This window comes from Schistocerca nitens, chromosome 2 (assembly GCF_023898315.1).
Source record: "Schistocerca nitens isolate TAMUIC-IGC-003100 chromosome 2, iqSchNite1.1, whole genome shotgun sequence".
NCBI lineage: Eukaryota > Metazoa > Arthropoda > Insecta > Orthoptera > Acrididae > Schistocerca > Schistocerca nitens.
Window position 1 is genome coordinate 324,997,622 of NC_064615.1, and position 288,358 is coordinate 325,285,979.

The following is a 288,358-nucleotide window of genomic DNA, read 5'->3' on the forward strand; positions in this document are numbered from 1 at the left end:
TGGCAGGTGTGGCAGTACTTAGATAAGCACTCAACATCAATAACTTTTCCATTCTCCAGAGAAGTGGTACTTACAACATCATTCAAGGAACGATGTCATCAACATTGTCATGTCCCATCAAGTGCAACAGCAATGTCCCTGGTTCCACTAATATTTACAGTTTCTTCTACTGCACGTTCCATAGATGCTTTAGACACAACCGTCAAGGCACCTAAAAGTATTTTTATGTACTTGTTGAACCTACTGGGGGAGGGACCATCAAACCACAAAACGTTTGAGCAGCCTTTTTCCTTTTCCTATTGCACACATTGCATACACTAACTACAAATTCACATCATGTGAGTTATGCACAATTTTTGAAGTAATTTTCGAGGTAGATTTATTGCAGGATCTACACAGAACAACTAATTTTGACGCTAAACTCTTGCTGTTACTTTGTCCTTCAGTTATTTCCAGATAGCCACTGTTTTCATTTCGCCACTTCCTTTACCAAAGAAGATAAAATGCCCACATCAACAACAACAATTCCACTACAAACAGTGTCATTGTTAACACAAAAATTTGAATCACGTGCCATGTGGAAGTTTCTTTCCTGAAGAACTGATACACAGGTTACTTTCAACAGTGTGATTTGCTTTGTTTGTGACAGGTTACCACGGAATTTCCTTTTATTGAATTTCTTGATGCATTGCATAGTTCGTATTTATTGCACACTAAAGGATATGTACTTCCACAAATATTTGTAGCATTTGGGCAACAAACATTCAGTAACACGTGAATAAAGTACTTCAACGAAACAAAGGTAAATACTAGCAATGATAATCGTTTACAGACACTAGAAGACTGCACTGTTACCAACATATACAATGTATCATACGTATAATCGCTGGAAACAGAAATAATGGCTGCGTGGAGGCATACACGACTGTAACTTTAAAATTTGGTATATATAGGTCATTTTTCATTTGAAACACCATAATGTATATATCAATGTAATCAGGAAAGACTATGGAATTTAATGAAGTCATACAAAATTTCAATTTTTCCACCATTTATAAGTACCCTGTATCCCTAAGGCTCTACTGGTGAATGCGACTATATGAGTTTCATTTCTACCATTGACCTTGTAAACTTGAAACAGATGGCCTCTGACGCTGTGTTCACTACTATCTGAGCCTAAGTAAAATGGTTGTGACAGATCCAGTTGGCGCAAAATAGGTGCAGATAACAAGTCTGAAGAAGTATATTCAAAAGCCTTCTGCTGCTCCTCTCCTTATGTCTGGACTGTATCTTTCTTTATTAGTTTCAATAGAGGAGGTGACGAAAGGTTGTGTCCAGTGAAAAAGCGACGCTGTAAAGCGGCCTCTCCTAAATACATCTTCAATTGTTTTTTACACGTTGGTACAGGGAAGTTCTAACATGCCTCCATATTCTGTTGGGTGGGATCAATCCTGTCTTGTGTGATGATATCCGAGAAAGCTTACCTGTTTCCTCCAAACTCCGACTTCACCAAGTTTATAGTAACTCCATTTCTCTTAAGTATAGAAAGTTCTTCCCACGATGGTGAACTGAGTATAATATCATCCACATATACGATAATAGACATAAGTAGCTCTGGTCCTAATACTTGACCCACTGACCTCATAAAGGTGGCAGAAGATACGTTAAATCAAAAGGGGTCCCCTACAGTTGATAGATCCTCCCATTTTGTGAAACCGCATTTTCGGCTTTCTGCGTGCAGTAAAAGTTGCCAATGACACTGGTGGAGTCTAAACTGTTCAGGTGCTTAGCGCCATTAAATAGCTATAGCACTTCTTCTTAATTTTGGGATTGATCTCTTTGCAGAAACACTTAGTTGATTGCTCTGGCATCCAATTCAATACTGGCCGTACCATCTTGCTTTGTTACTGGACATATTGGACTACAGTACTCACTATCTGATTGCTGGATGATTCTCATATCTAGCACTCTTTGAATTTATTTGTCAACTGCAGGTTTCTTTTTTGATGCACCAGAGTAATACTTCACATGAAATGGCTCATGAGAATGTACTTTTAATTTACAAACACATCCTCTCATTATCCCATTTGAGACAAAAATACACCTTAGTGTAACCAGAATATTTCTCTCAATTATTCACTTTGACGTTCGGTCACTTCTGTTAATTTATTAATTTTGTTTGAATATTTGGTGCATCATCATTAACGTCATACAGCGATTTCATGTCGTTATCTACACTTGGAATTCATGGAGTCGCAAGTGCCACTTCTTCTTTCATGCTAACATAACGAAAGTTTGCGCCCACAGTGCACTCAGAATCCTCATCTACAATGCCTTTGAAGCAAATCTTCATCTCTTCTTCCTAATTCTTTATGTAAGCCCATCCTTCTACAAAATCTAATTGGCAACATCTTTATATCGTCCACTCGGTATCGAATATGATTCCAACGTTTAAAAATGGAACAACAAAAATTGGCCGCTCTAAATCTACTCTCCCAGTTCCGTACTTCAACAGAACTTGATCTCAGATTGGCTTGCTTTGATTCCCAACCACGGTTACAATTCTGCGTCTATCCACCGGAAAAATTGGCATAGTCGCACTATCACCGAGTTCATGCAGTAACTTCTCTGCAGTTGCAAGCCAGGATCCAATAAGATATCAACATCAACCCCGCATACATCGACTGTAACAATCGGTCTGACGGCGTTCATCTTTCATAACGTCGCCTCCGTTGTATGTCTTTTTTTCCAGTGAAACCCAATGTGGAACTGCGTTGTGGTATATCCCCTGTTTTGGGGATCGATCACAAGTCTCAATGTTGTCGCTCCTTCGAACTTCACGATATCCTTGCTGTCTGTCAAATGGTCGTCTACGGTCATCGTACATCCGTGATCCGTTACGATCATTCCACAGATTCGGTGCCCCGAAATTACGTCCACTACGGTACCCATTTCGCCATGTCTCATCATTGTCTTGGTTTCTAACGTCAGAATGATTACTCTCACGCCGTCGTTTCTTGGTGCCAAGAGCTTCAATTCGGTCTGCCACCAAATATATATCGTCGATGGCTTTGTATCTTGTGAGAGCTAATTTCTCACAGACATCCAGTGGTAATTTGCTAAATAAGAATTTCTATGAGTTCTGTGTCTTTCACGGGTTCATCCCAATACTCCTGCAAGAAGTCACGAATGGCACCGTCACTGCACCCATAAGGTGGCGGTGTCAATAATTTTGACTGTTGTTCGACAGACCAAAATTTATTCAAGAACGCCGTCTGAAATTCACTGAAACGACTGTAATTACCAGTGACTCTCGTGTGCAACGCTTGTGCACTGTCTTTAAGGTTACTCACATAAATATCTATTTTTTATTTCTCGGGACTCAGTGTTTAGAAAGCATGCTTAAACTGATGTACGAACGCAATGGGGTGCAATGCTTGACTCGGCTTGAATTCGTGAAATTTGCCTGTGACAGTACTGGTATCAACAATCATGCTTGGTGCTGCATGCAACATGTTGTTGTTGTGGTCTTCAGTCCTGAGACTGGTTTGATGCAGCTCTCCATGCTACTCTATCCTGTGCAAGTTTCTTCATCAAATGGTTCAAATGGCTCTGAGCACTATGGGACTCAACTGCTGAGGTCATAAGTCCCCTAGAACTTAGAACTACTTAAACCTAACTAACCTTAGGACAACACACACATCCATGCCCGAGGCAGGATTCGAACCTGCGACCGTAGCGGTCGCGCGGTTCCAGACTGTAGCGCCAGAACCGCTCGGCCGCCAGCGGCCGGCTTTCTTCATCTCCCAGTACCTACTGCAACCTACATCCTTCTGAATCTGCTTAGTGTATTCATCTCTTGGTCTCCCCCTACGATTTTTACCCTCCACGCTGCCCTCCAATACTAAATTGGTGATCCCTTGATGCCTCAGAACATGTCCTACCAACCGATCCCTTCTTCTGGTCAAGTTGTGCCACAAACTCCTATTCTCCCCAATCCTATTCAGTACCTCCTCATTAGTTATGTGATCTACCCATCTAATCTTCAGCATCCTTCTGTAGCACCACATTTCGAAAGCTTCTATTCTCTTCTTGTCCAAACTATTTACCGTCCATGTTTCAATTCCATACATGGCTACACTCCATACAAATACTTTCAGAAATGACTTCCTGACACTTAAATCTATACTCGATGTTAACAAATTTCTCTTCTTCAGAAACGCTTTCCTTGCCATTGCCAGTCTACATTTTATATCCTCTCTACTTCGACCATCATCAGTTATTTTGCTCCCCAAATTGCAAAACTCCTTTACTACTTTAAGTGTCTCATTTCCTACTCTAATACCCTCAACATCACCCGACTTAATTCGACTACATTCCATTATCCTCGTTTTGCTTTTGTTGATGTTCATCTTATATCCTCCCTTCAAGACACCATCCATTCCGTTCAACTGCTCTTCCAAGTCCTTTGCTGTCTCTGACAGAATTACAATGTCATCGGCAAACCTCAAAGTTTTTATTTCTTCTCCATGGATTTTAATACCTACTCCGAATTTTTCTTTTGTTTCCTTTACTGCTTGCTCAATATACAGATTGAATAACATCGGGGAGAGGCTACAACCCTGTCTTACTCCCTTTCCAACCACTGCTTCCCTTTCATGTCCCTCGACTCTTATAACTGCCATCTGGTTTCTGTACAAATTGTAAATAGCCTTTCGCTCCCTGCATTTTACCCCTGCCACCTTTAGAATTTAAAAGAGAGTATTCCAGTCAACATTGTCAAAAGCTTTCTCTAAGTCTACAAATGCTAGAAACGTAGGTTTTTGCATGCAACATAATGCGACATTTCTCTTGCACCGTATCATTGATTTTTTCCTCTAGCACTATTCATCTGAAGTGGGTTTCTGCATGTTTTATACTTGATTGGCCAGGTTCATCCATTGTTCCTGTACCAATTACCATTTTAAAGTGTGTCTCCTTGTGCTGTGAACAGTCCTCCTTTACTCTCGTTATTCATCTTTAATTTTATTTTCAACCAGACCGAATGCGACTTTATTAGACTTCGTTATGGAACTCGTTGTGATTTCCTGTTAACTGTGAACATATTGACGAGTTCCTTTTGCGCCTTTTTTAATGCTTCTCGAAGTTCGTGTGCACTCTTTTTTACCTGATCCTCCATGTGATAGATAATTTCAACAGTTTGTTGCTTAAGAACATCGGCAGTCTGCTGTTTAAGATCATAATTTTGTTGCATAACATCATTGCTCACCCTTAATGTGTGCGAACAACTGATTTAGTCCCACTGTTACTGGTCGATGGCTAATTGTTGGTGTGGCAACCTCCATTGTTAAGCCAGTTAGCAGACGGCAATGTTCATTATTCTCACGATTTATGTTGCTGTTACTTAACAAAATTCCCAGTTTATTCTCAGTATGAACATTTTCAGCTGGATGTTCCTGCATATTGATATCTCCTACACTCCTGACTGTATCGTCACGATTAACATTAGCATTCATTGTCAATTACAGCACGTGGCCTCTTACTTCTAAAAGTCACAGCTATACTGAGTTTACTGTTCATAAATCATCATTCCTTTCCAACATAGGTTTTAACTAAACGAAGCGCTGCTGTCTGGAATGCTGTGCACTCACCATTTGCTACATTTTTGCTGCGTCGGCTGTCTGAATATTGTGGTGAAATCATTGTTCAACAAACGGGTCGCCGATTGTGAGACCCTCCCCTTCTTTGTCTCACTTGATAATAACACCTGTTCTTTCTAAGGATGACTTGTTGACTAATTAATAACATTCTATTACCGGTGGATGAAGTTCAGAAGATACAACAGATTTACGTGCAACTATTGATTCATTAACGCCTTTGTAGACATCAGGTATGAAATAAGAATAATGATATCATACCACAAGATTCTAATAAAGCCTTGCGTTCTGAAATGAGTCCTTCAGGTACGACATTCTCTACACTTGCGCTAAAGTTAAACGTTATTCGCGCACACGGCCGAGCAGATATTACACTCCTTTAACTTAATGAGTCTGGCCAATTCTGAAAGACAACTAGGACTGGCGCGCTGTGCGGCCAAAACGAGTAACATACTATCTGACTATTGTAACAAGAGAGGTTTAGCTACATGATGTCGCAGCTAACGGAGGCTACAGTTCTTCTCTTAACGAAAGGGGCACTGCAATGGTAACCAGGTGGCAGTGCTGGCAAGCTGTGTAGGTTTGGTTCATAGTTTGCGGTCTTGCTTGACATCTGGCCAGGAAGGCCTCCTGTAACAAGTTTATTAATGGGGTATACTCCCAGGTCTGACAGCCCATGCAAGCTATCGAAAATAAGCTTCCTCCTAGTGAGTGGGACTAGTGGACAGGTGCAGTTTTGAGATACGTCATAACAGACTTCTGTGGGTAGTGTGCTGCACAAGCTTCAAATCAGTCTTAGTGTCTTGTAGGTGGTTGTAGATTTGCATATCCTATTGTTGGGCCTGGTCGAGTTTGTCGTAATTGACAACTGATCGTGTATTTACTCGAGATAGGAAATCATATACAACATTCTCCGCACCTTTGAGATGCTGAACGACAGTAGTAAACTGTACAGCATAATTGAGGTGGCAGAAATGGCATTGAGAACAATCTTTTGCAGGATTACATATGGAATCTGTCAGTGGCAAGTATTGAATGATCTGTCTTTGATGTCATCTTTGAATTGCCACGCTGTCTTGTATGCAATGAACACTTTTCTATCATAAGCTGACCACTCAAACTGAGACTCAGTTAGCTTCTATGGGAAGAAGCATAACAGTTGTTACCCACCTGCGACTATCTGTTGAAGAACAGCTCTGTTTGCAATATCGCTTGCATTAAGTTGTCATGATTGGATGTGCTAACGTTTTAACATGTAACAAGCTGAGCTTAATCTAGTGAAATGCTTGTTGCATTTGAGAGGCACAAGTCGTAATCTGCATCCCACATGTGTTTTTGCCAGCCAAAGTGTTTGCCAATGGTACCTGTCTGACTGGCGTTTGGGACAAGTGGCTTCTGTAGAAATTAATTATGCAGAGAAACTGCCATAACTCAAGATAATTTCTGAGCCATAGAAACTGACAGATAAGTTTCATGAATTTGGTTATGTATTGAACCCTATTTCGACTAACAGAATGTCCCATAAATATTACTTCAGATTGTTGAAGTTAGCACTTGTTGTTTATCACTACATTGAAATGATCGAGGGTCTTGAAAATGAGTGTTAGATGTTCTCATGTTCTTCCAGAGATGCAAAAACCAACTAGAACATCATACAGGCATCCATAACATAAGGGAAATTTGAAGAGAATGTTATCAATGAAGCATTACCATATTTTGAATGCATCTGTTCACTGTTATAAATGCTGTTTTGGATATACCTCAGTAGTCATGGGAACTTGATGGTAAGCTTATTTACAGTCCAGAACACTAAACATGGAAGCACCTGCTAAGGTGTTAGTAAAATCTTGGATGTTGAGTAATATATAACTGCTGGGTACTGTGTGAGTGTTGAAGGCCCAATAATCGCCGATTTACTGTATGTTCTATCTTTCTTGGGGGCTATCTGACTACCTGGCTACGTCAGCTGCAGTAATTCACCAGTAGCAGTTTTAGCTGCTCATTGCCTGGTGCCAGTCTGCAATCCTTGTGGCAGTTTGGCGAACCTGGTGTAGTATTAACTTTGTGCACAGTGTCTTTCTTATATTTCCCTGTTGCAATGTCACATTCGTTGTCAGGGGAACAGGGGAACACATCTGGAAGACGCATACAAACTGTTACAGATGTTCACCCTACTGATCTGTATTTGTGATGAGTTGTGCAATGCGGTACATCCTGACTGTATATGTGTGTTACTGACATGATAAGTTGCTTCTTTATTGACACTGGGTATTTCCTGCTTTAAGTGCCATGGGTAATAATGTGTGGCATCCAGTCACTTCCTAACCAAAGCAGTTTTGTGTGCAATTCGAGATTCTCTTTGTATAGCCTGAGCTTCTCCTTTTTCACTTCTTCATAACTCGCCAACATCTTTTGTATTTCTGATTCTAAAACCTGATGCTCATCAAGCAGCTGCAGATGAGTGTCAAGCGTAAAGATTGATAGAGGTGTTTTTGGAAGAGCCTCCTTCAAAACTGCCTGTGGATGTTGTGGCAGACTGTCAATGAATCCGGCCAACAACCCTCTACTGCTGGTTTGCCTGAGGATACCTCACGTTATGTTTGGGGAGAAATCAACAGAAAAAATCCGTGCCCAAGATTGGTTCTCCATCTGTGACTAGAAACTGCCATATCAATTTCTCACGTAAACCGAGCTCATTGGTATGTATGACAGTTCCAAAATACACAACATGTAGTTGGATCACAGACATTGTAAGCTCTGTTGGTGGTTTCTCTCTTGAAATGTGTTCACTTTCAAGCTGGTGTCATTGAGAAGGTATAGACTTTTTGTTGAGTTGTTTAAAATGTACAGTCTTCTACTCACACTCAAAAATGGGGAAAACTAGCTTGGCGAACTTGTTATGGTAGTAGGCAGTTTAAGCAAATGCATCAGTCCGGAACCTGTCTTGAGTTTGGGTGGTTACATGGCATGGAACAGTTATGTGCTGCGCTGCCAAAGTGCGAAATCAACGCAGTTGCGTTCAGAGCGGCCTGGCAATGTGAGGAACGTTGTTGTTAGCCATGGGAATGGCAGTTGTGGCTGGCCAAAGATCATAGCCCTCATGGTGGATGCTAGTGACATCATTCTCACAAGTGTGTCTAATTGCTCGGGTTGCATCAGCTGCTTGCAGCTGCAGGTAGCAGGAATGTACTGACAATGTCACTGTTGTTTGTCACATTGTTATGGAACTGATCAGTGCATCATTCTTTCATCATGTACTGAAAATCTTATACATATTAGTTTACAATATGGTAACATTATTAAAATGGTCTTTTTTGTGAACAGAAATAAAACATGAATTAAGAATAAGTCTCATTATCTCTGAAAAGTAATTGCAACATAAATCATATCATTTATAAATTTCTGTGAATGTAAACAATCGATATTTGAACATCAATGTTTTTTTGTATATCAAGAGGTACATCTTTGGTTACTTTTTAGGGTTCTGTACCTCAGTCAGTGAAAAAGGAACCCTTATATGATCACTTTGTTGTCTGTCTGTCTGTCTGTTTGTTGAAAACCCTTTTTCTCAGGAACATGTAGACATATCAAGCTGAAATTTATGCCACATATTAAGGCCTATGGTTCCTTGACGATGTAAGAAAGTAAAACTTCTAAGTCAATGAAATAAAAAGATTTGACCATTTATATCAATATTTTGATACCTGCAAGCTCAGTCATCCAAATCTGTAGGGTACTTCCTGTTGGTGTAGAATAATGAAATTTGGCAACAAGCCAGGTTTCACTGTACAAATAAAGTAAAAAATCCGAAAATTGAGAATTTATAATTATATCATACAAAGAAAATTTTTTTGTCATTTGTTATCAGTCCATCTGTCTGTCCCTCTATCTGCTAAGCCCCCTTTTTCTCAGGAACAGTAGACATATGGAGTTAAAATTTATGTCACATAGTGAGATCTGTAGACCATTGATAGTGTACAAATGTTAAGCTTCTATGTCAATGCAATCAAAAGATACACCATTTACATCAAATGTTTTGACACCCACAAATTCATTCATTAAATTTAAAAATGGATTACAAACAGTCTCAACTGCAAAACATTCACTTCGAAGGTAACTGGGTTTGGTTTAACACACAATGGATTTAGAGGAATATAGTCATCTGTGGGGATTTATTGCTAACTCATAGATTGTATGCTAGCAGAGATAGTGGTTAAGGAATGCCAATGATTCCCATACATTGTCATATCGATATGCAGCACCCAGCTGAAGACATTTTCAAAGCTGCAACAGTGACTACATGGTAAATACGTACTGGGATGCAAACCAACATGTAGAATTGCTCCAAGCCATGCCATTCAAAATGCTGCTTGAGTGATGCCGTTATTTGCCATGGAAGCAGCGTGTAGGTTTCAATGTGTATGTTTCAACAGAAAACGAATCTGAAGTTGTGACAGCGACTACTGTTACTAAATACTGGTATGCAAGTACTGTTATAATATGTTCTATATGTGTTAGATCCCCCAGATGACATGGACCAAGTAACCAACAAAGTAACAAGTAAAATAGGGTGCATAATAGCTAAAGAATGGAAAAATGAGTTACATCAAAAGAACTGCAACATAAGATTTCATTGAGCCATTGAGGTAGTCAGAAACATGCAACAACTAGCATGTTTAGGACTAGCTCTCGACGGGAAACTAACATGGAATCATTTAAAATAAAGCCAGAAACCGACTAAAACTACTAACAGGTCGCACCTGTGGTCTATTTCGTTCTACCATTATCCTCACCTGTAAATACCTCATCTGTCCCATCCTAAACCACACCAACAGTGCCTGGATTTCTGCCTCACCTATCTTCTGTAAGTCTTTTAAAATCCCAGAAAGACATGCACTCTGCCTTGCCTTCCACACCTACTTACCTTCCTCAACTAGCATCCTTTACCAACTCATCCACTTTTCACACTTTCTTCTATTCGTAGAGCACTTTTGGATCAAACTCATTAATCGCAAAACCCAGTTCCAACATCCAGTCGCCCACCCACTAACAATCAATCCAGGTACCCTCCTGCGCCACTAAATCCATATTCCATTTTTCATGCCCATCCATCCCTTATCCACCCTCTCCCACCAGAATTTTAACCAGTTCCCACGCCACAATGATAAAATTAGTCCTGAGATATACCCCTCTTTCCATCGCGTCTACCTAGCTAGTAAACAATACGAAATGTGTTAGTTAAATACTATTTAGAAACGTTTGATTACACTTATATTGCGACAACACACACTAATGAAACTAGTAGCTGTCGTTTTTAAACGAATTTTGCACTATCAAGAAAACTTGAATAGAATTTATAGTGTTTATGTCACGCAAAATTTCAGGTTATGTCGCGATTATCGGGACTTCAGCCAAAGAACAAGTTTTTTCAAGAAAAAGCTCTGCTGGGACGCTAATATTCAGTTATGTGACAAGAACAGACACTACAGGAAGTATACAAAACAAAGAAAATTTAAATTTGACACTATTTCCTCTTAAATAAGTTCTTTTAGCGTACGAAGAAAATACATGTGATCTCACCCGGCGGCCATCTAGAGCAAACTTTAAGCAGGTTGTAAATCGTGGTCTGGAGATTTTATGTATGTAATAACTGGATAAAGGATGGAAAAGACCCACCATTGTTTAGTAACGAAATTCGGAAGATTCTGAAGAAGCAGAGCCTGCCGCTTCTCATTTCAAAGGAGATCGCACGAACATGTGCGAAAGATCCAACACTTACCACCGTCACATCTTAGCAAAAGATCTGAAAGAGAACCTGAGAAAATTCTGCTCTTATGTAAAATCGCTAAGTGGGTCAAAGGCGTCCATTCAGTACCTTGTTGACCATGTGGGGTGGCAGCTGAAGATAGCAAACCGAAAGCAAAACTTTTGAAGTGCTGAAATCATTCACACAGGAGAATCGTACAAACATGCCGTCATGACAGACTCCCGTATGGACGACACAGTAATAAGCATCCTCGGCATAGAGAAACAACTGAAAGATTTGAAAACAAATAAATCACTAGGTCTGGATGGAATCCCTATTAGATTTTGTACTCTACTGCATCAGCCCCTTACTTAGCCTGCATTTATCGGGCATCTCTCGCCCAGCACATAGTCCCAAGCGACAGGAAAAAAGCACAGGTGACTCCAGTATATAAGAAGGGTAAAAGATAGGCCCCACAAAATTACAGACCAATATCCTTGCATTCTGTTTGCTGCAGAAACCTTGACCATATTGTCAGATCGAATGTAATAAATTTCCTTGAGACTGAGAAGCTTATGTCCATAAATCAGCAAGCTGTTGGAAAGCATCGCTCATGCGTCCACGTTCTTAGATACCCGAAAGCAATTGACATGGTGCAAACTGTTACTGAAGGTATGGCAATCTGGGGTTAGTTGCTTGTGATGATGTGGTGTATGGTAAGCTGAGTGACTGTAGGAAGATAGAAGACGACTTAAATAAAATTTATAGTTGGTGTGATGAATGGCAGCTATCTTTAAATGTAGCAAAATGTAAGTTAATGCGGATGAGTCAGAAGAACAGACCTTTAATGTTTGGATACAGTAGTACTAGTGTCCTGCATGACACTGTCAAGTCGTTTAAATATCTGGGCGTAACTTGACAAAGTAATGTGAAATAGAATGAGCATCTGAGAACTGACATGAGGAAGTCGAATGGTCTATTTCTGTTTATTGGGACACTTTTAGGAAAGATTGGTACATCTGTAACGACAGCCACATATAGGATGCTTGTATAATCTGTTCTAGAGTACTGCTCAAGTATTTGTATTCCGTACTAAGGTTGGACCGAAGGAAGACATTGAAGCAATTCAGAGGTGGGCTGCGAGATTTGTTACTAGTAGGTTCGAACAACATGTAATTGTTACAGAGAAGCTTCAGGAAGTCAATCCCTGGAGGGAAGGCAATGTTCTTTTCAGGAAACACTACTGCGAAAATTTAGAGAACCGGCATTTTAAGCTGACCACTGAACAGTTCTGCTGTGCTAACATACACTGTGCATAAGTACCATGAAAATAAGATACTAGAAATTAGGATATACATATATATATATATATATATATATATATATATATATATATATATATATATATATATATATATATATATAGTGGCCTTTCCTTCACTCTATTTGCGAGTGGAACAGGGTGGGAAATGACTATTAGTGGTATGGGGTACCCTCCACTACACACCATGTGTTGGCTTACGAAGTAACTTTGTAGAAGTAGATGAGATACAGATGTTTTTAGTTAAGAAACTTATTAATCCTTCTGTATCTTCATTTTCTCTTTTCAAAATAAATTTATCACCATCAAATTTTACTCATAACTTACTAATATATTAAACATACCAGTGGCTCTTAATCTTAAAACTTTATTCTATCTACATCTACATCCATATTCCGCAAGTTATCTGACGGTGTGAGGCGGAGGGTAGTTTGAGTACCTCAGACGGTTCTCCCTTCTATTCCAGTCTCGTATTGTTCGTGGAAAGAAAGATTGTCGGTATGCCTCTGTGTGGGTTCCAATCTCTCTTATTTTATCCTCATGGTCTCTCCGCGAGATATACGTAGGAGGAAGCAATACACTGTTTGACTCCTTGGTAAAGGTATGTTCTCAAAACTTCAACAAAAGCCTGTACAGAGTTACTGAGCGTCTCTCTTGCAGAGTCTTCCACTGGAGTTTATCTATCATCTCAGTAACGCTTTCGCGATTACTAAATGATCCTGTAACGAAACGCGCTGCTCTCCATTGGATCTTCTCTATCTCTTCTATCAACCATATCTGGTACGGATCCCACACCGGTGAGCAATAGGCAAGCAGTGGGCGAACAAGTGTACTGTAACCTACTTCCTTTGTTTTCGGACTGCATTTCCTTCGGATTCTTCCAATGAATCTCAGTCTGGCATCTGCTTTACCGACGATTAATTTTATATGATCATTCCATTTTAAATCACTCCTAATGCTTACTACCAGATAATTTATGGAATTAACTGCTTCAAGTTGCTGACCTGCTATTTTGTAGCTAAATGATAAAGGATCTTTCTTTCTATGTATTCGCAGCACATTACACTTGTCTACATTTAGATTCAGTTGCCATTCCCTGCACCATGCGTCAATTCGTTGTAGATTCTCCTGCATTCCAGTACAATTTTGCATCGTTACAACCTCTCGACATATTACAGCATCATCTGCAAAAAGCCTCAGTGAACTTCCGATGTTATCCACAAGGTCATTTATGTATATCGTGAATAGCAACGGTCCTACGACATTCCCCTGCGCCACACCTGAAATCACTCTTACTTCGGAAGACTTCTCTCCATTGAGAATGACATGCTGCATTCTGTTATCTAGGAACTCTTCAATCCAATCACACAATTGGTCTGATAATTCATATGCTCTTACCTTATTCATTAAACGACTGTGGGGAACTGTGTCGAACGCCTTGCGGAAGTCAGGTAACATGGCATCTACCTGGGAACCCATGCCTATGGCCTTCTGTGTCTTGTGGACGAATAGCGCGAGCTGGGTTTCACACGATCGTTTTTTTTCGAAACCCATGCTGATTACTACAGAGTAGTTTTCTAGTCTCCAGAAAAGTCATTACACTCGAACATAATACGTGTTCCAAAATTCTACAACTGATTGACGTAGAGATATAGGTCTATAGTTCTGCACGTCTGTTTGACGTCACTTCTTGAAAACGGTGATGACCTGTGCCCTTTTCCAATCCTTTGGAACGCTACGCTCTTCTAGAGACCTACGGTAGACCGCTGCAAGAAGGGGGGGTAAGTTCCTTCGCGTACTTTGTGTAAAATCGAACTGGTAGCCCATCAGGTTCTAATGGTTTCTGATTACTACTTTGTTTTGTGGTTTTGTTTCTGATGAAAGTCTTTGTGTGTGAATGCAGCTTGCCGCTACCTTGGTGTAATGTTTGTCTGTACAGAAGTGTATCTGTCGTCTTTATCATTCCTTCACTCTCACACCTGAATCAGTACAGTAAAGTCAGGGCTTCGTGTATTATGATTGGCTGATCCGTAAAAGGACAGACACACAATTATACTACTGGAGGATTCTAAGTAATTTCTAGAATTACATTCACTCTCTCTCTCTCTCTCTCTAATTTATATGTGTACAATGCCAATATAAATTACTTGAGATCAGCCTGGTCGAATCTCTGGTAGAGCCCTTCGTCTTAATACTCAGCGGCGGTCTTGCTAGAAAAAATCTTTACATTTGTTATTATTATTAAGCGCTGCATTCAGTTGGGAAAATCGATCGCTTGAACAATTCGTTCAGTTTACGACAGATCTAATATTTCAGATGTGGACGAAGCCTTTTTGGACGATTTATAAAACTCATAGATTGCAGGTTCTCTTCGTCACAGCTGAAACTTCCCAATTAATTACAGGCCTAGACAATCATCAATGATTCATACAGAGAACTCATTCTTCATTCACTCTGTAATAAAATGGTCACAAACCTTATTTCTGATGAAAGATGTATATTGAATCCTTGTTAATTACAGGTTCCGTTTCCGTGTATTTTAAGTCTCAGGAAATTTACTTTTTTACAGGTTTATCATTTCTTTATCTATCCCGCTATCGGCACAAATTTCCCTTGTTCGCTTTAGTGCGAAGAAGAGTACCTAAACTTCTTTAGGAATCCAAAAATCCTCCCACCGATATTTCCGAAACTGTTCCCTTCTCTCTCTTTCTCTATACTATATTAACCATGGAGCATGCATATCTGTACCTCTGTTGTTCCAGAGAATAAACGTACTAGAAAAATACCTTGGCGTCGACGAGCTGTCGGCGCATATCTTACTAGAAAATCTGATCAGATACTTTTCAAACGTAAATAAATGTGGATGATTTGATTGATCACTATTAATTAGTGCGTGGTAGAGGGTAATTTTCCGTGGGGATATTACAAGGTCCAGCGGCCTTTCCTCTTTTGAGCGATTTTAATTGTTTCTCTATCCGTATGTCGTCTATTTCGATATCTACCATTATGTCATCTGTGCAACAATCTAGAGAAGGAATTACAATGCAGTCTTCCTCTGTGAAACAGCTTTGGAAAAAGACATTTAGTATTTCGGCCTTTAGTCTGTCATCCTCTGTTTCAGTACCATTTTGGTCACAGAGTGTGATATTGTTAATATATTTCAACTTTCTTTCAGTTATATTTATTTTTTAACGTTTGATGTAGGGAAGAGTGTTGTAGCAGTTGCTATTTCTTTTCCATTTTTGTTCATGTTAATTTAATGCATCTATTATTTCTGGGAGTCTTAATGTATAATCAATCGGTGGTATATCTTCAAATTTTTCTAAATGTTGATGATGATAAGAAACAATTTGTTTTCCAACTCCTTTTTCTCTTCACTAGCTTTTAATACATTATTCCCTAAGCACTTGATTTATTCATTAACTTTTTCCCTTGTGTCAATAGCAGGTAGATCTTTTTTTAAATCTCATGTTCTATTCTCGATTGTTTCTTCCATTTTTTAAAATTCTTCTTTTAATTCTTCATCTTCTATTTCACGTAGCTTGTTTAAAAACTTCTGAATCGAGTGAAGTAAACTTCAGATGATATTTTACTAGCATTTCATTGAGTTAAACACATTAATAATTATTATATTTCATCTTTATTTTCTCGCTAATTTTTAAGATATATTTGTTTTGTATTCATGTTATGTTTTTGTTTAAAGACAAAATAATTTATAACAAGCACAAGCTTCACAATGATTGATTTATATTACATTTATAATTTTACAAAAATTAATAAGATGAAGTATTTTAGATTTACATTTATCCAAAAAATAACAAACACATCTGTCTGCCAACATTTAGCTTCATTATTAGACCATAGACAAACTGTATAATATTTGTTAATTTTTAAGGTATTTTTTTAAATAATCAATGTTTGGGTATAATTCATTCAGCATGTTTTATTAATGGATTTTTAATAAAATTTGAAGTCCATCTAATTAGGGTAAAAACATATATACTTATTTCGATACTTTTCATCATTAATTTTTCTTGTAATATCCATTGTAAAAAATGCAGAATGATCCTGATTCCATCATTTACTACATATTTCCTTAATATCATCAAATTTTAAATATCCTCCTACAAACTCAGAATAAATATTACTTAAATTTGCGTCATCTTGTCATAATACATTTAAATAATTTAGATTATCTATGGCTAATTACTTATGTTTTTTTTGTATGTCTGAGCTAAATAAAACCATGAATTCCTCTGTGTCTATAACTATTAAAGCACTCTCTAACAACACTCTGATTTTCGGAGAATATTCATTGAATACTATTAGAGAATAATCTTGACGTTTATCTGGTGGTATAATTTTTTTGTTATTTTCAGTAAAAGTAGTAATCTTCTAATTATTTGTTCTTCAGCGTGTTTACAGGTTTTCATAAATTCTTTGTTTTTTTGTTGATCTAATCTTTTAGAATAAATTCATAAATGATTGATTTTATCCTGATTTAGCCATCCTTGTGATAAAATATGAATAATCGATGACTAATATTGTTTTTGCACATCCACTTGGTCCAATTATTGTGCATTGAATTGAGTTAGATGAAAGTTTACCATGTTTATTTTATATTTTTTCTCTCAAATTCTTAGCTTATGATCTCAATCTGTTCTCATTGAATTAGTAACAATCTATCATCAATAAATGAATCGATTATTTCAATTAAGTGTAATTCATCAGTTCGCAAGAAAAAATAATGAGAAGATTACTACTTTTACTGAAAATAACAACAAAATTATATCACCAGATGAATGTCAAGATTATTCACTAATAGTATTCGATGATTAATTCATATGATAGTTATAAAATAGGTCACTAGTTGGTTTTTATATAACATTTTTAACTCCAAATGTTACATAAAAAATAATAAGCTATATCGTGAATGATGAACAAAAGAAATTACTGTTGTCAATAAAGTTTAATAAGTCTACAAAAATTTATTCATATAAAAAAGCTTATGTATAAATTAAAGCAGATGAAAATTTAAATTTTGTTAATATTGAGAGAAATAGTCAATTATTATGGACATAAAACACAGTGTTAGAAGTGTGTTTGGATTTAATAATCAAATTCTTCCCACTAATGAAAAAATATTGCAAATAATATTTTGAAAATAATACAATTTGAAGTAATTAATGTTAATTCTAATTTAACTGATGAAATTTTTGTAAAAAATGATGATTATTTTCATTGTGGAACTAATATTATTCCTTCATTTAAACCTAATGTTGAATTTGGTGTACCTATAATTCATGAAATTATAGTTTATCCTTTATTTTTTCCTGTTCACGATAAAATTCAAGATTTAGATATAAACATTGCTGATGAAAATGATAGTTTGATTGATTTCAAAGGTGCTACTGTAACAGTTATTTTAGATATGAATTAAAAAATTTAGAACTTATAAACAAACAAGACTAAGAGGTATTAGTTTTATTCTTTACCTGTGAATGGGAAAAATAATAATAATCTAAATATTCCTAGTAGAGATGCAGAAATTAATTTAAAGGTAAATTGGCAATAGCTGGCAAATATTGGCAATAGCTGGCTGCATTCAAATCATGCTCAGTTGTATATGAATTTCAGAGCTGATGGAACACATTATCCAAATGTGATAAAAATATAATAAATCTAAATTAATAACTGTGTAACAAAGACCCGAATGTCTCAATGAAAATTTAATTATATCAGATTGTGAATTTGTTCTCCAAAGATCTGATGCCAATTTTGGCACTATTTCAAGTCTACAAAGATTATACTCACTTACCAGGAATGCAGGGTAACATTATTTTTATGACGTTACTCTACATGTACATACTTGATGGCCTTGTGACATATTCGATCAACCTTCTAGTTAACGAGCATTCCACAGCTGGTGCAGCTTGCATAAAAAAATGGCTCTGAGCACTATGGGACTCAACATCTGTGGTCATCAGTCCCCTAGAACTTAGAACTACTTAAACCTAACTAACCTAAGGACATCACACACATCCATGCCTGAGGCAGGATTCGAACCTGCGACCGTAGCAGTTGCGCGGTTCCAGACTGAGCGCCTAGAACCGCGAGACCACCGCGGCCGGCGCAGCTTGCTTAGTTGACAGATTTACTGTCTCCTATGGTGTAACAGTGAGTGTAGGTTATGTATGTTAAGATTAGAATCCAAGATGACCACTGGGACTAAATATAAAATTAAAGATGCTCGCTCATCCTACTAGGATTTCTACCCCTATATGACTCTATTTGTTACAATTTTTTGCTGTAACAAATGACATATTGTTACAATTTTGCTGTAAAAGGGGAATTTTGTTACAGTTTCAGTGTGATGTAGGGCAATTTGTTACTTTTTTGCCCCAACATGGGTTAGTTAGTTGCAATTCTTCTGTAACATAGGGTGTTTTGTTACACTTTTGCAGTAACATGGGGCACGTTTTTCACAGTAAGAAGGTATTATTATTTACAATTTCACTGTAAAAGGGTCATGTTGTTACAATTTTGTTATGTCAGTGTAGAGGAAGACGAAGCTAAGTGTCATGTAGTCACCAGTGTGCATTTGAGTAATTTAGCATTATTTGCAGAAGATGACAAATGTTTTGTATTGGTAGATAAAGTTAAAATACCCTAGCATTGATACGTTACAATATTTGGAAGATTTTGAAAATAGTCGAAAGTGAATAACTGAAAGTATGGCAACCCTCATTTTCTTCGTATATAGGTGTGCATTAGTGGCGTGTAGCATGCTATTTCATCGAAGTGCTATGTAGTTTTCACTATGTGACAGCATAATACAGTCATTGACAAGTGCTCTATAACTTGTAAGTTAGAACAGTAGCAGTCCCATGTGTGCTCTGGAATGTTGTTGAACAAATCTTTATGTGTGATTCTTCAGTTTCTCCCGACGTATTTCTTGCTTGAACAGTCCACAGGTGTACTGCCGGTCCATAGTGTCCAACGGGCACAATATTTCGGCAATCAGACATGTCGCCATCGCCAAGTTCGCTGACGAACTGAGCTCATGAGGGTGGGCGACAGTTTTAAATCCCCTTCCCCTGCGAGGCGTTCTCTCCACGGTCGGCGCCCGCGGCCGCAGGTCGGCGGTCGCTGAGACACTGGCGTCGGCGTCTGTGGTGGCGTCGGTGTAACTGCCTCGTCCGCCTTGGTCGCCCGTTCCTTTTCTTTGCTGAGCGTCTTGTTAATTAGACTCAATGCGTGTTCCCATGCCTTGCTGAGGTTATAGCCACAATCGGTTGATGAGTCTGTCCCTGGTACGAATTTCGATAGTCTAAATAACGGCACTGTCCCAGTATTTAGATGTCTGTGCCAAGACCCTGGAATGTTGGTAGTCAATTTCGTGATTTCCGGCGACCGCCGACTTGTTGGGGTACCTAAGTCGAGTGTGCCTCTGATGTTCTCGGCAACCATCTTCGATGGTACGCGCTGTCTGTCCAATATAAGTCTTCCCACACTGACCAGAATCTGGTATATGTCGGCCTTCCGCAAACCGTCTTTGACACTTCCCAATAATGCCTGTGTTTTATTGGGTGGGCAAAAGACAGTTCCTAATCGGTGTTTCCTAAATATTCGTCCTATTTTCCCAAATAGTGCAGCAGTATTTGGTATATAGGCAGTGGCTATCTCTTACTCTGTGACTTCTTCCGCATCCACATGCTGTACTGTAGAGGCGGGGCGGAGAGCGCATCTGATCTGCCATTCCGAGTACCCGTTTTTCCAGAATACAGTTTTGAGGTGTTCCAGCTCATGGGGCAGACTCTGCATCAGAGACGGTGTGCGCCCTGTGCACCAGTGTTTTCAGCACCCAATTCCTCTGTGAAGGGTTTTGGCAGCTATCCACAAGCCAACACAGGTTGGTGTGCGTTTTCTTCCTGTTGTAGAGGACAAGGGGTTATTTTTAGGAAATATGGTGCGAAATTGTGATTTATGGTGCTTCAGTGCGCGATGCGCCAGCCTCACGGCAGACGGCGGACGAAGGCTGGCCGGCGCATTATGCAGGTGACACAGTTTTGCAACGAGCGTCGGTATGTGCGTACGTGCGCGGCAGCCATCAACAGCCAGAACGCAGCATTAGCAGAATTACGCAGGCGCGGGCCGCGAGTGGCGCGGTTGCGTTAGCCAACTCATTGAGAACATTCTTCTAAACACGGCGTTGCGTAACTGGCGGATTCAGCAGCCGTCTGCACTATTTAAGGGCATCAGAGGTGGGCGTCGGCATGGGTTCAACCGACTGGTCACTGTTACGTCGGCGTCATCAGTGACGCTGACCCCGAGAACCGGCCGGCAGAGGGCGTTGCCCGCTGCTGCACCGGTGACTCCCAGCGTCGTCACGAGCCGCCACGTCTGCAGCAGGTGCGCTAGGCTGTGCCTCGTGGTGCTAACCTCCTATCGCCTGCGCAGCCGCTGACCGAGCGTGGCGTCGCGTTCCCCGGGCTGCGTGCATCAGCACATCTCCACCATGACACAAGTGGGGGCTGAGCTACCGGAAAATGTATTGGAAAAACTAACAATAAAGAGGAAGATTGCTAAAAGAAAGCCACCTTCTTCTACTCAGCCACGCCCTACAACCCTGACCACATCACCCGCTCTGGTCATCATATTACACTGTATACCCTGTGGCCCAGGGTGCCATCCGCTCTTCTTTTGACCATGGCATCCAGGAATGGTAATCTTCCTTCTTCTTCGGTCTCCATAGTGAATTTGATGTTCGGATGTATGGAGCTCGGGTGTGTAAGGAAGTGTAGGAGCTTGTCCCTTCCATGGGGCCAGATCACGATGTGTCATCCAGATAACAGAGAAAAGAAGTAGGTGTCCATTTGGATGACGCCGAAGCTTCCTCCTCGAAGAACTCCATATAAAAATTCTCGACCACAGGCGAGAGTGGGCTCCCTGTTGCGACTCCTCCTGTTTGTTTGTAGTATTCTCCATTAAAGAAAATGGCTCTGAGCACTATGGGACTTAAAATCTTTGGTCATCCGTCCCCTAGAACTTAGAACTACTTAAACCTAACTAACCTAAGGACATCACACACATCCATGCCCGGGGCAGGATTCGAACCTGCGATCGTAGCGGTCGCGCGGCTCCGGACTGAGCGCCTAGAACCGCGAGACTACTGCGGCCGGCTCTCCATTAAAGAGAAAGTACGTGGAAGTCAGAATATGCCTGTAAAGTTCGGTCGTCTTCTCGTCAAATTTCTGTGCAATAAGCTTGACTGACTCTCGAAGAGGTACCCTGACGAATAATGACACAAAGTCAAAACTCACGAGGATATCTGAGTCTTTCAGCTTCAAGTTGTCGAAACGTTTTACGAAATCCACAGAATTATGAACGTGATGAGGGCATTTACCAACGTAAGGGCTTAGTAATTCTGCCAAGTATTTGGCCAGCAAATATGTAGGATCTCTAATGTTGCTGACAATTGGGCATAACGGGATACCTTCTTTGTGGACTTCTGGGAGTCCATGAAGTCTTGGCGGTACAGGTCCTTGAGGTGTCCTCAAGCCAGGCGCGGACTGCGGAGACAATGCCTCGCAGGGGGAGTGGATTTAAGACAGCCGCCCACCATCAAGAGCTCAGTTTGTCAGCGCACCTGACGATGGCGACGTGTCTGATCACCGAGATATTGTGCCCGTTGGACACTATGGACCGGCAGTACACCCGTGGACTGTTCGAGCAAATCTTTAAGTATTTTGGTAAATAATACCCAAAACTGTTATGGTGTATTTACGGTCATGAAATGAAAGATCCAAGAGATATATTTTTTGGCATAGCTGCACACAGTTTCTTCCAACATATGGCCATTATCAGGCATCTTCTTAACACATTCTTGCAGTAGTGGAAGAGTCCATAACACATTTGACTGACGAAAGTGAAGTACATGGTGAAGTACAGAAGAGGTGGTGTTACGGTATGGGTGTGTCTTTCATGATTAGGGTGTGATCCGCTTATTGCTCTCAAGAGAACGCTTAATGGGGTAGGATATAATCACATTTTACAGCGTTGTGTACTCTGTAATGTAGAGTAACAGTTCAGATATGGTGATTGTATCAGCATTACAGTGCACCTGCCGTGAAGTAGCATACATGAAGCAATGGTTTGTGGACAATAACGAAGGAGAAAAGAGACCCACTTGCAATGTCGGGAATATACCGTATACCTTGCACATGCGGAAAAGTTTATGTCGGAATGACTGGACGATCCATTAACACCAGGATCAAAGAGCACAAGCGACATTGCAGGTTGGGGCAGGTGGAGAAATCGGCCGTGGCAGAACACGCACTGAATGAGACCGACCACGTAATAAAATTCGCCGACACGGAAGTTCTGGCTGTAGAGAAGCACTATCACACGCGCTTGTTCAGAGAAGCTGTAGAAATCCAAAAACACGCGAACAGTTTCAACAAGAAAGAGGAAAGCCTTAAGGTAAACGGATCCTGGCTTCCTGTACTGCAGCGAACGACCGTCGCAGGTAGCAAGAGGAGAACCGCACCGGAAATGACCGCGGGGAAGCCCTCGGACGTTGGCGCGCCAGGTACATATAGTTTGCGGCCGCGAGCTCGCCTCCAGTTCACCACCGACAATGGAGGGTGAAGCTTTGACAATGCCAGCCACTCGTGCTGGCGAAACGTCAGAAAAATCATTAGATGAGCGTCGGCCGAAGAACCCGAGACAGAAGCCAATAGGCAGTTTGTCAACAAGTGGCCACGAAAGCCTTAACAATTTTGTATTACGCCTCTACGGGGAGGAGATTTGCAGATTGTACCGACGCCTTGACCAACGACGGAAGAAGAAAGCGCGACTGATGTCCTCTCTCGCCTTTCTGTCACGGTGCCGAGATGAATGTGCTACACCGAAGTTCTTGAGATGCAAGCGCCTATTCACCACCGCCCAAGCACATCGTATCTACGACAGAATGGAACGAGCTTTTCTTCCTGAGCGAATATATACAACACGGAGAGACTTGGCAAGAACGGATCAGAAACTTCTGGACATTTTCTATCAACTAAGTAGCAGAATGCATCGAGACGACTGGGACAAGATCGACAGCATCACTCACAGGAGCATGCAGAACGAACTCGAACGCTGCACCGAGCGGCAAAAGAAAAAGTTTGAAAGATGCCGGAAGCAGACCGACAAGGCGATTCCCGACATGTCACACACAGTGGTCAACCTCAGTGAACGACAATTGACCGAAGAGGAAGTGTCAGTCCTTCAAAAAGGAGGGAATTTCGCTATCATCCCGAGAACTATACCTATGGAGGACATCATTGCCAACACCGAAGCAGCCATTCGGACCCTTCCTTGTGAAAGGGCAGAGGAAATACGCACTGAAACAGCCAGGATACTGCGCCGAGCAAAACCACCAGCTTGCAACCTGAAGAAAGAAGAGGAACAAGCCATTAAGAATCTCAACGCCGACAAGAGTATATTGGTACTGCCTGCCGATAAGGGGAATGCGACCGTCGTAATGAAGACCGAAGATTATGAGCAAAAGCCGGCCGCGGTGGCCGTGCGGTTCTGGCGCTGCAGTCCGGAACCGCGGGACTGCTACGGTCGCAGGTTCGAATCCTGCCTCGGGCATGGGTGTGTGTGATGTCCTTAGGTTGGTTAGGTTTAAGTAGTTCTAAGTTCTAGCGGACTTATGACCTAAGATGTTGAGTCCCATAGTGCTCAGAGCCATTTGAACCATTATGAGCAAAATATCCGAGACCTATTAGATCCGACGACGTACCGAAAACTAAGCGCAGATCCGACGCAGCGTATCACTCGGAATACGAATCGATTAATCAAGGCGTCTTCTCTGCCGGCGGACACCCGGAGAAACCTGCGCAACACAGAAGCCCTACCACCTCGGCTGTATGGATTACCCAAGATCCATAAGAACAACGTTCCACTGAGACCGATCGTTAGCGCTCCTGGCTCACCAACGTATAAACTGGCGAAACACTTGGCCTCTCTGCTACAGCCACACGTGGGAAAGACCGACACATACATTAAGGACTCAGGACATTTCATTGAGAAGCTGAAGAAACTGAAACTTGCGCCAAACGACATCCTGGTCAGTTTTGATGTTGTTTCGTTATTTACGAAAGTGCCACTCAGCGACGCTCTGGAGCACATCGGTTCCATGTTCCCATAAGACATCAAAAAGCTCTTCCATGCATGTCTCACCACGAGCTATTTCACGTGGAATGGCGATTTCTACGAACAGCTGGAAGGCGTCGCCATGGGTAGTCCTCTCAGTCCAGTGGTGGCCAACTTCTTCATGGAACAATTCGAAGCACAGGCACTGGACTCGGCGACTTGCAAACCTAAGGTGTGGTACAGGTACGTCGATGATACTTTCGTGGTGTGGAGCCATGGTGAAGAACAGCTCGGTGAATTCCTGAGACACTTGAACAGCCTCCATGCCAACATAACATTTACCATGGAGGTAGAAAAGGACAGGAAACTGCCATTTCTAGATGTGCTGGTCACAAGGGACGGCGAAAACCTGGGACACAGCGTGTATCGAAAACCGACACACACGGACCGATACCTCCACAAACTGTCAAACCACCACCCGAGCCAGAAAAGAGGCATGATTAGTACGCTCGTAACGAGAGCAGGACGAATATGTGAGCCTCAACACCTCAAATGAGAAATGCAACACCTGGAAACTGTTCTGAGGAGCAATGGGTACTCCACAAATTACATTAGAAGTGTAACAGAGCCAAACACTCGGCGAAGTAAGGAACCAGAAAAAGAAATGTCGGGTACGGCCTTTCTGCCATACATTCCCAGAGTGACGGACAGAATCGGCCGTATATTGCGCAAACACGGCGTAAAGACGATTTCAAACCGACAAGGAAGATCAAAGAGTGTCTTAGATCGGCGAAGGAGGAAAGAGACCCACTTGCAATGTCGGGAATATACCGTATACCTTGCACATGCGGAAAAGTTTATGTCGGAATGACTGGACGATCCATTAACACCAGGATCAAAGAGCACAAGCGACATTGCAGGTTGGGGCAGGTGGAGAAATCGGCCGTGGCAGAACACGCACTGAATGAGACCGACCACGTAATAAAATTCGCCGACACGGAAGTTCTGGCTGTAGAGAAGCACTATCACACGCGCTTGTTCAGAGAAGCTGTAGAAATCCAAAAACACGCGAACAGTTTCAACAAGAAAGAAGAAAGCCTTAAGGTAAACGGATCCTGGCTTCCCGTACTGCAGCGAACGACCGTCGCAGGTAGCAAGAGGAGAACCGCACCGGAAATGACCGCGGAGAAGCCCTCGGACGTTGGCGCGCCAGGTACATATAGTCTGCGGCCGCGAGCTCGCCTCCAGTTCACCACCGACAATGGAGGGTGAAGCTTTGACAATGCCAGCCACTCGTGCTGGCGAAACGTCATAAAAATCATTAGATGAACGTCGGCCGAAGAACCCGAGACAGAAGCCAATAGGCAGTTTGTCAACAAGTGGCCACGAAAGCCTTAACAATTTTGTATTCCTGAAGTAGATTGGCCTGTACAAAATCCTGACCTGAACCCAATGAAACACATTTGGCATGACTCAGAACACTGGCTTCGCTCAAGACCCCGGTTTCCCACATCACACTTTTCTTGCTGCACCTCTTAAGGGGATACGGAATCGGATTTTGGGTTAAAAAATCGAATTTTTTTTTATTGGCGTATTATATTCTGCCATGTTTCCTCTTTAAAATGACGTATCATACATAGCTCTACTACAATTATAACTATTTTATTTTTATATATTTGTGAGATCGGGTATTGCGCTCTTCACAGTGGTATAATGTTCGCTATGTCAAATATCTGGGAGATGGTGACTCTAAAGCATTCAAAGAAGTTTTGGAAAGCAAACCATATGGGAACAGTGTAAATATAAGCAAACTTGAATGTATAGGACATGTGCAGAAGAGAATGGGTGCCAGGCTGAGAAGGTTAAAATCAGTTATGAAAGGGAAAAAACTAGATGATGGGAAAACCTTGGATGGCAGAGGAAGATTGACTGATTCCATAATAGACCACATTCAGAACTGCTATGGCCTTGCAATCAGGCAAAATACAGGCAATCTTGAAGAAATGAGGAGAGCTATATGGGCTTTATATTTCCACACCGCATCCACGGATGAGCATCCACAACATGGTTTGTGCCCCAAAGGTGAAAACAGCTGGTGTAAATACAATAGGGGACTAACAACAGGAGAGAAATACATTCACCACCACAGTCTACCATCAGCCATCATGGCAGAAATAAAGCCCATTTTCAGAGATCTGGCTGACAGAAGTCTTCTGATGAAATGTCTTCACGGAAAAACGCAGAACCCCAACGAGTGCTTGAATAGTGTGATATGGCATCGTCTCCCAAAAACAGTGTTTGTCGGAATTAATACACTACATTTTGGTGTGTATGATGCTGTGGCAACCTTCAATCTTGGAAATATAACTAAATGCCAGGTCCTTCAAAAGTTGGGTATGTGTGTTGGTTCCCGTACGGTACGTGCTATGTTCTTTTTAGATCAGCACAGACTAAGGCATGCTGATAATATAATCAAGACATTAGTGAAAAAAGCAAGACAGGTGCAGAGGGGTGCCAAAAGAAGACTTGAAGATGATTATGAAGACTGTGAAGGGGGTATTAGCTACGGATCAGGAATGTTTTAATCTTCTTTCTCCGTTTCCCGTAAGTTTACTTTTTACTTCATCTAGGAACATTATCTCAGGTACTGGTCAACCTAGAAGTCTGAAATTTTTATGACGTAGTGACATAGGTCCCTATTACATACTGAAACAACGATTTTTTAATTACTTGATTTACAAAAGACTTAGGGGTGATAGTCTAGTAGAAAGCGATGGAAAAAATTTACTTAAAAATAAATGTACAATATCTCTGTAAGAAAATACTTTGACAATAAACTGTTGTTTCAGTATTGTTGTAACATATGAATGCACATACAGTAAAATTTTTACCTCTCTGTCTCCAGTAGTTTGTGAGAAAATGTTCCCTATAGTAGGCATATATTAACATTGCGGGGATAGGTGATTCCGTATCCCCTTAAGGACGGGTGGGCTGCCATTCCTCTGTAGACTTTTAGATAACTCATTAAAAGTGCCCCCAGCAGCTACTAGACAAACAGACAGAGGTAATAAATCTTTCTTACGGACTGATCCTGAGGAATCATCCTGAAACTAATCTATCTTTTTCACTTGATTGTATTGAAAAACTGCAAGTTTAATGCACAGAATTCGACAGAAGCTATATAAATTACCTGTTTCACGTCGGGTGATACAGAATATGCATAGATCTGATAAAAGCTCATTAGTGTACAAATAGCAGGGTTTTTACCTTAGAGACAGAACATAATTTGAAGTCTTTATGCTGTTACTGTTGGTAGTGTTTCTGCTCAGACTTCCATGCCAGTGACCTACCATATCTTTTATACCATATGATGCACTGAAGGAATGTAGTTGCAAACATTTGAAAGACTTAACTAACCTGGCATGTACAGCACCTTTTTTCTTTTTTTGGTATGGGTGATTCCTTCGACTGTATTTGAAGGTCGTGTATTATTTACTGTTGATATCGGTGCTGTTATGCATCTTTATCAGACTCCTCTATGATAAACTGGATATTTACATAGTTAATCAGGTTCCTGTCATAATACACCTCAATAGAGGCCTAAAGATGGTCCTTCGCAGAGCCTAAATCGATAGCAAATAAAGCAAGGCATTTAAATGGATTTGAAGGATTCGCTCATACTAACAAAAAGGTAATAGCTTGTGTGTACCTGAAGACGGATATAGCAAGACATACAGCAGTGTCTTTATCATAAACAAGGTCTATAAATCGAGCAACCCTCACTTAGCTGTATTTTTTGCCAGTACGGAAGCATCAGTTGCCTATTTTTCCACAATGTAATTTCTACTTTTTTAACTGCTTCTATAACCTCACCGCCATATTTGTGAGTGCAGAATCGCGATCAATGCCACCAGGAACATAGATGTACCGCTTACAATTACAAACAGAAACTCAGATAATAATGGCGGAAATCGATGAAGGCAACCAGATATTTGCAGGAGGGTCTAATTTTTTTCTGTGTTCGTGCACATTCTATTTGCAAATGTGGAGCAATGTGATAGTTCAGGAACATACATCTTGAACAGTGCAAGGCGACTCCCACACCTCTGGCACCAGCCAGATCAGCACTGCAGGAAATGTGATGGGTGCCATTAAAAAATAAAACCAATTCTAAAATTCTAGATCAAATATTTTTTATTATAACTTAATCAAATGGAGAGAGACGGCAATACGGTTTTACGCAAATAAAGTTAGGGCATGGGGGCCAAAAGCAGAGGTTCTTAAGTTGTTGGTGGTCTCCAGCAAACAGACCCTTGCCTCGATACACTTGGACGATAACCAGTAATCCAGTCCGCAGTTTCCAGTGAGTTCACCAGCTACCTTGATAATGACATCCTTTGTCAGCCTGAAACACGAAACAATGAATGTAAGAAGTATGTTACACAGATTAGACGTACGTTTTGTTCCATACATTTATAGTGAGGAGATATGCAATAATGTAGCACATGTGTAGAATATGTCATAAAACAAGAATACATAATATATAATTTAAAAAAAAAGGAAGTACGCGAATGTTCCTTCAACATATCCTAAATGAAATGTTGCTCATACTTCTTGAATAAGTAAAAAAATGAATTATGTTTTCTTTTTAAGAATCAGTAACAAACTGGCCACAAAAATATAAATGTATAATATACTGAGACGCATATGATAATTCTTAGCGTACTTTAGCCATGCACAGTCTAACAGAAAACAGTTTGCAAAACTTACCTACATTGGTCGCATTACTGCACTCAATTTGTGCAGAAGACATTTTACGTAACTGTCAGTTATTTGATTTTATTTATAATATTTACATCAGTTGCTTATACTAAGAAATTAGATAGTGGAGTAAATCCCTTAGCTTCATCCTACAATTATTTAAACTTTTTATGTCTGCTGGCAAGTTACTGAAAATTCGTGTTCCTGAATAATGGATAGCTTGCTGGACAAATGTAAGTGATTCTGAGTCGTTATGTAGATTATTCGTATCATTGATTCCATGAACTGAGTTATTCGACTGAACAAGACAAATTTCGTTAAGGGGTAAATACTCCTTCAGTGAGAAAAGTGACGCACCACGAATCCCACCGCTGCCCAGGACGTCTCCAGATATGTCTTTCCCGGTCACTGGGGCTCAGCTAGAAGCGGGACTTGTCACTGAAGACAATTCTACTCCAGTCAGTGAGACTCCAGGCTCTGATGACCAATGAAGGCGTGTCTGGAGACGCCTTGAAGAGCAGCGGGATACCAACCTGGTTGTCACCCATCGCACAGCCCGCCAATGAGGAGTGATGCTCTGGGGCGTCATTTCATTTCGTAGCTGAAACACTTATCTGCAGCACCCTTATAGCACAGTGGTACGTCGATGGTATTCTACGCCCCGTTCTGTTGCCTTTCATGGTTAGCCATCCTAGGCTTACATTTCACCGAGATAACGCCCGCCCACAAACGGCGAGGGCTTGTACTGCTTGTCTCGTGCTTGCCAAACCCTACATTGGCCAGCAATGTCGCCGGATCTCTCTGCTATTTAGAACATGTGGAGCATTATGGGCCGGGCCTTCCAATCAGCTCGCAATCTGGGCGATCTAACGCGCCAATTGGATAGAATTTGGCACGATAACCCCCAGGAGAAAATTCCATAACTCTGCCAATCATTGCAAAGCTGAATAACTGCTTACATAAGGCCTACAGTTGGAACGGCATGTTACTGACTTGCTCAATTTGTAAAGTTCTTTCCCTTGAATAAATCATCCAATTTTTCTGACATTGTAATCATTTGTTTGTCTGTGAGTGTACTTCACATCTACGCATTTCCATCGCATTCGGATAGTTCCTTTGTAGTGCGTCGTCTTTTGGGTTCAGAGTACATTTGGGGAAGCGGTACATAGTATATTATCCCATGAAAAGGCGTCTGCATGAGGTTCTTGAGTTCACACCCCAAATAATTCGTAATGCATGTTTTTAGATACGGGAAACAAAATAAGTAGATTACATTCCACGGATATGACACAGATTTTGGCTCTGTTACACCTCCCCTTTCTCTTATGTTTGGTAACATTTGCAGATGCATTTTGAGAAGAGAGTGGCACATGGATGTGTTGTTATGAGATTGGGTACCGTCTGTTTTTGCAAAACACATATTCTTCTAACGTTAGTGTTATGCCCCTAACAGTTAGTAGCCCAAAGTTCCTTGAAGCGTTTCATAGTTTCCATCCGGTCCACAACAACAAGAGTGTTGTAAGAATTTTGCCTCAGGTAGAAAACCACAAACAACCAATTTCTTCTCCGCGATTACCAGAGCTATGCCGGAACAAACCCACCAACATAAATCCGATAGTAAATATACAGGTTATTATATGTGAAATCGTCATAAGCCGATTCGTTGAAGACGTAAATAGGGAAACATCCGCAGCAGAGAGTGTAAAATGATTTTCGAGGAAGCTAGTCAGCCCGAAATGTGATAACTTGCAGTGTTTTACTCAAGGATAAATTCGAAACAACCAGCTATAGAACAACGGGAATCCGCGCGCAAGAAAAACAACAAACACAAACTACGTTACAACACAAAACAGTGTTACGGTGACTGCAGTCCATGTATTAAACAAGGGTTTTTAGACTAAAATTGCTTAGAACTTTGTGACGCTGGACCTGAATAAAGTTTGCATGATATGTTAGGAAGTAGTATGCAAGAAGCAATAAAACAGTTCGGTCGTCTTCGTTGTAAGCATTAATTCTAACCATTAACACAGAAATCGCATTTTTGGGTGGAAAGTGAGTAGGTATTAGTTAGGAAGTTAGGCATCCCTCATTAGTCTAGTGCATTTCGTGTGAACTGGTATTCTAGAAGTCAGTGACACTCACAAGGGATGCATCCACCCAACGAGTCAAAGATTTCTCTCATCTTTCGCACGGTTTTGACATATACTTATCTGCAACAAATACTACACTAGTACCATGTGTTTCTCAAGCCTTTTTGGGAAATCTGGGTTGAACGTTTTACGAGCCTGTTGAAGCCCGTAAGAGATCGCAAGCGTACTGCATTTGAATTTCGTCATTCTCTCTTATCTATCTTGCACCTATCACTTGTATCGTTGTAATGAATAATAATAATAACCATAATCATAATCATTGTTAATATTTTCTTCTTACTTGCGTCCACAGTCCTGCAATATTTTAAAAAATGATAATGTTTTTAACCTGGAATTTTATTAAATGTGTAAGGGGTGATCAAAAAGTTTCCGTCTGAGGGTGCCGCTGCAGCGCATATGCAACGAAGCGCGACCCCGGTGCGGGTATATAAGCACTGACATATAGGCAAGGGATTAGTGTGGCATTCTTGTCTTTCCACCGTGCATGTCATGAATGAGGAGACGTAAACTATGACGGCGTTATTACCAAATAGGTCCAAACAGAAGCAACGTGCTGTTGTTCTTTTCTTTGCAGCCGAAGAAACAACACCAGTAGATATCTATCGGGGAATGAAGAATGTGTATGGAGTAGCATGTCTGTCGAAAACTACCATTGTGAAATGGTGCTCCAAGTTCATGCTGGGTGCTGCTGCTTCATGATAGCGGACGTGTCGCAAGTGTCGTGACGCAGAAGTTACACCAACGCAAGTAGAAGACACACGGGCGTCCGCCCTATAGACTGATCTCTCCCATACACTATTATCACGACGTCGGTCCCTTAAAATGGGCCTTGAAGGGTCGACGATTCCTGTCGGACGAGGATGTCCAGCAGGCAGTTACGAACTTCTTCACGCGGCAGAACACGATGTTATACCAAAAGGGTTTCTTCAACCCAGTGCGTCGGTGGGATGATTGCCTCAATGCTCACGGAGATTTTGCCTGATTCGCGTACCGATTCTGGACTGTACGGTCTTCAAACGGAAACTTTTTGATCGCCCCTTGCATTTATTCACAATCGCGATTTCGACCTATTACACTGTGCAACAACGAAAATGTAAATCGAATGAAAATAGCCAATTCCTATCAGTTCTAATGTGTTGATCGCGAGTATCACAAAGAGAATTCAAAATTAGTTATAGTTTTCATTTCACACTGTTTTATTATGGTGAGATAATTATATACGGATTTTTATGTTCAGTTTAAAATCAAATATTATAATGGTCTGTAAAAGTCATAATAACTAGTAACAATGGATTATATTATTGTACCTGGTCTTACTTGTGTGCAATATTTTGGATATAAACATTTTGAAACCAATTTTAGTGGTCTTTTTGTCCCCCTCTTCTTCAACTTCAGTGACTTTATTAATGCATGTAATAATTTTTGCACATTTGTTTCCAGATTAACTACCAGTTGTTCAAGTCGACTGTTATTGAAGTAAACAAAAATGCCACGAGTTTGTGTTTACCGTGCTGACAAATTTTGCTATGTATGTGGAGAAGAGACATTTGCTTCACAAAAACAGCAAATAACTCCATTGATTAAAAAAGCTTACAGTTGTTACGCTGGGTGCGAAATAGGTAATCAGGATAAACCTGGACTCCACATGTGATCTGCAACATTTGTGCCAGCTACCTCAGGAATTGGATGCATGGGAAAGGACGTTCAATCCCCTTTGCAGTGCCCATGATCTGGCGTGAGCTAACTAACCATAACAGTGACTGCTACTTTTGTATGGTTCCTCCTATCAAGAAGGGAATATCTAAGAAGAAGAAGCGGACAGTGATCTATCTATCTGCCATACGTCCCGTTCTACATCGGGAAGGATTGCCAATACCTGAACCACTGACAGAGTATGAGATTACTTCTGACAGGGATTCTGAATGTCCTGAACCATGTACATCACAAGATCCAGAGTTCCTTCCAAATATATCATCAACTAATGATCCACAAAAATTGTATCAAAATGAGTTAAGTGATCTCATTAGAGATTTTGAGCTCTCTAAAGCTAAGGCTGAGATTTTAGCATCAAGCTGCAGCAGTGCAATATTCTGGAAAGCAATGTAAATGTTTCATTCTACCACAGAACAGAGGAACAATCCACTCCTTTTTTTAACACGCAAGATAGTCTTGTGGCATGTGTAGACATAAATGGTCTAATGAAGGCTCTAAGAATTAATAACAACCCTGATGAGTGGAGACTCTTTATTGATTCGTCAAAGATGAGCTTAAAAGCAGTGCTTTTACATCTTGGTAATGAGCTTCCTTCTATTCCAGTTGGGCGTAGTGTACATATGGAAAAGTCATACCAAAATTGAAAATTTTACTACAAGCTATCAAGTATAATGACTCTCAATGGCAGATCTGTGGTGACTTGAAAGTGGTTGCACTGCTATTAGGTATGCAGTTACGGTACCGTATATTAAATATTGCTGCTTTCTCCGTTAATAGTATAGTCGAGCTCGTGCATCTCATTACAGTAAACATGAATGGCCACCAGAAAATCTCTCCAATCAGGTATAAAAAACATTAAGAGTGAACCTCTAGTACACCCTAAAAAAATTCTGCTCCCTCCCTTGGCCATCAAGTTGTGTCTAATGAAAAACTTCGTTGAGGGAATGAAAAAAGAAGGTGACACATTTAAGCACTTAAGGCAAGAATTCCCTTACTTAAGTGATGCCGAAGTAAAGGAGGGCATCTTTGTAGGCCCAGAGATTCGAGAGCTTTTTGGAGACCATGCTTTTGATGGAATCATACAAGGTGATGAGAAGCATGCATGGCAATGTTTTAAGCAGTCTCTTTATAGTTCTTAGGGAACAAAGGAGCAATAAATAACAAGGAGATTGTAGATAACACGTTGTCATGTTATGAAAAACTTGCTTGCAACATGTCATTGAAAATGCATTTCTTACATAGTCATCTTGACTTCTTCCCCAAAGATTGTGGTGGAGTAAGTGATGAACATGGGGAGCGATTTCGTCAAGATATTGCCAGATTTGAGAAGAGGCATGCCGGGAAGCAGAGCCCCACTATTTTAGCAGATTACTGCTGGACTGTCATGAGGGATGTTTCCGAGTATGTGTATAAACGTCAAGCCAAGCGAAAACGGTCATCTTCTGAAATTATCTCTGAACAAAATATGTAACTGTATATACTGTACATATGAACATTTATCATTTTTAATCCTTTATATACATTTGTGACCAGTTAATTTATATATTTTCTTTTGTGTTTTACATAGTTCGGTACAAAGTACACTTACAAAATATTTTCATTCATGTTATATTATCTTCATTTTTTCTAAATATTTTACTTTTATACTTCCAGAATGACACTGAAATTTATCAATGCATAACACATAACATAATTCAAATAATTATTCACTTAAAATTTGTTATGCTGAATCTTGGAACATGAATGCGTATTTAGTTAATGAGTTTTTTATACAAAAATGTAGATTACTTCTTTAAAAAAAAACTAGAGCTACATATTTATGAAGATGATGATTTTGTATCATTTTATACTGAAATAAACATAACTAACTCAGAACCATGCAATTTATACACTTTCGCTTCAAATTTGTTGTTCAGTGCTATGCCATTCTCAAGTGAAAGATGTAATATTCGTCATTTACATAAACAGCAGTAACCTGACCCCCTCTTTTCCCCCACCCCCCTCCGCGCCACCAATTCTTTAAAGAATCGAAGTCCCACATATAAAACAGTTTCAAATGTTTGGTTACTTTACAAATGACTTAATGTGTTAAATATTAGACGTTAAGCATCCAAGTGAAAAAAAATATAGAATGAATTTTGAAATTACACAGATCAAAAAAAGTTTTGCATCACCCCAGTTCCCAGAACTCGTGAAGATAGACGTTGACTGTGGACATTGTATCACAGACACAGTCCCTTTGACTGTTCAGAGATGTCACTAAACCCACGCAAAGATGTGTCTGCATATCAGCAGAGGACGGATGAAGCTGGTGGAGGTTCTGTAATGGTCTGGGGAGTGTGCAGTTGGAGTGATAAGGGACCCTGATAAGTCTAGATACGGCTCTGGCAGGTGACACGTACGTAAGCATCCATTCATGTCCATTGTGCGTGCTGTAGGACTTGGGCAATTCCAACGGGACAATGCGACACCCCACACGTCCACAATTGTTACAGAGTAGCTCCGGGAACACTCACTCTTCTGAGTTTAAACACTTCCGCTGGCCACCAAACTCCCCAGACATGACCATTATCGAGCATATCTGGGATGGCTAGCAACTTGCTGTTCGGAAGAGATATCCACCCCTCCGTACTCTTACGGATTTAGGGACAGCCCTACAGGATTCATGGTGACAGTTCCTTCCATCACTACTTCAGACATTAGTCGAGTCCACGCCACATCGTGTTGCTGCAATTCTGAGTACTCGTAGGGGCCCTACACAATATTAGACAGGTGTACCAATTTCTTTAGCTTTTCAGTGTATCTCTAACTGCACAAACATAACTTCTTGCGCCGTAACACGGGGCCCTCGAGATGAACGGTCCGCTCAACGAACTTGTAATGTCACACTAGTCGCCTTGCCCGGCAGCACAGCGGACGTTCGGACCACGTGAAAGCAATATGTCTACGAAAAGGTATCCGCTGCGGGTATTAACTTTGTCATGTGCTATGGTGAGTTTACATGCCTTTAAACGCGCAGTTAAGAATTGTTAAACTCGTCTGAATTAGTAACTCGCTACCTGCTGGTGTCGGCCGCTGGTTCTCGTAAGAGAGGGAGGGCCATAGACACGGGTTCCCAGGTGGATGTCGTGTTTCTTTACTTCCGCAAGGCGTTTGATACAGTTCCCCACAGTCGTTTAATGAACAAAGTAAGAGCATATGGACTATCAGACCAATTACCTGATTGGATTGAAGAGTTCCTAGATAACAGAACGCAGCATGTCATTCTCAATGGAGAGAAGTCTTCCGAAGTAAGAGTGATTTCAGGTGTGCCGCAGGGGACTGTCGTAGGACCGTTGCTATTCACAATATATATAAATGACCTTGTGGATAACATCGGAAATTCACTGAGACTTTTTGCGGATGATGCTGTAGTACATCGAGAGGTTGTAACAATGGAAAATTGTACCTAAATGCAGGAGGATTTGCAACGAATTGACGCATGGTGCAGGGAATGGCAATTGAATCTAAATGTATACAAGTGTAATGTGCTGCGAATACATAGAAAGAAAGATCCTTTATCATTTAGCTTCATACAGCAGGTCAGCAACTGGAAGCAGTTAATTCCATACATTATCTCGGAGTAGGCATTAGGAGTGATTTAAAATGGAATGATCACATAAAATTAATCGTCGGCAAAGCAGATGCCAGACTGAGATTCATTGGAAGAATCCGAAGGAAATGCAGTCCGAAAACAAAGGAAGTAGGTTACAGTACACTTGTTCGCCCACTGCTTGACTATTGCTCAGCAGTGTGGGATCCATACCAGATATGGTTGATAGAAGAGATAGAGAAGATCCAACGGAGAGCAGCGCGTTTCGTTACAGGATCATTTAGTAATCGCGAAAGCGTTACTGAGATGATAGATGAATTCCAGTGGAAGACTCTGCAAGAGAGACGCTCTGTAGCTCGGTACGAGCTTTTGTTGAGGTTTCGAGAACGTACCTTCACCGAGGAGTCAAGCAGTATATTGCTCCCATCTACGTATATCTCGCGAAGAGACCACGAGGATAGAATCAGGGAGATTGGAGCCCACACAGAGGCATACCGACAATCTTTCTTTCCACGAACAGTACGAGACTGGAATAGAAGGGAGAACCGATAGAGCTGCTCAAAGTACCCTCTGCCACACACCGTTAGGTGGCTTGCGGAGTATGGATGTAGATGTAGATGTAGACCTGTAGTGTCGCGTGCTGCAACGCATGCGCCGCGGCCAGTCGTCCTCGCAGACCTCGCCACAGCGTCGTTAAGTGACGAGCGACAGGCGACGTGCGTTTGGAACCCACCTGGACAGTGTTGAGGCGGGCCGCCCTACTGCAGGAAGAGCGACTGCTTGGCGACGCGGCGGCCCTCCTCCTCGAGCGCGGAGACGACGTCGTCGGAGGCGGCGAGCGCGCGGCGCACGGCGTCGCCGCCCACGGTGCGCAGCCCCCACGCCCAGCCCAGCGCCGCCCACACGCGGATCGCCGTCGTCACGCAGTCGTCGTCGTACGAGCCGAACTCGCCCGTGCGGTAGTCCCACGGCAGCAGGTAGTGGTACTGCGGCCAGTGCGTCCGGTTCAGGAAGAACACCAGGTTAGAGTCCACCGAGTACCTGTCGGCAGACCACACACGTTCGTGTTGTAAGTAGGCTGTTTACGTTTTTATGTTGGCAACGCCACGTAGCGCTCTGCATGAAAATCGCTGGCTGTGCTGTGTGCAGTCTGTGGCTGGTTGGCATTGTTGTAATATTCGCTATTGTAGTGTTGGGCAGTTGAATGTGAACAGCGCGTAGTGTTGCGCAGTTGGAGGTGAGTCGCCAGCAGTGGTGGGGAGAGAGATGGTGGAGTTTTGAGAGCGGATGATCTGGACGTGTGTCCATCAGAGAGAGAGTAAATTTGTAAGACTGGATGTCATGACCTGATATATATATTATGACTTTTGAACACTATTAAGGTAACTACATTGCTTATTCTCTATCAAAATCTTTCATTTGCTAACTATGCCTATTAGTAGTTAGTGCCTTCAGTAGTTAGAATCTTTTATTTAGCTGGCAGTATTGGCGCTCACTGTATTGCAGTAGTTCGAGTAACGAAGATTTTTGTGAGGTAAGTGATTCGTGAAAGGTATAGGTTATTGTTAGTCAGGGCCATTCTTTTGTAGGGATTATTGAAAGTCAGACTGCGTTGCGCTAAAAATATTGTGTGTCAGTTTAGTGATGAACAGAATAAGTAAAGAAAGAAATGTCTGAGTATGTTCAGTTTTGCTCAGCTGTTTGAAAATCAAATAACGTAAGGGGTTTATCAGCACAATCATTCATAAATTTTTCCAAGGGGAGGTTGTACGAGGTTCACTCCAAAAGAAATGCACACTATTTTTTTAATCCATCTTTTATTCTACATGTTTGAAAGTTTTACAGTGTGTAGATACATCCTTTAGGAACAATATTTTCATTTCTCCACATAATTACCATCCCTCTCAACTGCCTTACGCCATCTTGGAACCAGCGCCACTATAACCGCAAGATAAAATTCTGGACCAACCTGTTGGAGCCACTGTTTGGCAGCGTGCACAATGGAGTCATCATCTTCAAACCTTGTTGCACGAAGAGAGTCTTTCAGTTTCCCAAAGAGATGATAGTCACATGGAGCCAGGTCAGGAATGCAAGGCAGGTGTTTCAGTGTTGTCCATCCGAGTTTTGTGATCGCTTCCATCGTTTTTTTTGACTGACATGTCCCGTGCATTGTCGTGCAACAGCAAAACATCCTGCTTTTGCCGATGTGGTCGAACACGACTCTGTCGAGCTTGAAGTTTCTTCAGTGTCGTCACATATGCATCAGAATTTATGGTGGTTCCACTTGCCATGATGTCCACAAGCGAGAGTCCTTCGGAATCGAAAAACACCGTGGCCAAAACTTTTCCAGCAGAAGGTGTGGTTTTGTATTTTTTTTCTTGGGTGAATTTGCATGATGCCACTCCACTGCTTTCCTCTTCGTCTCTAGTGAAAAACGATGGCGCCATGTTTCATCACCTGTCACAATTCTTCCAAGAAATTCATCTCCACCATTCTCGTACTGTTCCAAAAGTTCGCTGCATACCGGTTTTCTTGTTTCTTTGTGAGCCACTGTCAACATCCTGGGAACCCACCTGGCATAAACCTTTTTTAACGCCAACACTTTCAGTATTCTGCAAACACTTCCTTACCCTATCACAACATAGTGTGACAATTCGTTCACTGTGATGCGTCTGTCAGCTGTCACCAATTCATTAACTCTCTGCACATTGTCTGGAGTGTGTGCAGTACGAGGCCTGCCGCTGCGAGGACAATCCTCAATATTGCCGTGCTCGCTTTCATCATGTAACCTGCTTCCCCACTGACTAACTGTACTGCGATCGACAGCAGCATCTCCATACACCTTTTTCAACCTCTTGCGGAAGTTTCCCACTGTCTCGTTTTCACAGCACAGGAATTCTATGATAGCACTTTGCTTCTGACGAACGCCAAGTGTAGCAGCCATCTTGAAGACATGCTGTGACGGCGCCACTGACGGGAACAGGGTGAACTAAGTTTGAAAACAAGCGGGAAGGATGTATCTACACACTGCAAAACTTTCACACATGCAGAATGAAAACAGTATTTTTACAAAAATAGTGTGCATTTCTTTAGCAGTGACCCTTGTAACTCAATCACACCCTCTAGTCCATCGCTGTAAGTCGCTCATACACATCCACTCCCACTCGCCCATTCTCACTCACTCATTCAGGCTAAATCATTATCATTATCTTTCTGTCACTGACTCCTGTCTCACAGTCACACCCTCCTCCATTCTGTCCTGCTCCTACTGCCCCCTCTCACTGTCACTGTCTCCGTCTCGCTCTCTCTTACTGCTGATATCTCAGTCGTTCTTATCCACTGCTTCTGTGTCTTCTCACTAGCATCATCTCTCTCTTCCTTGTTGTCATAGACTCTGTCTCTCATAAGCACTGGCTCTTTCCACGTCCACTCTCTCCTTCTCTTTATTCCTCTTCCGTTGGCACTGTCTCCGTCACTCTCTTCCTAGCACTGTTCTGTCACTGGCAACTACATTTCAATGCCACTGTGTCCCTCTCTTTCTCTAACACTATCACTGTCCCCTACACTCTTTCTATAACGCAACCACTGTCTACTATCTCCTAGTATTTATTACTTTTCTGCCTCTTTCCTGCTCCTACTTTCTCCTTTCGTCTCGGCGTAAGAAAGCGAGAATACATTATTCACATGCCAAAATTTTTGGGCAAATTCATACAAGTGCTGAGGAAGATAGAATGAGGTAGCCGGTACCCCGCCGTTCAGTTAGAGTCTTTCAAACAGGAGCATATTCGCCTTTTTTGTGCTCCGATAGGAGCATCTTTCCGCTGGTTCCCTTCTTTGACCCTCTTTCAGCAGGTCAAGTCACTCGTATGTAAAGAACGTAAGGATTAGTAAAATTTTGATATTCTACTCATATGTAAATGAAATAACGCGAACCTATTTTTACAACTCGGAGAGGATTTTACGAGCCAAAAAAATTCCACATGTCCTTCAGTACTACAACATGAGTTTCCCAGAACCCTCCTGTTGATAATGGAGACACTTCGCAACATATTTCTCCGTGCCAAGTCAATTTATAAACTACGCTTTCGCCTCACTGGATTTTGGGTGTGTTTTTTACGTATACAATTAGGGTAATTTTGAACCTTTGTATCGAGAAAATATTCAAGGTTGTTCGAGATCGTGATCTTAGAAATATATCGTAAACATTTCAGCCATTTGCTGTTCATAGTGGTCTTGGCATCCGTGGCTCGGATTGGTACCCAAAAACCATGCTTTTCGGGATTTCTCAGGAGCCGCCCATGAACTAAATGGTGTCCCCATAAACCCCTTAAGACGCACCACAGACCACACATGATGCAAAAAGAACCAGCTGATTTGCTTCATTTCCCTAAGCTGGAGGAAGTGTGTAATATTTATAGTTTGATCGCGTATTGCAAGATTGTTACAGCAAAACGATCCTTCTGTTGGGTATAAAAATGGTCCCTAGCACAAGGGCTATACGATACACTTGACTCTCCCTGCCTTTGTATCACCAATAGAACTCAAGGTACGAATCCCAGAAAAATCACGTTTCTATGCGCGGCGTTTTGGAATGTATTAGGCAGCACATTCTATCGCGTGCGTACCGATTGAGTCCCATTATCAAGGAACGAGTTACAGGGGAGCAGATGCAGGAATCCTGCATCGTCGTCTACAGTGCCGCTTGCCGCGACCACTGTAATTTACTTTGGCGTAAACTACTTTCAGTTCTACATCAAGAATGTTTCTAACTAAGCTTCAGTCAAACCACTACAGCGTACCTCGTAGCTTCAAATGAAGAAGTCACCCAGGCCCAAACGACTAATCACTTCCCGCGGAATTCAAAACCGACGTCTCTATATATTCTGCTAACGAATACATCAGTGCGTCACTGCCGGCCGCTGTGTACGAGCGGTTCTAGGCGCTTCAGTCCGGAACCGCGCTGCTGCTACTGTCGCAGGTTCGAATCCTGCCTCGGGCATGGATGTGTGTGATGTCCTTAGGCTAGTTAGGTTTAAGTAATTCTAAGTCTAGGGGACTGATGACCTCAGATGTTGAGTCCCATAGTGCTCAGAGCCATTTGAACCATTTTTGAATGCGTCACTTAAAATCCTAAGTATATTTCAGTTCAGTACAACGTTCAAGAATTCTAGATTGGCCATGTATAGATGTAGCCGACCTAATGCAACTAGCACTGTTTTATCTTTTTCATGTGACAATCACAATCACTATGTTTACATGTGGCTCCCAAAAGGGGATTTCGTAAATCGGTTTCCCAATGCCGCTTCTGGTCGGTCGTGTAAACACTCCAATATCAATTCTGTGAATGCGGTTCTAGTTGCTTGATTTCCACGTTTTTTATGTATTTTATTTAAAACAAAAATTCCTTGTTTCATGTTATACAGTCATCACGTACCATTTCTGAGATGAATGACGGTATTCAGACGTAAAAAGTTTGAGTCACGAATCACATCCTAGAATCTGCCTGTTGTCTGTCGTCTTCCATACTGTAAGCACGCCATTTTATTTTCTCCTTGTAAATCATGAGTACTAACAGTTGTCTTTAACTTCATAAATGTTTTTATTCATTTGAAATGTTGCCACTATCCTTTACTAATGATATGTATAGTTTCTTTTAAATGTTTCAGCTCTAATTACGTTGGAAGTGACTGGTTTTGTGACGTGTCGATTAGCGCGCCTTAATGTGCTGGGTGCACGTGACAAAAGTCGAACCACGCAGTCTAAATTTTCTTTCAGGAAGTCTGATTAATGTTTTTATAATTTAATGCAAAATATTTTATCGCATTATACTTTACTTATCACACTCCTGCGTCAGCAAATATACCTGCTAATCAACAAAGACTCTGAACCTGATGACTACGCAAGCAGGTAAAAAAATAAGTCTTACTTAGCCATGAACTGGATATGATATTTAGAGTAGATTTTATATTATGATATCTTTCCTTGTTCTACTCGAACTGTGGTCACAGTAATGTGTTTCGACTTCGAAAAAATAGTTTTCGGAAGAATGCAACACTAGCGTTTCAATTCAAAATCCAGTTCCTCTTATATTTTTTTGAGATAACATTACAACTTCGATAATCGAATTTCGCTGCCATATAAATACACAACTGTTTTTGAAACGTGCTTGTGTTGTTAGGTTACATCTTGTTTTTAAATTTTTTTGGCTAATCTGGAACCGGCCGCGGGGGCCGAGCGGTTCTAAGCGCTTCAGTCCGGAACTGCGCGACTGCTACGGTGGCAGGTTCGAATCCTGCCTCGGGCATGGATGTGTGTGATGTCCTTAGGTTAGTTAGGTTTAAGTAGTTCTAAGTTCTAGGGGACTGATGACCTCAGATGTTAAGTCCCATAGTGCTCAGAGCCATTTGAGCTAATCTGGAAGGAGTGACATTTTGTGCAGTTAAAGGCAAATAAAAATATTAAACCGAGCATGAAATTGCCTACCTCTGATACGTTTGATTGAAAAGAGACAGTCGTTGTGCTGACTAAATCAGAAGCTGGAACAGCTGATTACCAGATGCCATTTTTTTAAAACAACTGACGCTCGAAAAACTAATCTTTGACCGGTCTAGAAAAACAGCTTCAGCCTTTAACATGTAAACACAACAGAAAATGGTTTTAGAATTTCGGTTTTAGTCTTCTGAAGTTGTGTCGCTTGTAAACGTAGTGATTGCGGAGACGCTGGTGCAAAGACTAGTGACAGGAATTTTACCTCACCGCCTCTCTTCCCCTTGCCGGCCAAATACTGGTAGTGAAAATTTTCTACCGGCTTATCTCTGAGACGAGAGCCAGCGCACAAGCGGAGTTGGGTGGTACTTTTATACGCCGCGGAAAACAACGGCGCCTGCGCCAAAAATCATCGTGCTGCCACCTAATGCAAAGTGAAAGCACAGCACGTCTGTGGTAAAGGCGCAAAAACGATAATTCGCTACCGAATATGTGTGTCACAACATCCCGATCCTGCCAGTCGAGTCAAAGACCGTCGTTTCCTAATATCAGATAAAACGAGATTCCACATTTTACTTGAAGAGTAGCACTTGTCTCCATTTACAAAAATATCTGTCATTCTAATATCAGTTGATTCACTTTGTACAGAGACTCAACAGTGAGACACAGGAGCAGCTACCAGTTTCTCGTTATATATCACTCTGTGTCTCTCGGCGATAGAGTGCTCCACTACCGCAGTTTTATTGGGTTATAGAAATCGTGTGTGGTGACAATGTTCAACAAATCTGTTATGAACGGTGTGAACTGTCTGGTCAATATACGTTTTCCCACAATGGAAACGGATTTTGTAAATACCAAGCTAAAGCAAGCTCTAATCCTGGTTGGCGGACAAAACACACTTCTAGTACTGTATCTTCTTCATGTCCGTCCTATCTTTGTAGATACGCTCCCAGTATATGGTAGGAAAATTGCCGATGTTCTCTCACAGTAGGAATACGTTCTGGCGAGATTTAGCACCTCACTTGAAGATGATACTATGACCCGGCCGCAGAGCCGTTAAGAATATTATAAGGCTGCATTCTTAACATCAGCCTATATTATTTGTCACAACAGTTGTATGTCATTTTATGAAAGATATAAGTTTCGGCCAAGCAACAGACCATCATCGGCTATAAAAGATACAACATGAGAAGACATCGTTATTTGCGATATATATATATATATATATATATATATATATATATATATATATATATCTTGTTTTTTTTTCCCTTTTTTTGCGTCTTTTCATATATCTTTGATGTTGTAGCGCATTTTTCGTTTGTCCTGTAATATAGAGACAAAAATTGTTTTCTAGATATAATATGTAACTGGAAATTATTTCTTTTTTGTAAGTAGATAAATATGTTTAGAGTTTATTGATTGTGGAAAGCTTTAATTTTTTTTGTTTATCGTTTACTGTAATACATTTGTTAGAAAATAGTTGTGTAAAGATATATGTAATTTACTTTGATGTGGTATAAACTGTGGGCGAGAGTATTGAGAGAGAGCAGTATCGATAGTCTATCCAACAAAGCGGGGGTGTGTTGTTGGGTAGCTAGAGAGGCGGACACATGTTTTACTGTGGGAGTCGTGACTTTTACGAGCTGGTGAAGATTGAGTTTAGTGGCAAACGATGTCCGTTTTTAATTACTGTTGTAAGTAGGCTGTTTATGTTTTCTTATTGGCAACGTTACGTAGCGCTCTGTATGAAAATCACTGGCTGTGCTGTGTGCAGTCTGTGGCTGGTTGGCATTGTTGTAATACTCGCCATTGTAGTGTTGGGCAGCTGGATGTTAACAGCGCGTAGCGTTGCGCAGTTGGAGGTGAGCCGCCAGCAGTGGTGGATGTGGGGAGAGAAATGGCGGAGTTTTGATATTTGTAAGAATGGATGTTATGAACTCCTATATATATTATGACTTTTGATGACTATTAAGGTAAATACATTGTTTGTTCTCTATCAAAATCTTTCATTTGCTAACTATGCCTATCAGTAGTTAGTGCCTTCCATAGTTTGGATCTTTTATTTAGCTGGCAGTAGTGGCGCTCGCTGTATTGCCGTAGTTCGAGTAACGAAGATTTTGTGAGGTAAGTGATTTGTGAAAGGTATAGGTTAATGTTATAGTCAGGGCCATTCTTTTGTAGGGATTTTTGAAAGTCATATTGCGTTGCGCTAAAAATATTGTGTGTCAGGTTAAGCACAGTCTTATGTATAATTGTACAAAGGGGACGTTTCATATGTCGACCCTTAGCCGAGGATACCTCACTGGAATCTTCCGATTTTTTCTTGTAGTTTGTGTAATTAGTGTAGCTTTTGTTTATTGCTAGCGCGTAATTGTAGAGAGAATCTCCTTTGTAGTTGCAGTCTTTCATTGTTGTACAGTAAAGCAGTTGTGGCATGCATGTAGATTTGCACCAAGTATTTCGCAGCTGCAATTAACTAGATATTATTTTCAGTGCTATGTTAACGTGTTTTCTTACTTTTACTCTTCAAATTGTGCTTTTCTGTGTTATCGTGTGAAATATTGTGACAATAATGGCGTGTGAAAAACGTAACACTAGGCTCCAAAGTAAACTGAGAAATAATAGTGACGACGAGCGTAGCTTACCACCACCACTGTGTAATGAATTAGCAGACATTCAAAGTAGTAATTTGGTAATTGTGCATAGGGAAATGGAGCAGGCGGCAAATAATGGCCTAGACAGTGAAACAATTAGTGAACAGGGAAGCATTATCGATCGATCGGTCGGCAACAGCTCGCCTCAGGAATCCGAAATGACAGGACACAGTCTTGCAGATACTGTAGATTCAGGTTTTGGGGCCTCACCGTTTTCTCAAATAAGTCAAAACACATTTTCTGCTTGTCAAAATGTGAATGCTGCCGGTGCAAATGCACTGCCGAAATGCATAGAGGAACAGATTCCAGACCCTAATACATTATTACTGCAATTAATGCAGCAAATGAAACAAAATCAGAGACAAACACAGCAACAGTTAGACACAATGGAACAAAATCTTCAAAAGTTAGACACGATGGAACAAAATCTTCAAAAGTTAGACACAATGGAAGAAAATCTTCAAAAGTTAGACACAATGGAAAAACACCAGAGGCAAACACAGCAACAGTTAGACGCAATGGAACAAAAGCTTCAAAAGTTAGACTCAGTGGAACATAAGCTTGAACAAACACATGAAGATTTAACTACTGAGTTACATAACATTGAATCGAAATGTCAAAAAGTCTGTAATGACGTAAAAACAAATTTGTGAGCATTTTCAACCTATTTTTTCGCGGCATGAAAATGCATTACAGAATCACGAAGCAGCCATAAAAGAACTGCACACTATTGTTCATGAAAATCATGAGACCTTGCAAGCTAAAATTGACTCAGTAGCATCTACCGATTCGGTTACGCAACTTGCAAAAACTCAGGAAAACAAAGAACACAGTAGATACTCTGAAAATTGGTTCAGAAAGACACATGGAGGAAATTAGTTCATTATCAGAGAAAGTAGTTGAACTTTCGGATCAGCTAAATAATTTATCTACGAAGGTAGATGATAATCTGAATGACACAAAACCGGTAGTCTTTAATGACACAGAAGAGTGCGAACAAATTAGGAAATTCAAACAAAATCAGAATCAAATTAATACGCAACACCAAAGAGAAATCCGGGAAGTACAAGATCAGCTGACACAGGTAATACAAAAATTACGTATTTCAGAGGACACTCATGCCCCAATACGGGAAGAGGGACATAGAAACACGGAACAGCCACAAAATAATAACACAGCGCATTTCGGAAATTATGAAAGAAATTGGCAAGGTGCACCGAATTTTGAAATGGAACCGCCGAAACGACGTAACAATGACCGATATGCGACTCACCGACATCATGATTTTGACTATAAGCTGTTCATTACTGCACGTAAATTCAAAACATTTAAGAATTCCGGCAACGACATTCATCCACAAGCGTGGCTCCATCAATTCTCTCATTGTTTTCCTCCCAACTGGTCATTAGAGCACAGATTAGAATTTATGTGTGGCTATTTAGAGAATGAACCAGCTGTAAGAATGCAATCGGTCATTCACGATTGTCACACTGAAGGAGAATTTTACCATGCCTTCCTCTCAGCATATTGGTCTCAAACTACACAAGACCGAGTAAAACATAGCATCATAATGATGAAACAGTTCGAACAATCTGAATTTTCCAGTCTTGTGAAATATTTTGAAGACATGTTGCACAAGAATCAGTACCTGTCAAACCCATACAGCCCCTCAGAACTCATCCGCATTTGCTTAATGAAATTGCCTGAACATTTAAGAAATATTATTTTGGCAGGACGTTGCAAAGACGACATTGAAGCTTTTCAGGGACTGTTACAAGAACTGGAAATTGACACTGACAATCGGGGAACGCGAAAACAGGAGCACAACAATTACAGGTCACATCCGTCGCAATTCCGCGATGAAAGAAATAATAACTGGACACGACAAGGCTATTCTTTCAACGTAAGTCGTGACCGAAACAAACACCACCCGTATGACAACCGTTGGCAGAGTAGTAATAATTACAGGGAAAGATCACCTCTTCGCGGTAATGACTATCACAGAGACAATCAGAGAAACAGGCAATATGGGAACCAAAATAATTATTATCAAGGGAGACAGAATAACTTCAGATGCAACGGTCCAGCGCGCAGTTACGATTCAGGGAGAAATTCTCCACCACGTGACCGACGAGAAAGAAACTATGGAATCTACCGACATGACGACAGACGATATGATCGTAACGACAGACCTGAATTGCATCAGAACTGGCGGGATTCAAACAGAGCAGAGCCCTCTCGACAAGGTGAATTTGTAGAAGTTAGGTCTCCAAATCCCAATAACGACGCGCGCCAACAAAGACACAATAGGCAATGACTCATACCGCTGGCAGCCACAAAACGTACTCATGAAACTGACGACGCAGCTGCCGTAGCTAGTAATTACGTAAAAATGGAAGACGTTAGGGACATCTTACTCCAGGAACACGACGTAAAAAATAACAACATTGCATATCCTGTGATTCACATTACTGTAAATGACGTAAAATTTACGGCAGTACTTGACTCTGGCAGTCCCATTTCAGTAATTAGTGAAACAGCTTTTAGAAAATGCAACATATCGAACGATTGCCCCACACTTCCGTTACGTAAGTTTAAATTACAAGGTGCAATCTTTGGAAAAAGTGTAGATGTACGCCAACAAACCAATTTAGAATTCTTTTGTCAAAGCCACAGCTTCTCTATGAACTTTCTTATTGTTCCATTATTGTCGACGGAAATTATACTGGGAGTAGACTTTTTGAATGAATACAAAGAAATCTTAAGCTTTCACGATGCTGAAATAAGTTTAGAAAAAGAAGGTAAGTCAGTAGCTTTGAAATTTGAAGATTGGCTCTCAAACCATGACGAAGAAATTAATCGGCTTTACCTCCTGTTAGACAACAGTTCGGAATTTTCGACGGAACTTGACACTAACAATCACTCTGCAAGTACTGACAGGGATGATATCGACGGCGCATTTGATACTAATGAGTTAATTCAGAATAAAATTCAAACAATTGAGAATTGTAATGACAGTGATAGGCAAGACCTTTTTGAGATTTTACAAGCACATTCCACAGTTTTTACTCACAAAACAGGAACAATCAAGGGATTTCAATACCAATTTCGTGTTCGTGAGCATACTAAATTTTGTGTTAGACCATATGTAATTCCAGCACATTATAGGGACCGTGTTAGAACAGAAATACAATCTATGCTTGACGAGGGCATTATTGAGCCTGCAGTAAGCTCACACAACAATCCATTACATGTTCTTGAGAAGAAAAATGGATCGATCAGGCTTGTCTTAGATTCGAGACAAATCAATACTATCATCATTCCTGAAAGAGACAGGCCGCAAACGTTAGAAGAACTTCTTCAAAATTTTAATGGTGTAAAAGTGTTTGTTGTCTTCTACTGATCTCAGATCCAGCTTTTATCAGATCGAACTTCATCCAGAATGTAGAAAATACACAGATTTCCTTTGTTTCGGCGTTTGTTATCAGTTTCGGAAACTTCCTTTTGGTTTGAACATTTTTTCGGCAGCATTCATTCGCGGGCTAAATTCCATATTACCTGAGTTCTTAAAACGTCACATCACTTTATATGTGGACGATATTCTGATAGCAGAAGCCTCATGGGAACAACACAATCGCATCCTCAACAGTTTGTTACGTATTTTTGCAGAATGTGGAATTACAGTTAACTTGGAAAAGTCTGAATTCGGTAGGTCAAAGGTGAGGTTTTTGGGACATATTATTTCTTCTGAAGGCATTCAGCCGGATCCTGAAAAGTTAGAAGCAATCAGAGCCATTCCAGTTCCATCCACAAAAAGACAAGTCCGCAGTTTTCTAGGTCTCGTAAATTTTTACCGTCGTTTTCTGAATATGCAAATTCTAGTTACACCAAAACTTTGTTCTCTCACTGGAAAAAATACTATTTGGAACTGGGACGAACAAGCACAGTTGGAATTCAATTCTTTGAAAGAATCGCTACTTAACGCGCCAATACTAGCTCATCCAGATCTGTCACAAGATTTCTGCTTTAGCACGGATTCTTCTAAAGTCGGTCTTGGTGCCCATTTATTTCAAGAAGCCATAGAAAATGACACTACCATTCAGAAAACCATTGCTTTTGCTAGCCGAGTGCTAACAAAATCTGAAAAAAATTATTCCGTTACTGAATTAGAAGCTTTAGCTATCGTTTGGGCATTTAACAAATTCCGTTTCTTTCTTTCTGATAAGCACGTAAAAGTATACAGTGATCATCGTGCATTACAATTTCTTATGTCTTCAAAATTAAATCATGACAGATTAAAACGTTGGGCATTGTTTCTGCAAGAATTCCACTTCACAATAGTCTACATTCCCGGCAAGGAGAATATTGTTGCGGACGCACTGTCACGCGCACCGGCTGGGCTTGAGAAAAGTAACACAGAAGGTAACCTCGAGAAAAATTTCAGTATTCTTTACATTCAGAAAGTCGCCTTTGAAAACTTCATCACTACATCTTTAAAGGACATTGCTCATGAACAAGATAAAGATCCGATTTGGAAAGACATCAAGAGCAAATGGCATGAAAAGACACACACACAGATTCGGCATTATTATCTGGTTAGAAACAACATACTGTTCAAACGCTGCACTGTTGATGACAAGCTATGGGTACTTTGCATTCCTGACGATTTTGTTAATAAGCTCATTTGGTACATTCATTTCAGCTATGCACATTTTGGCCCACGAAAATGTTATCATATTCTTCGAACGACTTGTTATTTTAACAATATGGAAAAGAGAATTCGAAGAGTCTTGTCTATTTGTAAACTTTGTCAAAAGGCGAAACCATCTACTATCTCCCATCGTGCTCCGCTGTTTCCTATCATTCCTTCTAAATTAAAAGAATTTGCTGTTGTTGATCTCTTGGGACCGCTTGTCAGAACATCTAATGGATTTTCGTACGTTCTAGTCGCTGTTGAACTTACTTCAAAATTTGTTTCTTTCACACCGTTACGTAAAGCCACTGGACGGTCTGTATCCAACGCCTTTGTTAAAAATTTCTTACGTGAAGTTGGACACGTTAGTAAAGTCATTTCAGATAACGGACCGCAATTCAGATGTGCTGTTTGGTCACGCATGCTTCGGAATCATAAAATCAAACCTGTTTTTATTTCATTGTACTCACCACATTGTAACCCCTCCGAACGGATTATGAAAGAAATCAATAAGCTTTGCAGACTTTATTGTCACAGAAAGCATCAGCATTGGGACAGATACGAGGTGTGGCTAGAAAAAAAACCGGACTAGTACTGGTGAAACAATAAAACGAATGCAATAAGGCTGAAAGTCGCGTGGGCTGTCACGTGACTCTCGCTCCGCCTACTGCTCGAGTTTGATCTGCCTCCTGCACTCAGTCTGCCCATGGCGTCTGTTTTAAGTAGTTGACGTTTTGTCTGTGTGCCGGAAAATGTTGAGTGTACAGAAAGAACAGCGTGTTAACATCAAATTTTGTTTCAAACTAGGAAAATCTGCAAGTGAAACGTTTGTAATGTTACAAGTGTACGGCGATGATTGTTTATCGCGAACACAAGTGTTTGAGTGGTTTAAACGATTTAAAGATGGCCGCGAAGACACCAGTGATGACACTCGCACTGGCAGACCATTGTCAGCAAAAACTGATGCAAACATTGAAAAAATCGGTAAACTTGTTCGACACTTTCCTTGTCAACTCCTGTTAACTCAGACACTGCTCTGATTGTTAAACGGCGATCTTGTCGAACAAGTTTACCGATTTTTTCAATGTTTGCATCAGTTTTTGCTGACAATGGTCTGCCAGTGCGAGTGTCATCACTGGTGTCTTCGCGGCCATCTTTAAATCGTTTAAACCACTCAAACACTTGTGTTCGCGATAAACAATCATCGCCGTACACTTGTAACATTACAAACGTTTCACTTGCAGATTTTCCTAGTTTGAAACAAAATTTGATGTTAACACGCTGTTCTTTCTGTACACTCAACGTTTTCCGACGCACAGACAAAACGTCAACTACTTAAAACAGACGCCACGGGCAAACTGAGTGCAGGAGGCAGATGAAACTCGAGCAGTAGGCGGAGCGAGAGTCACGTGTCAGGCCACGCGACTTTCAGCCTTATTGCATTTGTTTTATTGTTTCACCAGTACTAGTCCGGTTTTTTTCTAGCCACACTTCGTATTTACACTTATTTCAAAACGTGCTGAATGAAATGCCTCATGACTCCACTGCTTTACCACCTACTCTTGTACTGAAGAATGAAGAACCACCGAACAGAATCAGAGAGCTTGTACCTTTCCCGAATACACGTAAACTTCGACACAAAGACATAATTGATTTGGCTATTAAAAATATAAAATCTGCAGCAGACAAAAGGAGAAAACTACACGGTAAAGCAAATGCAAAGAAATTATATATTGGTCACATAAGAAGAAACACTTGAGTCACAAATTCTTTCTAGTTTACAATGGACCTTACAGAATCCGACGTATACCACATGATAATTGCGTTGAAGTTGAAACGCTGCGTACTAGGAAGAGTAAAGGTTTAGACCACATTTCACATGTAAAACCGTTTATTGAAAGATAACCTGCTTTTTAACTTTGTCTTTGCCACATAATTTTTCACTTTACATTGCTAGTAGGCTTTGTCAGACTTAGAAACTGTTAACATGCAACAGTGTTTGAAGTTAACTATCCAATCTAGAACCTAGGATACATATATAGACAGTAGTTACGAGTGCATTGTTATAGTGAACAGACGACACAGTGTTATTGTGTGTGTACATTCTTGCTTGTTAGTTGCACGATTACGTAACGACTATAAGGCTTACATACCTAGAACATTTACCAGTACTGCTAATGAGATTTTAATGCAACATTTTGGTTTACTTGAAAATACATTCTGGATTTAAAGTACTTTCTGTGAGATACCAGATAACACAGTGGTTAGTTTATGTGACAGCTACACGATTATATCACGACGCTACTAATGAGTGACAATTTACAATGTTGCTTTTGCAGTGTTTCTGTTTTATTTCTGCACAGTTTTTCTATATTATTCTGGAAAGTAAAACATATTTTAGTAGTAACTTTTGTGGTATAGCTACAATGAGACAACCTTTTTCGTAGCACAACAATACGTTACATTATAGTACTTTCTTCATCACGGCAATAAGCATAATAACTACGATATCTATACGCAAAGCATCTCACTTTTGTTTATCATGAGGTAAGTACATTGACTTCTGCAGAACTTAGCTTTCGGAGGACGATAACTACGACAATTCCACAGAGATTATCTTACAGCAAGACGCACATTTAGCGCTACAGGACACGCATTTGAGAGATTAATTTTGTACTTAAGCCATTTATTTTTCAAGATTTTTGAATTACAAAGAGTTTTCCATGATGCATTTCATTCCATTGCTGTAATCTGTAACACCTGAGGATATAATTACATTAATCCTCAGGGGGGTACACACTTACTTTGTGCACCATGTGTGTGGCAAGCACAAGGAGCCCTAGCTAATATGGTATTTGCTTATACAACTTTACACATCGGTACCATATTTCTCTAACACACAAATTACACAGCTATCTGATCATTTAACTGAGAGATAAACTTTTTTTACTACATCAGTGACACATGTTTACGCAATTACACAGCTGGGTAACTTCACACTTACGAAATTGTATTTTGTCTGTACCTTGTGAACTGTTCATATTTTTTCGGACCCATTGTGATATTATGAGAGCTTTGAATGATATATTTGGTATGGGATCACGATTTTTAAAGTACGTTTGAGGTAGATGACACTTTTGACATGAGCAGAGAATTTTTTTTAGGTTATGAAATTATTGGAGGAAGCTACGACGATTTTGAGAGTTGACTGAGGTGATATGATGTTATTATTACGATGACTATGTGTATTATGCTGTTGCGGTATGTTTATGATCAATAAGCTGATGCTATATGAATTATTTGAGTATGCTACGTATCTGTTATGATGAAATATTGAAGAAGTGTCGACGAATAAGGTAAGGAATAATGAGTAGTGGTTAGGGACTCTGGTTTGTGAAACAGGTTGTTGGAAACCAAGAATCGTACTTTAAGAGTTATGAAATGTATGTAAATGCTTGAATGTATTACAATGCCGACGAAAATTTTTTGGACTCTGTTATATCAATAGGATTTTGTTTCTACACATTTGTAACGCAAATTCTTGACCTGGGAAATATTTTTATATGAGACTGTCACTGTAGCGGAAACTGCTGTCGTAAATATTTCCATAAGAAAGTTAAGTGACCACCTGCACGTAATGCGTCGAGGGCACCCAGATGGGCGACAGTCGCCTGGAAAGAAGTCATTAGTGAGTGCCTTTCAGAGGCACAGATGAAAAAAAAGGAGGCCATTATCCTCGCTATTGACATTCCTTTGTAGAAAGCATCGCAAAAAACGACATGGTCGAACTTGAAAACATATGATTATACTGTGGAGCTCTTAATTTATGATATTTACTAAAATGCCTAATGAAACGATGAGAAACATTTCCCGGCTATTGTCTTGCTAATTGAGAGAAATGCCATATGGCTTGCTTTATGTATTTATTTACTCATTTTGTTTAATATCTAGTTTCTAGCTGCACTGCAGCATTGGTTAAAATAAAATTTTATGGATGTACTAATATAAATATTTTCTGTCTACAGATCGAGTAAACAATAATTTCTTCAAAAAAATGAGGGAGCACAAAAAGACATTTACCTTCACAGGAAGTGCATTCATAATTTTCTTTTCAAGTACTTGGTAATTTATTTTGTAGAATAAGTTGTGGTGCACCACTTTAATGACATAGATATTAAGATGTGAATAGACATTTCCCTTATCTGCATTGTTGTCTTTACTGTAATATTTTTCTGCTTGAGCTTTGTCATGTTTAGATATAATTTATTGCTTTTGCTTCTGCTGTTTGCCAGGCATAGTGCTACTAAATTTCACTTTACATTACTCTGTTAAGACAGTTTTACTACTGATTTATTTGTCTTGTTTGCTGCTCATTGCGTTATATTAGTTGTAATATTGCAATTGCTTTGCCAATTTGAATTTTTTGTCATTGATGTTTGTGTTAATTGTTTTGTGCTGCTGCATTGCCTCGTCCCTTAGTATATATATCTGAGCTCAGTAGATTTAAGTTAGCGTAAAATGGGGTAGGCTATATAAGAGTGTCAGTTAGACCGTCAGCGAGAGCGCATCGCTAGCTCCTGCTACTACTAAGGCGAGTACACCGTTTGCTTCTTACATATTTTACAAACAGCAGCGACTTATTTTCAGTTATCTGTGTAATTACTAGTTTATTTTTGTAATTTCTTGCGTGTTCGAGTGCTTACTAGGTAGAACCTTTTATTTCAATAACAGTGTTTTTGTACTTATTTGCTGCGCTTAGCTTTTAAATAGTTTTTCTGGGAAAACCTAGCGTAGTTTTCGCGTCTCGTATTTCAGTGAGTGTTTCTTGATTATTAGAGTAGCTCATCAGAAGATTATCTTGGGAATTTGTCACCGTATAGAGTAGGGTAAACATAGTCATGTGTAGGGACTGTGGTTGTTGTGAGCGGACGCAAGGAGAATTGGCCACTCTTCGGGGACAGGTGGAGGCTTTGTCTGTTAGGCTCATCGAGCTCGAGGCGCAGGCGTCGGCTCGTAGTGGCGTTGGGGCAACTGTGGTGAGACCTATGCCTACTTCGGTGGCCTTGGAATCACATGGAACCCCTGATGTCGCTGCGTCTTCCGGCAGTGAGCATCTTACCGGTCAGCCATCACTCCAGGGTGAATGGCGGACAGTGGTGGGCTCGCGCGTGCCTGGCCGAAAGGCGAAGGTGGGATCTGGCCGCGTGGCGGCTGCCTTACCCCTTTCCAACAGGTACGGGGTGCTTCCTAGTGGTGATGACATCGTTTCCGAGCCACCACAGGATGCCTCGCCTGTTGGGCCAGTGGCCGATTCTCCGGCAAGGTCCCGACAGTCACAGAGGGCGGGCCTATTAGTTATAGGGAGCTCCAACGTTAGGCGGGTTATGGAGCCCCTCAGGAAAATAGCGGGTAGGTCGGGGAAGAATGCCAGTGTGCACTCGGTGTGCTTGCCGGGGGGTCTCGTCCGTAATGTGGAGGAGGCCCTTCCGGCAGCTATTGAACGCACTGGGTGTGACCGGCTGCAGATAGTAGCACATGTCGGAACGAATGACGCCTGCCGCTTGGGTTCTGAGGCCATCCTTGGTTCCTTCCGGCGGCTGGCTGATTTGGTGAAGACAACCAGCATCGCACGCGGAGTGCAAGCTGAGCTTAATATCTGCAGCATAGTGCCCAGAGTCGATCGCGGTCCTCTGGTTTGGAGCCGTGTGGAGGGTCTAAACCAGAGGCTCAGACGACTCTGCGACTATAATGGTTGCAAATTCATCGACCTCCGTTATTGGGTGGAGAACTGTAGGGCCCCCCTAGACAGGTCAGGCGTGCACTACACACCGGAAGCAGCTACTAGGGTAGCAGAGTACGTGTGGCGTGCACACGGGGGTTTTTTAGGTTAGAGGGACCCCCCCTTGGGCGAAACGATAAAATACCTGACGGCTTACCAGAGAGAACATTATCATCGTTGATAAAGAACGTCCGTCCTCAGAGACCAAAAACAGGAAAAGTTAACGTAATATTGGTAAACTGCAGGAGTATCCAGGGCAAGGTTCCTGAATTAGTATCTCTTATTGAAGGAAATAGTGCGCATATAGTATTAGGAACGGAAAGTTGGTTAAAACCGGAAGTGAACAGTAACGAAATCCTAGACACAGAATGGAATATATACCGCAAGGATAGGATAAACGCCAATGGTGGAGGAGTATTTATAGCAGTAAAGAATTCAATAATATCCAGTGAAGTTATTAGCGAATGCGAATGTGAAATAATCTGGGTTAAGTTAAGTATCAAAGGTGGGTCAGATATGATAGTCGGATGCTTCTATAGGCCACCTGCATCAGCAACCGTAGTAGTTGAGCGCCTCAGAGAGAACCTGCAGAACGTCGTGAAGAAGTTTCGTGATCACACTATTGTAATAGGGGGAGACTTCAATCTACCAGGTATAGAATGGGATAGTCACACAATCAGAACTGGAGCCAGGGACAGAGACTCTTGTGACATTATCCTGACTGCCTTGTCCGAGAATTACTTCGAGCAGATAGTTAGAGAACCAACTCGTGAAGCTAACGTTTTAGACCTCATAGCAACAAATAGACCGGAACTTTTCGACTCCGTGAATGTAGAAGAGGGTATCAGTGATCATAAGTCAGTGGTTGCATCAATGACTACAAGTGTAATAAGAAATGCCAAGAAAGGAAGGAAAATCTATTTGCTTAACAAGAGTGATAGGGCACAAATCGCAGAATATCTGAGTGACCACCATCAAACGTTCATTTCTGAGGAAGAGGATGTGGAACAAAAATGGAAAAAATTCAGAAACATCGTCCAGTACGCCTTAGATAAGTTCGTACCGACTAAGGTCCAAAGCGAGGGGAAAGATCCACCGTGGTATAACAATCATGTACGAAAGGTACTACGGAAACAAAGAAAGCTTCACCATAGGTTTAAGAGTAGTCGAATCATAGCTGATAAGGAAAAGCTGAACGAAGCGAAAAAGAGCGTAAAGAGAGCAATGAGAGAAGCATTCAACGAATTCGAACATAAAACATTGGCAAACAATCTAAACAAGAACCCTAAAAAGTTTTGGTCATATGTAAAATCGGTAAGCGGATCTAAATCCCCTATTCAGTCACTCGTTGACCACGATGGCACCGAAACAAAGGACGACCGAAGAAAGGCAGAAATACTGAATTCAGTGTTCCGAAACTGTTTCACTGCGGAAAATCGTAACACGGTCCCTGACTTCAGCCGTCGCACGGACGCCAAAATGAAAAATATTGAAATAAACGATATCGGAATTGAAAAACAACTGCTATCACTTAGTAGCGGAAAAGCATCCGGACCAGACGAGATACCCTTAAGATTCTACAGTGATTATGCTAAAGAACTTGCCCCCTTTCTATCAGCAATTTATCGTAGATCTCTGGAAGAACGTAAAGTACCTAGCGACTGGAAGAAAGCACAGGTCGTTCCCATTTTCAAGAAGGGTCATAAATCAGATGCGAATAATTATAGGCCTATTTCACTTACGTCAATCTGTTGTAGAATAATGGAACATGTTTTGTGTTCTCGTATTATGACGTTCTTAGATAATACAAATCTCCTTCATCATAACCAACATGGATTCCGCAAACAGAGATCATGTGAAACCCAGCTCGCCCTATTTGCCCAAGAAATTCACAGTGCCGTAGACACTGGCGAGCAGATTGATGCCGTATTCCTGGACTTCAGGAAGGCATTTGATACGGTTCCGCACTTACGTTTAGTGAAAAAAATACGTGCTTACGGAATATCGGACCAGGTTTGTGATTGGATTCAGGATTTCCTAGAAGAAAGAACACAACATGTCATTCTTAACGGTTCAAAATCTGCAGATGTAGAGGTAATTTCGGGAGTACCGCAAGGAAGCGTGATAGGACCTTTATTGTTTACAATATACATAAATGACTTAGTTGACAACATCGGTAGCTCCGTGAGGCTATTTGCAGATGACACGGTTGTCTACAAGAAAGTAGCAACATCAGAAGACTCGTACGTACTCCAGGAAGACCTGCAGAGGATTAATGAATGGTGCGACAGCTGGCAGCTTTCCCTAAATGTAGATAAATGTAATATAATGCGCATACATAGGGGCAGAAATCCATTCCAGTACGATTATGCCATAGGTGGTAAATCATTGGAAGCGGTAACGACCGTAAAATACTTAGGAGTTACTATCCGGAGCGATCTGAAGTGGAATGATCACATAAAACAAATAGTGGGAAAAGCAGGCGCCAGGTTGAGATTCATAGGAAGAATTCTAAGAAAATGTGACTCATCGACGAAAGAAGTAGCTTACAAAACGCTTGTTCGTCCGATTCTTGAGTATTGCTCATCAGTATGGGACCCTTACCAGGTTGGATTAATAGAAGAGATAGACATGATCCAGCGAAAAGCAGCGCGATTTGTCATGGGGACATTTAGTCAGCGCGAGAGCGTTACGGAGATGCTGAACAAGCTCCAGTGGCAGACACTTCAAGAAAGGCGTTACGCAATACGGAGAGGTTTATTATCGAAATTACGAGAGAGCACATTCCGGGAAGAGATGGGCAACATATTACTACCGCCCACATATATCTCGCGTAATGATCACAACGAAAAGATCCGAGAAATTAGAGCAAATACGGAGACTTACAAGCAGTCGTTCTTCCCACGCACAATTCGTGAATGGAACAGGGAAGGGGGGATCAGATAGTGGTACAATAAGTACCCTCCGCCACACACCGTAAGGTGGCTCGCGGAGTATAGATGTAGATGTAAGAGAACGAGTTGTGATGAATTGGAAGAAATGCATTGAGAAGCTATAAGAATATGGTTTGGCAAAAAAAAAATATTTTGAAAGAGGATATGAACAAAAAATGTAGGGTTTAGAGACAACAAGTTTAGGTAGGATTTTCTTGGAAATAAATGATGAAGTAAGATAATGGAAAATAAATAATGAGGTAAGAAATATGTGAACATATAAATACAGAAAGCATGCTTGAATAGGATTTTTTTGGTGGAAACAAATGGTGAAATGAGACGAAGGATCTATGGAATGAAGTTTTGGGTTGGACTGCAGTACCAAATGTTACACTGAAAACAAACCCTGTCCTTTCCTTTTGTGTTATCCCACTATGTGTTTGTGTACCCTTGTGTATTTGTTTTCTTCCTGTCTCTGTGTAGTTTCATAGAATTTTTTCTTCTTCTAATACTAAGCTACATTCACTATGATGAGGAATACTGTTATCCTCAAATATAATTGGCGTTAATAATATGTTATTTACCTTGTAAATATGCTTAGACATTATTTATTCTGTTCTGTTTTAATGCACATGTGTGAAGTTGATGTTTCGAAAGTTATTCTGATCTTTTATGTATGAACTTATGTCATAATTTCTGTAACACTGATGTATATGTTATTTCGATTCTTTTGTAAAGCCTGTACTACAAATGTTATCTGTACTATTATGTTCTTTAATGATGTATTTTGTACCTTTGTTATTGTATTCTCATGTTATAAAATTGTAATTGACACCAGTTCATCATATTATTAACTTGTAAGTTACATTTCACTGCACACATTTCTGTTGGTCATAGTATATGGACAATATGTGAGAAGTAGGGACTGTTAGTGTTTGCACGTGTGTTAATAATTCAGCAAGGGACTGGATAACAGTATTGCTGGTTCTAAGGACAATTTCAAAAACTTTGTGAGTGCACATGTGGTGGTTATGGACTTGCTATATTCTCTGCAAGACTCTTCGATGGTGATTGTGCACCTGCACAGTCGCAACAGATGGTTGCTGGCCGTCTCCACAAGGACTACAGTGGGTCTGAATCTCTGGTGGCCCACCAATACCATTATTTCTACCAGGACTGCAGTGGGTCTGCACCTCTGGTGGCCCACCAATACCATAATCTCTACTAGGACTACAGTGGGTCTGCTCTGTGGTGACCTACCTACCAATATTCTTCCAAACTTCGACTGACTCTGCTGTGGGCTTGCTCTGTTGTGGCCCATTACCTGTCTGCATGTCAAGAGTCAGCACTGTCTTTCCGTTGGAAGGACAACACTACTTCTACAAGACTGCATGGAAATCCTCTACTTCTGTGTGCAATTTCTTTTACTAATGAGACTTTGTGAAAAAAAACTGTAATTACTATTATGATGAATGATCAGGACTGTCTTTATGGACTGTGAGAAAATTTTAGCTTTTGACCAACATTGTATCAATAAGTGTGTGCCTTTGATTTCTTTGTTATTGTAATTATGAAAAACTTTATCAAATCATTATTGGCCACTGCCCAAAACAATTTGTAAAATTTTTTTGTGGGGAGCATAGGGGCTATGTAAGTAGGCTGTTTATGTTTTCTTATTGGCAACATTACGTAGCGCTCTGTATGAAAATCACTGGCTGTGCTGTGTGCAGTCTGTGGCTGGTTGGCATTGTTGTAATACTCGCCATTGTAGTGTTGGGCAGCTGGATGTTAACAGCGCGTAGCGTTGCGCAGTTGGAGGTGAGCCGCCAGCAGTGGTGGATGTGGGGAGAGAAATGGCGGAGTTTTGATATTTGTAAGAATGGATGTTATGAACTCCTATATATATTATGACTTTTGATGACTATTAAGGTAAATACATTGTTTGTTCTCTATCAAAATCTTTCATTTGCTAACTATGCCTATCAGTAGTTAGTGCCTTCCGTAGTTTGAATCTTTTATTTAGCTGGCAGTAGTGGCGCTCGCTGTATTGCAGTAGTTCGAGTAACGAAGATTTTTGTGAGGTAAGTGATTTGTGAAAGGTATAGGTTAATGTTATAGTCAGGGCCATTCTTTTGTAGGGATTTTTGAAAGTCATATTGCGTTGCGCTAAAAATATTGTGTGTCAGGTTAAGCACAGTCTTATGTATAATTGTTCCAAAGGGGACGTTTCACTGTTTTATACCAGGAAGTGATATGATAATAGTGAGTGTAGAAATTGGGCGAAGTAAATACTGAGACTGTGCCATGAGACGAAGTAACTATGACAATGCCACCGAGAATGGACGGTGTTGTAGCTCTGTGTCTGTGAATTGAACTGCACTTGTATTTTGACAAAGTTTTCGTACACTCAAGTACTGTGAATTTACGTATTTATTCGCGTTTCGGTGAACTACCGGACGCCTATAATCAGTAACAGTCGTTCTGAATTTATGCGAACTGTCTATTGTGTGTGAGTACATTCCCGCCCAGGACGGTTTTTCGCGATCGCGGCACTCATTATGACTTTCTACAGAATTCGCGGTGGCAAGTTTTATAAACTGTGTGTGGCATAAGTAAACTTAAATTGTGTGCTCCAGAAACATTAAAACTGTGCACATACGGACATCTGTAACAACAGATTTTTTATAACTTTTGGAGGGTATGCGTCTAAACCCGTGTGCTGTAACATTTACCAGAAGTATTGTAATGGTTTGCTACTTGGACAAGGGCGCCCGCCATTAATTTCTTAAACGTCGACCAATGACAGTGAAGCTCGCTTGCTATTGGTGCTAACATTCTATAGTGGGTAATTCAAAGGTGGATAACTGTCAAACCACACAGGTTGTGATTACTTTGAATGAGTCGTGGTAAAATTGTGGGTTCTTCACTCAACTTTGGTATTCTTTTGTTTATTGATGTTAGAAGCAAATTGTTTTTCCTTCTTTTTTTGTCAATGTCATTAAATCTCATATAATATGGTTATTCTATGCTAAATTGGGATAAATGCACGGTCAGAAATTGTGTTGGGAAGTAAAATTTGGAGAAACGTCTGCTTAGATACGACTTGATTTTGACTGCATTAGTTAACACGGTACTTTTCGGGTAATTTGGCGATACTTAGTGACAGGGTAGAATCGCAGTCGTCACAAACATTAATTACAAGGCATGTGGGGGTGTATGGTTGAAGAGGCGAGCTACGGCACATAAAATTTTAGAAATTAAGCACTGACTGCAAATAACAGTGGGAAAAACGCTAGAAGCTTTGTATACAAGCGCGAGGGGCTACTTTAGAGATGATGGTGGAAATTAAGATGTACGGTGAGTTTTATAATTTTTGAGGGGATATTCTCAGAAATGTTGGGTAGCTTCTCGTAGCGCGGGGTGGGGGGGGGGGAGGAGGAGGAGTGCTATAATGGGGAAGAGGTGAATCACTGCTATAAAGACATAAATGTTGAGGTGCGATAGGTCACACACGAAACGCAATTTTTTGCTTAGCCCATATTGTCTTTAAGAACCTGTCTCTTTGACTCGTATCCAAAAGACTTGTTTGATGTCTGTAGGATGATTAACATTTTGTAGACCAACCCGAGTGTAGTTTGGGCCACAATTTTTTGCCAAAAAGTCGCGCCCGAGTATAGGTGGGGCCGCGATTTCTTCGATGCGCGAGCCATCTGTCGCTCGAAAACTGAACTCACTGAGCATGAGAACACTGTACGGGCGTCTCGCTATGACTGGTGCTGCTTCTGTCGACAGAGTCTAGAATTATTTTTAAAGAAAAGTTAGCGAACCTAACAGCTGCTGTCGCGAGTGGCTGAACCAATACATCGTATTAATATGACGTCGTGCGTGTACTCATTAGGTTTCGCAGTTTGCCGTGACTGCCACAACCACATCATGTTTTTTGAGCCAGCAAGAAATTTTGGAAGGTCAAACGGAAGAAATTTCTCGATAACTCACCTCGCACTTTTTTTTTAACGCATCAAACCAGTCAGAAGACTAAAAAAAAAATTATTCTTCCTGGCACAATTATCTTAGAATTTGTGTTCTATCAAAGACCTAAAGTAGCTGTGACAAACAAATCTTGAAGTTGGGTATTTTTTTCAGTACTGGTATGTATTACTCTTTAGGATTCATCAGTTACATATGTGCCAGTAACGCTTAAAATAATGGCATAAATGGCCGGTTCCCTAGGCCCGATATTCATCTAAGCTGCCGGTCTCCAAAGTGTTAACAACATTTCAAGAGCGTGTGGTAAGAGATAGTCAGGACTCACTTATTCTTGACGGAGAGTGACCAGATCTGCTCGCCGCTGTTGATGAGGCCGGCGACGTTCCAGAGGATGGCGAGCCGTAGCATCACCGTGATGACAGCGGCGGGCAGCGGCACGTGCCCCCACACCAGCAGCGGCAGCCACAACGGAAGCGCCACCCCCAGCAACAGCGTCAGCGGCGCCCAGTACCTGCGCCATCCCGTCCACAAACAACAGTTCTCCTCTCACAGCCGCTATTCATACAGTGAGCTGTCTTCGCCTTTCAAGGCGTTTCATTGTGTAGATAAAGTACTCTCATAGAAAAACTCAAGTTTTATGGAGCTAATGGTTTATGGAACAGCTGGTTTGAATAATCCTTTACAAACAGAATGCAAAATGTTATGCTGACTAATTAAGACAATATCGGAAAGGTAGATAATTTTAGTGACTAGGGGCGGGAGAAAAAAAGTCACAAAGGGAATCCCACAGGGCTCAATTTTTTGCCCACTCCTATTCCCTACACATGGTGACCATTAGTAAAACCATCAAACTGCAGAGACGAATTCATTGCTGGAAATGGAGGAAAATAGGTCTTATGAACATGTGTCTGGAAACGGACGGTGTATGTGTGAGAACAACAAATTGTCCCAGAGCACAGTGCAGACTTGCATAGCATCCACATTACAACGGATGTTCAAAGTGACCTCCTTGAGATGCAATACACGCGTTCGCAACATGGATTGCCACGCTCTTTCGAATGTATGCAAGATCCATCACAATTTCAGAAGATGTCCATACCTACAACGTTAGAGGGAAAAATGACATTTACTATCTTTTGTTGAAGCTGTCAGTGGTTCAGAAAGGAGTGTGATATGCAGAAACAAATATTTTTGATCATTTGCCCAATAACATAAAAATCTGACAGCTATTGAAACAATTTTTAAAACTAATTTAAAATGATTTTTCCTGGACAACTCCTCCTATTTCACTGACAAAGTTCCACATAAAAACTGGTAGCCAGAAAAAAGGATAGTTACATGAGTAGGACTAAAAATAGTAATGTGTTCATAAATGATAAAAGTATCCTGTAAACTGACTAGTTCCACATCCTTTCGACAAAAGTATCATTCAAATGATCTATAGAACATAACTAACTACAACTAATGTCGCGTATGACAAAAAGAATGCAGAACGTTCCGCTACATAATTATAAAAATGTAGACAGGGCAGATATATCTCTATTTGGAGAAATTAAAAGAATTCCACGAGGTTCAATTCGTGCTCCACTACTGTTTCAACTATACGAAAATGACCTTCCAGCAGATGCACAGCAAGCCGAATTAGTTTGTGCATTACTAAAGATTTATTATAGATTTCAATAGACATCCGGCAGTAAATCACATTGTAAATAAGAGCTTGAAGAAATTCACCAATACCACCATCTTCATCATCAGCATCACTGTAATTATCGTAATCATGAATGGCTGCCAGAAAGAAAGAAACCTCGTCTAAGTATGAATATCAGCTGTAAGCCTTGTAACTTAGGTGGAGATGTACAGTGCAAGTCGCTAAGTCCATTAAAAGGTCACACGCGTTGGGAAATTACTGATTTCACGCTCACTGATTACAAATTGGAGGTAAAAAGCAATGCACTCATGAACCGTTATTAAGCAAACACCTCCGAATGTCGGATATAGAGGTCCTCATACATCAAGCAAGGTAGAGTTCCAGACAGAGAACAGTTCAAGACGCATTCGAGTTCCAGACAGCCTCGGATAAATAGGCCATACCCTAGGTACGGCCGCAACGAAGTCTTACCAGTGGAGAGGCCAGACTAACATGTAGTTACTGAGGAGGAGCAGCAGCGTTCCAAGTAGTTGCAGAGGCAACAGTCTGGATGATTAATCTCATATCACATTGCAACATTATCCAACATGTTCTTTCTTGCTAATACGCATGGCTGAAAGCAAGGGGAAACTACCAGCTTTATATATGAAATATGGGTAAAATATTACGAGATTAAAATAACCTCTCGTTCACATCCTTGACGAGAGAGTAACCAAAATAATGTTATCAGGAAAAGCAAAACTGGGGTTCTGCGTGTCGGAGCATGGAATGTTAAATCTCTTATTCGTGGAGATCATTCAGAAAATATGAAAAGCAAAATCGGTAGGCTCAAGTTAGACATAGTGGGAGTTAATGAAGTATGGTGGTAGGAGAAACAGAACTTCTGGTCATGTGAGTACTGGTTGATCAACATAAAATGAAACAGGGGAAATGTAGGAGAAAGTCTAGTAATGGATACGAATATAGGAATTCAGATGAGTTAATATGAATAGCATAGTAAACGCATTAACGTAGGAAAAGCAGACACAAAGTTAAACCTACTAAAATAATAGAAGCTTATGTGTTTACTAACTTAGTAGATCACGAAGAGATTGAAAGAATGTATTATGAGATAAAACATATTATTCAGAAAGTTAAGGGAAGCAATACTTTAATTGTAATAGCGGACTTAATTCGACAATAGGCAAAGGAAGAGAAAAAAATAATAGATAAACATGGACTGGGGGAAAAGAATGAAAGAGGACATCGCCTGGTACAAATAATTTTGCACTGAGTACAATCTAATCACTTTAAATAGCTGATTTAAGAATCATGAAAGTAGGCTCTAAGTGGAAGAGACCTGGAGACACAGAAGGTTTCGAATAGATTGTATAATGATCAAACAGAGTTTTCGAAACAAAATTTTAAATTGAAAAAACATTTCTAGTGGCAGATGGTGATAATTTATTGTTTATGAGCTTCAGATTAAACCGTAGAGCCGGCTGGTGTGGCCGTGCGGTTCTAAGCGCTTCAGTTTGGAACCGCGTGACCGCTACGGTCGCAGGTTCGAATCCTGCCTCGGGCATGGATGTGTGTGATGTCCTTAAGTTAGTTAGGTTTAAGTAGTTCTAAGTTCTAGGGGACTGATGACCTCAGTAGTTAAGTCCCATAGTGCTGAGAGCCATTAAAACGTAGTAAATTCCAGAAATGTAGGAAAATAATTAGATGGAACCCGGATAAATTAATGGAACAAGAGATTGCCGACATTTTAAAAGGGAGTATTAGGTAACGATTGATTGAAACAGGGGAAAGATATACATTAGAAGATAAATTGCCTACTTTGAGGGGTGATATAGTTAAGGCAGCAGAGGATCAAATAGGTAAATAGACAAAGCCCAGTAGAAATTCTTGGATGACGCAAGAAGTACTGAATGTAATTAATGAAAGGAGAGAACGGAAAAGGACAGCAAATGATGCCAGCAAAAGAGAATACAGACATCACAAAACTGAGATTGACAGAAAGGGCACAACAGCAAATCAAGAATGGCTATAGGAAAAATGCAAAGCTATAGAAGCTTACATGACTAGGAGCAACATAGATGCCACCAACTGGAAAAATAAACAGACCTTTAGAGAAAAGAGAAGCAGGTTCATCAATATCAAGATCTCAGATGGCAAGCCAGTACTATACAAAGAAGGGAAGGCTCGAAGGTGGAAGGAATACATCTATAACAACTGTTCACAGGAAACAAACTTGAAGATCATATTATTGAGAGAGAAGAGGAAATACATGAAAATGAAACAGGAGATATGATACCTGACAGAACAATACAAGATTAAAATCGAAATAAGCCCCCTGAAATTCCGTCAGAATTATTGAGGTTCATGGGAGAACATACCATAACAAAACAATTTCCTGGGTTATGCAGTATATTCCAAATTGCAAAGAAGGCAGGCGCCGACAGGTACGAATATTACGAACCATCAATTTAATAACTAAAACTTACAAATGATTTGAAGATCAGCAGTTGTATGAAATATTATTCCAAATTATTCGCTGGGATGCGAATTCCATGACATCAGATACAATGGGTATAGATGTATTACCCAATTGTGACATACGAGAACTTGTACCAAATTGGGACTATTGGCTAGATTTCCAACTTACGAGAAGTGGTCGCCTTAACCATTTCGGCTGGCCTTGCACGCTTCCCAGCCCAATCCTAACCTCCATACGTCACTGTGAACTTCCTTATATCGTAGTCTAATGTACGTCTCTCTTTAAGCTCGTGCCGACCGGAGTGACCATGCGGTTCTAGGCGCTTCAGTCTGGAACCGAGCGACCACTACGGTCGCAGGTTCGAATCCTGCCTCGGGCATGGATGTGTGTCATGTCCTTAGGTTAGTTAGGCTTAATTAGTTCTGAGTTCTAGGCGACTGATGACCTCAGAGGTTAAGTCGCATAGTTCTCAGAGCCATTTGAACCATTTTTAAGCTCGCAACATTACTTGACTCCCGCTCAGGGAGAACGACACCACCGCAAGTATGCCCCGACTCGGCTTACGATACATATTTTTGACAGTCAGCCATGACATACGCATTCAGCGAATAATTTGGTATAACACTGGGTTGAAACTTCCTGGCAGATTAAAACTGTGTGCCGGACCGAGACTCGAAATCAGGACCTTTGCCTTTCGCTGGCGGTAGAGCACTTGCCCGCGAAAGGCAAAGGTCCTGAGTAAGAGTCTTGGTTCGGCACACAATTTTAATCCGCCAGGAAGTTTCATATCAGCGCACACTCCGCTGCAGAGTGAACATTTCATCCTGATAATACAGGACTAATCAAAAATATGTTGACACTGAAATGGACATAACACATAGAGAGCAGAAATAATTTATTGAAATATATTGTACCATGTATTATATCGTTTTTTTTAGCTGTCGCACAACTGATCGTTGTAACGTCTTCAATCTCTTCTGTTTTTAGTTGCACAGTAGCTGAACGAATTACACTGGAGAAAAGAAGATTTGCAGCAAGATTGGTGGAAGTGTATCGCATCTACAAGAAGTTTGTGGATGCTGAATCCGTAGCTAATGACTACCGAGGCAATGCAGGACGGCTAAGAACAGGAAGATGTGAGCAAAACATCGCTGTCGCACAAGAAGCAGTGCTGCAGAGTCTTTCGCTGCATTTTGGAAACAGGAATTCCTCAATAAACACTGTGGAGTATCTTGGAACACGACATTGGGATGAGACCATGCCACATCCAAGTCGCCCAGCTTTAACAATGGCGCAGAAACGTAAGCGAGTGGAATGCTTTCCGATTTTAGCTGAAATTACGAATATCCAGGAAGATATTCTGAATGTAATGGCATTCAGCGATGAAGCTACTTTTCACACAAGTGGATTTGTGAACCGACATAACACGATTTTCTGGACCACCGAAAACCCACGAGTCATCCGGTAGTATGAACGTGACTCCCCCAAAGTGAATTTTTGATGCGCTGTGACCGCCGCTGGAGTAATTGGACCCTACTTTTTTTGATACACCAACAGTAACTTCTGACGCCTACTTTCAGATGTTGCAGCAGTACATCATTGATGAGCTAGCTCTAGAAATTTCCAACAAGATGGCGCTCCACCACAATGGGCCCCGTACTATTAGAGACTATCTCGATGCGACGTTTCTTGGACGATGGACTGTGTTGGCCTCCACAATCTTCTTAAAGCCATGTGATTTCTGGTTATGGGGCTTGGTTAAGGAGCGCTTTTACTGCAGGAAAGTTCGCGACATCAGTGACCTAAAGAACCGTATATTGGGTATGATATCATCAGTTCCCAGTGAAATGTGTGTACGGGCTTTAAATGCTGCTGTTAATCGTTGGTTTTTACGTGCTGAACGCGATGGCGAACAGGTTGAGTTCGCAAGTACGAGTATTTAACACTTGCAGCGTATCATTTAACACATTCGATGTGTTTCGTTTATACATGTATATAAAGTTAACAAATTGTTTCTGGCATATGTGAATTAACATAATTTTGACTAACCCTGTATTTCATATAGCTGTTGATCATCAAATCACATGCAAGTATCGTAAGACGAGACGGTGTGCACAAGATAAACGTGGTCTCGATTCCTTGTGGTGGTGTCATTCTCCCTAAGCGGAAATCAAGTAATGTTGCGAACTTAAAGGGAGGCGTAGATAAGACTACGATATAAGGAAGTGAAGAGTGAGATACGGAGGTTTGCACCAGGCTGGAAAGGCAACCATTTGCGATAAGTGGTAAATTTGGGCTTGAGTCCCGCTCCGGCACAAATTCTCGTATGTAACAGTTGGGTAATACGTCGATACCCATTGCAGCTGACGTTATGAAATTCGTATTGAGCAAATAATTTGGAATAATTAGTAGTAGTTGTAAAATACAGACACGAATTATTTACAGATGAATGGAAAGAATGATACGATAAGACCTCACGGAAAATTGATTTGGGTTTCAGGGAAGTTTTGGAACACACGAGGCAATACCGAATCTAAGTTTGTAGCATTTGTAGATTTAGGATAAGCTTTCTACAATGTTTACTCGAATACACTCTTCCAAATTCGGAAGGTAGCAGGGAAGAAACGCTGAGAGCTAATGGTTGTCTACTACCTGTACAGAAAGCATGCTACCGTTAGTATAAGAGTCTAAGGACATTAAAGAGAAGCAATAGCTGATATGGGATTGAGGCATTGTTGTCTATCCCCGATATTATTCAATTTGTGAATTGAGCAAGCAGTAAGGAAACAAAGGAGAAATTTGGAAAGCCAATTAAAGTTCAGGGGGGAAGAAATAAAAAACTTTGAGGCTTTCTGATGACATTATAATTGTTTCACAGTTTGCAAAGGGCTTGGCAGTGAATTTAAACGGAACAGAAGGCATTTTGCAAATGATCAAGACGTACATCGACAGAAGTACAACAAAGGTAATGGAATATAGTCGAGTTAAATCAGCCGATGCTGAGGGTATTGGTGTAGGAAGTGAGATACTAAAAGTAATAGTGCAGTTTGGTATTTGGGTAGTAAAGTAGTAGATCAGTTTGGTATTTGGGTAGTACAATAAACGATGGCTGAAAAAAGAGGCTATAAAATACAGATTGGCAACAGCAAGGACAGCAATTTTGAGGAAGAGTAATGTATTAACGTCGAATGTAAATTTAAATGGTAGAAAGTAATTTGTGGAGGTATTTCTCTGGAGTGTAGCCTCATACGGAAGTAATATGTAGATAGTTAACAGTTAAGACAAGAAGATAATGTGCTGTTACAGAAGAATGCTGAAGATTAGATGGATATAATGAATAAATGAGGAGGAGGTACTGAACAGAATTGGGGAGCAAGGAGACTTATGGCACAGCTTTGCAAAATGAAGGGATCAGTTGATATAGACACATTCCGAGGCTTCAAGGAGTCATCAGTTAATAATGGAAGGAATTTGGGGGCGAGTGTGGCGTAAAACTTGTAGAGGGAGACCAAGGCCTGACTACGGTAAGAAAGTGTCAATAAGTGTAGGTTGTAGTAGTTATGCAGAGATGAAAAGGCCTGCACCGGACAGAATGGCGTGGAGAGCCGCATCAAAACAGTTTTTGCACTGAATACATAACAACATGTTCTACGATCTTGAAAATGTCAAATGGATAAATGGAACGAAAACATATATCTCTAATCTGAACAGCCGCAATCGGCGGAAGGATAACAGCACTGCGGCGAACGGCCAGCGCGCGCACCTGTGCTGGAACATGACGATGGAGTCGGCCTCGATGTCACTCATGTCGATGGTGGCGGCGACCTCCTGAAAGCGTGGGTGTGGCTTGAGCAGGCGGCTGGTCACGTGCGAGAACATGAAGCCGCGCCGGTAGTTGAACGGGTCGTCGTCAGTGCCGTGGTACTTGTGGTGCATGCGGTGCTCCAGCACCCACGTGTAGATGCTGCCCTGCAACAGGTGGAGGCCCACAACGTCACTCCCCTGGAGAGCTACTTACGCCCCCAGGAGGGAGGTCTTTTCCATTTCATAATAGAGGCCAGTTTTCTAAGCAATCCGCGCTGTGAATCCAAAGGGAGAGAGCCCAGCGAATGCACTGTAACTGGCGTCAGCCAGAGCCAATATGCAACAACTAACGGTGGGCTTCCGAGTGTTCTGCCGAGTTGTCGTTTCCACTTTATGGACAATATTTCGATGACTGATCCAGTACTCTTCTTCAGGTGCTTCGAGTTGTGCTGTTATGTGTACTAGACTCGAACCAGATTGTGAACTATTGTCGACCTCACGCCGCTATTTCAAGAATGCCGTCAGGAGTGCCCCACGGAAGTGTTATAGAACCGTTATTAAATGATCTGATGGACAGGGTGAGTGGCAATCTGCGGCTGTTTGCTGATGATGCAGTAGTGTACGGGAAGGATCGTCGTTGAGTGACTTTAGGAGGATACAAGATGACCTAGACAAAATTTTTAGTTGTTATGATAAGTGTCAGCTTGTCCTAAATGTATAAAAAATGTAAGTTAACGCAGATGAGTAAGAAAAACAATCCCGTGATGTTCAAATAAAGCGTTAGGAGTGTGTTGCTTGATACATTCGCGTCGATTACACATACGGGCATAACGTTGCGCAACCATATGAAGTGCAACGGCCACGCAACGGCGGTACCGTAGCAGGGAAGGCGGATGGTCGACTTCGGTTTATTGGGAGAATTTTTAGGAAAGTGTAGATCATCTATAAAGAAGACCACGTACAGAACACTAGTGCTACTCATTCTGGAATACTGGTCGAGTATGTGGGATCCACACCAGGTCGGATTAAATGAAGATATCGAAACAGTTCAGAGGCAAGCTGCTAGAGCCGTCACCGGTAGGTTCGATCACCGCCAAAGAATTACGGAGATGCTTCGGGAACTCGAATGGGAATCCGTGGAGATAAGACGATATTCTTACCGCGAGGTACTTACGAGAAAATTTACAGAATCGGCATTTGAGTCTGATTGCTGAATGATTTTACTGTCGCCAATGCACATTTCGCGCAAGGACCACGAAGATAAGATGACAGAAATTAGGGATCGCACGGAGGCATATAGACGGTCGTTTTTCCCTTGTTCCTTTTGCGAGTGGAACAGGAAAGAAAATGTCAGGAAAGAAAATGTCTAGTAGTAGAACAAGGTACCCTCCACCATGCTCCGTACGGTGGCTTGCGTAGTAGTAGGTACTAGGTAGATGTAGATATTTATAAATGTAAGTTCGACTCCTGACGCCCACTACGCAATTTGATAATAGTCTGTTGTTTTTCAATGCGCCCACTGACATTCTGTGAAACGCATATTCTCTCAGCATTTCCCTGTTGTGGTGCATCTGACGGCCGCCGAAATTTTAATGAACTGAGTGCTGGACCCGGAACCCTTGATGAAATTCAAACCTCAAGCCTTGTTTATTAGATTTTCTGACATTTTATTTCGGTAAACTCCTTAATTAAGGCGTCCCAGAAACTTGACGTTTTCAACGTAGTTCTTGTCTCATCGTATTTCATAGTTTTACTAGAGACAGTTCCCGGTGACAACTGGTTGTTCATTTGTTTTAGTCGTGTGTGTCGCTGATGTTCCTTGCATCTCTTAGTGACTGTTCTATTATTCTCCCCTACCCAAGACATGCCACATGCGCATCCAATACGGTACACGCCCGGCTTTCAGAGACCTAGATCGTCTTTAGCATTATCTTTACTGACGGAAATGAAATACGCTAGAAACCATGCTTCCACAAGTATAGTAACAAAATTAAATACAATGGATCAGTATCATGCAACCAAGACCAAATTTTTGGGAGGGCTTAATTAACGAGTGCATCGAAATTAGGAAGCGGGAAGGGACGGATGTTTCAATTTAAACAAGGCTTGGGGTCTGGCAATCAATTTATCAAGATTTTTTCCGGCCATCACCTCCATCAGAAATTGGAAACGCCGAGAGGATGTGTTCTTCACGAAATATCAGTCGGGCTGTGAAACAAAAGAATATGCAAGGGCGTAGCGGGCATTGGGAGTCGAACTCGGCTCTAAACTGCGACGCGAGACCAATATAAGTTCAGAGTCTTGTTGGAGTCCAGACAGTGAGTACACAAAACAGTAGAACTTGAGGCACCTGAAGAAGGCGACGGGTTGGTCGTCGAAATATTGAATAAAATGGAAACAACAATTTGACTGAAGATCCGGACGTTCACTATTAATCAATTATGCAGAGAAAACCTGAGAGGCTGCTAAGCAACAATCTCGAACACGTGTCTTCTATCACAGTGAGTCGACGAAATGGTTTGAGTTTCTCCAAACAGGGAGTCAATGCAGGCGTCATCAGATCAAGGCATAATTGATAGGAATTACGTTTTCGTAATTAGGACATGTCCCCAGTAGCCAATAACCATTTTTCTTTTACTAGGCATCGTCCGATTGCCATTGTCTTCCTCCGGCCTAACCAGTTACACACTGATTAACCAGACCATCATGACCACCTACCTAATAGCCACCTCTGGCTCGGATAACAAGGGCGACGCGTCGTGGCATGGAAGCAATGAGGATTCGGTAGGTCGCTGGAGGAAGTTGGCACCACACCTGCACACACAAGTCACCTAATTCCCGTAAGTTCTGCGGAGGGTGGCGATGAGCTGTGATGTCATGTTCAGTCACATCCCAGATTTGTTCGATTGGGTTCAGATCTGGTGGGTTGGGGGGCTAGCACATCAATTGGAACTCGCCACTGTCTTCCTCGAACCACTCCATAACGCTCCTGACCTTGTGACATGACGCATTATCTTGATGAAAATTGCCACTGCCGTCGGGAAACATGATCGTCATGAAGGGATATACGTGGTCTGCCACCAGTGTACGATACTCCTTGGTCGTCATGATGCCTCACATGACCTCCACTCGGCCCATGGATGCCCACATGAATGTTCCCCAGAGCATAATGGAACCACCGCCAGATTGTCTCCGTTCCGCAGTACAGATGTCAAGGAACTCTTCTTCTGGAAGACGACGAATTCGCGCTCTCCCATCGGCATGACAAGAATGTATCGCGAATCATCAGACCAAGCAAGGCTCTGCCTCTGCGCCAACGTCCAGTGCCCGTGGTCATTTGCTCGTTTCAACCGTAGTTACAGATGTCGTGGTATTAACAATAGTATAATACACGCGTGGGTCGTCCGCTGCGGAGGCCCATCGTTAGAAGTGTTCGATGCACTGCCGTTTAACAATCAGAGCAGTGTCTGAGTTAACAGGAGTTGACAAGGAAAGTGTCGAACAAGTTTACCGATTTTTTCAATGTTTGCATCAGTTTTTGCTGACAATGGTCTGCCAGTGCGAGTGTTATCACTGGTGTCTTCGCGGCCATCTTTAAATCGTTTAAACCACTCAAACACTTGTGTTCGCGATAAACAATCATCGCCGTACACTTGTAACATTACAAACGTTTCACTTGCAGATTTTCCTAGTTTGAAACAAAATTTGATGTTAACACGCTGTTCTTTCTGTACACTCAACATTTTCCGACGCACAGACAAAACGTCAACTACTTAAAACAGACGCCACGGGCAGACTGAGTGCAGGAGGCAGATGAAACTCGAGCAGTAGGCGGAGCGAGAGTCACGTGACAGGCCACGCGACTTTCAGCCTTATTGCATTCGTTTTATTGTTTCACCAGTACTAGTCCGGTTTTTTTCTAGCCACACCTCGTATGATCTACTGTCAACGTTCCGAGCGCATACGTTCCTGGAGGAGACAATATATTGCTTCCTCCTACATGTATCTCGAGAAAAGACTATGAAGATAAAATTAGAAAACTTCGAGCCCACGCGGGGGGGCTTATCAGTAATCGCTCCTCCCGCGAATCATTCGCAACTGAAACAGGAAAAAAAGAGGGAAGTGAGAGTTGTACACAAATTATTACTCTCTGCCCCACGCCATGAGATAGCTTGCGTCATGAAGATGTAGAAACAGATGTTAGAGGACTGTTTTACGTATCGTCTCTCATTTAGATACAGCACTGCACCCGTCCCTGCAGTGAATTACGAATTTCTTTCAAACGAGCAAGGTACATCACGTAAAATCTGTACAGTTTGCTGCTCAAGTTCTTCAAACGTATGAATGATGGTGTTGCACTCTTCCCTTCTATGATGACCCTAGAAAGGAAAATGCAGGGTAATGAGGACAAGTAGCCTTAGGGGGGGGGGGGGGAGGGGCAAGGTACAGACCTGCTGACCTACCTATCGTGGACCGTAATGGCGCATCAGATGTCTCTGCCAAAATGCCGCTATGCATCTACTATATCCCTCAACTACCTACATTGGGTAATAAACGAATCTGTGTTGCACAAGTAAAACACTGTAAAGTTGGTTTTATTTTTATATATTTTCCTATTTCTAAGGCTGAGGGACAACCGTTCCCCTAATCCTACTGAGCCAACATTTCACACAGCTCATTTTTACATGGAATGGAACTAGCCCAAGAAAAATTATAAACATATTTAAAAGTCACAAACAAGACAGTTCCTGATGCCATGGGTGAAATTTGAGCCCAATTAGATGAGGAGTTAATCTGAGAGCTTAGATTTGAGAGATATCGATACTGAAAGCCAGTAGCAGTTCGTAACTACACATTCACAATTATATCATAAAGGGGCGGTCCGGGATGGGTAGTAACAGGGAAAGGGCTCGACTCGCCCTGCCCTCTCTCTAAGCCACCATGACACCCACCCACTGTGATCTGTGACGTGAAGATACATTCAGTTAAGGAGTCTCAAGTAAATAAACTACCTACATCGGGTAATAAACGAATCTGTGTTGCACAAGTAAAACACTGTAAAGTTGGTTTTATTTTTATAGATTTTCCTGTTTCTAAGGCTGAGGGACAACCGTTCCCCTAATCCTACTGAGCCAAAATTTCACACAGCTCATTTTTACATGGAATGGAACTAGCCCAAGAAAAATTATAAACATATTTAAAAGTCACAAACAAGACAGTTCCTGACGTACAGCTAAGTTCTACAGGGTGTCCAGGTTAAATAAATAATAATGTAAAATGTAATAACTTGAGACGTAACTGAGATATTTATTGGTGGTTTGCTTCTACAAGTGGTGGTGGTTGTTGGGATGTTTAAGGGGGACTAAACAGCTAAGGTCATCAGTCCCCCTCTTCTACAAGTATTGCATCTCAAAATGTTTTCTGTGTTCGCTTGGGCAGTTGGTAAATCATGGGCACGCGCAACTGCTTTGTTCGTGTAAATGCGCGGCAGTAGCCACTAGGACTCGACAGCAAAAGGTGTTCCGTGTGCTTTCTCTTGCGGAGCTAACGTCTGTTACACTGACATCGTTTCCGGTGTGCGTATGGACTGCGGCCAGCTGACGATGTTCCCACTTACGTAACAATCAACAAATGGGACAAGCGGTTTCGTTCCCCTGGATGCCAAGACATTACAGCACGTGATTTTTTTTCTGTCGGGTTTATCAAGAATCAAATGTACCAGACACTAGTTCGTAATCTACTCATACCAGATCTGCGCCATCGCTTTCGAGCAGCTATCGCAAATGTTAACGCCTGCAATGCTGCAAAATACTTGTAGAGAAGTGGAATACAGAATAGATGTCTGTCGCACCACTAACGGTGGCAGCTTGTGTTTTACTATATTTGTAGAAATGTTTCGTCAATAAATAATAAATATCTCAGTTACTTATCAAGTTACTATATTTTATATTGTTGTATGTTTAACCTAGAAACCCTGTGGTAAACTCACTTATGGCAAATTACATTTTACTTCAGAGTATGTGTCCGATTGCAGTCTCTGTAGTTAAAGATACCAATTACATCACGCGAGTATGTCTCGCTACCGATGAAAACCTCGAATGTGCCGTTGTCTCACCAAAGAACAAATGCTTTCCCTCATACACAATGGAAATGAGCGTTTGGCGTCATTGGCCGGGAGGCCCTTTGCGGGGCAGGTCCGGCCGCCTTGGTGCAGGTCTTATTACATTCGTCGCCACATAGGGCGACCTGTGCGCCGGGCGGAGATGAAATGATGACGAAGACAGCACAACACCCAGTCCCTGGGCGGAGAAAATCCCCGACCCAGCCGGGAATCGAACCAGGGCCCGTAGGATGGCAATCCGTGACGCTGACCACTCAGCTATCTGGGCGGACCCTCATACACATACTGAACGACTTCAGCAGGTTTGTAATTTTGACTAAAACTGAACATCGTCTCACATCTATAACAAAGATGGGAAGCTGAAATTTTTACTGACATTCGATAGAATTTTCCATCTAGCGACAAATGCCTACGTTGTTGAAGAAAACGGTAGTGTTGCCAAGCGATTGTACGCTGATATTTTTGTACCTCGCCAATTAACAATGTCGGGATGGGTCTGTCAGAGACTCCTATAGAGTTTAAATATCTGCCGAGTGATCCTTCGGGTGTGTGGAATAGGCCCGCAGCACACATTGCCGTCCTTGTCGCCTTCGGGACGGAATAGGTTTTTCTGTTGGCGCTCTGCAGTTTGTGAACGTCGTTACATCGGAAGTACAGACATAGCCTGTTGATAGGTGTTGAGAATTTGGTTTATCCGTTTTATATCCATCTTACCAATCTTTATTTGATATTGGGAATAAAGTTGGCTTAACGGTTTGGAGAGCAAAACACAAGAGCATATCAAACTTTCTGGCAGATTAAAACTGTGTGCCGGACCGAGACTAGAACTCGGAGCTGTGAGGACGGGGCGTGGGTCGTGCTTGGGTAGCCCAGGTGGTAGAACACTTGTCCGCGAAAGGCAAAGGTCCCGAGTTCGAGTCTCGGTCCGGCACACAGTTTTAATCTGCCAGGAAGTTTCGTATCAGCACACACGCTGCTGCAGAGTGAAAATCTCAGTCTGCAGACAAGAGCATATGGTTTGTTCGAAACACAATACCGTGTACAATTTGAATACAGAAAAATATTTTCAAGGAGGACATAAATATGTTAAGAAACTCATAAACATCCAGTAAGGGATATACAGGGCGAATCGCCTAACACTTCCACCGCAAATATTTCAGACATGGAAGACACTATCGATACGCTGTTTCCATAGAACTTACTTGTAGGCAAGGGCGCTTATTTTCAGCTGATACATAGGTTTTGAAACTCTGATGAAAGTGTAGTTTTTTACAACAATAACAATTTTTTAAATGAGACAGTGCTTATTGACAGTAAAATCTTAACAGTAGCGTAAATGAGAATGCCAATGGTACTTGTTGCAGGAACCTCATGGAAGTAGTTTACGAGAGATCGTATTGTGAACTTTTTAAACACCAACAATTGTTTGCTCCATCCAATTGCTAATGCTGAGGGAGTTAAATTAGGAAATGAGACACTTAAAGTAGTAGATGAGTTTTGATGTTTGGGGAGCAAAATAACTGATGATGGTTGAAGCAGAGAGGATATAAAATGTAGACTGACAATGGCTAGGAAAGCGTTTCTGAAGAAGTAAATTTGTTAACATCGAGCATACAGTTTAGTGTCGGGAATTTTTTTCTGAAAGCGTTTGTGTGGAGTGTAGACACATATGGAAGCGAAACATGGACGATAAGAGAATAGAAGCCTTCGAAATGTGGTGCTACAGAAGAAGGCTGAAGACTAGATGGATAGATCACGTAACTAATGGGGGGGGGGGGGGGGGTACTGAATAGAACTGTGGCACAATTTGACTAGAAGAAGGGATCGGCTGGTAGGACACGTTCTGAGACATCAAGGGATCACCAGTTTAGTATTGAGGGAAGCGTGGAGACTAAAAATCATAGAGGGAGACCAAGAGATGAATATACGAGGGTAATCCCAAAAGTAAGGTATCCCATTTTTTTATAAGTACATAGACCTGTTTATTTCTACAATGGTTTACATCAGTTTACAGCTTGAACATTTAGCTATTTTTCGACATAATCACCATTTCTGTCGATGAACTTTTTCTGCGACAGCGTCTACAAAAATGCATCGACAGAAATGGTGATTATGTCGAAAAATAGCTAAATGTTCAAGCTGTAAACTGATGTAAACCATTGTAGAAATAAACAGGTCTATGTACTTATAAAAAAATAGGAGACCTTACTTTTGGGATTACCCTCGTACAAAGCAGATTCAGAAGGAAGTAGACTGCAGTAGTTACTCGGAAACGAAAAAGCTTGCACAGGATAGAGTAGCATGGAGAGCTGCATCAAACCAGTCTCTGGACTGAAGACCACAACTATAACATTGCTAAATGAGAGGCGATGATGTTTTGTTCGCCTACATTGTGTTGTGTGTTACACTGCGATTTCATTGCGTCGGTCGTGTCACTTATTGTGTGAGTGGACGTAGTAAGATGTGCTTGGAATATGGTATTTTCCAAAGCGAGAAAAGCGGACATGCTCGTAGCTTACAGTCAACGTAGGAACTAGAACGTATGCAGCAATCGTTGGATGGCAGACTCCAAGTTTGTATTGACGCTGCTGGTGGTCATTTTGACCACAGGCGTAGAGGGCGTCCTTGTTCTTTACGTGTGCTCCCCTCCCCCCCACCCTGCCCCCCCTTCCCCCCCTGCCCCTCCCCCTCCCCAGAGGTATTCCATTAACTTTTGTTTGTCTTTCAAACCTAGGAAGTGTCTCATTTAACAACACTAACCCTCCGGCGACTTATCAACATCTGTGTAGGACTACACATAATGCACCCAACTGAAATTCACACTCGTTTATTCTACAGCATGGGACAAAGATCTGTCGTGTTTACAATGTTCGTACTACGATATCTCATAAACTACTTGCACTAGATTCCTGCAACAAACACTAATTTAGTCTACTTTGATTGTAATAGTGTCAACAGGCACTGTTCCATTGAAATATTCGTATCTTTATTTTAATAAATACACATCCGAAACTCGTAACACTCTCTGTATCGGTTGCGTAGGCGGGCCCCTGCCTACCATTCCAATCGATGAAACCTGCAAATCAATGGCGCCTTTCATTATCAAAATATTTGCGGTGAAAGTTTTAGGTGATTCACCCTTTATACCGGTAACCATTAAAACTGCAACATCAGGAAGGACAGCAAATAACGAAATCTTACTTGTTTTGCACGTGCAGTATAGCAGCAAGAATACGAGTTGCCACATGTGGCAGCAACCCCGACTCTGACCTGGCGTGACACAGAGTTCAGCTGAGCCTAGGCGACAGATAAAGTTACGACATTCCATGGTGCTTTAACTCTGTGCCAGAGTTCATCAGTCGCAGTTGCTGGAGAGTAGTGGTGTTCCAGTCTTTCGGCCAGACGTCTCTCGACCAGATGTCTTCAATGGGTGACAGATCGGAGAACGTGCTGTCCAGGGCAGCCTTTTGTAGGCCAGGACAGCACAGGAGACATATGGTCTTCCATTCTTTAGTTGAAAGATAACACTACAACAGCCCACACCATCAAACTGGGTGCTGGGTCCCTTATGACGATGACGAATATAATCTTGCAACGTTTGTTTGCCTCGAAGTGCATGGAACTAACTTACAAGTAGCTCTTCTTTTCTTTAAGCCTATAACCACGCCTTTCGTTTTCTCTTTATTTATTTTCATACTGTCTGCTACACATGCTTCATTCAGGTTAATTAGAATTTGAATCAGTGTCTCTTCATTTTCTGCGAGAATCTGTATGCCATCTGCGAATCTTATGCATTCCATTTTCCGTCCACCTATCCCGGCGCCTCTTTTCCCATCCAAACAACTTTTCACTATTTCCTCCAAATAAATGTTAAATACGATCGGCGAGAAACAGCAGTCCTGATGACCCCTTTCCCGATCTTACTGTCTTCCAATAGTCGTACCTTTGCAGTTAGTCCTCTGCCCTTCCACTGTACTCCCTTCCTCTTCAAGCTATCTACCGGCTTATCCCACTATACTTTGTCAAAGACCTTTTAGAGGTCTATGAAGGCCGCAAATCTTTCTTTGTCATTTTCTATATATCTTTCACCAATAGCATTCCGAAGTCCAATGGCGTCTCGTGTCTCTTTTCCCCTTCCGAATCCATATTGCTCTTCTCCAAGTGCTTATTCGAGCTTTTCCTATAGCCTTCTGTTCAGAACTCCAAGAAAGTATAAGAAGGTCCTCTGGTCATTTTTCTTGTAGTAGAGGTACTTGCGAAGAGACGTCGACTCCTGGCCTGTTTCTCCTTAACCCGTTAAGGTTTCTGCTGAGAAACTGTCAACACCACATGCTTTGCTCTTTTTCATATCCTCCAATGCCTCGCTTACTTCTGACATTAGGATAGAGTCTTACCGTTCCTCTTCATTTACTGATTCTTACTTCTCCGTTTGCGGGTAAGTTAAGAGGGGCAGTCTATACGGACTATAGCCGGATTGCTGTGTTGAACGTCGTCACCATCAGTACAGATATTTGGGGAAAAATGCATTGGGGCGTACAGTCTAATGAAGAAACAGAAGATTAAGTTTGAACTGACGAGAATTCTGGCTCACGCTTAGGCTTATTGGGATTCGGTGACGAGGGAGGCCCTGGAAATTATACTATGCGATAGCAACTTAAATGTACACTTAGCAATCCACGGAAGTGTGCGCTTGACTAAGAAAGATCACAAGGAAGATTTCACATAGTTTACCACCTGATAAATGGTGGAACTGCATGCGACGATGTACAGCGAACACAAATGTAATATGTAGACGCAAATGTCGCCAGCTGAGCATTCTCAATGTTCAAGATATTATAATGACATAATCCAGCCAATCCGATTCCGTCCTCTGGGCATAAATGAAAGAACCTCGCCAGTTTCACGACAGTCAGACTGAGCCCCTGACGACGATGATGGAGACAGTCACATTTCTCCTTTGTTGTTGTTATGTCATCCCTCCCCCCTCCTTCCCCGCCTTATAAGAGTAGGAGACGGGTTGCCAGCGGTATATCCTCCTCTGCAGCATACTAGATTAAAATATACATAAAGACGTTACACATATGATTAATGGGTGAAAAATCTACATTATTTTAAGTATATAAAAGCATACGACTCGGTAGATAGAGAAACATTACTGAAAGTATTGGAAGAATTTGGGGTCGATAAGAAAACAATTCAAATTATCAAACAGACGCTAACAAACAGTAAGGCCAAAGTTAAATTTATGGGTGAAATTTCAAGGAAGTTCGAAATTAAAACAGGTGTTAGACAAGGTGATGGTTTATCCCCAATCCTCTTCAACTGCGTACTGGAAAAGATATTGAGAATATGGAAAGAAGAACTCAAAGGCACCAAGAATGACATCAGAATTGGAACAAAAAAAGAAAAAATAGAAGTGGACTGTTTAGCTTTTGCAGACGATCTGGCAATAATTACAGAAAACGAAGAAATAGCTCAGAATTACTTGGAGAAACTACAAGAAGTTTCGGCCAGAGCTGGACTGCAGATTTCATTTGAAAAAACCGTGTATATGTCTAATCATAGAAATAACAAGAAAAATCTTATTACTAAATACGGCAATATTAAGAGAGTAGAAAAATTTAAGTATTTAGGTGAAATAATTCAAGTGAATGGTTTAGACAAGAGTGCAAACCAGGCGAGAGCAAGGAAAATGGAATTTGCTTTTCAAAAAACCAAAGACATATATAACAAAAAAAAACATTTCGATTCAAGCTAAATTAAGACATTATAAAACTGTCATTAGACCAGAATGCCTGTATGCATCGGAGTGCCTAACTCTTAACAAAAAGGGGGAAATAGAAAACATGGAAAGGAAAGAAAGGAAAATTTTGAGAAAAATATTAGGACCGAGAAAGATTGGAGAAGAGTACAAGCTAAAGAATAATAAGGAAATATACAAAACTATTGAGAAAGTGAGTGATGCAATGCGTAAACGCAGACTAACGTTTTATGGTCACCTGTCGAGGATGGATGGAAACAGACTAACAAGAAAAGTGTTTGAGCATAGTAACAGGAACGAAAAAACCAACAATAAATGGATACAGATGGTGAAAAAGGATTTGGCCTATTTTAATGTCACCCGTGAGTCAATCAGGGACAGGAAAAAGTTTAGACAAATAGTGAACGAAATTAAGTGTTTTCCAGAAGAAACGAAACTAAAGAATAATAACAGGAAATGGTCGGAAGAGCGGAGGAGGAACCATTCGAAAATGATGAGGAAATATTGGGAAGAGAGAAAAAAGATCAAAAAGCCGGGCAAGTGAATTGTTGAACGTGGTCCAAAGATGGCCGAAATCGAAAGAAGAAGAAGAATAAAAGGATGGATTATTATGCTGCTTGCATAAAATTCCACTGTTGGTTTTGTTCGGTTTTTAAAAATAAAACAAAAAGAATAAAACTTGTGTAGAATACGTTGAAATGATGGTGATGTTCTGTAAAAAGAAGCACTGAATTTTCACTAAAAAGTTGAACGACTGCAGAGGGGGAAAAGTTATTTTAATTAGGGGAAATGTTACGCGTTCTGTAGGGTTGAAGGATGTGGGTGCAAATATAGGAATGCGTTGGGTGGTACCGATGGAAGTGAAGGTAGGTGTTGGGGTGGATAGTAGGAAGACAGAAAAGGAGGAGGAGTTTGATGTAAGGCAGGGCCTTAGTATAAAGAGAAGAAGGGATGGGGAAGATGGACAGCAAGGGGAAGTTATAATTGATAGGGCAAGTAAACAGTGGGGAAGATTTCATTGTATGTGAGGGGGAGTCGGTTGAAGTTGCGTTGGAATGAGGTATGGAGTGTCTGTAAGTGTAAGGATGGTGGTATTTGTTGGTAATCCTACCAGGATTTGTGATCTGAGGGGCCACAGTGGAGCTGTAGGATTCCAGTTTGAGGACTGTGCAGAATATGCGGAGGTGTTCGCTGTCAGTGATTAGGGATGGTAATTTGATGCGATGGTAGAGGATGCATGTGGAAGAATGCAAACTGATGTGGAAAGCATGGCGCTCAAGGATTTGGAGGGAGTGGTAGAACTTGACTGGTGTAGATGTCCAGCCAACTATGGTGTAGGAGAGGGTACAGCGGATCAACGTTCCGGAGGTTTGGAGTACAGTGGGAGGGTCAATATATCCATGTCTGGCCTGTTAGTAAGTTTAGAAGTTGGACTTTCTGTTCGATGGTTAATAGGTGAGGTTTCCCTGTTATATAGTTGCAGTGGAGTGTTAGTCCAAGGGGGCAGTCATTTCTCTGAATTTTCACGCAGCAAGCTAAACGAGAGCTTTTTATCCAAGGTGTCGTTCGCAGAAAAGTTGTCAACTGTGTCGCGAAGCACGAGGGGTACCCAGAAGCACAGCAGTCGGTATTGAGGCCACAAGTGGCCCACCGGGACCATCCGACAGAAATCGAACTAATTTTTTGTGGGCAGAGCTTTTGTAGCACGCGTTTTATCACGAGCGCATAGAGCGAACCTTCCACAGTCAGTAAGCCGAGTGCCGTCGCTGAAGGAGGTCAGGACTGGTTTCGGCAAAGTTCATAGCGACGACTATTTCGTATGATTTGTGTCAATGTCGTTTTTACAATAGCTGATTTTTGTGAACGGCGTGCGGCGATGAAATTTTGCTTTTCTCTCAGAAAAATGGGACAAAAACTCTTTGAAACGTTAAAAACGGCATACAAGGACAATGCTATGGGGAAAACTCAAGCGTTTCAGTGGTTATCCAGTTTCAGAAATGATGAAATGTCAATTGATGACAAACCTCGTTCTGGTCGTCCTTCCATGGCTCGAACACATGAAAACGTTGAAAACATTCGTGCAATCACCCAACGAAGATCGGCGACGGACTATTGAAGAAATTGTGGAGCTGTCGGGAGTGATTTGGAGTTCGCTGTAGCGAATTGTAACAGAGGATTTGCGAATGAAAAGGACGGCTACGAAATTCGTGCCACGAGTGCTCACTGCTGAACAAAAACATGGTAGTGTGGAAGCATGCTGTGCACTGAAAGAAGAGTTCCGAATTGACCCAAAAATTTTTCAAGAATTGTCACAGGTGGCGAAATTGTTATTATCCTTACGATCCTGAATCAAAGCCACAGCCAAGTCGCCTTGTCCCAAGAAAGCTCGTCAGGTGAACTCGAACATTAATACAATGCTCGTTTGTTTTTTAGACGTGAAAGCAGTCGTCCATTCAAGTATGCTCCGTAGCGTCAGTTACCCAGGCTGAAACTTCCTGGTAGATTAAAACTCGGTCCGGCACACAGTTTTAATCTGCCAGGAAGTTTCATATCAGCGCACACTCCGCTGCAGAGTGAAAATTCTATTCTGGAAATGTCCCCCAGGCTGTGGCTAAACCATGTCTCCGCAATATCCTTTCTTCCAGGAGTGCTAGTTCTGCAAGGTATGCAGGAGGGCTTCTGCGAAGTTTTGAAGGTAGGAGAGGAGGTACTGGCGGAATTAAAGCTGTGGGGATGGATCGTCAGTCGTGCTTGGATAGCTCAGTTGGTAGAGCACTTGCCCGCGAAAGACAAGGGTCCCGAGTTCGAGTCTCGGTCCGGCACACAGTTTTAATTTGCCAGGAAGTTTCATATCAGCGTAAACTCCGCTGCAGAGTGCAAATTCCATTCCAGTTAGCCAGGCTTTTTACTTGAAGTTTTTGAAAAGATTGCGCAACAGTGTGCGGCGGAAGCGGCATGATTTGTGGCAGCCAGGTGACTGGCTTTTCCGTCATGACAATGCCCTTGCTCATACAGCCCTGCAGGGGTCATATCATTTCAGAAATAGTGTGACCCCTGCTCCTCACCCCCCCCCCCCCCTCCGACCTTGCCAGGTGCGACATTTTTTTGTTTCCTAGAATGTAAAGAGAATTCCTAGAATGTAAAGGAGAGCGCTTTGATGAAGCTGCTGAGGTGAAGAAAATAATGACAAGAGACGATGTAAAGTAGCACAAAAGGCTAATTTAAATAATGTTTGGAAAAATGGAATAAAATATTAGAGAGGTATATAAGTGCAAGTGGAGAGTACTTCGAAGGTGATTAAAGTTTTGAGTTAAAAATTTGAATAATAAATTAAAAAATAAGTTCGATTTGTTTTGGATACGCCCTCGTATGCGTGCTAGAGGAGGGCAAGTAAGTGTGTGGGGAAGCACCTGTCCAGCGGCGGTGTGGCAGGCGGCGAGGAAGGCTCGTAGCGGCGCAGAGGCGTCGTAGCTGCGATGCGCCCACAGCCGGTGCGTGCCCGCCGTCAGTCCCAGCATACCAAGCCACGTCAGCAGGCCTCCTGCAACACACCGCCAGTCAAATAGATTAGGGGTCGGCAGGCAGCACGGGGAAGGCTTAGCTACTGTGTTCTCAGTGATAAGGCTATCATATAGAAGAGCATAAGGAGTACAACAAAGAGTCCAAAAATGCACTACCCCACCACCTATGCCTTGAGGTAATTAACCTGTGCCGGCCAGTGTGGCCAGAGGTTCTAGGCGCTTCAGTCTGGAACCGCGGGACCGCTACGCTCGCAGGTTCGAATCCTGCCTCGGGCATGGATGTGTGTGATGCTCTTAGGTTAGTTAGGTTTAAGTAGTTCTGTTCTAGGGGTCTGATGACCTCAGATGTTAAGTCCCATAGTGCTCAGAGCCATTTAATTAACCTGTATCGGTATGCACACTGAAGTGCCAAAAAAACTGGTATAAGCATGCGTAAAGAGGCAGAATACGGCGCTGCGGTCTGCAATGCGTACATAAGACAAGTGTCTGGCGCAGTTGTTAGATCGGTTACTGCTGCTACAATGGCAGATTATTATGATTTAGGTGAGATTGAACGCGGTGTTATAGTCGGCGCACGAGAGATGGGACACAGCATCTCCGAGGTAGCGTTGAAGAGGGGATTTTCGTGTACGACCATTTCGCGAGTGTACCGTGAATATCAGGAATCTGGTAAAATATCAAATCTCCGACATCGCTGAATCGTTCAGCGTGGCAGAAGTGCAATCCTACCGCAAAGTGCTGCACATTTCATTGCTGGTCCATCAACAAGTGTCAGCGTGCGAACCATTCAACGAAACATCATCGATATGGGCTTTACGAGCCGAAGTCCCACTCGTGTACCCTTGATGACTGCACCACACAAAGCTTTACTTCTCTCCAGGGCCCATCAACACCGGCAATGGACTGTTGATGACAGGAAACACGTTGCCTAGTCCGACGTGTCGTTTCAAATTGTGTCGAGCGGATGGACATGTACGGGTATGGAGACAACCTCATGAATCCATGGGCCCTGTATGTCAGCAGGGGACTGTTCAAGTTGGTGCAGACTCTGTAGTGCTGTGGGTCGTGTGCAGTTGGAGTTATATGGGGCCCCTGATACGTCTAGATACGACTCTGACAAGTGACACATACGTAACCATCATGTCTGATCACCTGCATCCATTCATGTCCATTGTGCATTCCGACGGACTTGGGCAATTCCAGCAGGACAATGCGACACCTCACACGGCAAAAAAAAAAAAAAAAAAAAAAAAAAAAAAAAAAAAAAAATGGTTCAAATGGCTCTGAGCACTATGGGACTTAACATCTATGGTCATCAGTCCCCTAGAACTTAGAACTACTTAAACCTAACTAACCTAAGGACATCACACAACACCCAGTCATCACGAGGCAGAGAAAATCCCTGACCCCGCCGGGAATCGGACCCGGGAACCCGGGCGTGGGAAGCGAGAACGCTACCGCACGACCACGAGCTGCGGACCCTCACACGTCCAGAATTGCTACAGACTGGCTCCAGCAGCTCTCTTCTGAGTTTAAACTCTTCCGCTGAGCATCAAACTCCTCAGACGTGGGTGCGCTACACGACATTAGGTAGATGCATCAGTTTTACAAATCTTTAATTTCTATGTATCAGTTTCTTTGGCTCTTCTACCCTATGAAGACTATAAACTATCAGTTGTTATGCAAGAATTTATTTATTAACACTAAATTATGGCCCTATAGACTTCAAAAGGGTGGTGGAATAGTGACACTGTAATTTAATTTTGTGACGAGGTGAGATGCAAATGTAGTGGAAGTGAAAGTTACCATAAGATCTATAGTTCATCATAAATCCGTACAAAAAACAAGTGCAGTAGTTGCACTGAAGAATCACACAAACGTGTTTAATAAAATTGTATTCACTGACAAATTATCACAAGTGCATGAAACAGTTACAAGTAATCTAGGTTGGTAGAGATTCAAGACTACATTATTAGCAATCTGACGACAGTGATTGCCCAAATTTGAGTTCGTAGAATTGTGCATGTCACAAGGGCGTCTTCCTCCAACTCATTAACACTCTAACGTTTACTGAGTACATTGTGACCTATATATGCCGCAGCCGATTGCAGATCTTACCTTTTTTTTTTATCAGCATCGTTGTGTTGTCCGCCAGTGCTGCTGTCAGCAGCCACTACGTCGGGCGATGCCTGTGAATCCCCATAAGCTACCTAACGCAAACCTTACATCATGCTACAAGTGAAGCTGCAAGGTGAAATGACTACCTCTCACACCTAATTCTTCTAGCAGAATTCGAAATAATTCTCTCACTAGCAGCAGATGAAGTGACCTTAATTCTTCCTGTCTTCCTTCGTAACATTCGCTCCTTGTTCGAGAGCCAGTCCTAGCCTCTAATGAGCAGTCATCCATTGACAAATGTCAGTTCTCCTGGAGCGTCCTCCCACTTCTCAATTAATTTCCAAAACTACTACGTCAGGCAAGGGTGACCAATCAAATTCCCACATTTTCGCGCCCGGAGGCCTGCGGATAAATACAGGAATGTGCTTTGGCTCTGTCCTGTTGGTGCCTCAAAGTAGCGCGTTAGCATATTGTTTCCCACGACGCTCCTAAGACTCCTACCTGCTACAGGTATTTTCAGGACGAGAAACTAGCAGTCACACACTCACAAAATCTTCACACGTCGCCTGCCTTGTTCTGCTGAGAGCATACAACCATAAATACCTGTAACTTCGACAGAGCCTGCGTAGTATCCACCAGTATATTGTTCTCCTATCGGAAGACTGGTGCCATCTTCTCTGCGTTCTCTGCCCAAGGCTCATTGTTGCCCGCCTTCTGGGACCTCTACTATACTTAAAGACGCCATCACTGAAGAAAAACGCTGTAGGAACGTGGAAGCGGCAGTCATCTCATGCAGGATTCCAACAATTCCTCTGGGATCGTCCGGACGGATGCAGCGTTACCTGCTGTCTGCATTGTGTCGCCTTGCGATGGCTGTCCCTTCGTACTGTCAAATGGTTCAAATGGCTCTGAGCACTATGGGACTCAACAGCTGAGGTCATCAGTCCCCTAGAGCTTAGAACTACTTAAACCTAACTAACTTAAGGACATCACACACATTCATGCTCGAGGCAGGATTCGAACCTGCGACCGTAGCAGTCACGTGGTTCCGGTCAGAAGCGCCTAGAACCGCTCGGCCACCGCGGCCGGCTTCATACTATCCATTACACACAACAGCCTTTGCTGAACACTGTCCTAGGTGGCGTTGGTGAGACCTTTTACAACCTGCATTAAGTTATTGGTGAACTTCGGCACGCTTTGATATGCTGTCTGTCTGTGAAATTGTCAGCCCAGCCAAGCGTAACTCTCAAGAAATAAAACGCATACAAGTACTTGATGTATTGGCAGTCACTATCAGATAAGCTTTAATAAAATAAAAGTACAGATAACATAAAAGTCGGCGAAACCTTTGAAATGGATTACGCAGCCACTTACAGCGGAACTTATAGTTTGATGTGGGCTCTGAACCATGGTGCAACTTGTACAAATAACGGCACATTTATGTCAAGACAGTAACATTTGCTAGTGGTTTGACAAATCAGATAAAAAAAGCAAGAAAAATGTGTTGTTGTTGTGGTCTTCAGTCCTGAGACTCGTTTGATGCAGCTCTCCATGCTTCCCTATCCTGTGCAGGCTTCTTCATCTCCCAGTACTTATTGCAACCTACATCCTTCTGAATCTGCTTAGTGTATTCATCTCTTGGTCTCCCTCTACGATTTTTACCCTCCACGCTGCCCTCCAATGCTAAATTTGTGATCCCTTGATGCCTCAGAACATGTCCTACCAACCTGTCCCTTCTTTTTGTCAAGTTGTGCCACAAACTCCTCTTCTCCCCAATTCTATTCAATACTTCATCATTAGTTGTGTGATCTACCCATCTAATCTTCAGCATTCTTCTGTAGCACCACATTTCGAAAGCTTCTATTCTCTTCTTGTCCAAAATGGTTATCGTCCATGTTTCAATTCCATACATGGCTACACTCCATACAAATATTTTCAGAAACGACTTCCTGACACTTAAATCTATACTCGATGTTAACAAATTTCTCTTCTTCAGAAACGCTTTCCTTGCCATTGCCAGTCTACATTTTATATCTTCTCTACTTCGACCATCATCAGTTATTTTGCTCCCCAAATAGCAAAACTCCTTTAATACTTTAAGTGTCTCATTTCCTAATCTAATTCCCTCAGCATCACCTGACTTAATTCGACTACATTCCATTATCCTCATTTTGCTTTTGTTGTTGTTCATCTTATATCCTCCTTTCAAGACACTGTCCATTCCGTTCAACTGCTCTTCCAAGTCCTTTGCTGTCTCTGACAGAATTACAATGTCATCGGCGAACCTCAAAGTTTTTTTTCTTCTCCGTGGATTTTAATACCTACTCCGAATTTTTCTTTTGTTTCCTTTACTGCTTGCTGAATATAGATTGAATAACATCGGGGAGAGGCCACAACCCTGTCTCACTCCCTTCCCAACCACTGCTTCCCTTTCATGCCCCTCGACTCTTATAACTGCCACCTGGTTTCTGTACAAATTGTAAATAGCTTTTCGCTCCCTGTATTTTACCCCTGCCACCTTTAGAATTTGAAAGAGAGTATTCCAGTCAACATTGTCAAAAGCTTTCTCTAAGTCTACAAATGCTGGAAACGTAGGTTTGCCTTTCCTTAATCTTTCTTCTAAGGTAAGTCGTAAGGTTAGTATTGCCTCACGTGTTCCAATATTTCTACGGAATCCAAACTGATCTTCCCCGAGGTTGGCTTCCACCAGTTTTTCCATTCGTCTGTAAAGAATTCGTGTTAGTATTTTGCGGCTGTGAGTTATTAAACTCATAGTTTGTACGTCTCGTAGAAAACTCTCCTTCCTCATCCCAGCCCCCCCCCCCCCCCCCCTACTAAACTGGTGATCCCTTGATGTCTCAGAATGTGTCGTATCAATAGATCGCTTCTTTTGGTCAAGTTGTGCCAAAAATTTCTTGTCTCCCCATTCAGTACTCCTGATTAGTTACGTGATCTAGCCATCTAATCTTCAACATTCTTCTGTAGCACGACATTTCGAAAGCTTCTATTCTGTTTTTGCCAAAACTGTTTATTGTCCATGTTTCATATCCATATATGACTACAATCCAATTGGAAATATAGGTTCTGTCAAACTCTGCAAAATAGTCGTTGACTGCAATTGTCACTTCCTCATCTGATGAAAATTCTTCCCAATAAGCCAAAGTTTCCAGTTAGGGAACAGAAAGCAGTAAATTGGGGCTAATCTGGGCGAATACGAGTGGATGAGGAACTAATTCAAAGCCCAGTTCATGCAATTTCGCCAGAGATAGCGCTGACGTGTGGGATCCTGGTGAATGAGCACATTTTTGCGTGCCAAACTTGGATTTTATTCAGGCAACGCAAGTTTCAAACGGTCCAAAAATGAAGCATAGTGTCCAGTTATGCTTCTTTCTTTTCCCAACTAATCTATGAGGGGTTATTGCTGCAGTCATCAGTTTGAATGCTGGTTTGATGCAGCTCTCCATGGTACTCCATCTTGTATGAGCTTCTTCATATCCACATAACTGTTGTAACCTACATCTTTCTGAATCTGCTTACTGTGTTCATCTATTGATTGGTCTCCCACTACGTTTTTTACCTCCCCTCCCCCTCACCCCAGCCCCCCTCCCTACTAAACTGGTGATACCTTGATGTCTCAGAATGTGTCGTATCAACAGATCTCTTCTTTTGGTCAAGTTGTGCCAAAAATTTCTTGTCTCCCCATTCAGTACTCCTGATTAGTTACGTGATCTAGCCATCTAATCTTCAACATTTTTCTGTAGCACGACATTTCGAAAGCTTCTATTGTGTTTTTGCCAAAACTGTTTATTGTCCATGATTCAAATCCATATATGACTACAATCCAGACAAATACTTTCAGAAAAGACTTCCTAACACTTAAATCTGTATTCGATGTCAACAAATTTCTCTTCTTCAGAAATGCTTTACTTGCCATTGCCAGTCTACATTTTATATCCCCTCTACTTTGGTCATCCTCATTTATTTTGCTACTCAAACAGCAAAAGTCGTTTACTACTTTAAGTGTCTCGTTTCCTAAACTAATTCCCGTATTAGCACCTGATTTAATTTCACTACATTTCATTATCATTGTTTTGCTTTTGTTGATGTTCATCCTATATCCTTTTTTCAAGACTGTGTCCATTCCATTCAAATGCTCTTCCAAGTCCTTTCTGTCTCTGACAGAATTACAATGTTATCAGCAAACCTCAACGTTTTTGTTTCTTTTCCCTGAACTTTAATTCCTACTCCAAATTTTTCTTTGGTTTCCTTTACTGCTTGGTTTATTAAATTGATAGTTCCGTTATTTCCACATCCGTTAGCAACTGCTTTCTTTGGAATAGGAATTATTAAATTCGTCTTGAAGTCTGAGGGTACTTCGCCTGTCTTATACATCTTGCACGCCAGATGGAAGAGTTTTGTCATGGCTGGCTCTACCAAGGCTATCAGTTTTTCTGACGGAATATCGTCCACTCCCGGGGCCTTGTTTGACTTAGATCTTTCAGAGTTCATACGTGCCATCTCATCTTTATCTTCATCCACTTCCCTTATTATAATAATAACTTCAAGTTTATCTCACTTGTATAGACCGCCTATATACTCTTACGATCTTTCAGCTTCGTTTCTTTGCTTAGGATTGGTTTTACATCTGAGCTCTTGATATTCATGCAGTTCTTTCTCTTTTCCCCCAAAGACCTCTTTAATTTTCCTGTAGGCGGTATCTATCTTTTTCCCAGTAAACCATGCTTCTAAATCCATACAAGGGGGTACCAAAAAGAATATGGAATACCATTGTCGTGTGCGGAGCTTGTGTAGTACGCACTCCTTCTGCTAGGCGTGTATGGTGCAACTCATTGCCGCCTGTGTTGTCGGCCTGGCTTGTTCTGTTCATCTGCAGTGATAGTTTTTGCTAGCCTATTTTGTTCTTGTTCCGTTTTTTATGATGGCAAGTTTAAGTGAACAACGTGCAGCTGTTAAATTTTGTTTTCTACTTGGTAAAAATGATGATGAAACTGCTTTAATGTTGAAAACAGCTTACCAAGACGACGCTACGGGAAAAACTCAAGTCCGCGAGTGGCTTGCTCAGTTTAAAAATGGCGACATGTCGACTGATGACAATCCTCTTTCTGGACGTCCATCAATTGCGTGAATCGACGAAAATGTTGAAAAATTCGAAAGCTTGTGCTCACAGACAGTCGACAGACAATTGATCAACTGTCACAAATCTTGGAGCTCGGTTCAGCGAATTTTAACGGAACATTTGGGAATGAAAATGGTTGCAGCTAAGTTTGTTCCTCGGATTCTGATTGTCAATCAAAACGAACACAGAGCTGAAACATGTCGTGCTTTGAATCAACAGCTTGAAATTGATCCAAATTTTCTACCAAAGATCATTACTGGCGATGTATCATGGTGCTATGGCTGTTGTTGTTGTGGTCTTCAGTCCTGAGACTGGTTTGATGCAGCTCTCCACGCTACTCTATCCTGTGCAAGCTTCTTCATCTCCCAGTACCTACTGCAACCTACATCCTTCTGAATCTGCTTAGTGTATTGATCTCTTGGTCTCCCTCTACGATTTTTACCCTCCACGCTGCCCTCCAATGCTAAATTTGTGATCCCTTGATGCCTCAAAACATGTCCTACCAACCGATCCCTTCTTCTAGCCAAGTTGTGCCACAAACTCCTCTTCTCCCCAATCCTATTCAGTACCTCCTCATTAGTTATGTGATCTACCCATCTAATCTTCAGCATTCTTCTGTAGCACCACATTTCGAAAGCTTCTATTCTCTTCTTGTCCAAAATGGTTATCGTCCATGTTTCAATTCCATACATGGCTACACTCCATACAAATACTTTCAGAAACGACTTCGTGACACTTAAATCTATACTAGATGTTAACAAATTTCTCTTCTTCAGAAACGATTTCCTTGCCATTACCAGTCTACATCCTATATCCTCTCTACTTCGACCATCATCAGTTATTTTACTCCCTAAATAGCAAAACTCCTTTACTACTTTAAGTGTCTCATTTCCTAATCTAATTCCCTCAGCATCACCCGAGTTAATTCGACTACATTCCATTATCCTCGTTTTGCTTTTGTTGATGTTCATCTTATATCCTCCTTTCAAGACACTGTCCATTCCGTTCAACTGCTCTTCCAAGTCCTTTGCTGTCTCTGACAGAATTACAATGTCATCGGCGAACCTCAAAGTTTTTACTTCTTCTCCATGAATTTTAATACCTACTCCGAATTTTTCTTTTGTTTCCTTTACTGCTTGCTCAATATACAGATTGAATAACATCGGGAAGAGGCTACAACCCTGTCTCACTCCTTTCCCAACCACTGCTTCCCTTTCATGCCCCTCGACTCTTATAACAGCCATCTGGTTTCTGTCCAAATTGTAAATAGCCTTTCGCTCCTTGTATTTTACCCCTGCCACCTTCAGAATTTGAAAGAGAGTATTCCAGTTAACGTTGTCAAAATCTTTCTCTAAATCTACAAATGCTAGAAACGTAGGTTTGCCTTTTCTTAATCTTTCTTCTAAGATAAGTCGTAAGGTTAGTATTGCCTCACGTGTTCCAACATTTCTACGGAATCCAAACTGATCTTCCCCGAGGTTGGCTTCTACCAGTTTTTCCATTCGTCTGTAAAGAATTTGCGTTAGTATTTTGCAACTGTGACTTATTAAACTGATAGTTCGGTAATTTTCACATCTGTCAACACCCGCTTTCTTTGGGATTGGAATTATTATATTCTTCTTGAAGTCTGTGGGTATTTCGCCTGTCTCATACATCTCGCTCACCAGATGGTAGAGTTTTGTCATGACTGGCTCTCCCAAGGCCATCAGTAGCTCTAATGGAATGTTGTCTACTCCCGGGGCCTTGTTTCGACTCAGGTCTTTCAGTGCTCTGTCAAACTCTTCACGCCGTATCTTATCTCCCATTTCATCTTCATCTACATCCTCTTCCATTTCCATAATATTGTCCTCCAGTACATCGCCCTTGTATAAACCCTCTATATACTCCTTCCACCTTTCTGCCTTCCCTTCTTTGCTTGGAACTGGGTTGCCATCTGAGCTCTTGATATTCATACAAGTGGTTCTCTTCTCTCCAAAGGTCTCTTTAATTTTCCTGTAGGCAGTATCTATATTACCCCTAGTGAGACAAGCCTCTACATCCTTACATTTGTCTTCTAGCCATCCCTGCTTAGCCATTTTGCACTTCCTGTCGATCTCATTTTTGAGACGTTTGTATTCCTTTTTGCCTGCTTCATTTACTGCATTTTTATATTTTCTCCTTTCATCAATTAAATTCAATATTTCTTCTGTTACCCAGGGATTTCTATTAGCCCTTGTCTTTTTACCTACTTGATCGTCTGCTGCCTTCACTACTTCATCCCTCAGAGCTACCCATTCTTCTTCTACTGTATTTCTTTCCCCCATTCCTGTCAATGGTTCCCTTATGCTCTCCCTGAAACTCTGTACAACCTCTGGTTCTTTCAGTTTATCCAGGTCCCATCTCCTTAAATTCCCACCTTTTTGCAGTTTCTTCAGTTTCAATCTGCAGTTCATAACCAATAGATTGTGGTCAGAATCCACACCTGCCCCTGGAAATGTCTTACAATTAAAAACCTGGTTCCTAAATCTCTGTCTTACCATTATATAATCTATCTGATACCTTTTAGTATCTCCAGGATTCTTCCAGGTATACAACCTTCTTTTATGATTCTTGAACCAAGTGTTAGCTATGATTAAGTTATGCCCTGTGCAAAATTCTACAATGCGGCTTCCTCTTTCATTTCTTCCCCCCAATCCATATTCACCTACTATGTTTCCTTCTCTCCCTTTTCCTACTGACGAATTCCAGTCACCCATGACTATTAAATTTTCGTCTCCCTTCACTACCTGAATAGTTTCTTTTATCTCGTCATACATTTCATCAATTTCTTCATCATCTGCAGAGCTAGTTGGCATATAAACTTGTACTACTGTGGTAGGCATGGGCTTTGTGTCTATCTTGGCCACAATAATGCGTTCACTATGCTGTTTGTAGTAGCTAACCCGCACTCCTATTTTTTTATTCATTATTAAACCTACTCCTGCATTACCCCTATTTGATTTTGTATTTATAGCCCTGTAATCAAAAGTCTTGTTCCTCCTGCCACCGAACTTCACTAATTCCCACTATATCTAACTTTAACCTATCCATTTCCCTTTTTAAATTTTCTAACCTACCTGCCCGATTAAGGAATCTGACATTCCACGCTCCGATCCGTAGAATGCCAGTTTTCTTTCTCCTGATAACGACGTCCTCTTGAGTAGTCTCCGCCCAGAGATCCGAATGGGGGACTATTTTACCTCCGGAATATTTTACCCAAGAGGACGCCATGGCTACAACCCAGAAAAAAAGTAACAGTCAAGCCTAGCCAATTGAAGACTTCATCGTCACCCCATCTAAAATATGTCGTCAAGTCAAATCAGACATCAAAACAATGCTGATTTGCTTTTTTGAGTCCAAGGGCGTAGTTCAATCAGAATTTGTTCTCCCAGGTCAGATTGTCAATTAAACATTTTATTTGGAAGTTTTAAGAAGATTGCGCAACAGTGTTCATCAAAAAAGACCCGATTTGTGGCAGACAGGAGACTGATTCTTCCACCACAACAATGCACCTTCCACCACGACAATGCACCTTCACACACAGCTATCTCTGTTTGATGGTTGGCATGGTTTCACCAAGAAAAAAAACAAGGGAGGAGTTGTCAGCCATTTCTAAAGTTCCAGAATCAAATTTTCACTCTGCAGCAGAGTGTGCGTTGATATGAAACTTCCTGGCAGATTAAAACTGTCTGCCGGACCGAGACTCAAACTTGTGTCCGGCACACAGTTTTAATCTGTCAGGAAGTTTCATTTCTAAAGATGGCTACAAAAAAAGTTTGAACAGTGGAAGCATCGGTGGGATAATTGGTCGTAATGGAGAGAGAATTTGAAGGGGATAAGATTGTTTTGCAAACAATTTGAAAATATAAGGTTTCAAAAAATAGTTGTGATTTTTTTTGAGTACCCCCTCGTCTTCTAGCCACTTCTACTTGACCATTTTACACTTCCCGTCAATCTGATTTTTAAAATTTTTGTCTTCCCTTTCACCTGCACATTTTCTGCATTTTCATATTTTCTTCTTTCATCTATTAAATTCATATCTCTTGTTTTATCTAAGGACTTCTACTAGGCCTTGTCTTTTTACCCATTTGATCCTCTGCTGCCTTGACTATTTCATCTCTTAAAGCTACCCATCCTTGTTCTTTGTACTTCTTTCCCTGTTCTTGTTAGTCGTTCTCTAATGTTCTCTCTGAAACATCCTACAACTTCTGGTTTTTTCAGATTATCCAGATCCCATCTCCTTAAATTCCTACCTATTTGCCGTTTCTTCAGTTTTATTCTATAGTTCATAACCAATAAAATGTGGTCAGAATCCACATCTACCCCTGGAAATGTCTTACAATTTAAAACCTGGTTTCTAAGTCTCTGCCTCACCATTATATAATCAGTCTGAAACCTTCCATTTTCGCCAAGTCTCTTCCATGTATACAGCCTTCTTTCATGATTCTTAAATCAAGTGTTTGCGACGATTAAATTATGCTCTGTGCAAAATTCTATTAGATAGGTACCTCTTTCATTCCTTTCCCCCAATCCCCACTCACCTGCTATTTTTCCTTCTCTTCCTTTTCTTAATATTGAATTCTAGTCCTCTGTCACTATCAAATTTTCGTCTTCCTTAACTATCTGAATAATTTCTTTTATCTCGTCATATATTTCTTCAATCTCTTCGTCATCTGCGGAACTAACTGGCATATTGAGGTGTGTGTGGGCTTTGTGTATGAGGAGTATTCTTTGGGAATCGAAAAAACAGTAGCCTTCACATTACCATCTGATAAAATGGTCTTTCCCTTCTCCAGTGCACTTTCACCGGCCTTTGTCCATTGTTTTGACTGCAGCTTTAAGCCTGATGTGTAATGCCGGATCCACGTTTCATCAACAGTCCCAGATCGGAGCCAAAGTCTTGCGCAGTGCGATTAAACTTCGCCAGACATTGTGCTGAATTGTGCTGGCTAGGCTTTTAGTCATCTACGAGCAATCGAGAGACCCATCTCGCATACAGCTTCTTCATAGCCAATACTTTGTGCAGCATATTACGCACACGCTCAGCTGAGATGCCTACAGTATCAACGATCTCACAAATTTTGATTCGGCGGTCCTGCACAATCCCCCACAACCGCACGAGTGGTCGACTGTGAAGAGCGGACAAATTGAATAGCTGGCCGGCGGTCATTAGAGTGGTAAACTGACGCGCGGAGTTCGAATGTTTATACATCGCTTTTGGTTATAAAACGCCTTCCCTTGAGTTAGGTCACAAACATAATGCCTCATTTAAATACGTTACTACAATATACTTTTTAATTTATGAACAAACAGCAACTAGTCACTGTCTATGAATTTCTTACGTACTACATGGAATCTGCCGTAGCTAAAAAGTTACGTACTGGACCCCTAGCATTTTTCGTAGTTCATTTACGATAGATGTACGCAAAATGCATCAAAATACTCGAAGATTTGCTCACTATATTAAGAGATATTTTCTGACTCTACCTTGCTTTAGATTTTATGACGAGAAGTGCGTTATATATGGCATAGTGCTTTGGCAACTCACGACCAAATTATCAAGTTTCAACCTAACCTAGACCATGAAAACACTACAGATCAGCCAACTTTCTTCAAAATGATCAGAACATATAAAATGGTATTCTGTCGGTCGGAAATGTTGCCCCCTGACAGCGTGTAACCATTTTTTGTAACAGCTATGGTTTTGAGAAAGGAAACCTGCAAATAGATGCACAGACATTATACTAATACCGTGTTACAAAAACATTTATTAAGCAATTGCACTGACATAAAAAACAATTTAAAATATTCACTTCCTTTTAAATGTAATATTCGTTCCTTTCTCGAATTTATTTGTACAATTAGTCGCTGCACGACTCTTCACCATTGTACTTCTTTTGATTGGAACGTACAGACAGTAGAATTACGAGTAACAAATACTGTATGTACGTCCCAACAAATATACAACGTTGAATCAGGGTCTTCATAAACAACAGTACTACACAACACATTAGATTACAACCACTATAATGGCGTCCAGCCGAAGGTTCAAATTATCCCGCGACTGCAGCGCCATCAGTGAGTAGTTATTTTTTACAAGGTCTTTGGTCCTGCATTACCATATCAGGGGTTTTGTCAAGGGTTTTCTTTGTCGTGACCCTAACTAACAGCTGGATCGCATTTCGTCTGGAGTGCTTGTCTAACTACTTTAAATTCATTAATGCAAAAGTAAATGGTATTAATGCAGTCTGGGTGAACTACATCTAAATTTGTTTTGATTTGTGCCGCAGTCCAACTCTTCAAATAAAATATTTAATCATAGTACGAAACTCTGCTTTCTCCATTTTCAGTCGCAGTCGACACACTGACCACTTCAGACGGCTGTCAACAATGAACTGTATGCAGTACATTGTTGTAATTCTTTCTACGATCTTTGAAATGATCAAGCTTGCCAACCAAGAAGTTGCAACAAAAACATTCCATTCATTCATAGAAATTACCAGACTTATCAAACCACCCTCGAAGAAGCACAGCGTAAAGTTTATTTGTGCGTTTATTAATTTCAGTCCATAATACGATAAGAAAAGTTTCAAAATATGCGCCACTGTTGTAAGACTGTAAATGGGGGCGCTATGCGTTAGTAGCGTAAGGAACTGCGTAAATAATGTTAATTTTGTTTCAGGAATGTAGTATTTTCGGATAATATTTTTTGCGTAATCAATTATTTCAAAAGTTAAACTGTATAGAAAAGTACAATGGGTGTTAAAAACAAACAAAGTATGTAAGACATTTTTTGTTATTGTAAGAGAAACTGCACTAATTGGACAGAGACTTTCTTTATCGCAACAACTTTGAGAAGTCTGTGGCAGTTGTTTGGTGGTGGTAATGGTGTGCGCTATATGTAGAACTGTGAGCATTCTGTGCTGCAATGAAATGATCGTATGGCATTGTTGTACGGGAGGTCCCATTCGGGTTCGGCCGCCAAGTTTTGATCGAGGAAATATTTATAACTTGGCCGTGTGATGAAATACTACAACAGGAAATGGGCCACTATGTAATGATTAACGTAACATTGCAGTAAAAGAGACGAGCAAAGACATGGAAATTATTTACGCACCACTGAATCGCAACGTCATGACAACAATCCAGATAAGTGGTATTTACTTGCGAAGCGCAGCTTCCTACAAACAGTTTACGCTCACACACTGAAAGTAAAGAATTAAAGACAGTTTAATCAACTGACTTCTTTTATTAACTATTTTCACAATCTTTCATTACAAAAAATTTGGCACTCGAAAATAAAGTGTCATTACGAGCGTACTGTTTCCGTCATTGCAGTAAATTATTCGGTTTAGTAACTGCATTATGTTATCTGTATGGACTGGTCATATTGCTTAGTCCACGAATAGTATATTTTAATGTGCTTGGGTAAAGGTGTGAATTATTATTGTAATTACTACGTTACTAGATTGTTATGTGATCCAGCGATGCAACATAACACGTAATTATCTGATCGAGTCGACCTTCCATTTGTCGAAGTTGTTTCATTTCATTTTAATTACAAACTGTCTTCAGTCTAGAAGCGCGCGACCGCAACGGTCGCAGGTTCGAATCCTGCCTCGGGCATGGATGTGTGTGATGTCCTTGGGTTAGTTAAGTTTAAGTTCTAGGGGAATGATGACCTCAGATGTTAAGTCCCATAGTGCTCAGAGCCATTTGAACCAATTTTTACAAACTGTCAGTACGGGTACACAAAAGTGCAATAATATTACTGCGCATACTGCAATTTCGTCTGGTGTATTCATGGTCTTAAATGTCGATAAATTAACATCTTTTGTTGTAAATGGCGACGGTCGCGTTGTAAACTTGAGATTTTCCGATGTACAAATCATTCTAGAGGTGAAAAGAAACGGCAAGTGACAATAAAAGCACTGTGAATGAGTTTGGATTGGACCTGGAATCACTAAATTTGTAGTTACATAATTGCCGAATGCAGTGAATAGTCTCTTGAATAGAGACTGTAAAGTGAACATCAACGGACGAAACAGGAGAATAAAGGAATGTATTGAAACTAAATCAGATGATGCTGACGGAACTGGATTGAGAAATGAGACACAGAAAGCAGTAGACGAACCTTGCTATGTAGACAATAGAATAACTGACTGTGGCCGAAGCAGAGAGGCTATAAAATAGGTTTTCTGAAAAAGATGAATTCATTAACATCGAATTTAGATTAAAGTGTTAGAAAGTCTTTTCTGAGGGTTTTGTCTGGAGAGCAGCCTTATATGAAAGTGAACTGTGGACGCTAAACTGACAAGAAAAGAATAAAAGGTTTATAAACGTGGCGCTGCAGAAGAATAGAAAATAATTTTCGCATGATGGGCCACTGCCGAGTAATATGACTGGATGAAACTTATTGGCAGATTAAAACTGTATGGTGGTCCGAGACTCGAACTCGGGACCTTTGCCTTTCACGGGCAAGTGCTCTACCAACTTTTTTTTTTTTTAATATCAATTTGTTCGCTTTTCGTTCGTTGCATCTGCTCGGGGAGGACGTCGTAAGACATCTGTTTAAGTTCGTCGTTGATCGGTTAACTCAGTTTTTTTATTACAGAGGGCTGCGAACCCTCTGACCGAACACGCTTTTTTTTTTTTAATCTCATTTTGTTCGTTTTCGTTCGTTGTATCTGCTCGGCGCGGACGTTGAAAGACACCCGTTTCAGTTCGTTTTTTGGTCCATTAACTCAGTTTTTTTTTATTACAGAGGGCAGCTAACCCTCTGACCGAACACGCTGAGCTACCGTGCCGGCGTTGAGCTACCGTGCCGACTGTCAAGCACGACTCACGACCCGTCCTCACAGCTTCAATTCTGCCAGCACCTCGTCTCCTACATTCTAAACTTCACAGAAGCTCTTCTGCGACCTGGATGAAACTTGAACCATACATGGACAGAACTGCTACAGTATAGAACAGAAGGTAACTGAAACAAATGCGCATTGAGGCGAACAGAAATGACGTCTTTATCCAAAGACAGTGATTACAATGAAACCAGGTTTCTAAACGCTCCACAACCACTTGAAACAACGTGTGAGCAATACCAAACTCCTGGACTACCCTCGTCACACTTCGTTCTTTTTGCAATTTCCCTAAGCTGGTCGTAGGTTGTGTTCCAAAAATGAACATCATAGAGAAAGACGTGATGGCATTTTCTGCAGGACCTGACCATTAAAAAAAAATGGTTCAAATGGCTCTGAGCACTATGGAACTTAACAGCTGAGGTCATCAGTCCCCTAGAACTTAGAACTACTTAAACCTAACCAACCTAAGGACATCACACACATCCATGCCCGAGGCAGGATTCGAACCTGCGACCGTATCGGTCGCGCGGTTCCAGACTGAAGTGCCTAGAACCGCTCGGCCACTCCGGCCGGCCCTGACCATCAGTTTGTAGGACAATGGTCAAGCACGCACAGTGCATGCTGTTACTGATTTGTTTGACTGATGGGGCTGCTCAGTGCTACACCACCTACTGCACTCCCCTGACTTGAGCCCTCGTGAGTTCAAATCGATTTCTAAACTGGAGGAAACACTTCAAGGCATTCGCTTCAGAAGTGCTACAATTTTTTTTTTTTTAATCTCATTTTGTTCACTTTTGTTCGTTGCATCTGCTCGGGGCGGACGTCGTAAGACATCCGTTTTAAGTTCGTTGTTGATAGACTAACTCAGTTTTTTGTTGCAGAGGGCAGCTAACCCTCTGACCGAACACGCTGAGCTACCGTGCCGGCCAAATTCGTCGGGCAATAGACCGCGCCGCTCGAACTGTCAACACGACTGGCACTGCTAACAAGGGAACCTCCCCACGCACCCCCCTCAGATTTAGTTATAAGTTGGCACAGTGGATAGGCCTTGAAAAACTGAACACAGATCAATCGATAAAACAGGAAGAAGTTGTGTGGAACTATGAAAAAAATTAGCAAAATATACAAACTGAGTAGTCCAGGTAGATAGGTAACATCTAGGTTAATATGAGCTCAGGAGCGCCGTGGTCCCGTGGTTAGCGTGAGGAGCTGAGGGACGAGAGGTCCTTGGCTCAAGTATTCCCTCGAGTGAAAAGTTTAATTTTTTTATATAATCAACTTCGCTCTCCAAAATTCCAGGACATGTTCAGATTTGCTTGGACATACGGAGAATTTGACGGTCTACACACGAAAAAATTAGAAAACGTTAAAAACATATGTTTTGCCAGAACACAGGGAAAACTGTGCGACTGTGAAACTGTTGCATTCATTTGTTGCAGTTTATGTGACAAATTCTTATGTTTTCATCGCTTTTTGGGAGTGATTATCACATCCACAAGAAAACCCAAATCGGGCAAGGTAGAAGTCTTTTTACCCATTCGCCAAGTGTACAAGTAAGGTGGGTCGACGACATATTCCTGTCATGTGACGCAGATGCCGTCACCAGTGTCGTATAGAATATATCAGACGTGTTTTCCTGTGGAGGAATCGGTTGACCTATGACCTTGCGATCAAATGTTTTCGGCTCCCATTGGAGAGGCACGTCCTTTCGTCTACTAATCGCACCGGCTTTGCGGTGCGGTCGCAAAACACAGACACTATACTTATTACAGTGAACAGAGACGTTAATGAACGAACGGACAGATCATAACTTTGCGAAAATAAAGAGAGTAAAATTTTCACTCGAGGTGAGACTTGAACCACCGACCTCTCGTACCGCAGCTGCTCACGCTAACCACGGGACCACAGCGCTCCTGAGCTCACGGTCTCCTTGATGTTGCCTGTCTTCCCCATGGACTACTCAGTTTGTATATTTTGCTTATTTTTTCATAGTTCCACACAACTTCTTCCTGTTTTCTCGACTGATCTGTGTTCAGTGTTTCAAGGCCTATCCACTGTGCCGACTTATAACTAAATCTGAGGGGGGTGCGATGTGGAGGTTCCCTTGTAAGAGTATCCTACGACTTCCACATCGCTGGCAACGGGTTACACATAATGCTGGTGACTACTTTGAAGGTCAGTAAAACTTTGAAACACGCATCTATTTTGTACGAGCTGTAAATAAATAGTTGCCACTATTGAAGTTCCAACAGTCTTATTTACTGTATACAGTAACGGAGACTGGGGCTCGTTCGTGCACGGGGCTTCGTTTACAGACAATCAGGGTAACTTGTTACCAGTCAGGATATCTTTGTACCACATATTACTTTTGTCTCAAATGATTGCTGCGTCACCTACTTGCATTATTTATTACTAAAAGTTTCAGTTTTATTACCTCTGTAGTTTCTAATTCGTATTTCAGTTGTATTTCCACCTTCCTACAAGCTCTCAGGCTTGTGATTATGCTTTAATTGCAATGGTTGTGAAGAGAGTTTCTGGCGACAGTGATTTCACTGGAACAGTGCAAGGTCTATACAAATATCTCGATATTTCAAAGTAAACCTGCAATACTGAATCAACACTAGGTTCCTGTCAACACCTGATTTCCTCCTTGGATGATCTAAATTTACCCAGAGTTATTACATATAGGAAAAATACTACGTTTTTTAATACTGGTCTAGAATTACCCTAAATGACAGTATAACTTTGTAACAATATTAAAATAGAAATTTTACACTAATAGGGCATACTTAGCGTACATTTTCACTTTGCCAAGCATTCACTAAATATAGATGCAAAATGTTGCAATATCTGATGTGATATTTAACTTATTTTTTATCCAGTATTTTCAAAAAATGGAAAAAAGTTGTACAAAGTTACCCCAACTGACGTACGCTGAGTACTTTTGTTTAGAATCATTCTTGCTATCTGACAACGGAAGGTTTGTAATACCCTGAGGGCTCTCACCATGAAGGCATAAATAAGGGAAGATGTCGCTACAGACTTATCCTGTACGTTGCTTTGAAGCCGACGCTGCCATATTGGATGCCCCTAAGCTTTCGATGACTGCTGTTTTAAAATTGTTTCTTGTTCTTAATCTCTGTCGTGTGCACGCAACAGCTGTTTTAAACAGCAAATGTTACAGTGCTTTCATTAATAACAAAGTGTCTGTAAATTATTTTCAGACGATTTTCTGGCCTTAAGTGCATGTTTCACCTCCTACTACGACGCATTTAGCCTCGTCAGTGTTAACTTTGTTTCTGTTATACGTTTCGACACACAAGAAAAACTAAAGTGTGTTTCAAAAAGAGCGTCTGTTTTGAAACGGCTGGTGAAGTTTTGATTGTCGGTTGGTGACATTATTTTGATTCGTTTCTATTTCTATGAACATTCCGATTGTTCAATCTGAATTTCTCACATTCGGTGTCTAACCATGGAACAGTTCACTTGTGCGCAACGTATGCTAATCGTGAGAACGTTTTATCAGAATGGAGAAAGTTAACGCAGCAACTGTCAGGCGACTTCGCGCGGATCGAAGGCGTAATGAGGCACCGAATGAATCAACAGTTCGTAGACTTGTGAAAAGGTTCTTTGAGACAGATTCAACAGTAAACCTTAAAAGTCGTTGGCGTCGTCGTTCTGGCCGAAGTGAGCAGAGTATTGCGGTGGTTCGTGACTGTGTGGCTGTTAGCCCAATGAAATCAATTCGTCACTGTTCCCAACAATTGGGTTCAAGCTGTTCTTCAGTACGGAGAATTCTCCGGTATGATTTCCATTACCACTCCTATAAAATTCCGTTGACGCAGCAGCTGAAAATGATGAATCATCAGAAGAGACTGCAGTTTGTTGAGTGGGTTCTCAGAGGACGACAGCTTCGCAAAAAATCATCTTCAGTGATGAAGCACACTTCCACTTACATGGTTTTGTGAATAGCAGAACTGCCGTATCTGGGGGCTAGAAAACCCTTGCATGATTCTAGGCAGGGACACTCACCCACAACGAGTGGCAATTTGGTGCCGCTTTTGCTCGGGCAGCGTCATCAGCCCCTATTTTTTTGAATATGAGGCAGGACAAGCTGTGATAGTCAATGGACACCGATACTGTACGATGATAGGGGAGTTTTGTGGACTTATTTGGATGGAATGGGCATTGAAGATTTGTGGTTTCATCAGGATATTGCTACCTGCCTTACTTCCCGCGAGACAATTCAGTTGCTCCATGAGCGATTCCTAGATCGCCTCATTTCACGCACTGCTGATAATCAATGGCCACCAAGGTCATGTGACTTATTTCAGTCTGAGTTTTTGTCTGGGGTCATCTTAAGTTGATGGTATATGCCAATCCATGACTTGAAAGAGGACATTCGACGAGTTGTCAGCGAAATGGATGTGGAAACTTGTCGTGCAGTCATAGCGAATTTCTTGGGCAGAGTTCTTGCTTGCCAAGCATATGCCTCATATTTTTCATACACAAAACGTTAAGGTAGTTGAACATGTTTACGTATCTTGTTTGTGTTTTTTGCGAAAATAAACTTCTTGTTTTGGTATATCAAAACCTGTGCTCTTTTTGAACCACCCTGTATGTAACGTGGCGAGGAAACTGATTCTCGGTGTACGACCTCTTCCCGGAAATGTAGGAAACATATACTGACGGGAAAAAAACACAACACCAAAAAACAATTAATATAGAGTACTGAAATTTCGTAAAAACGTCAAGTACTGGCCATTAAAATTGCTATACCAAGAAGAAATGCAGATGCTAAACGGGTATTCATTGGACAAATATATTATACTAGAACTGACATGTGATTACATTTTCAAGCAATTTGGGTGCGTAGATCCTGAGAAATCAGTACCCAGAACAACCACCTCTGGCGGTAATAATGGCTTTGATATGCCTGGGCATTGAGTCAAACAGAGCTTGTATGGCGTGTACAGGTTCATCAAGAGTAGTGACTGGCGTATTGTGACGAGCTAGTTGCTCGGCCACCATTGACCAGCCGTTTTCAATTGGTGAGGGATCTGGAGAATGTGCTGGCCAGGGTAGCAGTCGAACATTTTCTGTATCCAGTAAGGCCTTTATAGGACATGCAACATGCGATCGTGCATTATCCTGCGGAAATGTAGGGTTTCGCAGGGATCGAATGAAGGGTAGAGCCACGGGTCATAACACATCTGAAATGTAACGTCCACTGTTCAAAGTGCCGTCAATGCGAACAAGATGTGACCGAGACCTGTAACCAATGGCACCCCATATCATCACGCCGGGTGATACGCCAGTATGGCGATGACGAATACACGCTTCCAATGTGCGTTCACAGCGATGTCGCCAAACACGGATGCGACGATCATGATGCTGTAAACAGAACCTGGATTCATCCGAAAAAATGACGTTTTGCCATTCGTGCACCCAGGTTCGTCGTTGACCATCGCAGGCGCTCCTGTCTATGATGCAGCGTCAAGGGTAACCGCAACCATGGTCTCCGAGCTGATAGTCCATGCCGCTGCAGACGTCGTTGAACTGTTCGTGCAGATGGTTGTTGTCTTGCAAACGTCCCCATCTGTTGACTCAGGGATCGAGACGTGGCTGCACGATCCGTTACAGCCATGTGGATAAGATGCCTGCCATCTCGACTGCTAGTGATACGGGGCCGTTGGGATCCAGCACGGCGTTCCGTATTACCCTCCTGTACCCACCGATTCCATATTGTGCTAACAGTCATTGGATCTCGACCAACGCGGGCAGCGATGTCTCGATACGATAATCCGCAATCGCGATAGGCTACAATCCGACCTTTATCAATCCTCCTTACACGAGGCATCACAACAACGTTTCACCAGGCAACGCCGGTCAACTGCTGTTTGTGTATGAGAAATGGGTTGGAACTTTCCTCATGTCAGCACGTTGTAGGTGTCGCCAGCGGCGCCAACCTTGTGTGCATGCTCTGAAAAGCTAATTATTTGCATATCACAGCGTCTGACCGTTAAATTCCGCGTCTGTAGCACGTCATCTTCGTGGTGTAGCAGTTTTAATGGCCAGTAGCGTATGTCTGGGTTACATATTTAAGTGATTAACGTTGCAAGATCGCAGGTTAATGTAAGAGCGAGGTAAGCCATTGCGAATGTCAAATGCTGATACATTAATAACCGGTTGACTCGCCAGAATGTTGAATGCAAAAGTGCATGCATTGTGTCGTACAGATGTCAGTTTGTGAAATGGAGTTCCATGCTTGTTGCACTTGGTCAGACAAGAAAGAGAAGATTAATGCTGTTTGTGGATGATGCTGGAGTTGTCCGACGACGCTAGAGTGGAGACAGATCTTGTGATCAAGCAGGCCAAGGCAAGATGTCGGCACTCTTTAGATCGTACTGGATTACAACAGCGGCATGGGAGCGAACGTTACCCTATTGGGAAATGGTTCCTGGAATGCTGTTCGTTACTGTCAGCACAACAGGTCAAATCGCCAGACTGACGTACAAATTTGCGGCCAGATTACGTGGGATAACCACGAGAATGCTCCTGCTGTCATGGGAAATCGCGCTCCAGACCATGTCTCTTGATGTAGATCCAATGTGTCTAGGACTCAGTCAGGTTGGTTGCAGACCCTAAATGATCTCCTTCTAACCAGTACACGGCCATTACTGACACCGAGGCAGAACCATCAGAAAACACTAAATACCCCCATCCTGGCTCTCACAAACTTCACAGTAGGGTTACTAGCTGAGTGAATGTCTTAGAGGAAAAGACATGTTCGCATTTTTGTTCAAGATTAGTAAATGTCGTCATTCAAATATCGAAGATTACGAGGGGCGTTCAATAAGTAATGCAACACTTTTTTTCTCGGCCTCTGTCGGCTGAAAAAGAACAGAATTTGTAGTGGGACGTCGTGGAATATTACTGCATCAGCACATATAGTTTCAGGAAGTTCCGATAGGTGGCAGCGCTATACGTAGCCTTCAATATGGCGTCTATAACGAAGGTGCGTTCCAAGCAGAGAGCTGCCACTTTGTTACTTTCGGCGGAAAATCGGAGCAGCGCAAATATCTTTAGGCTCTTGCAGAATGTCCACCGAGACCTGGCAGTGAACAAAACTACGGTGAGTCGCTGGGCGAGGCGTCTGTCATCATCGCAACAAGGTTGCGTAAACCTATCCGATATCCCGCGTGCCGGATGGCGGCCCACAGCTGTGACTCCAGCATTGTTGGAAAGAGCGGACACTCTCATTCGAGGTGATCTATGAATGACAATCAAACACCTCACTGCTCAAATGGACGTCTGTGTTGGTCCTGCTGACACACTCGTCCGCCAGTTGTTGTCCCTAATCCACCATACAGCCCGCATCTCGCACCTCCTGGCTTCCATTTGTTTGGCCCAATTAAGAATTCACTGTGAGGGAAGCGGCACTCGAATGATGGGAAGGTTATTGATCTAGCAGGACGTTGGCTCCAGCGTCCACCAATAGAGTGGTATCATGCTGACATATAGGCCTTCACAGTAAGGCGGCGTAAGGCCGTCACATTGAACGAAGATTGTGTTGAAAAATAGGATCTTGTAGTCAAAAGAATGGGGAATAATATTGGGTACTATAATCCTGAAGAAAACCAACCTGCTTTCAGAAAAAAATGTGTTGCACTACTTATTAACGCTCCTCGTAGAACTGAAAATGGATGAATATATATTCGTTTACAATGGATTATTCGACTTTACAAGGTGCATTTGTATAATTTGAAAGCCTGAAAGTTACTATTTTAGTTTCGAAACTAATTCAAACATGGCGATGGGGCACATTTATGCACTATTTTGCATGGCCATCCTAACTGATACTCCAGTCAAGGAAACTTTAAGACAACAGCATTTGGAAACGCAATATAAAAGAACGAAATCCCCGGAAAATAAAACTTAGACACTGCTAAAAAGAGCTATTTGAACCTAATGAAACACGAGCAGAAATAATTAATTCTATGAGAGCAAGGACTGATAGGGGCAAGAAATTGGTAAAAACAAGAACAAGGAAAAATGTAGATAGTCCTACTTCTGATCTCACAATTAGTTGCCTGCCCAAAGGCAGGTTTTTACCTCGTAACTCTGCATGCTCTCCTGCCATCCTCTTCAGGTCCGCGTGTTTTCCGCTTCCCTTTACATCTACATCTACATTATTACTCTTCAATTCACAATTAAGTGCCTGGTTGAAGGTTCAAAGAACCAACTTCAAGCTACTTCTTTACCATTTCATTCTCTACCGGCGCGCGGAAAAAACAAGCACTTAAATCTTTCTGTGCGAGCTCTGATTGCTCTTATTTAACCCTGATGATGATTTCTCCCTATGTAGGTGGACGCCAACAGAATATTTTCGCAATTGAATGAGAAAATTGGTAACTGAAATTTCACGAGAAGATCTTGCCGCAACGAAAAACGTCCTTGTTTTAATGACTGCCATTTCAATTCACATATCATGTCCGTGACACTCTCTTCCCTATTTTGCGATGATACAAAACGAGCTGCCCTTCTTTGAACTTTTCCGTTGTCATCTATCTTTTTGCATCTCCGCCTTCCTCTCAATATTCTCTCACAAACTAAATAATCCAAAGCATCTGTTAGCAAGCATTCCCGTCTCGACAAATGTCCAACCCTGTTATTCTACCTTTCTCTTACAACCTGCAGTACACTGATAAAGAGGGTGAAAATTTCCGTTGTATTTACAGCTTGAAACGATACAACCAGTCAAAAAGAAATCAAGAATGGTTCCAGTACCTTCGACGTAAAAGGTGGGGTCACGGCGATTGCGCCACAGGAAACACATTGTGTGTGTGTGTGTAGCTCGGACAATGACGAATAGGCCTTTAATTAACATTCAGATCTCTATGTAGGCCACATTATTTTATTTGTTTACTGCCGGTAAAAATATTGTGTTTTACCGTGTTAATTGGGGACACAAATGCAGCCCCCTAGAAGATCGAATAAAGATCGGGCATCCCCGGAAACGCCATGCAACCGGCTAATCTTTCTAAAACCAATATACCAAGGAGAGACGTCTATGTGAACAAAAGGTTCTTTTCAGAACCAATCTTAATAATGACTTCGTGTAACATTAAAGGTTTGTCTGTAAATGAAGAACTTTTACTCTCTGACATGTGCAGCAAATGTAAATGCGATATTTTAATCTTGCAGGAAACCCAAAGGGGACCCTCCAGCCACAAACCAAATATCAAAGGCATCATGTTAGCTTCAGAAAGACCCCATGAACAGTACCGCAATGCAATATTCATAAAGCCCAACCTTAGGTTCCATCAACGGCGATGACTCATATATACAATACAGAAAGTTTAATAATGGAATTGAAGATATGCATAGTGACCTTCATCTACAAGCCACCTGGGGAAGATTTCACGTTCAGAGAAACATGTAACTTTGACAATCAGTCAGTGAAGTTCATAACTGGAGATCTGAATAGTCACAGCACAACATGGGAAAGAAGTCGAAAGATGGGCAGAGAGATCTGGACTCGAGCTTATACACAATCCCAAATTACCAGGCTCTTTCAACAGTGGACGATGGTGGCGTGGGTACAACCCTGACAACACATCTGTTAACAGAACCGATAGCTCAGCACTCGGTTAGGTCAGTAGAAGACGCGCCACCAAGATCTCAACATGGTCCATCACACCGTCTGTAAATGGTGTAGTGTGCCCAGACTGTCCAATTTCAAAGTTAGTTCAACTTCAAGAAGGCATGTTGGACATTTTTCACACAAGAACTGGATGCCGAGATTGATGAGATACCTCCAGGCACTAGTTCCTATGACACATTTATTCAGCTAACGAGACAAATGCCTCGAAAACACATCCCTTGAGGCTTTAAGAAGGAATACCTAGCTGGATTTCATGACAACATACAAATAATCCTAGAAAAGTACAAGCAATACCGATCCTTTCTCTGATGGCACCTTGGAGACTGGAGAGGAGCTGCTCTGAACCTTAACCACTAATAGAGGGGAGAAGTGGTTTGACTTAACCACACCACTGGATATCAAACAGAACAGCAGACAAAGCAGTCTGCTCAGGAATCTCAGCAGTGCCTCAACAAGCTCCAGGACACTTCAGACTGGTGTTTCATCAAACCAAACCGCCCATCATTTTCTACTCAGTGAGAAAGTCACCCACAGATTGCCCCGTCTTTCTATCATAAGAGACCTGGAAAATGAACACCATTCTCTTGAGGCACATTTCACAGCTGAGGACCTGCAGAGGGTAATAGATGAAATGGAAAATAATAAGGCAGCCGGCCAAGATGGTTTAAGGATCGAACGAATTAAACGCTTTGGGCCAAAAACTTTTACGTGACTAACGGAACAACTGCATCAAAACCACGTGGATCCCCAGAATCTGGAGAAAAGCAACAAAAGCAGTCAAGGATACAATAGATGTTAAGAACTTTCGTCCAGTATTTCTGCTGTGCCTCCTGTTCAAGGTACTCGAAGGAATGGTGCTGAATATAATATCCACATCTGTAGATGGGGTCCTAAGGCCTCAACAAGCCGGCTTTAAACCAGGTCGCTCATGCACTAGGCAAGTTCTGAATTTATCCCAGCACACTGAAGATGGGTATGAAAGAAATCAGGTGACTGATGTGGCTTTCACTGATTGAGCGCAGCCTATGATACTATTAACCACAGCATACTGATTTATAAGGTTTACCATGTTACTAAAGCTTTTGGGTTTTCAAAATTTGTGTAGTGTGTACTACAGAAGAGGCGCTTCGCTTCTATATTACCATGCAAGGAAAAAATAGCAGGCGGAGAAACCAAAAATATACTACTATTTTTCCCTTGCATAGTAATGTAGAAGCATATACACCAACGACCAGCTAACGCATCCTGGTGGTAGGCAGATTATATATGCTGATGACATGGTCATAAATGCCCAAAGGAGCACCTTCGAGAAAGTGGAGGAGACATTAACCAGCAGCCTTGAAATGCTGGTGGATTACTACCACTAAAACTACGTGAAACCAAACCCATCAGAGACGCAAGTTTACAGTTTCCACGTGAGGAATAAGGAACCTAAAAGAAAACTCCATGTGAGATGGAAAAGGGCAAGAGCTGGAGCAACTCTCAAATACTTAGTTATGAAGTTGGACAGACATCTGTAAGTGTTTACATCACTGTTTGGACATTAAGTAAGAGTTCAGTGCTAGGAATAATATTATTTGTAAACTGACCAACACAAACTGTGGTGCTGACCCACAAGTGCTTTGAACAACAGCCGTTGCACTCAGTTTGTTGGCAGCTGAATATGCCACATCTGTGTGGAAGAATTCGGCCCACGTGTAACACATTGATGTGGTCGTACATGAGTCATCTTGCATCATATCAGGATGTTTGAGGCCCATGCAGACAGATAAGATTTATCCTCTAATAGGAATAGCTCTCCCCATTGTACAGCTGAGATGGAGAGGAAGAAACAGATGACAGATAATCGTTACCCTCTGCACAGGCACCAACAACAGCATAGGCAGCTTTTCTCAAGAAAAAACTTCCTTTAGAAGTCACAGCCAATCAAATTCACCGTCGAAGAGGAGAGACTCCAGCTATGGAAAGAGGTAATACCAAATCCTAGGCTGGAGCTGAAGGAAGAATTTGTAGCTGGAAGTAACAAAACCTTCAAAACCTGGAAGGCTCTCAACAGGCTGAGACCTAGGATCTCCAACTGCAAGTGTAACGTGGCCCAATGGGGCTACTTTGATGGGGAACCACTACATTACTGTGGGAATGCCCAAAATGGATGGCCACCTAATGACATGCCCAAACCTCAGCACAAGCTGTACCCCACTACAGTTACAGCTAGCTAATGATACGCCACCTGGGTAGCTGATCATTGAGCATTGACTTATACTGGATTTTAATGTATAGTGTTCTAAAGACAAAAAAAAAAAAATAAAAATAAACCATGATAATTTGTGTCATATAGTTTACTGCCAACAAAACGTACATGATCCAGACACATTAAAGTGACCACTGCCTATGTTCAACATGAATGTACAGTAACCATTCACAGATGCTAGATGGCAGCACAAGCAATGGAGGGTATATATAGCATGTTTGGGGATGTGAAAAACAATGCAGTCATTGTTGTAAAGTGGAAACGGAGTGATTTATTTGATGTTCAAAAGGGCATGCATGATCACTGGCTTTCGGTCCAAGAGTAGAAGCTTCTCTAAAATGCCTAAGTTTTTAAAATGTTTGTGTATCGCTGTGGTTAAAGTATACTATACGTGGCAAAATGGCGCTATCCAAATCTGGTGTCAAGGCAACTGTAGTGCACCATGGGCCACAGATGACAGGGGAGAACGACATCTACGAAGATGTGTTCGGGCGAATAGAAACGCAACAACTGTTGAGCAATTGGTGACCTACATGAACCAAGGGGCTACCAACAGAATCCTCTCAATGAGCAGTTGGTGAACATTGCTGCGTATGGGCCTCTGCAGCAGGTACCTGGTTTATGCACTCATGCTGACTGCTGTTCATCAGTGAGGAAGACTGGAATTCTCATGGCAATACTGCAAGTAGATGTCCACTGAGTGGCGACAGATGGCCATTGGCATATACAGCGCGAAATGTCCCAAAGCAAACACCCTGCAACTGTCGTCAGAAGGATAGATGCAAGAGGAGGGAGTGTTATAGTTTGGGGAATGTTTTTGTAGCATTCCCTCGATGTTCTCGTCATTCTGGAGGGCACAATGGATCATAACAACTATGCATCTGTCACTGGGTTCAAATGGCTCTGAGCACTATGGGACTTAACTTCTGAGGTCATCAGCCCCCTAGAACTTAGAACTACTTAAACCTAACTAAGCTAAGGACATCACACACACCCATGCCCGAGGCAGGATTCGAACCTGCGACCGTAGCGGTCTCGCGGTTCCAGACTGTAGCGCCTAGAACCGCTCGGCCACACCGACCGGCTCTGTCACTGGGGATCTTGTACATGTCTACATGTAGTTTGTTTTTCCTTGGCACAATGGTATCTACCAGCAGGTCAATATAACTTGTCAAACAGCTTGCCGTACATAGGCGTAGTTTGAAGAGCACCAGAATGAGTTTTCCATGCACCAATCGCTACCACACTCTCTGGATTTAAACTTAATTTTCGCCATGGACCCTCAGCCGAGAAACTTAGCACAGCGCAGCACTTGAGCTGGCATGGTTCCACATCCCTGTCTGTACATTCCAGAACTTCATTGACTCTCTTCCTGCACGTCTCGCAGCAGTCAGTGCTGTAAAAGGGTTGTTATTCAGGGTGTAGACAGGTGATCACATTCATGTGACTGGACAATGTATTTTGAAAAGTTTAGAAGTGTGTTTTGTTTGCTCATTATTGTGTTCTACGATATAAACATGATCCCATAGGAATGTAAACCAGCCCTACAGACTAGGCATATTTATGCACTCGACTTGATGCTACATAAAATTATTTTGCTTTCTTAAATGTGCAACGGCCTTGTAGCAGTGGATACACCGGTTCCCGTGAGATCACCGAAGTTAAGCGCTGTTGGGCGTGGCCGGCACTTGGATGGGTGACCATCCAGCCGCCATGCGCTGTTGCCATTTTTCGGGGTGCACTCAGCCTCGTGATGCCAATTGAGGAGCTACTCGACCGAATAGTAGCGGCTTCGGTCAAGAATACCACCATAACGACCGGGAGAGCGGTGTGCTGACCCTACACCCCTCCTATCCGCATCCTCCTCGGAGGATGACACGGCGGTCGGATGGTCCCGGTAAGCCACTCGTGGCGTGAAGACGGAGTGCTTTCTTAAATGTAATGTTGAGTTGGAATCACACTGATCGGCCAGAACATTATGAGCACCAACCTGTTATCGATATAAATTCGTCCAGGCGATAGCAGCCATCACCTGGTGAGGAATGACTGCTAGTCAGACACACTCGGTGCGTCTAGTATCATTAAGCATGTTGTCTGTGTGTACATTGGGGATGACACACAATCTGTTTGGCTGAGGGTAGATTGTGATGCCCTGGAGACTCGGCACGAGCATTTCAGAAACTGTACGACTTGTCGGGCATTTGAGAAGTGCTGTGGTGAATGTCTTCGACACGTAACGAAACGAAGATGAAACCCCATCCAGACGTCGGGGGGCTGGGCGGCCACTACTCATTACAGATGTTGGACGTCGTAGGCTGAGCAGACTCGTAAAACAGGCCAGGTGGCGAACTGTGGCGGAACTGACATCAGACTTTAATGCCAGGCACAATACAAGTGTGTCTGAACAAACAGCGCTCCTAACACTCCTAAAGATGGGCCTCCACAGCCGACAACGTGCATGTGCCAATGTTAACACCATGACACTGATAACTACAACTGAAATAGGCACATGACCATTGGCACTGGACGCTGGTGCGTGGCAGAGCATTGCGCGGTATGATGAATGCTGATATCTTTTTCATCACGCCGATGGGAGGGTCGCAAAGCCGCATGGGATTAGCCGTGCGCTCTAAGGCGCTGCAGTCATGGACTGTGCGGCTGGTCCCAGCCGAGGTTCGAGTCCTCCCTCGGGCATGGGTGTTTGTATTTGTCCTTAGGATAATTTAGGTTACGTAGTGTGTAAGCTTAGAGACTGGTATCGTACACTGGTTGCAGACCACATACACTCCTTCATGACGCTCATGTTTCAACAAAATAATGAGCCACGTGACAGGGCCAGGTGTGTGATGGAGTGGTTTGAGGAACACAGTGATGAGTCCCAGTTGATGTGCTGGCCCCCCAACTCGCCAGATCTGAACCCGATCAAACAAATCTGGGATGTGACTGAACGTGGCGTCAGAATTCGTTGCCCCGCAGTGGAATTTATGGGAATTAGGTGACTCGTGCGTGCAGATGTGGTGCCAACTCCATCCAGAAACCTACCGAGCTCCCACTACTTCCACGACACGATGCGTCGCCGCGGTTACCCGCGCTAAGAATGCCGGACATTTGCCACACTTGCCCCTTCGCCAGGTAGCGATCCCTCAGGTAAGGGACGCCCTTCCTCGTACTTCTTCTGTCCGCTTTCAAACCACCGACTCCACATCTTACTCGATACAACCAGTACATAACGGACCTTCTTCTTCGACATCTTGGCCAAATGCAGAGCTTCTTTTCCGAAATCGAAATATTTATAACTTTCGGGAAACGAAAGCAATACCGACGATTATGTCAGTATGTAATTAGTTCTGCCAAATATAAATATAGGTTCCTCTGTCTGTACGATACCTTCCTTTCACGCTTACTGATTGCGATAGAAACAGTTCATCGCCATGGGAGCAACAAGAAAGGAACGATGTAAAGAGATTGCGAATGTACGCTAATCATTTCTTTTTGGTCACTGCATATGTGCATACTTTAATTACTACAACTGCATGCCCAAAAGACAATAAGGAAAGAAGAAATGGGTATGTGAATGTTTGAAAAGAAGAACGACATACTCCATATTAATTTACTCTCTAAAATGCGATATCGCTTGCGGTGAAACATTAGTTAATAATGTGTAGGGGGACAATGTTCAAAACATGACTGAAAATACGTTCACTAAATAGAGATAAGAACATCTATGACTGACATGTCATCTAAAGTCGACGTACATTTTTAAAATGGTAGAAATAAGGAAATGGAGTAATACAGAATGCTATGCTTGTAACGTACGTTGTTGTTGTACATTGTTTAGCTCTGGTTACAGGGTCACAGAGAAAGCATCCTAGGTTTTGGGGGGAAAAGCCGTAATTGTAATGATCTGCGCTACAACAGAAACAAGAAGCACAATTTAAGGAAAAATAATGTAATGTGTGTTTCAGCTCACAAGCGACATTGAAGCAGATAGTTCCTGTGACTTAGTATGGGCAGAGGTTATATTCAACAACCGGAATAAATTAATAACTGGCTCCTTTTACCGACCCCCGGTCTGAGATGAAACAGTTGCTGAACAGTTCAAAGAAAACTTGAGTCTCATCACAAATATGTAGCCTACTCATACAATTATAGTTGGCAGTGACTTCAATCTACCTTCCGTATGCTGACAAAAATACATTTTCAGATCCTTTTGTAGATAGAAAACAACTTCCGTAATTGTTCTAAATGCTTTTTTTAAGATTATTTTGAACAATTAGTTTACGAGGCCATTCAAATTGTAAATGGTTACGAAAACACACTTGACCTCTTAGCCACAAATAATCATGAGCATCACGACGGATCCGGATTAGTGAAGACACAGTCGTAGCGAGGCTCAATTCCATAACAAAGAAATTGACCAAAACTAAACGCGAAATATATATATTTATAAAAGCAACCAAAAATTCGGTTGACGTCTTTCTAAGAGACAGTCTCCAATCCTCCCAAACTATGTAAGTGAAGACCATATGTGGCTTAAGTTCAAAGAAATAGTATAACAGCACACGAGAGATTCATACCAAATAAATTATTAAGAGACGGAACTGATCCCCCATGATACAAAAAACACGACAGAAAGCTGTTGCAGGAGCACCGAAAAAGGCAAGTATAATTTAGACGAACGCAAAATCTCCCAGATTGGCGAAGTTTTACTGAGGCTCGAAATTTGGTGCCGATTTCAATGCGAGATGCATTTAATAGTTTCCACAACGAAACTCTCTCTAGAAATCTGGCGGAAAATCCAAAGAGATTCTGGTTCTATGTTAAGTATAGCAGCGGAAAGGCTCAGTAAGCGACGAGGAGGAGGAGGGGGAGACAAGGGACCCAACCCTTCGGAGCAGGTAAAATCGTGGCAAATGTCCGGCGTGGCAAATGTCCGCACACCCGCGGTAAAGGTGGACTACCGACTATTATGTAGGTCGTCATAATATTGTGGCTGGTTAGAGCATACCGAGTCGATGTTGTAAGACTAGTTTTAAACACGATAAATCTAGCCAAAAAGTTCCGAAAAGAATTCCACGTAAATGTGTCCCAGTCTCCGGTTCAGCCACTGAGTCCGACAGACACGAGTGCTGCGGCTACTTACCCCAGAGCCAGGTGCCAAGGCTGGCCTTCCAGACGATGGAGGCGAGCGACAAGACGGCGCCGGACTGAATGTGCAGCACGGCGACGACGCGGGCCCAGTCGGTCTCGCGAGGCTCCCACTGCTCGCCGCTGTCGCCGCCTTCCGGCCCAGCGCCGCCGGCGCCGCTCGCCGTAGCCAGCTGGTTGCCGCGGCGCTTCATCCCGAACAGCTCCACCCCCTGGTCGGCTGTCTTCCTGCGTGCAGAGCAGCAGACTCTAAAACGTACACTGGGGTGACAAAAGTGATGGGATAGCTCCTAGTGATATAAATAATGAAAACTGCACCAGTTACTTACACTACTGGCCATTAAAATTGCTACACCAAGAAGAAATGCAGATCATAAACGGGTATTCATTGGACAAATATATTATACTAGAACTGACATGCGATTACATTTTCACGCAATTTGGGTGCAGAGATCCTGAGAAATCAGTACCCAGAACAACCACCTCTGGCCGTAATAACGACCTTGATACGCCTGGGCATTGAGTCAAACAGAGCTTGGATGGCGTGTACAGGTACAGCTGCCCATGCAGCTTCAACACGATACCACAGTTCATCAAGAGTAGTGACTGGCGTATTGTGACGAGCCAGTTGCACGGTCACCATTGACCAGACGTTTTCGGTTGGTGAGAGATATGGAGAACATACTGGCCAGGGCAGCAGTCGAACATTTTCTGTATCCAGAAAGGCCCGTACAGGACCTGCAACATGCAATCGTGCATTATCCTGCTGAAATGTAGGGTTTCGCAGGGATCGAATGAAGGGTACAGCCACGGATCATAACACATCTGAAATGTAACGTCCACTGTTCAAAGTGCCGTCAATGCGAACAAGATGTGACCGAGACCTGTAACCAATGGCACCCCATATCATCACGCCGGATGATACGCCAATATGGCGATGACGAATACACGCTTCCAATGTGCGTTCACAGCGATGTCGCCAAACACGGAGGCGACCATCATGATGCTGTAAACAGAACCTGGATTCATCCGAAAAAATGACGGTTTGCCATTCGTGCACCCAGGTTCGTCGTTGAGTACACCATTGCAGGCGCTCCGGTCTGTGATGCAGCGTCAAGGGTAACCGCAGCCATGGTCTCCGAGCTGATAGTCCATGATGCTGAAAATGTCGTCGAACTGTTCGTGCAGATGGTTGTTGTCTTGCAAACGTCCCCGTCTGTTGACTCAGGGACCGAGACGTGGCTGCACGATCCGTTACAGCCATGCGGACAAGATGCCTGTCATCTCGACTGCTTGTGATACGGGGCCGTTGGGATCCAGCACGGCGTTCCGTATTACCCTCCTGAACCCACCGATTCCATATTCTGCTAACAGTCATTGGATCTCGACCAATGCGAGCAGCGATGTCGCGATACGATAAACCGCAATCGCGATAGGCTACAATCCGACCTTTATCAAAGTCGGAAACGTGATGGTACGAATTTCTCCTCCTTACACGAGGCATCACAACAACGTTTCACCAAGCAACGCCGGTCAACTGCTGTTTGTATATGAGAAATGTGTTGGAAACTTTGCTCATGTCAACACGTTGTAGCTGTCGCCACCGGCGCCACCCTTGCGTGAATGCTCTGAAAAGCTAATCATTTGCATATCACAGCATCTTCTTCCTGTCGGTTAAATTCCGCGTCTGTAGCACGTCATATTCGTGGTGTAGTAATTTCAATGGCCAGTAGTGTATTTTTTTCTGCTTAGCACAACGCGTTTCGGGAATCTATTGTCATTTTCAAGTACATTTGTGCGTTTGTTTATCAGTAATATGTTTGGTAATGACTCCTTGCGTCATTTTGTCCCACTCAGACGCAAGAGAGACAGAAAATCACACAATAAAACACCATGAAACATATTCTTGTAGCCGGCCGGTGTGGCCGTGCGGTTCTAGGCCATTCAGTCTGGAACCGCGTGAACGGTACGGTCGCAGGTTCGAATCCTGCCTCGGGCATGGATGTGTGTGATGTCCTTAGGTTAGTTAGGTTTACGTAGTTCTAAGTTCTAGGGGACTGATGACCACAGATGTGAAGTCCCATAGTGCTCAGAGCCATTTGAACCATATTCTTGTAAACAAATGTACAAATTGCACTTACAAATGAGAATAAATTCTCGAAACGCGTTGTGTTAAGAAGAAAAAATAAGCAACTAGTGCAATTTTCACTATTTCAATCTTGAATGACAAAATTGCAGACTTTCCAAAAATATCTAATATGATGAGAGAAATATCTCTTAATATCGTGCCGGACCTCCTTTTGCCCAGCGTGGCGTAGCAACTCGATGTGCAATGCGCTCAACAAGTCGTTGGAAGTCTTCTGCAGAAATATCGAGCCATGTTGTCTCTAAAGCCGTCCATAATTGCGAAAGTGTTGCCAATGTAGGATTTTGGGCACGAATTGACCTCTCAATTATGTCCCATAAATGTTCGATGGGATTCATGTCGGACAATCTGGATAGCCACACGATTCACTCAAACTGTCGAGAATGATCCTCACCCAAATTGCGTACAGTTGTGTCCCTGTAACATAGTACGTTGTCATCCATAAAAATTCCATTGTTTTTTTGAAACATGACCTCCACGAATGGCTGCAACTGGTCTTCAGGTAGCCGAACATAACCATTTCCAGTCAATGATCGGTTCAGCTGGACCAGAAGACCCATTCCATTCCCTGTAAACACAGCCGACACCATTATGGAGCCACCACCAGTTCGCACAGTATCTTGTTGACAACTTGGGTCCATGGCCTCGTGGGCTCTGCACCACACTCCGACCCTTATGAACTGAAATCGGGACTCATCTGACCAGGGCACAGTTTTACTGTCGTCTAGTGTCCAACCAATATGGTCATGAGCCCAGGAGATGCACTGCAGACGATGTCATGTTGTTAGCAAATGGCAGTCGCGTCGGTCATCTGCTGCCATAACCCATTAACGCCAAATTTCGCAGCACTCTCCTAACAGATACGTTCATCGTACGTCCCGCATTGATTTCTGTGGTTAATTCACGCAGTGTTACTTGTCCCTTAGCACTGACAACACTACGCAAATGCAGCTGCTCTCGGTCGTTAAGTGAAGGCCGTCGGGCACTTCGTTGTCCGTGGATACAGATAGTGCCTGGCTCATCTTGACACTGTTTATCTTGGAATATTGAATGCTGTAACGATTTTCGGTATGGAATGTCCCATGTGGCCGGCTCCCATCTGCTAATACCGGTCGTGCAGTCATAATCATGTCGGAATGCTTTTCACGTGACTCGCCTTAGTATTAATGACAGCTCCGCCAAGGCACTGCCCCTTTACACCTTGTGTACGAGATAGTTCGAGATCTGTATAAGTGCACATCACTATTCCATGACATTTGTAGCGCGACTGCTACGGTCGCAGGTTCGAATCCTGCCGCGGGCATGGATGTGTGTGATGTCCTTAGGTTAGTTAGGTTTAAGTAGTTCTAAGTTCTAGGGGACTTATGACCACAGATGTTGAGTCCCATAGTGCTCAGAGCCATTTGAACCATTTTTTTGACATTTGTAACCTTAGTGTGCCACGCTTGGCAATGGGTGGAACTTGTTTGGAATTTCGGTTACAGTAACAAAAATCCTTTACCAAAGAAAAACGACCTCATGATTGTGGTGTCAATCGACCTCAGCATGAATATTGTACAAAGAACGAAACTCGTCTAGCTTGAAGGGTGAAACCAGATGGCGCTATGGCTGGCCCGCTAGATGGCGCTGCCATAGGTCAAACGGATATCAACTGCGTTTTTTTTTAATCGGAATCCCCATTTTTATTACATATTCGTGTAGTCGTAAAGAAATATGAATGTTTTATTTGGAAGTACATCGCCATTCTGTGATGCAGTGAAACATATTGTAGTAACATCGGTAGAACATTACGTAGGAAATCAGCATACATTGCACCATGTAGATTGCCATCGATAAAATGGGGGCCAATTATCCTTCCTCCCATAATGCCGCACCATACATTAACCCGCCAAGGTCGCTGATGTTCCACTTGTCGCAGCCATCGTGGATTTTCCGTTGCCCAATAGTGCATATTATGCCGGTTTACGTTACCGCTGTTGGTGAATGACGCTTCGTCGCTAAATAGAACGCGTGTAAAAAATTTGTCATCGTCCCGTAATTTCTCTTGTGCCCAGTGGCAGAACTGTACACGTCGTTCAAAGTCGTCGCCATGCAATTCCTGGTGCATAGAAATATGGTACGGGTGCAATCGATGTTGATGTAGCATTCTCAACACCGACGTTTTTGAGATTCCCGATTCTCGCGCAATTTGTCTGCTACTGATGAGCAGATTAGCTGCGACAGCACCTAAATCACCTACTTGGGCATCATCATTTGTTGCAGGTCGAGGTTGACGTTTCACATGTGGCATAACACTTCCTGTTTCCTTAAATAACGTAACTATCCGGCGAACGGTCCGGACACTTGGATGATGTCGTCCAGAATACAGAGCAGCGTACATAGCACACGCCCGTTGGGAATTTTGATCACAATAGCCATACATCAACACGATATCGACATTTCCCGCAGTTGGTAAACGGTACATTTTAACACGAGTAATGTATCACGAAGCAAATACTGTCCGCACTAGCGGAATGTTACGTGATACCACGTACTTATACGCTTATGACTATTCCAGTGCCATCTACCACAAAGCGAAAAAAGTGGTCCAACTAAAACATTCGTATTTCCTTACATACTACACGAATATGTAATAAAAAATGGGGGTTCCTATTTAAAAGAATGCAGTTTATATGTTTGACATATGGCAGCGCCATCTAGCGGGCCAATCATAGCGCCCTATGGTTTCCCCCTTCAAGTTAAACGAGTTTCGTTCTTTGTAGTTTTTTCGTTTTATGCTTATTTCCTGAGATATTTGGCTTTGGCCCGGTCACTATCAATGGACCCCCATATATATATACCCCCATATATATATACCCCCATATATATATATATATATATATATATATATATATATATATATATATATATATATATATATATTCCTGGAAATTGAAATAAGAACGCCGTGAATTCATTGTCCCAGGAAGGGGAAACTTTATTGACACATTCCTGGGGTCAGATACATCACATGATCACACTGACAGAATCACAGGCACATAGACACAGGCAACAGAGCATGCACAATGTCGGCACTAGTACAGTGTATATCCACCTTTCGCAGCAATGCAGGCTGCTATTCTCCCATGGAGACGATCGTAGAGATGCTGGATGTAGTCCTGTGGAACGGCTTGCCATGCCATTTCCACCTGGCGCCTCAGTTGGACCAGCGTTCGTGCTGGACGTGCAGACCGCGTGAGACGACGCTTCATCCAGTCCCAAACATGCTCAATGGGGGACAGATCCGGAGATCTTGCTGGCCAGGGTAGTTGACTTACACCTTCTAGAGCACGTTGGGTGGCACGGGATACATGCGGACGTGCATTGTCCTGTTGGAACAGCAAGTTCCCTTGCCGGTCTAGGAATGGTAGAACGATGGGTTCGATGACGGTTTGGATGTACCGTGCACTATTCAGTGTCCCCTCGACGATCACCAGTGGTGCACGGCCAGTGTAGGAGATCGCTCCCCACACCATGATGCCGGGTGTTGGCCCTGTGTGCCTCGGTCGTATGCAGTCCTGATTGTGGCGCTCACCTGCACGGCGCCAAACACGCATACGACCATCATTGGCACCAAGGCAGAAGCGACTCTCATCGCTGAAGACGACACGTCTCCATTCGTCCCTCCATTCACGCCTGTCGCGACACCACTGGAGGCGGGCTGCACGATGTTGGGGCGTGAGCGGAAGACGGCCTAACGGTGTGCGGGACCGTAGCCCAGCTTCATGGAGACGGTTGCGAATGGTCCTCGCCGATACCCCAGGAGCAACAGTGTCCCTAATTTGCTGGGAAGTGGCGGTGCGGTCCCCTACGGCACTGCGTAGGATCCTACGGTCTTGGCGTGCATCCGTGCGTCGCTGCGGTCCGGTCCCAGGTCGACGGGCACGTGCACCTTCCGCCGACCACTGGCGACAACATCGATGTACTGTGGAGACCTCACGCCCCACGTGTTGAGCAATTCGGCGGTACGTCCACCCGGCCTCCCGCATGCCCACCATACGCCCTCGCTCAAAGTCCGTCAACTGCACATACGGTTCACGTCCACGCTGTCGCGGCATGCTACCAGTGTTAAAGACTGCGATGGAGCTCCGTATGCCACGGCAAACTGGCTGACACTGACGGCGGCGGTGCACAAATGCTGCGCAGCTAGCGCCATTCGACGGCCAACACCGCGGTTCCTGGTGTGTCCGCTGTGCCGTGCGTGTGATCATTGCTTGTACAGCCCTCTCGCAGTGTCCGGAGCAAGTATGGTGGGTCTGACACACCGGTGTCAATGTGTTCTTTTTTCCATTTCCAGGAGTGTATATATACAGGGTGATTCAAAAAGAATACCACAACTTTAAAAATGTGTATTTAATGAAAGAAACATAATATAACCTTCTGTTATACATCATTACAAAGAGTATTTAAAAAGGTTTTTTTTTCACTCGAAAACAAGTTCAGAGATGTTCAATATGGCCCCCTCCAGACACACGAGCAATATCAACCCGATACTCCAACTCGTTCCACACTCTCTGTAGCATATCAGGCGTAAAAGTTTGGATAGCTGCTGTTATTTCTCGTTTCAAATCATCAATGGCGGCTGGGAGAGGTGGCCGAAACACCATATCCTTAACATACCCCCATAAGAAAAAATCGCAGGGGGTAAGATCAGGGCTTCTTGGAGGCCAGTGATGAAGTGCTCCGTCACGGGCTGCCTGGCAGCCGATCCATCGCCTCGGGTAGTTGACGTTCAACTTTCAGACGATAAGGTTTCATAACTAATCTTTTTCGTAGGACTCTCCATACAGTTGATTGTGGAATTTGCAGCTCTCTGCTAGCTCTGCGAGTCGATTTTCCTGGGCTGCGAACAAATGCTTGCTGGATGCGTGCTACATTTTCAGCACTCGTTCTCGGCCGTCCAGAACTTTTCCCTTTGCACAAACACCCATTCTCTGTAAACTGTTTATACCAACGTTTAATACACCACCTATCAGGAGGTTTAACACCATACTTCGTTCGAAATGCACGCTGAACAACTGTCGTCGATTCACTTCTGCCGTACTCAATAACACAAAAAGCTTTCTGTTGAGCTGTCGCCATCTTAGCATCAACTGACGCTGACGCCTAGTCAACAGCGCCTCAAGCGAACAAATGTACAACTAAATGAAACTTTATAGCTCCCTTAATTCGTCGACAGATAGTGCTTAGCTCTGCCTTTTGTCGAGAGTGGACAAAAGCGAGTGTCGAGCTGTCATTAGATTTATGTTTTTAAAGGTAAAATGCCTACGCCAATTAAATACGATATGGATGCTGTGTATGGGGACTCTGCACCATCATTTACCACTGTGAAATCTTGGGCAGCTGAAATTAAACGTGGCTATAGCAGCTTGGGTGACGATGAATGTTCAGAACGGTCGAAAACTGCAACGCTGACGATAATGTTGTTAAAGTGCACCAAGTGGTGTCAGAGAACCGTCGAATTAAGGTGAGAGAGATAGCAGAGGCTAAGAGAGTACCTAAAGAGCGTGTCTATCTAATATTAATTGAAAATTTAGGTTTGAGAAAGCTGACCGCAAACTGGGTGCCACGACGGCCCAGTCTGCGTCGTATCACACATCAGCGGTTGCCATAGCAAAAATCCATGAACTGTGGTTTCATCCGCTTGATCACTCCCTTCACTCACCAGATCTAGCCCCGAGTCACCATACGGTGACGAGTTAACGAGATGGGAGCATCGCTGGGGGAAGGTTATGTTGAAAAATAAAAATAAATTTGAGGAAAAAAGAGATTATTTCTTTGTTCAGGAATGCTTCACGAGAGTCCAGCTACATTCTGTTCCTTTCGTCAGTCCACTAAATATTCACGGACGAAAATATTCTTTCTGCATTGGCATTATGGCTTTGGTATTGCAAACAAATTTCTTGCAGTTATTACTATCTTAGCGTACCGCTGAAGATGGTCACCGTCAAAAAACCGCACACATTTCTCATGATACTACAATGGTGCCTCGTTTACATCATTCCACTTATGTAGATTTTCTTCAAAGAAATTTGTCGATATATCGAACTAATCAAAGCGAGAGGAATCATCGATTTTAATTATTTCCCCTTCAAATAAGAAATGGTTCAAATGGCTCTGAGCACTATGGGACTTAACATCTATAGTCATCAGTCCCCTAGAACTTAGAACTACTTAAACCTAACTAACCCAAGGACAGCACACAACACCCAGTCATCACGAGGCAGAGAAAATCCCTGACCCCGCCGGGAATCGAACCCGGGCGTGGGAAGCGAGAACGCTACCGCACGACCACGAGCTGCGGACTTCAAATAAGAAATTACCTCTTTAACACTTCCCCCATTTTGGCACTATCTTCAATAATATCGAATCAGCTACCGACAGTAATGGTGAATAGATATTCTATACAAGTGTCATACAATTTGTCAACTTCTGCTGATTGGGTTACTTCTACAATAAGCGTCAATGTGCATTTTGCAACTCAGTAGCAACAATCGACTAATACGAAAAGCCACTGGTACAGTTTGTCTGATGTAACATCAACAGCTACACTATTCAGACAATTACAGTGGCAAGGGGCGTTACAATCGGATAGTTTTCATAATTCTCCTCGAGTTGCAACGCCTGGAGCGGTTACAACAATACAATTACTCTCCAGCTACAGAACCGTGCAAAATAAAGTTTCAGTATAGCAATATTTATACTGTGATTACTGTGGGACTATGGAGTTGGAGAAATATATTAAAATATATTAATTTATTGTGTCTTATTCCATTTAATCGAGGGAAATTTGTAAAAAATTTACAAACTTTCGTAAAATATATTTTAAAACTGAATTCCAGGACTTTTGGGCCACCCGAAACATTTTGCGGGACATCATATGTTTCATGGAAAAACCAGGACAATCCTAGATTTCCGGGGCATTTGGTCTCCCTAGGACGCCCATGGTTAGGAACTGTGTTACGTACAAAAACTCAACAAACGAAGTAAAACGATTTGTACTGTTACCGTTTCAAGGCAACACTTTCCCACCTAAATTTGAGGAACTTAAATGTTCATGAAGTAAAAGGTGGCCGTGCGGTTCTAGGCGCTTCAGTCTGGAGCCGCGTGACCGCTACAGTCGCAGGTTCGAATCCTGCCTCGGGCATGGATGTGTGTGATGTCCTTAGGTTAGTTAGGTTTAAGTAGTTCTAAGTTCTAGGGGACTGATGACCACAGATGTTAAGTCCCATAGTGCTCAGAGCCATTTGAACCATGAAGTAAAAACACTCATTTTTGTATTACGCAACAAGGTTACATTCATTCAGCACTGAAGCGTATTCACTTTGTTAACCATCTCATACCAATGTCTGGTCGCCTCTAATTATTGTCCACATATTTTATACAAATGGATGTCCACATATAAAAAAAGTTTTGCATCACCCCGGTTCCCAGAACTCCTGAAGACAGACGTTGGCTGTGGATATTGTATCACAGACACAGTCCCTTTGACTGTTCAGAGATGTCACTAAACCCGCGCAAAGATGTAAACAACCATGCCTGAGCAGCTCCTATTAGACGGAGGGGGTCCGACAGCCGATCAGTTCCAATCAATCCACCAGGAAGGGGGTACACGGCTCGTGTTGGCTGTAGTTCAACCATGCCTAGATGGTCAATACCGCTGTTCGATCGCGTCCGCATTGTTACTTTGTGCCAGCAAGGGCTCTAAATAAGGGAAATGTCCAGGCGTCTCGGAATGAACCACAGCGATGTTGTTCGGTCATGGAGGAGATACAGAGAGACAGGAACTGTCGATTACATGCCTCGCTCAGGCCGCCCAAGGGCTATTACTGCAGTGGATGACCGCTACCTACGGATTATGGTTTGGAGAAATACTGACAGCAACGCCACCAAGTTGAATAATGCTTTTAGTGCAGCCACAGGACGTCGTGTTACGACTCAAACTGTGAACAATAGGCTGCATGAAGCGCAACTTCACTCCCAACGTCCATGGCGATGTCCATCTTTGCAACCACGACACCATGCAGCGTGGTACAGTTGGGTCCAGCAACATGCCGAATTGACCGCTCAAGATTGGCATCATGTTCTCTTCATCGATGAGTGTCGCGTATGCCTTCAACCAGACAATTGTTGGAGACGTGTTTGGAGGCAACCCGGTCAGGCTGAACACCTTAGACACACTGTCCAGCGAGTGCAGCAAGGTGGAGGTTCCCCGCTGTTTTGGGGTGGCATTATGTGGGGCCGACATACGTCGCTGGTGGTCATAGAAGGCGCCGTAATGACTGTACGATACGTGAATGCCATCCTCCGACCGATAGTGCAACAATATTGGCAGCATATTGGTGAGTCATTCGTCTTCATGGACGACAATTCGCGCCCCCATCGTGCTCATCTTATGAATAACTTCCTTCAGGATAACGACATCGCTCGACTAGAGTGTCCAGCATGTTCTCCAGACAAGAACCATAGAACATGCTGGGATAGATTGAATAGGGCTGTTTATGGACGGCGTGACCCACCAACCACTCTGAGATATCTACGCCGAATCGCCTTTGAGGAGTGGGAGAATCTGGACCAACAGTGCCACGACGAGTACAGGCATGCATCAGTGCAAGAGGACGTGCTTCTGGGTATCAGAGGTACCGGTGTGTACAGCAATCTGGACGACCACCTCTGAAGGGCTCGCTGTGTGGTGGTATAATATGCAATGTGTGGTTATCATGAGCAATAAAAAGAGCGGAAATGATGTTTATATCTATTTCAATTTTCTGTACAGGTTCCGGAACTCTCGGAACCGAGGTGATGCAAAACTTTTTTTTGATATATATATATATATATATATATATATATATATATATATATATATATATATATATATATATATATGTGTGTGTGTGTGTGTGTGTGTGTATGTTTCATGTCTCCTCCAAAACTACTGGACTGATTTCAACCAAACATGGAAAAGGGGTTGCGATAGGGGTGAAAAAAATGCGAAGCGCGCGACGTGTTAATTCCTAGACTTTATTCATCCAGTATTTGAGAATAAAAGCCCTTAGGAACTTGTAACGCCGGAAATGCATATCCTCCTATTTCCATCTATTGTACTGTAAATTTTTTCCTTATTTTGTTACCTGAATATATGACATTTCTGTGCCTTTATATGTTGTAATTGTTTTACTATTTGTATATATATATTTATGCATTTATGTCGATGTATAATTGATTTGTTGTGTAAAGACTATTTGTATTTTACGCTGGGTCTTGCCCAGGGAAAACTGCTATCGAACGATTACATCGATAGGTCGTGTGAAGAATCAAAGGGGTAGGATCTTTGGTAGTGTTAACCCTGCCGCGTGGAGCGCGGGCAGAGCATGAGAGAGTCTGGCTGGAGTAGCGAGTGGAGCAGGTGTGTTGTGTGACGCTCCCGCGAGTTGCCGCGCTTTCGGGGTTTGGCAGCATGTAATTGCGCTCGACTTGCGATGATAGTTTCTGACATGGTGTCGCGGACGGGAAGCATTAGCTGGCGCACATCAAGAGCCCGTTTCGTCTCGTGACCGTGTCGAGAAGAAGGCGCGCCAGCATCCAGCTTCTGCAACAGCGACGGCCGACAATGAGTGACTGTCGCCACCTCCTCGATCGACGACTTCAAACCTTCAATCAACCAACAAGGAAGACTAAAAGCACGTAAAGTTTCAGAACTGTATGGCAGACCTCAGCTTTTCAAACTGTTCCATTTGCCTCGCAAAATTACAGCAACTTAGCATGAACCTTTGTTGCTCATTGTCCCAATTGCATTACCAAGCAGGGTCCCTTCCTTTTCCGGAATGAACCCGAGTGTCGTTGAAATTCAAACGCCAGCATTAAAATAATATAATTAGATTTCACTGCTTTAATTTCAAAGTTCAGTTAAAGTATTCATAGCTGGCTACAATATTTAGATTACATGAACACAAATTAAGAGTGCGAGTTTTGTTAGCATATTTTAGCTTACCTGTGACTGCAGCTCAGCTTGGTACGTACTAAATTTTACTATTGTTAATTGATCAGAATCATTTAATTCAAGTTCAAAGCTAAATCTCTTATTTCTAAATTGCGTAGATTCAAGTAGCTTTTGAAATGATTGTTGAGGTAGTCCAAGACTAACCGTATTTTACTGAATTTCGATGTGCTTAAGAAAGAAAGCTTCTTATTAATTTCAGTCACTAAATTAACTTTCAATTTTCCGGTTTTATTAATTCTTTTGCTAAATTAAGTCAGAGTGCAGCGAAATTTATTACTTCTGACAAACTTTCAGTTTTCACACTACACGTGTCAACCTTCAGTTGCCACGCTTCTAGTGCTAATTATATGTGTAATTACCTTTCTTTTTCAGTTACTATAGTAATTGTCCTTAGGACTGGCGACCGTAATTTCCCCCAAATCTCAAATATCTAATTACCGCTAGTTAATTGTTAACGTAACGGCCGCACATTTACTTTCTTTATTAACTTTACCCCTTTTCAAAATTAATTTCCACCAGTTTCATTTGCATTTTTCCCTTCATTTAGATGTAACCCTTTCCTCCCTCTTTACCGACAAATTAACTTCGGTGACGATTGCTTTTCCCAAATTTCCATTAGGTACACGCGGTTTAATTTTTCACTGTCATTAAGGTCGATAAGTGAGGGGGAGGTTACAAACTTGCAACAAATTTTACACATAACTTCAATCCTTAACCAAATTTTTTCTCGCTGACAACCCCTTCAAAGTGATGGAACTAAAAAAAGTTCATCGCTTACAATTTCTTCGATGTTCATGCAGTAAAATTACCGCTTGAAGCACGACGCCGGCCAAGGTGGCCGAGCGGTTCTAGGCGCTACAGTCTGGAAACGCGCGACCGCTACGGTCGCAGGTTCGAATGCTGCCTCGGACATGCATGTGTGTGATGTCCTTAGGTTAGTTAGGTTTAAGTAGTTTTAAGTTCTAGGGGACTGATGACCTAGGAAGTTAAGTCCCATAGTGCTCAGAGCCATTTGAACCATTTGAACCATGACGTTATAGTTTGTTACTTTCTTACTACTAACTGTATTCGTGACACTTTTTGCAGACAGTGTTCACGTACAGGACTCACCGCAACTGCAGATTAATATATCATTGAACGACACCTAGTTCATACACAATGAGATGCATGAAAAACTGTCACATCATGCCTCACTTTTAAATTTATTACTTCTTTGCTACTATTCGCAATAAATTTCGTTGACAGTATCCAAATATGTCGCTGAATATAACTACAATATTATATCATCGTACGACACAAAGGTCACGAGATAGGACGTCATAAACATTAAGAACAACGGCAGATGCTGCATGGTATGGGCGTGGAAGCACACCTATAAATGAATACCTGAGCAACGCTGGATTTCTCTGCTAGTAAAACATAAATTAAGAGGCTCTCTTGTAAACGTGATTGGAACTGAAAATTTTGTTTTTAGCCTGAAGAGAGCTATGTTGGCAAATCCTGCACTGAACAACCGTTACATCGAACTTCAGATGCGTAGTCCAACTGGGCGGCTGTTACCTGCGATTGTGGCGGGACCTAACCGTCTTTCGTCGCTCAGGTATATAGCGATGTGGACGAATTTCGTCCACAGTAGACGCTGTTTCCTAAGGTACGGCTCCAGGCCACACACAAAGTTCCCGATCAGGAGCCATCGCGAAACGAAACTGACCACTCTTGCCACCGAATTTATCAGGGAAAAAATTTTGTTTGAGAGGCGGCCTAATGAGCAGGATTTTTTTTATTCTGCGTTGTATTACTGTTTGTATGATTGCTATGCTATAATAAAGCAGCAGTAAAAATTTCACAGCTGAAGGACAAGCAGTTTTCAAGAAAAAATACATTTTATTCAGAAAAACAGATTTTTAGCTCTGCAAACCGGAAAAATATTACATCTCCAAAGGTATAACAACTCGGGTAGTTAAATTTTAACCGAAAGCGCGCAATTAAGATGTCTATTAACATCAAGTGAAACATTGACTGAAATTCTTTCACCTTAAGAACACATGTGGAGTCAACAAAATTTAGACAGTCCTTAAAATTTCTGCAAGCACTAATAGGCATCACGCGACAACACTACGAAGAACGCTTCCCATGGCTTCTTTTGCAGTACTTGTCACTGGTGCAGTGTTGCGGCAGCATCTGCACCAGCCGTGCTTCGCAGTACAAACTCAAATTGCGCATGCACGAACAGTCCCCCTCTGACCGCGTGGAGTCCTGTCACTGCCGCAGGTCACTGTGCGAGGCCTATGCCGAAAGTTTTTAGCAGAATGTGTGAAAAAAATTTATTTTGCAAAAAACGTTTACAACTTTTCAAAATACTCTCCATTAGCATGTATACACTTTTCCATTCTCTGAAACCACTTAGAAAATGTGTCAGTCCAAGCTTCTTTTGGGATGTCACTTAGTGCACTCTCGTACGCTGCAATGGCCTCTTCATCTGATGAAAACCGCTGCCCTCGAATTTTTTCCTTAGTCTTAGGGAACAGAAAGAAGTCACAGGGGGCCAGGTCAGGTGAATAGGGGGGATGGGGTAACACTCGCACTTTTTCCTTCTTCAGAAAGTCCATCGTTCTGGCAGCCCTGTGTGCAGATGCATTGTCGTGATGCAGCAAAAGGTACCCACTTTTGGACTTTGGATGCTGTGACTTCCATGTGGTGATGACTTTTGGAAGACAATCGTTCACATACCATTCAGCATTGACTGTACGACGTGTGTCCAAGGTCACAGAGGTGAGATGCCCGATCTTTGTGAAAAAACTTGCCACCATCTTTTTTCCAGGGCTCCGACTTCGTCGAACTTTTGTGGGTGGTTCCTCCCCTGGAAAGCACCACACAGAAGACTGTCTCTTCGTTTCAGGGTCATAATGGTAGACCCATGTTTCATCACCTGTGACGATATTGTAGGTGTCTTGGGACTTCCCTCCATTGAATTTTTCGAGCATGAAACGACACCAGTCCACTCTCGCTTCCTTTTGGCTTTCTGTCAGGAAATGTGGCACCCAACAGGCACATGTCTTAGTAAGGCCTAAGTGACTATGAACGATGCTCTGTGCTGCTGTTGATCCAATATTTAGGGTCCCTTCAATGTCGAAAAATGTAAGATGTGGATCTTCTTTGATCATTTTCCTCACAGAATCAATGTTTTTAGGAGTCACAGCTGTTGCTGGCCGACCGGGACGAGGTTCATCTTCAATTGACTGCCGACCCCTCGAAAACTCGGGAAACCAATTTCCAACTGTGGCCCTAGAAGGGGAAGCTTCACCAAAAACACGCAGCAAAGAAGAATGGCATTCTTCGGCACTTAAGCCCTTTTTATAATCGTAAAAAATCATGGCGCGAAAGTCGCGGCGCGACAGCTCCATCCTGCACCGTCTCTGACTCAGCACTGCCTGTGCTTTCTTACCGCGCTGTGGGGGGATCACCGCTAGCCAGGGGCTATGCGCGCACGTCCCAAGGTCGAAAAACATCGCTCTTTCGAATGAAAACAACCCCATTGTCCTCCACCTTAAGGTTTATGGGCTGCTAAAAACTTTCGGCATAGCCCTCGTAGCAAATTGGGCAGCGCACCAAAATACACACATTCAGTAGCCAGTCAGAATTCTATCACGGCTGTTGATTGCTGTTACTGTGCACTTTTCGCTTCCTCAATTTTTTCCACTGGATTCGTACTCAGGTAGCAAAACAAATGATACCAGTGAAAAAAAATTGAAAACCATGCTGAAGAATGATTGTTGTGAGGTAGAGATGATTAAAATGCTCAATGTACGGTGCGTTCCTTTCCAAGGTGGAAAGACTGTTCAAAGAAAATTCAAGAGAGAGCAGAAATAACAATAAGTTAAAATACAGCGATTAGTTTCGTCCAGAACTGCGCTGGACATCTTCAGAGGCACTGCTTCTCCATTGAGTCTTACTGACCGATGGTTTGGACGTCTGAGAGTGACATATATACTGTAGAAAAAGGGGTGTGGCCGTAGTTAAACATGATAAGCAGAGATGATCCGTGTCAAAGATAAAACTTAACTATCGATCGTCATCTTGTCAAAGATAAAAAACTGTTTAGCGATTCTGCAGAGCTACTGTCCATATGTTGCTAAGTTTCATGGTCGCTTCTTCCCTATTAAAAATTATCCCTGTGTTTATATATCTCAGTGGCTTTTCTATATAGCATGAACAACAACGTTGGAAGAATACAGTTTCTCTCTCATTTATTAAAAGAGTAACAGATCAGATCAGAAATATTTTACAGAAATATGACATTAAACTGGCTTTTAGACCAACAAAGAAAATAGGTCAAGCAATCCAACCTGGGAAGGATAAACGCCCTCCTCTGTCAGCTTGTGGTGTATATAAAGTTCCATGTATGTGTGGAAATGTTTAAATTGGAACAACCAAGAGAAGTCTGAATGCATGACAAAAGGATCACAAAAGTCTTTGCCAATTAGGAAAAAATAGACAGATTGGCTATAGCAGAGAATGCTCTTCAGCCAGGAAATCACGATGTGAAATTTTCTGAAACAAAAATTTTATCTATGTTGATGAACTATTATCCACAACTATGCAGAGAAGCCGTTGAAATATGTAAACATAGGGATAATATTAATAGAAAACAAAAGATGGTGAAACTTAGCGACTTATGGACACGAGCCTTGCAGAATCGCTAAACAGTTTTCTGTCTTTGACAAGATGACAATCGATAGCTAAGTTTTATCTTTGACAGGGTTCACCTCTCTTTGTAAAGTGTAACTCTGTCGATGTCACTATTTCTAAAGAATATGTGTTGCTCTCAGACGTCCAACCAATCAGTAAGCAAGGCTCAATAGGGGAGCAACACCACTGAAGATGTCCTGCGCAGGTGTGGGTGAAATGTTAGGAACAGAAGAGTTTTGTAGACCATGACCATTATATCCCAAAAGGTTTATCAGTAAAAGTTTTATGAACTGAAATAATAAATTGTTGTGTACAAAGTTCCGCATAGTCAGCGCGTATACAACTTTCCCACTAGAGTGCGCCCCGCTAAGCACAACAGCGCAGGCGCAGCGCTCGCCTGTCTCTGCACTACGAGATGGCGCTGCCTTAGAGACGGACCAAATTCTGCTTCCGCCGATCCGCGTATTAATATGTAACGCAGCCAATGAGATTGCTGCTAACGTAGAACCTTTTCTCCTCACGGATCACACTCGCGCAGTGATACCTGAACGCGTGAGGTATTATAACGAGTGTACAGACCTACGATTAGTCAGTCTGCATTTATCTGCACCTGTCTGTACCAGTCTACATTAGTCTGTACCAGTCTATAGTCAAGTTTCAGTCTGCACCTAATAAGATTACCATATTCCTGTACATAGCCATGAAGATATATGTATTGACACTTTGTCGAGTATCAGAGATATGTGAGAATAAGATTAACGTACCAAGACCAAAGGAACTTCAGATTGTCAATTGTAAACAGCATCCAGAATCAAGTCACGTAATGTCTATGCTTTTTATTATTTTAATAAATGTGTGCGAAAATTAATCAAGTTCTGTTTAAAGTTGGTCACCATCAATCTGCTACTCTAAGCGTGCAAGTGACATTTCTATCGTCTGACCTAACGGCAGAAGATAAACACGCCACGATAAGACCACGAGACATATTGCTGGCACTCGCCTACTTCGTTAGAGCGACAAGTCAAATAATCTGATGGTGTGTGTACCGAAGGTCTTACAGTACGCACACCACATTGGCGTCGAGGTACTAAGGAAACAGAAAATTTCAGCACAATTACGGATGACCACGTGTGAGCCTGAAATAAAATAGATTACAGTGGACTTCTGGACGATACATACTTGACTGCTAACCCGCTCTCTTGCAGCTAAAATATCATTATTGCAGTTATCTAGTCGCACTTGGAATTTTGAGATAACCATGGACCTCACGGCGCAGATCGTAAATCTCACGGCACAAATACAACAGACGCAACAGGCGTTGCTTACAAGAGTGGAGCGTTTGGAGTCGCAGCCTGCCGTAGCGTCTCCGCTACAAATTAAACTTCCGCCACCACCTTTCGCAGTTTACAACAGCAAGGAAGAAGCGTGGCCGGACTATGCAGCACGCCAGGAACAGCGCTTCCTCACACACCAGATATCAGGTGATGTAGAAAAAAGATCTTAATGTTTGGCAAATTGCGGCGCAGCTATCTACAACCTTATCTGAATCCGACTTGTGAACCGACAAATTTGTCATTCCCAGATATTAAAGACTTGCTCGAAAAATACTTCGACAAGCAAACGCACGTCGCTGCTGCAAGGCATAAATTTTACTTATGTAAGAAAAAAGCACAGCAGACATACACGGCATGGGTTACACAGTTGCAAGGATTTACTAGGAACTGCAAATTTATATGTGAAAACGAAAAGTGTAAAAAGTCCTATGCAGATTCTTTAATACGTGATATGCTCATAATGCATTCACCAGACGTGAAATTAAGGAAAGAGCTCCTTAGTTTAATTAATGCGTCCTTGCAAGATAGTTTACCAATCATTCGAGCACACGAACAAAGCCAAGATTCTGTGAGTGTGGTACAAGACGACGGCTGTGACGTGTTCCCGACACAGGCACGCGACACGGGGCAACGCGGCCCGCGTACCCAAGGCCGTAAACAGAACAGCAAGGCTACGCTCACGCGATCTAAGAACGGATCACACACCCAAACTCAAAGACTCAAGTTGAAATCATGTCTTAAATGTGAAATCAGTCATCACAGAGACAATTGTTACTATCGTAACGCACATTGTGGCTTTTGCAAACGTAAAGGGCACAAACCAGAAGTGTGTAATAAGAAAAGTGTACAGTCTAGAAGTAGCCAAGTAGAAAAAGAGGCACTAGCAATTATCTTTGCCATAAAGAAGTTTCATGACTACATATACGGTCGAAAAATTATTCTGCTCACAGACCATAAGCCATTGATGACAACATTCGGACCACATAATAGTATATCCCCTAAGACAGCACAGCGTTTACGACGTTGGGCATTGCTACTGTCTAATTACAACTACGAGATCTTATATAGATCGACGGCAAAACATGCCAACGCCGATGCACTTTCACGTCTACCGGCGGGTCAAGATGAACATTTTGACAAATCAGAGGACGTATGTTTTCAGATAGACGTAATCAGTGAGGACGTAGTAGAAAATTTCCCCGTCAATGCCACCTTAATAGCTAAGTTATTGACCAAAATTCCAGTGTTATCAAAGATAAAGCAGTATATTCTTACGGAATAGTCAACCGATAAGAACAGATTAGCTCAGCCAGAAATGAAATCTTATTGGAACATGAGACATGCTCTCACAGTGCACAAAAGCGTCATATTAGTTCACAGTGAAACGGGAAAAACAAGAGTAGTTATACCCAAAGCTCTCAGGACTAAAGTGCTAACAATGTTACACCAATGTCATTGGGGCATAGTACGCACGAGACGCATGGCCAGAGAACATTGCTACTGGAAGGACATTGATAAAGATATTGAAATAATGCTTTCTAACTTCCCCCATGAACCATGGACCTTGCCGTTGGTGGGGAGGCTTGCGTGCCTCAGCGATACAGATGGCCGTACCGTAGGTGCAACCACAACGGAGGGGTATCTGTTGAGAGGCCAGACAAACATGTGGTTCCTGAAGAGGGGCAGCAGCCTTTTCAGTAGTTGCAGGGGCAACAGTCTGGATGATTGACCGATCTGGCCTTGTAAAATTAACCAAAACGGCCTTGCTGTGCTGGTACTGCGAACGGCTGAAAGCAAGGGGAAACTACGGCCGTAATTTTTCCCGAGGACATGCAGCTTTACTATATGATTAAATGATGATGGCGTCCTCTTGGGTAAAATATTCCGGAGGTAAAATAGTCCCCCATTCGGATCTCCAGGCGGGGACTACTCAAGAGGACGTCGTTATCAGGAGAAAGAAAACTGGCATTCTACGGATCGGAGCGTGGAATGTCAGATCCCTTAATCGGGCAGGTAGGTTAGAAAATTTAAAAAGGGAAATGGATAGGTTAAAGTTAGATATAGTGGGAATTAGTGAAGTTCGGTGGCAGGAGGAACAAGACTTTTGGTCAGGTGATTACAGGGTTATAAATACAAAATCAAATAGGGGTAATGCAGGAGTAGGTTTAATAATGGATAAAAAAAATAGGAGTGCGGGTTAGCTACTACAAACAGCATAGTGAACGCATTATTGTGGCCAAGATAGACACAAAGCCCATGCCTACTACAGTAGTACAAGTTTATATGCCAACTAGCTCTGCAGATGATGAAGAAATTGATGAAATGTATGACGAGATAAAAGAAATTATTCAGGTAGTGAAGGGAGACGAAAATTTAATAGTCATTGGTGACTGGAATTCGTCAGTAGGAAAAGGGAGAGAAGGAAACATAGTAGGTGAATATGGATTGGGGGGAAGAAATGAAAGAGGAAGCCGTCTTGTAGAATTTTGCACAGAGCATAACTTAATCATAGCTAACACTTGGTTCAAGAATCATAAAAGAAGGTTGTATACCTGGAAGAATCCTGGAGATACTAATAGGTATCAGACAGATTATATAATGGTAAGACAGAGATTTAGGAACCAGGTTTTAAATTGTAAGACATTTCCAGGGGCAGATGTGGATTCTGACCACAATCTATTGGTTATGAACTGCAGATTGAAACTGAAGAAACTGCAAAAAGGTGGGAATTTAAGGAGATGGGACCTGGATAAACTGAAAGAACCAGAGGTTGTAGAGAGTTTCAGGGAGAGCATAAGGGAACAATTGACAGGAATGGGGGAAAGAAATACAGTAGAAGAAGAATGGGTAGCTCTGAGGGATGAAGTAGTGAAGGCAGCAGAGGATCAAGTAGGTAAAAAGACGAGGGCTAAAAGAAATCCTTGGGTAACAGAAGAAATATTGAATTTAATTGATGAAAGGAGAAAATATAAAAATGCAGTAAATGAAGCAGGCAAAAGGGAATACAAACGTCTCAAAAATGAGATCGACAGAAAGTGCAAAATGGCTAAGCAGGGATGGCTAGAGGACAAATGTAAGGATGTAGAGGCTTGTCTCACTAGGGGTAAGATAGATACTGCCTACAGGAAAATTAAAGAGACCTTTGGAGAGAAGAGAACCACTTGTATGAATATCAAGAGCTCAGATGGCAACCCAGTTCTAAGCAAAGAAGGGAAGGCAGAAAGGTGGAAGTAGTATATAGAGGGTTTATACAAGGGCGATGTACTTGAGGACAGTATTATGGAAATGGAAGAGGATGTAGATGAAGATGAAATGGGAGATAAGATACTGCGTGAAGAGTTTGACAGAGCACTGAAAGACCTGAGTCGAAACAAGGCCCCGGGAGTAGACAACATTCCATTAGAACTACTGATGGCCTTGGGAGAGCCAGTCATGACAAAACTCTACCATCTGGTGAGCAAGATGTATGAGACAGGCGAAATACCCACAGACTTCAAGAAGAATGTAATAATTCCAATCCCAAAGAAAGCAGGTGTTGACAGATGTGAAAATTACCGAACTATCAGTTTAATAAGTCACAGCTGCAAAATACTAACGCGAATTCTTTACAGACGAATGGAAAAACTGGTAGAAGCGGACCTCGGGGAAGATCAGTTTGGATTCCGTAGAAATGCTGGAACACGTGAGGCAATACTAACCTTACGACTTATCTTAGAAGAAAGATTAAGAAAAGGCAAACCTACGTTTCTAGCATTTGTAGACTTAGAGAAAGCTTTTGACAACGTTAACTGGAATACTCTCTTTCAAATTCTGAAGGTGGCAGGGGTAAAATACAGGGAGCGAAAGGCTATTTACAATTTGTACAGAAACCAGATGGCAGTTATAAGAGTCGAGGGACATGAAAGGGAAGCAGTGGTTGGGAAGGGAGTAAGACAGGGTTGTAGCCTCTCCCCGATGTTATTCAATCTGTATATTGAGCAAGCAGTAAAGGAAACAAAAGAAAAATTCGGAGTAGGTATTAAAATTCATGGAGAAGAAGTAAAAACTTTGAGGTTCGCCGATGACATTATAATTCTGTCAGAGACAGCAAAGGACTTGGAAGAGCAGTTGAACGGAATGGACAGTGTCTTGAAAGGAGGATATAAGATGAACATCAACATAAGCAAAACGAGGATAATGGAATGTAGTCAAATTAAATCGGGTGATGCTGAGGGGATTAGATTAGGAAATGAGACACTTAAAGTAGTAAAGGAGTTTTGCTATTTAGGGAGCAAAATAACTGATGATGGTCGAAGTAGAGAGGATATAAAATGTAGACTGGCAATGGCAAGGAAATCGTTTCTGAAGAAGAGAAATTTGTTAACATCGAGTATAGATTTAAGTGTCAGGAAGTCGTTTCTGAAAGTATTTGTATGGAGTGTAGCCATGTATGGAAGTGAAACATGGACGATAACCAGTTTGGACAAGAAGAGAATAGAAGCTTTCGAAATGTGGTGCTACAGAAGAATGCTGAAGATAAGGTGGGTAGATCACGTAACTAATGAGGAGGTATTGAATAGGATTGGGGAGAAGAGAAGTTTGTGGCACAACTTGACTAGAAGAAGGGATCGGTTGGTAGGACATGTTTTGAGGCATCAAGGGATCACAAATTTAGCATTGGAGGGTAGCGTGGAGGGTAAAAATCGTGGAGGGAGACCAAGAGATCAATACACTAAGCAGATTCAGAAGGATGTAGGTTGCAGTAGGTACTGGGAGATGAAGAAGCTTGCACAGGATAGAGTAGCATGGAGAGCTGCATCAAACCAGTCTCAGGACTGAAGACCACAACAACAACAACAACAACAACTGTAAGTTATTTCAGACGCATCAATCAGCTCCGCCAAGACAATTTTTTCCGTGGCCACAGGCAACAGAACCTTGGTCAAGATTGCATATTGACTATGCAGGTCCTTTTCTTGGAACTTCTTGGTTAATTGTCATTGATGCATTTTCAAAATTCCCTTTTGTACTACAAATGCGTACAACTTCTTTAGCGACAACAATTCAAGCGTTGTCAAAGATCTTTTCAATTGAAGGATTGCCTCAAACCATAGTGACCGATAACGGCACACAATTTACGTCGCAAGAATTGCAGTCATTCTGTCTGATGAACGGAATTGCACATTACAGGACGGCTCCATTTCATCCTGAGGCTAATGGACTCGCCGAACGATTTGTACGAACGTTTGAGGCACACATGGCAAAGTTGGTGCAGCAGTACAACAAGAGACTTCCTTATTAATTTTTCTGTCACAATACAGAGCTACTCTGCAGGAGGCACAGTCACCAGCAGAAAAACTGCATGGGCGACAACACAGGACTTTGATGTCTATCCTAAAACCCACAATGTATCCAGAAAATGATCAACGAACGTCGAATGGACGACGATTCCACGTAAACGACAAAGTCCTCGTAACTGTCTACAGTCGAGGAAAGCGTACTTGGACACAAGGAATCATTGTAGAATGCATTGGAAATGTCATGTATAGAATAAGAACGAAAAGCGGCATAGTTGTTCGCCATACTAATCCATTACGGCAGCAAAGACAACAGTCACATATAGGCAGAACTCCTAGGCTGTTTCATTTTGCAGACTCAGAAGCAGATGTCAACCCCGAGCAGCTCGCAGGATTCCAGACGCCGTCACCGGCAGCCGACGCCGCCGCTGCCGCAGCCAACGCAGACACCACCGCCGACGCCGACGCAGCACGTTCATGGGCAGCCGACTACACCAGCCGTCCATAGCCGACATCCCCAGAGAAGATGGACGTCGACGAAGAATTAGATTTAAGCTATGACCAATGTACCGATGTTGAAATGCAATTATGTAACAAAATTTTTGCTTCTCCGGTTCCCTGCTCCGTAGGTTTTGAGTGGGTTTTCCTAGCGGACCGTGGGCGAATGCCACGGGGAGCAACATGTGTGCACCCACAGACATACGCACGCTGGAAAGCAAGGAAGCAGAAAAAAAGGGCTTTTCAAGCAAACTTCAAAAGCTTTTTTTCTTCCCCCGGAAGGGAGGGATGTTGTGTACATAGTTCTGCGTAGTCAGCGCATACACAACTTTCCCACTAGAGCGCGCCCCGCTAAGCACAACAGCGCAGGCACAGTGCTCGTCCGTCTCCGCACTACAAGATGGCGCTGCCTTAGAGACGGACCAAATTCTGCTTCCGCCGATCCGCGTGTTAATATGTAACGCAGCCAATGAGATTGCTGCTAATGTAGAATCTTTTCTCCTCACGGATCACACTCGCGCAGTGATACCTGAATGCGTGAGGTATTATAACGAGTGTACAGACCTCCGATTAGTCAGTCTGCATTTATCTGCACCTGTCTGTACCAGTCTACCTTAGTCTGTACCAGTCTATAGTCAAGTTTCAATCTGCACCTAATAAGATTACCATATTCCTGTACATAGCCATGAAGATATATGTATTGACACTTTGTTAAGTATCAGAGATATGTGAGAATAAAGATTAACGTACCAAGACCAAAGGAACTTCAGATTGTCAATTGTAAACAGCATCCACAATCAAGTTACGTAATGTCTATGCTTTTTATTATTTTAATAAATGTGTGCGAAAATTAATCAAGTTCTGTTTAAAGTTGGTCACTGTCAGTCTGCTACTCTAGGCGTGCAAGTGGCATTTCTATCGTCTGACCTAACGGCAGAAGATAAACACGCCACGATAAGACCACGAGACATATTGCTGGAACTCGCCTACTTCGTTAGAGCGACAAGTCAAACAATCTGATGGTGCATGTACCGAAGGTCTCACAGTACGCACACCACATAAACCAATGAGTGTAGGATGTATATATGAATTTTAAAACTGTATATGTTAATTCTAACTTTAGAGATGTCAGTTACGTGCAAATCCCAACTTTTTTTAAGTTCTGAAGTGTCAGGTTCAAATCATCCAGTTTCGTTTTTTGTTCCTCTTTTAAAAAAAGGAAGAATAAGGCAGCATTAAAACTAATGGTGTCACAGATGGCAGTACCAGAAGTTACAATCTACATTTAACACAAGATACTTTTCAGTTGTTTGCATGAAGGCGTGGCCATGCAGATGGGCTTGTGACCTGATCTATAACATGCCAGCCAGGGAAAGATGCATATTTACCATCTGATTATAACTGTTGTGAATTACACTGAGATGATAAAAGTAATGGGATACCTCCTAACCTGGTCACTTCAACTCCCACAAACTAACCAACCATACCTCTTAACATCATGTCGAACCTCCTTTTGCCCAGAGTAGTGCAGGATTGCAACATGGGGAGGACTCACGTCGTTGGAAATTTTCTGCAGAAATATTGAGTCATGCTGCCGCTATATCTGTCCACAATAGTGAAAGTGTTGCTGGTACAGGATTTTGTGAATGAACTGACCTCTCAATTTTGTACTGTAAATGTTTGATGGGGCTCATGTCAGGTGATGTGGGTGTCCAAATCATTCGCTTGATTGCACAGAATGTTCTTCAAACCAATTGCAAACAACTGTGACCCATTGTTGTTTGGGAAGATGAGTGGCTGCAAATGGCCTCCAAGCAGCCAAACCTAACCGATTCCTGTCAATGATGAGCTCTGTTGTACTAGAGAACACAGTCCATTCCATGTGAACACAGTCCACACTGTTATAGATCCACCACCAACTTGCATAGTTCCTTGTTGACAACTAGGGTCCATGGGTTCATGCAGTTTGCACCACACTCGAACCCTACCATCAGCTCTTACCAACTGAAATCGGGCATCTGACCAGGCCACAGTTTTCCAGTTGTCTAGAGCCCAACTGATGTGGTCATGAGCCCAGGAGAGGTGCTGTAGCCGATATTATACTGTTATAGAAGGTAGTCATGTCAGTCGTCTGCTGCCACAGCTCCTTAACACCAAGTTTCCTTGCACTGTCCTAACAGATACATTCGGTATACTACTCACATTGATTTCTTACTTCAACAGGTTACTTCAACAGTACTGCTTGTCTGTTAGCACTGACAACTATACGCAAAAGCTGGTGCTCTTGTTTGTTAAGTGTTAATTGCGGAATGTGCAGGTGCACCATCATGCTGATACCACATACGTCGACGCGTTTCCAGTGGGACATTTTCGAGCAACGTTGGCAGATCATTCTGTAGAAACGCGATGTATGTTGCAGTGCTCTCCGATACACACGATCGAACAGCGGAGGAGTGGTACTCAAGCGTCAACTTTAGGTTACAATATCCCCGGATGTAATTAACATTTTACAATGCAATAAACGGCACTGATTACGTATTTGTTTATATGTTCAGATGTGCTAACAAAACTAACGGGGATCCATTTAAAAAAACGTAGGTTTGTGTTAAAAAACATACTTCCGTGCATTTTTGTATGGTTTGTATTAAACAATTACACTAGCCCCTCTCCTCACGTTCGGTCTGTGGAATCGGTTCGTCAGTATTTGATGTGGTTTACGAAATATATCCAGCGGTAACGTTAGGTGAAACACCCTGTATATGTTTTTTTATTTCACTTGGATGAATGAGGTTGCATCAGTTTTTCTTAAAACAAAGACCGAAAATTACTGTAGTGATAATAGTAGCAATAGTTATGGCCACAGTGAATTTTGCTGTTGAAAGTAACTCAGTAGAATTCCAATGGGACACAATGAAACATCTTTCAGACTTTAGGTATCCAGGCGTCTCCTCAAGCAATCAGGATTTACTCTCATAGTGTATCCTTTGTAGCCCTCCTTAGCAACTTCATGCAAGGCACAAGTTATGGTGTTAGCATATTTAGACACAATAATGTATCACAGCAGAAAGACTCCTTATCATTCTTTTTAACAGAAGACTACAGGCATCACTATAATATACTTCTCAAATTTTTGGATGTATGTCTCTGTACTGAAAATTCTTGGACATTTTAATAAAGCAGCATACTGAGCCCTAATTTAAACAAATATTTGTTTTTACTATATTAAATGTTTTAGGAAATTTCATTGTTCTTACAAAATTCAAAGGCATCTATGGCATGTCAGAAATGAGGATGGATATGGATAGATATGGATATGGTGTTATGGGCGCTCAACACGCCGTAGTCTTTAGCGCCCGAACGGAAACAACAACGGACGAGTGTCACTAAAATGCAGCAAGTGCAGAAATAGGATTAAAATTATAGGTGAAAGTCTACAGAGGCAGTTTGCACGTCAACAGTAGCAAAGAGGAAAGCAGCACATAATGAGGAGAACTGCAAGAGAACAGAGGGGAAGGGGTAAAATGAAAGACATAGCGCATGTTCGGAACTGGCCTATTACAAGAATAAAAAAGGAGTGGTAAGCCACTCGGCAACACACTAAAAATTCCAACCTAAAATTGTTGGCTGAAGCCCAGAAACATCACAGTACCTTAAAACTTTCTTGACACTCGCCTCGTCATCGGCTAAAATCGAGGGCAGATCCCCACTGATATTAACTTCCGCCCTGACAAAACGATATAAATCACACTCAACTAAAATGTGGCGTACAGTGATTCGTACGCCACAGGCATCACACAGAGGGGGTTCCTCTCGCCGTAGTAAGAAGGCATGCGTAAGAGGACAGTGCCCTATGCGAAGACGTGTAAGGGTCACTTCGTCACGCCTAGGTGACCGGCAGGAGGAACACCACGGCTGGATGGTGGGTTTCACCAACCGCAGCTTATTTTCCCTCACCGCCAGCCATTCCTCCTCCCACAATTGCATATACTTCCGCCGCAGCACAGAAACGACACCTTGCAAAGGAATAGAACATTGTGTCACATCCGGTAACCTGCAGGCGTCGTTGGCAGCTCTGTCAGCTCGTTCTGCCCACATGCCCTGGCACCCAGCAAAAGGACACTTGCTTGCCCTGTCGTTGGAGGATGTACAGTTGGTCGTAAATCAGCTGTTCCAACTTCTCCGCTGGGTACAGGTTCTGCAGTGACTGTAATGCGCTCAGTGAGTCAGAGCAAATTGGGAAGTGTTTGCCCTGAGTAAACCGTATCTGCTCCATTGCCTTCAGGACCGCGTGAAGTTCTGCGGAAAAAACAGTGTATTCCTGGGGAAGGCGAATCCTGATGACACGGTCGGGGAACACGACTGAGCAGCCAAGAAGATCCCCCTGTTGGGATCCATCAGTGTAGACTACTGTAAAATCATGATGCCTGTCTAAAATGTTAAAAAACAAAGATTTGAAAGTAAAATCTGATGTACTGTCTTTCTTAAAATTTGCCAAATCTAAAATCAGTGTGGGTCTCTGGAGGAGCCAAGGTCGATATCTGCTCCAACCTCGACGTGAAACATTAAAACCGGCCACACCCGTCTCTAAAAGGCAATCCTTGGCACGAATCCCATAGGGCCTTGTTGCTCGTTGCCGGTTGCGAAAAAGCCTTTCCAGTGGAAGCCGAGCAACAGTGTGGTATGCAGGTGTGTATGGTGTGGATAATGTTTGATAGGCCTGGCGCACCATTAGTAGACGCCGCCGGAGGTGAAGTGGCGGTTCACCTGCTTCTGCACAGAGGCTCGGTATGGGGTTGGTTCTGAACGCCCCAGTGGCCAACCGAATCCCCTCATGGTGCACCACATCCAACAGCTTCAAATAAGTGGGTCTTGCAGACCCATACACCGTGCATCCATAATCAAGCCGGGACCGCACGAAGGCTCTGTAAAACCGGAGCAGACAAGTCCTGTCTGCTCCCCATGTGTGGTGACTAAGACATTTGAAAATAGACAGCGCCTTAAGAGACCGTTTTTTCAGTTCCTTAATGTGTGGCAGCCACGTAAGCTTAGAATCAAAAGTGAGGCCCAGAAACTTCACCGTGTCTTTAAAATTCAGAACGGTGTCCCTCATCCTCAACTCAGGCAAGTCAAAAATGGAACGAGAACGGTTAAAAATAACACACACCTACTTATCAGTTGAAAACTTAAAACCACTCTTCTGTGCCCATTCATCCAAACGTCGCAGAGTGAGTTGCAATTGACGAGTCGTCGTTGCAAGGCTTGAAGAAGAGCAAAATACAGAGAAATCGTCCACAAACAAGGAACACTGCATAGCAAAGACCGTCACACTTAAAACACTACCTTGAGGGACACCGTTCTCTTGTTCAAAGCGACTAGACAGTACGTCTCCGACTCGGTACCGAAAATAACGTGGCGACAGGAAGGACCGAATAAAATTGGGAAGACATCCACGAAAACCCCATTCGTGGAGCTGCCTGATGATAAGATGCCTCCAAGTGGTGTCGTATGCCTTTTCAATGTCAAAAAATATTCCCAACAGGTGATGCTGGCGCAGGAAAGCCTGTTGTATAGCCGCCTCCAGGAGGGCCAGGTTATCGAAGGTGGAGCGATACCTCCTGAACCCACACTGAAAGCGACTAAGGAGTTGTCTGGATTCTGACATCCAGACAAGGCGGCGGTTGACCATCCGCTCCAAGGTCTTCCCCACGCAGCTAGTGAGGGCAACACTACGGTAACTACCCGGGCACGTGCGGTCTTTCCCAGATTTTAAAAGAGGAATTAAAATTGCTTCACGCCACGAGTCGGGGAAGTGACCAGACATCCAAACTAGATTAAAAAGTCGGAGGAGGATTTCTTTATTTCTCCCTGTGAGGTGCCGCAGCATGCTATAGTGTATTCTATCCTGACCAGGGGATGTATCACGAGCCCCACACAATGCAGAATCCAGTTCCCACATGGAAAATGGGCAGTTGTACTCTTCTGTATTGGGTGAGTGGAAGTCAAAACTCCTCCTCTCAGCAGCCACTCTGTGGGGCTGGAAAGCTGGATTCTGACTGGCGGTTGCAGTAATAGCTGCAAAATGAGCCGCCATAGACTGAGCAATATCTTTTGGGGTCGTTTGGAGAGTACCATTCCACATTATAGCAGCCATAGGGCACCTCCCACCTCTCCCAGAAATCCTCCTTATGGTCTCCCATACAATGGAACTTCGTGTAGAACGATTAATGGTGTTCAGGAACTGCTGCCACGACCCCTTCTTGCTCTCTCGTATAACCCGACGACACCTTGCCCTCGCCACCCGAAAGGCTGCAAGGTTCTCTACAGTTGGCCGGCATTTGAACCTACGCAGAGCTGCCCGCCTAGCCCTGACTGCAGAGCGGCATTCGTCGCTCCACCAAGGGACAGGCTGCCGCTTCGGTTGTCCCATGGACTGTGGGATGGACGCTTCACTGGCGCGGTGGATCACTTCAGTAATATGATCCACCCATTCCTGGACACTGACCCGATGTTCAAACTGGGCTAGTTGACTATACAGTGCCCAGTTGGCTCTACGGAGCACCCATCGAGGCGGTTTCCTTTCCGGTGCCACTGCATGTGGCAGGTGAATCCAGATGGGGAAGTGATCACTGCCGTGTAAGTCATCAACCACTTCCCATGCAGCAGTGTGGGCGATGGCTGGAGAGCAAAGCGATAGATCAATGGCAGAGAACGACCCAGTTGCAATGCAAAAATGCGTGCTTTGACCTGTATTTAGCAAATAGGCACTGGAAGACAGAAGAAGCCTCTCGATTGCTCTACCCCTGGGGCAAGTACTCACAGAGCCCCAAAGCACATTGTGTGCATTAAAATCACCACAGAGGATGAAGGGGTGGGGGAGCTGTGTAAGAAGATCACTGAGAGCCTATTCGTCGAGCACATCATGTGGGGGCAGGTAAAGCGAACATACTGTTAGCATATGACGCACATGTACTAATATTGCAACTGCCTGTAAGTTCGTCGTGAGGGAGAGAGGCGAGGAGTGGTAGTCGGTGTTGACGAAGATACCTACTCCTCCTCGAGCTCTGTGTCCACTCAGGTCGTCCTTTTTGTGGAGGAGATAACCACGTAGCTCAGGGGTGTATGTTTCACTGAAATTTGTCTCTTGCAGACAGACACACATAGGTCTATCCTGAATCAATAGACGTAGTTCCTCCACATGTGTCCTGAACCCTTGCAGGTTCCATTGCAATATGGGAGCCATCACGGTGGTTGTATTTTCTGCCTCTCTTTCCGCCGAGGTGGGGAGACTGCAGCAGGTGGAGACTCAGTCTTGGGGCGAGATGATTGCCCCATATTCTCGGACTCCATCAGCTCTGGGGAAGAGTCTGATGAAGCGTCTAGTGGGACCACATTAACATAATCCGAGAGTTTACCAGCCGATTTAATCTGTTGGTGCTGCTTGATGTGTGCTTTCCTTTGTTTAGGCGGCTTTGCTAGAACTGGAGCAGGGGTGTTTATGACCACGCTGGGCTTTGGAACAGCCTCAGCAATCGGAGATGCCTGGGGCTCTTCAATGTTAGCTACCTTACCTTTCTCTGCTGTTCGAGGAGGGGCTACAGGCTCTGATACACTTGCTGCCGTGCAAGTGCACTGACACGTGCAGGTGTTCGTGCCAACACTAACAACCTCCTTCTGTGTAGATGCATCGACTTTTGGAGGCGGCTTCTGAACAATGGAAGCAAAAGACGTAACGAATGTGGGTGGCTGCATGGCCTTAAAGATCTTCTTGGCTTCACTGTAGGGGATACGCTTAGTTGTTTTTATTTCTTGTATTTTACGTTCCTCTAGGAAGATTCTACAGTCCCTACTCCAAACAGGGTGGCTTTCAGAACAGTTTATACATCTGACAGGCGACGAACAGTCAATTCCGTCATGGGCAGCCTTACTGCAGTTGCCACACATCGCTTCTCCTTTACACCCTAGAGTTGTATGCCCAAAACGCTGGCACTTAAAACAGCGCATTGGGTTTGGGACATACGACCGGACGTTTAGTCGAAGAAATCCTGCCTTGACGTGTTCTGGGAGTTTGGGGGTATTGAAAGTAAGAATGAAGGAGTCAGATTTCACCAGGTTCCCATCCACCCTTTTCATGATGTTCTGAACGTCAACAATTCCCTCCTGAGCCCACTCGCTCTTTAATTCTTCTACAGGAATGTCAACAAGATCCCTACAGGTAACAACACCCTTACTGGAGTTCAGGGTGCTGTGAAGCTCTGTATCGATCGTGTATTCCCCCAAGCTTTTAGCTGTTTGAAGGTTAACTGCTTGCTGAGCGGTTGATGTTTCAACAAGCAGTGTCCCATTCCGTAAACGCTTCACTGATTTTAAAGTGCCAGCTATTCCTTCTAGACCCTTTTGGATATAGAATGGCAAAACCTTTTCAAAGGAACCCTCTTTCCTTTTTATTATTAAAAACACATTCTGATTGTCAGTATGTGCTCTGTTACTCTGAACTGCTGTACGTTTGCTGACGCCCGAGTCAGGAGGACTGGCTAACTGAGCCCTCTTGTTGGATTGGGCGGTAGTGCCTACCAGCGGTCCACCCATCCCACTGGCCAGCGAAAAGTTAGAAGGAGGAAAAGAGGAAGAATTCGTGGTATCCATGGTCGTCCCACGAGCAGCTAGGGAAACTGATGTCCATCCAGACAGAGCCCCGCGTGCCTGGATAAGCCTTATACAACTGGGGTGTGGCAGGTGCCCCAGAGGTTGCCCGCTGGCGACTGTTCCACCTCAACAGCCATGCATCTCATAGGCGCGGAGCACACCGGAAGATTGAGGGGTTTTTATAGAGGTTGGCCTTCCTCGCAATCCAGGCAGTCAAGCCAAGATTACCATTACCCGCAGCACACAACATTGCACCGCCGCGCCATACGGTGGTCGCTGAAGCATGTCCGGGGGTTACGGTGACAGGAGACAGGCGGCGCCGACCAGTCCCCAGCTCAGGACCCCGGGGTCGCCAAGCCCGTACTCAGCAAATGAAAGCTGAGACCCTGGGGGTTCAGAAATGAGGGTGATGTCAAGTTATACTTGGGGGAGGGAAACGAACAGCGAGATAGTAACTAACTGTGACACTTCACTCACATCTGAACCCTGTATCCATGCCTGAGAGGACAGAAGTGGTGGGGTTGGTTTAGTACCATTGCCAGATTCGGGCATCGAAATCGAGATGCACGCAAGAGTGTTGGCCATTCAAAGTTGTATGGTTTTACAGCCACATTGCGAGTGGCATGGACACTGTGTGAGCTGGCAAGAACCTCTGGGATTGTAGCCAATGAGGACAGCGAATGCACATTCCCTGGCCAATTGTGTTTATGTGTCTGATGCCTTCCAATCGCCACCATTACTGTTCATGCAGTGAAATGCTTGTCCTGGTTATTTCTCTCGTTTGGTGTATTTTTCCACATATTGTTGACAGTTCTAGGCCTCATGTTTGAAACCCTTTGGTTTTATTCTTTTTCGACTGACGTTTGGCTTGCCATCGTCCACTCGGCTCTTTTCAGATGCTTACAATTTTCTCTGAAACCACCTTGTGGCAATCCTCCCCTGAGCAGTGCATTACAAAACTGGTGATGAGGCGACTCTTGCATGCATAATAGCTTGTAGGCATGGATCAAAAGTTATTGGAGCTCTGGCAGTGTCAAATAATGTTAGAGGAACAGCAGCAGGTACAGATTCAAGTGGAACAACTACTGCAGTAGGAGCAGATGCAGAAGATGATCATCCAGAATGCAAAGCTGATTCTAACTGTGGGCATGCAATCTGCTGGTTGAGTGCCTGTGGGGGCAACTGAGTCTCCCACCATTTGCTGTTGTTGACAACGCTATAAAGACGTGAGCAGGGTACCTGTGTAGATTTATGCTGTATAGCAAGGTAAGAAACATATCAGATCTCAATGTCCAGAGCACTCTGTTACTTAGCAGCACTAGTAGTCTTTATGAAACTGCTCAAATGCTGGGTCCACACACTAACCCTGAAACATTAGAATTTACTGAACTGTGCAACCTCCTGAGTGAAATTTCTGCCAATATACTCATACTCTAGAAACACAATCACAGTTTAGCCAATGCAGGAAACATAGCGATCAGTCTCATGCATCCCGGATAGTAGATTTGTAAGGCCTCCAATACAACAACTTGTGGGGTCTCATTCACTGAGTCCATAATAAGTGACGTAGTTGTTAGATTAGCTCCAGACAAGAAGGTCTAGTCTAAAGCTTTGGAATCATCAGACCCTGAATTAAGCACAGTCGCACATATTGCCAAAATGTTTGAGATGGCGGCAGCAGCTCAAAATACATTTTTGACAGCTGGCTAATAACTCAGTTCTTCAGCTCATGCCTACAAGTTAGTCGTCTGGATGATGCTCAGAATGTGAGTCTTACACTAGGAAATGCTTCTTGCTCTCAAGTAGTTTTTATTGGAGTTAGTTAACTAGTTACATTTCTCAACATAGATCACATACTTTAGACACCATAATAAGAAATTTTCCCTTTCAGTCTCGGATTCCCCTCATTGATACTTAAGTTCTGTCCAGATGTTTGGATGCACCACAAATGTTGCCAGTGTCCAAATTCATTTGACAGATGTTATGTCCGTCACAGTCAACGGCACTTAGCAGCTGTGTGCCTGTGCAGGATAACAGCACCCCTAGCTGATGTGGCAGTGTTCGTCAATACAACGTGGGCAGCAGAACCTGACCAAACATTGGTGTTTGTTTTAACTCCAGTCTCAGCAGAAACTGGCCAAGCACCTAACTCGTGGCTGAGTTGGATATCAGTGGTATTTTGGACCAGTTCCAAGTGGATATAGGGGCTGTAGTTTCTCTGATTAATCAGGAAACCCATCTGTGTTTGGATGCCCCCTGTCTGCAGCCATCGCAATGGCATATTATGTCATATAGCTGGCAAAAGATCCCTGTGAGATAGCAAATGATTGTATGGACAGAATACAAGGACATGAACTGGCAAATCACTTTGCTGGTTGTAAGTTCTCCATTGGTTATAAATATTTTTGGTTTAGATGGGTTTGTCACTACTGCTCCACGATTTAGAATCGTTGTTAGAGAATTATAAGCAGTCATTCCAATGAACATAGGCTTGGGTCAAGGAGTTTGAAGCACATATTTCACTCCAGCAGCCTAAGTTTTGCCATGCACGGCCAGTTCTGTTGATGCAGTGAAGGCTGAGTTAAGATAGGTTACAGGAATTGGGGGTTGTTGCGTCAATTTCAACTTATCAGTGGGTGACTCCCAGATTCATTGGAAAGAAAGCAAATTTGTCCACCAGAAATTGTGGTGATTTTAAGGCCATGATTAATGCACGAAGTAGGATCAAAATGCCCCCAATCCCTCAGCCAGAGGAACTTTTAGTTAAGTTAGCCGGAGCCAGTGTTTTTCAAAGATAGATTTGAAGGATGCGTACTTGCAGTTATCTCTAGACACAGACACACACAAAATCCTGGTACTAAATATGCCTATTGTGTCATCACAAGAGGTTGCCTTTTGGGGTTGCCTCAGCGCCATGAATTTTTCAAAGCTACAAAGAGTGAGTAACACACAGTATTCCAAAGTGTGTAAACTATTCGGATGGCATTAGGGTTATGGATGCTACCAGGGAATAACACATGCAAAATTTACAAACAATATTGTCGCAGAAGAAGCACAGTAGCACAGTCGCCATAGTGTGGTTGTTATGATACTAGACTGTTGCATGGAGGTTTGTGAGTTCAAAACCCACCTGCACGGTAAACTTTTAATTTCTATATTCGGTTCGAGTTCATTCTAGAAGTATCCACAAATGGCAAGAATCATTGTACTAGAATGTTCTGTAGCTGTATATATACCGTATGTGTTCTGGCCGGAGGCAGTTTGCTCTGTGCTCTTGTATGTGCAAGTGCTGAATAAACCTTCGTTAAGGGAAGTTAGTGTTCATCATTCATCTTCTTACACCTTCTTCTACGTGACATTATTCTGGTGGAGACGGTGGGTATTGGAACTTGTGATACCGCACATTATCGACGACGCAGTGGCTCCCATCAGGCCACGACAGAGACGCCGTTTACGTGGCGAAAAACCCGAGTTCGAGCCATATTCAACAGATCGCAACAGAAGAAGAGGACGTTACGATGACAGCAACTGCATGCCACCACATGAGACATCCTTCTGGGTTCTCTGGTGACGATGGCCAAGATCCAAACAAGTGGCTGAAGGTATATGAAATGGGATGACACCGAGTGTCTGGCTAACGTATTTTTCTGCTTGGAGGGCACTGCCAAGCAATGGTATGAGAACAACGAGGAAAAGTTCACAAGCTGGGAAGTATTCCAGGCGGAACTGCGCAAGTATTTCGGCGACACACAAAGACAGAAGTACAAGGCTGAAGATAAATTAAAGTTCAGGGCACAGCGTTCAGGATAAACGACAGCATCCTACATTCAAGACTTCTTGGAGCTGTGTAAAATAGTGGATCCTAGAATGAAGGAGGAAGATAAGGTTGCACATCTCTTGAAGGGTGTTGTTGAGAACATGTATCAAGCCCTACTCCTGAAGGAGGTTTCGACAGCAGACGACTTCATAAAATGGTGCCAGTGTATCGAGACAACGCATCAAAAAAGAATTACATGCAAGAAGTTTGAACGGCTTCCAAACGTTGTATCGATGTATGTGATTGAGGAAGAAACTGATTTTACAAGTGTTCTTCGTCAGATAGTGAGAGAGGAAGTTCAGAAGGCACTTGGAGTGCACAGCGAGCAAAAAACCAACAAGCTTCAAGAGGTCATAAGGGAGGAAGTGGAACAGGCATTGAAACCAATTTCTCGTCCTTCATTTCCCTTTAAAACGGTAAAAAAGTCGAGACCCAGGCGAAGTTATGTTCCTACAATGCCGCATGAGGAACCTGTATGGGCACCAAGGAAGACTGACGTCTGGGGGACCCAAGATAACAAACCAGTATGTTACCACTGCGGACGACCGGGACATATGGTACATTGTCGACAAAGGTGCCGGATATTTGATGACACCCGCGCCTGAAGACAGCAGACCTATCTTAGCCGACGCCAACTCCGGGACGACGAAGATAAACAAGAAGATGTGGGTGCAGGACGACGTAGGTCACCATCGCCGCAAGCTAACTGCTGGAGAGGACGCTCCCCAACACGACGATCAAGGCCTCCATCGCTGTTTAGAAGCTCCAGCCGATCACCTAGCTGCCGAAACCTGGAAAACTAAAGGGTGCGACCTTCCTTGGAGGTGAGGCCGCCGAAGAGAAAAGTCCTCCGCTGTCGATCACTACAAAAATGATAGGAAACTACGTCGATATCCTCATGGATGGCTGACCGTCCCAAGCTCTTGTGGACTCTGGAGCATCATATTCAGCCATTCCGGAGAAGTACCGTCACCAGTTGCAGAAAACCGTATTCGTCGACAACAAAACATCTCTGCTGAAGGTGGCTAATAGGAAATATGTAAAACCTACAGGAAGATGTGTCATTCGTGTGGGTATAAGTGGCCATACACAGCCCTTAGAATTCATCATCTTACAAGAGTGTAGTCATGACGTCTTCTCGGATGGGACTTTTTGAAAGCTTCTCAGGCAGTTATAGATTGTGGTTGCTCGAAGATTGTGCTAGACGAGATGAGATATTGTGGACAGGAAGATGGGCATCCGAGTGTGTGGAGACTATGTGTGCTGGATGAAGCAATCATTCCTGCAGTCAGTGCTAGAAAGGTCACTGTCGTGTGTCGTGCCATGCATCAACCCATGGATCTTGTAGTGGAATGTAAGAGAAGCGTACCACTGAAGAATAATTTGGTCATCCCAGCCTCTGTCGTCTCGTTTAAGAACGGATTCGGTGAATTGTGGATAGTTAACTGTCGCCGAGAACCACAGATCCTTCCAAGACGTATGTGCGTAGCAAATGCTGAGCCATTAATTGCGGAACAGCTGAGCATCACAGAAACCTCCCATGCCGAGTCTGTGGGCGAAATTAGCGCTACCGCTGCGAGACAAGATCTTCTAGCTCGACTATCACCAGAACTTGCTAAGGAACAACAGAAGAAGCTACATGCCAGTCTTCAAGAGTTCTCTGAATGCTTCAATCCACAGGTGAAGAGAAAATTAGACAAATCGACGGCGAAGCACCGGATTAGCACTGGAGGCCATCAACCAATAAGCCAGAGAGCATACCGTGTGTCAGCAATGGAACGTCAAATAATTCGCGTCGAGGTAGAGAAAATGATGAAGAATGACATCATTCAGCCTTCGCAGAGCCCATGGTTTTCACCAGTGATTCTCGTCAGGAAGAAGGATGGCAGTTGGCGCTTTTGTGTTGATTAGAGAAAGCTTAATAAGATAACTAAAAACGACGTTTACCCTCTTCCACGAATTGACGATACACTAGTTTGTGTGAAGGGGGCTAAGTTTTTCTCAACCATGGACATGTACTTAGGATACTGGCAAATCGAAGTAGATGAGGCTGATCGTGAGAAAACTGCATTCATCACCCCTGAGGGCCTGTATGAGTTTAAGGTAATGCCATTTGGTTTGTGTAATGCACTAGCAACTTTTGAACAGATGATGGATAATCTTCTAAGGCACCTGAAGTAGACGATGTGTCATTGTTATTTAGATGACATTATAGTGTTCTCAGAGACATTTGATGAACACATAAAAAGACTGAGGGCCGTTCTTAAGCGTCTCCAACAAGCTGGACTGAAAATTAATCCAAGAAAGTGTCTCTTTGCAGCAAAAGAAGTCGAAATACTTGGACACCTTGTGTCAAACAAAGGTGCGCGGCCAGACCCAGAAAAGGTGAGATCTATAACAGAATTTCCTATTCCTAAAAGTATTAGTGATGTGAGAAGCTTCCTCGGATTATGTTCTTATTACCATCGTTTTATCAAAGACTTTTGTATCAAAGCCAGGTACTCCAAGAGTTCTTAAAAACTGATGCTAAATTTATCTGGGGTGGTGCTCAACAAGATTCTTTGGATGTGCTGCGAAAAGCTCTGACGACTGACCCTGTACTTGGTCTTATGCTGAGAGAGCATCTATAGAGCTACACACAGATGTCAGTGGGTATGGGATCGGTGCTGTTCTGATGCAGATTACAGATGGAAAAGAGAAGGTTATAGCCTATGCTTCTAGGACACTTACAAAAGCCGAGAGAAATTACTCAACTAAAGAAAGAGAATGTCTTGCTGTGATCTGGGCCATGTGCAAATTCCGAGAGTACCTCTGTGGAAGGCCATTCACAGTTGTTACAGACCATCATTCACTTTGTTGGTTGACAAGTCTTAAGGATCCAACAGGACGACTCGCCAGGTGGGCACTATGTCTTCAAGAGTATGACATTACCATAGTGTACAAAAGTGGAAGAAAACACGAAGATGCCGACTGTCTCTCAAGAATCCCTGTGCAAGACCATCAAGAGTTTGATGAATATAGTGACTGTCTCGCTGCACTCCAGGATCTCTCTGCTGAGCAGAAGGACGCCAAGATATCTCAAATTATGCTTGCCTTAAATCGGTCAGAGGATGTGAAAGGACAATTTAAGGTAGTTAATGGATTATTTTGCAAGAAAAACTTCGATCCGTTTGGAAAGAGGTGGCTACCAGTTCTACAGAAATTCCATGACACACCTAAGGCTGGACATTCAGGATTTATTAAGACATACGATAGAATCTGCAAGAGATTTTTCTGGCTAGGTTTATTTAGGAGTGTCCTTCACTCTGTGTCGCACTGTAGAGAGTGCCAGAGGAGAAAGGCAGTCCTCAGAAACCACCTGGCCGACTCATACCACCAGCCGAAACGCCTTTTCAACGTGTTAGGATTGACCTCCTCGGACGATTTCCAATGTCTGTTAGTGGAAATAGATGCATTATTGTTTGCACTGATTATCTGACACATTATGCCATTACAAAAGCCGTGAAAACAGCCGAAGCATTCAAGGTAGCCAAATTCATTGTATTTTATATTATATTGAAACAAAGTGCCCCAGGGTCGTTAATTACGTATCGAGGGAAAGTTTTTAAATCGAATCTTGTGACAGAGATAAACCATCGATGCAACATTACTCATCACATGACGACTGCCTACCATCCACAAACTAACGGTCTTACTGAATGCCTTAATAAGACCTTGGCTGACAGGCTATCAGTGTTCGTCAATGTTGAGCAGAGCAACTGGGATGAGGTGCTACCTTTCGTGACTTTTGCCTACAACACAGCCAAACAAGACACCACAGGATTTACGCCATTTTTCCTGGTGCATGGGCGTGAGGCGACGAAGACGATGGACACTGTGTTTCCGTTACATCCTCATGGCGTGGAAGACGACTACATCAGCTAGGTGTTAACCAGAGCTGAGGAAGCTCGGCAGTTAGCTCGACTCCGCACGCTGCAGGCTCAAGAAAATGATCGCCAAGGGCCACTGCCCTGTTGTCTACCAGCCTGGTGACCTCGTCTGGATCTTCACTACTGTTCAAAGGTTGGTCTCACTGAGAAGCTCCTCAGGCGCTATTTTGGACCTTATAAGGTTGTAAGACAGCTGTCTGATGTTACTTATGAAGTTGAAGATTTCGACCCCGACGCAAGACGACGAGAGATCAGAGATACGGTCCACGTCCTTCGAATGAAGCCCTACAGGGATCCTGCAACCCAGGGTAAATTCGAAGCTCTGGCCACAGGCAACAAGCGGGAAAGTGACGAAGAACATAACGGCAAGGGATGTTCTAAGAAGATCACCGCCAGGGCGAATATCAGTCATCGGGAGTTGGAGTATGCAGGACCAATGACTCGTTCCCAAACTAGGAGGACGTAACACGAAGATGCTATTCTCTTAAGGAGGGAGCAATGTCACAGAAGAAGCTGAGTAGCACAGTCGCCGTAATGTAGTGGTTATGAGGTTATGATGCTAGACTATTGCATGGAGGATCGTGAGTTCAAAACCATGCCGGCACGGTAGCTCAGCGTGTTCGGTCAGAGGGTTAATAGCCCTCTGTAATAAAAAAACTGAGCTAATCGATCAACAACGAACTTAAACGGATGTCTTACGACGTCCGCCCCGAACAGATGCAACGAAAAAAAAAAAAAAAAAACCACCTGAACTGTAAAATTTTAATTCCTATATTCATTTCGAGTACGTTCTAGAAGTATCCATAAATGGAAAGAATCATTGTTCTTGAATGTTCTGCAGCTGTATATATAAGATATGTATTCTGGCTGGAGGCAGTTCGCTCCATGCTCTCGTATGTGGAAGTGCTGAAAAAACCTTCGTTAAGTGAAGTTAGCGTTCGGCATTCAACTACTTACACCTTCTTCTACATGACAATATTTCAGAGGCTGCTGGAGAATCGACTCTGTTGTAACTTAGACAGACGCAAGTTTTTTTGAGTAGTATTTGGGGCTTGTGTTAAGCAGCAAAAGGATCATGCTGATGGTAGAGCACATTGATGCAATCGAGAAGCTGACAGGCACAAGAAAACTTACGGTAATTGCAGTCTTTTCTAGGAAAGTGAACTACTACACAAAATTCATTCCCCAGGCAGCTCACCTCTCTCATCCACTGAACCATTCGAGGAAGAAAGGAGTTCCGTTTCTTTGGTCTCTCGATTGTCACAAAGAATTTTTGCAGTTGGAAACACATCTGAGGATGACCCATGCTTAGCAATGTTCATAGTGGACAAGCTCCTGATCCAACACAATAAAGAATTGAAGTCGTTCTCTTGCATAAGAATGCTGATAGTACAGAGTGACCAATTGCTTTTGTATCTTAACACTCTCTCATGGGTACAGCAAATTTATCCATAAATTGAGGAGGCATTGGCCATTGTGTATGGATTTAAAAAACTCCACGTTTACCTATTTGGGATAAGTTTCAGTTACTTACAGACACAGTGTGTTTTGCCCTAGATGAGATGATGTGCCACATCTCACAAGATTTCTCGATCACCTCTCGTAAAGGAGCAGTGCCTACTGTTCAGGACACCCTCCTGCCTATAGTCATGTCAACAGTACAATTTTTTTGTGCAATTATTTTTCTATGAAACATGAGCTGAACTTTGTTCAGAGAGTAGTATTATTGCCTACAGAGGATGCTGAATGGCGCATTATTGTTGCACCTCCATTCCATGGTTGTATCCTTCAGCTGCTACACACATCCCACTGGGGGGGAGGGGTGAAGTATGAAAGTCTTAGCTACGCACCACATTTGCTGGCCAGGGATAGACGGCACAGTCAAGCATCAAGTGCATATGTGACAGGCTTACATTCACAACCAAGCCTCCACAGCAGAAAATTTTTCCCTGTGGCCCCAGCCTGAGCAACCTTGGGAGAGTGAGCACACAAACTTTGTCACCCCTTTTGAGATTGCAGTGTGGCTGCTGTTGGTGGATGCACTCTCTAATTCTCCATACGTGCCACCAATCTCTTCTATGATTGCACATACTATGATCAGAGTGCTCACTACCATTTTCACCATTGAGGACATCCCCCCTCCCTACACTGCTACTTTCCATCCAAGTTGAACTCCAAAGTGGAATAGATGGTCAGCACTTTCAAGTCAAAAATGTGGAAGAAAATGGTATTGATGCCTGCTGATGAGGTCTTAACAGCGTTTATTGCCACCTATCAGTCCACACCAGTCAATGTATGAAGCCCAGCCAATGTACTCCACAAGTATAAGCCACGCATGCTCCTGGATTTGCTGCATCCTGCCCTAGCCCTAGTGCTATGTGGGTTTGCACATTTGGCTGGAAGCCCGGTTGGGTGACAGGCATCGGTCTGGGCTAAAAAGGGTGCCAAAGGTTCCTTGTTGCCACTGGGCAGGAGCACCTGCTCCGTCATCAGAACCGGTTGTGGTCACAACTTACCACGAACCATTCGCACTCCTTGACCCAACATAGGGGGATGGGGGGGGGGGGGTGTTGCATTGGGTTGTTTGGGGGAAGAGACCAAACAGCGAGGTCATCAGTTTCATCGGACTAGGGAAGGATGGGGAAGGAAGTTGGCCATGCCCTTTCAAAGGAACCATCCCAGAATTTGCCTGGAGCGATTTAGGGAAATCACAGAAAACCTCAATCAGGATGGCCAGACGTGGGATTGAACAGTCGTCCTCCAGAATGCGAGTCCAGTGTGCAACCCAACATAGGGGCTTCCTATACCACCCATCCTTGTGACCACATTTTCAGGCCATCTCTACAGCCTGCCTGTGCTGCTTGACTTGGCCACAGTGCCGTTACAGCCTGTGTCCACACCGTCATTATCAGCAGCAGCAGCAGTAGACTGAACTGGCATAGGACTGACAAATCATGGAAACTGAATCATTTTCTCCAATACTGCATTTGCAGACAGCATTGATGCCTCAGCAGCAACCACAGCCTCATGTGGATCAGGCAGTGACTGAATAGGGCACCAAGGGGATGGGAACAGTGGAAAATGAGATGCCATTGGAGCCACTGATGGGGTGATCTGCACAACACTTCCCCTTGTCTCGGCAGATGAAGCGCAGGTCTGGTCATTTCTGATCCTACGTGCATAAAAGGGGAGAGTGATTTAGCATTGCTGCCAGATTCAGACATCAAAATCGAGATGAACACAACAGCATTAGCTGTTCAGAGATGTATGCTTTCACATCCACACTGTGGGCAGTAAGAACACTGATGAGTTGACAAGACTATCTGGTGGTATAGGCAATGAGGAAAGTGAGTGTGAATTCTTCAGCCAGTTGTGTTATGTATCTGAATTTTTCCACTGATATTACTATTTGCTCACAGTGATGCTCTTGTCTTGGTTATTTCTCTCATTTGGCTGTTTAGCCTTTGTTCATATTCAGTTGATGAGTCTGAGCCTTATGTTTGAATTCCTCTCAGTTTTAGCATTTTGGATTGGTGTCTGACTTGCTGTCATTCACTTTGTTCTTTTCAATTGCTTACCATTTTCTCTGAAACTGTCTAGTTACATTCACCACCTGAGTAGAGCATCACTAAAAGTGACGAAGCAGGAATGGCCATGAAATGTCAAACTCCACATGAGCACAAATTGCAACATGCATACGGGCTGACGCTCAGCCTGTCTGGCTTTGCTCAGCCCTCTTTGGAAGGACTCAGTGTAGTGCAACATTTCATTGAGCTCTGCAGTGTGGCATTTTACATTCTGCATGACACTTTACACTTCAGCATATTTGTGGTGCGAGCACTGTTTACACTTCATTATTTGTTTGTGGTATAAGAAAAGTTCACAGGTCCAGTGGCTGTTTGCACAAAAAGAGGCTGTCTAGTGATCTTTGTCACAAGCCTTTAAAAATAAGTGAGAATCACAGAAGACAAGGATGAGAATTCTCAATATTTATTATGCACTCACATAATCAACGACTACCACAAATTTGCTATGGAATGACATTACAACACCATGCAGAAAGAATTTAAAGATTTAGTTGATTATGAAAGAAAAAAATTACAACAATCAACAGATAGGACTGATTATTCTACACAGCACAGAGCCCTTTGTGCTAAATTTACAGGCCTGGAGTATGTGATGAACTGGTGGTATGAATAGCAAATTTTCTCAAGTCACATGCATTATTCCACTGTCAATTGCAACAGTTTTTAATGGAACTGAATGAAGAGTATGGAGACTTTACATATTACAGTGAAATATGTTGGTTAAGTCAAGGGACATACCTGGAATGATTTTTCTATTTAAAACCTACTGTTGTTGAAAGACACTGCAAAGCGAGACACAACTTATTCTGATTTGATGGGGATGCACTTAAAAAGAAAATTTCATTGTGGAAGGGACAAATTCTGATTAAAAAATTGTCCATTTTCCAAAGCTTACTGACACTAAAGAAAACATGAGTTTTTAAGAATTCATTGTGATTGTAGCATTGAGAGAATTACAAGGATAGTTTTCTAAATGTTTTGAGGACACTGCCAATCTTATATCTGTTTTTGAGACAGTTTGCCATTTCATTTGGAAGTGCCCCTGTGCATGTGCAGATGGAAATGTTTTCTCTGCAACATAATTCCCATTTCATAGACAAACTATTTTATATTAAAACCAGCCAGGAGGTCTATGTTGTTTTCCTAGTGAAAAGTTCCCATGCCTCCATAATCAGGTTGCAAAAGTGATAAAATGTACTGATCAACATCTGAAGTGTTTCAAAGATCTTTTTCAGTTACAAAACTAAAGATGTCATAATTACATGGCAACCTGAGTGTGAAAATCTGTGAAGTTGTATATGTCTGCCTGCATGCTGACAGTTTGTATCAGAAAAAAGTGTATTATGTCCTCGGTGTACCAACTATAGTTAATTGATACTGAAAATTTGTTTTAATTGTGATCTGTGTTATTGAGAAATATGACACCAAGTTGTATGCAGTGCAGCTGCATTGCCATCTAATTGTCGTATGTTCACAATTTCCCCCTTTTACCCTCTTCGCGTTCGGACAGCCGGGTGTGGCAGTAGGAGAAGTTTGCAAGCAGGTGAGAAAATTATGCACACATGCAAGAGCACTGCTTGCACGCTAAATTCTTGTCATACTCATGATAAAGGAACAGTCACTACATTGACTCATGCAGTACATCAGTATGCATAGACCTGCATTGCTTCTTGTTTGTGTGTGTGATTTCTTGCATCATTTTGCATGATATCATGACTAACCTGTAAGGTAGTATGTGTCGTGTGTACAATGGGTTTCAAAACTCTTTTCTAAGAATCATAAAACTAAACAGAAGACTGCTCCATTGAGCTCCCCTTTCCTTTACGATGTAAAGGAGAAGACCTACTTCACAGAATAGTGACTGATGATGAGTCATGGTTTTCCTATGTTGTTAAAATGGAGACTAAATGGCAATCAATGCTGTTTGGTGATACCATCTCACACAAAAACCAAGAATGCATGCAAAACTCAGCCAGATGATTTTCTTTCATTTGGAATGCTAAAATAAATTTGTTTGTTTAGGAATGTTGAACAGAATCAACTTGGAAGCCTGCTGTGAGACATTGAGAAAAGCCATACAACAAAACAAGTGACCTTCCCTCTGCATGTGGGGTGAGCACAGCAAATAGCTGTAGTCTGACATAGCTACAGATTTCAGTACTGAAGGAAGAGGAATGGCTTTATGCTCTTTCTCTGTGCTGAGCTAGCTTTTTGTAATTACTTAACTACCAAGTGGATAGGACAGGGACCCTGAACTGCATGTATAAGTGGATTGCATTCATCCAAAGCTACATTTCCTAAGTTCTGTTTTCTGATTAAACTAATTAAATCTGCATGGCAGAGACTCAATAATACGAACTCTCTCTTTTCTAACTGTAGTGGTGTGAACTCTCATTTTGGTAATCTTTGTGCCAGAATCTAACAGCCCACAACAAATTGCGATCCTCTCCTTTAGGGTACCATACTTAAAAGACCACAGAAACTTGTAATAATCTGCTTTTAAGATCTGTTTCATGATACTAAATAAATGAATGATCACATAGTACTGAACTGCTATTATATTTCTTCCCAATTCGATCTATTTCTTTGGATGTGTTTTAGTAGTAGAAGATGTAATTGCAACTATGATCTACTGCCGGTGCCTACTAGGTCCAGAAGAGAGAGCTGAGAGGCAGTGTCTACATAATGTACAGTTAATATTGTATTTCTTCCAACAAATGACTGATGCAGCACCATTCTCAAGTTTCTCAATGGTTGTCAAAGGTTGTTAAGCAGGCAAGTACATCATATCATGTTTTTGCATGACAGTTATGGCCATACGCTGTCAAGAAGACCAAAGAGCGATGTGTCAGTTAAAATGGGATGTTTCTGAACATCTGCCTTCACCCCAGACTTGGATCCAAGTGATTTCTGGCTCCTCAAGAACATGGCCGGCTGCAATCTAAGGCAGCAAAATCTTATGCACTGGGAGTTTGTCAGTCAATTAATATAAATGATACACCTTTCCAGTGAAATATATTTTGGCATCACATCAGGTGAATGTGTTGATCACAATAAAGGAGCCTTCTTCCTACCCTCTTGTTCAGAAAAGTCTAACACAGATGTTCAAAGGCAAGATGTTCAAAGCGAGCTGGGATTCCATCACTTTGGAATGAAATATGTGCGCCAACATCAAATGGGAAATTTTTCAAAAGCATATGGTGTGCACTTCTCCCAAAACACAGTCACACTGGTGTATTTAAGCTGGGAGTAACTGGATACAGGCCTGTTTATCAAACATAGATTATCCTGCCTGCAAGTTCAGTGTAAATCTTTGTTGGTTTTTCACAATTGTGGTGTGTGATTCTTGACAGCCTATATGTGACTATGCTACTGTTGATCTGTCCATATCTAGTGAAACATGTTCCACAAGTGAAATGTACCAATACATACATGATTATTTTCAAAGACACGAAAATGCCACTGGTGAGATTTTATTGTTTGTTAGCTTTGATGTGTGGTACTTTTTGGGGCAGCCTTGTGTTAGGTTGTAGATGAAACATCCATATGAAGAAAGCTTTGGTGAATGAACAGACATGGCTAGATATGACTAAAGTGACAGTGAATACTGTGGTTTGTGTTGGAAATATGGTGTTTGAATTTGTTTGACGGTAGTCTCTCACACTTTTAACTGTTATTGTGGGACTTTTCTCTCCAGACTTTCATTGGAACCAGAAGATGATTAAGTGGAGACAGGAAGAAGACACTAACTTTGGTTCAGTGGTGGTATCAGGTATTGTATGAATGAAATCAGATACCAACAGGAATCAGGGAGTTCTACACAGAATTAATAATTTTGGGTTAAAGAATAACTAAACCTTTTCCAAACCATTTAGAATTACCATTACAAAACAGCTTGATTGGCATAAGATGTTGTCCATACACTCCATGGAGTTACTGCAACCAGTAATTATATAATATACATCACACATCATCTGAACCACACGAACAAAAGGACATTTAATTATTCATCCTCCAGTCAGAGAACAGAAACATTTGAAGTATTAGTGGTGTGGAAAAGCACAACCACTAAACCTCAATTAAAATAAAAAAACCAAGAAACCAGTGTATAGCTGTTTTAGAAATAGCTGTTCAGTTGGAGGAGAAGTGCTACATTCGCCATGGCAACTCGAATAACTGGGTGCGTCTTGTAACTAATATGTCACCAGATATTGTACTAACCATTTGGGTGACAAATGAGTGCACTATAGGCAAGATGCCTCATATCAGTGAATTTGTTTGCTCCAGACCTTTGGAGCCTGATGCTGATGCATACACACCATCTATGAGCTAGTGCAAAGACAGTGCTTTTTGTATGCCAATAGTGTGCTACACCATCGCGATTTGGTAAAAACTGTCCCTGCCACAGTAAAGTGCCATCAGCAACTACATGTCAATGACAAGTGTCACCATTGATTAACAAGGAGGGAGAGGGAGAGAGAGAGAGAGAGAGAGAGAGAGAGAGAGAGAGAGAGAGAGGGAAAGAGAGATTCATCAGTACAGTACTAGGCAACAAAAACCACCAGTGAGCATCTGCACTGACCATATGACCATAACCATGTCCTAACTATGAGGCATCTCATGATCGATGCAGCCTGTGTGCCTCTGCTTGCTGCACACCACAGAGAACAGAAATTATAATGAGTGTGGGAACATTACCATTGGACACTCAAGGCAAGGAAAATATTCAACTGCACTGATGACTTGCACTACACTCGCGGTGGTTGGTTGGTTGGTTTGGGGGAGGGGACCAAACAGTGAGATCATCAGTCCTATCAGATTAGGAAAGGATGGGGAAAGATATTGGCTGTGCACTTTCAAAGGAACCATCCCAGCATTTGCACAAACCAGCAGCAGTGTACAATTGCATCAAAAACCAAGGGAGACAATGTATCCCACTTGCAAAAAAGGCACCATTCAAGCAGGTGGAGGAGATATTCTTGTGTAAGGGAAAGGGATGGTGCTCCTAATATGTTTGCTGTCATCTCACTCCTGTAAATGATACATGAAAGTACTGCCCCATCATGTGCACCCATTTATTCACTTACTGCAATTCACAGACAATGCACCACCCCATCACTACAGTGTAGTGTCAGAATGCTTTGGACAACATTCCACATACATGAGGATGCCTGAGTGGCCCCAGGGCAAATGACTTCAATCCTATTTGGAGCTGATGACATGCTTTTGAGTGATTACTGTCAGTCGCAGATGACGATTGAGTGGTCAGAGAACAGGATGGCTTCCAACTGCCTACCGTGCCCCACAGACTCCATGCCCGACATGTGGCCACCGACATCAGGGAGTTCTACACAGTGCAAGGTAGGAGCATCTTATTCATTTGCTCTTGATTGTACACACATTTTGAGGCTGAATCAGATGCACTGTTGAACGAAGTTTATCACAGACTTCTTGAAATGAGATCTGTCCTCACAGGCTGGAATGTAGCTCAAACTTCTACAGAATACTTAACCAGTTCACAGAATTTCAGTAGTCCATCAAGGTTCTCCGCCTGTAGCAGTGTACTAGACTACATTTGGAGTTCAGATGTGATAATCTGCAGGTAACATGACTATCTTCTTTGTGGCAACCACTGACCATTCACGAAACATTAATCAACAGAAAAACAACTCACACCCATTACACAATAACTAAAAGCTACAGGTAAAGGAAGCCATTCAAGATTCTACGCTTTTAATCTTTCCAAAAGCTTCAGATTAACATGTTGATTGCCACAATGCCAGTGGCAGACACAGGAGAGCATCATGCCTGGCACCATGTGTCCACTGGAGACCACAAGCTTCACTCTGTTTAGTACAGTATATCCTTGGATGGCATGTTTGTCATACAATCACATGCACATGTGGCTTGATAATAAAATGTATACTGTGAATGAACATGGCCTGTGAATGTGATATTGGACTGGTGAGGTATTATCAGTTTGGCCTTGTTTACAGTTGCTGCTTCACACAGTTCTACATGATGTACATTTCTTGCAGTCCACTATCACCATTATCATCACAATCATTGTTATCATCTCTGCTGTCGGCATCAGTGCAATCCACAAACGCATCTTTGCACTGAATCATTGACTTCAAAATCGGATTCTTAAAACATGCTCAGTAATTCTTCATTGTTGAAACCAATCTTTTTTTACTGTTTACAATGCTGTGCCATCTCACCAGTTGATGGTAAGGGATCCATTTGAGCTAAAATTATTTATTCTTATATTATATGATGAAGTAAGTCTCACTGTTCACACCAAAATATTGTGTTGTTGTTGTTGTGGACTTCAGTTCAGAGACTGGTTTGATGCAGCTCTCCATGCTACTCTATACTGTGCAAGCTTCTTCATCTCCCAGTACCTACTGCAACCTACATCCTTGTGAATCTGCTTAGTGTATTCATCTCTTGGTCTCCCTCTACGATTTTTACCCTCCAATACTAAATCGGTGATCAGTTGATGGCTCAGAACATGTCCTACCAACTGATCCCTTCTTCTAGTCAAGTTGTGCCATAAATTTCTCTTCTCCCCAATTCTATTCAATACCTCCTCATTAGTTATGTGATCTACCCACCTAATCTTCAGCATTCTTCTGTAGCACAACATTTCAAAAGCTTCTATTCTCTTCTTGTCCAAAATATTTATCGTCCATGTTTCACTTCCATACATGGCCAGTGAAATATAAATTAGCAACAATAATCAATGTAGAGTGTCATTGAAATTCCATAATAATTAGCAATAAAACCCATGGTGAAGGCAATGTTGCAAAAAACAGATTTCAAAATGTCGCGCAAGATAGTGCACCTGCTTTCCTGTACACTGGCAGCAACTCAATCATGAAATACACATTAATGCTCTGAAGTACACTATATACTGCACAAACCAGAGTAGGGCCCACCAGCGGTGACACGCTCCACTCTTTTTAGTACAGTATAGCACACTGTCGATTGCATTTATAGGCCACATACATCCACAGTATATGTTTCATTAACAAGCCACATGTGACTACGATTGTACGACAAACACACCATCTAAAGGTACTAAACAGAGCGGAGTTTGTGGTCACCAGCAGGCACATGGTGACAGGTGTGAGGCTCTGCAGTGTCTATAAGTGGTCTCATGCCAGTTAACATGCTAAGTGCCACACTAATTCATGCTTAGGATAATATGTTGATAGTGAACATCTCACCAGGTTTATGACAATATGGAGGACTTCTTGTTAGGCATATTCAGAATACACCTCATTACTATAAGGACAGAACTCATCCCTGGTGTGCCCCCATGAAAATGTGACAGAACCAACATCACCAATACAACTTACATGTTTTACCCAATTTTGTACATCTACATACTCAACACATTTCTCCCATTATGGTACCAGTTTCAATAATGTCCTGTTCATAGAAATCAGTTTGGTTGGAGTATTCCTATAGCCATCTGTGGACTGCTGATTTCATTTCTGCATCTGTTGCAAAGCACTGGACGGCCAGGGACTTCTCCATGGGACCAAACAGATGAAAGTCTGTGACTCCAAGGTCCAGACTTTATGGTGGATGCTGTAGCACCTACCACCCAAATGTGGTAAATTTCTCACAAACAGGAGCAGCAACATTGGGGCATCAGCATTAATGTTGTGGCGTGTGTCACGAAGGGAATTATGCAACATCACCAAAGTTTTCATATAGGCTACAGTATTCACAGTGATCCTGTGCTCAGCAGAGTCCACAAATAACACACAATGTGTGTCCCAGAATACCACACAAGCACTTTTGTAGCAGATTGTCACTTTGAATTCTTTTATACTGGGGAAGCAGCATGTTTCAACTCCATTGAGGGCTGCTTGGTGTTGAGCTAGTGGTATGCCCATGAGTCATCACCAGAGATGATTCCTTTCAGAAAACCATGCCCTTCTGGGGTGTAATGCGTGAAGTGATCCAAGGTTGTCATCATTTGCTAGCCCTTTTAGTTGTCTGTCAGGTCTTAGGCACCCAGTGAGCACTACCTTTATGAAATTTCAATGTGTCATGAACAGTATTATACACTGTGCCGTAGGAAATGTTGAACTGCTGCAATAAAGTTTGCAGTTGCACATGCCAGTTATTCAAAACTGCTGCCTCAATGGCTCCAACATTCTGTGGGGTTGCAGTTGTGACCAGCCACCCGGAGCTTGGCAAATCACTAAGGTTCACATGGTCCTCTTGGAAGAATGCACACCATCTGGAGACATTGATATGTCCATACAGCCATCCCCATACAAGCCATGCTTGTCCCTGTGAATCTCACTTGGTTCATGTCCTTTGGACTACAAATATCGAACTACACTTTGCTGCTCTTCACATGTTGATGACAATAATGCGTGCCATGTTTGTTCTGTCACTAGAACTGTACACAAAAACAAAATTCCCTCTGTAGCACAAACTTCAGACTACATCATCGTGAAATTTCAACATTGTAGCTGCAATAGCAGGGGAGAAAGAAATTATTGTGCGTTACTTTGAGATGCTCCCTCAAAGTATTAATGTTTCAATTTTCTTTTGGAATTTCATTACATCATCTCATATTTGGTTGTGTTGATAGCACTTCCATCCTGTCTGTTTTAAAAGTAGATGGTAAGTACAATGGTTGACTTTGGCATGTTAAATGAAACCTTACCATCTAATGGTTCTAAAACGATGTGACAACAGTTTCATTAATATGACAGTAAATTCTGCAGTATTAAATAAAATTCATTTGGAATTGGGATTCCTCTTTTTTGTCTCAAGCAGTGCACTAACTGCTTTAACAGAAAAACGGGTTATCAAAACTGTACTCCAAGGGAGGTTGTATCATGTGCAGCGGAAAATTACTAGAACTATAGGAATGGGTTTTGGGAATAGACATTCTTTATGAACATGTCAAGTTGTGGTGACGTATGCTGAAGTTCAGTTACAGTAAGCTCAAAATAAAATATTTCCTTGTGGAGTCATAATTAAGTTTGAAATAGTTTTTATATGTCAAAGGCTTATCATCTGCATATTGTCTTATGGAGAATGTCACTCAAGTACATCAAAGGGAAGAGGAACAATGTTTTATTGCAGCAACACATATATCCTTTAAGACTGGCACAAATTGTCACAAGCGAGATTAGGGTTCATGGTCCCATTGACAATGAGGTCATTAGAGAGAGAGAGAGAGAGAGAGAGAGAGAGAGAGAGAGAGAGAGAGAGAGAGAGAGAGCATAAGATTGATTTGGAGAAAGGTGGGAAATGAAATCGGCCATGCCATTTCAAAGGGACCTTCCTAGAATTTGCCTTCATTAGTCTGCAGTTTGATAGAAAGTAGGGATAATTTCAAGCTGGGTTGCTGGATGGCACTCCAATTTGCCATCCTACTGAATGTGAGGCTATTGTCTCAACCATAGCACCACCTTCCTTGGAAATAGATTTTGGGTTGTAGGTTCATCTAAACATTGTGTTCCATAAATCTCATCATAAAAAATTGTCTTCATCCAGCATTGTCTGGGCACTTACCTTCCCCACTCTTATATTGGACTAAAATATAATTATGGCTGTACCCATCAGCCTAAGGAGCTCAAACATTCTAGTTTAGATCATTTTTACCCTGCCCTCAGTGCTGAAATGTCACTGGATCGGTCAACTATGAGTCAAACACCCCTGAAAATCATGGATGTGCCACCAAAGTATGCTCATTTCCATTACTTCACCCTTCCCAACTTTCACACACCAACTTATTTAATCAATAGTGCATATGACTATCAAAATAATTCTGCAATGAGTTTCGTACCACAAACATTTTTAACAATTTTGCTAACTAAATAGAAATTTCTTACAAACTCAGAACTAAATATGACAACCGTTTCATCTGTTTCCTATGGGAGGTGCATATTTTGAAATCAAAATAAATCATCTTGGTTTTTCCATCATGCGGTGTGTTACTTATATGATTATATGTTCCATCCTCAACAGATACCTTACTGATAGGTTGTCCCCACAGGGCTTTCGTATGTGATGTTAAGAGGAATGGGAAATTACTGTCTAAATTGCCATTAAAAGTGAGTGAGAGAAGTTGATAGTTTCACACTAAATCCATGCTGACTGCAGTGTTGCAAAATGGATGTTGCCTGAAAGCGGTGAACTAGGCACTGCACAACACGCTCACAGCAACGTGACCATAGATGCACTCTCTGTGCCTTTGGTAGTCCAGGGTCCCTGCATATGTTGCCCCAGCTCATGTGAGATTATTATGTCATCTGGAATGCTGTGGCTAGACATGACACTGATTTTTCCTAGATTATGTCACAGGTCAGTATCAAGTGGGAGTACACTAGCAATACCCTCCGATGGTCAACACATACTGATAGTTTTTCAAGTGCACAGCATGCAGAGCTGAGTTTTTGTGTTATTTAGTATGGACCTGGACGTCTAGAAACTTCATACCTTGTTTTTCATTTAGTGTGTACTCTTTGACCAGTAACCCAGCTGATGCCTGTAAAATATTTTATTTGTTTGGGATGGCATAAAGTGGGTCTTTGTAAGATGAAATTTTAAGCCGTTTGGAATGAGTCAGATGTACATCCTGTTACATTCCCATCCATTTCCATCTCTGCTTCTAACGGGGTAGTAATGAATTTTTAAGTGCAACCTTGAAAAAATAAATATACATAATTTTTTCGTTTGTTTGTCTGCACCCCTGATAAATACTGAACTCCCCCTCCGTACTACTGTAAAATGCTTCCAGAAGTGAGAAAACAAAATGGTGCTGATTAAATGTACATGACTTTATGGCTACACCTCATCATATATACTTAGCAAAACATTATGAAGTGCATGGTAGAGGGTACTTCTCATCATATCACCAATCATGGATTCTTCTCATCCCATCTGCATGTGGGAAGAATGACTTGAAATGCCTTTGTGCATGCTGTAATTCAGCTCATTGTGTCTTCATGATCCCTACAGAAGGGAAACTTATGGGTTTGTGGCATATTCACGAAAACCTCACTTAATAGTGTTCCTTGAAATTGTGGCCATTTGTGCTGCCCTTCTTTCTATACATACAATATCCCCTAATAGTCCTATTTAATGCACATTTTTCAACATTTAAACCTAGTTGTCAATCCTCATGCTATATTGAAATATGAAAGAATATTTTTGTCACTTTTTAGATAACAGCATCTTCTGCAAAAAGTCTGACTTACGGGTGATATTATTTGCCACTTCATTAATATAAAACAAGGACAGGGAAGGTTCCAGTTCACTTCTTTGGGTCAGCCCTGAAATTACTTTCACATCTGTTTATGATCCTCTATCCAAGATAACATGCTGCACCCTCACTACCAAGAAATGCTCAGTCCAGTCACAAATTTCATGATACCCAATGTGATCATACTTTGATTGATAAATTTTGGTATGGTACAGAGTTAATTGGTCCCTAGAAGTCAAGAAATACAGCATCTGCATCATTGGATCGATACATGGCTTTCATGATGTCACGTGAGAAAAGCATAAGTTGGATGAAACGTGATTCACATTTCCAGAATCCATGCTTCTTGGCATGGAGAAGGTGATTACATTCAAGATACCTCATTACATTTGAGCTCAGAATATGTTCTAAGATTCAACAATGCACAGGTATAAAAAATATTGGACAGTAGCTTTGCGATTCACATCCGTTAACCTACTTTGATAGATTTAACACTGTGCTTTCTTCTGATTACTGGGCACAGCTTTTTGTTTAAGGTATCTGCAATGTGCTGCGGATTGAAGAGGGGCTAACCTAGTTGCCAATTCTGTATAGTTACTGTTGGTCAAAGGTGGACTAACTCGGATGACAATTCTGTAGAAAATCTGATAGGGATTATTCCACGCAATGTAGCTTCATTTATTTTCAGAGATTTTAGCTGTTTCACAATGTTACTGATACTAATATACGTACTGCCTTTGCTGTGGGACAAGGACTGTGATAGCAGTCCTAGATTTTCCTTTATGAAGGGACATTTGAAAGCTTGTTTCAGCATATGTGCTTCTGCTTTGCTACCTTCAGTTCCATTCCCTGTGTCATGGACGTGTATTTGGACACTAATTTTGGAACCACTGAAAGCTTTCACCCATGTTTCCATTCTGAAAGACAAATGTTTCATTTAGCAACTCTGTATCTACAGCCCTATGCTTCGATTCACACCTACTGAGCTGTAGCTGCTGGTTCCATAAAAATTCTTTGCAAAGCCTGTTTGTAAATAGCATAATCAGAATGAAAGGAAAGATTACTGTTAAGATTGATGCAACCATTTTGGATGACCATGTTCATTTAGTGGCAAATGTATTGTTTCCGGCATGTAATCCTATCTTACAAAATCGTTAAGTCCTCACTCACATTGCTGGTATTATCACAGTCCGGTCTGATGAGTAAAAGGAGATCTTGCACCACAGTAAACAAGTGTTCATAATATTTTTCCCTTCTTGTACTTCTCTCTTTTAACATAAACCTTCATTTACTGCAAGTTCATGATGGTTTACCTTTGTCATATCGAATATTGTGTCTACAAAAAAATGTTTGAAAATATTTTATAATAACACATGTAAAAGATATGGACATGTGCAAGCTTTCAGAGCCAGTGTCTCCTTCTTCTTCAAGAAAGTTTGAAGAGAAACAAGGAGGGATGGAGGAAATGGACTGTCAAGATCTAGGAAAGGAGAGGGAGAGAGAGAGAGATGGAAATGTCATCCAGAACTCTTGGTCAGAGGAGACTTACTGGATGGGATGAGAAGCAAAGACTGACTGTTAGTGCCTGCAATTTCAAATCTCATCTGGTGCAGCCACCAGCAATTAGTCTTTCTTTCTCATCCCACCCAGTATGTCTCCCCTGACTCAGGGTATTGAGCACGTTTTCCATGATTCTTTTTCCTAATACTCGTCCGTGCTTTTCCTTCATTGCTCTTCATTCCTCTTCAACCCTTCTACTAGAAGAAGCCATTGGCTCTCAAACTTTGTGAGTTTCCACATCTTTTCTACTGCCACTGTTTGATGAGCAGATTTTGAATATTGTGTCTGACTGATGTATTTCAAAACTCTGATCAAGGGCAACATAACTCACACTCTTTGTTAACTGCTATAACCAGATAGCTTCTCTGTTTCAAGATTAATGATGGTGAACAATTCTGATTTACTGATGTCAAGTATCATGCTAAAATAACAATTTGGTAGACAACAATTTAACAACACAGAACAAAGCACATTATGGTTCTATAGGTTTGTGGCTTTGATAAGTGAGCCACCACAACAAAACAAATGGTTATTCACCACCTTTACTTAAATACTAAACATGTTATATTCTTTTTGGTGAAGACATCTGCATATTGAACAAGAGATTAACTAGGGGAAGCCAGCAGGGGCAACACAGTTTTGAGATTTCATGAAAAATGGTTCTGAGTAAACATGTAACTAGTCATTATCCATGATATCTTCTAACTTCCTTTGAACTTACACTGGACTGATATGTCAAACTGTGTGACAAGGCAATAGTTTGTTTGAGAAGATCATTTTTTCCTGTCTCTCCACAGGGTACTCTCGTGGTCTTTTGTCAGTGATTGAAACAGGATCATACAGGGATTATAAAGGCTAAGTGTGTGGATTTACACCTTTCAACAATCTCAGATAGTTGGGAACTATGACTCATTTAAGTTGATGTTGAAGGATTCTTTTGAGAAAATATTCACTATTTGTGGCCCAACTTCTTGCCTTTATGAATTAAGATGGCCATATACTTTCTCATCTTGTGACAGGAACACTGTGAAATTTTGTACTATTATTCTGGTTCTTGAAACTTTTCTTTTGACACAAAGCTGAATACAGTTAACCTCATGTTGTAGGAAACCATGATCTTCGCTGTTATAATGAATAAAAAAACACTGCCTGGATCACTTCTTTTATGACTGACTACAGTTTCAATCTGTATTGCATATTATCTTCACATCTGACACTGCAAAGTACAGTATGTCAAACTAACATTAGTTGAAAAACTGCACTTTATGGTGCCAGACTTGAAGATGATCTGCAGCGTAAATTGAAAGCAATAATCAGTAATAAAAAGAAAGTGATCCAGATGGTGTTTGTCTATTTATTACAAAATGAAAGGCTTTAGTCACAATAACTTTGATTGCCTGTGCTATCTACTAATGTGAGAGCCTATGTTCCACCTTCATTTCAGCTTGCTCTACGTAAATGATAAAATGTAATGACTCCATCCACAATATCACTCCCTACAAAACACTGACTAATAGCTCTGTGATTGTACCACAGAATGCAGGTCTACAGATATACTCCTGGAGATGGCCTTCCGTAATTTCTTTTCTGATGATAATTCCACAAATTGGTAATTCTACCATGCTGCATTTACAACAGTCCTTGTAGTGTAATTGTTGGCATTACAAGACATTTAGGTCTATAGGGAACGCTCAAGGAATAATTTCAAGTAACAGCTTTATTCCTTTTGACATCTATATCATTTATTCATGGCAAATAATCTGTACATTTATGACCTGATAATTGTGCCTATTGGCACACATTTTCTGAAGAATCTACAGAAAAAAAGAAGAATAGCTTGCAAAGTGTGACGTAGGATGGAAATTTAACAGATAATTAGGAAGATGTACTAAAACAGTGGAAAGAGTTCCAAAATGGTACTGAAACAGAGGATGACAGACTAAAGTCCGAAATACTAAATGTCTTTTTCGAAAGCTGTTTCACAGAGGAAGAGTGCACTGTAGTTCCTTCTCTAGATTGTCGCACAGATGACAAAAGGGTAGATATCGAAATAGACGACAGAGGGATAGAGAAACAATTAAAATCGCTCAAAAGAGGAAAGGCCGCTGGACCTGATGGGATACCAGTTCGATTTTACACAGAGTACGCGAAGGAACTTGCCCCCCTTCTTGCAGCGGTGTACTATAGGTCTCTAGAAGAGCGTAGCGTTCCAAAGGATTGGAAACGGGCACAGGTCATCCCCGTTTTCAAGAAGGGACGTCGAACAGATGTGCAGAACTATAGACCTATATCTCTAATGTCGATCAGTTGTAGAATTTTGGAACACATATTATGTTCGAGTATAATGACTTTTTTGGAGACTAGAAATCTACTCTGTAGGAATCAGCATGGGTTTCGAAAAAGACGGTCGTGCGAAACCCAGCTCGCGCTATTCGTCCACGAGACTCAGAGGGCCATTGACACGGGTTCACAGGTAGATGCTGTGTTTCTTGACTTCCGCAAGGCGTTCGATACAGTTACCCACAGTCATTTAATGAACAAAGTAAGAGCATGTGGAGTATCAGACCAATTGTGTGATTGGATTGAAGACGCAGCATGTCATTCTCAATGGAGAGAAGTCTTCCGAAGTAAGAGTGATTTCAGGTGTGCCGCAGGGTAGTGTCATAGGACTGTTGCTATTCACAATATACATAAATGACCTTGTGGATGACATCGGAAGTTCACTGAGGCTTTTTGCAGATGATGCTGTGGTGTATCGAGAGGTTGTAACAATGGAAAATTGTACTGAAATGCAGGAGGATCTGCAGCGAATTGACACATTGTGCAGGGAATGGCAATTGAATCTCAATGTAGACAAGTGTAATGTGCTGCGAATACATAGAAAGATAGATCCCTTATCATTTAGCTACAAAATAGCAGGTCAGCAACTGGAAGCAGTTAATTCCATAAATTATCTGGGAGTACGCATTAGGAGTGATTTAAAATGGAATGATCATATAAAGTTGATCGTCGGTAAAGCAGATGCCAGACTGAGATTCATTGGAAGAATCCTAAGGAAATGCAATCCGAATACAAAGGAAGTAGGTTACAGTACGCTTGTTCACCCAATGCTTGAATACTGCTCAGCAGTGTGGGATCCGTACCAGATAGGGTTGATAGAAGAGATAGAGAAGATCCAACGGAGAGCAGTGCGCTTCGTTACAGGATCATTTAGTAATCGCGAAAGCGTTACGGAGATGATAGATAAACTCCAGTGGAAGACTCTGCGGGAGAGACGCTCAGTAGCTCGGTACGGGCTTTTGTTAAAGTTTCGAGAACATACCTTCACCGAAGAGTCAAGCAGTATATTGCTCCCTCCTACATATATCTCGCGAAGAGACCATGAGGATAAAATCAGAGAGATTAGAGCACACACAGAAGCATACCGACAATCCTTCTTTCCACGAACGATACGAGACTGGAATAGAAGGGAGAACCGATAGAGGTACTCAGGGTACCCTCCGCCACACATCGTCAGGTGGCTTGCGGAGTATGGATGTAGATGTAGATGATGAACTTTTCAACCACAAAGAGGAAGAATAAATCCACATGGGAATGTAAATTTTTGAATACAAAGATGGATTCTCCTTATGAACAAGGATGGCGACACCCAACACAGGAAGAAATAAGTTAGCTTCTTGTGGATTTAAACAATAACTAGACCACAGGAAAAGATAGTGTAACTGACCTCGTAAAAGTAGGAATACTTACTGAAAAAATACATGAAGACTAGAAAACTGGCATGGTATACCATATACACAAAAAAATTGTAAACACGTGAAAGTAGAAAAAGGGATTACCATACTAGATGTGGTGTGCACTCTAACCAAAATCCTAGCACAATTAATAAGACCGTGGATGAAGATCACAGTGGGCTCAGACCAAGGAGTATTCCAACACTGTGAATATTGTAAGGTCTTCACATTCAGAGAACTACTGAAATCTGGATGTGATTCAATATCAAAATACACACTAAATGTAAGCCAATTTCAAGCAAAAACATGATTCAGCAAACAGGAAAGAACTATAGAAACCAATGCGAAAAGGTAAAGTCCCAAGAGAATTGATAAATCTCAAAAGGATGACACAAATTTGTAGTCCTATCAAGACCGATGGAAATGTATCAAATAATTTTGAAATTTTACGTGCACTGCACCAAAGAGATGTACGCTTAACAATTCTTTTAAGGAAAAACACATAACACTGGTGTAATATTCTACAACCTTTATTATTTTACAAACTGGTTTTTGGCTGTTATATTATCATCAGGTACAAATATAAATATGTGTGGCTATTTTGTACGATCAAAGATTTTGGACTAGTGCATTGCAGAGTATCTCAATTGGTTTCGAAAGATTACAATTCTTAGGAATGAAATGAGTGAAAATGCTATGTAAAATTACTGACCATTGATAAAATATGTGACACATTAAATAATGAATTATATAACAAATGACAACAATTATTGTGGGAAGAAAATAAATTGAACAATGAACTTTGGTGGCATGTTACAAGGGAGTGGCTGAACAAAATAGCTGATTATGGCATAATAGCCGAAAACTGTTTGTAATATAATACATATTATAGAATACTACACTAGTGTCATATGTGTTATCACTCATAATACATAAGGTATTCTAACAAGAACTGGCAGAACAGGCAGTCAATGAAGTTCTTTTTAAATATGTCTTGTAATACATAGGGCGGAAGCAGGGACAAACATTCCAGGAGGGAACTTCTTGGCAGATTAAAATTGTATGTTGCACTGGGACTCAGACGTGGACTGAGGCAGACACACAGTTTTAATCTCCCAGGAAGTTTCAAATTGGTGCACATTCCACTACAGACTGAAAATTCATTCTTTTCCCAGGAAGAACAATTTTAGTGTGTAATATGTAACTTAGGTAGACTATAATGCAGACTATATTAACAATCTTTTTGCAGATGAAAGACCTGAAATAGAAAATAAAACTGATGAGGATCTATTGTGTCAAGTCATTGCAACTGTTGACATCAGAAGAGCAATAGGAACAGCAAAAGACAGGAAAGCAGTTGGTCCAGATCAAATACCAACTGAAATGCTGAAACTATTAGATGATAACAGTATCTTAGTTCTCCACAAAGTATTTAATCAGATTTATAAAATGGATAATTTCCTGACAAATGGCTGATGTCACTCTTCATCCCCTTGCCCAAGAAGAGCAATGCAACAAAATGCAGAGATTACAGACTAATTAGCCTAATAAGCCTTCATATCCTAAAGATATTTCTCAAGATCATTCAATATAGAATCAGTGTGAAAGAGATATGGGATCTTCACAGTTTGGATTTAGATGGGGTCTAGGTAAGAGGGAAGCAATGGTCACAATTCAGTTATTGGTTCAGAAGTACTATGATCAGAAGAAGGATATAATGCTGTGCTTCATATATTACGAAAAGGCATTTGACAGAGTGCAACAACACAAACACGTATAAATTTTGAGAAGACTCTACATACATGGAAAAGATATTCATTGCATAGAAAATCTTTACTGGATCAATCAGCTGAGGTTAAAACTGGCAGTCAGGTGACAGAAACACAAAGAATCTGTAGAGGAGTTAGACAAGGATGTGTGCTCTCACCATTCCTCTGCCTAACATATAATTCCAGGAGTCGCTTGAAGACCGTGTTATAAGTGTTAAAGTAAATGGGATATGGATTAACAACATAAGATATGTGGATGACACAGTCTTAATTGCTGATTACGTGAACAATCAGCAAGGCCTCCTTACTGCAGTGGGAGAACACAGTAGAAATATGGACCTCAATATCAACACCAAAAAGACAAAATTTATGATAGTCACTCACAATTCATACAAACATCAAAATGTAGAACTAATGCATAACAATTAACCCACAAAAAGGGAGAACAGATTCAACTACTTATAGATGCGGTTATGTGAAAACCGGTCATCTGATGTGGAAATCAGATGTAGAATAGAAGGGCCCATAGTGCATTCATGAAATTTAACAAAGTGTTTACAAGCACTGACTTCGATCTTAATCTCAGAATTAAATTTATAAAGAGCTATGAGTGGTCAATACTTTGGCACAGCACAGAAAGTTGGATGCTGAAAGTAAACATTATGAACAATTTGGAAGCATTTGAGATGTGGTTACATCAAAGAGTCCTTAAAATTCCATGGAGGCAAGGAAAAGAAATGAAGTAGAATAGCAAAACGAGACCGAGAACTGCTAAACACAATCCGACATAAGGAAACACTTACTTAGGTCACATGGTTTGAATTGAGAGGTATCACTTTCTTCAACTAATAACACTAGTCAACAACCAGTTTGCATCTGGGATGTGATACATCAAGTAGTATGTATTTTTGTGTGTAGAATCCGAATATACGTTTCAAAATGTTTTAGTATGTACCATTTTTGAGTTTCTAAAGGCTTTTATTTTTTGTATTCAGTATTTTGCTTTTTGCTGTTTTTCTGTTTTGATGTTTAATTGTTTGTTTTTGATTTGAGAGGAGAGCTAGAAGACCTACAAATCGTCAGTAAATGGTTGATGTGGTAATCCAGTGGTGTGAAAGAGATCCTCAGTGAGTGTTTCCTAAGAAAGATAGTGCAAACTTTTTGTATTTAAAACTTACACTAAGAAAAATGGCAACTACAAAATCTCGTTGCTGTCTAAACCACCCTGACAACTTTTGTTATGTTTGTGGGAAATTCATTCCAAAAGCCCAAAGAAAACCAATCACTGATAATGTTAAGAAGGCATATAAATCGTATTCTGATTATCCTGCTGGTGATCAAGATAAAATTTTTGCACTTCATATTGCCTGCATAATACATACTACAACCTTAACCAAGTGGTTGAAAGGAAAACGCTGAGCCATGCCATTCGCTGTTCCGATGGTGGGGTGTGAGCCCAATGACCATTATTCAGACTGTTACTCTGTCTTATAAATTATTCGGGACATTCAAGCAAAACTAGACATAAAATAAGGTGCCTTTGGGCCAGCCGTGACACCAAGAACCACTATACAATCAAGGAATGGCCTATAAGGAAGTAATATGTTCCTGGAAACGTAAATGTGAACAATAACCCATTGGTTGAGCCCGATAAAATCATTTTGCCTCCCCTTCATATCAAGTTGGGCCTTATTAAGGGGCTCCGGAAAGGCTCAAAATAATGAAAAGTTCAATTTTTACTTTTTTGCGTTTTCTGAATCTGCAGACTATTACCTTTTAATAGATATATAATTTATTCAATTCCAAAGACTACAACTATTTTTAAATTTTTTTTGAAATGTGTTCTACATGGGCGTGACCCACTGTGGCGCTGTTAAACTGCTGTCAAATGGTGTTATTATTAACGTCCGTGTTCATCAGGTACATTTTAGTGATGTGAGATAAAGTATGTGTTGTGGCTAACCTGTGATGGTTCAATATATATCGCTGGTGTGCTTGTCGATTGTTTCATGTTTATTTACTCTGTCGTTATCTCGAAAATATTCGTAATTAATTCTGTTTCTTGAGTCTCTGTTTTGTTGAAGTATAATAATGAGTAAAAGTAAAGTTATTAGAAATCGTCTGACGGCTTTTAAGAAAAGGAGAAATGTTGGAAAGCCAAAGGTATGTGTTATTACTGTAAACAATAAAGACGATGAAAATCCCCAACATAGCTTGTGTCCCAAAGAAGAAGACAGTTGGTGTAAATACACTCCTGGAAATGGAAAACAGAACACATTGACACCGGTGTGTCAGACCCACCATACTTGCTCCGGACACTGCGAGAGGGCTGTACAAGCAATGATCACACGCACGGCACAGCGGACACACCAGGAACCGCGGTGTTGGCCGTCGAATGGCGCTAGCTGCGCAGCATTTGTGCACCGCCGCCGTCAGTGTCAGCCAGTTTGCCATGGCATACGGAGCTCCATCGCAGTCTTTAACACTGGTAGCATGCCGCGACAGCGTGGACGTGAACCGTATGCGCAGTTGACGGACTTTGAGCGAGGGCGTATAGTGGGCATGCGGGAGGCCGGGTGGACGTACCGCTGAATTGCTCAACACGTGGGGCGTGAGGTCTCCACAGTACATCGATGTTGTCGCCAGTGGTCGGCGGAAGGTGCACGTGCCCGCCGACCTGGGACCGGACCGCAGCGACGCACGGATGCACGCCAAGACCGTAGGATCCTACGCAGTGCCGTAGGGGATCGCACCGCCACTTCCCAGCAAATTAGGGACACTGTTGCTCCTGGGGTATCGGCGAGGACCATTCGCAACCGTCTCCATGAAGCTGGGCTACGGTCCCGCACACCGTTAGGCCGTCTTCCGCTCACGCCCCAACATCGTGCAGCCCGCCTCCAGTGGTGTCGCGACAGGCGTGAATGGAGGGACGAATGGAGACGTGTCGTCTTCAGCGATGAGAGTCGCTTCTGCCTTGGTGCCAATGATGGTCGTATGCGTGTTTGGCGCCGTGCAGGTGAGCGCCACAATCAGGACTGCATACGACCGAGGCACACAGGGCCAACACCCGGAATCATGGTGTGGGGAGCGATCTCCTACACTGGCCGTACACCACTGGTGATCGTCGAGGGGACACTGAATAGTGCACGGTACATCCAAACCGTCATCGAACCCATCGTTCTACCATTCCTAGACCGGCAAGGGAACTTGCTGTTCCAACAGGACAATGCACGTCCGCATGTATCCCGTGCCACCCAACGTGCTCTAGAAGGTGTAAGTCAACTACCCTGGCCAGCAAGATCTCCGGATCTGTCCCCCATTGAGCATGTTTGGCACTGGATGAAGCGTCGTCTCACGCGGTCTGCACGTCCAGCACGAATGCTGGTCCAACTGAGGCGCCAGGTGGAAATGGCATGGCAAGCCGTTCCACAGGACTACATCCAGCATCTCTACGATCGTCTCCATGGGAGAATAGCAGCCTGCATTGCTGCGAAAGGTGGATATACACTGTACTAGTGCCGACATTGTGCATGCTCTGTTGCCTGTGTCTATGTGCCTGTGGTTCTGTCAGTGTGATCATGTGATGTATCTGACCCCAGGAATGTGTCAATAAAGTTTCCCCTTCCTGGGACAATGAATTCACGGTGTTCTTATTTCAATTTCCAGGAGTGTATAACAAAGAATTGCTAACTGGTGAAGTGTACACTCATAAGCATAGTCTGCCTCATGCAATAATGGAGGTGATAAAACCTATTTTCAGAGACTTAGCAGCACCTGAACTGTTGAAAAAGTGTATTCAAGGAAAAACTCAAAACCCCAATGAAAGTGTAAATAGTGTTATATGGTCGAGAATCCCCAAGACTGTATTTGTTGGAATAGAAACACTTCACTTTGGTGTGTATGATGCTGTTGCGACTTTCAATGATGGCAACATTGTAAGGTGCAAGGTATTTAGAAATATGGGAATGAAGATAGGTTCTAACATGGTACGAGCGATGCTTGCTTTAGACAAGGAACGCCTTCGGGCTGCAGACAGGGCTGTAAAGAGTCTAGAAATACAAGCAAGAGTAAACAGGAGGAGGAACAAGAGGAAGCTGGAGGAGGAGTTTGCAAAGGATGAAGATAATCCATCCTATGGACCTGGAATGCACTAAAAAGTTAATCCAATCTTTGTCGCTCGATTCCCAAAACTTTTATTTTCTCATACTAATTACATGTTTTCTAAGGATCTTCCAAACATATTTGTTTCAAACTTTCAGTAAATGTTACACAGTACCTTCTGCATAATTTAACACAGCGTTTTTCCAAAAAACTGTATATTTTTGAATATATAAATAAAAAATTGCAAAAAAATGTTGTGAATTTTCATTACAATTGAAAAAAAATCATCTTTAATAACTGAACTAAAATTTTGTAAAATCCCTGTGTTAAGTTGTAGCCCATATTCCAATAAATAATCTGTAAAAAGTTCAACTTCCTACCTCAAATACTTTGTGAGGAAAGATGTAATTTATAAGCGTTATTTTAACATTGCAAGTATAGGGCGTTCCGGAGCCCCTTAAGAACTTTGTAAAAGCTCTGGATAAAGAAGGTGAGGCCTTCAATCACTTAAAGAAAAGTTACTGAAATTATGTGAGGCAAAGCTGAAAGAGGATATATTTGTTGGACCACAAATAAGAAAATTGCTGTAAGATCCAACCTTTGATACCAAAATCACAGGCACCCAATTAGCTGCCTAGTCTTTTTTTAAAGCAATTGTGAAGGGCTTTTTGGGTAACAGAAAAGACAACAAAAACTATATTACCATTGTGAATGATCTGTTGGACAACTATAAGAACATGGGGTGTAGAATGTCACTTAAAATTCACTTTTTACATTCTCACCTTGATTTCTTCCCGGAAAATTTGGGAGTGTAAGCGATGAGCATGGTGAATGCTTTCACCAAGACGTTCTTACCATGAAACACCATTACCAAGACCATTGAAGACCTTCGATGATGGGTGACTACTTCTGGGGTCTTGTTAGGGAGAGTGATGAAATGGCAAACAAAAAAAGAAGAGGTCAGTTGTTGCATTTTTCAAACAGCAAAGATGATTAAAGGTGAAAATATCTTCTGAACTAATTTTGACCTTTTATTGGCATCATGCCCATGTATACATACAAAATATTATTGATTTCAAACATTCTGAATGTGTATTTTTGTTTGACTTAATTGTGTCAATTTTCACTATTACCATTTCTTATTCTACTTTGTATCTAGGAAATGTGAAGTCATAGAGAAAGACTGATTTTAACAGTGTATTCAGCACCCAAGAATTAGGTAAATCCACCCATTTACAAACCAGATGCATATGTCATGGCTCTGCAACATTAGACAGTGGACAAGAATAAGAAATGTGGGGGACTTGAGCCACACTGGAAGAGATACGAAGACTGAGCAAATATGATTGCAAACATCCATTAGTTGATATGCAGCAGCAGTAGAAGAAGGCAAAATACTATAAAAGAAACAGGGATTAAAAATTGAGATCAGAGCATGCATTAGGGATAGTGAAAAAATGGAACAGTTTAAATATTTAGGAACACAGATAATGGAAGATAATGTGGTGCTACAGGAACTACAACAACAAGTAGCTACTGGTATCCAGAGTTTTATGTACTCCAGTAAGTCTAAGCTGCAGGCATAGAATCAGATGTCAAAGACAAGAATATATGATAATAATCAGTCCAGTGATAACCAGGACATGGACACTAACTACAAGACAGGAACAGATACTACAAAAGCTTGAGAGGAAAATGTAACAAAGTGTGTGGACTAATATATGAGAACAGAATGGAGATGTAGACAGAATGAAGCATTGAAACACATCTCTGGAGAGTTATAAATGCTAGCAGATGTTAAAACAAGTCAGATTTAGGTGGGTAGGGCATGTATAAAAGAAGCAAGATTAATGAAGACGGTCTTCAAGGGAAAATCAGGAGGGAGAAAAGCTGGGAAACTGTGAGCAAAAGATACAGACAATATCGAAGTCAAGTTTTGAAGATGATATGGATAGCTGAGAACAGAGATGTAGGGAGAAATGTACTGGAGGCTCAAAGAAACTTTGCATCTGACTGTGCAGCAATGATTTTAGTATTAACACAAACGCTTGCCAGTAAACTTGCAGTTTCCTGTTGGAGCATCTGTTGAAATAACATGCTTTTAAAATTATTTGTTGTATAGGCCCATCCTTATGAATAAGAACACTTACGGTATTTCCATCTTGGTATGCTGGGCCAATTGCACACTCCACTCCTTGTTGCCACTACAGAACAATGAAGGCCAGTATGTGCTTTTACATATGAACAGGATGTGACCCCAGAGGTGATACCCAAGTATGCATTATTCATACTTCCTACTATTGTCCACTCATAAATATAAGCGCCAAACAGTTATAATGTCATTCACGCAGTACACCTGAATTGCTTTCTACGTAATTTTTCAAGTGTTACACTTATCCAAAAAGCCACACACAGTCTAAATAACAAAGAGAGTTGTACGAAATGACTGAAGGACCTGTAATACTAAACAAAGAGACAGCATTAAAATTTCATGTAAAAACTGTCTAAATCTGACAGCAAGTATACAGACCGGTAAAGGACAATTAAAACAACTATTTTATTATGCAGCTTGATATGGACGAGAGGACAGACATTGCTGGCTATCTTACAAAGATCTGGACACATCTATAAGTTCATAAAATGTACTCCCTTTAACCTTTGAAACAACTTCATAAGCGAGGGCATGAATATGACAAATGTGGGTACATCACCAATCCGTAACCAGTCACGAAATGTGTAACTTTTAATGCAAAATACTTCCTTCACAAAGAATGAGATGATGCTTCTTGCAGTGAGTAATCTGTAACATGGGGGATCATACTTTCTGACTAATATGTTAATCACTGATAACTCATCTATACGTGACTTCAGTCAGTAATGGTAGAATACTGGAATCAATTTTAATTTTCTACCTATTGACTTATAATGCATATTTTACATCATATTATAAGATGATAACTGTGTGTGTGTGTGTGTGTGTGTGTGTGTGTGTGTGTGTGTGTGTGTGTGTGTTTTGTCTGCTTTTGACAAAGACCTTATTGGCTGAAAGCTTACTTTGTGACAGTCTTTTTGTTGTGCCTATCTGCGACTCAACATCTCTGCTATATGGAGAGCAGCAGCTATTTTTTTCATGGTATAGTAACTTGGGAAGTGTTAGATTGGGTCACTGACAGTTAAAAGCAAGATAACAAGTGCATATTGAGCTTAGTATCAAGAAGAAACATGAGAAATTTGGAAATGCTTAGTTAGTTGGGGACACATTTACCACAAATTAAAACTCTGTTCCCCTTTTTCGTTTCATTTTCAGCAAATGCCTTAAAAGCATCTACCAAATATCTGCACTGGCTTTAGAAATATGACTCAGGGTCCATCATTCTGATAAAAGTGACTGGTAGCAGATCAGTTGCGATGTAGTACCGAAATATTTAAGGAGTGGAAATGGAAAATGTTCTAAGAACCATTTCTCTTCTACAAAAAGGGTTTTATAGTGCTACTGTATTCTTGGTATTATGTTGCCTGTCCCTAAACTTGGTCCAGTTGCCAAACCATGGAGAAAATCTTCCAAACATGCGTTAGTAGATGGTGCTTGGTCTTTGTGCCACACTGTGGTTCTATTTGGAGCTAGAAAATCTGATGGTTATGAGAAGCGGTTTTTGCTGAAAACAGTTATACTAGTTAAAAACATGTATTTATATGATTCTTGCTAAGAAGAAAACAGCAACCAGTCACAGTTAATAATGCTATTTATTTAGACAGATAGCGCTGTAACTACCAGCTAGCAAGTTTCCCTTCTCTTGTGTGTGCCTACTGAAACTCAATACTTCTGCTTTGTGGTGAGTGGTCTCCTTTAATCCTAAAGTATTTGGAATCCTCTTTACTCCTCGTAACTTTCTGCAATCAGACTCTGGCTCTCCAGTGGGAGAACTGACTGAAGTTGATACATTTTGCAGAATGTAACAGCAGCTGTAACACTGTAATTCAGTTCTGTCTACATTACATTCAAGTGGGAAAAGACACAATTACACATGTATCACAGATAACTAAATAACACTTGTTGTCATCCATATAAAGTACATAACACAGTTAGCACCACTGCAGTAACGAGAGATAAAATAATACCCTGTTCCATTTCACTTGAACAGTTTACTGCCTAAAAATGTGAACACACAGAACACACTTATAAATAATGCATGGCCTCAGTCAATCAACAACTTTTTTTTAACACTGTAAGTGATCATTATAGTTCCAACTTTGAGGAATGATAACTGGTTCATCAAAACTAAAGTTTCCATTCAATGACACACTACAGAACAGTAATCACACAGAGTGTTAAATGCAGAATGACATGACACACTTAAAACAAAGATGTCTGTTATGTCACAAACATCATACACTTCAACTACAAAACCCTGCAACAACCAAAGATTACAGCTACTGCTGTTGAATCTCTTGCTGCTGCTGTTGTTCCTGCTGCTGCTGTTGTTCCTGCTGCTGCTGTTGAATACTTTCCAGAATTGCAGTGGGATGTAAATGTGGAGGTAGCTGCTGCACCTCAACCCTAGTTGCTTTCATGGCTATGCCTTCTGGAAGGTTACGCTGGATGTATTCAAGAAACGTGTCTGCAGTAGAACCGGTGAGCCGTAGGAACTGCATGAAACGGAAGTATGTTCGAACCTCATATTGAACACGGTGTTTCTTGTAGATATGTATTGACTTCAGCAGAGTCAGCCTCTCATGGTGTGCCTTGCGTGGCGACCAGCTGCAAAACACATTATGAGAATTTATACTTTTACTTTATGGAAACATTATGTACTAGCAGAAATCATTGAATGTATGACACATTGCATATAAAAGTTAAAAGTGCGTGCCTTTAGACTAACATCTGTGCATATAACTGTGTACAACCAACACAATGAAAGGTAATCAATGTAAGTTTATTATTTCATCTGGGCAAGTAGCAGTAGAAAGACCATATGCTATTCACCGAAAAGTTACAGTAATAAGATTTGCCTATTCTTATTTTTATTTATACCTTTTTGTTCCTCCCTATAACAAGTACAGCATTCTCTCATCTAAGATAACACAAGATAGTTCTGATAGAGTATTTATTTATTTTTTCTGAGAAGGTAATGTACTGCTAAACAATAAATGCTAGTCTGAACTGAAAGTATACGGAAGATGTACAGTGCACAACCAAGTGAATAATATATCTGAAATAAACCTTTGTTCACATCTCTTAAATCTAAGACATTTCGACTCACCAAAAAATTAATGTAGCATATCACTACCTACCTACTGTATAATAATGAAAGACTGCAAGTGGTTTGTTATTCAATTTACAGTCTTCACAGATTTTGCTTACAACTCATACGTTAAGAAACAAAGAGCTGCCTCCCTACCCCACTTTTTTTCTCTGACTGTCCATCTTTTTAGAGATGGTTGGGGAACTTCGCTGTTTGGTGGAGGATGTCAAATTAAACACCTTTCTGGCAACCAGTTTCAGCATTTTACTACACCATCGTCAGGCCCCTGACCAACATGTATGACGAATCTACCTTGGTTATGATCAAAACAGGGGACAGCAATGTTGGTATTAGTAATATGTGCTATAGTGATCACTTCAGGTTGGCAGGTGATGGCTGAAGTGATCACTGAAGCAAATATTACTAATACCAGTATTGCTGGTCCCTGTTTTGATCACAACTGAGATAGATTTTCCCTACTCATCGGTCAGGGGCCTGAAGATGGCATAGTAAAATGCTGAAACTGGTTGCCAAACAAAATAAGTTTGGAAATTTGATGGTTGATAGGTGTTTAATTTGACATTTCCAACTTTTTTATCTTGAAAAACTCATTGTACGTAGAATGACATGACCAAAAAAGTTATTGAATACCAGTTTGCATTGAGAAATAGAATGAAGATACCACGCTTACATTATGGCGGTGTTGACAGGAGGCGGCATTTCACCATGGAGACTGGGTCAGGGGAAAATACATCAGTGCTTCTGGTGAACCAGACAGTGAAAGTAAGCAGAAATGTAGTGGGGCATAGCAGCTGGACAGGATCATGTCATGTTCATTATGTGAAGAAAAAATGGAAATGTCGTGTGGCTAGGGCCTCCCGTCGGGTAGACCGTTCGCCTGGTGCAGGTCTTTCGATTTGACGCCACTTCGGCGACCTGCGCGTCGATATGTGAAGAAAGAAATGCCATTTCTAATGCAATAACATGTATCAAGAGCTTTTACCAACCTGTCCTATACAACAACAAACTCGTTAGCCAAGCATGGCATAGTGGAAGTCAATGATACCTTCATAATAGGAAGACCTATGCCTAACCTCTACTTTGCTCCATAAATATCCCAGCATTTTAGCTCATAAGGCAGTCGGTCAGACAGATCAATGGCCTACATGACATTTGCACTCAATCCTCCGATTACTGTAAAGTGATGTCTAGCACAAGTCTGTTGTAGATTTCTTGCATGCTACTGAGCAACAACAGCCACTACTGGGAGAGAGGACTACCTCATCATAATCACCAGTCACAGAGTTCAATACCACAGCCTGCCGCTTTCACAGATGGGAAGATCTGGGTGCCTTCCCTATCGCCTCGGTTGAGGACACTAGTGTTCCTGATATTTTGGTGGATTGACCAGAGCATAACTGAATGGCAGGCCCAGATCATCATACTACATGCCTACACAACAACTGTCATTGCATTTTATAGATGAAAAAGAATGGTGGCATGTCCAACACACGACACCTTCACTCAAAGCCGCGGCATCGCAGTACAAAATGTATGAAAAAAGTTTCATAGTTACTCTTTTATTTGGTCAAGCAAACTTTAAATTTATTCCTTGGACTATGATTTAACTCATTGTGTCTCCATTAAACTTAGTTATTATGTGAGAAAAATTGAAAAATTAAAAATAGATGTGCTGGATTAGAAGAATTTGCCAGTCAATTACAGAAAGTTCTATGCATAATTTTCAACTGACTTAACTTTCTCTTGACAGTACATTTCTGTAGATCCCCTGAACAGAAAATTGTTCTCAGCAATTGGAAGATAACACAGATAATTTTCATCCCATGAAAGCGCAACCTGGATATTCTCAATATATATCAGTTGCAGAATATCCAAGTATAAATATGTTGACCTAATTTGAATGAAATTACTTTTTTCTGACAACCAAATGGATTCTGAAAACTCCAAACATGAAAATCCAACTCCCATTCTTCACACAATTTTGTATGAGCAATAGATCAGGATAACCAGGTTGTATTGTTCCAAGCGTTCACTCAGAAGTACATCATTAATCGATAATGTCAAGAGATCACATGCTGTACTGTTGTTAACTTTCAGAAAGCTTATGCTCCTCCATACACCTACACATTAACACAGTACCTACTGGTACTGTGTTATTACTCAACTAGGCAGTGGAAACAGCAATGATGTGTCATGGAAAGTTTTATGATCATAGAATGATCACTGGTGTCCAAAGCTAGGTAAAGAAATTTGTACAAACTGCAAAATTCTTACCACATCAACACACAGGAGACAGTGAGGATACAATGACAGGACTGCAAATAGTCACAGATTTATCTGACATAGTGTTCAGTGTCAGAAATGCTGAAAAACCTTACAGCAGACATTCAGTAAATAACATTGGCAACTCAAAGAAGTCAACTTATAAAATTACAGAAACAGACATTTTGAAAGTCTAAGAATGTCCAACAGCCTTCTATGTACTGCTTCTAAAGGCACTGTGATAAAGTATTTCAATAACAGAAATCCCAGGACTGAGGAGATGAACAAAAGAGAGGAAAGCCAAACATTCAGCTGCAGGTCACTGATGGCTGATACATACAAGACATATAACAGGTCAGAAAGGCAGTTTTCTAGTCTGTTGCATGTGTCAGTGCCATTCATATGGTTAATTGTAGTAATTTCTGTTTATTTCCTAATGAGATAAGTCAAACAATGGCTCTCTTTCTTTCTCTCTCTCTCTCTCTCTCTCTCTCTTCTTGGCCTCACAAAAAAGTGAAGGACCAAGAAGGGGAGGAGGAAATGAAATTAAATTTCATAGACTGAGAGGGTACGTGATGTTATTTCAGAGATTACAATACTGAATCAAATTTCATACCTCCTGAAGCTAGTACTCCTTCATGGTTAGAGCCAGAGTTCTCTGAAGTAAACAGTACTTTCATCAGCCTTTACACATGCAGTATATGAATAGAGACTTCCAGAAACACACTGTAAGCACTCACTGCACTAGTTTTAAGAGAACACACATTTTTACTAGTGAAAAGTAAGGTCAAGCAACAAGCATAAATGTGATTATACATATGCTAATACTATCTGAGAAACCACTCTTAACAAACTGGCAAGTGGAAGACAACTAACAAGGTTTTAATTACTACAGAATAATTTTCATGCACCTATTCTGAATAAATTGCTGCCCTACATGAAATGTAACTATGCAGTGCTGTTACACTAATCATTCTGGAAAAGCTTGGTAGCAAAGAAGGCATAATAAATGTCATTAACGCAACAAGTAAACATATCCAGCAAACTGGAAAGTACTAGTATATGTTGTTGTTGTTGTTGTTGTTGTGGTCTTCAGTCCTGAGACTGGTTTGATGCAGCTCTCCATGCTACTCTATCCTGTGCAAGCTTCTTCATCTCCCAGTACCTACTGCAACCTACATCCTTCTGAATCTGCTTAGTGTATGCATCTCTTGGTCTCCCCCTACGATTTTTACCCTCCACGCTGCCCTCCAATACTAAATTGGTGATCCCTTGATGCCTCAGAACATGTCCTACCAACCGATCCCTTCTTCTGGTCAAGTTGTGCCACAAACTCCTCTTCTCCCCAATCCTGTTCAGTACCTCCTCATTAGTTATGTGATCTACCCATCTAATCTTCAGCATTCTTCTGTAGCACCACATTTCGAAAGCTTCTATTCTCTTCTTGTCCAAACTATTTATCGTCCATGTTTCACTTCCATACATGGCTACACTCCATACAAATACTTTCAGAAAAGACTTCCTGACACTTAAATCTATACTCGATGTTAACAAATTTCTCTTCTTCAGAAACGCTTTCCTTGCCATTGCCAGTCTACATTTTATATCCTCTCTACTTCGACCATCATCAGTTATTTTGCTCCCCAAATAGCAAAACTCCTTTACTACTTTAAGTGTCTCATTTCCTAATCTAATACCCTCAACATCACCCGACTTAATTCGACTACATTCCATTATCCTCGTTTTGCTTTTGTTGATGTTCATCTTATATCCTCCCTTCAAGACACCATCCATTCCATTCAACTGCTCTTCCAAGTCCTTTGCTGTCTCTGACAGAATTACAATGTCATCGGCGAACCTCAAAGTTTTTATTTCTTCTCCATGGATTTTAATACCTACTCCGAATTTTTCTTTTGTTTCCTTTACTGCTTGCTCAATATACATATTGAATAACATCGGGGAGAGGCTACAACCCTGTCTTACTCCCTTCCCAACCACTGCTTCCCTTTCATGTCCCTCGACTCTTATAACTGCCATCTGGTTTCTGTACAAATTGTAAATAGCCTTTCGCTCCCTGTATTTTACCCCCGCCACCTTTAGAATTTGAAAGAGAGTATTCCAGTCAACATTGTCAAAAGCTTTCTCTAAGTCTACAAATGCTAGAAACGTAGGTTTGCCTTTCCTTAATCTTTCTTCTAAGATAAGTCGTAAGGTCAGTATTGCCTCACGTGTCCCAGTATTTCTACGGAATCCAAACTGATCTTCCCCGAGGTCGGCTTCTACTAGTTTTTCCATTCGTCTGTAAAGAATTTGTGTTAGTATTTTGCAGCTGTGGCTTATTAAACTGATTGTTCGGTAATTCTCACATCTGTCAACACCTGCTTTCTTTGGGATTGGAATTATTATATTCTTCTTGAAGTCTGAGGGTATTTCGCCTGTTTCATACATCTTGCTCACCAGATGGTAGAGTTTTGTCAGGACTGGCTCTCCCAAGGCCGTCAGTAGTTCCGATGGAATGTTGTCTACTCCGGGGGCCTTGTTTCGACTCAGGTCTTTCAGTGCTCTGTCAAACTCTTCACGCAGTATCGTATCTCCCATTTCATCTTCATCTACATCCTCTTCCATTTCCATAATATTGTCCTCAAGTACATCGCCCTTGTATAGACCCTCTATATACTCCTTCCACCTTTCTGCTTTCTCTTCTTTGCTTAGAACTGGGTTTCCATCTGAGCTCTTGATGTTCATACAAGTGGTTCTCTTATCTCCAAAGGTCTCTTTAATTTTCCTGTAGGCAGTATCTATCTTACCCCTAGTAAGATAAGCCTCTACATCCTTACATTTGTCCTCTAGCCATCCCTGCTTAGCCATTTTGCACTTCCTGTCGATCTCATTTTTGAGACGTTTGTATTCCTTTTTGCCTGCTTCATTTACTGCATTTTTATATTTTCTCCTTTCATCAATTAAATTCAATATTTCTTCTGTTACCCAAGGATTTCTACTAGCCCTCGTCTTTTTACCTACTTGATCCTCTGCTGCCTTCACTACTTCATCCCTCAAAGCTACCCATTCTTCTTCTACTGTATTTCTTTCCCCCATTCCTGTCAATTGTTCCCTTATGCTCTCCCTGAAACTCTGTACAACCTCTGGTTCTTTCAGTTTATCCAGGTCCCATCTCCTTAAATTCCCACCTTTTTGCAGTTTCTTCAGTTTTAATCTACAGGTCATAACCAATAGATTGTGGTCAGAGTCCACATCTGCCCCTGGAAATGTCTTACAATTTAAAACCTGGTTCCTAAATCTCTGTCTTACCATTATGTAATCAATCTGATACCTTTTAGTATCTCCAGGGTTCTTCCATGTATACAACCTTCTATCATGATTCTTAAACCAAGTGTTAGCTATGATTAAATTGTGCTCTGTGCAAAATTCTACCAGGCGGCTTCCTCTTTCATTTCTTAGCCCCAATCCATATTCACCTACTACGTTTCCTTCTCTCCCTTTTCCTACACTCGAATTCCAGTCACCCATAACTATTAAATTTTCATCTCCCTTCACAATCTGAATAATTTCTTTTATTTCATCATACATTTCTTCAATTTCTTCGTCATCTGCAGAGCTAGTTGGCATATAAACTTGTACTACTGTAGTAGGTGTGGGTTTCGTATCTATCTTGGCCACAATAATGCGTTCACTAAGCTGTTTGTAGTAGCTTACCCGCGTTCCTATTTTCCTATTCATTATTAAACCCACTCCTGCATTACCCCTATTTGACTTTGTGTTTATAACCCTGTAGTCACCTGACCAGAAGTCTTGTTCCTCCTGCCACCGAACTTCACTAATTCCCACTATATCTAACTTTAACCTATCCATTTCCCTTTTCAAATTTTCTAACCTACCTGCCTGATTAAGGGACCTGACATTCCACGCTCCGATCCGTAGAACGCCAGTTTTCTTTCTCCTGATAACGACATCCTCCTGAGTAGTCCCCGCCCGGAGATCCGAATGGGGGACTATTTTACCTCCGGAATATTTTACCCAAGAGGACGCCATCATCATTTAATCATACAGTAAAGCTGCATGCCCTCGGGAAAAATTACGGCCGTAGTTTCCCCTTGCTTTCAGCCGTTCGCAGTACCAGCACAGCAAGGCCGTTTTGGTTATTGTTACAAGGCCAGATCAGTCAATCATCCAGACTGTTGCCCTTGCAACTACTGAAAAGGCTGCTGCCCCTCTTCAGGAACCACACGTTTGTCTGGCCTCTCAGCAGATACCCCTCCGTTGTGGTTGTACCTACGGTACGGCTACCTGTATCGATGAGGCACGCAAGCCTCCCCACCAACGGCAAGGTCCATGGTTCATGGGGGGGTACTAGTATATACCATTCAGATTTTATTAGACTTCTTTTATTTCAATGTGTGTAGCAAAATATACCTAGGAAATAAAAGAGGAGTAACTAAAACATCTGGTATTAGGTAATGGAAAATGAGTAATGAAAATGATGAATTATTATGAAGAAAAATAAAGTACACTCATGCTCATAAATTACGGATAGTGCTGATACATGGTGAAACAATGCTTGCCTAGGTGGTTTGCGGGTTTAAATCACCTCGGGGTATGACCATGCGGTGCATTTGACCTGCGGTCGTCGCACGGTGGCGCCAGCAGATGTCCACATACGCAGTGGTCAGAGTACAGTGCAGCAAGTAAGTGTGCAGATGTTTTCAGACATGCTAATGGTGACTGTGTGTTGAAAATGGCTCAAAGAACACACATTGATGATGTTATGAGGGGTAGAATACTAGGGCGATTGGAGGCTGGTCAAACACAGCATGTAGTAGCACTGGCCCAGCGTATGCCACAAAGTGTGATTTCAAGATTATGGCAACAATTCCAGCAGACAGGAAACATGTCCAGGCACTACAGTACAGGACGTCCACAGTGTACAACACCACAAGAAGACCGATATCTCACCACCAGTGCCTGCAGACGGCCACGGAGTACTGCAGGTAGACTTGCTCGGGACCTTACCGCAGCCACTGGAACAGTTGTTTCCAGACACACAGTCTACAGACGACTGAACATACATGGTTTATTCACCCAGATATCTGCAAGGTGCATTCCACTAGCCCCTGGTCACAGGAGAGCCCGTAAAGCCTGGTGTCAAGAACAGAGTACATGGTCACTGGAACAGTTGTCCCAGGTTATGTTCAGAGACGAGCCCAGGTATAGTCTGAACAGTGATTCTCACCGGGTTTTCATCTGGCGTGAACCAGGAACCAGATACCAGCCCCTTAATGTCCTTGAATGGGCTTGTATGGAGGTCGTGGTTTGATGGTGTGGGGTGGGATTATGATTGGTGCATCTACACTCCTCTATGTCTTTGAAAGAGGAACTGTAAGAGGTCAGGTGTATCGGGACGTCATTTTACACCAGTATGTATGCCTTTTCAGGGGTGCAGTGGGTCCCACCTTCCTCGTGATGGATGATAATGCACGGCCCCACCGAGCTGTCAGCATGGAGGAGTACCTTGAAACAGAAGATATCAGGCAAATGGAGTGGCCTGCCTGTTCTCCAGACCTAAACCCCACGGAGCATGTCTGGGATGCTCTCGGTTGACGTACCGCTGCACATCTTCAAACCCCTACGACACTTCAGGAGCTCTGGTGCAAGAATGGGAGGCTATACCCAAGTAGCTACTCGACCACCTGATCCAGAATATACCAACCCATTGTGCAGCCTGTGTACATGTGCATGGTGATCATATCCCATATTGATGTCTGTGTACATGTGCAGGAAACAGTGGCATTTTGTAGCACATGTGTTTCGAGACGGTTTTATCAACTTATCACCAATACCGTGGACTTTTAGATCTGTGTCGTGTGTGTTCCCTATGTGCCTATGTTATTGACACCAGTTTTGTGAAGTGTCACGTTGTGTGGCACCACATTCTGCAATTATCCTTAATTTATGAGCATGAGTGTAGTAATCAGGTATCAAATTACTTAATCTTTAACATATGAACTTTCACATGTGTAAGTCCTATTAAAAACTGAATAGCCAAATAATTTCACTGAACACTAACTTCATTAACAAGAAGTTCTTTTTTGCAGTCCAAAGAGAAATAAATATTAGCTTATAAAATGGTCACACCCGAATGTATCTAACGTAAATGTGATAAAGAACAGAGTTTACCTAATGCAATTCAAAATTGAAAAGGATTATGCCATATATTATTATTATTATAATCATTATTATTAGCATTAACTTTTCACTTAACAGTAGTCCAATAACATATATAGAGAATTAGCTAGTACGTTAATAATATTATGTGGAAAGGCAGTTATAAAATATACTCTGTAGAAATTTGAATCTTAAAGAATCCAAATGAGAAGATGAACTTTTATCACCACTGATTCTACACAACTTTTATCATACAGTAAATTTCTTTACACAAATTACTTCAAATAATATGTCTGTCATGGGTTTTATTACAACCATCAGACAGGACAATAAGTATACTGAAACAATAAGTGAAAAAAAAATCCAAAACCTTTTTTTCAAATCTTTGGATGCACACAACATAAAAAAAAATCAATAAAGTTCTTTTCTTTTGTCAATATACCACCCCCTGGACTAAAACAACAATCCACAACTTTAGCAGCTTAGGTACATGTTGACCTTATTTTTAAATACAATAACTAGACAGGGAGAACACAACAGTTGGCACATTTGGTGAGCCTTGGCTCTGGTGAATTAAGAGATACACACTATGACTACACGTGACATAACTTCCACAGGACAAAAACTGAATTCTGGAGTTCGTTTTTTGCTTTCTTTTTAAATATTAAGGCCTAAAGTGGTTTTGTCAGACCAGCCAAATATGGTATCTGGGCCTCAGCTGTTCTGGTTTCTGATTTAGTCACCACAATTTCTGTTTCTCTTCAATTAAATATTAGTGGTAGAGAACTTCAACCTTAGTTTAATGTTTCTACTGATCCTTCACTGCACAAAAAGTCACTCAATTTTTTAATCTTACATCTTGTGTAACCTGACAACTCACGTATGTTTCAAAAATGGCTGTGTGTTTATATTGGAGCAAAAATCGATTGTGGAAATGGAAATCCGGCAGCTAGAATCACATTTCCAGAACTGATAATGGTGTGTTTGCCTGAACAACCACAAGCGGTATTTGAAATGGTTTGGGAGCCCCATATAAATATAGTAACAGTACATCTGGAAAGAGTAAAATTCTATAGACTGGAAATCTGCACACAGACTGATAAAACAATATTTTGCATCTACGCCTGTACTCTCAAACCACTGTAAGGTGCATGGCAGAGTGTACACCCCATTCTATCAGTTATTAGGGTTTCTTCCCATTCTATTCACATATGGAGCACAGGAAGAATGATTGTTTCAATGCTTCTGTGTGTGAAGGAATTATTCTAATCGCATCCCTATGTGAGCAATGCATAGGGAATTGTAATGTATTCTTAGTATCATCATTTAAAGCCAGTTCTTGAAACTTCATTAATGGACTCTCTTGGGATGGTTTACGTCTGTTCTCAAGAGTCCTCAAGTTCAGTTCCTTCAATATCTCTGTGATTCTCTCCCATGGATCAAATAAATCTATGGATGCTGCCCTTCTCTGTATAGGTTCAATATTCCCTGTTAGTCCTATCTGGTACGTGTCCCACACACATGTGCAATATTCTAGATCCAGTAGGATGAGTGATTTGTAAGCAACCTCCTTTGTAGACTGATTGCAATTCCCTCATATTCTACCAATAAACTAAAGTCTAAAACCTGTGTTACCCATGACTGAGTCTATGTGATCATTCCATTTCATGTCCCTACAAAGTGTTGCACCCAGCTATTTGTATGAGTTGGCCGATTTCAACAGTACTCACTGACATTATAGTCATAAGATCCTACATTTTTTCCATTTTGTGAAGTGCACAATTTTACATTTCTGAACATTTAAAACAAGACGCCAATATTTTCACTCCTTTGAAATCTTACCGAGATCCGATTGAATATTTATGCAATTTCTTTCAGATAGTACTTCATTACAGATAATTGCATTATCTGCAAAAAATGTGAGGTTACTATCGATACTGTCTGCAAGGTCATTAGTATACAACATGAATACCAAGGGTCCCAACACACTTCCCTTGGGCACAACTGAAGTTATTTCTACATCTGATAAGGACTATCCATCCAAGATAACATGCTGTGTCCTTCCAACCTAAAAGTCCTCAATCTAGTCGCAAATTTCTCTAATACCCCATTGACCATACTTTTGACAATACATGTAGGAGTGGTACTGAGTCAAATGCTTTTCGAAAAACCAAGAAATACGGCATCTACCTGACTGCCTTTATCCAAAGCTTTCAGTACATTATGTGAGAAAAGCACAAGTTGGGTTTCACATTATTGATGTTTTCAGAATCCATGCTGGTTGGTAATGAGGAGGTCATTCTGTTCAAGATACGTCTGAGCTCAGTATATGGTCTAAGATTCTACAACAAATTGATATCAAGGATATTGGATGGTAGTTTTGTGGATCACTTCTGCTACCCTTTTTGTAGATGGGTGTAACCTGTGCTTTTTTCCAAGAACTGGGCACGGTTTTTTGTCCACGGGCTCTACGAAAGATTGTAGTTAGAAGAGGAGCAAACTCAACCAGAAATTCAGTACAAAATCCAACAGGGATTCTATTGGGCCATGGAGCTTTGTTAATTTTAACGATTTCAGCTGTTTCTCAACACCACTGACACTAATATTTATTTCATTCATCTTTTCAGTGATACAAGAATTAAACTGAAAATGGAGTTAATGATTTTATTTTTAGGTCTATTTATTGCCGTTAGATTCCATGTATGTTCCCCATAAGCGGCTTTCTTATCTATTGGTTCTAGGTAGTTTTCAGAGAAGGCATTTAGTAATGTTTCGGAGGATGCCTTATCATGTGCACCTAGTTAATTGTTGGAGCATAAAATCTCCACTGATTATTACAGTATGATTGGAGAACTTATGTACAAGTAAAAAGAGGTTATCTCTTAAGTTTTCAGTTACATCATGAGATGAGTCTGGTGGGCGATAGATGGTTCCAATTATCAAGTTATGACCACCCTTGATACTGAGTCTTGCCCAAACAATCACACATGCAGCTTCGATTTCCGTCTCCATGGATATGAATTTCTTGTCTACTGTGACAAAATACACTGCCTCAATTTCCCATTTGCTTATTATTTCAATATACACTTAAATTTTCCCCAAAAACTCTCATTGCTATCAATTCAGGTTTCAACCATCTTTCTGTACCTAGTATTATGTGAGCTTCATAGCTTTTCATGAGCGCTTCAAATTGTGGGACTTTATTGTGAATGCTTCAGCAGTTTACCATTAGGATTTTAATGCTCTCACATGTTGGAGGCACTTCTTTCAGTCTTACACTAATACTTCCAGGTTTCCTACAGCTATCGTTATCACCACCTCATGTGCACTCCATACACAGTCAGCTACCTGAATAGCAGCCTCTGATGTTCTCAACCCTATGGTGCAAGTCCAGGAAGTCACAGCCTAGCTTGTCACAGAACCTCTGAAGCCTCTGGTTGAGTCCTTCCATTTGACTCAGAACCAAAGGTCCACAATTAGTTCTGGGGACAATGTTGCACATTGCGAGGTTCACTGAAACTCTATGCACAAGACTGGTCTTCTCAACCTTCTCTGACAGTTGCTGGAATGACCCAAGTCTGACCTCGCAGTCCAGACGACAGGTATCGTGTTCCAGTTTGCGCCACAATCTGCATTTGGCTGCACCCTGTTCCCTCAACGGCTGCCAGCATAGCATCTTCAACATGTTGAATGAGGTTCCTAGATATGCACACTGAGCACACAAGGTGTCATTTCCTGCCCTTGCTGCCATTTCCATAAGGGACGCCATCATTTGCCGCATGTTGATAATGAATTGAACCCTATACTTTTGCGTATGCCTCCTCTTGACACTGAACAAAACAGATTCCCCCAAAACAGCTGAAGTGAGGGACACTCACTCAGTTTCAGTGAAAGACAGAACCTCAAACTTGCTGGCTAGGGGAATTAGTGCAACACCCTGAGTCCTCCCTGGTCCCAGTCCACCCTGTAAAGGACACCCAGATCTACCGCTGACTCACCACTCACAGTCAAGTGGACAAGTAATGGCAGATCTTGTACTTTCTGCAGAGGAGATATGATCCACAGAAGCGGATGGTATCTGAGGTATAGGTACACGACTCTTGGGTGCTCTTCCAACACACTGATTCGCTGCAGCTGCCAATTGTTTGACAGTAGTCAGGGCGATTTCCAGCTGCTTATGAACATCAACAACACATCCCGTGTTCGAGAGCAGCATTCACAGGGGGGCTGCATTTTGTCTAATGCAATGTATTACAAGACAGTGAACAAATAACTTTAAATTAAGGCTGCTGATTATCTTTTAATTTTTTGAGCTAAAAAGTTGCTAATTCCCTATAAGAATTGAAGGAAATACACAAAACAAGATTTCTATTAAAACAACACAAAAACCTGTGATAGAATTTCTAGTTTCTTAAAATGTTTTGAGGTTAATTACAGTTGTTGGCAAAATCGAAAACTGAATTAATTTACGATACTTCCACATAATATATAGGGTTATTTCCATTTAAGGGACAACTAGATGTAACACAAGATGTTTGTTAAAATATCTGCACACCGATTTACTAAAAGTTGCTCATATATTATGCACAGGACAATGGTAGCCTCCGAAAATTCTCAAAAATGCATGTTTATTTCCACTGATATACAATGAAACTCAGGGGTGATGTATTCTTTGGCAGGACTGTGAACAACAAATGCTGGTTTGCTATGAAATAAGTTCCATATTCAAAGCACTTGTGCCGGTACTTACACAAATATAGTTTTGTAAGTTAATATGGCTACGAAGTCTTTCGCGACGTACTTCTTGAATAAAAATCTATCGGTGTACATGCCGTGTCAATTCAGGATGAAACTCCAAGCTTTCGACCACTACCTCCATGGTCGTCGTCAGGGCTAAAACTGACTGTCGTGAACTAGCGAGGCTCCCACATTTATATGCAAAGGACGGCTTCTGATTGGCTGGAATACGTCATAGCAACAGCGATATGGCGCGTAGTGAAGTGGTGCCCTCTACTTCCCTAGATGTAGTTCCTATCCTACTCTGGTTTCTTCAAATAAAATCTTATGCTTGTTAAGCAGGCTATGTTCAGCCACCGCTGATTTTTCCAAATACCTGTATTTCAGGTGGCAATGGTGCTCGATGCAGCGGTTGGCAACGGTTCTTACAGACTGGCCCACGTACTTCTTGCCGCATTCGCAAGGGATAGTATAAATTCCCAGCGCTCTTAAGCCGAGACTATCTTTGACGGGTCTCAACATTTCCTTAATTTTCCTCGCAGGACTACGGCGAAACAGGCCGATAAATTTGAGCGGCTTAACCGTGATCAAGGCACTACTGGTTCCAATGGCATTCACCGCACTGTTATCAACTTCTCTGACAAGGAACTTGATGAAGCTACCATCTCGGCTCTCAGTAAACGATTGAACTTTGCCCCAGCTCCACGTAAGTTACCGGTGGTTGAGATTATTAGTGGAGTGGAACAACCAGTTCGTCATCTTCCTCAACAAGCAGTGGATGACGTAAGGCTTGCTACTAGCCGGATTTTAGCGACATCCAAGCCGCCTAAGTCAAACATCAGCAGAGAGGAGAGACAAGGACTGAAATTGTTGCAGAAGGATGAAGATCTAGTTGTTTTACCTGCTGACAAAGGGAATGCCACGGTAATCCTCAATGCTACAGATTACCACAAGAAAGTTGGATTGTTACTGGAAGACAGCACATACCGGATTCTCAGACAGAATCCCACATCGGCACTCAGCAGGAAGACAACGGAGCTACTAAAAAACTCTGGCCTCTCCGACGAACTGGTGAAGAACTTACAGCCGAGAGCACCTAGGCCACCAAGACTGTACGGTTTGCCAAAGGTTCATAAGGAGAACGTCCCGTTGAGACCGATTGTTAGCACTATTGGCTCTCCTACATACAGGCTTGCAAAATACTTAACTAAATTGTTGGCGCCTATAGCTGGTCACTGCCCACATCATATTACGAATTCAAAAATGTTTGTTGATATCATAAAACAAATGAAGATAGGCCCAAATGATATCATGGTCAGCCTCGATGTGGTTTCTCTGTTCACCAAAGTACCTATGGATGACACATTACAACTGTTGGCTGCTCATTTTTCCTCAGAAATTTTGAAGTTGTTCCGGCATACCTCGACGACCACTTACTTTTTATACAGTGGAAATTATTATGAAATGACGGAAGGAACAGCCATGGGTTCGCCACTGTCACCAGCAATAGCGAATTTTTTCATGGAGGATTTTGAAGAACGAGCGTTGAGCAGTGCTCACCTCCGCCCATCATGCTTCTACAGATACGTCAATGATACTTTTTTAATCTGGCCACACGGCAGTGACAAGCTGCAGCAGTTGGTTGAACATTTAAATGGTGTACATCCAAACATAAAATTGACATTGGAGGAAGGGAAGTTACTTTTTTTAGATGTGTTGGTGGAGCAAAAGCCGGATGGATGACTGGGCCATTCTGTGTACAGGAAGCCAACCCATACAGACTTATATCTACACAGCCACAGCTTCCATCATCCGTCTCAGAAGAGAGCTATGCTGAATACTTCAGTACACAGAGCCAGGACTATTGCCGACAAGGACCACCTCAGTCCCGAGATTAACCGTTTGACGACTGTTTTCAAGAGGAACAGTTATTCTGCCGGTGAAATGAAATCAGTATTGTCCAAGAAAGTAAGACACGATGCCGGCCATATACAAAAAGAGGACCAATACATAGCGCGGCTTCCTTTTTGCGGTGCTACAACAAGCAAGATAGGCAGAGTCCTAAAGAGGCAAGGAATAAAACCAGTTTTCCGACCACCTAGGAAAATTAAGGAAATGTTGAGACCAGTCAAAGATAGTCTCGGCTTAAGAGTGCCGGGAATTTATACTATTCCTTGCGAATGCGGCAAGAAGTACGTGGGCCAGTCTGTAAGAACCGTTGCCAACCGCTGCATCGAGCACCAGCGCCACCTGAAATAGAGGTATTTGGAAAAATCAGCTGTGGCTGAACATAGCCTGCTTAGCAAGCATAAGATTTTATTTGAAGAAACCAGAGTAATAGCCCATGCATCGAATTACTGGGACTCTGTGATCTGGGAAGCAGTCGAAATTAGACTTAGTGACAATAACTTTAACAGAGACAACGGCTATGCACTTCGCAACACTTGGAAGATTGCACTGGATAAAGAAAAATCGCAGAGAAAAACTTCCCGCACTTTACCTCCAGATTCAAAGGAGGTGCTGCAAGCAACGCGGGATAGAAACTACATCTATGGAAGTAGAGGGCACCACTTCACTATGCGCCATACCGCTGTTGCTATGACGTATTCCAGTCAATCAGAAGCCGTCCTTTGCATATAAATGTGGGAGCCTCGCTAGTTCACGAAAGTCAATTTTAGCCCTGACGACGACCATGGAGGTAGTGGTTGAAAGCTTGGCGTTTCATCCTGAATTGATGCGGCATGTACACCGAGGGTTTTTTATTCATAGTTTTGTAAGTGTTCGAAAATTCTCATAAATAACCTGTTTTTTAAGTAATTGTACAATGAAGTTAGAGAATAATTGTTTTGAACAAGAATAGGTCTACTGTTCTCAGAATTTTTAAAAGAGAACAATTAAGTTTAAGCCTATAATTGACAATAATATCAGAAAGTAAAAACATCAGATTCTAAAGAGTATGGCACTAGGAAGTTAGTGAAGGTCACCATGTTTCTTGGTCTATACTGACAACCTTAGTGGTATAAACTAAAAGAAATCCATCCTGTTAATTAGTAGTGGTAGTCACGTTTGATGCATCTCTCCATGCTTGTCTAGTCTGTGTGTGTGTCTCTTCGTCTCAGGAACTGCACATACGATACTGTGCTGATAAGCCAGAAACAGCATCAAAATGGCAGTGATCCAGGCCTCACAGAACAACAAATGTTCGACATCACCAACACCATGAAAATATTACTGAAATAGAAACTGACAAACTAGTTTTTTGGGAATCAGGGTGGGTAACACAAAAATTGAAATAATGAAAACAAACAAAAATTGAATAAAAAATTGCAGAAGTCATCAAATAATTTCATATAGACTGTTATCTCCACTAAACCTATACAGGTTTAAAATTCAATGTGATTCAAGCTGCCACCCACATCCCCTAAATGGATCAAAATTTCTATTAGACCTATATACATGAAGGTTAGAAACAGTCAGAAAAGCTTGTAAAGGAGTTGCAGGGTATTTGTGTTGAGCCATAATTGTTAACAAAAAAATTGGATATGTTGCACCACTCCCAAGTTAATTAGCATTGCATTTAGCCAAGCAAGCCATTGCCAAATTCAAGCAGCCCCCCCCCCCCCCACACACACACAGAAATTGTGATCTTCATTTGGTTTCCATGGACTGAACAAGAGGTTGATACAAAAATTGAAAATGGGCAGTTGTAAGGATCGAGCCTGAGATAAAAGCTGAGCAGTTTTGTGCGCTATCATCTACACTATGAGAAAAACTGACACTAGTTGTATCTGGCAGGCTGCTTGTATTCATATGTGCAATGACCTGATTGACTAACTTAATGTTAATTAACTCAGAAATGGCACAATGCATCCAATTTTTTTCTTAACAATTATTTCTCAGTACAGATTGCCCTGCAATGGCATTACAATCTTTTCAGACTGTTTCTGACCACCCTATAGACCATGTGAACAACATAATCCAACCCCATGAACTGGTACAACAAAATCCATTAGTGCTAGGCACGTGCTCCATGACAGCAGCAACACTACATCAGTTTTACACATAACGAACACGGAAATACGGAAGCGTCCGATTCCACCCGTCTACTTTGACCCATGATGTCACAAATGTGGCAGAAACGACCATCCACTATAACTCCAATATGGCACCTATGACGTCATTACATAAACACGTCAACAAACACGAAAATACATCGAAAAACCAACACACACACCTTCCACAAAAAACCTAATCAAACTAACAAGACAAGCTTGGAAATTGGGGGTTTTTGGGTGGGGACAAACTAAATATAAACACTCGCCACTACACCAAACGACAAAAAACACTAAAATAACAAGACCCCACAACCTCCCCAATTTCCACTACACACAAAATCCACTGGAATCGAGCACTTCCCTTGACCTTACCACGCTATCAATACACACACCACCAGAGAGAACCGCAGACTACAACAATATGCCACCTATAAACATGCCACACACGCAAACTAAACCAAAAACATCACCTAACACACAACACAAACACACCACCAGAGAGCACCACCAATCACATCAAAATGACACGTACAAACACACCACTCTCACAAACTAAATTCCGTGCTGTCCTGACGTCACACGCCCCAACAGCCAAAGGGTGGTATCGGACGCTTCCGTTGACCCACGAACACAAATGACAAATCAAATCCAAAACAACCACAAAATCAAATGACCAATGTGGCACACACAAGAACTAAGTCACATATTGTAAACAAAACACACAAACACATCTTGCGTAACTTCGCCTGTGAGGGCCGGGAGGTATTACTACGTCCGGCCGCCTTCTGTTCAGGAGCGTGGGGCACAACATCAACGCCCGATCTTTGTTTTGTCTCATCTGGAGAAACTGGAATAGCACTTCCGTCTAAGAGAACTGTACTGAGCCGTATTCCTCGGAGCCAACACAGACTAGTTATTATAGACCTTGGGATCCAAATACCAGTAATAAAGAGCCCCCCTATAGCCCGCTGGAACCTCAGGAAGGCTAACTGGGTTAAGTTTAAGGATACCATTGAAAATAATGTAAACAGAATTCCCCCAATTCCAGAAAATTACGACAGATTTACGAAGTTAATTATTAAAGCGGCACATAACTCAATATCAAGAGGAGCGCGGAAAGAATACATCCCATGCTGGACAAAGGAGTGCGAACAACTACTCGATGAATATAACAAAACAGAGAATCCAGAACTAGGAGAACAGCTCATAAGAGCTATGGACGAGGAACGCAAACAGAGATGGCAAAAGCGGATGGAACAAATGGACTTTACGCACTCCTCACAGAAGAGCTGGAGTCTACTGAGGAAACTTGGCGGAGCACAATTCAAGGGACGGAACATCAATAATAAAATGACCCCTAACAAGATATGCTCTTCTATACTACAAACATCCAGAATCCATGCCTCCGCCTCGAAGAAAAAAGAACTGCACCAACTGATGAATGAAGAGCTAGATGCAAGCGAGGAGGAAGCAGGTTTAGCGAACTGGGTAACACAAGAAGAGATAAATATAGCACTAAAGAAAATGTCACCTGGTAAAGCAGCTGGCTGTGACGGCCTTCTTCCAGAATTCTTGAAGAACTTCGGGCCAAAGGGAAGAGCATGGCTGTCTTCTCTTTTCTCTAATATCATAGATACCAGCCGGTTACCAAAGCAATGGAAAAACGCACAAGTCATAGCCATCCAGAAACCAGGGAAAACAGGAGAGAATGCTAAAGATTATAGACCGATATCTTTATTGTGCACCACTTACAAGCTGTTTGAACGAGTCATCCTAGGCAGAATAGAAAGTAAAATAGAAGCTGCTCTTCCCCCAGAGCAAGGCGGTTTCCGAAAAGGAAGAGATTGTTGCGACCAAGTTCTCGCCCTAACCACTTTCATTGAAAGAGGTTACCAAAACAAAAAGAAAACGGGCATGGTATTATTAGATCTCACCTCAGCATATGACACCGTATGGACAAAAGGGATACTGTATAAACTGTCAAAAGTCGTGAAATGCAAGAAGATCATAGATCTAGTCAGAAATATGTTGATAAACAGGAGATTCAAGGTATCTCTGAATGGGAAAACAAGCAGCTACAGGACACTACAAAATGGTCTCCCCCAAGGGTCTGTGCTGGCTCCATGCCTTTTCAATTTATACATAGCGGACATCCCAAATCTGGAATCTCGTTCTTTTATGTATGCAGATGACATCGCTATCGCGGCTCACGCCAACACTTTCGAAGAACTGGAAGAAATTTTAAACAGGGATCTGGAACGACTACAACAATATTATGACAACTGGCACCTCAAAGTAAATCCGACTAAATCCGTGGCATCAATAATGCACTTGTGTAACAAAGATGCAAATCGTGAGCTAAAAGTGCAAATAAAAGGTAAATTGTTGAAAAACGATAGAACGCCAAAATATCTGGGTGTTAAGCTAGATCGCACTCTCACATATAAGAGCCACCTGTACGAAGTCACCCAAAAAATGAAAACAAGAAACAACATCATAATGAAACTGGCAGGAACAACCTGGGGATGTTCCACTGAAACTCTACGCACATCAGCACTGGCACTTCTGTATAGTGTAGCGGAATATTGCGCACCCGTCTGGGCCCGCAGTAGGCATGTCAGATATATTGATGTGCAACTTAACGAGACAATGAGGCTCATAACAGGAACAGTAAGACCCACCCCGAAACCTTGGCTGCCCGTCCTTGCCAATATCGAACCACCCTCGATTAGACGTGAAAGAGCAATCCAGAGGTACAAAGAAAAGTTCAGGGACCTACCTCCTCCCCCTGACAGATTGATGTCAAGAAATCCCTTCTGGAAAGAACTCAAACAACAGATTGATATCGATAACCTGTGGAAACAGCAATGGCAGGAAAGCAAAGTGAATAACAGTTTCCTTATTGAGGACCCATCTCAACGAGTTCCAGGCTTCCAACTCCAACGTAGAGTGTGGGTAACTCTAAATCGTCTGCAGACAGGTGTTGGTCGGTGCGGATATTTGTTGAAAAAGTGGGGTTTCTCCCAGGACCCCAATTGTGAGTGCGGAGAGAGTCAAACCATGCAGCATATAGTTGAGTGCGACGTACACGGACTTAAGGGAGGAAATCTGATGGACATACATGTGATAAGTGACCAAGCACTTTTGTGGCTGGAAACCCTGAAAATTTTATTGTAAATCATTGTTAATGTTAATTTAAATTTTTATGTTGATGTTTGTAAGTGTATCACGCTTTGCCTGTAGCTGAACGAGAAATAAAATAACAAACACATCTGCAGCAGCAATCTACAAACAAAAGTCACATTTTTCACTCACCTCCCTCTCTCTGCTTTTAGTCAAGTTTGTGCCATGAAGCCCTTGGGTCAAAGCACTTATAGGTGGTATCGGTAGATTCAATACTTTACTTTTATGTTCAATATTACAATATTTCACCTTTTTTCAAAAAATCTTATCTTGCTATTGCCATTCTGCTGCCGATTTGGTGAAATACTTATACTACTTTTAGAGTATGACTGTCTGATTCTCTCTTCATTGTCTGAATTAATGTAGCTATGCTCTATTACTCTTGTTTTACTTTGATACATGTCCACCTTATAACTTCTTTTTATGACACTATCTGTTTCACTCAACTTATCTATCATTATTTGCATCACTGATAGCGATATGATGTCATTGCCAAAATTTTTTTTTTTTTTTTTTTTTTTTTTTTTTTTTTTTTTTTTCTCCTTCTGCCTGAGCTTTAATTCCTTTGTCAAATTTCTCCTTGGTCTCCTTTATTGTCTGTTCTATGTACAGATGGAATAATATGAGGGATAAGCCAGGATCCTGCCTGACTGCCTTCTTCTCAATTACCGGGTCCTTTTCATACCTTTCGACTCTCATAGCGGACAGAATGAATCTGTAATATGCTGCTCAAGGAACTCAAACTAGGAAAATTGTTTTTCAATAATAAGCTGATAATAAACTACAGATAAAGCAAAATCCACACTTTAAAAATCCCAGATGAGAACACGGTGTGCAGTGTTGCCATATGAAACCCTGTATTGTTTCTTACAATTCTACCTGATGGCAGCTGTGCAAACAGTGTGTCCTTCTCACTGGCAATGAGAAATGACGGGAAGATGATCTGTGTTAAACAAGACACTGTTAAACTGATGCAAGCTGAGAGCATCACAACTCTAAGCAAGTTAAATTTAGATAGCAGTAAGTCTACACAACTGCCTTCCCAATATTCACCTTTGACACCTTTAAGCACACTGCTGGCAGGTATTAGAGAAAACTGGTGAGTATTCTCCAGTTAATTATTTTTTTGCTGGAAGATATAATCCACAAGTATCACATGTGAAAAGAAGTAAATAAAGATACAACTGAGATTTAATTCTAGTAAACATGAACCTACACATAGCACCCATCTGCTTCAATCCAAATCATCAAAATGGCAGACATAAACCACACAGTGAAATCTACATTCAACACAGCTAAGATTTCATATGTATATGGCGGTTTCACTGACTTATAACGGAACTCTCACCTTCCAAACCAACCTAGTCACTGGGCTACATTGCAGTTCAGTTTGTCACAAATATCTTGCACGTAATTAATACAGAAAAGAAATATTCTCAGTGTTTTGTTCTACTTCTGTTTAAGGGCATCACAACAGTATGTCATGGATCAAAGCTTGCATTTGGTATCAGTAAGCTCAACTCACCTCCGTTTTGCAAAATAGCGATAATGCGTTAAGCAGACAAAGAGGTAATACTTCACAATGGCACACAAGAGGCAGAAAGAAACAGAATTATTCTTTCAAGAGACCTAAATTTCTTCAGTAAAAGCTGTTCTGAAAAACCAATATGAATAGCAGAATGATGGTAGGCAATGAAAACCTCATAACTCCATCTGTCTACAAAAATTCATAATTCCAGTAACTCCATAATTAATGAGAGATTTGAAAGTGCACAGATTTCTCTCTGACAACAACTAGGCTTCTACTATAGTGTTACATATGTAGCAACTTTCCACATCACTTTATATTATTTTTTTTGAGAAACTGTTTTTGCTTCACCTGCAAAATTTAACAAAATGGAGTTACAAGAGTTTCATGGCCTACCATTGATATATAGAAGTAATATTTCATTCTGTAACTTCTTTGTACTATTTCCCTGTAGTATGTAACACAAACAATATACAAGGCAACTGTTCGCAACAAAACAGTTTGGATTTATTTCAAACAAGGCTGTCAAGAGAATACACAATATTTAGTTTGATGGATGACACATTAGAGTCAATCAGAAATTAATACCACTGGGAATATTTTGTGACCTAACTAAGTCTTCTCATTCACTATCAAATAATGAACAGTGGATTACTGACAAAATTATGTACATGTTTGAAATGACAAATTTGTTCCTGTATACAGTTCTCAAACCAACAAAAAGAGGACTACACTGCACCTGGAGGAAGCAAATTTATTTGAAAATATGTTTTTCGTTAATTTCTCAAAAAAAGGAGATGACATTCAATTCTTCTTTCTGTTAATCTCACCGAGAATCTTTAGGGGTGTGGAACAAGTCAAGCAACAGATTAACTGGGCTGTCAGACATTGATTATCTGCAGTCTGCAGTGTACAAAGGTCTGCCCCCCTCCCCAAGCAAAAGTTATAGTAGAACACGTAATAGTTTACTTGTAAAAAAGATACGAAATTATGCACTGATAATGGTACGTTGTCAAAACATTTCCATATATAAGAAGTATCATTCTAACTGTTCATAATTCGATTTGCCATGTTAACTGTTAGGTTACACGAAAATTACAAACTTTAGTCATGATATTTTACATATGTACTGTACTTGCCACTCTCCCACTGTGATTCCCAATTCACGAGCTGCCATTGTTGCAAAGGTCTCATAGCTCTTTAGAACTGCAGGGTCATTTCCTCGAACTTCTATTTCCAAAATTTTATACAGTTTGTCTAGCTCCTCTTCCTGATACAAGTAAGCACACAAGAAATAACAATGAGCAACAAAACAAATTTTGGCTATCTCGAGACAAATGTATGCTGTCTCGCCAATGTTTACCTGTAGTGCTGATTTGGTAGTTACAGGATTTGTTGATGTACAGAAGCTACTAATAATACTCAAGTTCAATCTGCTGGAAATCGAAACTGGCACATCATGTTGAAGGGGCATCAGTAGCTGCTTACACTTGCCAGCAAGTGCTGCTACTGCCTGAAATAGACGTATAGGGTTTCAAGGGGAATTATTACTTTAACACAACAAGCATATTTCTAGTATGGGAACACCACATAATCCCTGAAAGTATGTTCAGATGTGTCAACATATACACTTACCTAACCTCTTTCCGTTACTCCACTTAGTGGCAGTCGAGACATCCTAACAGAAATATAAAACGGAGCCACTTCAACATTTAACAGCATTAATATGGGCAGAACTGACTACTCGGTTGCACACAGAAAATAATCACTGCATGAATCACAATACATTGTAGAAATAATGTTACGGTATACCAAAGGAAGATTCAGAAGGATATAGGTTGCAGTAAATACTGGGAGATGAAGAAGCTTGCACAGGATAGGGTAGCATGGAGAGCTACATGAAACCAGTCTCGGGACTGAAGACCACAACAAAATACCAAAGGAAATAAAATGCCGCTTCTACTGCAGTATGTAGGTCAAATTAAATTGCGAATTAAGATAACTAGCTCGAAAAAAATAACGTGATGATCATTAAAGGTGTATATCTTTTTGAAGTAGTTCGAACGCGGTTCTAGTACAAATCCTTAATATGCCAACGTACTCACACAACAACTTGTATGGATCAATTTAACTTACCAACATTTTGTTCATGCTGGCCGTTGTCGTTGTTAAACTTAGTCACTAATTTCCTTAACCAATTAACCAACCTTAACACCCGCTACTAAATCATAAAAACAATAATAACACAAAGATAACCACACAAACGACAATAACAATACAAAGATAATATTTTCATGAAGTATCGTAGCGAACACGTTGGTCAGAAAAAAAAGGGAGTTGTCTTTACGTCACAAACGTGAAGCCGACGTCCGCTAACTTATGTAGCCCAAAACATTAGGTTCACTTCATTTATACCTCTATGGTTCACCGCGGTGATACTTCCCCATGATGTAATTCTGATATGACCATGCCCAGTTTAGACTGTTGGGCTTTTGTGGTCGTTTCCTAAATAGCATCTGGTGCTTTTACTGCGTGGAGACGTAGTTGATTTATCAAATATGCCAGCTTGCGTAGTTTATGGGTGTACTAATCGATCCGATCATAATCTAAAGTTTAAAAATGTCACATTTCACTCTTAAGTGGAGCCGTTCAAGTAATATTTTCTTTTGTATACATGAATTACGTCTGCCCTATTTACTTTTATTCTTTCTTGTGGTTTTCATTGCTTTCCAAACCGCAAACTCTCTCACATCAGAGCCACACTATATCAACGGCCTCGACCTCACATAACACACGGCTACATGACCGCACTGATTGTTGGTGCAGCATTTCATGTCTCAAATTCTTCCCACCGATAATTGCTTATTGTCCACATTTCCTTCCTCTTTAAATAAAAAAAAAGATTCTTGCTAGAACAGCCGGAGTCTGCTGCCTCATGTTGTGTGTTTTGTGTGTATGATTGCTTCGAAGTGTGTGTATGCATTACTTCCTTTGTGAAGAAGACTTTGGCCGAAAACGTATGTGAGCACTCTTTTCGTCGTTACCGCTTGCTACTCAGAGTGTTGGTGGTAGCCTATCCACCTCACTGTATAGTTATTCTCTTATGAAGTTTAGTGTAGATAATCCACTGCACTTCAGAAGGAACAATGATGCAGAGGATTACAAAACCATAAGAAATAAAGTTTGTTTGCAGCAGAAACAGGGGTTCACAGAGCAGCAACTAAAATTTCTGATCACTTACCCAGTGATATAAAATGCCTGAAACACAGCAAAGTCAAATTTGAAACTAAACTGCTAACTCTTCTCTTTGATGACTCCTCCCAAAATGAAATTCAAATGTAAAATGAAATTGATGGTCAAACTAGACGTAGATCCCAATTGTGATATGTTTGATTATTCATGAAAAAACTGACAGTAACTGGCAAGAAATATTATGGGAAAAGAAGAAAATAGGTCACTGTTTGAAAGGTAGGCTTGTATGTTACACCAGTTAGGCCATTTTTACTAAAAATGACGTACATACATGTTAAAGCAAAATACCCATTTTACGGAGTCTGACAGTTTGATATCATTCCGTTAATCACATTTTTAGTATTGCTCAGTGCTGGAACATATTCAAAGATTTTTTTGGTTTTTGCCCTGTAAATTGCTATATTGGTCACACACTGAATGAGGCATCGTAGGTAAGATTTCAAAGTGAGAAGATGCGTAAACTACTGTGAAAGTAATCCACTAACGATCTAATAAAACAAAAACTCTATTCTGCATTACAGCAAACAGTTCTGTTTCTCTGGCATAATCGTGCACTTTGCTGACATGCGCAACATACGACAGCATACCTTGCTTCTTTCCTCATTGTACGCGATTATGGGCTAGCGAAGGACATGTCGGTAAGATTTTCGCAAACGTGAATTTTAAAAACGTTGTGCATAAGAGTTGAAAGTAAAAAATGTATCACATAAGAAACATTACCAGTAAGCACACAAGCATTAGTTTCAGAGTTGAAGCATCATTTGCTATCGATACAAATACAGTAAAAGTGGAATTAAATGAATTAGGAAAACACGCTTTTCACATCTCTTCCTTCGCTTCTTCGTTATTCGAAATATGTCAACAAAAAACAAGCTACATTAACGAGGTCACATGTGTCATATTACTACAGAGAATACGCATTCAAGCACAGAAAAACGATCGAAATTTCCCTCCTGGCACTATGTTATTCATGTAAGCACTGTAATTTCTAATTTTTAAAACAGTTGTTGCATCCACTCGACAGAGATAATGAACAAGAAGCAAATGCGAACAGTAGTCTGTTAATGTTTCGGGTTACTTAAGAAGGCGGCAGGCCCCGTCCACTATGGCTTCTAAACAACGTATGGTGAAAGTCTATAGAGCAATCTCCCTTCTTTTTCTCCTCCATGGTCATGGACATGTCATCGAGGTATAGAAAATAAAATAAGTATTGTAGACCATTGCCCACAAGTATTTTATTTATTTAGCCTTCACTGTGAGTACACTATTTAACGATTGACAGTTAAAAATTGGGTGCAATTTTGTCATAAGATGACATGGTTGGTGACTGTGGCTCTTATTTGAAGACAAAAACAAAATTGGAATTTCTTCAAATCAGACAAGAATGTATTTCATTAAAATCATTTAAATAAGTAAATATTGTTTCTTTTCTACTAGGCAAAACAAGAAAAATTTAATTTTTTAACACTGAAGTAAATCAAGTTCGTAAAGTCACTACTCTTTAACATATAAACGAATTCTTAAGTAAAATTGTAATTCCACCTTATCTGTTGTTCTGTGGTCAGCTTTTAAATTGCTCAATAAACTAAATCTTGTCAGATGTCGAAGCACTGATCTTCCATTCTTTATTAGAAGACTAATAGAGCTTGTTGGGAATGTAAACCTAAGATTTCTAAGTTCTGAGAAGAATTGTTCTCTATGTTGATCATACCCTGCACAGGCTCACATATTTGACTTATTGCAATCACAGGTGTCAGAATTCTTAACTTGTAGATGAAATAAATGAGACAGAAAGCTGCCGTGATTAAATCTCATCCTTGTGATTGTAGAAATAGCTCTGCAGTGCACAGAAATGTTTGAAATCATGGAAAGCTGGGTATGTGAGATTGTATCCAGTTGTAATATTTTCCTTCATTTATAGTAAGTAGATGCTTCCCATTCTTCTGTCCGCTGCGATTGGACTTGATTTTTACTTGATGTAAGAAGTCGGTGAAAGATGGTTCAAATGGCTCTAAGCACTATGGGACTTAACATCTATGGTCATCATTCCCCTAGAACTTAGAACTACTTAAACCTAACTAACCTAAGGACAGCACACAACACCCAGTCATCACGAGGCAGAGAAAATCCCTGACCCTGCTGGAATCGAACCCGGGAACCCGGGCGTGGGAAGCGAGAACGCTACCGCACGACTACGACCTGCGAAAGATAATTCTATATCTGAGGAGGCTTTGGATATAACAGCTTTCTTAGTCAATTGGATTACAGTTTCGTTATACAAAATACCTGTGTGAGCTTTAATGCTAAATAAATAAATATGTTTATTTCTTCAAGTGAATTCTGTTATTTCTTGACATATGTCGATAACAAGTTTTCTGCTGTGTTTACCACAATTCCTATTCTCTATGGCACTGAGAATGCATTTCGAACCTGAAATAATCAAAATCATTTCATCATTCTAGGTGAAAGGGTTCTTCATGGCGTCCATGAATGCTTCTGCTTTTGTCTTATAAGAAGAAGCTTGTAACCTCCCCACACAAGTATGTTAAATAAAAATAAAAATGAGCCAAGTGTAAACTCCCCACAAAATAATAATTAAATTAATTTTTTTTAAATTTTGTAACCTCTGAACAAAATTGGCTCCCATTTATAGTCTGTGCAGAAATGCATTCACATTTAATGTTACCACAAAAATTCTATTCTCATTTAATGTCAAGTTCGAAACAGAAAAATTCCTAAACACCAAAATAATAAAAAAGTTTTGTAACCTGATGAATTTTATGAGGACAGCAGCACTGCCCTTCCGCCCTGTATTCTGAATAAAAAAAAAACAAAAATTCTTACCTCAATAAAACTGCAATTATATCTGCTCTTAATTAGTCATTTTTCGACACAGCTTCATGCAATGCTGGTGTATATCTTTTTTGATTCTTGGAAGCAATGATAATGCATTGGAAACATTCTTTAAATTGAAATGAATGCTTTTCTTTAAAAGAGTTGCTTTATATTATAAAAATTATTATTGGGGCATTTTTTTGAACAAATTAAATTACAATTAACATACATTATTAAATATGCACAAGGCTGCTTCTTTACCTTCTACAACAATTCTCATCCTCCAGAATCCTGACCAGAGTCGCGAGCAGAGGACACAGCCGACGCATGCCAACTCCCGCCGACTCACGCAGACTACACCAGACTACTACTGTCGACTTGTGCAGACAAGTGCAGACTAGCAACAAGCAACAACTAACGACAAACTACTCTCTGGTCAGAGATTCTGTCATGCCTCGCCCATCGCCGGCAAAGCATACGTCTTAAATAACCCTCCACTGGGGGGGGGGGGGGGCAAAAATTTGGCAACGATGGTGAGTCAATTGGACTTGCCATGAGCAACAAATTTTTCTTAATTAACTAACTTTACAATCACTGAATATATACATATATATATAGGTGCAGAACATGAAATAAAATATAGTGCACATGCACTGAATACAGAACATATCAGGCAATGACAAAATGTATACACAATGAGTACAAAACATATTAACAAATGGCAAAAGTGCACATGCACTGTAAAACTCTTTAGCATTTTTACAACAAATAAACATAATGAGTACAAATCATATTGACAAATGACAAAAGTGCACACGCACTGTAGTTCAGAACATATCAGCAAATCACAAAAATGTATATGCACTGAATACAAATCATGTTAACAAAATGACGAAAGTGCACACGCACTGTAGTACAGAACATATCTGGGAATCACAAAATGTATACGTAATTAGTACAAATGGCATAAAGTGCACACACACTGTAAAACTCTCTAGCATTTTTACAACAAATAAACATATCAAGGAGTGAAATAAAGTGCACACGCACTGTAGAAGCCTTTAGCATTTTTACATATCATGGAGTAAAATAAAGTGCACACGCACTGTAGAAGTCTTTAGCATTCTTACATAACATATCATGGAATGAAATAAAGTGCACATGCATTGTAGTACAGAACATATCACAAAATGTATACGTAATGAGTACAAATCATATTAACAAATGGCATAAAGTGCACACGCACTGTAAAACTCTCTAGCATTTTTACAACAAATAAACATATCAAGGAGTGAAATAAAGTGCACATGCGCTGTAGAAGTCTTTAGCATTTTTACATATCATGGAGTAAAATAAAGTGCACAGGCACTGTATAAGTCTTTAGCATTTTTACATAACATATCATGAAGTGAAATAAAGTACACATGCACTGTATAAGTCTTTATCATTTTACAAGAATTTAAACGCATTGTATAAGTGTTTACCATTTTACAAGAACGAGGAAAGGAATGGGAAGGATTGCGTCATGGTTGTAGCACTTTAGGTTGCACGCAGCTGCACTGAAAGTCCATATCTTTCTATAGAAGCACAACACCAAGTGAGACAATCTGAAGTTCTTTTCCTTGAAGTATTAATCAGTGTAGCCAAGACACTGAAATGTCGTAATAATATTCCATGCTATCATTTTGGTAGTACACTAGGTACACCAAACAGTGGGACCATAATAACATCTCCATCACTCAAGGTGGTGGACAGCATGTTGTGACAACACCATGTTCTTGTAAAGTACACCAACGTAGAATTAGTGCAAAAACCAAATATAGTGCTCCATGATCATGAGGATAGACAGGACAAACGGATATTGCAGTAATTTCTGGTAATTAGGTCAGAAGGTGAAGGACATTAAGTCACATAATAGTCTTCATTGAGAATTACACTAGTCTAACAACTGATTTGAGTAATTTGTGGCACTCATCGCCCAGTTCCTGAACATTTCTGTACCATAAATGTAGTATTACAGAATAATGTTCATAAATTATCTGAATATAGTAATTATTGGCACTCATCGGCCAGATACAAAGCATTGTTTTATGCATTATTCAGAAGTCATCATTCAAAATAGGAGCTAATGAATGGCATAGTATTAACACAATTCACTTAGTTATAGTAATCATTGGCACTCATTGGCCAGTTACACAGCATTTTTTTTATGAATTATTGAGAAGACATCATTCAAAATGAGTTGATTATTGGCATAGCATTTATACATAATTCATCTAATTATAATAATCATTGGCATCATAGGTCATCTCATTACAATAATCAGTGGCATTCATTGGCCAGCTACAAAGCATTTTTTATGCATTATTCAGAAGTGATCATTCAAAACAAGCGTTAATTATTGGCATAGCATTTATACATAATTCATCTAATTATAGTAATCATTGGCATCATAGGTCATCTTATTACAGTAATCAGTGGCATTCATTGGCCAGTTACAAAGCATTTTTTTATGCATTATTCAGAAGTGATCATTCAAAACAAGTGTTAATTATTGGCATAGCATTTATAGAGTATAACAAAAATATTATTTACAGAAATTATGCGCGTAGAATTTATGCATTATTACAAAGCATCATTCAGTATTATTCAGAAGTCATTATTGAAGTGACATACTATTCAGAGCTGATCAGTATTACTCAGAACTCTCTTAAACTGGTAGCATTATTTGGGACTGGTAATACATTTTTTTTTGCTAGCAATGCATTGCGTTGGGATCGATAATTAATTACTGGGGCATAACAATATTTGCTTTTGAGTTAATGCTGCAAATGAAGATGTGTAACGTCATTCGTCATGAGTCAGCTGTTGCAAGGTTATGAAACAAGTAGAGTAAATGTGATCACATTCATAAATGACATAGGTTTAATGAACAACTGCTTATAGCACATTAATTTCATGAATAATTTCTCCTGCAAAATATACAAAATGGATTATTAAACTGAAAGAAGAAACGCATATTATGCTGAAAAGTAGTGAACTTCGAATTAACAGGTAGTGAAATGTGTATAAAAATATATATATGTTCTCTAGCTGTCCTTTCCAAAACCTTCAGTCATCATACCATGCGATATAAGACATACTGTCAAAACGAACTGCAACAAATACTTAAATAACTACATAGCATAAATACATAAACTTCAATATTATCCTCATCTGCAAAGAAAAAACTTCATTATCCATATTATCATAACTCCATTGTTATCATCACCTGTAAAGAAAAACTTCATTATCCATAGTAGCATATTCTTCATCATTATTCATCACCATTCATTATCATCTGCAAAAAAGTCACTTCATTATTCATTATACAACTATTCCTTATTTATAGCATATTTCATCACTAAAACTAAGATGTGTAGTTCTGTCTGACAGCCTGCATCAATCGCCTCGTATTCTGAAAGAAAAAATTGGTTAAGACTGCTATCATACGATGTGTATAGTATATTCTTGTTAATGCTTGTTAATTCTGATCCATTTACTCTTCGTCACGAGGTATTGCATCTTCTTTCGTTCATTCCGAAGGTGAAATTCCCATTTCTGTTTAATTTATTTCGTTTACACGTTATTCCTTCCTGAAAATGATGAACAAAGATTAATGTCTTGCATTTAATTCATATACCCATTAAATAAAAACTGGTTTATAGTAACATAATTGAGCATACAGCATAGCATGACAGAAAACGTAATATGTCAAAAACATCGACAGTGTTCAGAAGCAAAAATGTACACAGTGTGTCACAATGTAGTAGCAAAAAAAAAAAAAAAAAAAGTAAAGTAGTCACGATAAGGCAAAATGTTAAAGTCAACTGGTGTTTGTTATATCTTAAATATTTCATAGTGCATACAAACAAAACAGGAAAACAATCATACATACATAAAAAATGGAAAAATATGCACAGTCTGATGTGTAACGACAAAAAAAGCGACCTGCTAACCTTACCTTGCCGGGCACTTGCCAAGAACAAATACGATAATCATCAGTAAGTGTTCATGTGGATATAATTGCATAAGTGGTCATAAAAAATTATGAAATGGCATTACAGTGTGATAAATCATAAAGTATGTTCATTCAATAAAAGGTTTGATGTTCGACATGTGGTGGTTCCCTTTGGTTTTTCTGGTTCTCAAAGTTTCGACGTGTACTACATTGGGGTGAGGAATGCTGCGAATCTGATATGGACCTGCGTATAGAAGCTCAAATTTACTACACCTACCTTTTCCTCCGTTGGATAAATAGTGTGTACATACTAATATCTTCTGTCCAATGTGAAAGTCACGGAGTGTACAAACCTGTTTTTGCTGTCTTCTCCGGCGCTCTGTGGCACGTTTGATGTTGTTCAGCACAATGTCAATTATTTCATGGTGTCGTAGTCGACGAGATGTAGGAAAGGTTACTAATTCTTTAATTTTGTTAGGTGGTTCAACATTTTTCAGTATAACAGACGGAGATAGCATAGTAGATTCATTTGGTATGGAATTAATTACATCCTGGAATGAGAGTATGTGTGTGTCCTAATCAATATGTCTTTTATGGCAGTATATTCTACACAGTTTACCGATTTCTTTCATTAATCGTTCACAAGGGTTCGAAGAAGCATGGTACCTGGATATATAGGTCGGAGAAGTGTTTCTAGCTCGTAAAATACGTGTCCATACAGCAGATCGAAACTGTGATCCATTGTCGGAAATTACTTTCAACACATGCCCTACATGAAATAGAAAATGTTTTACAAGTGCTTTCGAAACAGTTTTAGCAGTAGCTTTGAGTAACGGAGTGAAGGTAACAAATTTTGAAGTGAGTTCAACAGCGACAAAGATGTAGCAAAAACCTCTATTAGTTCTGGGAATCGGACCAAAAATGTCTACAGCGGCCATATATCTCAATTTAACAGGTACAGTGGGATGTAATGGAGGAATATGTGAAGTCGTGGCTGATTTAGCTTTCTGGCAGATTTTACATGACGCTAAAACTCGTCGAATACGTTTCTCCATGTTGGTAAAATAACAGTTCTGTCTCAGTATAAGAAAACATTTTCTGGCTCCGTAATGTGCGTAACTTAAATGAGTACACCAGATTAATTTGTTAACAAGTTCGTCAGGAAGGCATAATAACCAATTGTTGCTGTCAGGATGAGAGCGACGAAACAGAATATTATTGCGTACAGTGTAATGGTTTCTGATGGTAACATTATTCCTATTTTGCCAAAGGTGTTTAATTTCTTTCCATACGTTGTCTTTACTCTGCTCTTGTGCTGTGTCTTGTAATGACGACGAAATGAAATTTTCAAATGCAACTTGTTGAATGTACATGATGCTGAAATTTGCTTTGCAGAAGTTGGTTGCGATGTCTTGCTGATTGTTGTTAAGAGAACGGGATAGTGCGTCTGCTACAATATTTTGTGTACCGGGAATGTGAACAATTGTAAAATTAAATTCCTGTAAATAAAGTTTCCATCTGCTTAATCTGTCGTGTGTAAATTTAGCGGAAAGTAAAAATTGTATCGCTCTATGATCTGTGTAAACGGTAGTGTGTCTTCCATAAGAAAATGCCTAAATCTGGTAAAAGCCCATAATGTTTAAAGTTCTGTAACAGAATAATTTCGTTCAGCAGGTGACAGAATGCGACTTGCAAAAGCGATGTTTTTAATTACTGTACAACCATCTTCTTCAATTTCCTGAAAAATATGTACGCCTAAAGCGGTGTTAGAACTGTCGGTGGCAATAGAAAAATTTCTGGTAAGATCTGGGTGTGATAAAAGTGGTGCATTCAACAAAGCATGTTTCAAAGAACATTTTCGTGAACGAGATTCTGCGTGTCAAAAGTATTGCTTGCGTTACTGGAATATGCAACCTGTACTGTATCTAGTCAAATTCCATCTGACGTGTCATTATTTTCGGGAGGATGCTGTGGCATTTCCACTATTTGTACTGTTCTGTTATTTCTTCCTGACGTCTTACGTGCTGGATGATACCTACTGTCTGGTTCATTCATGATAATATGTTGTTACTGATGTTCTTGCTGCTGATAAGATCGACTGTTATTAAATGTACGCTGAAAATTGTGCTCATTATTTTTACGTCTGTCATGATGGTCATTTCTATACGGTGCATTTCGATAGGAATTGAAATGGTGTGTTTTCTGTACGTACTGATTCCCTTGTTGCTGTGCGTTACCGTTTGTTGGAGCTGACGCTATACGTGTAGGCGGCGAAACATTAAAGCTTGGTTGACCTTGTACATTACATTGTTGGTTAGGTATGCTAACCGGTTGGTTTTGTTGCTGTTGCGGAGAAAAACCTCTATTATTACTAAAAATGTGGTTCCTGTTGCTGATAATTTTACACATACTGATGATTAAAATTTTGTCTGGTATTAAAGTTCTAATGGTTGTCATTTCTGGAGCGTCTAATGAAAAATTGTCGCTTTCGGTAAAACTTGTCTTATCGGGTTTTCTTTACTCTTTCTTAATCCTAGATAGAGCGATAGTTGAAGAGCTGTTTTGATAGATATAAAGGATAGTAGAAGGGAAGGTAGCAGTGCAGAAAACTAAAGATGAAACAGCACTACTACGGCTCAGAGCCCTGTGCACGCTACGGCACATATTCATCTAAGTGTAATGAATCCCCTGAGGTCAATTACGCGCTGCAAATAAATTTTAGCTTCTGCATTACAGGCAATGCCGGTGAAAATTCAAAAGTAAATTGTTGTATCCAGTCCAAAGCTAGTTTCTGCATTACAGGTAATGGCGGTGAAAGTACAAAAATAAATCGACGTATCCAGTTCAATGCGTGTACCTGTGCTCTGTCATTTTCAAATACCTTAGATTTTTTTACAGATACAAATTGCTTATAATCAACGTTCTCGTCACTGAATGTGTGAACAGGTTCACGATTACATAATAATCTGTTTGTCTGTGTCTTTTCGGATTGTAAGTCATGTACTCTCTGTAAATTACCTAAGTTACACTGGCTGTGTGAGTGTGACAAATGTTCGGAATGTACCGTATGCTGTGACGTGTTATTAAATGAAATATTTTTTATCTCTGTCACTTCTTGCTGTAAAGTTGACAATTTTCTACGTAATGTATTACTGGACGAATCTATCTGACTGATCGTCTGCTGTAGATTTTGGAATTCAGCTGTTTGATTAAACGAAATCGGTGAAGTATCGTCTGATTTGCTGTCATTATTACTTTCAATAACGTCAATACGACTGGCCAATTCATCACATTTTTCAGTCAGTATTTTTACCTGATCATCGTTTTAGTGTCACAAGCATTAATCTGTTTTTGTATTTTACGTGTGGTTTCGTTCAATTTGTTAACGTCTGCTTTGATGACTTCGGAATCCTGTGTTAGTTCTAATTGTTCGAGTCTGTCGGTCACTGTTTGAAAGTCTACTGTGTGTGTATCTGTTTTTGATTTAAGATCGGAAATTTCATCACGCAATTCGGTGTTCAACTGTTTGATGGTATTAATTTCGTCCGATACTGTAGCAATATTGTTGTCTACGTATGTTTTTACTTTCGTAAACAATTTACGTTTATCTTCCTGTCTCTGTGCGGTAATTGTTTCCATAACTTGTCGTTTTACTTTATTTTGTTCCTGTATGAATTTACGGTAACGCGTTTCACTGTTTTGCAGGTGGTGATTAAAGCGTTCGTCAATTTGGCTGTTCTGTTTGTCGAATTTCGCGTCTATTTTTGCATCCAGTGTGCGCGAAAGTTCTGCTGACATTAATTTAAACTCCTCGCGTAACTGTGTTGTGTTTTCAGAGCATTGTTTACCGACTGCACTAATTTCGTCTCTAAGTGATTTAGTTGTTTCTGCATGTCTATCATTTAATTCTTGTGCCACAGATCTAATTTCTTCACTACTTTTCTTAGCACAAGCCTCAATATCCACACATAATTGTTCTTTAGTATCATGACATTGCATGGCAACAGCTGTAATCTGTTCGCTAAGCTGTGTGGAATTGTTGTCTAACTTTTCATTAAGGTTGTCTTGTTTTTCATTAAGTAGTTTGAAATTTTCACCAAATTGTTGTTAGAGATTCTCGTTAAGTTGTATCATTAATGCTATGACTCGACCCATGCTGAAATTAGCTACTGTATTCTCTGTGCTGTGTGATGGTGTATGTGCATTTGTCACGTTTTCTGTAACCATTTGGTCATTCTGTAATTCTTGAAAGGGTTTGCCAAACGGATGTGCACTGTTAGTCACTAAATCAGAATTAAATAAATCTGCCATACTTTGAGTACACTGTTCATTTTCGTTAGAAAAATTTATCTGTTCACTATTCAAATTTTGCAAATCGGGTGTGTTAAACTGGGTAGTGTTCATTGTAACAGAAGGTGCCGTGTCATCAATTGTCGTTAAATTAACAGAGGACACAATTGAATTAGTTTGTTCATCACTAGGATCAAAATAAATATTAGTGGTCGGTACGCACTGATTGTCTACAGTTAGGGGATTATCATCATTACACTGAATGTCGCAAATACTATCGGTCAAATTATTCGAGTCGGCTATTTCACTCATTGTACATCGCGATGTACTGTTAACAGTTTTTCGCGGCATTTTTACACAAATCAAAATTATTCACAAATGAAACAAAGACAATGCAAAATGCAACAAACACAAATACAACAAAGAGCAACAAATTGCCGATGATCTGTGAAAGAAAGAGTGACAAATTAGTAAAATGCGTTGCGCCAGATGCAAACTACATTTAAGTAAATAAGAGCAGATATATGACTACTTATCAGAAGATTCCCAAAGAAATACGATCCTGGCCGGATGTCGCCAAGTGTAAACCTCCCCACAAAAATATGTTAAATAAAAATGAAAATGAGCCAAGTGTAAACTCCCCACAAAATAATAATTAAATGAATTTTTTTCTCATTTTGTAACCTCTGAACAAAATTGGCTCCCATTTATAGTCTGTGTGCAGAAATACATTCACATTTAATGTTACCACAAATATTCTATTCTCATTTAATGTCAAGTTCGAAACAGAAAAATTCCTAAACACCAAAATAATAAAAAAGTTTTGTAACCTGATGAATTTTATGAGGACAGCAGCGCTGCCCTTCAGCCCTGTATTCTGAATAAAAAAAGCAAAAATTCTTACCTCAATAAAACTGCAATTATATCTGCTCTTAATTAGTCATTTTTCGACACAGCTTCATGCAATGCTGGCGTATATCTTTTTTGATTCTTGGAAGCAATGATAATGCATTGGAAACATTCTTTAAATTGAAATGAATGCTTTTCTTTAAAAGAGTTGCTTTATATTAAAAAAATTATTATTGGGGCATTTTTTTGAACAAATTAAATTACAATTAAAATACATTATTAAATATGCGCAAGGCTGCTTCTTTACCTTCTACAACAATACTCATCCTCCAGAATCCTGACCAGAGTCGCGAGCAGATGACACAGCCAACACATGCCGACTCCCGCTGACTCACACAGACTACACCAGACTACTACTGTCGACTAGCGCAGACAAGCGCAGACGAGCGACAAGCAACAACTAACGACAAACTACTCTCTGGTCAGAGATTCTGTCATGCCTCGCCCATCGCCGGCAAAGCATACGTCTTACAAGCTGATGAAGTAAGTTTATAAGTTCAAATTAATCCGTTCTTGGACATAAGGTAGCACACCTGACATTATCTTCTGATGCGATTCCTGAACCATCTATGTATATCTGGAGAGCTTTGTCCCATTTTCCATGAGGATATGTGCTGATTATCACATTAAAGTTGCTGCCAATGTAGGCCCCTGTATGCTACACATTTTCAATAAAGCACTAGAGTGGAGGACATGCAGAGGCAAAAAGGCCTTGATACATGGAAGCCTTCTTGCTGTGATAATATTTTCATACATATGTTTCAAAGTCTGAGAGCTGCTAAAGAAATCTAGAGGCCCTTCATATATACACTGCTGGAAAAAAATGCAACACCATCAATGACTATGTTCAGTGGCACCAGGGTATGACATGTGTATACTGAGGGGTGTAGTGTTAGTGATTCATTTGTCACAGTCATTGGAAATCAGATGGTGCTGGGGAGGCCTGTCTTCGCACCTTCCGATTTCACTCTGCAAGCACTAACTATGCCAAGTATGGAGATGAACAGTGTTCGCAGCATTCATTGCAGGGTACTACCATGCTTTGCCGATGGGTATGTACTCTTGTTGAACAGCTTCAGCCATTTGAACAGGATCTCTTTGTGGGCCTAAGGGGAGCTCGGTGGATGTACCAATGGATTGCTGTACATGTTGCACACAGTGTATCATAGGTGTGTCGCTGCTATCAGCAGTAGTTTGTGGAATATTTCCACAGCTGTAGACTATGTTCTGTATGTCCACATAGTACAGATGCACATCAAGATCGTCGCATTGTGCGAACAGTGGTCGCCAACTGAACATCATCCAAGGCAGAAATTCAGGAACGTTTTGCATCTGCTGTGTAACTGAGAACCATTGGGAACAGCCTGCTTGCAGCAGGACTAAGAGTATGTTTGCCAATGGCCAGGCTACCACAAACATAACAACATTGCCAAGTCTAGCTACCCTGATGTCATGAAAGAGTCTACTGGAGTGTGGAATGGCACTTTGTTGTCTTCGGTGATGAGAGTTGGTTCTGTATGTATGCAAGTGACAGATGTACACATGTATGACACAGACCTGGTGAGCGGCCTATTTCAAAGTGCATTCACCCATGACATGCAGGTCACTCCTCAGGCTTCATGGAGTGGTGGGCAATCAGTTACAACTTGTGGTCACATTTGGTGTTCCTGTAGGGTAAAGCAACCAGTGCCTGCTACATTTCATAGGTTGTTCTGCTCGTGCTATCGCCATTTCTTTGAGAGGCAGGTGATTTACTTCTTCAGTAGAAGGATGCACTTCTACTTATGACTGCTGCAATTCAACATGCTCTTTGTGGTGTACAACAAGTGCCTGGCCAAGACCATCAGATATCTTGCCAATCGAACATCTATGGATATTGTGAAGCAGAAACTTATATGTTCACCAGAGCCTGCAAGAGCCATTATCGAATTGCAACAAAAGGAGCAAGATGCTTGGGGCAGCCTATTACAAGGTGCCATTTGGCATCTTTATCATCGCTTGTATGCGATAATACTCGCCTGTATTGCTGTTAGAGGGGGCTACACTGATGCGACAGTTTGGGCACCCTTTATAGTGATGTGTGTTTTATTTGTTCTAAATTTGTCTTCATATATTCCTACAATGATGAAATACTTGTTAATGAAATGATATTTTCCATGAGGGTGTTGCATTTTTTCCATAAGTATATGCTGGCGAGTCATTGGTGCCTAAAATGAAGAGACATTTCCAGTGCTTCTACTAAGAGTGCATTGGTATGGGTTGATCTCATTGTCCTCAAACAAGTCCAGGTACAGCTGTATTGTACAGTATCTAATTAATGTCATATATATGGTCAATAAAACATTGGGGTTTGTACCCTATCAAACTCTGGTAAAAGATCTGATGGTGTTCGTTATTGGCAGACAAGTACTAGTAACTGACTTGATGTGAGGAATCTAACTAGGTCTGGGACCGAACTACACTATCAAGAATTTGGTTGATGGTTTAGTTTGGAATGAAAAACTCTTCACTTAAGTTTCATTACAACGCACATGCCATCTTGAAAAAATAATAATTGAAGTCTCCAAAGAAGATATTTCTAAGTCATTTCCATGTAATTATGTATAAAAAGGAGATAAGAATTGCTACCTGGAGTAATGATTTGGATAGAGCTACAGGTCCTATAAACTGTTGCTGATATCTTACATAAATCGTGCTCTTTGTGAGGAAAATACTAATGCCATAATCCCACTGATAGGAAGACCAGTTTGCTTCAACTTTTATACAGGATGGAGACGTGGACATTATTATGAGCCTGTAACGCTGGAAATGCATATCCTCCTATTTCCATCTATTGCACTGCAAATTTTTTCCTTATTTTGTTACCTGAAGATATAACATTTCTGTGTCTTTGTATATTGTAATTGTTTTACTATTTGTATATATATGCATTTATGTCGATGTATAATTGGTTTGTTTTGTGAATATTATTTGTATTTATACGCTGGGTCTGGCCTAGGGAAAACTATACTATCGAACGAATACATCGATAGGTCGTGTGGAGAAGTAAAGTGTTTAGGATCTTTGGTAGTGTTAACTCTGCCGCGTGGAGCGCGGGCTGAGCAGAGAGAGAGTCTGGCCGGGGAGTGCAGTGGAGCAAGTGTGTTGTGTGACGCTCCCGCGAGTTGCCGCGCGTTAGGGGTTGGGCAGCATGTAATTGCGCTCGACTGGCTATAATAGTTTCTAGCACGGTGTCGCGGACGAGAAGCATTAGCTGGCGCACATCAAGAGCCCGTTCGCCTGGTGACCGTGTCGAGAAGAAGGCGCGCCAGCATCCAGCTTCTGCAACAGCAACGGCCGACAATGAGTGACTGTCACCACCTCCTCGATCGACGGCTTCAACCTTCAATCAACCAACAAGGAAGACTGGAAGCACGTAAAGTTTTAGAACTGTATGGCAGCCTCAGCTTTTCAAACTGTTCCATTTTCGTAACTATAATTACAGCAACTTAGCATGAACATTTGTTGCTCATTGTCCCAATTGCATTACCAAGCAGGGTACCTTCCTTTTCCGGAATGAACTCGAGTGTCGTTGAAATTCAAACGCCAGCATTAAAGTGAAAGCATTCGATTTCACTGCTTTAATTTCAAAGTTCAGTTAAGGTATTCATAGCTGGCTACAATATTTAGATTACACAAGCACAAATTAAGAGTGCGAGTTTTGTTTGCATATTTTAGCTTACCTGTGACTCCAGCTCAGCTTGGTACATACTACATTTTACTAATGTTAATTGTTCAGAATCATTTAATTCAAGTTCAAAGTTAAATCTCTTACTTCTAAATTGCGTAGATTCAAGTAGCTTTTGAAATGATTGTTGAGGTAGCCCAAGACTAACTGTATTTTACTGAATTTCGATATGCTTCAGAAACAAAGTTCACTATTAATCTCAGTCACTAAATTAACTTTAAATTTTCCGGTTTTATTAATTCTTCTGCTAAATTAAGTCAGAGTGTAGCGAAATTTATTACTTCTGACAAACTTTCGGTTTTCACACTACACGTGTCAACCTTCAGTTGCCACGCTTCTAGTGCTAATTATATGTGTAATAACCTTTCTTTTTCAGTTGCTATAGTAATTGTCCTTAGGACTGGCGACTGTAATTTCCCCCAAATCTCAAATATCTAATTACCGCTAGTTAATTGTTAACGTAACGGCCGCACATTTACTTTCTTTATTAACTTTACCCCTTTTCAAAATTAATTTCCACCAGTTTCATTAGCATTTTTCGTTTCATTTAGATGTAACCCTTTCCTCCCTCTTTACCGACAGATTAACTTCGGTGACGATTGATTTTCCCAAATTTCCATTAGGTACACACGGTTTAATTTTTCACTGTCATTAAGGTCGATAAGTGAGGGGGAGGTTACAAGCTGACGATGTATCTAAGAGTAATGATGTTAAGAACTTCTTTTCTCGGAAAGCTGAGAGACTGTCACTGCACAAAACTATGGTATTGTACAACGTTCCTCTACCTTTAATAAAGCCAAATTTGGATCAAGGTTCTTATTCATTAGTTTTGTAGGTCCTCACTCTGCCATAGGCCTACTGTTAGCATCGCAGGACGCCTACACAACATCCAAGGCGGAAGCCGCCACAAGTACACGAGCGCCAGCCAGGGACAGCAGAATGAGGTGTATTTGGCTCCCTGAGCCACCACAAGCCATGTACTGGAATAAATAGAGGCATTCTTTATGGCCAATGGTGTTTCCACTGTCAACACCCAATCCATCTCAGCAAAGCTTGGGACCCAGCAATCAGCCACCTAAAATCAAAGCATCGGCTGAGTGAGACTTCAGTGTGCAATGCGGGGAGTATTTAGGGACCAGAGTTTGCCCCCAGCATCTGGCGGCGCCGTCCTACCCCCCCCCCCCCTCCCTCCCCGCCACCACTCCACCTGTGCACGACTGGCAGTGGAGGAAGGAGTGGAGGGGGTGGGGTGGCAACAAGATTATAAATGAGGTTGTTGTTGTTGTTGTTGTCTTCAGTCCTGAGACTGGTTTGATGCAGCTCTGCATGCTACTCTATCCTGTGCAAGCTTCTTCATCTCCCAGTACCTACTGCAACCTTCCTTCTGAATCTGCTTAGTGTATTGATCTCTTGGTCTCCCTCTACGATTTTTACCCTCCACGCTGCCCTCCAATGCTAAATTTGTGTTCCCTTGATGCCTCAAAACATGTCCTACCAACCGATCCCTTCTTCTAGTCAAGTTGTGCCACAAACTTCTCTTCTCCCCAATCCTATTCAATACCTCCTCATTAGTTACGTGATCTACCCACCTTATCTTCAGCATTATTCTGTAGCACCACATTTCGAAAGCTTCTATTCTCTTCTTGTCCAAACTGGTTATCGTCCATGTTTCACTTCCATACATGGCTACACTCCATACAAATACTTTCAGAAACGACTTCCTGACACTTAAATCTATACTCGATGTTAACAAATTTCTCTTCTTCAGAAACGATTTCCTTGCCATTGCCAGTCTACATTTTATATCCTCTCTACTTCGACCATCATCAGTTATTTTACTCCCTAAATAGCAAAACTCCTTTACTACTTTAAGTGTCTCATTTCCTAATCTAATCCCCTCAGCATCACCCGATTTAATTTGACTACATTCCATTATCCTCGTTTTGCTTTTGTTGATGTTCATCTTATATCCTCCTTTCAAGACACTGTCCATTCTGTTCAACTGCTCTTCCAAGTCCTTTGCTGTCTCTGACAGAATTACAATGTCATCGGCGAACCTCAAAGTTTTTATTTCTTCTCCATGGATTTTAATACCTACTCCGAATTTTTCTTTTGTTTCCTTTACTGCTTGCTCAATATACAGATTGAATAACATCGGGGAGAGGCTACAACCCTGTCTCACTCCTTTCCCAACCACTGCTTCCCTTTCATGCCCCTCGACTGTTATAACTGCCATCTGGTTTCTGTACAAATTGTAAATAGCCTTTCGCTCCCTGTATTTTACCCCTGCCACCTTCAGAATTTGAAAGAGAGTATTCCAGTTAACGTTGTCAAAAGCTTTCTCCAAGTCTACAAATGCTAGAAACGTAGGTTTGCTTTTTCTTAATCTTTCTTCTAAGATAAGTCGTAAGGTTAGTATTGCCTCACGTGTTCCAACATTTCTACAGAATCCAAACTGATCTTCCCCGAGGTCCACTTCTACCAGTTTTTCCATTTGTCCGTAAAGAATTCGCGTTAGTATTTTGCAGCTGTGACTTATTAAACTGATAGTTCGGTAATTTTCACATCTGTCAACACCTGCTTTCTTTGGTATTGGAATTATTATATTCTTCTTGAAGTCTGTGGGTATTTCGCCTGTCTCATACATCTTGCTCACCAGATGGTAGAGTTTTGTCATGACTGGCTCTCCCAAGACCATCAGTAGTTCTGATGGAATGTTGTCTACTCCCGGGGCCTTGTTTCGACTCAGGTCTTTCAGTGCTCTGTCAAACTCTTCACGCAGTATCTCATCTCCCATTTCATCTTCATCTACATCCTCTTCCATTTCCACAATACTGTCCTCAAGTACATCGCCCTTGTATAAACCCTCTATATACTCCTTTCACCTTTCTGCCTTCCCTTCTTTGCTTAGAACTGGGTTGCCATCTGAGCTCTTGATATTCATACAAGTGGTTCTCTTCTCTCCAAAGGTCTCTTTAATTTTCCTGTAGGCAGTATCTATCTTACCCCTAGTGAGACAAGCCTCTACATCCTTACATTTGTCCTCTAGCCATCCCTGCTTAGCCATTTTGCACTTTCTGTCGATCTCATTTTTGAGACGTTTGTATTCCCTTTTGCCTGCTTCATTTACTGCATTTTTATATTTTCTCCTTTCATCAATTAAATTCAATATTTCTTGTGTTTCCCAAGGATTTCTACTAGCCCTCGTCTTTTTACGTACTTGATCCTCTGCTGCCTTCACTACTTCATCCCTCAAAGCTACCCATTCTTCTTCTACTGTATTTCTTTCCCCTATTCCTGTCAATTGTTCCCTTATGCGCTCCCTGAAATTCTCTACAACCTCTGGTTCTTTCAGTTCATCCAGGTCCCATCTCCTTTAATTCCCACCTTTTTGCAGTTTCTTCAGTTTCAATCTGCAGTTCATAACCAATAGATTGTGGTCAGAATCCACATCTGCCCCTGGAAATGTCTTACAATTTAAAACCTGGTTCCTAAATTTCTGTCTTATCATTATTTAATCTATCTGATACCTATTAGTATTTCCAGGATTCTTCCAGGTATACAACCTTCTTTTATGATTCTTGAACCAAGTGTTAGCTATGATTAAGTTATGCTCTGTGCAAAATTCTACAAGGCGGCTTCCTCTTTCATTTCTTCCCTCCAATCCATATTCACCTACTATGTTTCCTTCTCTCCCTTTTCCTACTGACGAATTCCAGTCACCCATGACTATTAAATTTTCGTCTCCCTTGACTACCTGAATAATTTCTTTTATCTCGTCATACATTTTATCAATTTCTTCATCATCTGCAGAGCTAGTTGGCATATAAACTTGTACTACTGTAGTAGGCATGGGCTTTGTGTGTATCTTGGCCACAATAATGCGTTCACTATGCTGTTTGTAGTAGCTAATCCGCACTCCTATTTTTTTATTCATTATTAAACCTACTCCTGCATTACCCCTATTTGATTTTGTATTTATAACCCTGTAATCACCTGACCAAAAGTCTTGTTCCTCCTGCCACCGAACTTCACTAATTCCCACTATATCGAACTTTAACCTATCCATTTCCCTTTTTAAATTTTCTAACCTACCTGCCCGATTAAGGGATCTGACATTCCACACTCCGATCCGTAGAATGCCAGTTTTCTTTCTCCTGATAATGATGTCCTCTTGAGTAGTCCCCGCCCGGAGATCCGAATGGGGGACTATTTTACCTCCGGAATATTTTACCCAAGAGGACGCCATCATCATTTAATCATACAGTAAAGCTGCATGTCCTCGGGTAAAATTACGGCTGTAGTTTCCCCTTGCTTTCAGCTGTTCGCAGTACCAGCACAGCAAGGCCGTTTTGGTTATTGTTACAAGGCCAGATCAGTCAATCATCCAGACTGTTGCCCCTGCAACTACTGAAAAGGCTGCTGCCCCTCTTCAGGAACCACATGTTTGTCTGGCCTCTCAACAGATACCCCTCCGTTGTGGTTGCACCTACGGTACGGCCATCTGTATCACTGAGGCACGCAAGCCTCCCCACCAACGGCAAGGTCCATGGTTCATGGGGGAAAATAAATGAGGTGGAGTGTAGCAATGATGCTCATTCTACAAGTCTCAGGTGGGACCTAACGGCTAGGTATGCTGCCAAAATATCGTTTTATGAAAACGACTACACATGTCTGGAGACCCGACAAAAGTACAAACAATGGTGATGTTGACATCTCGTGGATATCGGGTTTTCTGCCGGATATCAACGTCTTCCAAACACGATATTTCGACGTCATTACTTGACGTCTTCATCAGGCACACCAGGCACCGGGCAGGCATAAATATGCGACCCGGTCCAGCAAGCAGCCAGTCTCAGGGAACACCTGATGAAGACGTCAAGTAATGACGTCGAAATATCGTGTATGGAAGACGCTGATATCTGGCAGAAAACCCGATTTCCACGAGATGTCATCAAATCGCCGGGAAAGTCTAAGAAATTACAATGGTGATGTTGTTATTCAATTTTTTTGTCAGGGTTTCTCTATTCAAAATTTCCAACCTGACATTCTATTGTAATCCATTAAGAGCTATCTTGAGATGAGAAGATGCTTCTATCTGGTTCTGGTCCATATTTTATTTCTTGAATAAAATTGAGGCAGCTGTACTGTAGATGTCTATGTGCTCCATATTGTCTTTATCAGAAGAGGTTAACTGTGTTATAAAATTTAATATTCCAGGCACTGGCTTTACAATCATTTCTGTGTTCTTGTCTTCCTTTCCAAGAAGTTGACCAGATGTGTCTGAATGTTGGGGAACAGCAATGTGAGTACACAGTGCATAAGGAATCTTTGTAATAGGCTAAGCAGGCAAATTAATATTGCCAAAGAGAAGGTGGGAGTCAGCATAGACTTCATAGGTTTTTGGTCAGTTAAGGTGTATGATTGTCTTGAATCTGTGCTGTGTGTTTTGTGGGAGAGGAAATTATTACCCCCCCTCCCCCCCCCAATCCAATTTACTTGTACTGTGGTACCCTGCCACTATAGCATACAGTCTGCAGTTTACATGCTCTTCAACTTCCTTCAATAAGATGTTGGGCATAGGTGAAGTTTTTTAACCTCCTTCTGTTTCAGCTACATGGGACAAATTTTATCTCTCGATGTGTGATCTCCTTTGCAATGAACCCAAGTGGTTTAGCTTGTTCAAAGTGATGCCACATGATTACCACCATTTGTATTAGAATTGACCTCTTGTGGCAGGGCTGGGTTGGCGGGACTCGTTTTGCGATTCATTTAATGTCCACCTACCTCAGTAAAATGTCGATTCACCACCAGTTGCTCTGCATTCGTAGGTACTATGTAGACGATGAGAAAAGCAGCGCTGAAGAAAGCCACCATCCATACTTACGATTACAAAGTCAGCATAACTCCAGTAACAAGATAAATCTGTAAATCTCTATTAATAATGGGCAAAGCGTGTGCTTCCTCCCTTCATTGAAAATGTTTGTTTGTAGATACTGATGTTTGATTATGGTCCCGCATTTACGTTGGTATTACATCTACTACTAGTTCGTGCAGCTTATATCACACATAAGACAGCCAGAAAAGTGCTAAGTCCAACCCGAAATATTATGAGATTCACGTAGGCAACACACTGTTACAAAACGAGTTCACATGCGGTCCTTTTCAGTGGATTCTTCGAAAGAAGATGCTCGCTAAAATTTTCTGTACATGCATACAGAACATGCCACGCGGAATATTCACAAAGGCCGATAGTTTCACACGCGGTTTATTCTGCAACCAACATTCCGAAACCTCTCAAAACTTCACCGAAATGTCCGTAATTGCATCTGCTAGCACGGCGATATAAACCGAGCGCGATTTAACCGTCATTTCTTCATCTCACAGATAATTTTTTCAGACACATTTAACATGACCCTCACGTCCGACAGTGGGTCCACGACTTCCTGAATGCCGCCACTCACAGGGCATATAACTCAATCAATTACACGGGAAAGACTTTTCTCTCATTGGTTGATCAAAATGATCGTCCAGTCAGATTAACCTTTCATGGTCAATTTTACGCACAAACCGCGTTACTCCAATCAGCATTCGCAGATGCGTCTTCGTCTTTTCATACTGCGAAATTTCACAAACGTTCCACAAAACAAAACGAAACGAAAATCAAAAGAAAACTATGATTGAAATAAACTTTAGAACTAAGTATCCTCTTACGATCTTTCTGGCTGCCTTATTACAAAAGCAAACGCTCCTAGACATACGTCATCTACCAGTTACAGGGATTCACCGTTTTGAGGACATCCTGGTTACATAACACTTGCTAGTTACGGATGGTGTAATACATTATAAAATTGAAATCTGACGTATGTCCACACATACACACTCACATTCACTCTCATCTACTCCCACCCTAACACAAAATATAAATATCAACTTTAAAACTATTATTTTCTTTACGAAAGCAAAATTATTGAAAGTTGAGAATTAAGATTCTTGAAAAATAGCTTGTGTGCACCGAGAGAGCTGTTAGTATTTTCAAATGACAAAGAAACTTAAACTGTCGTGATTCCTATCTGAATTTACTAAGTGTCGATTATGTACTTTTTAATAGATTTTTTTATATTTTTAAAACTAATAAAGTTATCCGCATGAAAATTTTACACACTGTTCTTGTAAATTATAAAAATTCCTATACCAGATTTGAAAAGAAACAGATCATATTTATCATAGTTATTTAGGTTCTTAGGCGAGATGAATAAGTGATTTTAGAACACGCCACAGTGAAAATTCTCGTGGACCGCTGTAGCGACAGGTGTGGCTGTGATGCATACGGCAGGCCTCATGCCGGTCGCCACCTAACGCTACTATACTGCAAGCTTCCAAAACAGCTTGCCATAACTTAACAAACTTACTGCAAAAATCTGAAGTCGCGTAATAGCTGCGACGCTACACTCTGTCTCGCGTCCGTTGGCCGTCATAATTTAATATATTATTATTGTTATTATTATTTTGATTGTTGCCAACTTACATGGTGGGCATTAATAAAAATGATATTTCATTCAATTTTGATTTACGATTAAATGCATTTGTGAAGTTCTCCTTTCCAACAATATTAATCTTAAATTATTTGTTACGTTAATGAATGTTAGACTCGCTGAATCTTAAAACATGAGAATATAAGTTGAACAATGGAATAAACTTTTCATATTAATTTTCTCGGCTAGTCATTTCACTTTAAAGCAAAAAATCTTCAGTTGTTAATTACAATTACAGCCCACACTGTATTGTAGTCGGAATCCTGGCTCTGCCTCTCGGCTATGGTACTGAAAATAAGAATCTTAAAGCTTCATATTTTCTGCAACTTCATGCGGCTGTGGAGAAAAATGAATATTGTGGTAATAGCGGGCGAGTTTTTCGCTTCCTTTAATTTTTTATAAGTTAATATCGCCACGCAATGGCGCCGTTGGCTGCACCGGCCGCTGCGATTGTTGAACTGTAAATTACTTGAATGCAGGTTAATTCAAGGAAGGCGCACATGAAATCGGGATCACCTCTTACAAATTAATAGTGAACAATGATATTAAATCAATATATTATCTGCTTAATTAGTACAAATATGCTTACATTTGCCAGCACTCGCAAGATGTCCGTCTACATGCAATCAAGACAAGAGAAGAAGTGAAGACGACTAAAAAATTAACAAAAGAGCGTATCTTGTCGTCTCTTTAGATCATTTTGTTATATTTCTTTGCCCTCGAAACTTACACAGAGAATTTATTATAATATGGAGAAAAATGTGTGTTCGCCTGAGTGGCTGGTGTCCACTTATTATTCAAATTTTAAATGTCTCTTCTTTATAAATACTGTTTTTTATGTCTTTTCTTATTATTTCAATGGGGATGCTAAATCTGACTGGCACTGATTACTTAAACAACTAAGTTGTAGACAATGGAAGCATTTTTTGCCAAATGGAATGTATGGCTTAATTGTACATCGCATGCCATATTTTGTAACACAATCTGGCAAAACCTATGATGAAAATGTGACAACAAATGTTGTCAAGGGACGTTGTTAAGTGTACACAAATGACTAACTCATCTGAACATCCAACGTATATGTGTTGCAGGTATTTTAGACTGAATAGCTTTCTTCAGCTCTAGCTCTGACAGATCAGCATATACATTCCTTATAGCTTCCTGGCAGTGATTTATGTGATTTGGTATATATGCTACCATCTGTTTGTGACCTAGAGGGTCGTCTTCTACAAATTTACTTTCAGCTACCCTTGTAGACAAATGAATTCAGATCCTATTCTTTCCAACAATATTGAGATTCGTGATTTTATTTTTATATTCAAAGTCTGAGATGAACATTAATTTCCCCAGAGTGATGGAACGGCATTTACCAACATTTAAACCCATTGTTAAACATATGAAAAGGGCCAACTACATCAACCTGATACCTAGCGGTTTGATTTTGATAACTGTTTATATTCACATTTGAATGAGTTATAATTTAGCTCTGTGTGTTTTATGCTTCTTGCACATGTTGTTCTCTAACTAAATCAGTAATCGATTATGGCACTCTGGTTACATTTGCTCCTACTGGCGACACTCTCACGTCCACATTTCATCTACTACATAGCTCGCCATGGAGGATACGGAGCGGCTGAACCATTACATTAGAAAATCAAAGAAACAAGTTACAATGTTACCCACCCCATGCAAATGTGTGTTTGTTATGCTCTACATTTTACGTCGTTTTTATGAGATACACTGAAGATGAAGTGTCCATCTTTGGCACACTAATGTGCAAAATAAGCTAAATGCCAAACTTTATGCAATTCGAACATTTATTTTACTTATACTTGGGTACGTAAGCCAACTCCCGGCAATTCCTTTGACCTCGAGTAAAATCACGTGTGTCACATAAAATCATTTCGAAAACTTAGGTACAAGAAATTGACTTAAAATGTAAATGTTTTTTTGTGTGTTGATTTTGTCAAAACTCCTATAAGAGTTGTGATGTATTGTGTAGTACTAAAACCTCAACTGTAAACGTAACTGTTTTTTCCGAAATTTTGACCACATTATCCTCATTCATGACAAACAGTTTCCAAATTTCATTATATATTTACTTGAAAAACGTATGTTTTTGAGAAGTTTCAGAAGCTTGCAAGGATTTTCGTAAATTGCGAATGGTTCGCATAATTTATTTCATAATAAACCAGTGTTAGTGATTTACAGTTACTGTAAATAAGCAACATATCATTGTCATGTTGTAAGTAGGCTGTTTGTTTTCTTATTGGTAACGTCATGTAGCGCTCTGTATGAAAATCACTGGCTGTGCTGTGTGCAGTCTGTGGCTAGTTTGCATTGTTGTCTGCCATTGTAGTGTTGGGCAGCTGGATGTTAACAGCGCATAGCGTTCGGCAGTTGGAGGTGAGCCGCCAACAGTGGTGGATGTGGGGAGAGAAATGGCGGAGATTTGAAATTTGTAATACTGGATATCATGAACTGCTCTATACATTATGACTTTTGAACACTATTGAGGTAAATACATTGTTTGTTCTCTATTAAAATCTTTCATTTGCTAACTATGCCTATCGGTAGTTAATGCCTTCCGTAGTTTGAATCTTTTACTTAACTGGCAGTAGTGGCGCTCGCTGTATTGCAGTAGTTCGAGTAACGAAGATTTTTGTGAGGTAAGTGATTTATAAAACGTATAGGTTAATGTTAGTCAGGGCCATTCTTTTGTAGGGATTTTTGAAAGTCAGATTGCGTTGTGCTAAAAATATAGTGTGTCAGTTTAAGCACAGTCATGTATAATTGTTCAAAGGGGACGTTTCAAATGTCGACCCTTAGCCGAAGATACCTCACTGGAATCTTCTGATTTTTTTCTTGTAGTTTGTGTAATTAGTGTAGATTTTGTTTATTGCTAGCGCGTAATTGTAGAGAGAATCTCTTTTGTAGTTGCAGTCTTTCATTGTTGTTGTGGCATGCATGTAGATTTGCACCAAGTATTTCGCAGCTGCGCTTGCGATTAACTAGATATTATTTTCAATGCTATGTTAATGTGTTTTCTTATTTTGCTCTTCAAATTGTGCTTTTCTGTGTTATTGTGTGAAATATTGTGACAGTAATGGCGTGTGAAAAACGTAACACTAGGCTCCACAGTAAACTGAGAAATAATAGTGACGACGAGCGTAGCTTATCAGCACCACTGTGTAATGAATTAACAGACATTCGAAGTAGTAATTTGGTAATTGTGCAAAGGGAAATGGAGCGGGCGGCAAATAATGGTGTAGACAGTGAAACAGGTAGTGAACAGGGAAGCATTATCGATCGATCGGTCGGCAACAGCTCGCCTCAGGAATCCGAAATGACAGGACACAATTTCGCAAATACTGTAGATTCAGGTTTTGGGTCCTCACCGTTTTCTCAAATAAATCAAGACACATTTTCTGCTTGTCAAAATGTGAATGTTGCCGGTGCAAATTCACTGCCGAAAAGCACTGAGGAACATGTTTCAGACACCAGTGCACTGTTATTACAGTTAATGCAACAAATGGGACAAAGTCTTCAAAAGTTAGACACAATGGAACAACACCAGAGACAAACACAGCAACAGTTAAACGCAATGGAACAAAATCTTCAAAAGTTACACAAAGTGGAACAAAATCTTATAAAGTTAGACGCAGTGGAACAAAATGTTAAAAAGTTAGACACAATGGAACAAAATCTTCAAAAGTTAGACACCACGCTTGAACAAACACGTGAAGATTTAACTACTGAGTTACATAACATCGAATCGAAATGTCAAAAGTATGTAATGACGTAAAAACACAAATTTGTGAGAATTTCCAACCTATTTTTTCGCGTCATGAAAATTCAATACAGAGTCACGAAGCAGCCATAAAAGAACTGCTAACTATTGTTCATGAAAATCACGACACCTTGCAAGCTAAAATTGACTCAGTTGTATCTACCGATTTGGTTATGCAACTTGCAAAAACTCAAGAAAACTTAAAGGACACAGTAGATACGATTCCAACACAAATGGACACTCTGAAACTTGGTTCAGAAAAACACACTGAGGAAATAAGTACACTACCGGAGAAAGTAGCCGAACTTTCGGATCAGTTCACTAACTTATCTGCAAAGGTAGATGATGATCTGAATGACACAAGACCTGTAGCCATCACTGGCACAAAAGAGTATGAACAAATTAAGAAATTTAAACAAAATCAGAATCAAATTAATACGCAATACAAAAGAGAAATCCGGAAAGTACAAGATCAGTTGGCACAAGTAATACAAAAATTTCATATTTCAGAGGACACTCACGCTCCAACACGGGAAGAGGAATTTAGAAATACGGAAAAGCCACAAAATAATAACACAGGGCATTTCGGAAATTATGAAAGAAATTGGCAAAGGGCACCGAATTTTGAGATGGAACCGCCGACACGACGTAACAATGACCGGTATGCTACTCACTGACACGATGATTCATTACTACACGTAAATTCAAAACGTTTAAGAATTCTGCCAACGACATTCATCCACAAGTGTGGCTCCATCAATTCTCTCATTGTTTTCCTCCCAACTGGTCATTGGAGCACAGGTTAGAATTTATGTGTGGCTACTTGGAGAATGAACCAGCTGTAACAATGCGATCGGTCATTCACGATTGTCACAGTGAAGGAGATTTTTATCATGCCTTCCTCTCAGCATATTGGTCTCAAGCTACACAAGACCGAGTAAAACATAGCATCATGATGATGAAACACTTTGAACAATCTGAATTTTCCAGTCTTGTCAAATATTTTGAAGACATGTTGCACAAGAATCAGTACCTATCAAACCCATACAGCCCCTCAGAACTCATCCGCATTTGCTTAATCAAATTACCTGAACATTTGCGACATATTATTTTGGCAGGATGTTGCAAAGACGACACTGAAGCTTTTCAGGGACTCTTACAAGAATTAGAAATTGACACTGACAATCGCGGAACGCGAAAACAGGAACACAACAATTACAGGTTACATCCGTCGCAATTCCGCGATGAAAGAAATAATAACTGGGCACGAAAGGCTATTCTCACAACACAAATCGTGACCAAAACAGACACCATCCGTATGACAACCGTTGGCAGAATAATAGTTACAGAGAAAGATCGCTTTTCCATAGTAATGAATGTGACAGAGACAACCATAGAATCAGACAATATAGGAACCAAAATAATTATTATCAAGGGAGACAGAATAACTTCAGACGCAACGGTCCACCACGAAGTTACGATTCCGGGAGAAATTCTCCACCACATGACCGACAAACAAGAAAATATGTAAACTACCGACAAAACGACAGACCTGAATTGCATCAGAACTGGCGAGCTTCAAACAGGGCAGGGCCTTCTTGTCAAGGTGAATTTGTAGAAGTTAGGTCTCCTAATCCCATTAACGACGCGTGCCAACAAAGAAACAGACAATGACCTGCACCGCAGGCAGCCACGTGCGCCGGCTGGCTCAGAGAAAAATTACATAGACACTAACCTTGAGAAAAATTCCAGTATTCTTTACCAACGTATACCGCATGACAACTGCATTCAAGTTCAAACTCTGAGTAATATGAAGAGTAAAGGATTTCACCACACTTCACATATAAAACCGCTTATTGAAAGATAATCTGCTTTTTAACTTAGTCTTTGCCATAAAATTTTTCACTTTACATTACTAGTATGCTTTGTTAGACTTAGAAACTGTTACCATGCAACAATGTTTGAAGTTAAATACCCAATCAAGAACCAAGAGAACTTATTTAAACAGAAATTACGAATGCATTGTTATAGTGAACAGATGTCACAGTGTTATTGTGTGTGTACATTCTTGCTTGTTAGTTGCACAATTACGTAACGACTGTAAGGCTTACATACTTAGAACATATACTGGTACTGCTAATGAGATTTTAATGCAACATTTTGGTTTACTTGAAAATACATTCTGGATTTAAAGTACTTTCTGTGAAATACCTGATGACACAGTGGTTAGTTTATGTGACAGCTACGCGATTTTATCACGATGCTACTAATGAGTGACAATTTACAATGTTGCTTTTGCGGTGTATCTGTTTTATATCTGCACAGTTTTTCTGAATTCTTCTGTAAAGTAAAATATGTTTTAGTAGTAACTTTTGTGCTATAGCTACAAGGAGACAGCCTTTTCCGTAGCACAACAATACGTTACAGCACAGTACTTTCTTCATCATGGCAATAAGTGTAACAACTAAGATATCTATATGCAAAGCATTTCACTTTTGTTTATCATGAGGTAAGTACATTGACTTCTGCAGAACTTAGCTTTCAGAGGACAATAACTACGATACTTCCACAGAGATTATGTTGCAACAAGACGCACATTTAGCGCTACAGGACACGTATTTGAGTGATTAATTTTGTACCTAAACCATTATTTTTAAAGATTTTTGAATTACAAAGAAAGTTTTCCATGATACATTTCATTCCATAGCTGTAATCTGTAACACCTGAGTGTATAATTACATTAATCCTCAGGGGGGTACATGCTTACTTTGTGTACCATGTGTGTGGCAAGCACAAGGAGTCCTAGCTAATATGGTATTTGCTTATACAACTTTACACATCGGTACCATATTTCTCTAACACATAAATTACACAGCTATCTGATCATTTAACTGAGAGACAAACATTTTTTTACTACATCATTGACAGATCTTTACGTAATTACGCAGATGGATAACTTCACACTTATGAAACTGTATTTAGTCTGTACTTTGTGAACTGTTCATATTTTTTCAGAACCATTGTGATACTATGAGAGCTTTGAATGATGTGTTTGGTATGGGATCACGATTTTTAAAGTACGTTTGAGGCAGATGACACTTTTGACATGAGCAGAGAATTTTTTTTATTATTGGAGGAAGCTACGATGATTTTGAGAGTTGACTGAGGTGTTATGATGTTATTATTACGATGACTATGTGTATTATGCTGTTGCGGTATGTTTATGATCAATAAGCTGATGCTATATGAGTTATTTGATTATGCTACGTATCTGGTATGATGAAATATTGTGTCGACGAATAAGGTAAGGAATAATGAGTAGTGTTTAGGGACTCTGGTTTGTGAAAAAGGTTGTTGGAAACCAAGAATCGTACTTTAAGAGTTATGAAATGTATGTAAATGCGTGAATGTATTACAATGCCGACGAAAATTTTTTGGACACTGTTATATCAATAACATTTTGTTTCTACAGATTTGTAACGCAAATTATTGACCTGTGAAATATTTTTATATGAGACTGTCACTGTAGCTGAAACTACTGTCGTAAATATTTCGGTAAGAAAGTTAAGTGACCCCCTTCACGTAATGCGTTGTGGGCACCCAGCTGTGCGACAGATGCCCGAAAAAAAAGCCATTAGTGTGTGCCTTTCAGAGGCACAGGTGGAGAAAAACAAAAAAAGAGGCCATTATCCTCGCTATTGACATTCCTTTGAAGAAAGCATCGTAAATACGACACCCTCAAACTTAAAAACATGATTACACTGTAGAGTTCTTAATTTATGTTATTTACTGAAATGAAATGATGAGAAACATTTCATGTCTATTGCCTTGCTAGTTGAAAGATTGTTTACTGCGTTATGAAATGCCATATGGCTAATGAATGACGTTTCACGCCTTGCTTTGCCTATTTTGTTTAATATCTAGTTCCTAGCTGCACTGCAGCATTGGTTAAAATAAAATTTTATAGATGTACTAATATAAATATTTTATGCCTACAGATCCAGTAAATAACCATTTTAAAATCTACTTAAAAAAAACGAGGGAGTACAAAAAGACATTTCCCTTCACAGGAATTGCATACATAATTTTTTTCAATGACTGGGTAACTTATTTAGCAGTGTAAGTTAAGGTGATGCATCACCCTAGTGTTAAGATGTGACATAGGCATTAAACATGTCCATTTTTACTGTAATATTTTTTCTGCTTGAGCTTTGTCATGTTTAGATATAAGTTATTACATTTGCTGCTGCTGTTTACCAGGGATAATGTTACTGAATTTGACTTTGTATTACACTGTTAAGCCACGGATTTATTTTTCTTGTTTGCTGCACAGTGCCTTATATTAGTTGTAATATTGCAATTGCTTTGCCAATTTCCATTTTTTTGTCATTGCTGTTTGTGTTAACTGTCTTGTGCTGCTGCATTGCCTTGTCCCTTAGTTTAGCATCTGAGCTCAGTAGATTTAAGTTAGCTTAAGATGGGGTAGGCCATATAAGAGAACAAGTTGTGATGAATTGGAAGAAATACATTGAGAAGCAGCCGGCCGGTGTGGCCGTGCGGTTGTAAGCGCGTCAGTTTGGAACCGCGTGACCGCTACGGTCACAGGTTCGAATCCTGCCTCGGGCATGGATGTGTGTGATGTCCTTGGGTTAGTTAAGTTTAAGTAGTTCTAAGTTCTAGGGGACTGATGACCTCAGTAGTTAAGTCCCATAGTGCTCAGAGCAATTTGAATTTGAACATTGAGAAGCTATAAGAAAATGGTTTGGCCAAAACAGTATTTTGAAAGAGGATACGAACCAAAAAAGTAGGGTTTAGGGACAACAGGTTTAGGTAGGATTTTCTTGGAAATAAATGATGAAGTACGATAATGGAAAATAAATAATGAGGTAAGAAATATGTGAACATATAAATACAGAAAGCATGCTTGAATAGGATTTTTTTGGTGGAAACAAATGTTGAAATAAGATGAGAGATCTATGGAATGAAGTTTTGGGTTGGACTGCAGTACCAAATGTTACACTGAAAACAAACCCTGTCCTTTCCTTTTGTGTTATCCCACTATGTGTTTGTGTACCCTTGTGTATTTGTTTTCTTCCTGTCTCTGTGTAGTTTCATAGAATTTTTTCTTCTTCTAATACTAAGCTACATTCACTATGATGAGGAATACTGTTATCCTCAAATATAATTGGCATTAAAAATATGTTATTTACCTTGTAAATATGCTTAGACATTATTTATTCTGTTCTGTTTTAATGCACATGTGTGAAGTTGATCCTTCGAAAGTTATTCTGATCTTTTATGTATGTATTCATGTCATAATTCCTGTAACACTGATGTATATGTTATTTCGATTCTTTTGTAAAGCCTGTACTACAAATGTTATCTGTATTGTTATGTTCTTTAATGATGTATTTTGTACCTTTGTAATTGTATTCTTATGTTATAAAATTGTAATTTACACCAGTTCATCATATTATTAACTTGTAAGTTCCATTTCACTGCACACGTTTCTGTTGGTCATAGTATATGGACAATATGTGAGAAGTAGGGACTGTTAGTGTTTGCACGTGTGTTAATAATTCAGCAAGGGACTGGATAACAGCATTGCTGGTTCTAAGGACAATTCCAAAAACTTTGTGAGTGCACAAGTGGTGGTTATGGACTTGCTATATTATCTGCAAGACTCTGCACAGTCACAACAGATGGCTGCTGGCCATCTCTACAAGGACTACAGTGGGTCTGCATCTTTGATGACCCACCAATACCATTATTTCTACAAGGACTACAGTGGGTCTACACCTTTGATGACTCACCAATACCATTATTTCTACAAGGACTACAGTGGGTCTGCACCTCTGGTGGCCCACCAATACCATAATCTCTACTAGGACTACAGTGGGTCTGCTCTGTGTTGACCTACCAACCAATATTCTTCAAAACTTCGACTGACTCTGCGGTGGGTTTGCTCTGTTGTGGCCCATTACCTGTCTGCATGTCAAGGGTCAGCACTGTCTTTCCGTTGGAAGGACAACACTACTTATTCAAGACTGCATGGAAATCCACTACTTCGGTGTGCATTTTATTTTACTAATCAGACTTTGAGAAAAACACTGCAATTTTACTGAGATGAATGATCAGGACTGTCTTTATGGACTGTGAGAAAATTTTAGCTTTTGACCAACATTGTATCAATAAGTGTGTGCATTTGATATCTTTGTTATTGTAATTATGAAAAATTTTATCAAATCCTTATTTGCCACTACCCAAAACAATTTGTAAAATTTTTTGTGGGGAGCATGGGGGCTATGTAAGTAGGCTGTTTGTTTTCTTATTGGTAACGTCATGTAGCGCTCTGTATGAAAATCACTGGCTGTGCTGTGTGCAGTCTGTGGCTAGTTTGCATTGTTGTCTGCCATTGTAGTGTTGGGCAGCTGGATGTTAACAGCGCATAGCGTTCGGCAGTTGGAGGTGAGCCACCAGCAGTGGTGGATGTGGGGAGAGAAATGGCGGAGATTTGAAATTTGTAATGCTGGATATCATGAAATGCTCTATACATTATGACTTTTGAACACTATTGAGGTAAATACATTGTTTGTTCTCTATTAAAATCTTTCATTTGCTAACTATGCCTATCAGTAGTTAATGCCTTCCGTAGTTTGAATCTTTTACTTAGCTGGCAGTAGTGGCGCTCGCTGTATTGCAGTAGTCGAGTAACGAAGATTTTTGTGAGGTAAGTGATTTGTAAAACGTATAGGTTAATGTTAGTCAGGGCCATTCTTTTGTAGGGTTTTTTGAAAGTCAGACTGCGTTGCGCTAAAAATATAGTGTGTCAGTTTAAGCACAGTCATGTATAATTGTTCAAAGGGGACGTTTCAATGTTAGTTTTCTCCGATAACAGGCGTGTGCGAGGGAGGATCGGAAAGTAAAGCGCAAGAATTTTTTTCTCCCCTGCTATTGCAGCTGGAACGTTGAAATTACACGACGCTATAGCTTGAAGTTTGTACTACAATGTTATTTTTTCATGTGCAACTCTAGTGAGAGAAGCGGGAACTACGAAACACATAAGACGTGTATGTTATTGTCGTTAACTTGTGAAGAGCAGCGAAGTGTTATTCGATATTTGTGGGTCAAAGGGCATAAACCGAGTGAAATTCATAAGGATGTGGATGGCGTGTATGGAGACGACTGTATTGACTGTAACAGTGTCTCCAGATGGTATGCATTCTTCTAGGAGGGTCATGTGAACCTTAGTGATTCACCATTCGCCAGCCAACCGGTAACAGCTGCAACTCTGTAGTCAAGTACGTACACAAAGAGGGGTGTGGGGTGTCCGGGGAGTCTGGAACTCCCCCCCCCCCCCCCATATCACCTACATGAAATTACGCATGACCTAGTAGTGAAACTGAAAGATACAAGAGACGATCAATAAATTTACGTTTTAGGGCGTTGCTGCAGCATATATACAACTTAGTGCCATTCTGATACGAGTATATAAGCAATAAGCACCGACATGTGGGCAAGGAATTAATGTGGCATTCATGTCTTTCTGACATACATGTGGTAAATGGGGAAACCTGAACTATGGCTAAGTTATTACCAAATGAGTCCAAACAGGACAAACATGCTGTTACTCTTTTCTTGGCTGCCGAAGTACAAACACTGGTAAACATTCATTGGAGAATGAAGAATGTTATGGTTGCTGCTTCATGATAACACACATCCTCATACCACAAATGTCCCAATACAGAAATTATGCCAACTCAGTGGGGAGACACTGCACCACTCGCCCTCTAGTCATTATCTCTCCCCAAGCGATTAACACGTTGCCCCCTTAAAAAAAGGGGGGGGGGTGCTTGACGGGTCGGCAATTCCCGTCGAACAAGGATGTGCAGCAGGCATTACGGACTTCTTCATGCAGCAGGACACAGTGTTATACCAAACGGATGTCTTCAGTCTGGAGTGTCGGTGTGCTTACAGCGATTTTGATTGAGTGGCATACCCATTCTGGATTGTATGACCTGAAAATGGAAACTTTTTGATCGCCACTTATAGTTTGATTTTCAATCCTATGACGAGAAAGTGATGTGCACTATTTATAGTGAACAAGACTATCGTTAGATTTAGACACTAGATATATTGTAATCCATCAGTTATTCCCTATTCCTATTTTAGTCAAGACCAACTATTGCACTAAAGCCAACAATGTAAATTGTACAAAGAAAAAAGCGTATGCACTATCGATAGTCAACAAGGCGAGTGACAGATTTAAACTCTCTATATATCGGTAGTACTATTGACTATCAAGTGGCCCTATTTTCGTCAAGACCAACGATTGTACATTGTTGGCTTTACTGGAGTTCAATTGTTTTGTTAACCAGGTCAGTTCGTAGTTGCAGTTGAATTTACTCTAAGCGCTGCTCTTTATTGTTCTGTGCTTTGTGCTCTTCTGATAGTTTCTAATCATGGATAAGTTTGCAACAAGAAAGAAGAGGAAAACCGATTTTGATTGATCCACTAGCATTATGGTAACTTATAAATTTCTAGTTGCTGCTGTAATAGCCTAATTACGTATCAATAGCAGGTTGATGTTAACATGTGAATCAGTATTTGGAGACAGGCAGAACTTTGGGTTTGCAATATCTGTATAGACTGTAAGTGCTGCCATTTATTGCTCTGCGCTTTGTGCAGTTCTGATAGTTTCTAATTTTAGATAAGTTTGTAACAAGACTATAATAGCCTAAATACCTATCTATAGCAGTTTGATGTTAGCATATGAAACGTTATTTGGACAGAAGTAGAACTTTGGGGTTCCAATATTTCAGTATTTCACAATGCAGCTGAGTGGTAAACATGGTTACAAGTAACATTAAATTAGAATCAGTGCAAAAATACACTTCTATTTCCTTTGTACCCCAAAAATCGCGTTGATCAACAAAAATACCGCCAAAGCGCTGAAGGTTGTATTCCTTTTAAAAAAATTGCTCAAAAGTCTATCATTATTAGTCCAATTGCAAAATATCGCCCAATCTGGTCACCCAGGCAGTACTCAATTATGAAAACCTATTCTGATACAGAACGATGGGAAAGGGTTTGTGGAGAGTGGAAGGAGTATATGTGATGATAGCACATTCTCTATCTCATTCGTTTCTAAAAGATTTTTTCAGCAATCTGCTGGAATTTGTCTGAGCTGACTGTGGCCCGTATCCCACTTGCTTTCGGCCAAAATGTATTTACACTTTTGTAACACTTCAATAACTGAAGGCACGAATTCCCTGCACAATTAAATCTTAACATATGCTTGCATTAACGTAATATCAGATGACGAAACATGTATGATTGAAGAAAAAAACATGCACTATCAAAATACCATCTTTTATTGTGGTACATTTTATTTTGTTTGGAAACTGTGTACAACAACCAGTTTCTCCAGATTCTCCACCAAGTGGGGTAGCTCTGCACCTTGATGTGCTGAGATAGGAAACCGTGGATTCAGGAGGCGAGATGTTTCAAGTCCATCCACTCGCAACCTTGAAAATGGTTTTCTGTCGTTTCCAATTTTCAGTGTAGGCAATGCTTGGATTCGACCCTTAATGTAGGTCACCGCTAATTCTTTCCAAATTCCTTTCTTTACTGACAGATTCAACTCCCTTGAGGATGCAGTGTCTCTATTTGAATGAAAAGAGCTGCATCGAAGGCAAAACGAACATATCTTTGGAGACTTCAGATACAAAAAGCCATATTTACATTGGAAGGCAGCTAGCGATCGTCATTTTGTACTGTGTATCTGTGCATAAATATGGTTCACTTGTGAGACGGTGACGTATCATGTCTCCAGGTTTTACAAGAACGATGTTCAACTGTGAGATGTCTTATTCCTAACATCCTTGGAACAGTGAGGCCGACCATCAAAACATTAATTTATTTGTCAATGAACATCATGTAAACAACAAAGTATGTTGTATTTTGTAGAGAAGTTTGTTGGCATCAAAGGCTGAAAACCATATTATCATGGATAAATACAAACTCATTTATGAGGTCGCAAACATCAAAAGTCTAGTTGAAATTAATGAGTGAATCAATCTTTATATCCAAAATCTGTAGCTGATAGTGTTTATGTAATTTGTATTGTTCTATAAATAAATTTTGTTGCTATAGTTTCAATTTGATATTAAAACAAAAATTTTTAAAAAATTTTTTGATTGTTTTGGAAAACTGAAGAATTTTAATGAAATGAAAGATATTTGTTTGTTGCATAAGTTCATAGCACTTTTTGTTTTGCATATTGGTATTCCGGTTGCTGTGGTTTTATTTACCGATTGTCATTTTTTATTTGTTGTTCACTGCTCCTATCTGATTTTACATATTGTCATTTTGTCATTTGGAGATAGTGAGCGGAGCTGTGGACACTAGAAAATGGGGTACCAAGTGGAGATATTGGAACATTTCCGACATATTCTTCTGTTTGAGTTCAGTTGACAGGTGACAGCAGCAGAGGCTGTCAGAGACATTTCGCCGAGTATGGGGATAATGCCTTGGACAGAACATAGCAAGAAAATTAAATTCTTGTTTAAAGATGGATCGTTTTGACATTAGTGATTTTCCACATTCAGGAAGACCAGCGAAGTTTGATGAGGACCGGTTAAACACATTAATCTACAATGCTACATGTCAGTAGACCTGAGAACTGGCAGATGTGATGAACTGTGATCATTCTACCATCATGCGACATTTGTATACAATGGGGAAGGTTCAAAAATCGGATGGATGGGTACTGCATGCTCTAAACCAGAATCACAAAAATCAGCAGGCGGCCATATGTGCACCTCTGCTTGTTCGACATAAAATTGGCTATTGAGCAACACAGACCATTCCTGTTCTCTATCGCTGCTGGTGAGGCAAAATAGTGTCTTTATGCCAACATAAGAAAAAGAAAGGAATGGTTCAGTACAAAGCAGAAACTCCCCATACAAATACCTAAGAGGTTACACAAAAGGTAATGTTATGCATGTGGAACACAATGGTGTGGTGTGCTACGAATTGCTTCTCCGAGGTGTAACCATCACTGCTGACATTCATTGTCAACAACTGAGATGTCTTGTAGACTCAGTACAAGAACAATGACCAGGAACACTGTGTGAAGTGCCTGCATTCTGCTAGAATGACAAAATCACTAATCAGTAATTGGGTTGGGAAGCCGTTCTGCACCCACCTTATTCACCTGATCTTGAGCCCTCAGATTTTCACCTTCACTGCTGTCTACCAAACAACCGTCAAGGAACATCCTTTCCAGATGAAAATGCATCATGAACAAGCCTCAACGAATTCTTCACCTCAGACAACGTGTTTTCTACAGGAACAGAGGCTAAAAGTTACCCAGTGTTGGAAGAATGTTGTAAATAATGAAAGAGAGTATATAACAGATGACTAAAGTCTCTGTTATTGCGTTTATTAAGCTTATGGAAAAAGGCTATGTACTTACATGCCAACCTAAAACTTGAATAAAATTTGAGACTGAATTGAGGAACATGGGATGCTTTGGTGTGCTGATGAAATTATGACTTGTCTTCAGGTAAATCGTAAATTTAAATATAAGATTGTTGTAGGAGGAATATAGATTTTGCCAAAAGAGATTTAAACCTGTTTAACTTCGTAAGTTATTCATCCCAACATCAAGATTTTTATGCTTTGCGATGGTGAACTTTATATTAGAAGAGAGCTGCCTTTTGTTAGCAAAGAGGCAATACATAACATTCGAATTTTAAGTCGTTTGTCAATAGAGTACTTGGGTATTTCTTACATATATACAGGGTGTTTATTTTAACTGAAGACACTTAAATATCTCAAAAACTACAGATCAGATTAAAAAAAAGTTATGATTCAATTTGTCTGCCTTGGAGGGGGACATGCAACAATAGCACACTCGACCATCCTCCCCCCCCAAACCCCTCCCCATGATTAGATGACGGATGAGCAGCTTTGAAATCTTCAATGTTCACCCCCGTTTTTTTATTGCAGATTGTGATTCTATTGCCAAGTCTACATTAGTTTGTCTGAAGCATTTTCTTTATTTCTCCACAGATGGCACTGTAAACTGAAATGGGTACACAATGGCACATGGGACCCCACCTCCAAGTTGCAAGTGGAGGAGAGGCAAGTATTTGATAACTTCTAATTCGAAACCCTATTTGCAGCATTCTATTCCTCTGACTTACCAAGCAGGGAACTACACGATGCGTCACCATGGCCATGTAGTGAACTACGACGTATCGTCATAGGCAGTATAATGTGACCAGAGCTCACGTATTGTGGAGGCATAGAAATGATAGTGGCTCTAAACATTACAATATTTGCACAGTGTTTATTGCCTGCACATCTACCTATTGTTTGGAGAGCAGACGTGAAAGTGGACAATGAATGCTGCAACCACAGAATGTAAACTTGAAATGATCCTGATTTAGGGAAAATATAGAAGAAGTGCTGAAGCTACTGTTGCCTTGTATGCCAAGCGTTTTCCAGAGAAAGCTCGCTCTACTTCCTTCTCTTAATAGGTTGTGAACGCCTTTATGTCTGATGGCAGCATACAGTCCGGCAAAAGGAAACAAAGCAAAGATATTACAGCAGAAGCTAATGAAATAGGTGTACTAGTGGCAATGCACTACAACCCACGGATAAGCGTCTGGCAATTGCACTCCAATTCCAGTAAGTCCGTAAGTAATATTGTCACAATACTGCATCCTCATAAATATTATCCATACAACACGTCACTGCATCGAGAACTTCATGGCACCGTTTTCCATATTCATATAGCGTTTTGTGAATGGGCACGTCAACAAATGCGACCCCCACGTTCTTTGCTGATGTACTACAAGGGTTGGAACTTACACAGTGCAACTATTTATTCACAACCGTTACAAAAGAGTTACATGTTTGCACCTATTACTGTCCTTCAAAGTAGTCACCAGCATTGTGCAGAACCCGTTGCCAGCGATGTGGAAGATGTAGTATACAGTTAACAGAGCCTGTTCTGTTGATGGTGCGAATGGAGTAGTCTACTGCCTGTCGAATCTCTGGAACAGTTCTGAAGCGAATTCTACGAAGTGGTTCCTTCATCTTCGGAAAAATGGAGTAGTCTACTGCCTGTCGAATCTCTGGAACAGTTCTGAAGCGAATTCTACGAAGTGGTTCCTTCATCTTCGGAAACAAATCAAAGTCACAGGGATTTAAGTCGTGTTACTGTTCGTTTTTGGAGCATCACCTGTGGCCGGCTTTGTGAAAGAAGCAGCGACACTTTCTACACAACCCATCCATCATTTTGCACGACAATGCGAGGGCGCATACAGCGCAAGCTGTGCCTGCTCTGTTGGTCGATGGGACTGGGAAGTACTGCACCATCCACCATACTCTCCGGAATTAAGTCCTTGTGACTTTGATTTGATTCCGAAGATGAATGAACTACTCTGTGGCATTAGCTTCAGAACTGTTCCAGAGATTCGACAGGCAGTACACCGCTCCATTCACACCATCAGCAGAACAGGCTCTGCTAATGGTATACTACGCCTTCCACATCGCTGGCAACGAGTTCCACATAACGCTGGTGACTACTTTGAAGGACAGTAACAGGTGCAAACATGTAACTCTTTTGTATCGGTTGTGAATAAATAGTTGCCACTATTTAAGTTCCAACCCTCGTATTTTCTGATGAGTCTACGTTCAAAAACCATGATAGCGTTAACTGGCATAACATGTATTACTGGAGTGTGGGCATTCCCACTGTTTACGGCAAGTTGACCATCAACGTCTTTGATAGATTAACGTATGGTGTTGCATCACGGGGAACAAATTCATTGGTCTGCATTTTATTGATGGCACTTTGAAAGACAGAACTATGGAACGCTTTGAACATAAACTACTGGTACTACTGCAGGATGTTGTCTGGACATTAGGTAACGTATGTGGCTTGAACATGATGGTTGCCCAGCGCATTATGCAATTGAAGCACAGAAGGTATTAAACAGTGTTTACACTTGTCGGTGGATCGGTAGAGGTGGCGCTATTAATTGGCCCGCTAGGTCGCCGGATTTGACGTCGCCGGATTTCGTTCTAAGGGGATTTTTAAAAGAAAAGGTGTACCAGCAAGTGTCAACAGGCTGTGAAGACATTATCGACCCTATCAGAAACACCTGTGCTGACGTTCCTGTAGATATGCTTCTGTCGTGTGTACGTTCATTTGAAGAGTGGATCACGAAGTGTATAGAAATTGGCGATACTACGTTTGAACACTTGGAAAAGTAGAGTAGCATTCCCTTCGAACCATGGCCACAGTGGCGTGTCGAGTAGTCCCCTGTTCTATAAGTTGGAGGAATACAACGTTACGGGGTTTCCAATTAGAAGTTATTGAATACTGGCCTGTACTGCTCTCCCAACATGGAGATGGGGCCCATGTGCCACTGGATATTCAAGGGCCATTGAGTAGCATGTCATAATTTACGATTATGTACCCATTACTATTCCTATTACGGCGAAACGAGGAAAATGCTTTAGACAAAATGTATGTAGATTTTGCCATAGAATCGTAATCTGCAGTAAAAAATGGTGGTTTTCGTTGAAGAATTTAAAGTTGGCCCCCGCCACCCACGCACAGAATGGGGTGGGTGGTCGAGAGTGGTATCATTGGATATACCTCTCTGAGATAAACAAATCGCAATCATAAAGTTTTTCCATCCAATGAGTAGCTTTTGAGATATTTCAATGTCTTCAGTTAAATGGAACACCCTATGTATAGAGAGAATTTATGTCATAATTTCCTTAAAACAAGCATTACTTGGTTAATTTTATGGACTGAATGTTATTTGTATGGCGGCTTCATGAAAGTAAATTATGTTCAAAAAATTAATAAATAACTGTATGCGTTTTCAGCATAAAATGTGAAACATGAGCCGTTTTAAGGTCCTCTTTAAGTCTAAGAAATCGGACCCCGCCCCCCCCCCCCCTTTTGACAAAATCCTGGCTACATTGTTCGCACAGTCTCTTGGAGTCATTAAGGCAGCAATTTCGGACTACCAGCGTGTGTAGCTTTGAACCTTATCGCAGCAGTTCAACATTTACTATGGTTAGGTGTACCATACTGTTCACAACACATTGAAATTTCATAACTTTAAAGCTGCTTGGTGCCTAAGAACCTGGCAAACAACCACAACGGCGAACGAATGATGACAAGCTTGGATTACTTAATGTGTTACGCCACAGAAGGCACGACTTTCTGAAAGGAATCGTCAGTGGTGATGAGTAATGGGCCTACAACTACATGCCTGAAACCAAGTAGGTTGCTATGGAGTGAAAACACGCTGGTTCCCCAGTACAAAAAAAAAAAAATTTAAAGTGACCATTTCGTCAGGAAAGTGCTTGTGACAGTGTTCTGGGATGTGCATGGAGTGTTATTGGTCGACTTTGCTGAACATGGGACCAGTGTGAATGTTGCAGCCTACATTAAAAATCTGGTTACATTGCATCGTTCCCTTCATGACAAGCGCCACAACATTAATGCTGATGGTGTCAAACTTCTACATAACTATGGTGGGCCCCATGGTACTGCTCCTGTTCGTGAGAAAATGGCCAAATTCCTGTAGTAGGTGCTCTAGGATCAACCATTCAGCCCAGACCTTATACTGCCAGACTGTCATGTCAGTAGTATATATATATGAGAGTTCTGGTGCAAAAGGCATATTGGGATAAGAATTACAGGATGTAAATCAATATTATAGTTTCACCTTATCCCCTGACCAAAAATTTATCTATACCCAAAAAGCGGAATTATCATTAAAGGTTTTTAAATCTAATTCATATTTTCTTTACAAATAAGAGCCACCAAACCTCATCTACACACATAACCGAAATTGTAATTCAATTTAAAATTTTAAAAAATTTAAAAAATGTTAGAAATTTATTAAAGTTTTCTTTACAAATAAGAGCCACTGAACCTCGAAATTTATATTTATTTAAAAATTAGAACTGTAATAAATGTTTCTCTTCATAAATAAGCCCTGTCAAATCTTGTCTATCTATCATCCATTGTAATTTAAATTAAAATTCTCAAAGGTACATTTAAGTGTAAGCGTTTTAAATTTTGAAAAACTATTTTTTTTCTGTATAAATAAAAGCAAATATATATTTTCCATTAGTAAAGGAAAATATGGAGTAAATTATCCAGGTTTAGAAAATAATTGTAAAGCAAATGGTTATTCAAATATGACTAGAGAAGACCTGATAAAGTTTATTGATTATTTTAATAACAAAGAAGTGAAGGAAGAAATGCAATATTTCAAAACTTGGAAAATAATGGTAAAGGAAAATAATAATTAAGTTATAACAATTTAGAAAATTATTGTAAAGAACATGGTTAGTCAAATGTAATCAGACAAGATCTGATGGAATTTATTACTTACTTCAATAAGAAAGAATTGAAGAAAGAAATGATGAAGAGAGAAGTCAAATATAAAAATATAAAAGAACTTCAATCAATTCGTAAACAAAACATTTAAAGAATTATTCTAAACTTGATAAAAAAGGATAAGCCAATATTATTTAAATCCTATTGTTAATATTTATAACATTGATAACGATAACAAATTGAATGAAGAAACTTTAAAGGATCTTCATAAAATCTGTAAAACGAAAAAATTAAAAAAATATTATAAACTTTATGAAAAGACAGTTAATCGCTCTTATCGAAAGTCTGAAGGTTAAATTAATAATAACTATATTGATCCGAGTATAAAATCTACAAATGATCTTCGTAAAATCTGTAAAACGAAAAATTTTAAAAAATTATTCTAATCTTAATAAATAAAAAACAGTAGAGCTTATCAGCAGATCTGAGAAAAATGTTAATAGTAATGACAATGAGAACTATTTTCAAAAGATTCCAGTAGGTAGATATAAAGTACTTAAACAAAAATTTATCAAAAAATTTTACTAGGTTTCAATTTTCTAGATTGTGATGAGTTTGTTAAATCACTCAAACGATTTTATAGGAAAGCTTCAGTTTTTAAATCAAGAATAATTACTTGTAGTATTAATAATAATGATAAGATTCTGAACCGCAAGAATTTTTTAATCACATTGAATAACATTTTAATGCAATGAAAGCAATTAAAGCTAACATGAAATATGATTGTAATTTTAAAAGGCAAAATGGGATATAAATATATAATTTTAATACGACTAATGAAATTTTATGAACAACAACTGATTTAGGAGATTATTCTCAAGGATCAGTGCATAAACTACTAACTGAAATGGAAGAAATGAAAAGGAAAAAAATCTAATTGTTCTTTATTTTATATAGATAGTTTAGAATTAAGTGTTAACAGACACAATCCAATTTATATTCCTTTTATATCGATTTACCAAAAGTAATTAAAGATAAAAAAGCTGGGAGTGTAAAAACTGCTGTTAAAAATGCTTTCTTTATTCAATAAACTCAGCTTTATATCCAGCAGATCGTACTAGAGAAAGATTTAGTAAATATAAATATTTTATGTTAGACTTAGATGTAATTTTTTAAAAAGAGAAAATCAATCTTCCTGTTCAGTTAAGAGATATTCCAAAATTTGCAAAGAAATCAAATATTTGAATTAATGTTTATGCACATGAAAGAAATGAAGAAGAAATAATTATTGTATGTTAATCTTCTTTTCATTCAAGAAGAAAATAATTCTCATTATTTTTAGATAAAAATCTATCTAGATTAATTTGTTCACAAAGAAGTGAACACAATGGAACAATTTATCTTTGTAATAGATGTTTAAGAGTTTTTCACGTACAAGAAAAATTAAACCTTTACTAAACGACTTCAAAGAACATAAGGAAGTAAACATAGATATGCTTTTTAAATGCTAAAAAATTGAATTAAGAGATGTTAAAACTTGGCAACCACATCTTGATAATATCTTATATTAATAAATATCAAATACATTCACTAAATTCATTTAGTTATGATAAATTATTTTATGGTGTTTATAAAAATCCTGTTACATACACTGGCAAAGATGTAACAAAATAAATTCGTTGAAATGTTAAAAGAAGAATATAGAGAAATTCTTAATTGAATGGATGAAATATTCCAATTATAATGACCGAAAAGAAAAATAAATTTTTATATTCAAAAACTTGTTTTATTTGTGAAAAGACATTTACTAAAAGAGAAAAGAAAGTAAGAGATCATTGTAATTTCACAGGAAAATATCGAGAAAATGCACATGAAGACTGTAATCTTAACTATCAAAATCCTAAATTTATTCCAGAAATTAAAAAGTAGGAGACTGCAATGTGCTGGACATGTGGATACAAAAGAAACATCTGAATCACCAAGAAATCATTTAAAGGAATTCTCAAGTAAACAAAACCATTGGGCTGACCTCATACAAGGTGGAAAGATGACATAGAGAAGGACATCGCAGGATTAGGAATTTTCGCAGGGTGGAGAGAGACTACAAGAGATAGAAGGCAGCTGAAGCAGATAGTTAATGCAGCATGTGGTATACAGGGATTGTGATTGCTGAGAAGAGAGAGAGAGATTACAGTTTATATTCATAATTTAAAAAATTATGATGTTGATTTGTTTATCAAAGAATTGGCAACAGCTAATAAGGAATTTGATGCTATTCCAAATAATATACAAAGATATATTTCTTTTACCAAATCTATTGAACATAGATTAATATTAAGATTTTTAGACACATTTACATTTATGGCATCAAGTAATGATACGTTATCTTCTAATCTTAAGAAAGAAGAACTCAGACAAACAGTAAAATATTTTAAAGATGAACAAAATGATTTACTGATTTCAAAAGGAGTTTATCCTTATGAATATATGAACTGTGAGACGAAGTGCCTAAAAATGAATATTTTTATTCTAGCCTTAATAAAGATAAAATTTCTGATGCAGATTATAACAATGCAGAAACAGTTTGTAAAAAATTCAATATTCAAAATTTAGTTGAGTATACAAGACTTCATAATAAATTTGATGTTATAATTTCAGCTGTTATTTTAGTAAATTTTAGAGATATATGTATTAAAACTTATAAACTCCATTAATCTTGGTATTTTACAGGTCCAGGATTATCTTATGATTCTACATTAAAAGTGACAAAAATTGAATTAGATTTATTAAACGTTTATGTCATGGTTCCCTTTCTTGAGAAAGGCACTTGAGGTGGACTTACTAAAAGTATTACAAGACATTCCAAATCAAATAAGAAAAACATGAAAAATTTGAGGCAAAAAGCAATCAGAATGTATACGAAGACGGTAACTTTTTCTCGAAAGAACAGTTACTGTTGATGACCGTGCAGCTTTTCCCTGGAATAAATGATGACTAACTGAAAACCTCAGCTGCCGACAGGTGTTGTTGATATACCTCGATGTGGACAGCTGAAAATGTGTCCCCCAACCGGGACTCAAACCCGGGATCTCCTGCTTACTTGGCAGGCGCTCTATCCATCTGAGACACTGAGGACACAGATGAATAGCGCGACTGCAGGGACTTATCCCTTGCACGCCTCCTGTGAGACTCACATTCCCAACTGTCCACAATTCTACATATGTATGCGAATGCGCACAGGTTGCCCAAACTCTTACGGGAATCGCCAAAGCGTGCGCAAGTAATGAGTGGGTGGGCAATTGTCTACAAGGAACACTCAGACAACTTGATTTATGCGCAATTTTTAATGATATAATGTCAGTAGTTACTCTATAAAATTCGTCAAAACCCTTAGTGTAATATCTAAACTTAAAATTTAATTTTTCAGTTTTATTTTCACCAATAATAACAACCTTATTAAGAATAAAATTGTACTCGAAATTGTGTATTTTTGTTCACCACCAGTAACAAATGATAATTCAATAATTTGTTAAGCATATATATTTCTTGTATTCTAATAGTTTAAGCTGTTTAAATAATCGTTTGATATTAAATAATCTGATAATTTTTTTTCCTCTTTTGTTTTGCATTTACTTAGGTCTTGTTTATCAATATAATTATTGAGCTGTGTTACAATACTTCTGTATTCAGGTTTTGTCACTAGAGGTGATAACTCATTTTGTAAATATTGTATGTTTACTATATCTTTTACGTGATGGAGCATTTACATTCACTGTTCTTATACTTTTAAAACCAATATAACCTCTAATTACTTTAAAAACGGCATTTAATTTTTAACTATTTTTGGGTTGACTGATGATTACATATTTCTGATTAAAAATCTTCAAATTTTAAAAGGGCGATGAAGAACCACTCTCACTCTTTAATTGTTCTTTGCAATGATTTAAAATCTTTTATTTTTTCTAAATGGTTATTGAGTTTAGCATATAACATTATGCCAAAAATTTGTGTTAATTAAATTTAAAATATCATTTAACTTATTATTCGTACATAATAGTTTTAAAACAAATAGACACAAATGTCAACACAATTTTTGATCAATATTCTGGACTCTTTCAGTATTATAACACAAATCATTTTTCTGCAATAATTTACTGGTTGTTTTGCAAATTCAGTGAGTAACTGCATGAGCAAAAGTGTCTAAATTTACTGTTCCAATTCTAAATTGTTTGGTGCATTAGGTAATGCATCAATCATAAAAACGCCACAAAAACATTTAATTTTTATCGGTTTAACAAATTCTTTTGTTTCAAAATTAGGTACAGAATTATTAGATTCTGTGATTATTTCTTTGAAATTCTTTTGCCCATCCACTTCGTTTGTTTTCTATTGTTAAATTACTTATTTTTTTGTTCTTCTAACTCTTTATCAGCTTTTCTCTTATATAACTGCGTTAGCAATTGCTGTAGATCCACTAGCTAGTGAACCGAAAGCGGTTATGTATGGTAAGGTTGCCAATAGTTATGGTAAAAATTTATAGTAATGGTAAAAATTCGTGTTGTGTTAGTGCTTTATGTTCTTTTCTTGCCAGATAATCAGTAACCTTTTTTACAACATGAAAAGCTCAAGTGACAAGAAAATTTTTACTAGTTTTTTCTCTTCTACCTTATCAGTTAAAAGCAGTGTGCGATTTGCAGGGGGGATGGGGGGATTTCCCCCCTCTGCATCAGACCATCCCCTCCTCTGGTTTTAGTTTATGCATCCCAACCTGGGATGTTTATTATCCAAGCACTGGAGTAAAACTTTACATATAATTTAAATTTGTGGAGCCAATCACTGAAAGATTTTAATACAGTCTTACCATTAACACTATTAATATGTTTGCTTATTAATTTTGAAAAAGTGTTATGTAGTAGGTAAGCATTTCAAAACATTTAGAACTAAATGACAAGACGACACATGCCACATTTCCGTAGCATACCCAATGTTGCAAGACGTCGCCACAGCGTAAACGATGCTTTAGAGCCAGGTCTGTATTGTGTGGTGGATGTGATGTGTTGCGTACGAAACTAAAACCTACAATCAGATCCAAACGTCGTGGAAAACTGTGAAGAGGTGTCATACTGCAGCAAGATAACGCTCGCCCACATACTGTCAAACGGACAGCCGACGCAATAAAGGAGTTGAGATTCGAGGTGCTGGAACATCCACCATACAGTCCAGACCTGGGGTCAAGCGATTTTCACATGTTTGGATCCTTAACGGAAGCACTACAGGGTAGAAGATTTGAAAGTGATGAAGACGCCATTGCTGCCGTGCTGTCAAACGGACAGCCGACGCAATAAAGGAGTTGAGATTCGAGGTGCTGGAACATCCACCATACAGTCCAGACCTGGGGTCAAGCGATTTTCACATGTTTGGACCCTTAACGGAAGCACTACAGGGTAGAAGATTTGAAAGTGATGAAGACGCCATTGCTGCCATGCAAAATTGGTTACAGGTGCAACCGATAAACGAATTTTTTTCTGATGAAATAAAAAAAACTCGTAAAACGTCGGGAAAACTGCATTGAAGTCGAGGGATGTTACGTAGAAAAATAACGCATGTTTCAGTTTTCTATCATCAGAATAAGTACAGCTTTTCACAAATGTACCTTTGCTTTTTGAATTCCCCTCGTATACCTGTATGTAGATGATTTTGTAAATGAGATTTACCTATAATGTACTTTTAAAGATATAACAAGGAATGGCTTTTCTAATAGTGCATACGCATGAATAGTGAGTTTCGGCATTAACATCTATTTATAAATAACTGTTTAACCATTGGTAACGCCTCGGTCCAAGCTAGTAAAATATATAATTATACTAACCCACTAGGACATCCCCCTATAACACTACAATAAAGTATTTACGTAGCTTATACTATGAAGTACCAAGTTTGGTTTATTACGTAGTATGTCCCCAACAGAACAAAATAGTCCTGTCACGGAAAAGCCACGTATAACACTCCCGTCTGCTACTGCTATACCTTAACCTCAAAACTGGAAACAGGCTTTGAAATAAAACTATTTTGTTATAGCAATTATGGTATAAAGTAACAGAGCAGTGTTACCCTCTGGGAGGATTTTTGTTAAGTTGACCGTGTTGTACCTAACGGAAATGGCTTACCGGAAATGAAAGTCAGAATTACGTAAATATTTGAACAGTACCAAACAAAATTTTGCCTATCTGCACTGTTCAACGGATAAAGAAAACGGCCGCCAGCCTAACTAGGCAAGAGAATGGTTAACATTCTCGTTTAAGAAAGTAGATATAAGTAACTATAACGGACAAACACAACCTAGACTTGGCCACACGCGAGTGCAATGAACTCTGACACACATATGTTTTAAGATTGAAGCTAACAACTGGAGCAGCACGAAAAACTATTTGCAAAATTATAGCACGTACAGAAAAACACTATCACTTTCAGGGCCTACACAAACTGAGTGGTCTTTATACTATTAATATGCACACAAGAGAGACAAACACTTAGTAATCATGAGTATATAATTTCCTACTATGCAATTTTCCACTTTTACTACCATGAGACATAAAATTAATATTAATGTAAGATACTGACTCACTTTCTACGATTAACAACAGGTAGTAATGTGATCATTTACTAAGCAAAACTTTATAAGCCTCAGTCTTAAGAACTTTTAATATTGAAGTTGGCAACAGCACTTTAAATAGCAGTTGTAATAGGAAAGTTATTTTGAGCAAATAATATTTACTTTAACTCACTCTATTGCCACATTAACTTTAACTTTCTTTTTACTAAGTTCAAGAGACATTGATTAGCAAAACTCTAGGCTTTAACTTCTTTTAGTAAGGACACTCGGATATCACTTCAGCTCAAACGGAGAGGAACCTGAGAGGTGTTATGATGAGGAGAAAATCAAGGTTGGTACATAAATTCAGATATAAATTACCTTATATTTCAGCACAATAACACATCCATTAAGCTGATCCTTCACTGTACATCATTATCGTGTTACGTTGCAATGATTGCGCAATGTGGTGGCAACTGCAAGTTGGTAGGTGGAATTGCAGGCAGAATTGCTGGAATCTGTCATTTCTTGGTGGCGATGATAGATACAAACTCCAGGATAGCCCAGCTATTTATCCATCCATCCGAGGCATTGGAAAATAACAGAAAAGCCTCTCTCAAAACCAGCACTATGCAACGTTTACACGGCAGTGCATGGACTCGTAACTCATCTCTGACTGTTGGCTCGTCCCCGACTGACTGCTCGTCCCCGACTCGTTGCTTGTTCATGACTGACTATATGTTCCACCTTTTCTACACAGGCCAGCCACACTTTGCGCGCACTACACAGTTCCGTTCCCAAGAGGAACCACTACACCTTTTACATACAGAGTAACTAAGAGCCCTAAGTGAAGGTCAGAAGTTTACATAACAGCAAACAAACACATTAAATAAAACAGAACATTTTCACATATTGACACTTCTACAAAAAATTATTTACACAGGATTACAATTATATACAGTAAGTTTTGTTCCCTCCAAATGGGACAAAGTATTTACAGTACAGATACACTACTTTGCATAGAATCAAATCACGACATCAAAGGCTTGACAAAGAAAAGAGTACACAATTTTATGTTAGCGATTCAAACACATTTACAGACGATCAACAATGTAACATTAAATAAAGCAAAAAAAAAAAAAAAATCCATACAGCATAAGAGCTGTGGTGTTACACTCCCTCCCCACTGGTAAAACCACAAATCGCACACTGGTTAAAAGTGGTTCAATACTATCTAATTGTTCATTACTGAGTTTAAGTTTAATTGAATTTGGTTTCGTTTTGCCACCAGGTAGCAAGATATTATGAATTGTATTATTTTCATTTATAGAGATTAAAAATTAAGAAAGAATTTTTTATAAACCCCAGTTTGCAATAGCTGATCCTCATTTCCGTTTTCTATACATTATTCCTCTAACTGCAGTTGCAGCTAATTTTTCTCGTAATGAAGCACTGCTTGCATGCATTCTTTCTTTTACAGCTAACTGAAGTTCTTTATCTGCATTATGTTTTTTTCTAAGTCTTTATTATTCCTATATACAATACCGTGTTTTAAACATTCTTAATCTCATTTATTTAGTCCTGGATCACCACTTGCTAGTGTTTCTTCAAGCTTAGTAAATGGGCTGCAGTAATTATGTCTTTGTAGGTGTATCTCTGGCATTTTCAAATTATTTAAAGCATAATTTACTAGATACTTTTCATGTTTTCACTTTTCCAATGTGTATGTCGAAATTACTCGTAACTCCAGTCAAATATATAATTACTTTGGGATTATTAATAATAATGTTACTAAATTTGCTTGTTAACATCTGTGTCATTCCAACTTTTCCATTATGATAATTTTTATTTCCAGCTAATTCTTCTCCATAGATTACTGCTAATCCCCTCAGTTAATTGACATACATCATTTATCCAAATATATTCATTCGGTTTTTCATAATACTTTGTTACTAAACATTCAACAACTTTCTCTAGTCGATCATCAAGATTTCTGTCTAAAAATCTAGGAAAAATACTACTACCGTTATTTTAATGAAAATATTATATATATATTTCCTTTACCTGATTTTATTTTATTTGGATTATTTTCATTTTATACAGCATTTGAGTTGAATAAAATTGTAGAATAATTTCATAAATCAACAGAATCAAATTCAGTTCCTAAATCATCTATACTATTTTGATTTATAGTTAAAAGATTCATTAATACATCTATTCCTTCATATTCTTTTTTATCAATTTTAAAGTTCCTTCACTTATATTTTTTAACAACTTCGTCTTTCAGTTTTGTTCTTTCTGTTCTATACTTGTGTTTCAAATTATTTATATCTGATTCACAAAGTGTATAATCTCTTTTATCACTGTGATATTATTTAATTGATGGAATACGATTAAATTCTTCTATATTATGTTGGTTATGAGGTACCATTCATCTATCAAATACTCTGTTTTCTTCGATTGCTTCCAAAACATTATCACCAAACGTTTTGATTCCTTGGTAAACTCGTTCAGTTGCATCAATAATTGATTGATCTTCTAATTCCTATTTTTCATCTTTGGTTCGTGGTTGTGCTTTCAATTTTCTAAACTTTTCCTTTAATTGTCTTTTCTCTTCTATTTGGCTTGTTTTTTTAACAACTTCTGGGTCACATTTTGTAAATATTTATTAAGGATGAAAATATAACGATCATTATTATTTTACATTCAATGTTTACTTTCAACATTTATGTTCAATATATATGTACAATATTTACTTTCAATATATACATTTAACATTTAGTATGTTCTTAATCTTTCCTCTATATTTACCATTATTAATTTTTCTTGTCTAGTCTATCATAATAATGCCAACTTCATCTTTATTACATCTTTCATTAAAATCATCACACATTAAATTTCTGCCAACAAATTCATGCTAAATATGAGTAAAATTTGTATCACCTTGTCTGAAAATATTTAAAAAATTAAAATTATCTCTAATATTTTGGTATTTTTGAATTTGTTTGACTTACATAAAAACAATCTATTCCTATATATCTACCTGTAGTAAAAATATTCCCTAACTATATCTTGATTTTCAAGAACAAAGTCATCAAAATCTATAACTGAATTGTCTTCACATTCATCTAACCATATAATTTCATCTTTATTTTCAATAAAAGCAGCAATTTTATCTTCATTTTTTGACATATTTTTTTAAATTGTTGGTGTTTCGGTTGACCTAAACTTTTAGAACAATCATACAAATGATTAACTTTTTTCCAGTATAACCATCCTGGTGCTTGATTGATTATTAATATTGTGTTTCAAGAAGCAGTTGGTCCTATGATTGCATGTTGAATAGAATTTGGTAAATGTTAACCATGTTTATTTTTTAATTACCTTTCCTGATTACTTATTTTTGGTTCCAAATCTATTATTTGTTTAAATAACTTTTATTGATATTAATGAGTAGGTTATTTCAAAAAAATTGTTCAAATGGCTCTGAGCACTATGGGACTTAACATCTATGGTCATCAGTCCCCTAGAACTTAGAACTACTTAAACCTAACTAACCTAAGGACATCACACAAAACCCAGTCATCACGAGGCAGAGAAAATCCCTGACCCTGCAGGGAATCGAACGCTGAGTGGTAATTCATCCATTGTGAAAAAAGTTTAACCTATAGGAGACAGTTACACTAATGTCTCATTAATTGTTTTTTTCAACTTTATTAACTCCAAATATCACATCATCAAATAATAGATTGTTTACTAACAAAAAATGATAGAAGTTCCTGTTGGTCAGTATATTGTGTGAAATCTTATGGGACTTAACTGCTAAGGTCATCAGTCCCTAAGCTTATATATTACTTAACCTAAATTATCCTAAGGACAAACACACACACCCATGCCCGAGGGAGGACTCGAACCTCCACCGGGTCTAGCTGCACAGTCCATGACTGCAGCGCCTTAGACAGCTCAGCGAATCCCGTGTGGCTAGTCAGTATAGTTTGAAAAATTTAGAAAAATTTATTAAATTGAAAAAACCTAATATAAGCATTAAAGAAGGCAGAATTTAAATAGTGTTGTTATTGAAAGTGATTTTAAATTATTTATGCACAAAAAAGATAGGATTGGCCAAGTTTTAGGATTTAATAATGAAATTATCGTAGCTAATGAAATTATTGTAGCTAATGAAATTATTGTAGCTAATGAAAAAATGTAGCTAACAATGTTCCTAAAATTATTCAGTTTGAATTAATACATTTTAATCCAGCTGATGGAATGTTTGTTAAACACAATGATCATTTTCATAGAGAAATTTGGGGGACCAATTTTTTATGAATGAAATCATCCTATAAATATTCCGATTTTTAATACAATTCAGATTGAGAAATAAATATAATTGCTGAAAGTGATGATGTGGTTGACTTCGTTGGTACTTATGTATTAGTAATTTAAAAAATGAATTAATAAATCTTCCCTTAATAAATCATGAACAATATCGAGAGGTATCAATTTTACTCATTTCCTGTTAATGAGAAACCAAAAAATAATTTAAAACTTCTTCGTAAACAGACAGAAATTAATATTAATATTGTTGATTGTTGGATTTATCCTAATTGTTCACAATTTCATATGACCTTTGATGTTATTCACAGACATGGAACATATTTTTCAGTATGTGATGCTAAATCGAGTATTAAAGTAATTGATAAATTAAGTATTAAAATTGGTTGATGTTATTACAATGGAAAAAGGAAACAATACTTTAACTAGAATAGAACATCCTCTTATTTCTTGCCCAACACTTATTTGATTAATTTCATCTCTATTAAATGAATTCAATATAGAAGGACGTATTCTTAACAATGGAAAAATTTAAACAAAACAAAATGTAGTATTTTATCCATTAGAACTACTTGGTGGATTTTTTAAGGATTATAAAGAAATTATGTGGGACAGTGATTCAGCTGTAATCTTTATATGTATTTCAATAAACGATCAAGAAGATTCTATTCTTCGTTGGACTACTGATAATGGTAATAGTACACTTACAAAAGAAGGTAAAATTGTTGTAAAAATTGTGGAAATTCATGTTCCTGTTGTTAAATATGAACCAGAATGTTCGCTTGAATTAGAACAAGATACTCTTTGAACTACCAACAACTGAATTTGCTGGATTAAATGGAAAAAGAAATTTTGAATTAGATATTACTAATTACTATAATTCTACCAGATCTGATATGCCCCACTTTGTTTTTGTTGTTTACTGAACTAATCGAAAAAATAATCAGTTAATCATTATTCTTTATTTGATTATGTTAAAATACAAAATATCTATGTGCAAAATGGAAGAAACGAAGTTTTCCTGAAGAATTGTGGAATCTTGATTCACCAAATAACTTTTTAAAAACTTATGATGGTTTCAGAGACTTTAAAAGAATAACCCAATTACATAACGATGTAAATGTAAGTCCATTCAATTTTATTCAAAATTCTACTACCTATGTCATAAATATGTCTAGAAGAATGAATGTAACTACTCAATAATAGCATTGATGTTATGTGAGTTTTTTATGAAAATATTTCTAATGAGACATTTGCATATGATATTACATATGGTAAAATAATTTGACTTATGATTCACAACAAAGAATGCTAACTGAAAATTTTTTATTATGTAAATGACTAAAAAATTGGAAAAATTTGAAGAATTTATAACGCCATGTTTTCATTTCATTTTGAAATATTGTTTTTAAAAAAAGAGAAGATAAAAATGGAAAAAAATTAGATATTCAAAAATTAAAATGTTAAAGAGAGGAACGATCCTCTCTTTAAACATTTCAATTTTGGAAAACTTAAATTTTTTCTATATAAATAAAATCAAAACAAAATGTACAGTATTTATAGCATTGAAAATCTAGTAACTGAACTTAACAGTTACAGTAAGGATTCTTGAAAAACATTATTCATTAAATTATTGGTACAGAGTAACATAACTCTTGCAATGTTTCAAAACCTGAAATTTTGTCAATTAAATGTTGTGAAAAAGTTTTATTACTTTTGGATGATAAGTTTAAAATTACTCTTCCAGATCATTATACTAAAATGTTTTCAGAGGATGAAAAATTAGAGAAAATTATGGGATTGAATTTTATATATGAGGGTAAAAAAAATAAAGATCGTTCGATTCATGTTAATGAATTTGAATGAACTTAGATTTTTTAATTTAATTTTTGAGAATTAAATTTTAATTGAATAATTTATTTTTTTTAATTAAACGAAAATTCCGTCTTTTGGGTACACATACACTTTTGTTGGAGAGATATGGCAGAACTAGAATCTTGGTTCATATGCTGGAATTTTTAGTCCAATATGCTCTTTGTATGAGATCTCTCATTTATATACTACTCATCTGTTTGGTTCCATGAAGAAGTTCGTTACTGGTCAACGGTTTGCGATAGATGCAGAACTGAAATTAGCAATTCACAGCTATACTACAAAAAAATGTACTTCTAATAACAGGGTATATTGAAACTGCCACCATGATGTGAGAAATGTGTTGAGGACGTTGGTGACTATGTATGTAGGTAGGGAAAAGATATAAATTCGTTTGTGATTTTTTTGTTTTGTTACCTATTAATCTTCTTGGTAAAAAATTATTGTGCATTATTTTCCCGTCTTCCCTCGAATATTATCTGCATTTATCCTAAATTAACTCTACTGTCGATTGTACTTAGAGACCATAACCTGCAAAATGTCAGAGGATCAGTAAAACCTGTACCAAGTTTGATGTTGTTGCAATACATATCTCGCTTTTCGCTATAAATTGCTTTAGTCTTAAAAGGCTACTGGTAATACTTGTAGCATATCAGACTCACAAATTAAAAATTGGTAAGATTACTATAAAGTTATTTATTTACTATTCCATAAAATACTGCACATGACAAATTATTTGTTTACTGGCTATAAAATATTGCACCAGGTGTAGCGCGGCCCCACTGCATTTGTTGTTCCCAGGCAGGGGTGAGTTGTTATTTTTAAGCAGCTGGAAATTGCTGTGACTACTGTCAAGCCTTTCTTTTGGCAAGAAATACAAGACCCGTCCACCTGATTGTGAGCAATGTGTCGACAGTAGGTCTGGGCGTCATATACGGGGGAGACAGAGATCAAGGAGCACTCAGGTTGCTGCATTCATCTGAATAACTAACAATTTCGACGTGCTGTTTTCCATCGAAGCTGAGCCAGTGGGACTGGCTTTATATACTGGGAAACCTACTGTGTCATATACGCTAACACGCCTTTACTCTTGCTTGGTGTCCATTGTTAATGCATATTGAAAAAAGGGTTATGTATGGAAATTTATATATATGGTAACTTACATATCTGTGTTGTATATGTTGTAGTATAAGTGGTGAGATGATGAGAACCAGTACCAGTCAAAGTTGGGAGCAGTCAGAGACAGGGCCCATTTAAGGGTACCACAGGCATGGAGGGATCTGAATCCAGGGGCCCCATCTTGAGCCCTGTAAATATTTGTTCTTAATAAATTCTATTTCCCCGTTAAAATAAAAAAATATTCTTTAACTTTAGAATGTTAACAGGTTTCATTCTCACTAGTCCCACTGTGAAGACATCTTCATTTTTTTTTCTTAAACTAGGCAGCTTTGATGAATGATGCAGCAGTCATTCTGCCAGTGAACCAATGAAAATAGGAATTTCCACTTCTGTTCCAACCGGTCGCTGGCCTGTGCATATATACCAGAAACGTTTGATGTCACTGGCCAGAGTGCTTTGCCCTGCCTGTTGAACAAAGTTTGCCATGTAGGCCAAGAAGCGGTTTGGGATTTCCACTGACAGTTCATGGAAGGGTTTGTTCAAGTAAAGGACTGTAATGTTTCCGCTATCTTGATGGTGCAGCTCAGTCAACTGTGAAGTACAAAAGCAGCCTGTGGTCTGTGTCCAGTGCTTTCAGAGCCTGTCACTTGTTTTATGGTAGATTGGTAGATGGATCATAAATATTCGTTGGGTGCCAAAAAAAAAAGAACAGGTAGATATGACATCCTAAAAGAGCAGTTGCGGCAAAAGGGGCCATTGAACAAATTTTTAAACCGAGTTGACAGTGCTTCACTGAATGTACAGTGTGATGCGAAAGAGTGTAGTGTTATTAAAGCTTCATCAGTTGATAATGATGAAGAATAATACATGTTGTGCAAGCAGGAACTAGTGGCTGATGAAACTACTCCAACAGCAGAAATAGATAATAATAATGTTGCTGTGGAAGAAGCTAGAGCAGGCCAATATCTCCATGACGAAGTAAAATCATCTGAAGAAGATAACAACTTTCTAATTGTCGATGATCTTAGCAATCTGGAAACGTGGATGGATATTATAAATTGTGGGACAGGAACAACTGAGGAAGATCTGCAAGACATTGATGAAAAAAATTTCACATTTCCAATGGTCAGTGAGACAAGAAGTTGTTTTACCGTTTTTCATTGCTTTCTGTCATCCTTCAAACGATGAAAAAGTTAAGCAAAAGTGGATTGTATATTCTTGAACAAAAAGATGCTGTGTATTGATTTTATTGTAAGTTGATCAATTCGAGTGCTGGTGCTACCTCAAGAAATGGTTTAAGATCCTGGGGAACTTGTCAAAAGTTCTCATTAATGATGAACAGTCTCGCAATCATATTACTGAAATGTGCAAGAGGAAAGAGGTCTTGGAGAGAATTAAAAACCCATAATTAACTAATCAGGAAAAGTCAAGATCAAATTGATTGGGAAGAGCAGAGATGGAGATCGGTTTTGGTAAGGCAATTTTCCATAAGTTGTTTCCTCTCTAAAGAAATTTTCCATCAAGAGGCGACCATGAAATTTTGGGAAATCCAGTCAAAGGAAACTTTTTACGGCAAGTAGAATTAATGGCCAAGTTCAATCCTGCATTAAACAATCATTTTCATCATGTAGCTAAACCTGGAAGGTTGGTTACTTACTTAAATCAGGACATACAAAATGAAATCATTGTCATGCTTTCTGATGAGATTATATCCATCATGAAGGATATCATACACATAAATAAAGCTGTGAAGTGCTGGGAAGCACTCAAGAATTACATCAACCAGACTGAAGCTGCTGTGTGATACAAGATGGGAGGCTAGGATTGAACGTGTTCAGGTTGTAAGGTCTGAGCTTAATAACATAAGGCACACATTAACAGAGTTAAAGAACACATACATAAATGATGCAATGTGTTTCTGAAATACCTAGTCTTTTGAAACACATCTCATATTTTTAGTTTTCTTTGTGTGCTGTAATTTGGTGTAATGTCCTTCGCCATACTAACAGAGTCAATAAATCAGTGAACACTGAAATGTGATGAACGAGGTGTGATATCACTAAGCTTTGTAATTTATGTAACTTATGCACAACTTGTGAACATTTATTCCAATAATAAATAAATAAATCAATTCAACAAGAAGGTATGCAATTAGACACTGCAGTAAAATTGATAAAACCAACACTTAGTGTCATTGAAAAATATAGAGCCAACAGTTTTGAAAAGGCTAAGGAAAAAGCAAGGAACTTGATTGTATTTTTAGGAAATGTTGCTGAGTTAACAGAATCCAGATCTGTAACTATTAAAAGACAGTTTTTTTATGAGAGTGAGGATGAACCCATTCCAGGGAACAGAACTGCTTAAGGGCAAACTTCTTCCATGTTGTGGCAGACACCGCTATTATGTCTTTGAAGGAGAGATTTCAGCAGCTCAGTAACTGCTGTGATGTGTCCAGTGGTATTTTTGACATTAAGACGTTGGCAACAAAGAAATAGGATCTCAAAAGAGGCTCTAGAAATCTTGCAGAAGCTTTGAGAGCCCAAAAATGCATCCAGGAGACATAAATTCGCAGGATCGTACAAATGATTTGGAGCTGTTTAGAAGTACTTCAATGCATCTTCGAAAACTACTTGTAAGAGGTTTTCCCAGACATAACAATTGTGAAATTTCAAACATTGTTATTGGCTGAAGTCCAGCAACCGTGCATTAACTTAATTACAGGATATATGTACAGCCACCTTGGCTGCAAAATTGTTGTCAAATTGACCATGGTTTCGACAGCTTTAAGGTGGTCTTCATCAGAATAAAAATTACATATGATTACCTAGAAAATATAATGACATTGCTAAACAGTACAATATACTTAATTGGTTTACCTCCATAAACTGTACAAACAGTGTGCTTACATGTAATTACATCATAGGTGAAAAACATCTGAGCAAAAATGCTCCTGTCAGACTGAAATTATCACAGGAATAAAAATTAAACTGTGAAAATATAACATGTTTGTCAGTTGGAATAAAATGTTCCAATGAAATACAATGGCAGTCATGAGGTCACTTACAGCCAAGCAACTGCATCAAACTGCATCAAACTGCAATCACACTAGATGGGTAACAGGCCAAGGCAGCCATGAGATGGACAGAAAACAGATTCGCACCATCTAGCAAGAAGTGATCGAATTACAAACAAGAGCAACGAGGCACTGCATAGACAATTTATCATTACAGGCTACAACAGGAATCAGAGCACGAATGTTACAACATACTGTAACAGTCTTATTTTATAAATGAAGTATAGTTCAAAATGTAATTGGAAAATATGAAACTGTAAAGGAAAACGATATTTAAGACTCTACATTGAGGAGAGTATCGCAGTTCAGCCCATTTTTAATTAGTGGCTCTATACCTTGAAAAACGTTTTTATTGTGTAATTGAAACTGTTTGTTCAGAATGAGACTGTCCTTCAGAGATAAGTGTTTAGAAGTATCTATCTCTTCTAAGATGTTAAACCAAAAGCCTTTTTTCTCTGAGTGCAAGATCTGGACGTATTATACATCTTTAGGATTATGTCCTATGATTAACAAATGGTCAGCGAAAGTTGAATCGTGAACATTGGTGCCTTTTTTTCGCTATCTTGCACTCGGAGAGAAAAGACTCGTACATTTCTTTGTAGGATGGTGCCCTGACGGTTTAATATGAGGCATATAGACAGTTGACATTGAACCATGATCTGTCAAGTTGCATATCAGGTCTTGAGCAATTTTGGTCTATAGCATACTGAATCCGAAACTATAAGTTATGTAGTGGATTTCGGTTGGGGAATCCATGTAGGGAAACTTGAACAGGACCGCCAAGTACTATTTTTGATATCAATCTGAAGTTTAAGGTTGTTGAGTAAGCTTCGAAAGTCGGGAGTCGAAATAGACTCGTACAGTCTAGTAGTTATGTATTGTGTTAAATAAGAAGCCAGTAGTAGGGAAACAATTTGAGAGAGAATTATTTTGTGGCCAGTGTACAATGGGAAAGTTTGCTACACTGCACGGAAATTGCAGATTCAAGACCTGAACTTATACACTCCTGGAAATGGAAAAAAGAACACATTGACACCGGTGTGTCAGACCCACCATACTTGCTCCGGACACTGCGAGAGGGCTGTACAAGCAATGATCACACGCACGGCACAGCGGACACACCAGGAACCGCGGTGTTGGCCGTCGAATGGCGCTAGCTGCGCAGCATTTGTGCACCGCCGCCGTCAGTGTCAGCCAGTTTGCCGTGGCATACGGAGCTCCATCGCAGTCTTTAACACTGGTAGCATGCCGCGACAGCGTGGGCGTGAACCGTATGTGCAGTTGACGGACTTTGAGCGAGGGCGTATAGTGGGCATGCGGGAGGCCGGGTGGACGTACCGCCGAATTGCTCAACACGTGGGGCGTGAGGTCTCCACAGTACATCGATGTTGTCGCCAGTGGTCGGCGGAAGGTGCACGTGCCCGTCGACCTGGGACCGGACCGCAGCGACGCACGGATGCACGCCAAGACCGTAGGATCCTACGCAGTGCCGTAGGGGACTGCACCGCCACTTCCCAGCAAATTAGGGACACTGTTGCTCCTGGGGTATCGGCGAGGACCATTCGCAACCGTCTCCATGAAGCTGGGCTACGGTCCCGCACACCGTTAGGCCGTCTTCCGCTCACGCCCCAACATCGTGCAGCCCGCCTCCAGTGGTGTCGCGACAGGCGTGAATGGAGGGACGAATGGAGGCGTGTCGTCTTCAGCGATGAGAGTCGCTTCTGCCTTGGTGCCAATGATGGTCGTATGCGTGTTTGGCGCCGTGCAGGTGAGCGCCACAATCAGGACTGCATACGACCGAGACACACAGGGCCAACACCCGGCATCATGGTGTGGGGAGCGATCTCCTACACTGGCCGTACACTACTGGTGATCGTCGAGGGGACACTGAATAGTGCACGGTACATCCAAACCGTCATCGAACCCATCGTTCTACCATTCCTAGACCGGCAAGGGAACTTGCTGTTCCAACAGGACAATGCACGTCCGCACGTATCCCGTGCCACCCAACGTGCTCTAGAAGGTATAAGTCAACTACCCTGGCCAGCAAGATCTCCGGATCTGTCCCCCATTGAGCATGTTTGGGACTGGATGAAGCGTCGTCTCACGCGGTCTGCACGTCCAGCACGAACGCTGGTCCAACTGAGGCGCCAGGTGGAAATGGCATGGCAAGCCGTTCCACAGGACTACATCCAGCATCTCTACGATCGTCTCCATGGGAGAATAGCAGCCTGCATTGCTGCGAAAGGTGGATATACACTGTACTAGTGCCGACATTGTGCATGCTCTGTTGCCTGTGTCTATGTGCCTGTGGTTCTGTCAGTGTGATCATGTGATGTATCTGACCCCAGGAATGTGTCAATAAAGTTTCCCCTTCCTGGGACAATGAATTCACGGTGTTCTTATTTCAATTTCCAGGAGTGTAGTAGAAACGTTTTTGGACAATTATCGGCAATGGATTTATTCACTATACATTCCAGATAGTGACCCGTTTCTATTCTGTTGGAATTGGTAGCAAGAAATATTCTGAGTGGTTAGTCCATTACTATGCGAATGATTGCAGATTGTTTCGTGAAAGCTGCATGCATTGAGGTAATAGAGCTGCTGCAGGATCTGTGTTAATTTATAATTGTGTGTATGCAGCAAGCTCACTTTATTGTTAGAAACGGATCTCTATGGTTGTTAAATGGAAAGTAGTGAACCAGAATCATACAGCTCATTTAGCCTGAAGGACATGAAGATCGGTAAACACATCACAGGAACCTTTCCAGTAAAGTTAAAGCAAAAAGGGACCATGCTGCTACTCCCTTGTGATCGTGTGATGAGTGACCTTTTATTTATTTATTTTTTTGCAGTTGAGAATTACAGTGGGTTCACAATACATGAGCAGCTGAAGAGGCAAAATTTTTGATTCATTTAAATTAACGATCGAAATGGTGGTGACTCTTAGGATTTTTGTTTCATTTTCTTTTTTTTGTGCATACTTTATCGATATGTGTGGGTCTAATTTTGCATGCACTCGATCACTGTTGTTGAAGAAAAAAGGTCGCAATAAAACCAAGAAAAAAAAATAAAAATTGAATCCTGCATTTTAATGGTCACTGATATCCAATAACCCCAGTGACAGACTACGCCCACAATCTATGATAAAAACGAAACAGGCAAAATAACTATAAAACAATAAGGCTTATAATCATTTATAATGATTTCAAAGACTTAAAATCAGTGAATGATAATAAAGTTTGTAGTCTAGAATTATGGAATGTGTGTTTTACAGTGGTAATATTCGTTAAATAACCCTTGAATTATCACCTGTGGAGAGTGAAATGAGGCAGCAGGACGACAGTAGATATGTTCAATTAATTTCTTTGTTCCTGCCTTTGGCTGTAGTATATCAGGAACAGCTTCGTGGGAGCGCCCAGTTGCCTCTCATGTGAAAAAATAGACGTCTGGCACTTCTGACAGTCGAAAGAGCAGGGCCGAGCACAGCATCACTCAAATGTCACTGTCAGAAACGTGTCTAGCTGCTACCATCATGATAGCGAGGCCATGAACTTCCTCCAGCGAGTGCGCAGCTCCCTCGTGCCTCAGGGCAGGGTGCCCTGTCTCGTGGTCGAACACCTTTGTTCTGCATTCCATGACTCACTCTAGGTGTCACAGGCTCAGTGTGTAGGTTGTGATAATGAGATGAGAATGATTTGATACACGAATATCTGAATACTAATACACGCCATGGAAAGTGAGGAAAGATTTCCACAAGTGTATTGAAGATCTGTTTTAAAACGCCAGTCGGCCATGTTTTGCTGTGAACGCATAACACTCTCGCCCGCCTGCGGCTTGCTCTGTTGCAACTCACGCTCTGGCGTATTTTTTGACTGAATACGGTCAATGCGCTACATTGCCCTCCTTTTTATCAAGACCCAATTCCTCGGGTCGACCAAACTAGCTTATCCTTTATGCTAGAGTTCCCGGTGGCTGGCCCTTCTGGCCCTGTTTCATCTCTTAATAATTATTCTAACAATTGGTTCCCTTAACACTACCACTTAACCTTACAAATTTCCACAGGGTCCTTAGCGCTGTCTTTTACCTCACACACCATGGAACTTATTTCTATACTAGGCTTCTTGCACAATCATATCTAACTCTCAGTTATTCTTAATACTACCCCTTGTATGTTCAGGATTCTTCTACTGATTTTATACTCAGGGTATCCAATCCACTGGAATCTGAACGATTGCTGGGTTCGAGCTCTGTCTCGTTCTTCGTCTTCTACATAGCAAAAAGAATGCTTAGCAGAACAAGTGCTGTTGCGGTCGATGATGGCAATACACTTCGATCTGTTGAAAGTAGGATTCTGGCTATACACATCGATCTGTTGAAAGTAGGATTCTGGCTCGATCACTTCTTTATTGTGTTCTCTTACCCCCTTTTGTCCCATTAGCAATGTCACTGCGCAGGAATCCTGGTCCTCTCCTGTTACCACATCTGAACAGATTGTGATTTCTCCTCAGTTACATTTTTGTAACTTTGCTTCCTCCATTTCTATATATCTTTCCCTGTCTTTTGCAATTAATGGCACTCATTGCGTTTTTCAAAAATGGTTCAAATGGCTCTAAGCACTATGGGACTCAACATCTGAGAACTTAGAACTACTTAAACCTAACTAACCTAAGGATATCACACACATCCATGCCTGAGGCAGGATTCGAACCTGCGACCGTAGCAGCAGCGCGGTTCTGGACTGAAGCGCCTAGAACCGCTCGGCCACAGCGGCCGGCCATTGCGATTTTACTCTCACAGATTTCTTCAGTATCCCCCACTTGACAGGATACGCATGAACTATGTAGCACTCGTAATGCGCTCGTTTCCCTGCTACTGGTATAGAAACGGAAATGTAGACTATCGCTCATTCAGTTCTCAACGATACTGTGGCTACCTTAAAATAAAAATGTAATTCTAAAACGAATCTCAACTCCACCAGTAATTCCTTCTGTACTTTCCTTACAAGATAAACTCCCCCTCCCCCCCCCTCCTCAGATTTAGTGGTAAAATGACTCAGTGGATAGCCTGTTGAAAACTGAACATAGATGAAACATGAAAACAGGAAGAAGGTGTACTGAACTGTGAAAAAAGAGCAAAATAGAAACAGTGAACAGTCGAAGTTCACATATGCAACATTGAGCGAATGCTACTGTCAAGAATCAGCGTCGCTGTTGTGTGGTTATGGTGTTGGACTCCGGAGCAGGAAATCCATGTTTAAATCTTTCTCCTCCTCCTTCTTTTTTTCACAAAATTATGAACTTTCCGTCTGGTCATTGACACGTCTGTTCTCATTCTGTAGTCATTCTATACACTGGTTATAGAATCTGAGCCAAGTGGTAAGATAACATTACTGTCACAAGAAATGTGATGAATATTGAGAGCTGTTGAGATGCTACATAGATCTCTCACAGAAATGAAAACAACAGAGAAATGGCTATCAACTATTTCACAACAAAGGAGTTCAAGAGTCAAAACTTCCCAAACGTAACACAAGAGCTGTAACTTGTAGTACTGGTGTAGATCAAATAGGAGGTATGTACTCGTGGAGGTTCTTTTCTACTCCTCGCTGTTGCAAATAGACGTTAAACCACGACACAAACACAAATTTGAATACAGCAAACAGAAGCGCCAGTGACCGGATGGATAATTCATGATTTTTGAGGGAATAAAAGGGGAACGAGAGAGAGATTTGAACACAGATCCCCATTACACAGTCCAACACCGTGACCGCATAATCAAAACGCCGGCGCTATGAAATTGTTGCACATATTGGGTTTGGACTGCTCACTCTTTCGATTTTGCTTCATTTTTCATAGTTCAATACACCTTCTTCCTGTTTTCATGCTTGATTGGTGTTCAGGTTTTGACGGGCTATCCACTGGGTCATTTTACCACTAAATCTGAGGGAGGTGCGATGTGGAGTTTCCCTTGCTGCAGCCTCCAAACACTGCTCCGGCGACAACAAGTTTACACGTAGCTGACCTCTTACAGCCTGCTGCATAACCTTCTGTAGATCTGTTACTTTCCCTCGTGCTTCCCAAACACTAGCTTCTATGGATTGCAACCATTTTGTCAGTTCTACTTCCCCAGCTAAGACTTCTACTTCGGTTTGCCGTTCCCTGATACTCTGATTAACTGCTTCTTCTGCAGCTCTGGCATACTGCATTACTTCTCCACGCAGTTGTCGTAGTAGTCATGTGTTATACAATACGTACTTCTTTAAACCTCACCTACGGGCAAGTATACCTATTGCTTTCCTCCCCCTTAATTTCATTGCTGCTCCGCAGCTGCTTAAACTAATTACACTAAATCTATACCTAAACTAAACAAAATATTAAATGAATATTTCCTAGGCCTTAATCCATACAGGTTCCTCGTTACAGTTTCATTCACAACCTCTTGTTTACCTTCCGATACCTTTCGCCTCATTCACCCTTTCCGATCCGCATCTCCTATCTCTGGAATAACTTCTGGATTCCCTTGGCATACTTTCAACTGCCCAAAATGCTCAATTATCTTTCCCGCTGGCAATTGAATCTTGACATTTACTGGCAACGTAGTCTCTACCACTTGGTATGGCCCCTGATACTGGGTGATCAAAAAGTCAGTATAAATTTGAAAACTTAATAAACCACGGAATAATGTAGATGTTGTTGTGGTCTTCAGTCCTGAGACTGGTTTGATGCAGCTCTCCATGCTACTCTATCCTGTGCAAGCTTCTTCATCTCCCAGTACCTACTGCAACCTACATCCTTCTGAATCTGCTTAGTGTATTCATCTCTTGGTCTCCCCCTACGATTTTTACCATCCACGATGCCCTCCAATACTAAATTGGTGATCCCTTGATCCCTCAGAACATGTCCTACCTACCGATCCCTTCTTCTGGTCAAGTTGTGCCACAAACTCCTCTTCCCCCCAATCCTATTCAGTACCTCCTCATTAGTTATGTGATCTACCCATCTAATCTTCAGCATTCTTCTGTAGCACCACATTTCGAAAGCTTCTATTCTCTTCTTGTCCAAACTATTTACCGTCCATGTTTCACTTCCATACATGGCTACACTCCATACAAATACTTTCAGAAATGACTTCCTGACACTTAAATCTATACTCGATGTTAACAAATTTCTCTTCTTCAGAAACGTTTTCCTTGCCATTGCCAGTCTACATTTTATATCCTCTCTACTTCGACCATCATCGGTTATTTTGCTCCCCAAATAGCAAAACTCCTTTACTACTTTAAGTGTCTCATTTCCTAATCTAATACCCTCAACATCACCCGACTTAATTCGACTACATTCCATTATCCTCGTTTTGCTTTTGTTGATGTTCATCTTACATGCTCCCTTCAAGACACCATCCATTCCGTTCAACTGCTCTTCCAAGTCCTTTGCTGTCTCTGACAGAATTTCAATGTCATCGGCGAACCTCAAAGTTTTTATTTCTTATCCATGGATTTTAATACCTACTCCGAATTTTACTTTTGTTTCCTTTACTGCTTGCTCAATATACAGATTGAATAACATCGGGGAGAGGCCACAACCCTGTCTTACTCCCTTCCCAACCGCTGCTTCCCTTTCATCTCCCTCGACTCTTATAACTGCCATCTGGTTTCTGTACAAATTGTAAATAGCCTTTCGCTCCCTGTATTTTACCCCTGCCACCTTTAGAATTTGAAAGAGAGTATTCCAGTCAACATTGTCAAAAGCTTTCTCTAAGTCTACAAATGCTAGAAACGTAGGTTTGCCTTTCCTTAATCTTTCTTCTAAGGTAAGTCGTAAGGTCAGTATTGCCTCACGTGTTCCAGTATTTCTACGGAATCCAAACTGATCTTCCCCGAGGCCGGCTTCTACTAGTTTTTCCATTCGTCTGTAAAGAATTCGTGTTAGTATTTTGCAGCTGTGGCTTATTAAACTGATTGTCCGGTAATTTTCACATCTGTCAACACCTGCTTTCTTTGGGATTGGAATTATTATATTCTTCTTGAAGTCTGAGGGTATTTCACCTGTTTCATACATCTTGCTCACCATTATGGTAGAGTTTTGTCATGACTGGCTCTCCCAAGGCCGTCAGTAGTTCCAATGGAATGTTGTCTACTCCGGGGGCCTTGTTTCGACTCAGGTCTTTCAGTGCTCTGTCAAACTCTTCACGCAGTATCGTATCTCCCATTTCATCTTCATCTACGTCCTCTTCCATTTCCATAATATTGTCCTCAAGTACATCGCCCTTATATAGACCCTCTATATACTCCTTCCACCTTTCTGCTTTCCCTTCTTTGCTTAGAACTGAGATAGAGAGGTAAAAATTGACACACCTGCTTGAAATGACATGGGGTTTCATTAGAATAAAAAAAGTTCACAAAAGTCCGACAGATGGCGCTGGACAACAAAACGTCAGTGACGGCGCATGACAATCGTGTATAGAAGGAGCTGTAATGAGAGAGAGAATCAGATGCTCCAGCAGTCGCAGCATGTTGACGTTACCTGAAAAGGCGCTTTTAGTGAAGCTGTATTATCAGAATGGGGAATGTGCTAGTTCAGCGTTACGCTCCTATCGCCATAGGAAGGGGATTCGAACGGGAAAAGGTCCAGTTACAAATGCAGCCTGTGGCGAGAATGATTTCGATGTTCGAAGGCACGGGTTGTTTAGACGATAGACCCCGTAGTGGCCGACCGAGCGTAAGGCGTAATGCTGCTGAGACTGTTCAGGAAGAATTGGAGACTGTAGCGGGTTCGTCTGTGCACGAGGAAGTCACCGCTCGTGCAGTCGCACGTCGCACCGGCGTTCCATACACTACTGTTTGGTTGGCACTTAGGCGTACCCTCCGATGCTATCAGTATAAAATCCATGGGCATCATGAACTGTTACCTAGCGATTTAGTGAAGCGGAGGGCATTTGCGGTGTGAGCGTTTCAAAAGATGGCGGAAGATGACGATTGTTTGAGTAACGTGTTGTGGACCGACGAAGCTCATTTCACGTTCCGAGGGTCTGTCAACGCCCACAACCGCAGAATTTGGGCTACTGAAAATCCTAGAACTGTCGTGGAAACTCCATTGCACGACGAGAAAGTCACGGTATGGGTCGGATTTACCACATCTACCGTTATCGGGCCTTTTTTCTTCGAGGAAATGCGTGATTCTGGTTTTGTAACTGCTACCGTGATGGGTGAGAGGTACGCCGATATGTAACAGAATCGCATCATCCCCAGCCTGGCTGATAAACACCTGCTAGAACGTACGATGTTTATGCAGGATGGCGCTCCACCTCATATTGCTAGACGCGTGAAAGATCTCTTGCACGCGTCGTTTGGTGATGATCGTGTGCTCAGCCGCCACTTTCGTCATACTTGGCCTCCCAGGTCCCCAGACCTCAGTCCGTGCGATTATTGGCTTTGGGGTTACCTGAAGTCGCAAGTGTATCGTGATCGACCGACATCTCTAGGGATGCTGAAAGTCAACATCCTACGCCAATGCCTCACCATAACTCCTGACATGCTTTACAGTGCTGTTCGCAACATTATTCCTCGACTACAGCTATTGTTGAGGAATGATGGTGGACATTTTGAGCATTTCCTGTAAAGAACATCATCTTTGCTTTGTCTTACTTTGTTATGCTAATTACTGCTATTCTGATCAAATGAAGCGCCATCTGTCGGACATTTTTTGAACTTTTGTATTTTTTTGGTTCTAATAAAACCCCATGTCATTCCAAGAATGAGTGTCAATTTGTACCTCTCTATGTACATTATTCCGTGATTTATTCAGTTTCCAAATTTATAGTGGCTTTTTGATCACCCAGTAGTTTGCAAACTTCTTTGTCTTTCCCTTCGGCATATACGAAGCTGGTAGCATCACCCACTGATCAATCTTGCACTGTGGCACACTTGCCATACAGCTCACTGCTTCTTTCTGTTTGTCCAGTGCTCGTGTATTTGCCCTCCGTACCCCATTCCAAATTTCTCTAATCACACTGGCACGTTCCTTAATAGGCTCTCCAGTCTTCCCTTTCTTCGCTTCCAACATGTCGAATGGTGATGGCATGTTATGACTATATACTGCTTCATATAGCGATTATCCTGTATTCGTACGCTGCTTTGAGTAGTAGGCATAGACAAAGTACTTCAGATAGATACGGCAGTTGATGTGATGTGAGTCAGTGTAGTGTCCAAGCATCTTCCCTATTGTCCCATGCACTCTTTCAGTTCTTCCATTGGCTTGTTGATGGACAGGACTCGTCCTTAACCTCTTCAAAAATTGTTCAAAAAATGGTTCAAATGGCTCTGAGCACTATGGGACTCAACTGCTGAGGTCATAAGTCCCCTAGAACTTAGAACTACTTAAACCTAACTAACCTAAGGACAACACACACATCCATGCCCGAGGCAGGATTCGAACCTGCGACCGTAGCGGTCGCGCGGTTCCAGACTGTAGCGCCAGAACCGCTCGGCCACCAGCGGCCGGCTAAAAATTGTTCAAATGGCTCTGAGCACTATGGGACTTAACTGCTGAGGTTATCAGTCCCGTAGAACTTAGAACTACTTAAACCTAACTAAACTAAGGACATCACACACAGCCATGCCCGAGGCAGGATTCTAGCCTGCGACCGTAGCGGTCGCGCGGTTCCAGACTGTAGCGCCTAGAACCGCTCGGCCACCACGGCCGGCTTTAACCTCTTCACATTCAGTAACTCACTTGAACAGATCTGACATGAAGTTCGTCCGCTGGTCTGTTATTATTGTTTCAGGTACTCCAAACTTCAGTATCCAATTATTCACAAGCGCTTGTCCCACTGTTGCTGCTCGCCTATTAATTTGGCATTGCAATCATTCCTGCGTATCATGAAATATGATCTATGACTGTGAGTACATACTTATT

The 288,358-nt window shown here is 40.8% G+C and overlaps 2 protein-coding genes across 3 annotated transcripts; both read right to left on the reverse strand.

The window, feature by feature from the left end:
- Positions 1-29,044: 29,044 nt before the first annotated feature.
- Positions 29,045-189,742, reverse strand: LOC126236123 (acyl-CoA Delta-9 desaturase). The gene is made up of 7 exons (XM_049945197.1): positions 188,668-189,742; positions 120,146-120,378; positions 86,843-86,973; positions 71,510-71,715; positions 63,945-64,130; positions 37,818-38,125; positions 29,045-29,273 (listed from the first exon to the last, which is right to left on the reverse strand). The coding sequence occupies exons 1-6, from the start codon at positions 188,676-188,678 to the stop codon at positions 37,843-37,845; spliced, it is 1,050 nt and encodes a 349-aa protein (XP_049801154.1). The 5' UTR covers positions 188,679-189,742; the 3' UTR covers positions 29,045-29,273; positions 37,818-37,842.
- Positions 189,743-190,242: 500 nt separating this feature from the next.
- LOC126236125 (28S ribosomal protein S10, mitochondrial) lies at positions 190,243-216,013 on the reverse strand. Of its 2 annotated transcripts, none has more exons than XM_049945198.1 (4): positions 215,863-216,013; positions 215,090-215,239; positions 214,866-214,996; positions 190,243-191,276 (listed from the first exon to the last, which is right to left on the reverse strand). In XM_049945198.1, exons 1-4 carry the CDS (start codon positions 215,875-215,877, stop codon positions 190,949-190,951), a joined length of 624 nt encoding a protein of 207 aa, XP_049801155.1. In that variant the 5' UTR covers positions 215,878-216,013; the 3' UTR covers positions 190,243-190,948. The 2 variants fall into 2 exon arrangements, with proteins under 2 accessions (XP_049801155.1, XP_049801156.1); XM_049945199.1 differs by lacking the exon at positions 215,863-216,013 and adding an exon at positions 215,362-215,427.
- Positions 216,014-288,358: the final 72,345 nt, after the last annotated feature.

Excerpts from the sequence above, each read along its gene's own strand:
- LOC126236123 (XM_049945197.1), bottom strand. Across the intron at positions 86,974-120,145 it reads CCTTGGCACCTGGCTCTGGG|GAGGCCTGCTGACGTGGCTT; the intron begins GTAAGTAGCCGC and ends GGTGTGTTGCAG. Across the intron at positions 64,131-71,509 it reads ATCGTCATGTTCCAGCACAG|GTACTGGGCGCCGCTGACGC; the intron begins GTGCGCGCGCTG and ends GGGATGGCGCAG.
- LOC126236125 (XM_049945198.1), bottom strand. Across the intron at positions 214,997-215,089 it reads CTACCAAATCAGCACTACAG|GAAGAGGAGCTAGACAAACT; the intron begins GTAAACATTGGC and ends TACTTGTATCAG. Across the intron at positions 191,277-214,865 it reads GGAATCACAGTGGGAGAGTG|CTGGTCGCCACGCAAGGCAC; the intron begins GCAAGTACAGTA and ends TGTGTTTTGCAG.